The 288,358-nt window shown below is 42.0% G+C and overlaps 5 protein-coding genes and 1 long non-coding RNA gene across 30 annotated transcripts; 2 read left to right on the top strand and 4 right to left on the bottom strand.

Moving 5' to 3' along the window:
- The first annotated feature begins 68,001 nt into the window (after positions 1 to 68,001).
- On the top strand, positions 68,002 to 98,006 carry MAP3K12 (mitogen-activated protein kinase kinase kinase 12). Its single transcript, XM_058165666.1, has 13 exons — positions 68,002 to 68,470; positions 73,120 to 73,303; positions 76,014 to 76,205; positions 77,304 to 77,462; positions 77,851 to 78,009; positions 81,106 to 81,214; positions 81,597 to 81,706; positions 83,438 to 83,554; positions 87,525 to 87,662; positions 89,213 to 89,768; positions 92,710 to 92,780; positions 96,212 to 96,485; positions 97,827 to 98,006. The coding sequence occupies exons 1-13, from the start codon at positions 68,002 to 68,004 to the stop codon at positions 97,923 to 97,925; spliced, it is 2,637 nt and encodes an 878-aa protein (XP_058021649.1). The 3' UTR covers positions 97,926 to 98,006.
- An 11,117-nt stretch (positions 98,007 to 109,123) lies between these two features.
- On the bottom strand, positions 109,124 to 135,199 carry PCBP2 (poly(rC) binding protein 2). 22 transcript variants are annotated; one of them, XM_058165683.1, is made up of 15 exons: positions 134,943 to 135,186; positions 132,015 to 132,157; positions 131,606 to 131,629; positions 131,482 to 131,514; positions 131,053 to 131,169; positions 128,311 to 128,442; positions 127,110 to 127,238; positions 126,254 to 126,328; positions 124,525 to 124,611; positions 123,678 to 123,719; positions 122,461 to 122,533; positions 122,058 to 122,096; positions 120,832 to 120,887; positions 118,685 to 118,854; positions 109,124 to 109,506 (listed from the first exon to the last, which is right to left on the bottom strand). In XM_058165683.1, exons 2-15 carry the CDS (start codon positions 132,081 to 132,083, stop codon positions 109,470 to 109,472), a joined length of 1,083 nt encoding a protein of 360 aa, XP_058021666.1. In that variant the 5' UTR covers positions 132,084 to 132,157; positions 134,943 to 135,186; the 3' UTR covers positions 109,124 to 109,469. The 22 variants fall into 22 exon arrangements, with proteins under 22 accessions (XP_058021666.1, XP_058021668.1, XP_058021670.1 ...); XM_058165685.1 differs by having other exon boundaries at positions 120,832 to 120,884; XM_058165667.1 differs by lacking the exon at positions 109,124 to 109,506 and adding an exon at positions 112,472 to 114,656 and having other exon boundaries at positions 134,943 to 135,198.
- Positions 134,656 to 137,647, top strand: LOC131189541 (uncharacterized). The gene is made up of 3 exons (XR_009153067.1): positions 134,656 to 134,716; positions 137,001 to 137,104; positions 137,583 to 137,647. It is a non-coding gene; the product is annotated as an uncharacterized LOC131189541 (long non-coding RNA).
- Positions 137,648 to 150,648: 13,001 nt separating this feature from the next.
- On the bottom strand, positions 150,649 to 175,791 carry PRR13 (proline rich 13). Its single transcript, XM_058165770.1, has 4 exons — positions 175,679 to 175,791; positions 158,782 to 158,821; positions 156,986 to 157,392; positions 150,649 to 152,232 (listed from the first exon to the last, which is right to left on the bottom strand). Exons 2-4 carry the CDS (start codon positions 158,798 to 158,800, stop codon positions 152,188 to 152,190), a joined length of 471 nt encoding a protein of 156 aa, XP_058021753.1. The 5' UTR covers positions 158,801 to 158,821; positions 175,679 to 175,791; the 3' UTR covers positions 150,649 to 152,187.
- Positions 175,792 to 187,273: 11,482 nt separating this feature from the next.
- On the bottom strand, positions 187,274 to 245,818 carry AMHR2 (anti-Mullerian hormone receptor type 2). Its single transcript, XM_058165771.1, has 11 exons — positions 245,658 to 245,818; positions 244,247 to 244,403; positions 230,774 to 230,914; positions 226,286 to 226,369; positions 222,175 to 222,314; positions 220,152 to 220,379; positions 213,863 to 213,977; positions 207,898 to 208,058; positions 207,141 to 207,288; positions 195,896 to 196,032; positions 187,274 to 189,445 (listed from the first exon to the last, which is right to left on the bottom strand). The coding sequence occupies exons 2-11, from the start codon at positions 244,287 to 244,289 to the stop codon at positions 189,317 to 189,319; spliced, it is 1,326 nt and encodes a 441-aa protein (XP_058021754.1). The 5' UTR covers positions 244,290 to 244,403; positions 245,658 to 245,818; the 3' UTR covers positions 187,274 to 189,316.
- Positions 245,819 to 249,936: 4,118 nt separating this feature from the next.
- Positions 249,937 to 287,443, bottom strand: SP1 (Sp1 transcription factor). 4 transcript variants are annotated; one of them, XM_058165768.1, is made up of 6 exons: positions 287,305 to 287,443; positions 284,506 to 284,594; positions 282,335 to 283,754; positions 259,130 to 259,301; positions 258,057 to 258,274; positions 249,937 to 256,553 (listed from the first exon to the last, which is right to left on the bottom strand). In XM_058165768.1, exons 1-6 carry the CDS (start codon positions 287,309 to 287,311, stop codon positions 256,234 to 256,236), a joined length of 2,226 nt encoding a protein of 741 aa, XP_058021751.1. In that variant the 5' UTR covers positions 287,312 to 287,443; the 3' UTR covers positions 249,937 to 256,233. The 4 variants fall into 4 exon arrangements, with proteins under 4 accessions (XP_058021751.1, XP_058021752.1, XP_058021749.1 ...); XM_058165769.1 differs by lacking the exon at positions 287,305 to 287,443 and adding an exon at positions 286,868 to 287,055; XM_058165766.1 differs by lacking the exon at positions 287,305 to 287,443 and adding an exon at positions 284,883 to 285,295.
- Between the last annotated feature and the right edge of the window lie 915 nt (positions 287,444 to 288,358).

The following is a 288,358-nucleotide window of genomic DNA, read 5'->3' as shown; positions in this document are numbered from 1 at the left end:
GAGATGAAAGTGAAGAGAAGAAAGGCTGGAAGGAGTATTTTAGAGATTTGAATGAGAAGGATATGTCAAAGAGTGGAATTCAAACAAATGCTATAAATATTCATGTTTTTTTAAAAAAATAGATGAAAAGAACACGACTCTTTCCAGCATGATGAAAACAGATGAAACTAAATAAATGCTACTATAGATGCAGTTTGCTTCTAGAGTGGCTGCACAAGATGATCGGTCTGTGTACGGACTGCATCCATGCCTGACAATGTTTACCAGTGTCGTTATTATTATTCCCCCATCAGATTTGAAACAACAATGAATACAAAAGAGTAGCAAGGAAAATTGAATGAATGGGAATTAAATGCAAATGGTGAAAAGCAGGTGAAATTCTGAATTTTGATAGAAATGTTTATAAAAGGAGGGGAAATGTTTAAGCCACCCAGATGCTGGTAGAAAGGAGATTGTAGTTAGTATTGTAGTTAGTATGCATACAATGAATGCTTATTGAAAGTAGCAGATACATCTGTATATAAGAGCATGCTTCTGCCCACTTGGTTATATGAAAATGAGACAGGCATGTTAGGGAAAACATAAGAAGACGTTGAATGGCATGGGAATGACATTCTTAAAAACTGTGTACAGTAAAACAGGAAGAAATTGAAGAAATTATGAGCGCTGAATGAATGTGGACCAAATACGAAAGCTATTGAAAGACCTATGTTGACGCGGTTTGATCATATAGATAGAGAATTTACGAGTTCATAAATGATGATTTAACAGCAAAAGTGATATGGCAAACTTCTTTCAGCAGGCTAGAGAAGAAACCGAAAGAATAAATTGCCAAGGACCCAAAAGTTCAGACAAATTGATTTGCTGTAGAAAAGCTAAAGAAGCCATTACAGGAGAATCCAAACGATTTCCAAATGCAAGATTAATGTACAGTCAAATCAAAGTTCAAATTGTTGCGCCTCTTTCTCCCACTTGCATGATAAAGTGGGCTAATTTCCACCTGCTTCTTATTTGAGTTAATGGATTACTGTGTGGTCAGGCTATTTGCCTGTGAATATCCAAGACTTGGCTGTTGCCAAATGTATGAAGGAAGAATGAATAGACCAAGAGGAAGGGACGATTCTCACCCTGGTCACCCTCCTACCATGGGAAGGAGATATAGAAGTATAGCCAGCTGACAAACAGGCTGAAGAACAGTTTTTATCCATGGGCTGTCAGACTCCTGAATGTGAAATAACATCATAACTACGTAGTATGATGGACTGCAGGGCCGGTGCAACGTGTAACATGTTCACACTGGTGCAATAGGACGGGGTGTTTTGTTAATATGATTTATTGGGTTAGGGATTTTTTTGTCTTCACTGTGAGTTGTATTGTGTTGGGGAGTGGGCGTGCACTGAGGGAGCTCAACCAATCTCATTGTACATATGTTGTGCAATAAAGATTTGAAATTGAAATTGAAATTGGGAAGACTGGAAGAGCTGCACTTGGATGGAACTGATGAGATCCTCCAGAACAGAGAGGGGAAAAGATTAAAGAACAAAAGGCAATGGAGAAAATGGTGCCTGGGAATGTAGAAGCAAGGAAGGTTTGCAAATAGAGGAAGATAGGAAGAGATGTAGCATATTGAATCAGTATAAACTAGCTTTAGCTACTGTATGTTTCTTTTTTTAATCTCATGCTTTTAACATCCTTGGTTTACAGTACTTGTTCTTGCTATTTGTATGCGCTGTGCGTAAAGTTGTTTACTCTAGAAGGGTGATTTGATAGGTATATGTGTAACTAACAGAAAGAGCAGATGGAGTCTTGAGTTCCTCATCAACATTTCACACCTGAACAACAAGCTGAGCAGGTACATACTGTAGGTCACCAGGTCATAGTTTTCTTCTTTTGTTCTCTTTTGACAATGGGTTTCCTCTCTTTTGGCCATGTCGAAGCAGATGCTCTTGCATCATACAATCCCCTTCCAGTAGATGTATCTCAAAGGGAGCTGTGACGTTTCAAACATAGTAAGAAAATTCCTAGAGCCGACAGCCAAGAAGTAGCAAATCTCCCCCGCACCCATAATTTATAACGTTACCAGCCTCGCAGCACAGTTAGTACAGGGCAGTCATGCATTCTTTCCCATTATTTAGAAGAAATAATTATTAGTAAATACATCCAGTGATCCTATCAGTCTTCAGCGTCACTCTAGTGCGATGAGCACCTGCCTCTAGTATAAAACTGAGCCACAAACCTATACTAGGGCAGATGGGAGCACTATTCCCACTGAAGATCATAGCAGATGTATTATTCATTTATATAATTTCTACTGTGCATTTATTATGCTCAAGGGGACTCAAAACTGATAAAAAACCCTGTGACAATGAAATCCAATTAAAAGTAAAACCAGCAATCCATCACTTTAAAGCTACAATAAAAACAAATCCAATTACAAGGGGACCATAAACAGCTCCCTCCATGAAAACTCAAAACCACCTAGCATCGAATACCACACTGTTTTCTGAAAATGTGGGTTTTTTTAAAATGTAGCTTTGAGGCAACTGCTGGGTGTCTACGCTGAAACCCCTGCAATGACAGGAAAAAAAACCAACTTTTCCATGGCATCATGATAGCTTCATGCGAATGGGCTGAATTATGTACTGGTAGCCAGCATCACGCAAATTATAACATCTGCATTATTACCACAGGATAACATGACATAGATGATGTAATCTGCTCCCTTTGCCTCCTGCCCAGGTATAAACAGAACTTTCCTCTTTATGCCTTAGTCAACAAGGGAAAGGAATTTATTTATGATCTGCTAGACCAGGAGTCTCCAACCTTGCTGGCTGGGGAATTCTGGCCGCCAGGCTTAAAGTTGCCAAGGTTGGAGACCCCTGTGCTAGACCAATTCTTGAATACAGCTCATCTGTCTGGAACCCGCACTGCATAGTGGACATAAATACAATCGAAAGAGTCCAGAGATATTTCACAAGAAGTGTCCTCCACTCCACTGCTCGCAATAAAATATCTTATGCCACCAGACTCCAAATTTTGGGCTTAGACAACTTAGAACTACGCAGACTTCAGTCTGATCTGCCACAATGTCCTACCTGTCAATAACTACTTCAGCTTCAACCATAACAATACACGAGCAAATAATAGATACAAACTCAAGGTAAACCACTCCAAACTCGATTGCAGAAAATATGACTTTAGTAATAGAGTGGTCAATGCCTAGAATGCACTACCTGACTCTGTAGTTTCTTCCCCAAACCACCAAAACTTTAACCTTAAACTGCCTACTGTTGACCTCACCCCATTCCTAAGAGGTCTGTAAGGGGCGTGCATAAGTGCACCTGCGTGCCTACTGTCCCTGTGCTAATATTCCTTTTTACTTAATCTTTTCATGTATCCAAATTATGTTTATATTTTACCTGTTATCTTATATATGATTGTCAAATAAATAAATAAATAAAAATATTAAGTGAAAATATTTACAGATCCCTCACATCTAGGACATAAACTGTTTCAACTCCTACCCTCAAAACGACGCTATAGAGCACTGCACACCAGAAGAACTAGACACAAGAACAGTTTTTTCCTGAAGGCCATCACTCTGCTAAACAAATAATTCCCTCAACACTGTCAAACTATTTACTAAATCTGCACTACTATTAATCTTCTCATTGTTCCCATCACCAATCTCTTTCCACTTATGACTGTATGACTGTAACTTTGTTGCTGGCAATCCTTATGATTTATATTGATATATTGACCATCAATTGTGTTGTAAATGTTGTACCTTGATGAACGTATCTTTTCTTTTATGTACACTGAGAGCATATGCACCAAGACAAATTCCTTGTGTGTACAATCACACTTGGCCAATAAAAAATTCTATTCTATTCTATTCTAAAAATCTTAGTCCTATGGTAGAATACATGATCTCCTATTAAGGGCTTCAGATTCAATTCCTGAAACATCTACGGTAGTTAAAGAAACCAACAGCAAATTCTGGAAAAGACACTTTCCTGACTAATATTTAATTTTAAAATAAAATTGCCTGACAAAATAGTCCAGGGATTAATCGCTTTATTTTGGACTACTTCTCTTATTCATTAATATCCTCAGTTAATTTATATAACTCACACTTTCTGACCCTCAATCTGAGGGGTTTGGAGCAATAAAACCAATAAATAACACCAAAATCTGAAAATGGAAGCAATGCAGCATAGAAAGCAATCTTAAAGTCTAAACAAACCAAATCTGTCATTGGAAAAAAGTCTTGCTTAATGACAACTATGTAAATGTATACTTCTATGTATAAATGCATACATAAATGTATATATTGTGTGCTTTTTGAAGAGTGATGTACTTTAGAAGTAGTCAATACTGTACTGGTGGACCCCAAGGAGCCATAAACCTCTCCTTTGGGCACTGTCCACCCCTCTTTGATTTTAAGATTTTAAATATTCTTTTCATTAAAAAGAAATGAAATGAGATGTTGGCCTGATGTAAAATACTATTCTCCAGCACCAAGTTTGATTAGCATAATTCCTTGGGGATCCAAATTGGTCCCTGGGGTATTCTTAGATAAGAAAAATAGCGACTAGCTGAGGGTCAGGGATTTGTTTGGAGGGGTGTCCATTAGCCCAGGAAAAAAACACAAACCAATATAACAAGGTTGTTGAGAGCATTTTCAGTGGGGACCAGGAAGAAATGCCATCAATTTGTCTTCTGTTAAGGTAAGGTGACCAATTTTTTTACAATGAGAAGAAGGACACAAATAAATTGAAGAAAAAAAAACATAAATAAAAGAAACATTTTATTCATTGGAACAATAATACAGAATACATTATAATATGATAAATGCATAATAAAAAACATTTTTAACAATAATATTTTATATTGTAATTATGCTTACATGCCTATTTATTATTTAAATGAGCACTTTTCCATTGAATGAATATTTTTTGTCAATGTATCATCTTCTAACAATATATTGAAAATATCTGAACAAGAAATATCCTTCGTACTGAATTTTAGGCAAGTGCTGCAGCTATCAACATTCAATCTCGATTTCTCACTTTCCCAAAAATCATTAGCAATTGAATACATAAAATTAATTATTAAAACTGAAACCATAACATAATCAAATAAACCTGTAAATAAAATTATACATATTTGGAAATTATTAAATAGATAATGAATTAATAAAATGTGAATTACTGTGCTCACCTATGTATGATTGAATATTCACTGAGAAAGAAGTGAGTCTAATGTGTGCGTGTGTGCCATGTCGTGTTTTGGTAAGAATTAAAAAAGCTACTTGCACGCGGCACTCTCTTGCATGCGGCGCACTCTCTCAAAACAATTCTCCTGTACGGAGCGCATGCATCTCATAATCATGTCTCCCTGCACTGTACTAAGCCTTGATGAATTGTCATGTCAACTGCAAATACGTCACATCACACGCAACGGATTGGATCGGCATCGATCAAATACGGAGATTTACAGATTAGTCTTCAAATATCGAAAAGGAGGACATGTAGGAAAATACTTTTCGAGAGAGGACAAAACCTACAAAAGAAGGACTGTCCTTGGTCACCTTAGTTAAGGGTTTCTTTATGTATTAGCCAAATCCAACATGGCAGCCATTTTGGGATCAGATGAATCCATCCCTTCTTCTGGCAGTTCTTATGCAAGAGTGCAGAAGACATTTTCCTTCAATTGCAAATGAGACCACTGACTCCCCCAAATATTGAGAATCCATAATGCTCACCATTGGCCTTGCTGGCCAGTCTGTTAAGGAGCTGCTGGTACCTCATTTCTTTCCTAAGACACCATGATATATGAAAAGGCAGATGGGGAAAAAGGTTTGTAATATTATGTTATTACAATTATTACATATCAACAATTATTTCATTATTGATAATCATTATTTATAATAACATTTATAGGCATGACTAAGCACAAGTGTGTGTATTTTATATCTGACATACTAACTAGAAATCATAGTGGTTAAGGTGCTGACCTAAAAACCAGGAGATTGTGAGTTCTAATCCTGCCTTAGGCATGAAAGCCAACTGGGTGACTTTGGGCCAGTCATTTTCTTTTAGCTTAACCCACTTCATAGGGTTGTTGTGGGGAAAAGGAGGAGGAGGAAGGAGTATTATGTATGTTCGCTGCCTTGAGTTACTTATAAAATAATAAAGATGGGATAAAAATCAGATAGATAGATAGATAGATAGATAGATAGATAGATAGATAGATAGATAGATAGATAGATAGATAGATAGATAGATAGATAGCGGTAGGTAGGTAGATAGAGGCAGACAGAGAGATGATATAGATATAGATGATTGATAGATAGATGATTGATAGATGATAGGTAGATGATTCATAGATAGATGATAGATAGATAAATAGATAGATGATAGAGATAGCTGGATAGATGATAGATAGATAGATAGATAGATAGATAGATAGATAGATAGATAGATAGATAGATAGATAGTGGTAGGTAGGTAGATAGATAGACAGATAGATAGATGATAGATAGATAGACAGATAGATAGATAGACAGATAGATAGATAGAGGCAGACAGAGAGATGATATAGATATAGATGATTGATAGATAGATGATTGATAGATGATAGGTAGATGATTCATAGATAGATGATAGATAGATAAATAGATAGATGATAGAGATAGCTGGATAGATAGATAGATAGATAGATAGATAGATAGATAGATAGATAGATAGATAGATAGATAGATAGAGGTAGGTAGGTAGATAGATAGACAGATAGATAGATGATTGATAGATATAGATGATTGATAGATAGATGATTGATAGATGATAGGTAGATGATTCATAGATAGATAGATAGATAGATAAATAGATAGATGATAGAGATAGCTGGATAGATAGATAGATAGATAGATAGATAGATAGATAGATAGATAGATAGATAGATAGATAGATAGATAGATAGATAGTGGTAGGTAGGTAGATAGAGGCAGACAGAGAGATGATATAGATGATTGATAGATAGATGATTGATAGATATATGATAGATAGGTGATTCATAGATAGATGGATAGATAGATAGATAGATAGATATAAAATTGGCAATTGAACTAGTATGTGTAGTTCAGGTTTATGTTTATGATAGTCTTTTTGAAATGTTTGTAACATAGTAAGAATATAACAAGTGAAATGGCTCTACCCGCTTGGTGTTTACAAAGCTAATTTGGAAACAACAAAACATTGGAAATGTAAAAGAGACAGTGTCCTTGGAAAGGACTATGTCCTTGAGAAACAAGGCCTGGGACCCATCAGAGCCTTTTCCCCATAAATTTCATCTTTCTCCAGGGATGGATGATGTATTTTTCCTCTCAGTCTCAAGCACAGGTTAGTAGGTTTAGGTTCTCCAGCTGCCACATCTAAAAATCTCAAAGGACACATGTTTCTCATTTTCTGATGAGTGCACAATTTAAAGAATTGTTGCAAAGAGAGGGGGGATCGGGCCTGTTGCAAGGGAAATTAAGAGGAGAGGGAGGATGTCAGCTTGAATGATGATTTGGGTCAAAGGAGAATCTAAAAAAGTAAAAAAAGAAAAGAAAGTCAAATTCCTTTCACAACGCTAATGATAAATCTTTGGAGAACATTGCTGAATCTTGACTGTTGTTTCTGTGGCAACTTCGTGTGACCTGAATTGGAGCAAAAGGCAATAATCCTTCTTTGTGTCACCTTCTCTGTGCGGTGATTTAATAAGGAACATGTGAGTGTTGCTTCCCCTTGCAGAGAGCAAAGGGCAGAGGGGAAATGCAGTAATTCATGGGGGAAAAAATTAATTCTGAAACAGATTCTCACCATTCAGGAATAGTGGAAGCTTATCCTCTCTCGTTAGGCTGCTTTATCCCATCTGTTTCAGTGACATCTATTTCCCTGGTTTTCACACAGGTCTTGCTTTCACTGGCTGTATGGTCACACTTTAAGGAGAAGATGTGCCAAAAAAAAAAAAAAAGGGAACCTGGTGGAATCTCGGGGTACCTCAAGGTCTAATCTTGGGCCTAGTGCTCTTCATCAATCTAGATGAGATGGAAGGGGAAGTTATCAACTTTGTAGATGACACCAAGCTGTGGGGGAGGAGGGAATTGCCAACTCTTTGGAAGACAGGCTCAAGATCCAGAAGGATCTTGATAGACTTGAACACTTGACCCAAGTACAGTTTAGTGAATGAGAAAAATAAGATCCTGTACTCAGGCAGGAAAAACCATATGGAAAGGTACAGAATAGGTAGATACCGAAGTATTTGAGGTAGAAGCTCAAAGTATTTGAGGTAGAAGCTCAAATACTTCGGCCACCTAATGAGAAGAGAGGATTCATTGGGAAACATTCTGGTGTTGGGAAACATTGAAGGCAAAAGGAGAAGGGGCGGCAGAAGATGAGATAGTTAGTGTCATTGCTGGAATGGGCATGAGTTTGGGCAAACACCAGAAGACAGTGGAGGATGGGGGGGGCTAGTATGCTATGATTCATGGGGTCATGAAGAGTCAGACACAACTTAGTGACTGAACAACAACAGCAATAGAATAGATCAAGGATCTCCAACCTTGGCAACTTTAAGACTTGCGGACTTCAACTCCCAGAATTCCTCAGCCAGCAAAGCTGGCTGAGGAATTCTGGGAGTTGAAGTCCACAAATCTTAAAGTTGTTAAAATTGGAGACCCCTGTAATAGATGGTACTTGGCTCTACAATAGTAACTGAGACAGATATGTAGGTGTCCTAATGGCCCACTAGTGGACCTAGTGGAACAGATAATCCATGATGGGACTTCCATACATCCTTTGTTATTCAGAACTATTTTGTTCCAGGATGATTGCTGAAAAAACCAGGGGATTATCTTTTGCAATATATACCTTGTACTTTTGCCTGTATTATAGACAATATGTATGATTTTAAGGGCAACATATTTTTTTTTCCGCCCAATGATTCCAAACAGGGGTGGGTGAATGGGGGAATCACAGAGACATTGGTCGAAAATTATTGTAATTTCGCCTCTTTTGAAATTGTACACACTATGCAGTATTTCCATTTCTAGTATGGTTAGGAAGATTTACCATTAGGGAATAGTGTTTTACGTATTGATCCTCATTTTCAGCTCTGGTGCATTTCAGATCAAAGAAGCCTACGCCGTGAAATTGTGGGCCAAAAACATATTGGCTAGGTGTACACATTGTGATGTGATGAGAGCTGATTTGGGTGGGAGCCATAATGACTTTTAGATGTTTTCACTGAGGGAAGGAAGAGGTGGGCTTCAGGCCCTGGGCTTAATAAATGCGCAACTTTGCCTTTAGCTTGGGGAGAGATCATAAGTATGAAATGCAATATATATTCTGCCTAAATAAAAAAACCCACCACCATTTATATTTTTAATGTGTATTATTCATTTTATAAAGCCACCTGTTTACCTTGCAACCCTGGGTAGCTGACAATCTGTTAGAAATGTCCATAAATAACTTTTTAAAAATGAAAGCCGCACATCACATATGGACTGAATCGCAGGCGGCAGGGACCCATCTGGAAAGATGGCTACCTGCATAGCATACCCATTGTCTGCAGCACACAGCCATTGCTATCGCTGTTGCACTGTGCCCAGAGAGCTATTCTGATGTTACGTCGGTCTGTCAGATCCTTGGGACCTGCAGAGAAATTCATTATCAACTCAGTCCCATTCCACATCACCGTCAAGTTTGACATCCATGTCATCTGGCAAACAGATGTTTTTGTATTTCACTTCTTCGGAGACAATATGGTTAAGTAATATAGCTAGCAAGCAAGCAAGCAAATACATATCTCTGCTTTCCCTTGGAAAACTGTTGCCCTCAGATGGGATGGTCTTGATCCCAACAAGCCAGTCATCTAACCTGAAAGGCTTTTGGTGGAAGAGGAGAGCCTTCTCCACCAGCCAGGAATTAAGAACGCAACCACCAGGATGCCTTGGATGATAATGTTCATAAAATACATTTGTGTTGAGTAACAAAAGATGCAACGTGAAGATGTATCTAGTCCAGTATAGTCAGTCCAATGTATAATTAGTAGAGAAGAAAAGCAAAGCAGCCTTTTAACACTCAACTTCTAGAATCCTCATGCAGGGGCTTGGTCACGACAGAAGCTGCTTAGCTTCAAAAAGTTGACATCCCACATGCCTGGCCCCTTCGTAGGGAAAATTTAGACTTTAGAATAACAGAGTTGGAAGGGACCTTGGAGGTCTTCTAGTCCAGGGGTCACCAACCTTTCGGAACTCAGGGACCACTAAATTCATAATTTTAAATCCCACGGACCACTATAAATATAAAAAGTGGAAAGAGGGGCAAATAACTAAGGCAGAATATCAGCAAACAGCCCGAGCCTGTAAAGATGAAGTGAGGAAAGCTAAGGCTCACAATGAACAAAGGCTAGTAACAAAAGTAAAAAATAACAAAAAAATCTTCTTCCAACATGTTAAAAACAAGAAAAAAGTCAAGGAAACAATTGGCCCATTGCTGGGAGAAAGTGGCAAGAAGATGACAAGCAACAGGGAGAAAGCAGATCTACTTAACTCATTTTTTGCATCTGTCTTTACACAAAGGAAAAAACAATCCAACCTATCAAAAACAGCACTACAAAAAACAGATTAGAAACACAAGTAAAAATAGGGGAGAAAACGGTAAGTGAACACCTGTCTACCCTAGACGAGTTCAAATCACCAGGACCGGATGGATTACACCCCAAGGTTCTGAAGGAACTGGCAGACATGATCTCAGAACCACTGAACTATATCTTTCAAAGATCCTGGAGCACAGGGGAGCTGCCAGAGGACTGGAAAAGAGCTGATGTAGTTCCCATCTTCAAAAAAGGAAAAAAAACAGATCCAGGAAACTACAGACCTATCAGCCTGACCTCAATACTGGGGAAGATTCTGGAAAAGATAATCACGCAACAAATAACCGAACACCTAGAAGCAAACAAAGTAATAACCAAAAGCCAACATGGGTTTGTCAAAAACAGATCATGCCAGACTAATCTTATTGCATTCTTTGACAAAATGACAAAATTAGTAGACCAGAGGAATGCTGTCGATATAATTTATTTGGACTTCAGTAAAGCATTTGATAAAGTAGACCATAACCTACTACTAGATAAAGTAGAAAAATGTGGGTTAGACAGCACCACCACCAGATGGATTCGTAACCGCACTCAACGTGTAGTCCTCAACGGAACTACATCCACATGGAGGGAAGTATGCAGTGGAGTACCCCAAGGCTCTGTTTTAGGCCCAGTACTCTTCAACATCTTCATCAATGACTTGGACAAGGGGATAGATGGGGAACTCATCAAATTTGCAGATGACACCAAGCTGGCAGGAATAGCCAACACTCCAGAAGATAGGCTCAAGTTACAGAAAGTTCTTGATAGACTTGAACATTGGGCGCTATCTAACAAAATGAAATTCAACAGTGAAAAAAGTAAGGTTCTACAAAACAAAAACAAAATGCACAGGTACCGAATATGTGGTACCTTGCTCAATAGTAGTACCTGTGAGAGGGATCTTGGAGTCCTAGTGGATAACCATTTAGATATGAGCCAGCAGTGTGCAGCAGCTGCTAAAAAAAGCCAACACAGTTCTGGGCTGCATAAACAGAGGGATAGAATCAAGATCATGTGAAGTGTTAGTGCCACTTTATAATGCCTTGGTAAGGCCACACTTGGAATATTGCATCCAGTTTTGGTCGCCACGATGTAAAAAAGATGTTGAGACTCTAGAAAGAGTGCAGAGAAGAGCAACAAAGATGATTAGGGGACTGGAGGCTAAAACATATGAAGAACGGTTGCAGGAACTGAGTATGTCTAGTTTAATAAAAAGAAGGACTAGGGGAGACATGATAGCAATGTTCCAATATCTCAGGGGTTGCCACGAAGAAGAGGGAGTTGGGCTGTTCTCCAAAGCACCTGAGGGTAGAACAAGAAGCAATGGGTGGAAACTGATCAAGGAAAGAAGCAACTTAGAACTAAGGAGAAATTTCCTGACAGTTAGAACAATTAATCAGTGGAACAACTTGCCTGCAGAAGTTGTGAATGCTCCAACACTGGAAATTTTTAAGAAAATGTTGGATAACCATCTGACTGAGATGGTGTAGGGTTTCCTGCCTGGGCAGGGGATTGGACTAGAAGGCCTCCAAGGTCCCTTCCAACTCTGTTGTTATATTATATTATATTATATTACTAATATGATCTACCTAATGACCAGCTGGATGGGCATGGCTAGGTGGTCATGTGATTGGGTGGGTGTGGCCAAATTGATGTCACACACGTCAAGAGGCACTTCACCAGCCTCTACTAACCCCTCCCCTCCCTGCCACTTCTTGCCTCCCTGCCTGGGGTCCTTTGGGCCCCAACAGGAAGCAGTTCTTGGAGCTAAGCAGCCACTATGAGAAAGGGTTGGCAAAACAGTTCAGTTCAAATTGGATCTGACCAAGAAGGAGTCTCAGTAGAAGCACCTCACTGAGGACTACAAGCATAGGCTTTCCAAGCAGAGGGAAGACCTGCGGGAATGCAAGGCCAGGTACAGGCACCTGGAGGCTCAGCGGGCTGAGATGGTCAGGCAGGTACAGGCCATGATGCAGTCCCAGTGGAACAAGGCCCTCTGGCTCTTCCTCACCAGCGGCTCTTCCCTCCAGCCTTCGCCCATATCTGAAGCAGACACCAAGCTGGAATTTCTGTCCCCCTCTGACCCACACAAAAAGACCCCGAAGGGGGAGACTCTCTGCAGCAACACAAACGTTCATTGCACGTATCTGTCCCAGGAGCCATAGTTTAAGGACTCCTGATTTAGTGCAATATAAAAAATGCAAATAATTTTTCTGTGGACCACCAACATTTCCTCACAGACCACCAGTGGTTTACAGACCACCAGTTGGTGACTGCTGTTCTAGTCCAACCCCCTGCTTAGGCAGAAAACCCTACACCACTTTAAACAAATGGTTATCCAACATCTTAAAAATTTTCAGTGTTTGAGCATTCACAACTTCTGGAGGCAAGTTGTTCCACTGATTAATTGTTCTAATTGTCAGAAAATTTCTCCTTAGTTCTAAGTTGCTTTTCTCTTTGATTAGTTTTCACCCATTGCTTCTTGTCCTACCCTCAGGTGCTTTGGAGAATAGTTTGACTCCCTCTTCTTTGTGGCAGCCCCTGAGATATTGGAACACTGCCATCATGTCTCCCCTAGTCCTTCTTTTCGTTAAACTAGACATACCGAGTTCCTGCAACCGTTCTTCATATGTTTTAGCCTCCAGTCTCCTAATCATCTTTGCTGCTCTTCTCTGCACTATTTCTAGAGTCTCCATATCTTTTTTACATCGTGGCGTCCAAAACTAGATGCAGTATTCCAAGTGTGGCCTTACCAAGGCATTATAAAATGGCACTAACACTTCACGTGATCTTGATTCTATCCCTCTGTTTACGCAGCCTAAATCTTCCTGATCTGTTATGAACTCCAGCACCATTACATTGGGCAAGTTGATTACGATGCTTTTAGAGTTCCAGCTGATGTGGCCATTGCCTGAGAGAGCAGCAGTTGAGACTGGGGGAAATTGCCAAGAGGAATGATGATGTAGTCAGTATTAGCCAGTGCCTCTTTCAAGTTCCAAAATCAAAATATCATAGCAGTTTTCTCAAAAATCCCATCAACGGAGGTTTGTTTTGCACCTGCTGAGCTTGTTAAAAGGTGTCCATGGTTTTCAGATGAGATCAGCGGAGAGAAACTAGTTTGCAGATTCCCAAAGCAGAAGTGAGAGGTGGATGGAACAAATATGGATACATTCGGAATCCTGTTTTATAGCTTGCTTATCACCATATCACACATATTTGGCTAAGGTACAGGTGAGCAAATATACCTATCTGTCTACATCTCTAACACTAGCAAGGGAGAAACTGCCTTCTTTATTCCTTTGCCTGTATCAGCAGCTGGGTCGGCAGAAACCGGTAGCCGGATCTTTACACAGCCTTGAAAAAGCATTAACACTGCCAAGCATTTTGCCAGCAAACGTTTAGACGCTGGAATAATACCAGGGGCACAATCTCACCAAAAGTGAAAAGTGGGCATCTTTCTATCAAGTTTTATTTATTAGATGCCTTTCATTTAGGAGATTAAAGCAGCACACTTAGCATTTTGCTTTCCCATTTTCCCTATACAGTACAGCAACTACCTTGCAAGGGATGTGGGGCGGAGAGTGAGTGACAGGCTCAAATCACCCAATACACTTCTAAGAAGAGCTATGCTGGCTCAGTGGTTAGAATGCAGTATTTCAGGCTAATTCTGCCGACTGCCAGAAGTTCGCCTGTGATCGGCTTTCATCCTTCCGAGATCGGTAAAATGAGGTCCTAGATTGTTGGGGGCGATGTGCTGACTCTGTAAACCGCTTAGAGAGGGCTGTAAAGCACTGTGAAGCGGTATATAAATCTAAGTGCTATTGCTATATCTGCAGGTGGATTCCACTGTTCTAGCCAGGGATGGGGTCTACTTACCTTTACTACCGGTTCGCAACAGGATTGTGCATGCGCCGAGTTTCTGCACATGTGCAGATCGTCCATGATGACATCCAGTTGGGTGAGCGGAGCCTCCCCCGGTTTTACTACTGGTTTGCAAGAACCAGACCGAACCGGGGGCAATCAACCACTGGTTCTAGCCTGATACCTTAACCATTATATCATTAGCTATGCAAATTTGTCTTCTTTTTCGGGAACTTAGTAGGGAGGCAGAGGGATACTTTAGGCTGGGTCCTATGCACGTTTATCTCTGGAAGATGACATCGTTAAGGGGAATTGGGCTAACTTCCCGGTTGACCTGCATGCAGCCATGTAGATATTATAAAGTTCTCCAGGCCGAGTTCCCAAAGGAGCATTTTGCTTCCACTGAGACCTCTCCTTTGATGTGGTTCTGCAAGACTAAATGGCTGCGCCCTTGCGATTTCTTTGGTGACATTGACAGCATGTTGAGCAGAAGCAGAGAAAAGACTTCTATTGAAATAGAGTGGGGGCCAAGGAAAGAGGAGGACCATCTGGATGTCAAAGTGGAACGTGCTGTTCTTCCTTAGTGCAGCATCGTTTCATTCCGCTATGAAAGTGGAGGCGGTTTCACAAAATAAAGCACTGTTCTTCTCACCTCTATTACCCCTGTAGAATCAGATTCAGAACTACCATGCATGAAGCCTGCGGTAAGTTGAATGTAGCTCTCAGAGTAGCTCAGAGTAGCTAAACGTCAACTTTGTGATCAACCCCTGCAATTATCTTGTACTTATTACTTGACCACCTACAGGTTTCAAGTCAAGATTCTCCTGAATCCTTCTTGCCGTCCTGTTCAAGTTTCTTGTTTCTTTTTCTTCTTTCTTTTTTTAAAGGTGTCATTTCCTAGATGTAGAGGCCACCAGTTTACCTTCTATCCTTTTTTCTTGCTCTGTATTATTCCAGGTCCTTTCCTTTTTTCCTTCTCCCTCTTAATATTTTATAAAGTGGAACTTATGAAAAATTCAAATTGACTCTGGGAATCGTCTTGCTCCATTTAACAAGGTGACGGCATGTCTGGCTCCCCTCCCAGGCCCAGGAAGATGAGGGACTTCTTGGCATCTTGGCTGGGGCCCGACACACACACACACACACACACACACACACACACACACACGTGAGTCCCTTTGGCGGAGGGGATTGGTGGGAACGGTGAGTTGTCAGGCAAGATATGCAAGGCTGTTGCGAGGCAAAAGTGGCAGGGGACCCAGATGGTGGCTGAGGGAGGGGAGGTGGTCTCCTACTCTGGCCATGCCTTGCTGGACAAGAGGCAAGGAGAACATCACTCTTCGCTTTTTTCATCTCCTAAAGTGCTTTTGCTGTTATTAGCTCACAGATCTGTGCAGAGGAGAAAAGGGAGGGCGCGGGTGGGGAGATGAGATCCTTGAGATAGTTTTCAACGGCCACCTGACAGAATTACACTGAAGGAAAATATAAGAGGGGAAAGAGGATGGACGGGTAGGAGAAGCTCTTCTGAAATCAACTCTTGTCAGATGTTCAAGAGCTACTAAATAAAATGGCCTTTTGCAGCTCCACCTGCTTCTCTGGGTGGGTCCCAAAGTAACCACGTTGGGATCAGTTGATGCATGGATGTGCAGCTTGAGCAGAGCTGCTTGATTCATTGAGAGTCAGCCACACGGGATCCCAGGTTCATCCAACTGGAAGGAGCTACTCCAACGATCATGCCAGCTGGAAAATAGCTCAAGCACCTCTGGAAGACCCCAGGTTTGGAAAGACGGCCTTACACAGAAAGAAATGGAAAGGAAGAGCAAGGGTTTTTCTAATATTAAGCAGGTTTTCCTTCTTGGAGGTTAGCTACTGAAACTGATTTTGTCAAAATAAAATTGTCGTTTAAGCACCGGTGTTAATCTTCCAAACGACCTGGACTATACAACTCCCTTTGGTGTTCTAGACATATGATTTTATTTTATTTTATTTTTTTACTCGTCTGATTACACTTTCTTTGTGGAAAGTGTCTTACTATCACAGATACCAGACTCCACTGCTTCAGCCCACCAAAGATGAGAATTTTTGTGATTTCCTTGGGGAAAAACTTTGAACGCTCCAACTGCTGTCAATGGCCATCTCGTATTCTGTAATGCTAACTATGGGAGAGGCAGGCTACAATTACAGGTAGTCCCCAACTAACAACAGAAATGGAGCCTGCCCATTACAGTCATAAATCGTAATGGCCATAAAACGGGTCGTCACATGACCGGACCCAGTTTTTATAACCTTTTTTTTTGCAGTGGTTATGAACTGACCATTGTAGTCATTCAATGAACCCGTTGTTCACTATTTCTTTATTAAATTTATATGCCTTATATATTTAAACTTATACATTTATATGCTTTACATACACATTTAAATTTATATTAAATTTATACTATGGGGGTTGCTGAAAAACAGAAGTAAATCCAGGTTTTTGCAAAAATGTCATAATTTGCAGTGATGTGACTGGGATGCTGTAAATGCCAAACACATGGGCAGTTGCCAAGTACCCAAAATGTGATCACATGACCATAGGGGAGGACTAGCCATTGGAAACGGGTCATCATAGGTAACTTTTGAGGGTGGTTTGTTGTAACTTTGAACAGTCACTAAGTGACTGTAAGTTAAGGACTAGCTGCACAACAGCCAGCAGATAAATGCATTCAGGCTTCTTGGATTGAGGAATGTGATTGGTTTGATTTGGGCTTTATCTATTGAGTGAACCCATCCAACTCTCATTTCTAAGAATTCAAATCGGTCCATTGGGGTTCCTTAAACCATAGTTATATCATGACTTAGTGTATTGTATGAACTAAGTGTACAAGCGGGAAGCCCTTACATATTATGCTTTAAGACATTCATTTGTTCATTAAATCCTGACTTTCACTGAGAAGTTCAAGGTGGCAAATGCCATATTCTGATTTTCACCTACAACAACAATCCTGGGAGTAAGTGACCCACAGTGGCCGGGCTGAATGAAAAAGGCAACTCTAATCACCTTCAATGCCTGTCCAAATTGAGACTAGACTTCTTTCTTTAACCTCCAATGCTTTCATGAGGTGTGCTGATGGTTTCTTTAGCTCAGGGGTCTCCAACCTTGGCAACTTTAAGGCTGGAGGACTTCAATTCCCAGAATTCCCCAGCCAGCAAAGCTGGCTGGTGAATTCTGGGAGTTGAAGTCCACCAGGCTTAAAGTTGCCAAGGTTGGAGACCCCTGCTCTAGCTGATACCTCATGAAGATGCTTTCTGCCTGAGAGCTTATCCCAGACCTGTGCCACATCTGGCCAATTGGCTGTCCCTATCCAACCTCCATGGATTGCTTTTATTTTGAAGGTAACTTCCCCCCCTCCCAATGTACGTATGTACATATGTGCAGCCTATGCTCCTTCACAGCCCTATTGGCTCAGCCCTTCACAAAAGTCCAAATTTTTCCTATGGCCTTTGGGGAAATTAATTGTTTAATTCTATTTAGCCATATCTGCAATGGCAAAGTTGCCCAGCGTAATTTTCCGAGCTTCTTTGCAACACACAAAAATGCCTTGTTGCCTTATCTGACCAGGATGTTTATTCTTACATGCATTGATTATCAAGGATTGCAAGAGGAGGAAGGTCTTATGTCTGGGATTCAGCTGGGAGCTTCTACATGGACTGCTAGCCCGAACTTTCACTCCAAATGGCTAGTACAGTGGTGGCTCAGTATTCATCGTTAATTGGTTCCAGGAGGCTTAGTGAATACCAAAAACAATGAATACCAAACACATTTTTCCCATAAGGAATAATGTAGTTAAGTCGCAAGGCAGCCAACACCAACAAAATTCAAACATTTGTGTTGAGTACCAAACAAACGATAAGTACCAGGACAAAATATTTGCGTCAAAATGAGTTGAGTAATAAATTCAATGAGTTTCAAAGCAGTTGAGTACTAAGGTGCCACTGTAGTAATAAAGATTTTGGCTCTTTCTATAAAACTTTTTTATGAGACCTAGTTTAGTGTAGGAGACTATGAGTTCTAGTCCTGTCTTGGATATAAAGCCAGTTGGGTGACCGTTGGCCAGTCATTATTTCTCAGTCCTAGATAGGAGGCAATGGCAAACTATTTCTGAAAAACCTTGTCCAGAAAACAGCAAGGACTTGTTCAGGCAGCTTTAAAGAATCTAACATGCTTGAAGAGAAATTTTAAAAAACCTATATCATTATCTTTTATTAACTGTTTAGAATATTATAGAAATAGAACATAATCAAAATAATAAAAATAGTAAATATTACCTTTAATTATCGAATGGAATGGAATGGAATAGTAAAACATTATTTTGATTCAGCTGATTTCAGATGGGCAAAATAGACCCTACCTACATGGAAGGATGGACCTCAGGTTTATAGGTCCTCCTTGCTAGCAACCAGAACCTTAAGATGTAGACTCAGGATTAAACAATTGTTGTAACTTTGCATTTTGTCTCTCATGATCAAAATAAACTTCCACATGTTTTATTGTCAGGATCATTTTAATAATTCTATCCTTCAACTAATTGAAAGAAAATCTGTGCTGATCTGCTTCATATCACCCCAAATCTATTGATATATCTTGGTTTTCTTTCTGTTTTCTTCTGACTTATACCATTTATTGAATTTATAGTCTGAGCTCTAGAAGGATCGGATGCAAAAATAGTACACATCCTGCATTTTTAAGGCTGTGTTTGGAATAAACTCCTAGCCTCATGGTTAACTGAATTACTGTTTACTGAATTAACACAATTAATTGGTTCTTACACTTTCAGGCGTTGCATGGCACACTGATCCAGTAATTAGCCACCCACAAACTAGCATGGTATGCAAGCCCTGTGAAACAGACGTGTACTGTAAAAGAGTAAACATTTCTTCTTCTTGTTGATACATATTTTATTTTTTAAAAATGGGCATTCAGTGTCTTGTCCTTCTTTTGCATTTTGCTACTTTGGAGTGTGTGAACATTTCTTTAGGTTTAGACCCAGGGGTGTGCTGCTGGAGGTTCGCAGAGGTTCGGGAGAACCTCTAGCTAAGATTCTGTGCAGTTCGGAGAACCCACAAATCCAACCCTCCCCTCCCCTCCCCTCCCAGGAGTCCCCATGCGGCCCATTTTGGATGCAAGTAAGTGCAGGACACACACGGATGCTCAGGGAGGGGAAAAAAACAGGCCTACCAGAAGCTTGGGAAGGCTGGACACAGGCCCGTTTCTGGCCTCCAGAGGGCGTCCGGAGCCTGGGGAGGCCGTTTTCGCCCTCCCGGAGGCTCAAGGAAGGCCTCTGGAGCCCAGGGAGGGCAAAAATGCACCCACACACCCCCGTGATGCAGGAGGCCAACTAGGCTAGTCCCACATGGCCACGCCTACCCAGCAACCGGGCAAAGAACCCCTTGCTAAAACTTTTGAAGCCCACCCCTGTTTAGACCTACCTATGTGTAATAATTACATGTTTTTCTATAATTCCTTCTCGTTTGCTGCTTTCTTACAAGCAATTTATGAATTTGGTCTTCTAGCTTTGCACAATACATTGACCCATCAAACAAGATGGGTTAGGAAAACCCAAAGTCATTAAAAAAAACACTTTATGAATATTACAACTAACCACATTTAACATGTCAGAGTACAGTTAGTAATCTGTATTTCGTTAAACCACTGGTTAGGTCGACACAACTTTAACCAAGCCTGGACCACAATTATGTCAAAATAATTGCAAGTCGTAACATCATCTGCAAGTTTATAAGTAGTGACACCTCTATCACTTGCCCATCATTTGCCCCCTGCCCTGCCTCGTAGATACAGGTAGTCCTCGACTTACAAAACTTCATTTAGTGACCGTTCAAAGTTACAACGGCATTGAAAAAAGTGACTTATGACCGTTTTCCAGAGTTATGACCTTTGCAGCATCCCCACAGTCATGTGATCAAAATTCAGATGCTTGGCAAGTGTTTCATATTTATGACGGTTGTAATGTCCCAGGGTCACGTGATCACTATTTGCAACCTTCTGACCAGCAAAGTCAGTGGGGTAGCCAGATTCACTTAACAACCGGGTTAGTAACTTATAAACTGCAGGGATTCACTTAACACCTGAGGCAAGAAAGGTTGTAAGATGGGGCAAAACTCACTTAACAAATGTTTCATGTAACAACAGAAATTTTGGGCTCAATTGTTGTACGTTAAGACCTGTGAATAGGCCTGTTATGTGAACTCAGCTAGCTGTGTGCTACTATAATTAAATTTTTACAAAAGTCATATCCTATAACACTAATGTAAGATTATAAATACTGTACTTGTATCTTGTTCTTTGTGGTGCAGAAGATTATTTAAGTTTAGTTATTTTTCCCCACTGTTATTCATGGTTAAAAAAAAATCCCCATCTTTTATATCAGGGGTCTCCAACCTTGGCAACTTTAAGCCTGGAGGACTTCAACTCCCAGAATTCCCCAGCCAGATTTGCTGGCTGGGGAATTCTGGGAGTTGAAGTCCGTCAGGCTTAAAGTTGCCAAGGTTGGAGACCCTTGCTTTATATGATATCCTTTTCCAAAGAAGCAAATGTAGAACAACATCTTATTTGTGTTACAGGTAGTCCTCGACTTATGCCCGTAATGGAGCCTGCCCATCCTGATCGTAGGTTGTGTTGGTCGTAAAAATATTTACAACCTTTTCTGCTGCAGTTAACGAATCATTGAGGTCGTTAAGCAACTTCACTATTGTTAAACAAACCAATGATTCCCTGGGGGTGAATCAAGTACGAGTTTTCAGCAAAACTATCATAAAACATGTCCTGTGAATTTGAATTTTTTTTTTATTTTTTATTTATAAAAAAGTTTTATTTTTACATTCATATCCAACAACTCATCCAATATACAGTCATATACAATTAGTTGGGCTTGCCCAGTCACCAGCCCCTCCTTTTAACTCTGTGAATTTGAATTTTGAAGCCAGGTTGTAAGTAGCCCCAAGGTAGGTCTGTCATAACTTTGGATGATCACTAAGTGACCGGCCATAAGTCGAGTGCTACCTGTACTAAGATTTCCCAAACTGGGTATCCGGCACATCACTGTGAATGATGTCATCATGATACATTTCCCCTTTAATGGGATCGAGATTCAGATTATGGATAGACCCCATGTAAAAAGGTCTGTCCATCTGATACAAACTGGGCTCATTCTCCCTCTTTGCCTGTTCTAGGCCAGAACAGCAAGCCAGCACATATGGTGAAACTATAGGTTAATTCAGTCTATTTATGGTTGGCTTCAGTGGTGGGTTCCACATATTCTTACCACCGGTTCGCCCTGCGTGCGCACGCTCGCTTCGCGCACGCGCCTTCCACACATGACAGGCCTTCTACGCATGCGCTTTGCTCACACGCATGCATTCCGCACATGCGCCCGGCCTTGAAAACATGGCTAAATAGGACGGCATTACATCCAGGCAGGTGGGAGGTTCACCTGCAGTCACCTCTCTACCGGTTCACCCAAACCGGTATGAACCAACTGAATACCACCTCTGGTTGGCTTCCTACATTTTGGTTTGTTCCTTTTAGCTTAATGTGTTGTGTGAACGTACAAACTGGACACTGTTAATTATGCTTTATGACTTACAATAGCAAGATATGTGACCCCCATCAATCATATTCGTTCACCAACCATGCTTAATGGAATTACTGAACCCAGTTAAAACGTCAGTCTAAAAGGTGATTTTATTTTTTCAAGAGGCAATTGGACTTTTTGGTTTTTCTTTGAAGACGTTTTGCTTCTCATTCAAGAAGCTTCTTCAGCTCTGACTGGATGGTGGGGAATGGAACGATTTATACTCCTTGCAGATAAGCTGGTCATTTGCATTCTTTTATAGAGTTGTTGAGGCCACCTGGAGGTTTGTTTGTGTCATCAAAGTCACCTGAGTAGCACAGATAGGTGTGGGGCCTTCTTGGAAACTGTTGAAAGTCTACTCTTCCAAGAACAGGATCCAAACTAGGAATGAAAAGGTAACTACCCTACATCACAGAAGAACTAAATTCAGATAGTGGGTATCTTGGCATGACCAACTCTTGGTACCTGGTGAAAATCCCAACAGCTTTGGTTTATTGATAGTTCAGAGTGTCAAGTGAGCTGAGAACACAGGATGAATAAATGAAGACTGAGTTAACCGTGACTATGGGTAAGCCCAGCCGATCACAATGTCCCCTCTAGAGCTTCATCCTGGAACGAGTGAGGACTCCACTTTCACCATTGGGCTTATGACTAAACATAGCCCCATTGAGACATCAATGCCGTTAGTGGCAAATAACCCAGTGGTGGGTTTCAAAAATGTTTACTACCAGTTCTGTGGGTATGGTTTGGTGGGCGTGGCATGGCATGGCATGGCATGGCTTGGTGGGTGTGGCTTGGTGGGCATGGCAGGGGAGGCATACTGTAAAATCTCCATTCCCTCCCTACTCCAGGGGAAGGATACTGTACAATCAGTATTTCAGTTGGGACTTGGGAGGCAGAGAATAGATGTGGGCGGGGCCAGTCAGAATTTTTACTACCGGTTCCCCGAACTACTCAAAATTTCTGCTACCGGTTCTCCAGAACTGGTCAGAACCTGCTGAAACCCACCTCTGAAATAACCCATCTCTTCCATTTCCTTTTTGCTCCTGTGCGAGACAAGCAGAAACCTAACATCAGCAACAGCTTGGAGATGCAACTTCCAACCTTACACACAATTGACTACAGGCCCAAGCATTGATGGAGATGGGAGGCAGAAAGAAAGGAGATGAGCAGGAACCTAAAGCACCTGCCCAATTTACTATTATCTGTGCCTTCCTATTCTTTTTTGGGGGCGGGAGAGAAATAACCTCATTCCTTTCATGCCACTGGACTTAAAGCATGCAGTGACTTCTCCATTCCCCCAAGTCCGGCTGCCCTCTTTTTTCCTGCATAGCACTCACACTGTGGAGTCAGCGATTAATATTAGTGCTGACTTCATGCTCAGAGGCTGCCCCCCCTCCTTCCTTTCAACTGTTGCTATGGCAGCACTGCAGCTTTCCATCCCTCCCCACTCCTTGTAGCTCCTTGTCTTTGATGTGGTTTTCGGGAAGAGCTGAGCTGGAAAGCAACTTCCCACTTGGGACCTGGGAGGTAGAGCTCACCTCTGCCTGCTGCCTTCACTTCCTCCACAACTTTAGCCATCCCTCTCACTTGGGATGGAGGCTTCTGCTAATATTCACGCTATTGCCCGTAGCTTTCGCCCAGATGGAAGGAGCAGCAACGGTTGTCCTGGCCTTTGCTCTCCTCTTGCCCATTTCTCCTCCTGGCAGATTTTAACAACCGTGTCATTGATTCCACGAATCAGTTCTTCAAATGCCACATGGCACACAGGCTGTGCAAATCAGATCACAGATTTCACCCCTCTGCCTGTATTTTCATTTTTTGTTTTTTTTTTAGGATTCTCCCACACAGTATCAGGCCTTTTCCTACTGTAAACATTTGTATCACCCTCTCGCTCACCAAACCAGATAAACTAAAGCAGGGGTCTTCAACCTTGGTCCCTTTAAGACTTGTGGGCTTCAACTCTCAGAGTTCCTCAGCCAGCTTTGCTGACTGAGGGACTCTGGGAGTTGAAGTCCACAAGTCTTAAAGGGACCAAGGTTGGAGACCCCTGAACTAAAGCAAACTCCTGCCTCCCAATCATGGCTCTACACATGCTGCAGCTATTGGGGGGTGGGGGGAGTTGCATAAACATAATTAAAAGAAAGGAAGACACTGATGTACTTTGGGCCACGGATTGCTCTCTTGCATGGATGCACAAATATAGACAAGACACCAATTGCACACCCTTTTAATTATTTTAGGCCTAAATAAATGTCTTCTAGAGCAGGGGTCTCCAACCTTGGTCTCTTTAAGGCTTGTGGACTTCAACTCCCAGAGTTCCTGAGCCAGCATTGCTGGCTGAGGGACTCTGGAAGTTGAAGTCCACAAGTCTTAAAGGGACCAAGGTTGAAGACCCTGTTCTAGAGAAGTTTGTAGAATAAAAAAAAAGATGGTTTAATCTCAGGGGAGGGGCACTTTGAATCTTATACTGGTGAAAACTATCCACCTTTGCTAATTTACAGCCTTCCTCAACCCCATGCCATTTAAGCATCTCAGAAATGCAGCCTTTATTATCTCCAAGTCTCATATGTCCGTTGTGTGGTTTTCGGCTGCAGAAGCAACAGCATAATCTCTGACAATTAAAATGGAAGAACTGATCATAAAATGATCATGGTGATCTCCAAAACAATTCCCTGAACCAGGGTTGTTTTTTAACCCAGGGCTCTCTAGAAAACACCTTAATTGCAGAGCTGAATTACTTCCATTCTTTATAAAAATGTAAGAGGCTGTTTTCTTCAGGCGGCACTTTTAACTACTGCATGGTTACAGCAAATACTTCTACCATTTTAGCACCTGCAATTTATAGAAAGCGCCACCAGCTGAATATATGTTTTCCCACAATTGCTAAAGGCAGGCAGGAGCCTCAAGTACTACATGCTGCAGGATCAAGGAAGCAACGTATTCCTTGATAATTCTGGCTAAGAGGCTGACAAGGTTTTTAAAACAAGCAGATGTGGCTTCTGGTGCAAGGAAAAGTAACTATATTTCTAAAATGTCTTCCACAAACTATTGAAGTTACCCCGGTTGCATCTGATAAGAAATACCTGTTATAGTTGAATCATCTATATCGGGTGTCAATTACATTGATGGCTGCATCAGGTCTGTGGTTGACCTGGGGGGGGGGCATGGCTGAATGGGTGGGTGTGGCCGACTGAGTGGGTGTGGCCAGCTTGATGCTACTTCCCAAACTGTTGGCATGTTTCCTCTTTGCATTGGGTAGATCAGGCCGAAGCTACGTTGGCATGATCTTTCCTCTTCACACTGGGTAGACCAAGACGGCCCCGCTGGCAGGATCTGACCACATCATGGGCCGGATCCAGCCCACTGGACTTGAGTTTGACACCCCTGATCTATACGGTTCATGCATTGCACAAAACTGTTTATTAGCCATGGTTTACTGACTACATTCGGCTGAATTGTAATCCCAGTCGGCTAGGGTCACACAAAACTGAACAAACCATAACATAGAGAGATTGAGACACACACAGAGAGATATTGCTAAACATAACCCAAGTCCTCTTCTGGAAGAGAAACCTGATGTGCAGAAGAGATAGCAAACCAAGTTTTTCCTGTGGCGTTTAAAGGAAATGCATGAAGATGTGTTGTGTTTTAAGATAATACTCTTAAAAGGGTGAAGGTACAGGATCAGACTATTTAAAAAGAAAAAAGAAAGACCGCAGCAATTTTACCTGGACTGTTTTGTAAATCCCATTGGAAGCTCTCATGCATCTTAGCAGGGATAGGGGAAGTCCTTCCATTTACAGGATGGGTTGATCGATGAGCTATCCCTACCCTCACTGTGGCCAGCATTAGAGTCAGGGGTCAGGTCATGCAGAAGGAACCAGGAAATGATTTCACCAGGAAAGACCAAAGTAGTCTGAGAGCTCACTGTTATGGAGGCTCAGATTGCACATCCCAGGGGTCTATGACAAGAACTACCAGGAGGTGGGGGAGGAGATCTAGACTTGGGCATATGGACAAAGACTTCCTAGCCCTGCCCCCCTCCCAAGCGATGAATCAGACCAGGAAGCTTGAGAAGCACCATCATCCCTGCCTCCCAGTTCCCTAGAGGAAAGTGCAGGCTTTTTGGGCTAAGGATGAAGTCACTGTTGAGATGTGATCATACAACTGACCTTCAGTCCTCTTAAAAGGGAAGCATCAGAGTTTGGAGGTTCTCAGGAAAGAAGTAACTTGGAATGGATGCTGACTCTCTGGCACTGTGTCTCCTAACATGGGCAAACAGAGCCCAGAGGTAGACCTTGTCAACGTGTGGCCCTTTACATTCCATCGTTAATATCTTTATCCCAAGTTTGGCAGTTTTATCTATTTCATCTTTACTTTCCAAAAAGATGAACAAAGAATTGTTAGTGCCTTCCTTTATTTTGAGTATTATTGTCTTGGTGCTTCCCAAATCTCAATTGCATAACACATTGAACAACAAATTAACCAACAACATATTGTTTATGGTTCGGTACATCATGTAAACCCTGCCAATTAGGTTAAGCATATAGGGAAGTGTTTTGTACTAATATAGCTGAGGGGTTTTTGTTAATTACAAAGCGGTTTTCACTATCCATTCCACCAGAGATTCTTATGATCCTGCTTTATCTTCACAGTAATCCTCTCTGTGGTAGGCTAATCTGGGAGATGTTCCAAGTAAATATGACTACATGGAAATTGAAATTAAAGCATTAAAACACTGATGTTGTTACCTACGTGGGTAATAAAATGTCTCTAAGCAAACAACCAAGCTCAGAGAGAACCAGGGACTCCACAATTAAACCACTGTTTCACAAACTAACCTAGCTGAAGGATGAATGGATGGATGGATGGATGGATGGATGGATGGATGGATGGGGACCATTGCATTTAAAAATTATCTATTTCTACCACAAGTAATAATTTATATATATTCAGTCTCATTGCCTTCTTGACTCAGCTACCAATCTTGGAAGCTGCTGAACCAAATGTTGATATTATCTTGGTTTCCTTAGCCTTCTGTATTATAGGTTGCTGAAATCTCATTGGCCTCATAAGGATTCCATTGGAACATTCTATGTATGTAGGGATTCTGTCCTTATTTCAAACTGGTCCTTTTGAAGGTGGATCAAGTTGCAAGACTGAAAGTATCGTTATTCAAACTTGGGCCCAAAATTACCCAGTTTAATTCTTCCTGTATAGCGACTATTATTTTTGTCACATAAAAAAAGACCAGTTTTGGTCTAGGTTTTGGAATGTTGTGTGTGTGTGTGTGTGTGTGTTTTGTCTTTCTCAGAAACCTCCTTCAAGAAGTTCTGAGGACACAAATTGCTAAACATCATATTGATGACATCTCAGTTTTCATTTCTGTGCAATATTTTATTTAAAACACAGCCATGCAAGGTCAAGTATAAAAGTCACCTTCAGTTGCTTACCTAGTAGCTCACAGGTCATACAGAAAGTCAGAAGGTCTAACTTTTAGAACCCTGTCAGACCATGCTGTGGTCTTTTCTTGCTTCTCAGCTTGGATAACCCAACAGCCAGATTATCCAGGCAAAGCAGGGGTGAAATCCAGCAGGTTCTGACAGGTTCTGGAGAACCGGTAGCGGAAATTTTGAGCAGTTCAGAGAACTAGTAGCAGAAATTTTGAGTAGTTCAGAGAACTGGCAAATATCACCTCTGGCTGGCCCCAGAGTGGGGTGGGAATGGAGATTTTGCAGTATCCTTCCCCTGGAGTGGGGTGGGAATGGAGATTTTACAGTATCCTTCCCCTGGAGTGGGGTGGGAATGGAGATTTTGCAGTATCCTTCCCCTGCCACACCCACCAAGTCACGCCCACCAAGCCACACCATGCCCATCAAGCCACGCCCACAGAACCGGTAGTAAAAAAAATGTGGATTTCACCACTGAGGCAAAGTAATAAGAAAACCCTAATGCTTTGTCTGAGAGGACTTCCATTTTGTGTGTGCTTGATAGAGGAATAGTTACAGGGAAAAGACCCTGGACATCCTCCCAGAACCTCCACTCAGTGCATTCTGCTAGTTTGTGACCTGCAGCATCACCTGGACCAAATGAAGTGGCTTCCCATGGGACTGTTGGATGCCTGTCCACAAACTCTCCACAAATTTATCACCTAAAACATAAATATTTGTATTTGGCTGCTATTTTTGTGGAGCAGGATAGTAAAATGAATGAGTATTGTGGTTTCCTGAATTGGCTTTTATTCCCAGAAAATCAACTGTTTTATCTACTTCGACTACACACTTTGAACCACTTTTTAAGAATCGCTGTGAAATGTGAAATACAGTCCATTTGTATAAATTTTATATAGTTCTAAAAATCCTGCGCAAACATGTTTTGGCAAACATTGTCACGGAGAGATGACTGGTTACAAGTTGATGCTGATCTCTATGATCCAAATACCGTAAAGAGACATTTCTTTCAATTCCATGGCTTTTCCCAAAAATTTAGTACCTTGGAGAGCAACATGTGTCAGCTGTTTCAGCTGCGGCAGCTAGAACATTTTCATTTATGTTCCACTGATGACTTTTTGGTGTGTCTCTAGTCTAGACTCATAAACTTAGGTCATATTATGAGAGAACAGGCTGAGAAGCTATAAGCGCGATAGATAAAGTGCTGTCTTTGGAAGTCCAAGTGCCCTCACCATCATCCATCAACCGAGGTTTGTTTAATTTAGTTTTCCAATGAAATAACATTTAAAAACAACATATCGAAGAAAGGAGATTGCTAACTGGAAGACCAACTCGTAACAGGGAGTGGGGGGAGAACTTAAAGGAAAAAATCAAAATGGCTCAACTAGGCTTTCTACCCCAGATCCTAGGAGAATAACCAGGTTTTCAGCAATTTGTAAGATAGCAGAAAGGTAGAGCCAATAAGGATCTTCAGGTGGATATTATACAGAGGGAAAGAGCCATCACTGAGAAGGTACATTTTCTGGGTCCCATAAACTGACCTCATCAGACAGGCCAAAACATATGAAGATAGGTGGTCCCCAGGTAATCATGTCCTTTGCTGTAAAGCAGGGGTAAAATGCTCCCAGTTCTGACCGGATCTGGCGATCCGGTAGCAATCAGGGCCAGTGGTTCAGCGATCCGGTAGCGATTGCGAAGCGAAGCTCCACTCACCCACCCAGGTGTCATTAATTCCTGGTTTTAACCAGGAAGTAATATGTTTTTTACATATTTGCACATGTGATGCACGCACACGCGTGAGTAAAGCAAGTGCACGCGGGCGGCATGTGCTCTTCCGAACCGGTAAGGAAGGTAAGGAGATTTCACCCCTGCTGTGAAGGGCTTTTAAAGTGATAATCAGCATCTTGATTGCACATGGAAGCCAACTAGTAACCAGGGGCAGCAGGTGGTTCAGTACCTATGGCTTGTTTTAGTTGCTATATTAGTTATGATCTTTCTTGGACTTGGTGCCCTGGATTTAGAATCCATACCCTAATAATTTCATGAATTGACTTATGCAACGGAATTAAATGTAAAGTTTAATTCCATTGCATAAGTCAATTCATGAAATTAGATGGGCGGTTTGGGATGTGAAAAACAAGCATATGCTCCATATTTTGAAAATGCTCCAAAAGCTGCAATAGGTAACAAATGCAACTGCCAGGTTGTTTGGTGGGCAACACAGGGGGTTATGATTTGACATGATGTATGAAGTTTAATGAGGGATAGGGTGCTCTCTTTCTTTGTTCTTTTCTTTGCCATCAAAATCCAATTCCATGACAAAAGAAATGCTTTTCTACTCTACTTCCCTGACTGAATACTAGTGACCAAGTTGTTCTAAAAACTTGCTTGATGAATGTCACAGTATTAGTATTACTCTAGGTAATAATACTAGATGGCTACAGTAATACATTGTGACATTATCAAGCAATATGGCTATAGTATTTCTGGCTCCCAGACTCAAATCATTTTTAAAAGGGAGCTAACAAGAAAATATGACAGTGAAATATAATAGTGTGTTAGCAATTGTCCAAAGGTTGAACATGGCAACGCTCCATGAGAAGTGACTTTGCATAGCAAAGTTTGGAGGCAAGAATCACATTAAAAAGGGAAATCTCACCTTGTCTGATGGTGACATCCAGCCTAATCTCAGCCTAATCTCCCATTCATGGCCTTCTCCGAACTTCTCCAGTCCGTAGAAGACCCAATCACTATAAATTAGCACTGCATTGGGCATCCTTGGTTATCGTATCAGTCCAGAATGCCATAGGTTGTACATAGAGAAATTCTCACAAGTTTGTAGCCTTACCTTATGAAGATGTTCCTTGGAGGTTTTTATTCCTTTTACATCGCTCACCCAGGTTGTTGTGTTTCACTTTAAGTCTCAAGGCACTCTTAATGATGAATAGCTAGACCGAGAGCCTGCCAAGAATATAGAAGCATTCTGATTAATTGTCCTGGTCAGTTTTAGCCAATTTAATCTCATTTCCATTTGGTAGGACTCTATTGGCCAGAGGAGGCAGATGGTTGTTGCTAAAGCTCAAGGAAAAAAAATCAGCTGAAGTGACATATCACTAAGGTGTTGTGTGCTTATGTTGTGGGTGTATGCAATGTATGTGAAAGAGAGCCAGAGCATTTATATATAGAACTTATATGGGTGCCTGTCTCACATAGTGATCATAGCAGCTCATAGCAGAGCCATTAAAGACAACATAAAACACATCATATGTGCCACAAAGAAGAGGGAGTCAGGTTATTCTCCAAAGCACCTGAAGGCAGGCCAAGAAGAAATGCGTGGAAACTAATCAAGGAGAGAAGCAACCTACAACTGTGATGGTGAACCTATGGCACATGTGCCACAGGTGGCATGCAGAGCTTTCTCTGTGGGCATGCAAGCCATCACCCCAGCACAGCTCTACTGTGCATGCGCGCGTACCTCCCAGTGGCCAGCTGGTTTTCGGGTCTCTGCCGCACATGCACAGGGGACGGGGTGCACACGTGTGGTCGCATGTGCATGCTTGGGGGTGGGGCGCATGCATGGGGTGCACCCAGAGGTCACCCACACAAATTGCATTATGGGTGCACACACGTGCACTTTTGGCACTTGGTGCTGAAAAGGTTAGCTATCACTGATATAGATATTCATTTATAAGTATTTTATATAATGCAAGTGGTCCTTGACTTACAACAGTTCACTGAGTAATTCAAAGTTCAAAGTTATAAAGACACTGAAAAAAGTGACTTATGACTGTTTCTCACACTTACGATCGTTGCAAGATTCCCCGTGATCACATGATCAAAATCCAGACGCTGGGCAATTGACTCATATTTATGACGGTTGCAGTGTCCCTGGGTTATATTATCCCCGTTTGCGACCTTCTGACAAGCAAAAGCAATGGGGAAGCCAGATTCGCTTAGCAACCGTGTTACTAACTTAACGATTGCAGTGATTCACTTAACAACTGTAACAAGAAAGGTTGTAAAACGGGGGCAAATCTCACTTAACAAATGTCTCACTTAACAATAGAAAATTTTGGGCTCCGTTGTGATTGTACATTGAGGACTATCTGTATTTAGATACACTTTTCCATGCAATCTAAGATACTAGAAATAATTTCCATACATTATGTCACTGAATCTTCCAGTTGCCTTGTAAAGTAGGCAGCTATTACCTCCAGGCAGAGAAGAGAAGGAAAGAGAAAGGCAGGGTTGAGGGGCTTGCGTAACATACCTATTGAGGTCTTGCAAACAGGTCATGCAAAGAGATTTTAACTGAGCATTTTTCTGGCTCGTGGCTCATTGAGGGCATTCTGAGTCATAGTTTAATGGGCTGCATTTTCTTTTAGCTTGAAGAAATACCACATCCTGAACATCCTAAACAACTTTTTAAGAGGGTCCCAGGCAGAGGTGGGTTTCAGCAGGTTCTGACCAGTTCTGGAGAACCAGTAGTGGAAATTTTGAGTAGTTTGGAGAACTGGTAGTAAAAATCCTGACTGGCCCTGCCCCCATCTAGTTTCTGCCTCCCAAGTCCCAGCTGATTGGGAGGAAATGGGGATTTTGGAGTAACCTTCCCCTGCCACTCCCACCAAGCCACGCCTACCAAACCATGCCACACCCACCAAGCCACACCCACAGAACCGGCAGTAAAAAAATTTGAAACCCACCACTGGTACCACTAGTTGTTTTGCCTGATTCTAGACAGGTGAACTGAGCAGGGCCTAAAATGCAGAAATGTATGCCTGATACCCTTAGCCTTTCTCTAATGAGCCCAAGGTGATGAGCTTCTGCTGCCTCCTGGGACTGTCCCTGTAGTGTGATCTGCCTAGTGGCCTGCCCACCCTACACTACCCATCAGGCTTGGTCTTGGGCCTGGTGCAGGAGACTCCCAGACTGATTTTCCAAATCTATTTCAATTCAGTGTCAAGCCAGGTTATGGAACGGAAACTATCTTGGTTATCCTAAGGATTGATCTGTGCTGGGGAAAAAGGACAGGCAATGCAGGGCCCCCTGAACCTCTCTTTCAATACCGTTGGCAATGATGTCCTCCTGGATAGACTGTCAGAGTTGGAACCTAGGGTTAATGTAACAGAGTGGCTTCACTCCTACTTGGATTACCCCAGTGGTGGGATTCAACATTTTTTACTACCAGTTCTGTGGGTGTGGCTTGGTGGGTATGGTGTGCCTTGGTGGGTGTGGCATGGTTTGGTGGGCGTGGCATGGTGGGCGTGGCAGAGGAAGGATACTGTAAAATCTCCATTCCCAACCCACTCCAGGGGAAGGCTACTGCAAAATCCCCATTTCCTCCTGATCAGCTGGGACTTGGGAGGCAGAGAATTGATGGGGCCAGTCAGAGGTGATATTTACCGGTTCTCCGAACTACTCAAAATTTCTGCTACCAGTTCTCCAGAACTGGTCAGAACCTGCTGAAACCCACCTCTGGATTATCCTTTCCAGAAGGTGTTGCTAGGGTTGTGTGACTCTTCTGCCTCATGACGACTGGGATATGATGCCCTTCGGGGATTCATTTACTCTCCCATGCTCTTTAACATCCACATAAAATAACCGGGAGGTAATCCAAAAAGGTGGGCTGAGGTCCTGTCAATATGCAGATGACACTCAGCTCTACCACTCCTTTTCGTGTAGCACAAGAGAGGCGATCGGTGTTCTGAACTAATGCTTGGGCAGGGCGATGGACTGAATTGAGAGTCAGGGAAATTGAGGTTCAGTCCAGACAAGATGGCAATATTGTTAATGGGTGGTTTGTCTGTTGAACTGATGGGTGCCCTGCCTGTCCTGGAGGTCCCCACGCTCGCCTTAAAAGAGCAGGTTTGCAGGTTGGGGTGTTCTTCTACCCACCACTGCCACTAGAGATCCAAGTGGCCTCAGTGGCATGGGATGTCTTTTATCAGATTTGGCTGATTTATCAACCGCAATCTTATTTAAACAGAAATACGTCATTCGTGCTCTGGTGACTACATGGGGGAGAAATTCTTTTGTGGTGTACCCCATTTATGGAATTATCTCCCCAGAGAGACTCAAATGCTGCCCATATTAGCATTGTTTTTGCCTCGTGGTGACCAAAAAGGGACCTGAACATAATGAAAGAGTGGTAGTGACAGACACCATGTTTCAGCTGTAAAAACCAGATTGAGAGAGTATCCCCCTGTGATTTTGGACAGTTGAGATAAGTCTTAAGGTGGTCAAAGTAGATATGAATCCCTGAGCAAAACTCACTGCTATGTCCTATCCCCAATGCTTGAAGGTTGAAATCTTCCACTACCAGATGTTGTATGGAATCAACCACCAGCCCAACGATAAGGGATTGGTGAAACACCAGCCAGCTCCACTAAATTATTCTGCATCCCTGCTCACATATGTCTCACATCCAGCATGTGTGGAGCAGTTTGAGGTCTTCCAGAGGCTCGTGGCCACCCCAGTTTTTCCCCTTGAAGTCCATGTTGTGCTGCTGCACCTAAAGCCTCCAGAGAATGATTGCAATTATTACAGTATTTCAGTGGAAGAGTTCACACTGCATTTGCATCATTTATAGACTGAAATATCTAGTCCCATAACGGAACTCTTATTCATTCCCCTCCACTATATCATTGCTGCCTAGGTTCATTTAAATACCTATAACTGAATCTGAATCATACATCACCATCTTAACCAACTTCCTAATTGGTGAAATTGTTCCTTCACATCTTGCCATAATATCCTAACCCAGAGAAGCCAACGTTTGAGATGAATAAAAACGAGAAGTTGCAAACTATAGCAAGGTAGAATTTTTGATGGGTTCCTATAATACAATTGGCTAAAATATGATTGGATGATTTGTAGTTCAAGAAGTTCTACAAATTTAGGTTATTAAGCTATCTTGGGCAAGCATAGCCAACGAGTCAGGAAAAATAATAAAGTAATAAAATAAATATTATTGTTTTAATTATATTTTAATTTGGGCCAATTTAGTAAGTTTTTTAAATATTGTTTTTATCTTGTATTTATTCTTGTTTATTTTTATCTGGCTGTAAACCGCCCTGAGTCCTTCGGGAGATAGGGCGGTATAAAAATCCAATTAAATAAATAAATTAAATAAATAAATTAAGTTAAACATTGAATCAAGTATACAGCAAAGTTTGTGGCTTAAGTTGAAATAGGAGATTTTTGTATATGACTCCCTGCCTAAGGCCAGGTGGGCTTGTGTTGTGGGAGAACAAACAATTTAAACTGAAATAGCAAAAGTGAAAGGAAACTGAGGCAGTAGGAGAAGATGAGGAAAGGAGCAAGGGCAAATATGCTAGGCTGAGATGCTGAGCAGATCTGAGGTAGGGAATGAGTCAGAGCGCATAGCATTGTCTGGGAAAGACTATTCTATTCTTAGTGTGTCCTTTAGGGAAGAGAAAGAAAGGAAAGAACAAATCGCAAGTCTGTACTGAACAAGCATGGACAGACTTCAGATTGGAAGGACTTACTACATTTTATTAGACTCTCAAGACCCATCAAGGAAATCTAAGCTCAAAATGGTATTAAGGGATGGTGAGAAGGAGTGTCAGTTTTACTGACCTCTACTAAATGTAAATCCATACTGAGATTCTGACTTGTTAAAAGTTTAGTTAGGGTGTTTTAAGTGTCTGAATTGGGAGGGGATGACTTTTATATGTAAACATCTTGCTAATTCTCCTCATGCTATTTATTGTTGTCCTTTATTGTCCTTTCATTCTTTTAGTTTGTAATCCATCCAAATAACTTTTATTTGAGGGTGAATATAAGATAGATATGTACAATTCTTTAAAAAGGTTTCTTCTGTGGGATTTTCTGAGGCTTGTGCAATTGAGTGCTACACATATATCAAAAGAGTCTGAGTGAATGGATATGACCAATGTATGGTACTTGTTTGATGTCTTGACCCTATTTTCTGACAGCTACTTGTATTACTGAAGAAAACATTTCTTTGACGTTAAATTGGTTGTATATTACAGCAGTGGCAGTAAGAAACTATTGATTCTGAAGCAGCTCAGCCATTTAAAAGAAGACAAGAAGCAGGTTTATAGTATCAGTACTTTAACAATATGTTATTATTTCTGTCCATGTTTACATTAGTGGTGCCTGTTAGCTTATGCGTATTGGATTTATACCATTACACTGTATCTGTTGAAACTAAATGCAGTCTTGTCCATCTCACTGATAGAATATCCTCTTGTGTGAAAAGTTCTAAGTTCTCTAAAGCCTATATTTTGAACTTTGAAGTAAGTGGGAGGCAGAATTAAGAGATCTAAAGCTGAGTACTTTTCAGAACTATATTTTTCTTGCATTATTAGGTATTTCCTAATGTTCAGTCCTGTAGGATTAGTTTGTCAAATTAGCTTGATTTCTATTTAAAGAAGAAGGTATTTAAATACCAGCTACTGTATTGAGAACAATATGGAAGGTTGCTTTCATGCTCTGTTTAATGGTTGGCCACTAAATGTTGGGCTAACTTGAACTAGTTTGTTCTCTAATGTAGGACAAACGGGTCTGTTTTCAGCTGGACATTTTTCCCAGAAGCTTTTAATAGCAGGTATTAAATGTAGTAAATGTCTGGGAAAGAAAGTCAGTATTGCTTATTTTCATAGAAAGTTGTAGACTTGGTGCAAATATGCGACAAGACCCCACTTACCCTTCCTTGGCTAGACAGCATATTAACAAATAAATTTAATCTTTACGTTCAGAGAGCCATATGTTTTACCATCTTTATTTTTTAATTTTTGCAGAATTCCTCAACCAGATTAGTCGATGTGAAAAAAAATTACAATCTTGTTGAATACTGCCAACAGTCACTTAGGTAGAAATTTAATAAATAAACTGGGAATTGAAGTCCAATAATCAGGGAACGGCCTATGTTTGGAGAAACTGGGCTACATGACGCTAAATATATCTATCTATCTATCTATCTATCTATCTATCTATCTATCTATCTATCTATCTATCTATCTATCTATCTATCTATCTTTATCTACCTATCTACCTACCTATCTACCTACCTACCTACCTACCTAGTCTCTCCTCTCTCTCTCTCTCCTGAAATCTCTCCATAATTCTTTCCTTTGGGCTGTGCCTAACTTTCATGCACATTATTTTTTTAAAAAATGTGTTCCCTTATAGTTCTCTCCCACTCCCACCCGCACCCCCACACTGGACAAAATATGCTCTTGCTTGGGCGTAAGGAAGTGAGGGAGGAAGGAAGGAAGCAAGGAAGGATGCAGGTGGGAAGGGAAGGAAGGAAGGAAGGAAGGAAGGAAGGAAGGAAGGAAGGAAGGAAGGAAGGAGGCAGGAAGGGAAGGGAAAGGAAGGAAGGAAGGAAGGAAGGAAGGATGCAGGTAGGAAGGAAGGAAGGAAGGATGGATGCAGGCAGGCAGGCAGGCAGGCAGGCAGGAAGGAGGCGGGATGGGAAGGGAAGGGAAGGAAGGAAGAAACTTCCCTCCTTCGTCCCGTCTTTGCAGAAGAGCCTGAAGTCAGAACAGGGGGAGAGCCGCGGAGCCAGCCTTCTCGCGCCAGGAGCCCTGAGGGGGGAGGGGTGCGCGCGTAGCCCCTCCTCCTGCGCCCGGGCCGCGCTTCACCTTGGCTCGCGCATTCCGCGGCGATGACATCAGTAGCCGAGCCACTGAGCTACCTGCAACCAGAGGCGGCCGCGAAGTCAGCCCATTGGCCAGAGCCCGGCTGGGTGAGGAGAGGAAGGAGGGGAGAGATTAGGGAGAAGAGCGGGAAGGGAGGGGTGGGGGGCGGAAGGCGATGGGAACTGGAAGACGCAGGCAGCGCGAGGAGCCCAGCCTGCAGCGGTGGTGGCGGTGGCGGTGGCGGCGGCGGAGGCGGCGGAGGCACATGGGTAGGACCAAGAGACTGGCAAGCGGGAGGGGCGAAGCGGGGCGGGCAGAGAGTTTGCAAAAGTAAAACGGCTGGTGCCCTTTGCTTGTGTCGGGGATGCTCCGAGGTTGGGCAGGTAGGCAGGCTTATCCTTGCGAGGGATGCCAATCGGTGGGATGCCGATCGGTTCTCTTTGGCTCCGAAGGACGCCTCTCGGGTGCAGAAGCTTTCGTTCCTACCCCGGGGGTCGGGTTGCAACCGAAAAATAATTAGGAGCACAGCGTGGGCGGGATGGGGAGGCAGGTTGCCTCAGAAATACATGACATAATCGCAGAGTGCCCTGGAGAGCTCCGGGGATAACTGGATCCAACTTCGGGCTTCCTGAAAAGGTGGAAGGAAAAAGAGGAAGAGGAGAAACATGCTAAGAGATCACTGAAGTTCTCCCACAGAGAATTCTCCGGCCCCGAGGACCAAGCTTGGAAAGAGATAAACAAAGCCACATGGTGCTGGCTGACACATTATTAGCTCATTAGTATCCAGCTAGAAGAGGGGATAGCTAGCTGGAGGTGGAAGGAAGGAGGAGAGGTAGAAGCTGGAAGAACCTGAGTAAGGACCAAGATCGCTGCTTGCCTGGAGAGGTTCAGATTGCTGGATCAATTGAGCAAAATCACAGGGAACCGAATGGTTCTGATTGGCAGATGAAAAACATGAAGCTCAGGACAAGTTGTAGCTTTTTGCTTTATCCCTAAGGGTAGATCCTCTCCTTGTCGTCTTTGGAGTTTCCCGATGAAATGAATCCTATACAGGCTTTTTTTTTTTTGCAGAGCCTTGCTTGGGTAGTATGTAGCAATTCCAGGAGCTTCTGGGGCAAGAAGGGAACGGAGGAGTGGTGCTCAAGAAAAGGATAGGGAGTAGTGTTCTCCTGTTTGGGAGAGTATTGGCATTTTATTTATTTTTATGTATTTATTTGTTGAGTATGTATTAGATAATATATATAAGTATAAGCATGAATTGCATACATAAAGTGAATACAATTAAAGGGAACATTAGGACAGGGACGGTAGGCACGTTGGTGCTCTTATGCATGTAAGATAGTAAGATAAGATATTAAGATAAAGGCAGATGTCTCATCCAAAGCTGGCCATATTGAAGCAGGAGTTTCATATGCAGTACCCAAAGAAGCCACCTGCTTCTTTGCATTGTTTGTATTCGGTGGAAAGCCCCACCTAAGAGAACATCAGGAGACCCGTGGGCCACATCGGTTCCTGTCTGTAGTGCCAGCTTCTCTCTGTTCTCGGTGGTGACAACTAGAAAAAAAAGAGAGCAAGGAAAGTGGCAGCCATGTCAGCAGCCTGTCCGTGTTCCTTGACTTGGCACTGAATTTGGGCTGTTCATTTATCCAAAGTAGAAAAACATGCTAATTTTTCTAGGCAAATCTGCTAATTGGTCTGTTCAGCCCAGTGTTGACTTCTCTGACTGGCAGTGATGCTCCAGGATCTTGATCAAGATCTTTTTAAACAGAAGATAGTGAAGATTGAACCTGGGACTTTGGTCATAGAAGGACAAAACTTTACTGCTAAGTGATGGTCCATCTCCCAATATCGCCATGCACCATGTTTGAACAGCTACAAATATATAGATACAGTGATTGAGCTATAAAATTCCTCCACTTTACTGGAATTGTTGTAATCTAGTTGCTGCCTCTGTAGTTTTTGACCATAAGAGATACTATATTGGTTGCCATATATGTCAAATTTTAGCCACTATGTTAAAGCAGAATATTGCCTATACCATCATGGAGGTAGTTTACATTTCATAGCCTAATGAAGTTTAACCCATAACCTTATCATGGTTTTACCCTAATTTAACACTTTGTCATATTAATTGTATTGTCCATACACTTTTCATATGCTGATGCTTTATTTAAACTAAGATTTGTCTTTGTATCTATAATGTGTTTTATTAGTGTTGTATATCAGTGATTGCAGATGCCTCTGTAGATGCTATATATGCTAAATAAATAAATAAATAAAACCTTATTGGAAGCCCCAAACCTTTTAGAAAGGTTTGACATAGCCAGTTAGTTCAGGAGCAACCCAATATGAGAGTTCATAAATTATGTTTTTTGATATATTATTTCTAATATCTCTTTTACATATCCTCGTTTTTAACATTTTTGTTACTGACATTAACTTTTTGATATAATCGATGAATCTTTAATGCATTAGGGATGACAAACAGGTCAAAATAAAAGTTTGGAAGATATCCTTGGGGGAATTGAACACAGGAACTCTTTCATCTGTATAACTTCAAACCCTGCTGCAGGACCCACATATATTTGGGTCCCTCAGATCCATTAGGAAGTTGAGATTCAAACCTCAACATATAATAAGCTGCATTGACCAGGTCATAAGTAGAGAAGCCTTCTAAACAAATTTTCCTTAAGAAATTAATTTGAACTGTATCTTTCTGAGGGTTGTCTGCAACTTAATGACCTAGGAAATAGAGCCAAAAAACTCTTTGGATTCCAACTCCTATGCTGGCTGGGGAATTCTGAGAGTTGGAGAATACACCTCTTAAAATTGCTAAGGTTGAGAAATGCTGCCTTAGACCCAAGAGTCTGAACTGAGTCCAAGTGCATTCCTGTTTAGAGTGGACCTTTGGAAAGAGGTTTTTACAAGCATAAACCCTTCTTCTTTCAAAGGCTCTAGTATTTAGGTGACAAAGTTTGGATTAAACCAGGGGTGAAATCCAGCAGGTTCCGACAGGTTCTGGAGAAACGGTAGCGGAAATTTTGAGTAGTTCAGAGAACTGGCAAATACCACATCTGGCTGGCCCTAGAGTGAGGTGGGAATGGAGATTTTGCAATATCCTTCCCCCAGGAGTGGGGAGGGAATGGGGATTTTACAGTATCCTTCCCCTGCCGCGCCCAATAAGCCATGCCCGCAGAACTGGTAGTAAAAAAAATTTCACCACTGGATTCAACCCTTCAGTTTTCCTCTTTGTTGCCCTTTCCTTGGGTTGTGGGAGGTAGATCTCAGCTTGCAACAGTTCATTCAGTGACCATTCAAATTTACAAGGGCAATGAAAAAAGTGACTTTTTGCAGCATCCCCATGGTCACATGATTTACATTTAAGAGCTGGACAACTGACTCACATTTATGACGGTTGCGATATCCTGGGGTCATGTGTTCCCCTCCTGGGACCTTCTGACAAGCAAAGTCCTGACTTAACAACGGTGTTACTCGTTTAAGAAATGCAGTGATTGGCTTAACAAACGTGGCGAGAAAATTCATAGAAGGGGGCAAAACTCACTTGACACATTTCTCACTCTGCAACATAAATTTTGGGCTCAGTTGTATGTTGTACGTTGAGGGCTACCTGAATTTGAAAGGTATGCCAGGCTGTACAAAGAAGGCAACCAAATGTTTGTCTTTTTTTTAAAAAAAATTAATTTGCATTTATACCCCGCCCTTCTCCGAAGACTCAGGGCGGCTTACACTATGTCAAGCAATAGTCTTCATCCATTTGTATATTATATACAAAGTCAACTTTTATTGCCTCCAACAATCTGGGTCCTCATTTTACCTACCTTATAAAGGATGGAAGGCTGAGTCAACCTTGGGCCTGGTGGGACTAGAACCTGCAGTAATTGCAGGCAGCTGTGTTAATAACAGACTGTCTTAGCAGTCTGAGCCACAGAGGCCCCTGTCTGTCTTTGTCTCCATGTCAGTTTCTAGGTCATGAGTTCTTCTCATTGCAAACGGGCAACAGGGCTACAGTGGAAGGGATGGAGAGGAAGGAGCAGAAATACACCAGCTTTTGGGGGAGGGGCAGTTCAGCTAAGAGACATTTCCACAGTTCCTGGACCCCCAGATTTTCCTCCTACCAACCAAATGCAGCACAGGGGACAAAAATCCTTTGGCATCAGTTTCCCATTGCACCATTTATTTTGTAGGCTTCTCGTATGTCTCTTTTTGGATCTGTCTGACTCTCTCTTCTGTGACAGTTATGAATGCACAAATGCTCCTACGCCACATTGTTCTTCCTCTGCTAAGAGAATATTTCCATCAGTTCTATTTGCCTGTTCATTTTCCTGGCCAGCCGCTCTCGCTTCTCTCTGTTCTTTTCTCTTTCTCAGTTTCTAATAGCCAGGCAATTGCAACTTTTCCTCTGGCCAGATTTTCCTCCCCCTTTTGCGGTTAAGGAGAAGAGGATGGAATTAGCTGGAGGGAAGGACATGTTTAACAAGAGAGATTAAGAACCAGGTTTTGGATGACAAAACTGTACAGGTTGTCTTTGACTTACGACCGCGGTTGGGATCAGAATTTCTGTGGCTAAGCAAAGCAGTTTTTGGGTGAGTCACACCTGTTATTATCACCTTTTTTGCCACAGTTGTTAAGCTAACAACTTAGCAATTGTATAGTGAATCTGTGCTCCCCCATTGACTTTGCTTGTTGGAAGCTGTTGGGAAAGTCGCAAATGGCAATCACACGTACCTGGGATGCTGCGACCATTGTAAATACATGCTGGTTGCTGAGCACTCGAGTTTTGGTCCCATGACCGTGAGGATGCTGCAGCAGACATAAGTGTAGGGAACATCATAAATCACTTTTTTTAGTGCCATTGTAACTCCTTCAAATGGTCGAGTGGTGGTAAGTCAAGAACTGTTTGTACCATTTTCTTCTAAATGATTTCATACCTTGTTAGGAATAAAAGCCAAAGCTGTAGTTCTGACAGGTTCTTGCCTGACATCTTTGAGGCGAGGGGTGTGTTTTACTAGAGAGAGCAATGACGCTGCTGTGTGCCACCCTCAAAGCCATGTGCTTTTACAAATGCCAGTTGCAAGGAGGCAACGTTTGCACACGGTTGTTCACGTGGGCACTGGGCTTCATTTGCATACAGGGTGCTCCCTAGCCAATCAGTAGCCTCACCAGCAGGATATGGAACAAACACATTGGAATGAAACAAAGCCTGTGGCCCATTCAACTACAATGCACAAAGAGAAAGTAAGTCTGTTGTTTTGATCTCTTAGTATAGCTGTAGGTTTTCCAGATAGATCCTAGCTTTTGGTTGATAAAAACATGTCACCAGCTGCCTTGAGGCAAAAATGAACCAAGATGCATTCCTAAATTGTGTGTTGTCAATAAAATGATCTATTTCACATGCACACATTAGCAATAGCAATAGCACTTAGACTTATATATCACTTCATAGTGCTTTACAGCCCTCTCTAAGTGGTTTACAGAGTCAGCGTATTGCCCCCAACAATATAAGTCCTCATTTGACCGACCTTGGAAGGATGGAAGGCTGAGTTCAACCTTGAGCTGGTAAGAATCGAACTGTCAGCAGTCAGCTTTCAGCAGATGTAGCCTGCAGTGCGCTACCACAATAACCAGCTGGCCCCAATGTGGTGCCCTACAGAAATATGGGCCAACAACAGTGGTGGGTTTCAAAAATTTTTTACTACTGGTTCTGTGGGTGTGGTTTGGTGGGCATGGCATGGCTTGGTGGCTGTGGCAGGGGAAGGATTTATTTATTTATTTATTTGTTTGTTTGTTTGTTTACATTTCTATACCGCCCTTCTCCCGAAGGACTCAGGGCGGTTTACAGCCATGTTAAAACAATTTTTACAAACACTAAAATAATTTAAAATGAAATATTTAAATTTAGGCTGACTCCTTAAAACCCATTTAAAATTCCCAATTAAAACTATCAGGCCAGTCCTGCACGATGAAACAGCCATGTTTTCAGCTCGCGTCGGAAAGTCTGGAGATCATAAAATTGTAAAAAAAGGATATTGTAAAATCTCCATTCCCACCCCACTCCAGGGGAAAGTTACTGCAAAATCCCCATTTCCTCCCAATCAGCTGGGACTCTGGAGGCAGAGAATAGATGGGGGTGGGGCCAGTCAGAATTTTTACTACCGGTTCTCCGAACTACTCAAAATTTCCGCTACTGGTTCTCCAGAACTGGTCAGAACCTTCTGAAACCCACCTCTGGGCAACAAGTATGACGTAGAGGGGCAACAGCTTGCAAAATTCCTTGTAGAGGAGGCTGCCATCACTTGTATGAGTCGATGAAAGTTCAGTGAAAAAGAGAGACAAAGGAGTTGCCAGTGACTAGGCTCAGTTCAGCCTGTCCATCACAATGTTCCTATCTGACCTTGGATAAATCGTGTCAAGCCGATCTTCAATTCCCCACCATGGGATAATGTCCCTGAGCATTGCTTCTGATTATAGTAGCAGAGCATGAGGATAAATCCATTAAAAACAATGAGTCAGGTTGGCTCTAAGAAGATGAAAGTTTGTATAAGCAGATTAATGCGAGGGCGAGAGAACCCTACAGGAAAGGCCAAAATAAGAAATCCTAAATATTATCCCAAAGTAGAAAAACTAAATATTTTCCTTTACCCATATAAACATGTACTATTACCTGGTTCAGCAATCCATGGGCCCTTGTACATATTTGAAAGATTACTGTAAATCCAGCTACCGGTATTTTTCAACCCCAGAGCAGAATCAAGCATCCCATTTGTAAAATGGAGATAGTAACTCTAAGCAACCTTCCAGACCGCTGGAAAAATGCCTATGGTACAATCCCCTGCATGCCTACCTGGAGGTTAATACCATTGAGCTCTGCGGCACTTATTGTCAAGCAATTGCATATAGGATTGCAACTGGGCAATGCGATCCTAAATGAGATTAGCAGCAGATCATGAAATCTCTGCTGGCCCACACCAAGACAAAGGTTTTGAGGAACATATATTTTTGTTTTGCTACAGTATTATAATTGCTTTAACACATACACACACACACACACACACACACACCTATAGAAACATCTACCCCAGGGGTGAAATCCAGCAGGTTCTGGAGAACCAGTAGCGGAAATTTTGAGAAGTTCAGAGAACTGGCAAATGCTGCCTCTGGCTGGTCCCAGAGTGGGGAGGGAATGGAGATTTTGCAATATCCTTCCCCTGCCATGCCTACCAAGCCACGCCCACCAAGCCACACCACGCCCACCAAGCCACATCCACAGAACCGGTAGTAAAAAAAATTGGATTTCACCACTGATCTGCCCTCATCTGGAGCTATTAAGTCACCTCCTTCCAAGGGCCTCATGAGAGAACAGAATTGGCGTGGATATTGCCAAGGTTGCCTTACACCAGCTTCCAAGCACGTTGCTTCAGGGCCTCCTGCAAGCTGGAACAATGCCAACAGTTTATACTCATGGTCCTCCTTTCTCACCAGCAGAGCCCTTTTCCGCTGGCAGAAGGACACTTCCTTCCTTAACAAAACCTGCTCAGAGTGTCTTTCGAATGAGATTATGATCCATTTGAGCAGAACAATTTTTACCTGTGGTGCTTGGAAGACCCAAATAATTTTCGTTCCATTCATCCAGAGGGTTGAAATAGCTCTAAGGCCAGCATAGATCAACAGAGAGCTTTAAGGCTTTAAATCTATGGACTCTCCTGACCCAGCTTCTAACGTGCCTCCTTTTCTCTTGGAATTTCTACTCGGAAAAGGAAAAAAAAAGCCTCTGTAGATATTTATTCGATAGTTTGTAAGGTCATCTCTTTCATCTCACCCCTCCACCTACACAAGAGATTTTACCAACCTATGGCCTTGGGATTTTCTTCCGGGAACCAAAGATTTAAAGTCTAATGCTAATAAGGCAATCTAAGAAGAAAGCACTGAACTCTAAAGCTCTAAGCAGATACTTTAATTGTTGTTAATCTTAATATTTTTATCTCCTTATCTCCTCCTTACTTAACTCAGCTGAATTTAAGTGGGTTTAATTGAGACTAATCTATGCATATTATAGATAGACAAATATCTCCCCAATTAGGTTGAAAGGTCAGTGTTTTTAGGTGGTTCCACTTTATATTAAAAGTAAACTTATCTACGTATTTCATATATCTACATTTAACCTGTGTAATTGTTTACATAGCAATTTTATTATGTGAACAATTATTTAATGAATTCTCTCTTTGTCTGTGTAACTTCTCCCCAAGGTAGCCACCATAGAAGCTTGCTTATATTAAAGCTTTACACAAAATGCACTGCAACTTACTTGTCTCCTGTGCCTGTTGAAGAGTTTTGTGTAAACCTATTGGACTGCCCCTTTTATTGATGAAAACATCCTTTGAAAACATTGATGAGAACTCTGTGCAATTCAAGAGCTGCATAATCTTATTTATTTGTTTTAAGTTTGGTTAAAAAACCATATTTCACCTAATTTTAGAATGAAATCCATTCATGAATAAGATGGGTTTCTTCTTTTTGACTGACAGATGTTTGACTCTTACAAAGCTCATTGAACAATTGTATTGAAATGAAAGACCAGCAGAGGCTGTACATTGAAGTAGAACAAAGCATCAAGTGACACTCCATAGGATTCCATTCTAGATCTTGCGTTATTCAACATATTTATATATTACTTGGGTAAGGGGTAGAGGTTTAGAAAATATATTGACCAGATTTGGGATAATGCAAAAATAGGCAAGACCTTAGAAGACAGTATTAAGGGCCTCTGGTGGCTCAGACTGCTAAGACAGTCTGTTATTAACACAGTTGCCTGCAATTACTGCAGGTTCAAGTCCCACCAGGCCCAAGGTTGACTCAGCCTTCCATCCTTTATAAGGTAGGTAAAATGAGGACCCAGATTGTTGGGGGCAATAAGTTGACTTTGTATATAATATACAAATGGATGAAGACTATTGCTTAACATAGTGTAAGCTGCCCTGAGTCTTCGGAGAAGGGCGGGAATAAATGCAAATAAAAATAAAATAAAATAAAAATAAAGGGATTCCTTAACTTGACAAACGAATCAACATGGAGAGACCAGCAAGGTGCATCCCTTATTTTGGGTAAGAAAAATCAAAAACGTAAGAATACGAGGTAGGAAACTCTATTGGGCAGCAACACACACACAAAAGAGAATCCGGCTGTGGAGTTGATCACAAAGTGGATCTAAGCCACTGGAGATCATTAGGCAGCAGAAAAAGGAATTGCAATTCTAGGTTGCATAAGAGAAATATAGTGTCAGGATCCAAAGAAATCATAATTCTTCTCCATTTTGCATTGGTCAAATCACAACTAGATTATTGCATCCATTCTAGGCACTACCTTTTCAAAAGGACTTGTATGTGCTCAAATATGTCCAGAAAGCAAGCAAGATGAACATGGGCCTGGAAAGAAATATCTACGAGGAATAGTTGAAGGCTATTCAATGAAGGACATGGTGGCTCAATGGCTAAGACACTGAGCTGGTCGATCAGAAAGGTCGGCAGTTCGGCAGTTCGAATAGGGATAACACAGTGAGCTCCTGTTACTTGTCCCAGCTTCTGCCAACCTAGCAGTTCTAAAGCATGTAAAAATGCAAGTAGAAAAATAGGGACCACCTTGGTGGGAAGGCAACAGGGTTCTGTGCGCCTTTGGCATTTAGTCATGCCAGCCACATGAGAATGGAATTGTCATTAGACAACGCTGGCTCTTCAGCTTGGAAATGGAGATGAGCACTGCCCCCTAGAGTCAGGAACGACTAGCATATATGTGCGAGGGGAACCTTTACTTTTACTTTTTTATTCAATGAAGAGAAGAGTGTGGTGTTGTATCTGCGCCCCCCGAGCCGGGCCCCCTGCCAGAAAGTGACTCAGAAAGTGAGGGGGAAGGGCCATCAAGATTTACCTCTGGAGCACCGGCTTCCCTGGCTCAGCTCCAGGAGCCAGAGGCAGGCCAGGTGGAGGAGATAATGAGGCCTCCGTCCCCTGACTCTTCCCCCCCCAGGCCACGCCTCCAGACCTGGCTGATGGCAATCAGGCCTGGCTGGACCCTAGGTTTCGTAGGCAGGAGAGGCGGGAACAACAGGAGCAGGGGTGGGGCAGGCCTAGGAAGTGCTGAGTCACGGAGCCACACCCCACAGGGTATAAAAGCAGCAAGGGCTGCTATACCACTTCATGGCGAGCAAATCAACTGCTTAGAGCAGGGGTGTCCAAACTTTTTTGAGTGAGGGCCAAATACAGAAAAATAAGCAAAGGCCCGGGCCACGGGGGGGGGGAGGAAATGGGCGTGGCTTATTTTGGGGTGTGGCTTGGTGGTCATGTGACTGGTGGGCGTGGCTAACTGCTCATGTGACTGAGTGGATGTGGCTATGGGCATAGAAACTACTCAGAGGGCTAAAAAAAGTAATTTTTGACCAGTCCTCACACTTATGACCATCCTCACATTTATGCCCATTGCAGCATTTTTTTTTTTTTTTATAAAAAGTTTTATTTTTACAATCATATCAAATAATTCATCCAATGTACAGTTATATACAATTAGTCGGGCTTGCCCAGTCACCACCACCCTTTTTAACACTCTTCCCTCTTCTACCTTCTTTACTTTCCATAACCATCCTCCCCCTCTCTTATCTACATCCACTCCTGCCTCCACCCTACACCTTCCTTCTCCCTCTACTATCCCTCTTCCTTCCTCTTCTCCTCTTTCCTACCTCCTACTCTCTTTTCTCCTCCCCACCGTTCTAAAATGGTAACTATGCAGACCCGACCCTACATTAATTATATTTCTTCAATAATCCCTGTACATTAACCATCACTCCATCTCTACCAAACCCCCCAATTCCCTCCCCTTACCCCCACCCCCACCCCGACTTCCCAGAACAAAATGCAGGGTATCAAAACTAACAATCATAATCCAAAATAATTCCTAAATTATAATCTTTAGTCACACCACACTTAGTCACACTCTCAATTCCCCTCTCCTTCAAAAATATATCTAATACAAAATATTTCCTAAATTTACTCATATGCTATTCGATATTTTTTTATCTGATACTTATTTTAAATATAATCAATCCACATTTTCCATTCTAAAATATATTTTTCTAGTATATAGTCTTTCAAGTAAGCGGAGATTTTTGTCATCTCTGCCAGATTTGATACTTTGAGTGTCCATTTGTTGTTTTGTTTTGTCCATTCTTCGATTGTAGGCATTTTAACAACCATATCACTCATTTCACAACTGCTTCACAACTGGACAACAAACAGTATATAAGCCTAGTAAATTCATGTGTGGCCCGGGCCACACACAAGAGGTAACATATTGACACATGATTACTGTGTGTATTTCTAACTCGCCTATAATGTGAAGAACATTGCTCTCAGTGGGAGCAGTGATGCTGTCCTTTGGATTGAAGGATGGCTGGGATGTCAGGAGAAAGTTTGGTGGTTGAGACACGAAGGACTTCACAGAGATGGCTATCAGTCATTCTGGATCTCAGTCTGCTTTTGTTCTGATTTAACAGAGAAAATGTTTGTTCACATATGTATGTTGAGCCGAACAGGCTCATCATTCTTTTTGCATGGCGTCTCATCAGAGGAAACTTGGCATGATCCAAATTCTGATAGAAGTCAGGGAGGGAGAGAAGCTGATGTTGACTCTTCAGAGAATCATCACATTGCATTTCAATCAGTTCTAACTGCAGACTCTCCTCCACTTCTTCTGCATCCACCAGGAAGGGGGTCGAGAACAGCTTGATTTGTTTTTCAATGACAGAAAAATCTTGAAAACGCTGGTTGAATTCTGTCACGAGAGATGTAATTATAGAAACATATTTCTCCTTTTTAGCAGAAAGGTCTGCCTTTGGAAAAGCAGACTTGATTTCAGACAGCGCAGGGAAGTGTACAGCAATAACCAGCTGGCCCCAATGTGGTGCCCTACAGAAATATGGGCTAACAACAGTGGTGGGTTTCAAAAAATTTTTACTACTGGTTCTGTGGGTGTGGTTTGGTGGGCATGGCATGGCTTGGTGGCTGTGGCAGGGGAAGGATTTATTTATTTATTTATTTGTTTGTTTGTTTGTTTGTTTACATTTCTATACCGCCCTTCTCCCGAAGGACTCAGGGCGGTTTACAGCCATGTTAAAACAATTTTTACAAAAACTAAAATAATTTAAAATGAAATATTTAAATTTAGGCTGACTCCTTAAAACCCATTTAAAATTCCCAATAAAAACTATCAGGCCAGTCCTGCACGATGAAACAGCCATGTTTTCAGCTCGCGTCGGAAAGTCTGGAGATCGTAAAATTGTAAAAAAAGGATATTGTAAAATCTCCATTCCCACCCCCACTCCAGGGGAAAGTTACTGCAAAATCCCCATTTCCTCCCAATCAGCTGGGCCTCCGGAGGCAGAGAATAGATGGGGGTAGGGCCAGTCGGAATTTTTACTACCGGTTCTCTGAACTACTCAAAATTTTCGCTACTGGTTCTCCAGAACTGGTCAGAACCTTCTGAAACCCACCTCTGGGCAACAAGTACGACGTAGAGGGGCAACAGCTTGCAAAATTCCTTGTAGAGAAGGCTGCCATCACTTGTATGAGTCGATGAAAGTTCAGTGAAAAAGAGAGACAAAGGAGTTGCCAGTGACTAGGCTCAGTTCAGCCTGTCCATCACAGTGTTCCTATCTGACCTTGGATAAATCGTGTCAAGCCGATCTTCAATTCCCCACCATGGGATAATGTCCCTGAGCATTGCTTCTGATTATAGTAGCAGAGCATGAGGATAAATCCATTAAAAACAATGAGTCAGGTTGGCTCTAAGAAGATGAAAGTTTGTATAAGCAGATTAATGCGAGGGCGAGAGAACCCTACAGGAAAGGCCAAAATAAGAAATCCTAAATATTATCCCAAAGTAGAAAAACTAAATATTTTCCTTTACCCATATAAACACGTACTATTACCTGGTTCAGCAATCCATGGGCCCTTGTACGTATTTGAAAGATTACTGTAAATCCAGCTACCGGTATTTTTCAACCCCAGAGCAGAATCAAGCATCCCATTTGTAAAATGGAGATAGTAACTCTAAGCAACCTTCCAGACCGCTGGAAAAATGCCTATGGTACAATCCCCTGCATGCCTACCTGGAGGTTAATACCATTGAGCTCTGCGGCACTTATTGTCAAGCAATTGCATATAGGATTGCAACTGGGCAATGCGATCCTAAATGAGATTAGCAGCAGATCATGAAATCTCTGCTGGCCCACACCAAGACAAAGGTTCTGAGGAACATATATTTTTGTTTTGCTACAGTATTATAATTGCTTTCACACACACACACACACACACACACACACACACACACACACACACCCCTAGAGAAACATCTACGCCAGGGGTGAAATCCAGCAGGTTCTGGAGAACCAGTAGTGGAAATTTTGAGAAGTTCAGAGAACTGGCAAATGCTACCTCTGGCTGGTCCCAGAGTAGGGAGGGAATGGAGATTTTGCAATATCCTTCCCCTGCCATGCCTACCAAGCCACGCCCACCAAGCCACACCACGCCCACCAAGCCACATCCACAGAACCGGTAGTAAAAAAAATTGGATTTCACCACTGATCTACCCTCATCTGGAGCTGTTAAGTCACCTCCTTCCAAGGGCCTCATGAGAGAAGAGAATTGGCGTGGATATTGCCAAGGTTGCCTTACACCAGCTTCCAAGCAAGTTGCTTCAGGGCCTCCTGCAAGCTGGAACAATGCCGACAGTTTATACTCATGGTCCTCCTTTCTCACCAGCAGAGCCCTTTTCCGCTGGCAGAAGGACACTTCCTTCCTTAACAAAACCTGCTCAGAGAGTCTTCCGAATGAGATTATGATCCATTTGAGCAGAACAATTTTTACCTATGGTGCTTGGAAGACCCAAATAATTTTCGTTCCATTCATCCAGAGGGTTGAAATAGCTCTAAGGCCAGCATAGATCAACAGAGAGCTTTAAGGCTTTAAATCTATGGACTCTCCTGACCCAGCTTCTAACGTGCCTCCTTTTCTCTTGGAATTTCTACTCGGAAAAGGAAAAAAAAGCCTCTGTAGATATTTATTCGATAGAGTTTGTAAGGTCATCTCTTTCATCTCACCCCTCCACCTACACAAGAGATTTTACCAACCTATGGCCTTGGGATTTTCTTCCGGGAACCAAAGATTTACAGTCTAATGCTAATAAGGCAATCTAAGAAGAAAGCACTGAACTCTAAAGCTCTAAGCAGATACTTTAATTGTTGTTAATCTTAATATTTTTATCTCCTTATCTCCTCCTTACTTAACTCAGCTGAATTTAAGTGGGTTTAATTGAGACTAATCTATGCATATTATAGATAAACAAATATCTCCCCAATTAGGTTGAAAGGTCAGTGTTTTTAGGTGGTTCCACTTTATATTAAAAGTAAACTTATCTACGTATTTCATATATCTACATTTAACCTGTGTAATTGTTTACATAGCAATTTTATTATGTGAACAATTATTTAATGAATTCTCTCTTTGTCTGTGTAACTTCTCCCCAAGGTAGCCACCATAGAAGCTTGCTTATATTAAAGCTTTACACAAAATGCACTGCAACTTACTTGTCTCCTGTGCCTGTTGAAGAGTTTTGTGCAAACCTATTGGACTGCCCCTTTTATTGATGAAAACATCCTTTGAAAACATTGATGAGAACTCTGTGCAATTCAAGAGCTGCATAATCTTATTTATTTGTTTTAAGTTTGGTTAAAAAAACATATTTCATCTAATTTTAGAATGAAATCCATTCATGAATAAGATGGGTTTCTTCTTTTTGACTGACAGATGTTTGACTCTTACAAAGCTCATTGAACAATTGTATTGAAATGAAAGACCAGCAGAGGCTGTACATTGAAGTAGAACAAAGCATCAAGTGACACTCCATAGGATTCCATTCTAGATCTTGTGTTATTCAACATATTTATATATTACTTGGGTAAGGGGTAGAAGTTTAGAAAATATATTGACCAGATTTGGGATAATGCAAAAATAGGCAAGACCTTAGAAGACAGTATTAAGGGCCTCTGGTGGCTCAGACTGCTAAGACAGTCTGTTATTAACACAGTTGCCTGCAATTACTGCAGGTTCAAGTCCCACCAGGCCCAAGGTTGACTCAGCCTTCCATCCTTTATAAGGTAGGTAAAATGAGGACCCAGATTGTTGGGGGCAATAAAAGTTGACTTTGTATATAATATACAAATGGATGAAGACTATTGCTTAACATAGTGTAAGCTGCCCTGAGTCTTCGGAGAAGGGCGGGATATAAATGCAAATAAAAATAAAATAAAATAAAAATAAAGGGATTCCTTATCTTGACAAACGAATCAACATGGAGAGACCAGCAAGGTGCATCCCTTATTTTGGGTAAGAAAAATCGAAAACGTAAGAATACGAGGTAGGAAACTCTATTGGGCAGCAACACACACACAAAAGAGAATCCGGCTGTGATCACAAAGTGGATCTAAGCCACTGGAGGTCATTAGGCAGCAGAAAAAGGAAATGCAATTCTAGGTTGCATAAGAGAAATATAGTGTCAGGATCCAAAGAAATCATAATTCTTCTCCATTTTGCATTGGTCAAATCACAACTAGATTATTGCATCCATTCTAGGCACTACCTTTTCAAAAGGACTTGTATGTGCTCAAATATGTCCAGAAAGCAAGCAAGATGAACATGGGCCTGGAAAGAAATATCTACGAGGAATAGTTGAAGGCTATTCAATGAAGGACATGGTGGCTCAATGGCTAAGACACTGAGCTGGTCGATCAGAAAGGTCGGCAGTTCGGCAGTTCGAATAGGGATAACACAGTGAGCTCCTGTTACTTGTCCCAGCTTCTGCCAACCTAGCAGTTCTAAAGCATGTAAAAATGCAAGTAGAAAAATAGGGACCACCTTGGTGGGAAGGCAACAGGGTTCTGTGTGCCTTTGGCATTTAGTCATGCCAGCCACATGAGAATGGAATTGTCATTAGACAACGCTGGCTCTTCAGCTTAGAAACGGAGATGAGCACTGCCCCCTAGAGTCAGGAATGACTAGCATGTATGTGCGAGGGGAACCTTTACTTTTACTTTTTTATTCAATGAAGAGAAGAGTGTGGTGTTGTGTCTGCGCCCCCCGAGCCGGGCCCCCTGCCAGAAAGTGACTCAGAAAGTGAGGGGGAAGGGCCATCAAGATTTACCTCTGGAGCACCGGCTTCCCTGGCTCAGCTCCAGGAGCCAGAGGCAGGCCAGGTGGAGGAGATAATGAGGCCTCCGTCCCCTGACTCTTCCCCCCCAGGCCACGCCTCCAGACCTGGCTGATGGCAATCAGGCCTGGCTGGACCCTAGGTTTCGTAGGCAGGAGAGGCGGGAACAACAGGAGCAGGGGTGAGGCAGGCCTAGGAAGTGCTGAGTCACGGAGCCACACCCCACAGGGTATAAAAGCAGCAAGGGCTGCTATACCACTTCATGGCGAGCAAATCAACTGCTTAGAGCAGTGGTTCCCAACCAGTGTGCCGCGGCACTAAGGGGTGCCGTGAGATCTTTTGAGGGTGCCGGGAACTTTTGAGCTACGGAGATTTTAAATATCTATTTCCTTATAAGGGTGCCGGGAACTTTTGAAAGGCTTTCCAAGGGTGCCTCAAACAAGAAAAGGTTGTGCCTCAAACAAGAAAAGGTTGGGAACCACTGGCTTAGAGGGAGAGAATTTGAGCTGAAGTACTGTTTGTTCCTGGTTTCTTGGCTGACTCACTGGCATCAAGAGAGATAACAGAGACACTTGGCAGACGCTTGCTAGTTTGCTGCCAGAGCTGATAGTTGCTGTGGACTGATTTGCCGGCTAATTAAGTCATCGCTCGTGTCTCCCGGACTGGGGTGAGGGGGACAGAACATGTGGGGAGACATGACAGTTACTGTATCATCAAACACCAGATGGAGTACTGTGTGGAAAATAGGGCTGGGTTGTTCAGAGTTGTTCTAGAAGGCAGGAAAAGAAACAAAAGCACAAGGGAATAGATTTAAATTCACATCAGGAAAAAAATTCCCGATGGTAAGAGCTCTTCAGACTGTCATGGGAGGTGATGGACTCACCTTGGCTGGAAGTATTTAAACAGGTTGCATAAACCATTTTTATGGATGTAGTAGTGCTGGATTCCTTCACTGGGCAGGAATCCATTGGGGATTAGACAAGATTACCTCAAGGTCCCTTCTAAGTTTTACATTCTACTATTCTTTTTGGAATGCAGACAGGTTGTAACACGTATGGTGAGTGAATTGAGTGACTGCATGTTGACCAGGCTGGTGGTTGAGTTTTTCATCATTTGTCAAATATTGCGCCATCAAGAGTGGATCCCCTGTAGGAATACATAGCATCATCTTATTTAGTTTCCTCCTCCATCTGTCTATAAACAAAATAGAAATTCTGCGGGAGGTAGTATGTGAAAAAAGACCAGACAGATAATTAAAAAGGAAAAAAATAATAATGATTATTTGTGACATATTATCCATCCTCTGGTCTGCATTTCTTGTCTAAGCTGCCTATATTTAAGCTTCAACCCTGGGTGTCTGTCTAAACAATCTCTATGCCCCTGCGAGCTCTAGATTGATTTGTCTCAAATCTTTCAATCAGGTTTACATTTCAGAGGATTAAATAAATAACAAGTAGAGTAATTAGAGTGGCGGAGTTACATTGATGCCTAGTAACATGGTATTAACCAATAGCAAGAATTCCTTTTAATAGTGGCTTTGAATCTCCTGCCAATTGGCTTTTCACCCAGAAGAGAAGCAAGGCACCTGATTCCTGATGGAAATATCCTGAAGGCTTTTTAATTCTTTTAAATGCAAGAGAAATGTGATACATTTTTCTGGGCTAATAATTAGTTGTGAAAAAACGCATGTGCTTCCACCGAGGTTTTTAATTCCAGATAAGGAAAAGGTTGCTTTTATGCAATAAATGGAGGGTTGCACTCCTGACCCACTTTGGTTGCAAAGATGGCAAACGTAGGAGGGAGGGAAGGAGGGGACAGATTCTGGTACTTGCTCATTTTATCTTAAAGAAGGAAATCTCAAAGAATGGGAATGCATTCGTCTTCATAGTTTCTTAAATACCTGTCAAAGTCTTAAGTCAATGCACATTTCTGACTGTTGTAGCCTGAAAAGTATTTTAGATCTGTGCATATCTTTTGGTCTTTCTCTGCCTGCTTGTGTATGTTGAGAACAGGAAGTGACAAATCTCAGAAACAGCTCCACTTGGCAAACCCACCGGGAGCGTGCAGGCAACAAAGGAGGCAGATGGCTGATGGATCCAGCACCTTGGAGAGAGCCCAGGCTGCCACCCTGCAGAGAATTAAGGACCTCACTACACTTCAAGTGACTGCTGGCCCTTTGGGATGTGTGAATATCAGCAGAATTTAACAAGGCTGGCAGGCTTTGCTTCTCTTTCCATCCAGGTTTTGGATCGTAAATGAATATTTCCTTGAATTACTTGCACTTCTGGCAAATCCATGGGTTCTGCATATTGAGTGACCATTTGCAAATAAAGTAAACAGCTTAAAATCTGTATGTCTATTGATTTTTCCTGGCAAAGGTACATACCCCTTTGCTTTAAAATTCAAAGACAACTGATTAGGTAGCTCAGCATTTTCATGATTTCGGTATGATTAAAAATCCCACTAATGTCTTGATAATTTGTTTCTGAATATGTTTAGTAGGCATGTCCAGATGTTTTATATTTTCACCTTCCTACACTAATGACAACTAAAGAAGGTGCCACAAGTGAATAAGTTACGTTTCTGTAATTTTGCAAAAGCTGTTGACTTCCATATTTTTGAGCAGGCTATGGATTTAAGGTATTTGCTGACATGGGGAAGGAGATGTTGACTGGATGCACAAGTTCATGTAGAGCCGAATGAATCATAGTTAATGTGCAGACAATGAGCACTGATTTGTATCTGCCTTATTTTGGGTTTAGAGTAGTGTGTTGATGCATATGTGATGATTTACAATAATGTGACCTACTTTGCAAAGCCAGAAATCTGTTTTTCTGCATAGAATATGAGATGCAAGTTCATAGAAATAAAATACTCTCCCTGGAAATAAAGTGGGTTTGGTTTTTTCGCAAATCTATAAACTTTATCAAAGCGACGTTTAATGCATTTGCAGAAAGAGAATTGTTGTTTTAGACTGGAATGCTATAGAGGGAGTTTAGATTTATGTTCCTCTTTTTGACTGTCACCCTCAAAATGGTTCATCACATTTTGTGATCATCCCCCATGTCAGCAAATACCTTAAATCCATAGCCTGCTCAAAAATGTATGTTAGAAGTCCACGTATGTGAACAAAATTAACCTTGCAGGAACTTGAATAGAAAACTGTAACATGCTGCCCCCTTTCTCCTCTTATTTCTCATAGGACAATTCATCTATTGGAAGAATAACATAAAAACACCTTGAATGGTTGTCTACATTCTAGAATGTGCACACACTCTGGATCCATTTATACATACCTCACATATGTAGCTAACTGAAGATAAAATGGATAGGGGTTACATGCATACTAAGAACACATTCAGGAGAAATAATCAAACTTGATATTTAAGGGATGATTTGCAGAGTTGGCATCTAAATTTGCAAGTGCTTTTCTACCAAAGAAAAGTGAAACATGAAAAAAATATGTATTATGATGTATATAGCAGTAAATATAGGTAGCCCTCAATTTATGACCACAATTGAGCCAAAAATTTCAATTGCTAAGCAATATGGTTGTTAAATGAATTTTACCCCATTTTACACCTTTGCTTGCCATGGTTGTTAAGTGAATCACTATAATCATTAAGTTGGTAACACGGTTGTTAAATGAATCGGGCTTCCCCATTGACTTTGCTTGTCAGAAGATCGCAAAAGGGGATCACATACTCCAGGACACTGCAACGGTCATAAATATGAGTCAGTTGCCAAGCATCTTAATTTTAATCACGTGACCAAGGAGACAACAGTCGTAAGTGTGAAAAAAGGCACAAGTCGCTTTTTCCATTGTAACTTTGATTGGTCACTAAACAGACTGTTGTAAGTCAAGGATTACTTGTATAGCACTTTATAAAAATATTACCAGTTCAGCATTCATTTAGTTCTTCAAGAGCTTGGTATTTCCTCTGTCTCTCTCGAAAGGACAAGATACTTTACATTTAGCTTTCCAGATTGGGTTTCTCTCTTCTTTAAGTGTTGCTTTTTAAAAATAATAATAGTATAATAATGGCAGCACACAGTTTGGGGGCATAATAAAAATTCAGTGCTTTGAGGCCCTTCTCAGGTCAGCCACAGATGCAGGGTTTTTTTTTCTTTTATAAACTAAAGAAAGAGAAGCCTTGATCTGACACAAAGGGAAGCCAACAAAAATCTCTCGGTGGGGTCTCCTTCAGCATTCTTGACACACAGATGTTTTAGTCAAAAGCCGGTTCCCCACTGTCTTTTCAAAAATATCTCCTACTGTTGTGCCTTCTGTTTGCCAAGAGCACTTTGAATTATCTTCTTCCCAACAAAATGCCTGTCATCTTTTCTTTCCCGTTTGAAATAAAACAACCTCTGTATGTGATTATGTGTCTTCTTTTAATCTGGGAAGTCTGCCTTCCTGTTCATTCAGCTGAATGGGGCTCCAGGCCGCTGCCCCAAAGCCTGATCCTGACAGCCATGTGAAAAAGCTCAGACTTCCATCTGGGTCTGCGTCTTTCATTCTTGTCTTATTTTCTTCGCCCTACCATGGCCATCTTTAATTACATACTAGTTGGACTTTTCTCTTTGGGGGCTAGTAGCCTTCTGCACTGCAGCTCTCATTTTGATCAGGCTTCTGAGCAGCCTATGTTTATAATACAGTCATATGACCGATGCATTTAGCAGTACATCTTTTTAACAAAATCATGGGCTAAAAAAAAAAAAGGCAACTTTGATTATAAAATCTGATTCCCTGCTGAGCACAAGACTCCATGAGAGATGTATGCCAACTCCGTTTGAGACAGTAAAATGGAACCCGCTGCGTTCTCAGATAATAGCAGCCACTACCAAATACTCTTGCTGCTAGGGCAGTGTTTATCAATCTTGGCCACTTGAAGTTGTGTGGACTTCAATTCCCAGAATTCCCCAGCCACCCATGCTCTCTGGGAATTCTGGAAGTTGAAGTCTTCACTAAAGCTGCCAGGATTGGAAAATATTTTGCTACGGAGGTTTTTCCAACATTCCAGCAGGATCTACCTTCCTGTTCTTTAAATATATTCTTCCATTCCCTCAGTCTTGGAATGAAGGGTTTTTTTTGTTGTTTTTTTGCATGCTATCCTTTCAATTATTATCACATATTTATTGAAAAAAAACCCTAAATAATCCCAGATCCTTCAGTAGACCTTAGATTCTACTTCTATGATCGTTGTACTTCTTCTTCTCTGAACTTCTCTAATTAGTTCATAATTTAGAAAGAATAGAATAGAATAGAATAGAATAGAATAGAATAGAATAGAATAGAATTTTTTTTATTGGCCAAGTGTGATTGGACACACAAGGAATTTGTCTTGGTGCATATGCTCTCAGTGTACATAAAAGAAAAGATACCGTCATCAAGAATTCTAAGGTACAACACTTAATGACAGTCATAGGATACAAAAATACTTTGCTAGTGCAGCTTAAAATTGCATTTGCCTATTTTTGCAGCCAGGTGAGTCAATATGTTATGGCACTTGATGTTTGATAAACGGCTATTCCAAAAGCCTTTTCTGAAGATCTATTACCAAGTAAATAGATCCCTCATTCTCATTTTTAATTAATATGAAACATTAACATTCATGTTTTAATTAATGCAAGTGCCAGATAAACATATGTGCAAAGGCAGTTTGCCTAGAAACGTTTTGCTTGACTGTATTAGCATCCCATTTTTTTTTTAACTCTACCAGTATCTAATATTATGATGCAGAATACATCAGACTTCCTTGCAAAATGTCACTAAGCAAAAGTACACACAATATGGGCAGGAAGACAAAAGATACGTTGCTGACCCCATCTCAGTTGGCAGGAGAGGCAACTATCCAAAGGGAAGAGAAATACTGGGCTTCTCCTTTTATCATTATGCCTCTTTTAGTCCTTCGATGCTAGTTTCCTTCCCCCCCCCTTTCCTTTCTCACTACACTGAGCATACAATCCCCTTGGCACTTTTGAACCATCTTTATTGCTTGTGCAGTATCTTACATTTAAAGCTTCTGAGTGCCCTTTTTAAAGGTCTCTCATTCTTCTACTCCTCACTTTATTTTGAAAGGGGGGGGGTGTTTTCTGCCTTTTAAGGTTCCTATTTTTTCCCCTCTGGGGAATCTATCTTGTTAATACAGCCATTTATTTAGGACTCCCATAGATATCTTTGTGCCTTTTCCCTTGCTGCCTCCTCTCGTCTATCCCTTACTTTAACCTTCCCTTAGCTCTTGATGGTCTCTTTTGTAAGATTTCTTTTACATTGTGTATCTTGATTTGCTGTATATATCTCCTGGCTAGTGAGATGCAGGCAACAGTCTATTGGCTTGCAGGTTACCCTCAGTTACAGATTGCAGTTTGTATAAAATGGCAATAGCAGTAGCATTTAGGCTTATATGCCATAGCACTTTATAGATAGTCCTCAATTTATTACCAGTTGTTTCATGGCAAAAAATACCCATTTGGGACAGTGGAATTGGGCTTACAACGGAGATTCGCTTAACAAATGCCATAAGAAATGGTAGAAAAAGTTGGGTCTGGTCCCATGGTGCCTTGACTTATGACTGCAATGATTTATAACTGAATTCTGGTCCTATTTGTGATTGTACGTTGAGGACTACCTGTAGAGCACTCTCTGGGCAGTTTACTAAGCATTATTTGTCTATTGCCTCCAACAATCTGGCTCTCATTTTACCAACCTCAGAAGGATGGAAGGCTGCGTCAACCTTGAGCCCCATCAGGATCGACATCAGGCTGTGAGCAGAGTTTGCTCACTGCAATTCTTCACTTTACCACTGTGCCACCAGGGCTCCCTATATGGTCTGATAATGCTTAGGCTAAAACTATATATATTTAAGACATACTAGTTGTATTTAAGACATGCTGGTTAAATTGTATCAGCTGAATGATACATCCTTAATATTAACTGGGAAAGGTACACATAGCACAGGCATAACTAAGGCAGGTAATATAGTCCACATAAAGTTCTTTATGTTACTTAAAAAAAGCACAAATCTTGGCTGATTAAAGCCATGATGGGGGATCAGTAGTGGTGGTCCTATCTGATGGTGACTATCGAGTATGGGAGACTTATAATCTGCAGTGTAAAATTGCTATGTGGCAAAAAGCATGAATCAACAAATGAAATGAAATAAAGCAATATGTGTTGTGCATCTGTGAAATAAAGACAAGGATGTAATAGATTTGGATGAAAATGGTTTGATTTGGTGCAGAGGAATTGATGAATATACAGATAAATTTAAGCATGGGGTTAATTATGAATGGAAGTTCTAACACACACACACACACACACACACAAAGTTAGTATTATCTAAGTTGTTTATGTTTATGAAACTAGAAACATGTACACTGATGTTGTACACCATCATCAATGATGATGAAAGGGACACAGTGGCTCAGTGGCTAAGACACTGAGCTTGTCGATCGAAAGATCAGCAGTTCAGCGGTTTGAATCCCTAGTGCTGCATAATGGGGTGAGCTCCCATTACTTGTCCCAGTTTCTGCCAACCTAGCAGTTCGAAAGCACATAAAAAATGCAAGTAGAAAAAATAGGGACCACCTTTGGTGGGAAGGTAACAGCGTTCTGTTTGTCTTTGGCGTTTAGTCATGCTGGCCACACGACCACGGAGACATCTTCGGACAGCGCTGGCTCTTCGGCTTTGAAACAGAGATGAGCACCGCCCCCTAGAGCCGGGAACAAATAGCACATATGTGCAAGGGGAATCTTTACCTTTAGCTTACATTGATGATTATTCCTTGAGAGTGAAAAAAGCAGAGACGGGTTCTGAAAAAAATAAGTGCAGAATGAAAATATTTCAGAATGAATGGAATTCAAGGGGAAAATGAATGGATGGGAATGAAATGAGGGAGTGCAAAAAAAATGTTATTGGCCCCTTTGGAAACCACTGAATTAATAAAAATGGTGAATACTTAATGACTATGATGTGAAGCACGAATATTAATGTTAGAGGGATGGGGAGCAGTTCTGGAAGTGTGACTGGCCATTATTTTTAAAGTCAAGGGAGGATCTTAGGGAAAATAGACATGGAAGAAAAAAGAACAAGAGTTAAAAGAAGAGTTTACTCCAGGAAGAAAATATTTGAGTCCAGAATGATAACACATTAGAAGACAGATTATTTTCCCAAAGAAGCACTGGCAAGTGGCCATGAGAAAGATGATGTGGAGCAGCCTGGAATGAAGAGAAAAGAATTAAGGGGCTGAGTGCCACAGAAAGATGTGGGCCCAGTGGTGGGATTCAAATAATTTAACAACTGGTTCTCTGCCCTAATGACTGGCTGGGTGGGCATGGCCAGGGGGTATGACAGGCAGCACTCGGCCTCCTGCACCCCCCTGGGAGCAAAAACGGGCCGGGGGGGCACGCCGCCTCCTTCATGCCCCATTTTGGGCCTAGTAGGCCTCCCTGCACTTACCCAGGAGCCAAAATGGGACTTCTGGAAGGGGTGGGGCAGGAAGGGGCAGGGTCAGCCAGCAATTTAACAACCAGTTCGGCCGAAGTGGTGCGAACTGGTTGAATTCCACTACTGTGTAGGCCTAAATCTTGTGGGAATTATGAAAGAAGGACACCTGATGGAATGATAAAATGAAAGAGACCATGGATAAGAAAAAGGCATAAAAAAAGAGGCTGTTGCAAAAACATTGGCATGGGAGATGGACATAATGTGTATGTAGAGAAATAGATAATTGCAAAAACGTAATCAAATGTTTTTCCCATGTCTAGTTCTCGGGGACTGCAATTTTCTTGGCAAGGTTTTTCAGAAGTGGTTTGCCCTTGCCTCCTTCCTTGGGCTGAGAAAAAGTGACTGGCCCAAGGTCATCCAGCTGGCTTTGTGCCTAAGGTAGGATTAGAATTCACAATCTCCTGATTTCTAGCCTGGTGCCTTAACCACTATACCAAACTGGCTCTCAAATTTAGTGAGGAACAGTTCCGGTTAAAAGGGGCAGAGAGGATGCCGAACAATTTTGATGATTTAAAAAAAAACAAACTTGAAAATGGGTGAAGAGACTAAACAAGGAATTTAAGAAAAGGAAATCATAAATGTTGTAAGAATGTTAAAACAATGTAAGGCAGCAGTTACAGATGGTGAAACTAGAGAAATAGGAAAATATGGATGTGATTATAGGGCGACTGCATGACTTGTTAAATATTTGAATGATCCCAGAATCCATTCCTGATCATTGGAAGAGTGAATTTATTGTTCCCCTGCTGAAGGAAAAATAGAAAGAGTGAATTTAAAAACTACTGAATTAGTTTTCCAAGTGTGCCTGTGAAGGATTTGGCAGAATTCAAATATAAAAGTTACAAGAGATGACAATGAGCAACTTTTGGGAATTTCGATGCAGTTTTATGTCTTGCAGAAGGTCTTCAGATCAAATTTTTGCTCTTCAGAAAGTCACTGAATATATATGAATATGAGAATGTTTACTGCATTGCTGATTTATAAAAAGTATAAGATAAAGCAAATGGGCTTGTATCGTAAAATGTTGGGAAATGAAGTTTAGTTGCCAAGTGCAGTAACAGTGTTATATGATGGAAGTAAAACAGGGATAAGAATAAATGGGATGTTCACTAAATGATTCAACAGTGATCAGCGAGAATGTCTGATGTCCCCAAGGTGGTTCATGCGTTTATGGACAAAACAAAAGAAAAAAAGAAATATTTGTGATATGGTTAGAGGTATCTTGGTTGGGACATAAATATCCAGATGATGCTTAGTTGTTGGCTAAGATTGTTACAGAGATTGCAAATCATACATAAATGGCAACTATTAGATTAGGTAAATGAGTTCATGTACCTTGATGGAATACTTACGAAAGATGAAAAAATGTGTGAAGAATTTTTAAAACATAAAGGTAAATCAAATACTGTGGTCACTGGCGTGTAAGTAGTAAATAGTTGTAAATTGTGTGTGTGTGTGTAAAATGAGAGGTAGGATCAAGAATGAAGGTGTGTGCGTGTGCGTGTGAAAAAATGTGGATTAACTACAATGAAATAAATGTTGAGGTAATTTGAGAGCCAGTTTAGTGCAGTGGTTAAGGCATCAAGCTAAACAGCAGGAGGCCATGAGTTCAAGTGCTGTCTTAGCCATGACAATCAGCTGGGAGCCTTGGGTCAGTCATTCCCTCTCAGCCCAACCTACCTCACAGTGTTGTTGTTGTGGGGAAAATAGGAGGAGAAAGGTGTGTTTGCCACCTTGAGCTATTTGTAAAAACAATAAATGTAGCTAGATAATATAGTGAGATGGATGAGGGCTGAATTGCAAACAAGCATATGAAGGAAGAATGAATGTGGCGAAAGGATGGAGAAAAATTATGGTTGAACGGAGTTGATGAGATCCTGAAAAAGACAGAGGAGAGGAATTCAAATAACATAAAGCAAAAATGTAAGAGGAGATCTGTAGGAGAGTTTGCAAGGGTAGAAAAGCATGAAAAGATAGAATGTATGGTCTTGGAGTAATTTTTTTAAAAAAATCTCGTGCCTTTAATTTATTTAGTTTGCTATTTCTTGCTCTTTTTTGCTCTCTGCATAACATTGGTTATCTAAAAAGGAATAATGTGATGGATATGTGTATATTTATCTTTCACTTTGCCTATACTTTAACTCTTCGTAGAGTGAGCACACCTGCAGTGGAATGTACAGCTGGAGAAGCATTGGCAATAACACTATGTCTTCTCAAGCGGGAGGCAGCACATTCCTGAGAGAGGCTCCAAACAGGAGACTGTGCAGTCCTGAAATGGGTGGGGGAAGAGAGGAAAAGGTCACAATAGTCACACCCTAGAATCTCCCAGGATATACTGTGTTTCTCCGAAAATAAGACCCGGTCTTATATTAATTTTTGCTTCAAAAGACACATTAGCTTATTTTCTGGTTAGGTCTTATTTTGGGGGAAATACTGTACTAAATGCATCCATCTGGCTGACAATCTTAACTGGGGCTTATTTTGGGGGTAGGGGTTATATTACGAGCATCCTGAAAAATTATGCTAGGACTTATTTTCCGGTTGGGTCTTATTTTCGGGTATATCTCTTAGATTAGAAGGTTACAGCATTAGGAGAGCAAGCTGTCTATTTATCATCATCATCATCACATCGTATGCTAAAGCGCATTGGACTTCAGATTTACTCCACAATTTTCGATCCGCAGCTACAGCCTCCACATCCTTCCATTTAAAGCTGATGTTTTTTGGATCTTCCTGAAATGTTTGACACCAGGTTTTCCTTGGCCTTCCTCTTTTTCCTCTGACCATCTGGTGGTATCCAATTGATTGCGAGCTATTAGGTGCAATCAAAGGAAGAGCTGGACTCAATTGGATCTCACTATGTCACCTTTGGGTTTAGGCTTGACAATACCTCTGCAGGAAAAAAATAATGGATAAAAATAAGACCATAGAATTAGGGAGTGGTGAATATCCTTGCCCCTTTGCAGTCTATTCAATGGATATTTTCTGACTGGTTACATTCAGTAGTATCTCCTTTTTTCACAGCATTATGAGAGTCCTCCACTTGTGTTCTCAATATTCCAAGTATGCTGGCCATCTTTAAAGGATTGTTTACTTGGGTATGGAGCATGACTTACAAGAGAAAACAAAAAATGGGAGATAGAAACAAAGTGTTGACAGCTAATGAATTAAGGCAGTGAAAATGAGAAAAGACACCTGGGTATCCCAGAGGAGGAGACAAAATGCATGGTTGCAAATGCAAAGCTGCTTTCACCATTCACATGTCAAAGCATTGCGTTCTAATGGCTTCATGCCTGTTTTCTGCTTGAGCAGTGGGCTGGATTAGAAGACCTCCAAGGTCCTGACTAGGTGGCTCAGTGGCTAAGACACTGAGCTTGCCGATCAGAAAGGTTGGCAGTTTGGCAGTTCGAATTCCTACTACGGGTCTCCTTCGTGAGCAGGGGGTTGGCCTAGATGACATCCAAGGTCCCTTCCAACTCTGTTACTGTTAGTGTCCCTTCCAGCTCTATGCTGGTTCCGATGCACATCAACTGAAGTTACAACCACAATGTGTGGTTCAGAAACCAATTATTAAAATCTTTGTTTATGAATATTAATATTCAAAGACCTTTTATGGTTAAGTCCCAAGGCTATATATTTATAGCCAGAGGTAACATGAGCTGCTTGAAATTGGTAAAAAGAGAGGTGTAGGACTTTTTGTAGTCCTGTTCTCTACCTTCCTTTTTGCTAAAGTTGTCCTTAGATTTTCAATAGGCAACATATATACAGAATTTATAGATAATTGTATGTTTTTATATAAAATTCACAGACTCGGCACTTCTTTTTTAATATATTTTATTGATCATTTTAAAAGTTGAATAAGTAGACAAAAAGGTAGAGAAGAGGAATTGAAAGTAGGCTACATATATATATAAACTTTACAAGCATCATAGAAATTATTTCATGATGTAATATATCACTTAAAAAAAAATAAAAATAAGCATTGCGCTCTAAGAATATAAATGCCAGAAACAGTAGCCATCACAGTAGAAATCATAAAAGGTTAGAAAACCCCATAAAACTGAAATATGAAGCATTTTTGTAAAAGGAAATCCAAATTTTGGCTGTGATACAAATCTACATATAAAATTGTAATCTAGAAATCATTCCCAAAGTTAAATTCTTTGTCAGATTTACTTTTAAGTAAAAAGTTATTTTAGACACTGAAGCATATTTCTATAACCAGAATTGAGTGCTTCTTTTAATGGATATTACAATAATAACTTTCTTCTTCAATTCATGTAAGATGTTATCTATATTTTCTTCTTCACTTCTGCTTAAGGATTTCTTCCTCCAGGCACCAAAAACTTGGCTTTTGTACAACACTAGAGGCTATATTCCCGCAAAGTTTCTCACAAATCATGAGGATTTCTGTTACAGGAAACAGCAGTACAAGAAGATCTAAATGTGTGACTTTGTGCTTTTTTAAAAAAAAGATGTATTCTTTTAAATATGAAAGTCTATATATTGCTTTCCAAATATGGAAGTTTCAAGTATAAAGATTTCATGATAATCTCTTCATACTCCTTGAGGAAAGGGAGCAGCTTAAAACAATCTTAATGAATAAATACATAAACAATATAAACCTATAACAAATGAAACCACAGGGGTGCATATTCTCATTTTGTTTCATATGCACTATCCCCAAACATCATCTGCTTTTCTGAAAAATGGAAATATAACCAAGTTTGGCTAAATGCCATGACATAGCTTTGCATAATTACAAACCTGGATAAAGCAAAGATCTTGATAACTAAATTTCCATTTTAGTTGTTTGTAGTGTAAACTCTGGAGAGGAATGTACCATACATCCTCATCGCCCTTCTGACTTACAGATGCACAGTACGTCAACTTTGGAAGCCATATTAGGCCGGAAGCTTCTGTGCTGCCACTTTCTCATGTGTGGGAAAGTAGGAGGGGGGATTTAGTAGAGGGGTTGTCTTTAGACATAATAGCATTCTTCCTGTCAGTCAAGGTCAGGCCAATCCTGCATCTGGAGAAGGAGTGGTCGGAGTGCTGTCTCGAGATGGGACGGTTAGCGATTGAAGCATGTGATCAACTGAGGAGTCAGGGGATGGTTTTGGGGAGGTTTGATTTGAGGGAAAACCCGGACCTCTCAGATTCGGGTTTTCCCAAATGTGCCAGTTTACCTATCCTAGTAAATAGAATTTTGAAAGATGCTTGCGTCGGAGTTTTTACTTGGAGTTGGGGGGTTTTCTGGAATGCTGATACACTACTTGATTAGGTCTCTAATAGCTTGAAAACAAGATATAGAGGAAACATGGTTTACAGCCTTAAAGATGGAGCCCAACTAGCGTAGAGTCTCTCATCAAAACATCCCAAGGGCCAAATTCCATGTTAAATTCCAAATTATACATGTGCTTTTATTCAAAGCTGTTCACTGGTTTTTCATCACTCAGCCATTCTAATCACACATATATTTCATCTGAAAAGACACTTCCTTTTCCAGATTCTCTTGGTCGCCTCTACATGTGTACATACAGCCATTTTCAATGAAAAGGACGCAATGTCTACTCATGCCTAAAGTGTCATGAGCAACAACCCCAGAATACAGCAACCATCATCAGTACATGCCTGTTTGCTAAGGTGCTCTAATTTTAGATCATGTGGTGATGCTGCAACAGTTGTTAAGTGTGAAGGCTGGTCACATGTGACTTTTTTTCAGTTCTGTTGTAACTTCGAACATTCACCATTAAACAAATGGTTTTAAGTTGAAGGTTACCTGTAGTTCCATGTTCCAAATTCTTTTTGATATTCCATGAGTTACTTACTAATGTGAAAACTCGGCTCACAGATCCCACCATTCCTTGATTCCTGCTAGTTGTCTAATCCATGACCCTTTCCTTTTTTCTCTTTTTCTGCCTCTTAGGGACTAGCTGTACATTACTCCAAGATACGCATCATCATGGCTTGCCTGCACGAGACCCGCACCCCTTCCCCCTCCTTTGGCAGTTTCAACACTATCTTGACGGAGAATTCCCTCCGGAAGTTGGATCCAGATGCCTCGGACTGTACCCCTGAGAAGGACTTGACGCCCACACAGTGTGTGTTGCGAGATGTCTTGCCCATAGATGGGAGTGGAGGTGGAGGCGGTGGACACAGTCCCACCCCCAGCGAGGAGACCCACGAACAATTCGCCAACAGCGTGCTGCAGCTCCATGAGAATGAAGCTGGTAGTGGGGGAGGAGGCGGAGCTGGCGCAGGTGCTGGAGTTGGGAATCCTGAAGTCCGGCCCACCCGCTACCATGCTGACCAAGTACGGATCCACTGCCAGACAGGAAGTGGCTTTCTCGAAGGGCTTTTTGGTTGCCTCAAACCTGTCTGGACCATGATTGGCAAAGCATATTCCACCGAACACAAACAGCAGCAGGAAGGTGAGGAACATAGTGACCACATGGTGACCACCAGGAGCAAGAATGGGCATTATCAGTTGAAAGAATCCTACAATAGTGACTTCTGATTATAATCTATGAAGCGAATCCTATTGCTGAGAGTTGGCTCCATGATTTCCATACAGAAAGGTCTAAGTTGGTTCACAGAATCTCCAGGTAGAGCTGGGAAAGACCCTTATTTAAATCATGGAGAACTCTTTCCAGACATACATATCAGGTGTAGGGAATTTGGGGCCCCTATAGCTATCAGATTTCAGTTCTCACCAGACCAGTATACATTAGCAAACAGCAAGGATTTTTGGGAGTTTGGTTCAAAACATCTGGAGGATATAGCAGTCTGATGTGAACAATATGAGTTTAGGTGTTTGATTCACTATAAGGAATTTTCTGTATCCCTATTTTCAAGATATGTTCCCAAATGCAATTGGCAATTCAATCAGTCTTGGGGGAAATGGATTCAGTTTGGATCAAGGCTTTCTCAGGATTCAGTTTGGATCAAGGCTTTCTCCCAGAGTCAGTGATTTGTTGCATGATTCTTTTCATCCATTGCTGCCCCTCAAGAACATGGGGACCCTTGATTTTCTGATTCTATCTGTGTCAGGAATTAGTCATAAATTTAGTTTACAGACTAACTATACTTATGAGGAATGAAGCTCTATTGACTGTTCATATAATTATTAGGGGATTAGGCCAAAATAACACTCTATAAGAAGCTGTCTTTATATATTGAGTGGAAATGAATTTGATCCAAAATGCCATAATTAGAATTTGAATGAGTGCTAGCCAAATGGGCATAATTATAACTATTTTAATAGAGATATGCTTGTTGCTATGCTAGCTGCCAGTTTGTTTCTTTGAGCAATCTAGAGTATTGCCTTTGAACCCTGAATCCTGAAAACATTGGTAAAATCAACTTTGTCAATACCAAATGTTCCAGTTAACTAATGCACTGTTAGAGACTCAAAGAGAAGGATATTAGAAAATCGACCATGTGCAATTGCGAAAATCAAAAATACCTAACACTTTAATCTTACAAACAAACAAAAAAATCCTATGGAGATTTTTTTTTGCAATTTTTCCAGTCACTGGGTAATTTGAATCCCCAGTTCTTATTTCCAGACCAGAGTGGCATGGCCATTTTGCCTCTATTTTTCCAGTCAGTTGTGTTGATGGTTAAACGTTTTATGTACAATTGAGCTGATTAGATTAGATTATTACTTGCTTAGTACCGAAGTTTCTCAAAATCAGAGAAAGCCTGACGTTGCAGCTTCTAAGGAGAAGAGCAGATGAAGGGGTCATGACTCTAAAATAAAAAGCTGCAGATACCTAAAAAAAAAACCCATTATTTTCTCTTTTGAGCCAAAAAGAATATGATCATTTACAGTCTTTATTTTGCATGCCACCTCAGTCACTGAAAGTATTCTAAGCAGCTCACATGCCATGATTAAAAGCAATAGAAATAACAAGCCATACAATAATACTACATAACCTTGTATCAGGGGCATAACCAACTCCATAGGATTATACTGTCAGAGTAGACTACAAGGAACAAACCATTACACTCTGCTCCAGAACCTGCTGCAAGAGCCAAGTTTTCACAGCTTTATGAAAGCCTAACATAGTCGGCCATTCAAATCTTGAGGAAGGGGGTTGCTGTTTCATACGGTGGGTGCAATTACAAAGAAGACACAGCTCCTAGGTCCCACTGTGTCCCATAAAGTCACATTTTTATAGCTCAGATCTAGAGCACACCAACTCTGACTGTTCTTACTAGTCAGGCAGAAGCAACAAGAGAAAAGGTTCTAAAGGTAATCAGATCTTAAGTCTTGTAATGTTTTATATATGGCAATCAATGCCTTGAATTGCACCCAGAATCTTATTAAGTAGCAGAGTAGAGACATTATATTGGCAAAGTGAGGAACAACCATAACAGGTGTTCAAAGGTTGCCCTATGGAGAATGTATTGCAATAATCTGACTAGAAGGCCACTAGAGCATGAGTGACTGTGATCATAGCCTCACAAACTAGGAAAGGATGTTATTGCCACAAAAGATGGATTTCTGCAAAAGCCTTCCTAGGCCATGGCCACTATCTGCTCATTGAACGGGAGATGAGAGTCCAGGAGAGCTCTCAAATTACTTTAAAACAGCGGTCACCAACTGGTGGTCCGTGGACCACTGGTGGTCCACGAGAAAATTTTGGTGGTCTGCAGAAAAATTATTTGCATTTTTTATATTGCACTAAATCATGGGGCCTCAAATATGGCCCCTGGGACAGATACGTGCAATGAACTTTTGTATTGCTGCAGAATGTCTCCCCCTTCGGGATCTTCTTGTGCAGGTCGGAAGGAGAAGAAAATCCAACTTGGGGTCTGCTTCATCCTCCTGGTGTGGGGTTTTGGGCGAAGGCTGGAGGGAAGTGCTGCTGGTGGCGAAGAGCCAGAGGGCCTTGTTCCAGTGGGACTGCATCATGGCCTGGAACTGGCTGACCATCTCAGCCCGTTGAGCCTCCAGGCATTGCTACCTGGCCTTGCACTCCCGCAGGTTTCTCCTCTCCTTGGAAAGCCTATGCTCCCAGTCCTCAGTGAGGTGCTTCTACTGAGCCTCCTTCTCGGTCAGATCCAATTTGAACTGAGCCAGCTGTTTTGCCAACTCTTTCTCTTGGTGGCTGCTTAGCTCCAACAACTGCTTCCTGTTGGGGCCCTGTGGGCAAGCGAGGAGTGGCTGGGAGGGGGGGGGCGAGTAAAGGCTGGCAAGGCAACCCTCGACATGAGTGACATCAAGTTGACCACACCCACCCAGCCAGTCTTTAGGCAGATCATATTAGTGGTCCACGGGATTTAAAATTATGAATTTAGTGGTCCCTGAGGTCCGAAAGGTTGGGGACCCCTGCTTTAAAAGGTCTGCTTTGGGAAGTGCAACTCTATCAAAAACTAGAGATGGTAAACTTGGTGACAGCAAGGTTTTTAAAACCAGAGCCTGGAGTGGGGTGGGGGGCAGGAAAGTCTCTTTTGAAGAAGCTCAGCTCCCATACTTGGAGTAGACAGAAATGCTCTCTACTTTCTCCTGCACATCAAGAAAAGCAAATTCTCTCTTCCAAGAGACAACTGAAAAGAATCTTTCCCACCTACTTGCACAAAATGGACAGGACCAAGGAAGCTGGGAGCAATCACATCCATTTACTGATTAAGTAGAAAATTAGATACTTAAAACGTTCTTGTGTCTTTCAGAATCATAACTTCCCAATCCTGATCCTGGTTTTTCTTTAAAAAGAGGTTGGGGAGGGGAAACTTCCCCTCTTTGAAATGCCTATGCTACGATAACATTCAGCACAGTTTGGTGTTGTAGGCAAAGAAAATCCAACTCGCATAGATTCCCTGCCTTTGGAGTAGGTCTTAATAAACATCTGTTTGATCACCATTCTACCAGAAGCATCAAGAAAGGTGACTAAGAGGGGCAATTCCCCAGAGAGATCCAATCAGCCAAAATATTGGATGTGGGTTTTTCAGTTTGAACATGAATTTTCCAGCTATTTTTTTCTCAAACATACTTTAAGACGGACTACTTTCATTTTTATTCAGTGGCTTCTACTGGTAACAAATACTTCAGGGCTACCTGTCATGACTGAATGCCCTTCATATAGTTTTTCCCTCTTGAAAAAAACATGAAGGAATGCAGAATATTCTTCACACTTTGAGTTAAATCTTGAACTTGCTGCTTATTTATTTTCTTCCAGTCCCTTTTTATGGCACCCAAGATAAATGGAACCATCCCTATGAAATGCGACTGCGATGCTATAAGAAAAGCTGTGGCCAAAGGGTGTGAGCAGCAAGATGCTAGACCTGTGATGGCGAACCTATGGCACGCGTGCCAGAAGTGGCACACAGAGCCCTCTCTGTGGGCACGCGCGCTGTCACCAGCAGCTCCGGTGCGCGCATGCATGCCAGCTAGCTGATCTTCGCGTGCGCCGGAGCATCGGAAACCTCAAGATCAGCTGGCTGGTGTGCATGTGCGCACCAGCTACCTGGTCTTCGGGTTTCCGGTGCGCATGCCTGCGCGTTCCAGTTTGGGCACTTGGTGCCAAAAAGATTCACCATCCCTGTGCTAGACTGATTATTCCACCCTATCATCATTGGGAATCTTTTCTTCCCTTTTTCCAAACAAGAAGTTGCGTTACCAGAGTGCTATACTAGAGGCACTGGGAGTTGGATGGTGTGTAAAATTATATTACTGTTATTATATACACGACAGTGTGAAATCACAGCTGCCAGTTCAGTTTAGAAGGTTCTGGCCTTTCACACATCAAATTCTTCCCAAAAACCCAGCTCCTGGGATTTTGTAATGTACCTGCATAGTATATATGCAAATCCAAGCAGTGTTGTTGTTACAAATCCTCTTTATGCTAGCAAGGGCTAGAAACCTGATTGGTATTATTATTATTATTTTTAAATGCACTCTCAGCTTATTGAATGCCATGTCTTTGCAGCGTTTACATTTGTTCCTGCAATGATATGCACTACTTCGGTTATTCCTGAATGACATTAGGCAGGATTTTTTTTGCCCCGTGGATAAAAAAAACCTGCCTTCCTCTGAACAACCCACAGCTACCACTTTCTTTTCCTCTCCATGCAGACCCGTGGGAGGTACCCTTTGAAGAGATCATGGACTTGCAATGGGTAGGCAGTGGGGCGCAAGGTGCTGTCTTCCTGGGACGTTTCCATGGGGAGGAAGTTGCAGTCAAGAAGGTGCGAGACCTCAAGGAGACGGATATCAAACATTTGAGGAAACTCAAGCATCCCAACATCATCACCTTCAAGTGAGTGGGGCGGTGCTGGCAAGAGGGAGTTGGCCCTGCCTTCCTTAAGAATGAAATCTTTCTGAGCATAGTTGGACAGGGCAAATGTCTTTGCCAAACACCATAACTTACTCCTCCTCCCTCACCCATAAACACATACAGCCAGGGGTGGGCTTCAAAAAAATTTAGCAAGGGGTTCTCTGCCTGGTTGCTGGGTGGGTGTGGCCATGGTGGGCGTGGCCTAGTCAGCCTCCTGCACCAGGGCAGGGGGGGTCGTTTTTGCCATCCCCTGGCTCCGGAGGTTTTCCTCAAGCCTCTGGGACGGTGAAACGGCTCCCCAGGCTCCGGAGGCCCTCTGGAGGGCGGAAATGGCCCCGTTTCTGGCTTTCCCGAACTTCCAGTAGGCCCATTTTTCACCCTTCCCAAGCCTCTGCATGCGCCCTGCACTTACCTGCATCCAAAACGGGCCGCATGGGGACTCCTGGGAGGGGCGGAGTGGGGCGGGCATGGCCAACTAGGAATGGGATTTGGGGGTTCTCCGAACTGCACAGAATCTTAGATAGAGGTTCTCCCGAACCCCTGCGAACGCCCAGCAGCCCACCCCTGAGTACAGCAGAAGCAATCATACAACACATACAGCAATCAGCTGCGTTTCTAGCCATAGACTGTATGGAGAAAAAAAAACCCAATTTGTGCATGTCCAACTTATTTTAGTGTAGTTATGGTGAATCTTTTGGCTCTGCATGTCAAAAATTCAGAAAATACCTAACTTGGCTCTGTTGGTATGTCAATACCACCACTTTCCAAACAAAAGAGAAACAATTTTCTATCTCCCCGTCTAGGCCACCTTGAACAGTGGCACCTGGCAATAGCACCAAGGCTAGGCCTGAAGCAGAGAACTGGGCCTCGATTTCGCCCTAGTACCATCACTACCACTCAAAAAGGCTGCCTTCCCAAGATACACAAACGTTGGGGAATGGTGTGATTGTCTGCATAGCCCAGCACTGTCTAGGATCTGCCATGTACCATCTACAGATTATGGTCTTTTTCTAATGACAGGCTTCTGAAGGCTACCGGAGGCTGCTCTGGTTGCACAAGGTCTTTGCTCTTGAAATAGCTCTTCTGCAGCCTCTTCAGCCTCCAAAAACTGTGCAAAAACATGCCCTATTCAGAAGGTTAGGAGGCCATTCAAGAACATTGTCCTCTTGCACGAATTCCAGAGGGTCTGGAGGCCACGTGACAACACCCTTCATTCTTGTGCAGCTTTTGCAGACTCCAAAAATTGCACAGGGATGGGGCATGTTTCTGAGAATACGTCAAGTGTTGGTGAACACTGACATCCAAAATGTCGTGGCATGTTATCTTTGACACACACGTCATAGGCTCACCATCACTGTGATACTTCCTTTTCTGGAACCAATGCTTCCCAGTATCGGCCCTGGTTTTTCTTTAAATCAGAGTTTGTGGCTGTAGTCAGCCTCTCCTCAGTTTGTAGTTTTTCACATGGCAGGAGAAGATTATTGGATACTGAAAAGTAATCATATTAACTATAATGAACAAATGTAAACTGAATTGTAATGCTCACTGCATCACAATTAGGTTTCATTTTGGCTCTGCCACATTTCTTGGAATTGAGTGTGACCTTAGCTGATTCCCACTAGAAAGAAACAGGAAAGTAATACTATATAAAATAAGTAATGTTATTTCAAATGTTGGAATTATAATTCCCATAATTCCAATCTTCTTAGAATCAACCAGAATATTTCCAGGTATATTGGGGTATAATTCTTATATTTCCTAACTGCTAGGTGTTTCTAAGATTGTCTGTCTGCTTTTGAATGAGTGTTGATTCTTGGTGACTTCTTTAGCAAGTAGTTAGGATTCCTTTTGGATTTCAGAAGTGCCATTGCTTGCGTCCTGGGGCTGAGAGAGTGGCTGGCCCAGGGTCACCCACCTGTCTTTGTGCCTAAGGCAGAACTAGAATTCACATTCTCTCAATTTCTACATTCATTCCCCAACCACTATGCCAAATCGATTCTCCTAAGAACTGTAGTCCCAAATATCTTTGTGGTCCCCAGATATGGAATAGATAAGAGTATCTATCTAGCAATGATATTTCATATTCCAGTAGTCTATTCATATATCGATGTCAACCCTATAAGGTAGACAAAGAAACTAAGTCAGCTAAGGATGGGACTTGTGTAAGACATTTTCTCAAGTTTCTTAAGACAGATTCAAGCCCCTCTTATCTGACCATGATCTTGGTAGGGATTCTTTGTCTTGTCCTTCATGAGCATTCCCTATGCCCTCTACAATAGGTGAATGAACCATATCTACAATAGGTGAATGAATCATATTTTCAATGGTTCAATCCATAATGAAGGTTGCAGAAGGACCTCCAACTACTGTTGCAGCTGCAAAACAAAATGGTTCTGGACCATAGAATGCTGACTAATTTGGGTAATTTTCCACAAGTACCTGATAGCATTAGGGATAACTTTTGGCTTGTCTCTGAACAACAGCAGCCCTTCTCACATATTAAACATTAGGCTTTCTTGTTGGGACACAAGGCAGAAGTGAATCTTGGCTCTTTGTCTCCCCAGAAATCATCATTCCACAATAAGTCTTTGAAGAGTATGCTAAGCTTGCACTGTTATTTCTCTGTCACTGTAAAATGTCCTGCTGGTCCTTTTTAGCCCATCCTTATTCTGTCCTTTCTCACTCCTTGCAGGGGTGTCTGCACCCAGGCTCCCTGTTACTGCATCATCATGGAATTCTGTGCCCAGGGCCAACTCTATGAGGTGCTACGTGCCGGACGCAAAGTCACTCCCTCGCTATTGGTGGACTGGTCCATGGGCATCGCTGGTGGCATGAACTACCTGCACCTCCATAAGATCATCCACCGAGACCTCAAGTCACCCAAGTAAGAAGGGGAGCTAAATAGATCCAGGAGACTAACATGGTGACATGCAGGCAGTGGCAAGGAACTCAGGGTTACTGAGGGCAAATTGGTGTTTTCCTACTGAAACAAAACCTGCCATTTTTGAAAGCTCAAAATATCTCTCAAAATGTTACAGTTAAGTGGGAGGTTTAGCAGTCTGCTCTACCTCCCTGTCAGTGGTTTCATCCACAATTCTTTTTCATGCCTGTGTACAACTCAGGGCATTCACTGTTTCTGTAATGGATGCTTCTCTGATATGTTGAGAGCGGAGGCAGGGTTTTCAGAGTTTCATAAATAAGCAAACAAAACAATGCTTATCTCCAAGGAGTTTACCCTGTACGTAAATGAGACTTCAGGGAAGACAATAGTGAAGGTGACAAAAGTATAGCAAAGAATAGATGTGAACAAAACCCTTCCATAATTAAATGTGGTTGCCAAGAAGAGCATTACCCTCCCTCACCATCAGTCAAAACAATAAGATGTGGGGCAGCAGCTGCAGTGCTGTCTGTTCGGGTGAAGGAGGGCATTGTTTTCTCAGGCAGAGTTTAGAAGCCCCGCTATTTTTGCTGAGGAAACAAGAGCAGGGGCTGTAACCATATCTTGTCCTTTTTAATCATTCTTGTTTTGTGATTTCCAGGTGTTTTGTAGTCTAGGCGCAGTAGGAGGAATTTGAGAAAAACTTGGTTTAGGAATAAGACACATCAGAATTGCATGGGATTATCCAGATGTTCCAACAAAGTTGTAAATAACTGTGAGGAAAAATATGTTTTATGAGCCATTCAATAAAATATAGGTTAAAGAAGTAGATGATACCCTATATTCTTTTAAAACGCCACTACACAAATAAACAAACTTTGTGGCAAAGTTGTCTGCTACCTTCTAGGAAGATATAGCCCACAGTTTCTAAGATACAGCCCACAGGTACCATATAAATTTATTAAATTATTATTATTCCATGGAGGAGGAAAAAGTGCTTTTTCACAAAGGGGTTTATTCATATATTATCGTCCCTAACTGATGGCAGAGAGCACTTTGTCTCTTAGAAGGAGCCATGAACTCCATTTCTTTCCTTTCCCCTAGCATGCTGATCACGTATGATGATGTGGTGAAGATCTCCGACTTTGGCACCTCCAAAGAGCTTAGTGACAAGAGCACCAAGATGTCTTTTGCTGGCACCGTGGCCTGGATGGCCCCTGAAGTGATTCGGAATGAGCCTGTTTCTGAGAAGGTTGACATCTGGTGAGGGGAGCTAACCCAAAAAAGAGGCAGTGGAGAGAGTTGGGAAGGTTTGAGTGGGTGGCCAAAGCATAGGACAACCCAGTGCCTCCCCCAGATGTGTTGGGCTCTGGCTTCTGTCATCCACACAACACATACCCAAACAAAGGTGTGTTGGACCACAACTCCCACCAAGGTCTAATAATAGATCCCTATTCATGCACAGATTTACTTTATGCTCTCTAGATGTATTTGTCTATTACTCATAGTCTCACCTGTATATACTCCCAGGTAGAGATTCTGTTTGGGGAGAAAACATGGATGGAAAAGAATGTAAAAGGAGAAGCCCATTGAGAATGGTTGTTCATGCTAGAGGCTTCCTCTACTCAATTGACTTTTCTTTCCCACCTAGGTCCTTTGGGGTTGTTCTCTGGGAGTTGCTGACTGGAGAGATTCCTTACAAGGATGTGGACTCCTCAGCCATCATCTGGGGAGTGGGCAGTAATAGCCTTCACCTACCTGTGCCTACCAGTTGCCCAGATGGCTTCAAGATCCTGCTGAGACAGTGCTGGTAAGTTTCCAAGTTACATCACTTCTCAGCAACCTGGGATAAATTGTGGGAGAAAGAATTAGCCTCCAGAATTAGTCCAGGGCCAGGCCCTGCTCAACTATAGCTTGAAAGAAATGAAAATTCTAAATCCACCCTGTCTTTTTGGAAAGGAAAGGAAAGGAAAGGAAAGGAAAGGAAAGGAAAGGAAAGGAAAGGAAAGGAAAGGAAAGGAAAGGAAAGGAAAGGAAAACTACATTATGCTATGGGGGAGAGAAAAAATGGGGGGGAAGTAATCCTGTTTCATTTAAAAAAAACAGTTAAATTCAAAACTCAGGAAATAAACTTTTAAAGGAGGAAAGCACTTCTTATATAATCTATTAAGATTATATAAGCTCCAGAGAATTGAGACACAATATCCTCCAATCTTATTTATTTGCCTTGGTCCTGCAGAGATCCAGATGATACTTTTTATGTCTGTATGGAATGGCCTCCTTAACTAGGCCTAAAGACAATAAACATTGATTGAAGTCTACCTTATTCACCATTACAACCACATGGAGTACAGTATTTACCATACAGGAACATTTCGGTCAGCCTTTACATATTATTGCTGCTTTCCACATTTTGGGGAATATGTTCCATATCTGATAGCCTTCTACTGTCCTGCCTGTGATTGATGGGGATTGCAGTCTAAAATTTACAGAGAGTATTAGATTGCGAAGATTAGTATTCATGTTTTAATAGAATTTGAAGGCCCAATTAAATCTAGTAGAATGCCTGACTTTTGCCACATCTTTTCTTCCTCATGATATATAATTGGGGAAAAAAATTACAATGTGTTTTTCGGATACACTTCTCTGGCTTCTATTCATGGGGGACAGAGATGTATCAACCCAATTATGTCATATGAAACCCAAAATGTTGTATGTCTTTTTGTTATGAATTATATCTTTCCAGAAATCCCTCTCTTTACATAAGTTGAACTCATTTTTGATCTATTAGGATCAAGGTTTCCTTTCCTTTACACCTGAGCTAAAGAAACTGTGATCTTCCAGATTAGAGCTGTTCACAAATTCCTTGGGGGTATCAAGAAAATATTATTTAAAAAAAAAGACATTTACTAGCACATCTTACTGAATGAATTTAAAATAATACGCAGAGATGAACGGCATTTTGCCAGATGGTTAATGTAGATAACATATATATTTAATTTAAGCCATCTTTTCTTCAGCAATCTCCTCCAGTTTATCATACCATAACAAGATTATGGAGTAGGTTGTGTTAAGATCGAAAGCCAGTCTCAAGGTGTCAAGTTTGAGCAACACACCTCTTTCCAGAACTCACCTTGATTTATTTCTGAAGATCAGGTAGATTACACAACAGGGAAAAAAAATACTTCATAATAGAAGCTTACTCTGGAACCCAATGAGCTTCTATTCCTATTTACTACATTACAGCTAGTCCTCACTTACCAATCATTTATTTGAAGTTATGAGGGTGTTGAATATGGAGACTTAACAATCATTCCTCAGAGTTGCAACCATTGCAGTTTCTGTGGTTACTCGATCACCATTTGTGACCTTTCACAACCAGCTTCCCACAAGCAGTCAATGAGGAAGCCAGCATGAAGTCACAAGTCACAGTCATGTGATGTTGCACTTAATGACTGTGGGTGATTTATTTAATGACCGTAGCAGGAAGTGACAACTGATGTCACAAAACAGTGTTGTCATGTGATGTCTGACTCAATGACTGTGCCAATTAGTGATGGAGTTGTCAGTCTATATTGAGGTTGGTAAGTGAGGACTATCCGTACATGGAGCACTTAATGACCATACTGAGGAAAACTCATGATACAAAGTTTGATTGAGAGCAGAAAGAACATTTATTTCTGTAATGAAAGCTTTACAAACAGAATAAATAATACTCCAAGAAATAAATTATTATACTAATGCACAATATAGCAAGCTTTAATTCTACGTGCCAGTTTCTAAATTCTACACTTTACATTTTAATTTAAGTCGACACCAATATATGCATTGTCATACCCAAAATGGAGCACAGCTATAGAAATGGCAGCTGTCACATTCCTGGAAATTCTCTTTGTGTGGATATATGTCCACTAACGATTATTTGGTTATTTGCTTGCTTGCTTATTTGTTTGTTTGTTTGTTTATCACATGTATATCCTACCACAATCATAACCAGACTCTTGATGGATCACATTTAACAAAATAATAAATAACAATAACTACAGATAGTCCACGGTTTACAACAGTTTATTTAGTGACCGTTCGAAGTTACAACGGCACTGAGAAAAGTGACTTATGACCATTTTTCACACTTATGACCGTTGCAGCATCCCCATGGTCACAGTGTTCAAAATTCAGATGCTTGGCAACTGACTCAGATTTATGACAGTTGCAGTGTCCCAGGGTTACCGATTCACTTCACAAGTGTGTTAGTAACTTAACAAGGGCAGTGATTCATTTAAGAGCTGCGGCAAGAAATGTCGTAAAATGGGGCAAAACGCTTTCACTTAGCAAAAGAAATCTGGGGCTCGGCTGTGGTTGTATGTCGAGGACTACCTGTAGATAAAATGCAAAAGGCATGCAGTCAAAAATAGAAAAAATTGCATTCCAGACAGCGTCTGACATCATTATAAGTATCTTCCGGAAGAACTCCATTTTCAGCTGCTTGTGGAAAGTGACTAGAGTTGGTGCCAACTATAATAGTAAAAAACCCTTTCTTCTGAGTGTTTGCCTCGGCCAAAGAGGTTGTAGAAAAAAATGCTTTTAAAAGTAAAAAAAAAAAAAAAAGTTGGCCATGCCCACCCAGTCACATTAACGCCCCCACCAAGCCATGCCCACAGAACCGGTAGTAACAAATTTTGCATTTTACCCCTGCTTCATCCCCTTTTGCCTAGGAAGCAGTTCCCATGCATCTCTTCAGGATCATCTTTGTTACTCACTACATCAAATGAGCTTTCATTGTTAAAAGGTGAACCCAAATGTGGGTCTTCCAGCTCTTGGCCCAGCAACTTAACCACACCACCAAACAAGCTAGGACTCCACACTGTGTGCCTTCCCCTCAGTGTATTCTGCCTTCCTTCATCAGGAATAGCAAACCTCGAAATCGCCCATCCTTCCGTCAGATCCTGCTGCACCTTGACATCGCCTCTGCTGATGTGCTGTCCACACCTCAAGAAACCTACTTCAAATCCCAGGTGGGCTTCCTTGGCAAAATTAGTATTAAATTGTGTTTAAAATGTATAGACCTCTTTTCACGTTATACTGTAAAGTAGTTTACAATGCAGTTACATAAACAATAGCATAAAAACAAACTAAATTAATCTCTGAAATGGTAAAACAACTTTTCACAATAAGTTAGTTAGGAAAATGAGATGACCAACAGACACATCTTTTGCTGAGGGCCGAATAGCTCCACTTTTCATTATTCTCATTATGGAACAGATACCATGCAGTGTGGGGGGGGGGTGTACCATAATCTACAAGAGTAGCACCATTGTAAACAGTTTTCTGTTCTCTAGGCCTGGAGCCAGAAGAATTCAGGGAATGAGTTTATGGAGCTCTCATTTTGTTCCCCAGGCTGAATGGCGAGAAGAAGTGAAGCTCCATTTTGAAAAGATCAAATCGGAGGGGACATGTCTACACCGTTTGGAAGAGGAGTTGATCCACCGGCGACGAGAAGAGCTCAGGTAAGGCAGGTGTGAAACCATTAAAACATAGAAGATTCAATACTACCATATTTTTCGGAATATAAGATGCTCCAGAGTATAAGATGCACCTTACTTTTTGGGGAGGAAAATAAGAAAAAAGCTGATTGGCTGGTGGATCAGCTTGCCGGCATACCCCCAATCAGCTAATTCCAGAGGTGAATTTTAGCAACAGGTTGTTGGTTGTGAACTCTGTGCCTTGCTTTTTTTTTTTTTCCTGCAACTGAAAACCTCCGAAACAGAGCTTCAGAAAAAAAGCCTCTGAAGCTCTGTTTCTGAGGCTTTTTTTCTGAAGCTTCTTTCAGCCTCTGAAACCTCCGTTTGAGAAGCTGGGTGGGGCTACATTCGGAGTATAAGACGCACCCAGATTTTCACCCTCTTTATACTCTGAAAAATATGGTATATATGTATTTATAAATAAAAGGTCTCATCTGAGCTGAGTTTCACTTCTGGAGGCTATATGGACATGTATGTCCTTGTTCTTTTCCTTGTGATACTAAAAATGTGGTTTGTCACTCTTTAAGATGTGTTTTTCAACCTCCCACTCTAGACTTGACACTTTCATGCAGAGCCAGGAATGGCTGACTGCTGCCACCTGTCATGATAAGTTTATACATAATGGCGTATATTTCTTGCATCTGCTGGCATGCTGAAAATACCAACATTTGGGGGGAGGGAGTCCCCTATCAGTGAAGCAATTTTGTATTCCTCAGAATTGAAGCCAAAAACTTGACAATTCCTCCCCTGTCTTTTATTTCACTACCACTTCTTTTATTAAAACTAATGATTGTTATCTGTAAATGGAACTGGGCATAATCTTGAGGGTAAATTAATTGAATTTGCATTTCAGTTTGAAACTTTATTTTTCATTTCCCAAACCTATATGCGAATTGGAATGCAACTGTTGACATTTATATTTTATGGAACATATTACAGAGTTTCAAGAAGATATCCTAAGCAAAAATGTATATCATGAAGAAAATGCAAACAAAAGTAGATCTAGTGAAAAAATGTATAAAACTGCATTTGCCAAATTTGCTTGCAAAAAGGAAGCATTTTTAAAAAAATTTTAAAAAAATGTTTGTACATTTCTTGTGTTGTTGTTTTAAGGACAAAACAATGAAGATATAGAACAGAATAAACTTCAGAGCTAGAAAATTGGGACAAAAAATAGAACTGACTTCATAACAATGTACCTACTCCTTCTAAATGCATCTTCCTCTTTTTAATGATTCTTAAACCTGCAGTGATGGTCCGTCAAATACCAAAGATGCTAGGACCTGTAATTTTTTGAGCTCACCTGAGTCCTTGCTATTAAGCATCTCAAAAGCTGTCTCTGGTTCGATGTCCTGCAAAGGATTGTCAAATAATCAGCAGCTTTTGAAAGAAGCCCTGTGAAAGAAGCGCCACCCTTTCTAAAACGGACAGAGCTTGCAGTCTGGTGCCACAAAACGGTTTTCGTTCTCCTAACCATAACAGCAAGAGCCTGTGGATGGTATTGAATCTAATGTAGTGACTGAGGTGGATCAACGTTGGGGAACTCTCCACTCGTTAGTGACTTTGAACCAGTCAATCACTCTTAACCCATTCTACCTCACAGAGTTGTGTGAGGATAAGACGATTGCTAGATAAGCACTGTGAGCTCAAATAAATAACAAAATCACGATTGTTTATATGTTTGAAAAGTTTTCTTGCTCCCTACTTCTGCTGCAGGCATGCCTTGGACATCCGGGAGCACTACGAACGTAAACTGGAACGGGCCAACAACCTTTATATGGAGCTCAATTCACTCATGCTGCAGCTGGAGCTGAAGGAGAAAGAACTGCTTCGGTAAGATGGCAGAAGTCCTGGATGGCTGCTAAGCTTTGGAGCTAACTTTCCCTAAAGGGATGTATTCTTATCTAAGCAAGAGGGGAAAGGTTCAGTAATGAGAGCTTTGGCTTACCAGCTCTCTCTCAACCCTCCCTTCCACCCCAGTAAAGGAAATTGAGCATAACCCCTGACATGTTTTCTGGATCTCAAATAGCAACACCACACCATCGATTTGGGGCATCATTTTATCCATAAGGCAAGGAACACAGAATAAGGGAAGTGGCGCAGTGGTTAGAGTGCAGTATTGCAGGCTAATTCTGCTGACTACCAGGCTCAAGGTTGACTCCGCCTTCCATCCTTCCGAGGTGCTTTGCTATTGCTACCAACCAAAATTCCTGCAACTATTTGCAATGAGAAGGAAGTACAGGTAGTCCTCGACTTACAACAGTTCATTTAGTGACCATTCAAAATAAACAACGTTTCACACTTATGACCATTGCAGCATTCCCATGGTCACATGATCAAAATTCAGATGCTTGACAACTGGTTCATATGTATTTATTTATTTATTTTTGTAAAAAAAATATTTTTTTAAACATAAACAGTACATTTTTTCTGAATAGAGTATTGACCGAGTCAAAATTTACAGCTTATAACATAAGTACTTCCCAAATATAATTTATATATTTCAATTTCTGCCATATTATTTACTTTTTTAAATTTTTCATCTCTATTTAATATTTAATTTATAATCAATATTACCATCCACCCTAACCTCCAATGTTAATCTTATTTCATTTCATTATCATATTTCTCCATTTATCAGATATAATTCTCAAACATTTATAAATTATCATCAATTTGTTTCCTCTTATTTCCTTTTTTCTATTGAAAACCTTTAATTTAAACATAGTCATTTCCATCCTTAGTTTCTATTTTTTTTTTAATTTTAGCTTGATATTTCACATTTATTTCTTAATGTCAATTATTTTCTATGGTGTACCAATTTATCATTTCTTATTTCCCTATTAATCATTTTACCATTTTACCGAAAACAATATATTTCTTCAGTTTTGTTTTTCACACCATCTTTTTCAAATAGAAACATTATCTTAATCTCTTAATCATCTTCTTTTTCTTAATTTCTATTAATATCTTATTCAATTTCAATTTCATTTGAAGCTCCATATCTTAACCCCTTCTAAATACATAATAAGATCATATTAACCTTTATACCATTCTTTTTATATTTCACAATTTATATCATAATTCAATTTTTACAATACTGATATTGATACAGTTCATTTGATTCTATAAATATATAGCATATTTCCTTTCCTCCTTTCCCTTGTTTTTCTCCATTCTACTATTCGTATTACATAATATTTCGTAATACACTCACAAATATTAATAATAATAATGCAGTTCACTTATAACTATAGGTATATATCGTATTACCCTTCCTCCTTTCCATTAATTACTCCTTTAACCATTTTCTCTTGGTCCATCCAGCAATCCATCTCTTAAAATTTTCCTCCCTTTATCCCATTCCCCTTTTCTTTTCTCTTTTGCTTCATCCTGTCCTCTCTATTTTTCTACTGTTAATCCCAGTGTAATCATTAAAAATATTTTCCTCTAGCCTTTTCCCTTTTCCTCTTCCTTCCTGCTTCTTCTTTGTAGGTGGTTTCCTCCTATCCCTTCTTTTTTTTTCATTGTTACTCCCAATGCAATCATTTAATTGTTCATCATCCATGTTTTTATCTTCAGCGCTGTTTTCTTGCTTCTCATTCTTAGCCTCTTTATCCAATTGAATATGTTCTAACACAATTTCTCATTTTCTATCAAGATTAAATGATACACACATCATTTTAACCATCTCAATTAGTTCCTGCCACATTTTGACGTTCTGATTTGTTTTTAAATCCAATTTACAGTTTTATTATTTTCCACCTTCTTTGGTTGTCAAGATCAAACAGCTTAAAAGAAAACAAATCCTCCTTCAAACTTCTCACGGCTCTTGTAGTTCAAGGTCACTGTAATTTTTTCCAGATTTCAGATTGTTCATTGTAGTGCTTTTATTCTGCCAACAGATGTCTCTTTCCAATCCAAAAGTTTCAAATCAGCAAAGCTGCAAAATATCCAATTTTTGTATTAACTCCGTTTGTCAAATGTTTTTCAAGTTTCTTCTTTCTCTTCTTAATTTTATGTATCCCAAATTCCAGTTTAACACCTAATTTCAAATCCAATTGAAAAATTTCCTTTACAAGGCTTTTCTATTTTGAATTTTTCTTTGTTCTTCCTTCAAAGTTTAACAATTTTAAGATTATGTCCAATCTTGTTCAGAAATTATTTTCTTTTGGGTTTCTTTTTCGTATAATAATTTTAATATCTCCAAATCCAATTTCCAATCCAAATATCAAGCTCCGTTCTGGGCTTTAGTGCTTTAACTTCTGTTTTGTTCTTCTCCCTTCATTAACATTCCCCAATGCCAATTAGCCGCTATTTCCCTACTGGGATTTCTTTTTAAAATTTTTAAAATGCTTCTTTTTTACCTGTGAGTTGGCCAATCACTCACCCGGTACCAATACTCCATCCAAAACACCTGCACAAGGTGCACCTGCACAAATCTTATTCCAGTTGCCCCAGCTTCATGACCGTCGTAATGACTGCAGCCCCCGCCACCGGATTGAAGAGTTTCCTTTGACCTCTGAGGAACTTACCTGTTCCTCTTGGTCATCCAAGGTGCCTCTCCTTCTTCACCATCCCTACAAGATGGATCCGGTCCGAAGACCCCTGATAGTGGTTTGTCTGGCTTGATTTTTGCAAGGCTCATCGGTGCCTGCTAGTTTCCAGCCAGTCTCACCGCGACGCTCCTGGTTTAACTGCTTCATATTTATGATGGATGCAGTGCATGATGGATGCAGTGTTCTGGCAATTTATGGTGATCATATTTTGTGACCTTCTGACAAGCAAAGTCAATATGAGGAAGCCAAATTCAGTTAACAGCCGTGTTACTAATTTAACAACTACAGTAATTCACTTAACAAATGTGGCAAGAAAAGTCATAAAACTTGGCAAAACTCACTTAAAAATTTCTCACTTAGTAACATAAATTCTGGGTTCCATTGTGGTCGTAAATCGAGGACTACCTGTATTTGCCCTGGATTAAAAAAAAATGCAGAAAATTCTACCCAGCCTTTCTCAACTTGGTATCCTCCATATCAGGTGGAATTCAAGAGCCAGCAGTAATTGTTCTCACTCAGAACAAGGGGAATTAAAATCCAAACTCATCTTGAAGTCAGGTTATCCTTCATCCTCTACAAACAGAAATGTATGGGTTTCTTCGAATGGTCTTGAATCAAGCAACCACTCAATCAGTCATCTAGTTAAAATTGCTTTCTGGTATTTAGACTTAGACTTAGAATAACTTTATTGTCACTTTGAATGTACACTAATCAGCATACATTAAAATGAAAAAGCATTAAAAATGAAAAAGCATTAAAAGCATACATTAAAGTTCATTGTATTCAGCTCTCAAAGGGTCTCCACCTCCAATCAGAGGTGGGTTTCAGCAGGTTCTGACCAGTTCTGGAGAACCGGTAGCAGAAATTTTGAGTAGTTTGGAGAACCGGTAGTAAAAATTCTGACTGACCTGACCCCCATCTGTTCTCTGCCACCCAAGTCCCAGCTGATCGGGAGAAAATGGGGATTTTACAGTAACCTTCCCCTGGAGTGGGGTGGGAATGGAGATTTTACAGTAGCCACGCCTACCAAGCCACGCCCACCAAACCACACCCACAGAACCAGTAGTAAAAAAATTTGAAACCCACCACTGCCTCCAATATACACTATATTTTATCTGATCATCCTTATTGTATTATATGCATCCTGTTTTCCTGTCCCAAAAGATCCGAGCAACTAGTATGAATTATGGGGGTTTTTTTCTCTGCATCCTCCTGAGTTTTCAGTCTTTACATCCTTCTCCTAGGCGAGAGCAAGCATTAGAGAAGAAATATCCTGGACTTTTTAAGCACCATCCATCCCGCAGTCTCCTGCATGGCAACACAGTGGAGAAACTGATCAAGAAGAGGAATGTGCCACAAAAGCTCTCTCCTCACAGCAAAAGGTGAACCACTGCAGAGAAAGGCCCTCGCAGGAAGGGTTTAACAATAATCACCATGTATAGTAGCATAATGTGAACCGGGGGGGAAATCCAGCAGGTTCTAACAGGTTCTGGAGAACCGGTAGCGGAAATTTTAAGCAGTTCGGAATACCGGCAAATACGACTTCTGGTTGGCCCCAGAGTAGGGTGGGAATGGAGATTTTGCAGTATACTTCCCCTGCCACACCCACCAAGCCACACCACGCCCACCAAGCCATGCCCACAGAACCAGTAGTAAAAAAATTTGGATTTCACCACTGATGTGAACCATAATGTGGAGAGAAAATGTAAGTATTGGGCACAGAACCTAAATTTCTATTTAGCCCAATGTCGGCTCCCAAATAGAGGGAAAATGACATGAGGGCACACCTGTCCTGTTAGATGCTTTGTTGTATCCTCTTTGCTGTATTCAGTTTGCTTCCAAATGTTCAGCATCTTGTGGCGATACTGAGCCTGATGGCTGATGGCATGATTAGTAATTTATTGCAATCTCCTGCAAATTACTTTGATGGCTTTTATTTTATTTTTAATTGTTGTTGTTTTTTAATTTATGTGAGCTACCCACCATACTTAGGTGAGATGGGCAGCGATATAAATTAATCATGCGAAGACTTAATTCACATAAGAGTACAGCCAGTCCTTAATGACCACAACTGAGACTGGAATTTTGGTTGAAAGTTACTGCAATCATGAAGCAGAACGCCATGTGACCTGACTCAGTTTTATGACAGTTCTTACAATGATTGTAAACCGAGTCACCACAATCATTAGGCAAACCATGAACCATATAGCCGTTAAATGAATCCATTCTCCTGAATGGGCATTTTTTTGGCTGGAAACCCGCAAAAAAGTTGCAAATTGCAGTCATAGGACCGCAGGACGCTGCAACCGTAAATGTAAACCAGTTGCCAAAATGCAAACTATATGAACACCTGGGATGTGTGCAGCAGTTATAACTTCAAGGGTGGGTCATAAATAACTTTTTGGAGTCTGTAATACCTTCAAAAGTTAGTTGTTAAGCAGCCAGTTATTAAATGAGGGCTACCTGAATACTTTTCTATATTTCAGATATTCTAGTCTGCTCATTACTTCCTTTCAAGAAAATTAATAATTTAATACAGGGGTGAAATTCAGCAGGTTCTGACAAGTTCTGGAATACTGGTAGTGGAAATTTTGAGTAGTTCAGAGAACCGGCAAATACCACCCCTAGCTGGCCCCAGAGTGGGGTGGGAATGGAGATTTTGCAGTATCCTTCCCCTGCCATGCACATCAAGCCATGCCCACGAAGCCACACCCACAGAACCGGTAGTAAAAAAAAATTGAATTCTACCATTAATTTAATGTAAGACTACAGAGCACCAACAGCAAAATTACAAAAAGTGGGAGGGGGGGGGAAGCAGCCTTTGGAACAGCAACATAGGAGCCAATTTCTTAAAGGGTTCGATTGAAATTACGGTACCCTCTCCCTTCTTGGCATCGAGGTTACACAGCTAACTCTTGTTTCGCTTCTGCAGACCAGACATTCTAAAGACGGAGGTCATCCTGGACCCCAGCCTGCCTCAGCTCGCCATCCCCGTGTGCCAGAAAGGGCCCCCATCCCCCGGGCGTAGCCGCCGTGCTAAGTCACGCTATCGCAAGGTCAGCACAAGGGGCAGCTGCGGAGAGCTGGCCGATCCCGGAGGAGCCAAGCGCCTGGAACCCTGCACGGCCCTCCGAGGGCTCCAGCATGACCTGCTGCTGCGCAAGATGTCGTCTTCCAGTCCTGACCTCATTTCCACGACGTTGGGAGCCGAGGGCCGCAAGGGGGCAGCGGGGCCGGAATCCCCACCGACGGAGCAGCCCCGCAGCGAGACGCCCAGCGAAGATACTGCCTCGGTGCCTTGCTCCAGCAGCCCCGACTCACCTTCTTCTCGACAGGGAGCGGTGGGGCCTCCAGGGAAGGCAAGGCTGCAGCCTGGAGAGGAGGCGGAACGGGAACAGGGCAAGGGCAGCCGCTCAGGGGCCCCACAGCAGTCTCAGCACCTCACACCAGCGGCTATGTTGTACCGGGCGGCTGTTACCCGCAGCCAGGTAGCATGGTGTTTCTTTCCTTTACAATTTTTCTTCCTCCCTTCCTTTCCCAAATGGAAGAAAACAGGTACAGAGGCAACAGCCACTGTAATCTGAAAAGCCTGTAGAAATGGTGGCTACGGTTGCCTTCTCCATTTTCTTCCTCCGATAGCATAGTCCTTGACTTAGAACCCCAAGTGAGTGCAACATTTCTTTTTTGAAGCGAGACAGTCATTAAGTCAATTTCATCCCATTTAACGAACTTTCTTGCCGCGGTTGTTCAGTGAATCACTGCAGTTGTTAAGTGAGTCACACGGTTGTTAAGTGAATCTGGCTTCCCCCTTGACTTTGCTTGTCAGAAGGTCACAAAAGGGGGTCACGTGACCTTGTGAGGACACAGCCATGGTCATAAGTATGAGTCAGTTGCCAATTTTGAATACGTGACCATGGGGATGCTACAATGGTCATAGCTGTGAAAAATGGTCCTAAGTCACTTTTTTTCAGTGATGTCGTAACTTTGAACGGTCACTTAGTGAACTGTTGCAAGTCAAGGACCAGCTGTACCACAAGCAATAAGGAAACTGTGAGCAACAGAGAACTGTCAAAGTTAATGCCCTTCTCCAGCTTTTATGGGCTATCTTCTCCCTTTCATATCCAATGTACAACGTTAGAGCCGGATAGGATATTGTTGTATTTATTTGCTGGTTCAGCTTATTGTATTTCTTGATGATGATTTATTAAGTTGATATGCCACCCAACTCTCAGCAACTCTGGGTTGTTCTTAATGTTCAGTACCAATTTCCATCCTAGTTGGCCAACGGTGTAAAACCTAGCCCTGTCATGTTGGGAAAAAAAAAATAACCTTAACAGGACCAGGAAAAACTTTCTTTAAAAATCCCAAAACATTCTCCTGCTTCCAAAGGACCCAAAAAAGTAGACGGAGCAGCTGCTTTAGAAGATGTCCCAGAACCCAGGAACTGCTACCAAGCAGACCATAGGTTTTGTAGAATGCGGTCATATTTTCAGTAGTCTCTTTATGGCTGGCTTTAGAATTTGAGAAGAACTGAGATTAGCGAAGAATAAAGTTCTTAATTTCATCTAATGCCAGTCTGACCAGAGGTAAAATTACACACTATGAAATGATCCTGGAAACAGGCAGGTTACCAGGTGGTTGTGTCATTTTACAATTCAAGGCCTTTACAGTTCAAGTCCTCATTTCACAGTGTCTTTCCTTTTCATTTCAAGATCTTTTTCTGTTTCTCCCAGGTTTTAATGAGTACCTCAACATTTACCAAAGACTACAATTCATAACTGTAATTTCCTCCACCCCTTCTTCTTCCTTCTCTATTTTTTCCTTGATTTTATTTATTTTCTACCTCTTCTCTCCTTATTGGTCTTGTCATTTATGCTCCCAGTGTATTTTGTTTATTTTTGGTGGTCTAGAAACTGAAGAATCTAAGGGTGATGGCAACCTTCTCCCTGTTTGAACTTATCAAGTTCTTGCTACTCCCCCAGACTTCCTGTGGGAAAGGGATGTTCTCCCACCCTTCCCTATCCTGTCTTTGAATACCCAAATCACCTGTTCAAGATAGGAGACAGGTGGGCCTGAACATCAGAGCAGCAGATCTTTCTACAGACTCATCAAGTCGACAAAGTCAAGTCTTCCCTCCAGTCATGGAACTCATTCTCTATTCTTTAAGCCAAGGGTGTCAAACTTGCGGCGTCACGGCAGCGTCCCATGACGTATCGGGACTTTCCCCCCACTTCGCTAAACCGGGTGTGGGAGTGGCCAGAGCATGACACATCCAGCCCGCGGGCCTTGAGTTTGACACCCCTGCTTTAAGCCAAGCCATTCTGAAAAATTCTGCACCCTGTGCAGGTTACAGCAGGGGTCTCCAGCCTTGGCAACTTTAAGACTTGTGGACTTCAACTTCCAGAGTTCCTCAGCCAGCAAAGCTGAGTCCACAAGTCTTAAAGTTGCCAAGGTTGGAGACCCCTGGGGTGTAGCATTCTAGTGCAACTAAAGCAACAACTTGAAATAAGCTAATGTGCTAGAGGAGAAGAACCATTTCAGATTTGGGGTTTTAGAACTTCAACAGTTCTGGAAAACCACATTTGGTTTCTGGATCAATTTTAAGGCAGTTGTGAGGCTGGCTAAATCCAGTTCTTACCGACCATCTTTCCTCAAGTAGGAGCATAAATGCACGAAATGAAATAGGTTCATAGACTGATTTGCAGGCACCATTGCCTGTACTCTCCCTGTTTAGAGACCCTGAATACCCAAATCACCTGTTCAAGATAGGAGACAGGTGGGCCTGTTTGGCACCATAATTACCCTCTCCTTGGACCAATACAGTGGTAGGTTTCACTTACCTTTGCTACCGGTTTGCTCACTTGCTGGCGTGCCACTTCTGTGCATGCGCCGAGTGTATTTGATGACATCTGGGTGGGTGGGCAGAGCCTCCCGCCGCTGCTGCTACCGGTTCGCTGGAACTGGGGCGAACCGGTAGCAAACCACTATTGGACTAATCATTTCTCAATAGGGCTTGTCTTGAAGTCGGAGCAAAATAAATAGTTGATAAAGAGGTCAAATCTTTGTTGGTGATCGGTTTTTAGCTAGTTCAGTTAGTTTCATTCACCTTTATTAAAGATATAATGCTGTAAGAGAAATACAGAAATAAACTTGACAGCAAACCGGACCTGCTGAGGGAAAATAAAAGACAACTCAGTCTTGGGAAATGGGAAAGCATGGGAAAGAAACTCAAAATTATCCCACTCTGATTCCATTTGTTGTAAAATAGCAGAGATGGAAGCTCTGGCAGCTTCAAGCTTGTGTTATTATATCCTGCAGCAATGAAGGACCTTCTTGTAATCCTTGCTATGTCTGTTTCCATTCTGACCTATTTTGAAAAGTTGACATATCCTGACACTGTTTCCTTTTATTTCATTCATCTTGACTTAGAAACGTGGTATCTCCTCAGAGGAAGAAGAGGGCGAAGTGGACAGTGAAGTTGAGCTCCCTCTTCAGCAAAGGTGAGCAGTTGCCTGATTTAGGACTCAGCCCCCAAGGATTTGGAGGGATCAATGAGTGGAGTAGAGTGGAAAATGTTCACCTCTCATTTATGTTTTGAGAGTGGATCAGAGATTTAAGGGGAAAGATCATCTCTTTTCCTTTAGTTTGACAATACCTAAAAATATCCCAGAAAATGTCAGTATTGCCATTAAATTTCAGTGGCACAATTTAATGATTTGAGGATCAGAAAAATAACGTGAGAGTCATGATGGTTATAAAAATTGCTGCCTGTAAAAACTACTGGAACCCATGAAATAGTATGAAACTACAGATTTCTTACTTATTGCTCTATGGGAGAGACCTTTGCGGGATTGTAAGTCTGCTTGATAACTTGTTGAGCTTCATCATGGAAGAAAAGTGGTCTGCAAAGAAATAAAATAAATTGCTTACTTAGAATCATTGCAAGAAGAAAATTTGTAAGTGCTTTGGGATCCCTTCTGACTTAGCAGTGTTGACTAGGCAGCAGTGGTGAAACGAGGCAATTCTTTAGGGTTAGGAGCACTAGAATAAGGGAGAAAGTGTTGAATGAAAAAAGGGATGAACAGAATTCTTCAATATCTTCATAAATGATCTAGAAGATGAGGGAATAGAAGGGGAACTCATCAAATTTGCAAATGACACTAAGCTACCTGGAATAGCAACCCCAGAAGACAAGCTCAGGATCCAAAAAATCTTGACAGACTTGAAAACTGGGCCCTATCTAGCAAAACGAAATTGAACATGGATAAAAGTAAGAGGCAAGAAAAGCTGTATAGGTACAGACTAGGTGAAACTTGATTAATGCCAGTAACTATGAGAGGATCTTGGAGTCCTAATGGACAATCACTTAAATATGAGCCAATAATGTGTGGCGGCAGCCAAAAACCAATGCAATCCTAGACTGCATTAATAGAGGGACATCAAATAGAATCAAGATCATATGAAGTGCTTATACTGTTTTGAAAACCTTAGTAAGGCTATACTTGGAATACTGGATCCAGTTCTGGTCACCGCAATATAAAAAAGATGTTGAGACTCTGGAAAGAGTGCTAAAAAGAGCAACAAAAATGATTAGGGCACTGGGGGCTAAAATATACAAAGAACTGCTGCAGGAACTGGGTATGTCTAGTCTAGTGAAAAGAAAGACTAGGAGAGACATGATAGCAATAGTCCAATATCTGAGGGGCTCCTACAAAGATGAGGGGGTCAAACTATTCTCCAAAGCACCAAAAGGCAAAACAAGAAACAACGGATGGAAACTAACCAAGGAGAGAAGCAACCTAGAACTAAGGAGAAATTTCCTAACAGTGAGAACCATCAACCAATCCAACAGCTTACCTTCAGAAGTTGTGGGAGCTTCATCACTGGAAGCTTTCAAAAAGAGATTGACAACTATTTGTCTGAAATGGTATATTTGAGCAGGGGGTTAAACTAGAAGACCCCCAAGATTCCTTCCAACTCTATTATTCTATGTTCTGTGTTCTAAACAGGGATATGCAAGAGATTGTTTATTGTTATGTGCTTCTTCTTTGGTGTTTCTACCTCTAATCATGAAGTAAGGATATAGAGCAGGGGTGTCAAACTCACAGCCCCTGGGGCAGATGCGTCATGCGCTGGCCATGCCCACCCCCATTTTAGCAAAGGAGGAAAAACTCATGATACATCACTTGACGATGTGACGATGCAAGTTTGACACCCCTGATATAGCGTATCCTTCCCAACTGCTGCCCATCCAGCATGTTGGAATGACCACCATGATGGGGAAACCTTATACCTTCACTCAAACTCTTTTTCCTGGTGAGGAGTGAATGAGAGTATAGAGAAGATGGTACAGGTCTTCTACATCTTCTTTTGCCTCCTTCCTTCACCCCCACCCCTTTGATTGACAATGTGTCATCAAGTCAGTGACAGCTTTTGGTGATCACATACGTAGACTTTCTCCAGAATGATCTGTTTCCAGCCTGGCTTTTAGGTTATCCAATTGCCAGTGGAAACTAATTTAATTCATCCACTTGGCTGCTTGTCTTCCTGTTATGTTTCTTTCTACTGTTTTGAGAATTATGCACCTCTCTTTGCATAATATTATGATTTGAGCTTCATCATTTGTGCCTCAATTGGTTTGATTCCCACCCCACCCCCATGATCCCTTTCTTTGTTTTGGCTACCCATGGTGTTCTCAAAAGTTTCCCCCAACACCAAAAGCATTTCCTCTCCTGCTTCTTCGAAGTCCAGCTTTTGCTTTCATAGAACATCACAGGGGAAAAAAAGCATTTCACTTCAGTATCCTAATTGTCAGTTCTAAATCTGATTGCTGTACCTCTTATCATTAACTTGGTCTTCTTGATATTATCCCAATCTTTCAGCGTATAACTTGTCTTCCATCATTAGAACCCCCAGATCAGGGGTGGGTTCTACTTACCTTTACTACCAGTTTGCAACGGGATCGGGCATGCATGCTTGCTTCGCTTGCGCGCACACATGCTGAGCAGTGGTGGGATTCAGCCAGTTCGCACCACTTCAGGAGAACCGGTTGTTAACTTTCTGAGCAGTTTGATGAACTGGTTGTTGGAAGAAATCATTAGGGCAGAGAACCGGTTGTTAAATTATTTGAATCCCACCACTGGTGCTGAGCTTCTGCGCATGTGCAGATCGCCTATGATAATATCCGGGTCGGTGGGCGGAGCCTCCCGCCGGTTTTACTAACGGTTCTATAGAACTGGTCCAAACCGGGGGCAACCCGCCACTGCCCCAGATCATTTGCGGTTTCCACTAGAATGTCATTAGCGTAGAGCAAGTTCTTGATTTTTCTTCTTCCAATTATAAAATCATGCTTACTTTCTTCCAACCCAGCTTCTCTCAATATATTATTCAGTATACAGTATAGGTTAAATAAAGCAAGAAAACACACACTCCCTCTTTTGCTGACCTGGAGCTAATAGTCTGAACTGTGGATTCTTGCCTTAAATTTCATGTGAAGAAGATATTCTGGGTTTCCCGTTTTCCAAAGGACATTCCATATTTTGACATGATCTGTAATCATTGAAGCACACATTTTCTTCTCTTTCCATGGGAACATCATTGCTCTAACTATGTTATTTTCTCTAACTTCATGACTGTCCAGGACTATCGGTTTTATAATCTCAGGTTCCTCGGTGGAGAAGAAGGTGTGAGATATTTTTAAGTCAAGAAAAGCAAGGGAGTTAGGGATGGATGATTTGATAGAAAAGAGCAGGTTGGATTTGGAGACAATTTGGGACACCTTCCCCTTGGTCCTGCTGTTGCATCTCTCAAAGCTTGGGTGCCAAGTGCGCTGGTTCCGTATGGAGCCCAGGTTCCTCCCTGGGGGTAGCTTTGTTCTTTTCTTCTGTTTCAGGCTGACTGGACTTTTCTCTTCTTCCACTGTCTTTCCTAGGTGGCCTCAGGCTAGGAGCAAACGGCAATCTCTCTCCACCTTCAGCTCCGAGAACTTCTCCGATGGGGACGGTGAGGAGGGCACCGGCAGCGAGGGCACCACAGCTTCCCACAGTGGCGGCACCCCTGATGTGCCCAGTACCAATACAGATGAACGCCTGGATGCCGAGCGCTCAGATGACGACATTCTGGGGAACTCTGATGGGTTGTCCGAAAAGGAAGCCGCCATTCAGCTTGTGAAACGGCAGCTCAGTGCTGAGCAGAATGCTGGAGAGGTGGGTACTGAGTAAATATTAGCCCTTCTCCCTCAGGACCAGAAGTCACACACATATACCCCAAGACTTAACTACCAGCAGAGGTGGGTTTCAGCAGGTTCTGACCAGTTCTGGAGAACCGGTAGCGGAAACTTTGGGTAGTTTGGAGAACCGGTGGTAAAAATTCAGACTGGCCCTGCCCCCATCTATTCTCTGCCTCCCAAGTCCCAGCTGATCGGGAGGGAATGGGGATTTTACAGTATCCTTCCCCTGCCATTCCCACCAAGCCACACCCACAGAACCAGTAGTAAAAAATTTTGAAACCCACCACTGCACCAGTGGTGTCCATTTAAGAGGAAGGGAAGAGAAATGTTCAAGTTGGTTCAATAACATTTTATTATTATGCTTCACATTCAACCTGTACCAATAGCCACAACTTGTCTGCCTGCACTCACAGGAATTTATTAGCTTTCATTCTGAGGCTTTTTAAGAATCTGGTTCTTATCCCACAGAGCTGCAAAGAACATGCATGAGTCATTCATGGTTTACTTTCCAACCACCGTTTACTTCCATTGAAGGTCTTGTATTTGTTTGCAGGCCCCAATGGAGCTTCGCGTGCAAGCGCCCTCCATTTGCATGAATGAAGCACAAGTGCTCTGTTCAAGTGTTGTCCCCTGCTCACGCGAGTGGAGCTTTATGCACGAGGCAAGGGCCCACCACTCGCACGAATAGAGCTTCACACCCGCACACTTGCCCATCGGTCACATGGCCCAGTTTCAAACAGGCTGCAAACCCTGCGGATTGGGGACCCTGCTGTAGAGTATATGCATGGTCCAGTGGCAAAAACAGATTTACTTGCATCTTTAATATAGAATGTTTGCTTTTTAAAACATACTTTCCCATTGGAATCCATGACCAAATATGACCTAAGATTTTCTGCCAGGTTTCCTTCCTCCCTCCCTCCCTCCCTCCCTCCCTCCCTCCCTCCCTCCTTCCTTCCCTTTCCCTGCCTGCCTTCCTCCTTCCTTCCTTTCCTATCTCCCTCCCTCCTTCTCTCCCTCCTCCTTCCTTCCCTTTTCTGTCTCCCTCCTTCCCTCCCTCCTTTCCCTTCCTGCCTCCCTCCTTCCCTCCTTCCTGCATTTCCCTTCCTTCCTTTCCTGTCTGTCTCCCTCCTTCCCTTCCTTCCTTTCCTGTGTCTCCCGCCCTCCCCTTTCCCTGCCTGCCTGCCTCCCTCCTTCCTTCCATCCTTTCTTTCCTGTCTCCCTCCCTCCCTCCCTCCTTTCTTCTTTCTTTGCTTCCTTCCCTTCATCCCTCCTCCCTCTCCTGGCTCCACCTTTCCTCACCTGCTTCATCTCTTTCTAGGATCCTGCCGCCTATGAAGACTCGGATTGCGATAGTGCTGAACTGGACAATTCAGGCAGTGGGGAGGTGCAGAGACTTCCAGACATACCGAATTTGTGATCTCCACTGCTTGGGTTTCCTTTCCCAGGTTGTACAGTTCCCTCCTCCCTTCTCGGCCACCCTGCACCCCCACCACCTTCTCCCCAGATATTTATATGAATAATTATAAAGCTCTATATAAATCTATATTATCTCATAATCTCTGGAAAGAGAGCCAGCACACCTCATTCCCCTCCTCAGTTCCTGTTCCCACATTTTCTCTGACCAATTGGGGAGGGAGGTCAAGGGTCTCATCTTATTATCAGGGCTCACTGCATTCAACGCTGGACAGCTGGAACAGAGGCAGCGACCAAACTGACCCTCCCCACGGGCGGCCACTGGCCCCACAGCTCACCACTTGCTCTACCCACAGGAAGGCATGGATTCCTTCCATTTTGCTTCCTCCGAAGTCCCAAATGGTTTGGGAATTCAGCAGAACATCAGCCGGGCCTGATGGGCCACTGATGCCCAAGGGATGAAGAGAAGAGAGCCAGAAGGCGGCATGGGTTAAGAAACGATGCTTTCATCTGCCAATGGAAATGACAACGGTGCACAAGCAGGGCTGCAGGTCCCAGCTCAGCCTCTTGACTGGATGATATACATCACCACCACCACATCCTTGAGTGCTTAACCAGACTGTCTCTGAGATGGACTTGATGCATGTTTGGGCCGTAGTCAGCACGGAACTATTGTCCCAATGGACAGCTTGAAAACGAGCCATTTCCATCACCTTTCTGCCCTTTGTAGCTGTTCTCGGAAGCAACAACAGCGAGACTTGAAGGCCTCAACTCCCTCCCAGGCCCCATGTCTTTTCCCAGTAGTCATCCTCACCTTCTCCGCATCCAATCGTTCTGCAGAAACACACACACATACACACACACAAACACATATGCACAGGCTTTCCTATCTTTTGAGACGGCCCACTCCTTAGGTTGGGATGGGGAAAAGTGGCCCTCTTCTGCTCTCTGCTGGCACCAACATGCACTGCACTTTTTTTGTGCTTGGTTTATTTATTTATTTATTTGATTTATTTATTATGAGAAATGTTTACATTTGCACTTATTGTGTGTCCCCCATCTGAGGGAGGAAGCCAGGGAAGGGGAAGGAAAGGGGGCAGGAAGCGGGATTTGACATTTCCGACCCATTTACGTCGAGATGCTGCAATGCCTAAAAAGAGAAATGGGAGTTCCTTAGAGTTTACACTTGTGTGGAGAAAACCAAAACCAAACCACCGGATCTTCTTGGTTTCTCAGGTGAAAATCTTGGCTTGGAGAATCGTTTTGTGTTATTGCTCCCTTTGCAATTCATTTGTTGCTTAGAGGTGTACGGGATGTGAGAGTCTAGGTCGGATTCAGGCTAAGTGCAAGTGTGGGCATAAACTTATTCAGAAACATTTTTCTCCCAGTGGAAGACTTGCAGGAAAAGCACACCAAATATATATATATTGGTTTTATATATATATATGTAATATATATATATAACATATAATATATATATATGTTGGAACCAATGCAACTCTTTCCCCATTGCAACCAATCAGCTTTTGCTGGAAAGAGAGGATCTCGAAAATTATTGTTGAAGGAAATCTTATGAGGGGCAATTGGCTGTCTGCATGATATTATATTGGGTGTTTCGGTTGCCTCTATGGCAGGAAAGTGTTGGATTGCATTCAACCCTCAGGTGGCCCTTTTCAAAGAGGCCAAGATCTTAGGTGCCCAAGACGCTGTTCTTGCAGCACGTTTGATGCCCATTTATCCATATAGCCACAGGTGCTCCTTTCTCGTAAAAGAGGACACTCAGTAACCCTAGGGGAGAATGTACTGCAATCGGACACAAGCTTGGCGTAGAGGTTTAATTGCCTATGTTTTGAATGTTCCTCAGCATCCCATATTTCTGGGAACAAGCCCTCCACCAGACAAAAGTTGCATTGCTTCCTGGGAAAATTGCACACAAATAACCTGCCAGTCAAGGTTGATGGGACTAAGTCAAGCAGAGTACTGGCCGACTGTATATTGTAAAGCAGTTTCCTGCCAAGTCAGACACTGCTACTGAGTATCTTCGGAAATATTGCAAAATGTGTCGGGAAATTTCCCCTGGTTATCAACACAGGCTCTCAAACCCTATTCATGCAGTACCACTGCTTTAGAAAAAATCTCCTTCATGTTGTGCTATTGTTCCTTTTTGGGCAACAAAAGGGAAATAATTTGCTGTTGTCTTCTTGGGGGTCTATAAATGTTTTACTTTCCAGACTAGTCTATACTCTGGTGGATTCCTGGTGAATTCCCTGGTGGGCTCCTGTTCAAATACTAATCAGATTTCATGCTATTTTTGGAGATCATCTTTTGGCTTCTGCAATATTTTTTTTCCTCTTGTTTGGTCCTACACTTAAATCTTGAAATAATCCACACCTTTGCTAGGCTAGGAAGGATCATACTGAAATACTCCATTTTCATAACCTTAAAGGCACAGTGGAAGTTCTAGGGTGCCACAATTGTCGCTAAATTTTATGCAACCATTGCATTACTGTTTTAACACTTAAAAAAAACACGGTGTAAAGTTTTGATGCAGAATTTCTTTTCAGGGCTACCATATCTGCGCTGCCAAAATCTGGATGACCATTACATGGCAGCAGAGAAATGCAGCCTGAATATGGAGACCTGAAAGAAATTCTACTGCTAGTCAGGGGAAATTGTAACTGTTTTAACCCCGAGTTGTGGTGAAATGCACAGCACAAGCAATTTTATCAAACTTTGATTATATTTTCTTAGCTGGAAAGTGGAGGGTCAGCTTTCTGATCCTAAATAGGCTCCCTTGTGCGATTTCCTCAATAAGACCTTGAGTCCTTCGGGAGAAGGGCGGTATAAAAATCTAATAAAATAAAATAAAATAAATAAATAAATAAGACAAGAAAGGCAATCAAAATTCTTAAAACGCTTTTAATTTCTTTAGCTTAAGAAAAATGAGGTAACATGGCAGAAGAGGCACCCAAAAAGAATTTGCTAGCCCCCTTTTAAAAGCCGGCCCTTGCAATAATGGGAGCAGCAGGGTTCATAGGCTGTTACAAGTCCTGCATGTATGAAGCAGGGGGTGCAAATAGGGGATGGAAGCAGACAGTCTAACTGGCAGAGAAGTTACTTGGTCTGTTCCTTAGGACTTCACAGGCTGGAATAAGGGGATGAATCCTGGGCTGGAAAACTCCACATTACCATCACATGGCAACAGTACCCCTCAAGCAAAGGACTAATGAAAATGTTCTCTGTTCGGTTATCCAGGTCTGGGCCCTTATTGTGAATTCTGTGCACTGGATTTTTTTCCAAAAAGCCCACTAGCTAACTTTAGCTAGAGTTAATTTAACTTTTAACTCTAGCTTTTTCTATACTTAATAAACACAAGCATGACCAGCGACTCTATTGCTAAGTGAAATGGTCATTAAGCAAAACATCATGTGACTGCACAGACCCTACAGTGCCACTTCCATCCTAGTCATTAAGCAAATCACCTGCACTCATTAAGCGAGGTATTTGCATGATCGCAATTTTGCGATTTTACTGCAGGCTGGCCGTGAAGCACACGAATGATAAGCACGTGACTATGAGATGCTGCAATGGTCATCGATGCGAGGACTGGTCACAATATTACTTTTTCAGCACCATCATCACTTCAGTCGTTAAACAGAACACAGTAAAGTGAGGACTACCTGTAAGAGCCATGGTGGCATAGTGGTTAGAATGCAGCATTGCAGGCTAATTCTGCTGATTGAAGTTCGGCAGTTCAAATCTCACCAGGTTTGACTCAGCCTTCCATCCTTCCGAAGTGGGTAAAATGAGGACACAGATTATTGGGGGCATATATGATGACTCTGTAAACCGCTTAGAGAGGGGCTGTAAAGTACTGTGAAGTGGTATATAAGTCTAAGTGCTATTGCTATAAGAAGTATCAAGCCAAGCTTGACACCTGCAGAGTACTCTGGAGCAGGGATCCTCAACCCCTGGGCCAAAGACTGATACTGGTCTGTGGCTTGTTAGGAACCGGGCTATACACCTGGAGATCAGCGGTGGGTGAACGGGCAAAGCTTCATCTGTACAGGTAGTCCTCTAATTATAGCAGTTCATTTAGTGACAATTCAAAGTTACATCAGCACTGAAAAAAAGTGACTTATGATCATTTTTCATTTACGACCGTTTCAGCATCCCCATGGTCACATAACAATTCCGATGCCTGGCAACTGACTCATATTTATGACAATTGCAGGGTTGAGGTCATGCGATCCCCTTTTGCAACCATCTGACAAGCAATGGGGAAGCCAGATTCACTTAGCGACAGTGTTAGTAATCTAACCACTGCAGTGATTCACTTAACAACCGTGGCAAGAAAGGTCATAAAATGGGGCAAAGTTTTACAAATGTTTCACTTAGCTCAAGTGTGGTCGTAAGTCAAGGACTACCTGTATTTACAGCTGTTCTCCAGTTCCACCTCAGATCATCAGGCACTAGAATCTCATAGGAGCACAAACCCTACTATAAATTGCGCACGTGAGGAGGGATCTACGTTGTGTGTTCCTCCCCCTCCCCAATCACGGAAAAACTGTTTTTCACAAAACCGGTCCCTGGTGCCCAACAGGTTGGGGACTGCTGTTTTAGAGAAGCGTTTGTCAGTGCTTTTTTCCATGATGTTTTCCAGATTCCCATTTTGAGAGTCTAAAGCTTTCCTGGAAAGGATTCAGCCAAACGCTAACCAGAACTGCTTAGCTTCAGAACCCAAACAAGATCAGACAAATGGTGCCATCTGCTGAAAAGCAAGAAATATAGCAGAGCCAATCAATGAATCTCTTTTTGACTACTGCAGCTCCCAGTGAATTCACATTCAGTAGTACAGAAACGTTCTAGCCATGGACAGAGGTAGACACTCCCCGGCCAATACTAAAATCAAATTCTAGCTTCCTAGCTCTGCAGGAGATCCATCAGCTAAAACGGTAGTAACTTTAGAAGTAGGAAAACCAAGATTAAGACTCGGGGAGAATGATGGAAGGTGTTGTGTCTTGCCCGCTCTCACCGCAGCTGGGGTCTGCTTATCTGCTTCCGAACACTGAAGAATGTCCTCCCGGCCCCAGCCCTGGCTCCATGCCCAGACAGGCTGAGGAGGGGGCATCTCCCGGCCCCAGCCCTGGCTCCATGCCCAAGCAGGCTGCAGAGGAGGGAGCACCCCCCGGCCCCAGCCCTGGCTCCATGCCCAGGCAAACGGAGCAGCTAGACCCCTCCCCCTCCTCCACAGCATGTGAGCCTGAGGAAAGTTTATTTCCAACAGCTGCTGATTGGAGTGACCCTCGCATCAGAAGACTGGATAGGCGGAGGCAACAGAAGGAAGGGAGGGGCAGGCCTTAATGAGGGCTGAGTCATGGAGCCACACCCCATGGCCTATATAAAGGATCTGCTTTCTGGCAGTCTCTGAGTCAGGCAAAGTCAAACTTATCTTGCTGAAGTCACTTTCTGGTCTCCTGCCTGCTCTGAGGACTTTGCTAGGACTTTGGGCAGAGCTGCAGAGGCAAGCCTGATTCGGATTTCCCTGACCCGGCTGTCAGCGGAGGAGTGGGACACGACAGAAGGGAAGATGTGAAATTGCATGTCTAGCTGCTTCTCTAGCCTTTCAATTAAAAATTTCTTGAAGAAATTTATCATACGCGGTAAAAGTGAGAAACCACCATATTCCCTCGTGCCTCCCTCCTGACTAGCCCAAATAGGGAGTTTAAACTTTGGAGAATGTTTAAGAATTTGCACGTAATTTAGAGCTCCAGGTTTACATTTCCTTTGTGCAGAAGGGGCCAGCATGGGTCATTTTGTGTTCCCAAAACATCTACCCAAAAGATCTTGTGGCAAAACTCCAGAGAGAAAACAGACTGTCTTCCAAGCATTGTTATCTGAAGTCTTCTTGGCAAGACTTCAGGTATAATTTTGAGGCAAGTTCTAAGCAAAATTAAAAGGGCCCTCTGTTGACTGTATTTAATGTTTCTCGTGGATACTTCTTAAAAATACTTTAAAAAATAACAGGAGTTAGGCAAGCTTTTTTTAAAAAAACTTTTCCACCACTTTAGCACGATAGACATTTTTCTATTCGTTTCAGATACCCAATGTTTTTGTGCCTATGCTACAAAACAATTGAGAAAGAAGCCCCGTACACCTTTAACCATATACATTTGGTTTCCCCTAATTACAAATATGGCAAATTAAATTAGAGACAACAGCTGGACATGCATCAAGACTCTATTTCACACTGAATACACAACTGGAGGGGGGGGAAGGGTAGATATGGCTAACTAGTATGCTTGCAGGAGTTAACACAACTGGTGTGGCCCTTCCTTCTCACACTCAGAAAACACAACAAGGTTCACCAAACAACTTTACAGATCAATTCATCCTTAGATTTTTCAGTCACAAAATGACGTTTCTGTTCAAATGATCCATCATCTTTTCCTTAGGTGTTTTATGAACATGCTGGATTGAGGCCAAAAGTGGTATCAAGTTAGCCTGACAAATTGGCCAGGGCAATTGGGCTCTTATTGCAGCTGAATTTTACAACAAGTAGCCCTTTGATTTGATCCATACAAGGTCATTTGGCAAGATAACAGTAGTGAGAAAGCTCAAATGTGGGTTTAAATCTCAAGCAAAATTAAAGCCAGAATTCAGCATCAAATCCTTGTAAATATATATCAAGTCCTGCAGAATTTATCTCCTATCGCTGTTTGACTGATTTCAGTGCTGATAAACCAGCATTTTTATATTTCATGCCCAGCCGGTAGAAGCCACAATTATTTAAAAGTTTATTGCAGTTACTGACTTATGTGAGGGTGAACCACCCTGGGAATGTGTAATAAAACCTATCTTGCTGAAACTGGTAGCCCCTGGATGGCGCCCAGTATTCCCAGCCTGCCTCTGTAAAACTGAGCTGTAATTGTGGACACAACATGCTCCGAATTTATGAGGTCAAATACTGGTGCTTGGGATAGCCCTGCTAAGTGAAGCATGTGCCTCATAGTTTGGAAAAATATTGTCAAGAGAAATCAATACTGGACTTGATTTCCCAACCTTAAAAATTAATATACAAAAAAAATAGGACTCCCAAGTTACAGAAAAATCAACTCTCTTCTACTCAAAGCATAGGAAATGAAAACTACACTTCATAGAAACAATCTCCTTCACTGAAAGCCAAACTCCTGGCAGATAATATACATTCTTTTACAGCAGATTAAAATGATCCCATCCTTGTTAGTGCACTGGAATCTAGATTGTAAAATCCAGGGTCTCAGTTCAGACTCCTTATGGCTGTATTCATTCCCTTGCCAGCATAAAGCCTCTGTAGAAACGCATGATGTTAAAAGACCCACCTTGACCTCTCCCAGCTCAGTTGTCATTCTTCCTGTGGAAGGCAAGTTTTCAATCCCTTAGATAAAGCCATACTTCCCACTACTTTGGATCCGTGCGTTCCCTATTCTTGTTTTAACATCTACCCTTGTAAGATAGATCATCTGTATGGAACTAACATTGCTTAGAGATGAATAATGGCACTGCGGATTTCAATTAAAGACCATTTTGTATTCAGTCTTGGAATGCTGATGTAGCCCTTTGTTTTGCTCGTATTTCCAAATGCAAAAGAGTGTAAGAGTGAACACTTGAAAGAGGGTCCTCTCTTTTCATCCATTTCCTTAATATGACCAGAGTTCCCCATTCTAAGAGTCCAGCTATCATTTATTAAATTTCTCTTAAGGACGTTTCTATTTCTTATGGATATACAAAAAGGTATGTTTGAAAGGGAGTGTGCAATGCCTACTAAAAATTCAGAAGCCAAGAAAGTTTAATATAATTGTCAATGACTGTTAAGGGTTTCTGCACAGTTTCTTTATCTCCACCAGCAAGCAAAATTATACTAATTAACACAAAATGTCTTCCCTGCTACAGCCTAAAGGCGAATATGAGTATAGGCCTTCAATATTTTTAAAACAAATTACATCCAGACATACTCTGTAGTTGGCTCGCTGAGGAAACAACTAGGAATAAAAGGGATTTCTGGATGCTGTTTGAGCCCTCTATATTTTGCTAAAGTTACTTGGTTTCTGAGATTTATTTTTATTTATTTATTTATTTTTGTCACAACATCATACAAAAAGATTATATAGTATATACACATATAAACATATATAGGAAGAAGAAAAGAAAAACAATAGGACAGGAACGGTAGGCACGTTTGTGCGCTTATGCACGCCCCTTAGAGATATACAGGTAGTCCTCATAACCACAATGAAGTCCAGAGTTTATATTGCTAAATGAGAAATTTGTTAAGTGAGTTGTGTCCCTATCTTTCTTGGCATATTTGTTAAGTGAATATCTGCAGTTCAATTAGTAACACGGTTGTTAAGTGAATCTGGCTACCCTATTGACTTTGCTTGTCAGGAGTTTGCAAAAGGGGATCACGTGACCCTGGGACACTGCGATCGTCATAAATATGAGCCAGTTGTCAAGCATCTGAATTTTGATCATGTGACCATGGAGATGCTGCAACGATCGTGAGGGTGAAAAATGGCTGTAAGACTTTTTTCAGGGCCATTGTAACTTTGAACAGTCACTAAATGAACTGTTGCAGGTCGAGGACTACCTGTACTAAGTTAAAGTGAATATAGTTTACATTTAAAACAAGTGGCTCCTTATTACACATATTATAGCACTCTTGGTTCAACTGATAATACAGTATGTTGCTTTGATAGAATTGCTTAGCCTTTGCCACCAAATGCCTGAGTGCAGAAAATTTGAGTTCTAGCGTCAAACTATTAAAAGAGTTCTACACAAGTGTACACAATTTTTGCTACAACACAAGGAGGCAATTGCCATGCCAATGTTGTTAGATTTGTAAGGTTTTGATTTCGAGGTTGTCTCTACAGCCACAAGGAATCAAGTTCTTACAGTTATTTTGTAATGGCAGCTGCTGCTGTTCTGTTTTGAAAACAATGGGAAGCCTAGCTTACTGCATCTAGCTATTTCTCAAACTATGTGTGGTTAAGAGCAGGGAGACAGAAAATCAAACAGCCCAAATGTAGTCCTCTGGAAGAGTTGCTCTGCACATTTGCTCCATTTGCTCACCTGTTTAGTGTAAAGGTAAGCACCTAAAACTAGCTAGCTTCCCTCTCCTTTTAGCTATTTCAAAAGCAGATCTTAAGCATATTTGAGACACAGAGGCGCAGTGATTAGAGTGCAGTACTACAGGCTACTTCTGCTGACTGCCAGATGCCTGCAATTTGGCAGTTCAATTCTCACAGGTTCAAAGTTGACTCAGCCTTCCATCCTTCTGAGATGGGTAAAATGAGGACCCAAATTATTGGGGGCAATATGCTGACTGTAAACCGCTTAGAGAGGGCTGTAAAGTGGTATATAAGTGCTATTGCTATTTCAAGGCCTCCAGATGGGATGGTTCTTCTGCTGATAGTTATTTTTATTAAATTTGTTTAATGTCACAAAGTGACATATTAATGACAGTTCCACTGAGTGTCTATCACTATTTTCTAAGTAAGATCTGAATGTTTCTCAGTGCAAAACCTGTATCCTGCTAAGGCAAATTTAATTCAGGAAAGTAAGATACAACGTAATGTTTACAAAAATGCCAAACACTTTTGAGTTTAGCTTCAGTAACTATACTTAAATCTTTCAAACAACTGTTACAAGCTTTCCTTACTCCATTAACCAAACACCAACAAAAATAGCCGAGAACTCCAGTTTCGTTGTACAGACTACTGTTTGAAATTCTCCACAATGCAATGCCGATATAGAATAGTTTGAGAAAATCAAATCAACAGTTACATGATGTCACCAGAAAGTCTTCTGCAGAACTGCAAGAGGAGGCTCTTGCCAATTGTCTCATTGGTAGAGGGCCAGCATAAACCCAATGTTGACTTAAATGTTAATATCTGGTTAAAATTTTGAGAGGATTTATATGTTTTGTGCAAATTTTCCCAATTAACTTATTTTCTTGTACTTTGAGAAGTACTGTGTTTTGTTCAATCCTGCCAGTTTGAGAGCTTCTCAGAAACACTGAAGAATGTAGGCTCCATGCAAATTTTTCAAAAATATGCACTTCACTAACCTGGCTTATGCCAAAACAATCAGTTAAGTTTAATACATAGATTTTGCAAAATAGATAAGTCATTTCCAGAAATGTAGAGTTTCTTGCCACTGAATTGTCTGATAAGAATTTAAATTCAAAACAGCTGGAAGGATGCAATTTGCCTCCATCTATTCTATAGTATTTACACTCCAAAATATGTGGTCACTTCTATAAAACAAAGGTAATGAGGACTGTATCCTACACTCAATTTGTTTTCTCAGCTTGTATTTTATATAAAAGAAACCTTGACTTCAGTAATAAAGTAAAAAGCACTCACACACTACCCCCAGTATTTTGGGATCACACATATATGAAGATTATGCCATTATGACATAACGTTCAGGGAACTGTATACAGGCTTTTATTTTTAAAAAATGCAATATAGGAGAAACTTAATAACCATTACAGATAGTCCTTGACCTACAACCATCAGTGACCGTTCAGTTACAAGAGCACTGAAAAAAGTAACTTATGACCAGTTTTCACACTTACATCCATTGCAGCATCCCTATGATCACATGGTCCGAATTCAGCTGCTTGACAACTGGCATGTATTTTTGACAATTGCACTGTCCCGGGGTCATGTGATCACCCTTTGTAATCTTCCTAGCTGGCTTCTGAGAAGCAAATTCAATGGGGGAAAGCAGATTCATTTAACAACCAAATGATTCACTTAACTGTGGCGAAAAAGGTTGTAAAATGTGGCACAACCACTTAAACAACTGTCTTGCTTAGCAATGGAAATTTTGGGCTCCATTGCAGTTGTAAATCAAGGACTACCTGCAATCCTCTCAAATGAGAGAAGGATTAACCATTATTTAGGCTTCACTATAACCCAAACCTACAGCATAGCCATCTGCCTTTGAAGGACAACGGCCCCCCTCCCAATTCATCTCCAATGCAGGAAAAAAAATTCTTTCTGATTATAGCACTCTCCTCCCTCACCCATGAGTCACAACTTTGCATTCCATACTATGAAGCTTTTCTGATTTGCTATTCAGAAATCCAAAGAAATAATGAAGACCAGGGATAAAGACTCAAGACCACCACACATTTCTATTCACAAGGAAAAAAACTCCAGTCCATCTTTTTATTTTTTTGAAAAATTTCTGACATTACAGAACTAAACTGAAATGTATTAATTCCACTCTTACATTTCATGACATAACAGAAAAACTTCATGAGCCAAGAAAGGGGAAGAAGCTTAAACTAAAATATGAATCAGCATTTTAACAGCTGAACAGAGAAAAGGAATTAAAATGCTGCAATTAAAAAAAAATCATGAATGGATGGGTAAAGCATGTAGAACTGAAAATTTACAAACTAGTTAAAACCTGGAATTGCTGACTGCTCAAAAACTACACAGATGGATCATGGGGATGAACGGCAGAAACGGGTAATGAGTGAGGTGGTGGCATTGTCCTAGCTGCTTCCCATTCCACCAGTCTCCGAAGAAAGCCTACGATGAAAACAAAAGTTAAAGTCTTTTAACAAGCATAGACAAACAGAGCCAGATTTTGACACAAGTCCAAATTCCACATTATAACATGACTTTTTGCAACCATAAAAAGTATATTGTTCATAGAAAAGCTGTATTTGGAATATGGTACTTTTAAAATTAATTTTTCAGGGGCAAATGCCCACATACTAATTAATACAGAAGCAGCTACAAACACACAAATAACTATCTTGAACACCTTGTAGTCACTTAAATATCCAAAAGGAAAGTTAGTCAGGTTTTACTGCAGCTTTTGTACATTCATCCCCAGATCAAGCATGGCTTCCAGTAGTCTTAAATATTCAGCACCTTCTGCATGTGTGCATACTAAATCTAATAAAATCTAATAAATTATAAATCTAATAAAATAAATAAATAAATAAATAATAAATACTAGCCAAAACAGTCACCAGAATTCAGGTTCACCAGAATTGTCAAGAAGTAGACATAGCACTTTGCTTTTATTAGCTTATGCAAACATATAGCCATTAAATTGTGACTAGGTTGCCCATTTTTTAGTTCATTTTTACCCTGCCTTTATTTTTATAAATAAATCAAGGCAGCAAATGTACCCAATACTCCCACCTACTCTCTCAGAATCCTGCGAGGGGAGTTGGGCTGAGGGAGAGTGACTGGCCCAGTGTCACCCAGACGATTTTCATGCCTACACTGGGACTAGAACTCTCCTGGTTATTGCCTGTAATGCTTGGTTAGGTATGTTCAGGTATTTAGGCAAGATCAGATTTAACAAGTCAAATCATTAAAAGCTATTGGAAATAGATTTGAATTAAAAGATAAAATTAGTTCTTCACCAACCGATTTTCAAATTATTAAATAAAATACAATTCATATAACTTTTACAGCTGTCTGATGCTTACAACAAAAGTGGTTTTATTCTGTCTGTTAAAATATAAAAACATATAAAATTATTCTAAATTGATCTTTGCTGGTAAAAATCAGAAGCCCCTAAATGGAGGGAGGGAGGGAGGGTGGGAGGGAGGGATCTATCTATCTATCTATCTATCTTTCAGCCATGAATTCTTCACTTTGTCACCATCACAAAGGCATGCCTTAATCCGCTGATTGGTAACAAAGAACAGATTTTACTAATAAAGTTACATGTCCATAAAATTATTTTATTAAAAAAAGAACATTAGTCTTCAATCAATATATATTTATATTTTTTAATATTTGGCATTAGAATAAGTTTTTTAATAGTTATTTTAATTGTATATAAATGTTTTATGTGCCTGTGAACCGCCCTGAGTCCTTCGGGAGATAGGGCGGTATACAAATTTGAATAAATAAAATAATAAATAAATAAAATAAATCACTTGAAATCTAGGGCTTGAGGTGTGTATATTTAAGCAGAAGCCATGCTATACAAACTTACCTTTTAGGAAGGAGGTTCTCTAATGTAGACTACTAACTGACTGACTCACTGACAAGCTGCACCCAAATCAGTAGGACAAGAGTTAGGCAACACAAATGGGTAAGGCTCAGCTGAATGGGTCTTTGCCAAAAATCAGGCCAGAATGGGGTAGAAGAGTGATAAAATTAGACCCTGTGTATACTACTGAATAACCGAAACTTCCCAGTCCTTTATAACAGAATGACTCAAGGCAATTTTCTCTGGAGTAACAGTTAAGACTGCTTGGTAGCTGAGATTCATGCATTTGAAGGATGCCACAGTTGGGGAAGGATGATTTGGCCATATAAGACAAAAAGTAGAATTCCAAGTAAGACCCACTGAAACAAGGGCAAAGAATGGCTCATGCTAACTACTGGTAAATACAGGAAGAGGTTTGAGTACATCTAAGTAGTTCACTGTTATTTTGTGTTGTTTTTACAGAGCAGCCTTCCTAAAATGATTTATGGAAATAGAACTTCCTGAAGTCCCAAATGGTATAGTCAAGGGGAAAGGCTATCTCACAAAATTAAAGTATGTCACATTTGAGCAAAGCTGGTTTACCCTTCCTTACCCATTCCAGATATATTTTAGCAAACACTGGAAATTTCTTTATTCTCTTTTTTAAAAAGTTAACTACTTACTGCATATCCACATTAGTGGATTCTGCATTAATATAGCTTAACTTTTTTTAAATCACACTGATGAGAGCAATCACTTATTCTTGATTCCTATATTATAAAGGACTAGGGACAAGGGTGGGTTTTGCTATGGTGTGTTGGAAAGCAGCATCTCCTCTTTGTCGTATGTCCTGACTGTCAAGATATAGAACAGATGATTATGTGTGAACTTGAAATATTGAAAAATGAAACCCAAATAGCCTCTGCTACTTGGCTCTCATTGTGTAGCTGAGTATAATTCCACGTACCAAAAAGCTGAGACAAATTCAAATCAAATTTATAGATTCAACAATAGATCTCTGCTATGAACAAAGCATAGCCCAGGAATAACAGATTATAGAAATTAAGACTCTAGAGGTAGTCATCTTACTTGTAATTTCTGTGAAATAAGCAACTTTGGGAGCATAATCCAAACCCAGAAAAAAGACCTGCTACTAATTTTTCACCACTATCAATGAAGTCAACTGTTTTAAAATCTATAATTTTTGCACATACTACATAATACATTCAAAGTGTGCCTGCCTTAATATAATTTGACAGAGGAACATTATTTACCTGCTGCATCATAAAACTAAGTGTTAAAGATTGGAAAAATTGTAAAAGTGGATGTGGACGCAATCTTCATTTTTTTTAAAAAAAAATGAAGGCAAATGCAGAATTTTCTTTTAGAAGTCAAGTACTGATATCCGCTTCCCAATACTGTGAGTTTGATATGGTTATTACTGAGAACTAGTGTTTGTGCAATATAACAAATAGCTTCTGGACAACATATCACCACCTCACTGGTCACAAAAACAGTCTCTACAAGACACTATAAAACAGACGGCCAATCCATAAGCTTGGTTAAGAGTGGACAATTTTTACTTGATGTGATTACACTACAGCAGAACAGATTTTTTTAAAAAAGTTACAATTGTGAAAGTCAAACTGCAGAAACAATTACTAAAAAAGACTCCTACTATTAAAGGAAAAAAGATTTGACATAACTGCATAAGTCAGCCAGTTAATGGCCATCCCATCCCTCGTAACAGGATCAGATTAGACCCTCCACATCCCTGAATGCAAAGTCCAAAATTATGTAGCCCCATAATCTAATTGCCATTTCAAACTTGTTCCAATTTTAATACAAAAGATAAGCACACAATTCTTATAGATTTTAACAATTACCTTTTCTTATTCAGTATTACCTCAACACTTTGAAAATTAATAAACATTCTTTTTTTTTTTTTTAACTGCAATGTTCATGTGGCAATCCCAGGCTAAAAATCAAGTGATTCTGATTCAGATGGGAAAATAATATGAGCACCATGATAAAACACTGGAGCTCTGCTTTTTATTAAATTATTCTATTTGTCCAACTTCTGTTTCCAAAAAGCCCTTATTGGTGGAAACAAGCGACTTACCTGGTCTTTAAAACTAGAAGTTTGCTGGGACAAGAGAAGCCAACTGGCTAGCTTTGACAGAGGATTTTCTTTCAAGACAAACTACATGGCCTAAGGAGCATCTTTTAAAAGACACTATACACAAGCTAATATTTTCATCAATAATGAGATTTTTTAAACTATAGCTCTGGGCTACTCATCTATCAACTTGAGAATTAGCTCTTTTATTTCATTTTTAGAACATGTGGCAAAGGAAGGCTGGACTTGAAGTACTATTAAAGCTGTTTATACACTGTGCTTGTTGATCCAATTCTCTTATCTCCTTAGTGATAACATAGTCCTGGATGTAGAGAAAGCCAGGTATCTGAGGCACGTGCGTTTTTCAGAGATCCACAGCAATGTCTACAAAAGTATAGGACATACTGTATGAGCAAAGAAATGTGCCATATTTCTACCAAACAGGTGAATGTATAAACATGCTAGCTAGGAATTCTCATGGACAAACCATAGCCTGAATGGAAACAGTGTACAAGGCCTACTCCCTGCCTTCAGTTGGCAACTTCACAATTGTATACTGAATGGTTACAGCTTCCTAAGCATAGAGATTAAACATTTCATTACACTCCAGGAAAGCCTTCTCTAATATGAGATATATTTTCTGTTAACTTTTCCATCAACCCCAAGGCAATACAGCAGGAGGCAGAGATGACTGAAATTTTGGTCCCAAACACTGGGGGTGGCAGGGCTATCAGGCTGAGGAAAACTATTCTAGGACAATAATTGACATCTATTTAAAGACTTTTAGCCTGGGTGTGCAATGCGATATCCACCAGCAGTTTGCAGTTACATAGTCTGGATCCAATTCAGGCACATCTGTGCACATTCTCACTGTGATAGCTTTATTACAAGACAGACATTGAGACAGGTTTGACCAAAGTAGCCTCTTTGCAACAGCTTAAACCAAGGTATCACAAAATGAATAGTTTTATTAACAAATGCTAGAATCCCATACCCCGCCAACCCTTGCCCACCCACCTTATTTCATGTAACAATGCAAACAAAATCTACTAAAGCAACAGCTACAAGCTATATAATCAAGATTACTACTGGACTCCAAAACTGATTAATACACTTGCTCAATTGTCTTTGACCTAGTGGAGATCGGCAGCAAAAAGAAACTCCATTCTAAAGAATCACAAGCTCATTTCTGTTTTTGAAGTTTAAAAAAAAAATCTCTTCCAAGTCTCCTCTACAGGATTCCCCATTGCTGAAAAACAATCTGCTGTTCCTCTAAGGCCACAAGCAGACTCTCAGTAGGGAGAGAATCTCTGTTTTTCCGTTTTCAGTTTGTTAGTAACACATGGCACAGCTGAGGTGGTGGAGGCACCCTTAGCAGCAGACACAACATTTAGAGCCAGGAGAGGGACGGGTTTCATGCCAAGCAGACTGGAGACACAGGGGGCGGTCGGAAGAGGGTTGGGGAGGCTGGAGGGTGCGTCGGAGACCCCTGCTGTCGCAAGCGAGGGGGTGGTGGTGGAGGAGGAAGAAGAAGAAGGGGTGGAGGGTTGAGAGAGGTTGATGCTGAGGTGGTCGGGGATCGTGACGGAGGCTGCCTGGGAGGAGGGTTTAGCGCTTTCTAAACTGTAACAGAGGAAAAAAGGAACAAAAATACGGGTGGGTGGATGGGAACACCACACAAAAAGCACAGGACACAAAACAGCTTAAATAGCATGAACCTAGTCTGGAAAGGTTTGGAAATAGCATAGCCCGAAGAAAGATGGGATGGGGAGAGAATGCTGGCTGCCAGGGAATCTCAACATTCTCTAGATGTACCAAGGTCCATTTATAGTCCCAAAGAACATTGCCCACTGGGCCCCAATTCTAATCCCATTATGAGTCATTCCAATTTATATTGACGTCAGAAGTGGCCATTTTGTTATTTAATACAGAACTACATACCACCCTTTGAAATTACAGAAAACTATTAAAACAACGTGGTCAGTGTTTATTCGCAAAAGTTCATCCAGCATTCTTTTCTTTGCCTTTCCAACTGTTATTTCAGATTTAATACAGACTGCAGTACGTAAATGTCTCTTGGAAGTAGCAAAACCAACATTAACACTGTGCTGAGTTCTATGAAATGGTACTATACCAACCAGGAAGTCTTAACTGAACTCCAGGAATTCAGGGTTATGTTTTCTCCGTATTAATTAATGAAAGAAAGTACCGTATATACTTGAGTATAAGCCGAGTTTTTCAGCACGTTTTTTGTGCTGAAAAACGTCCCCTCGGCTTATACTCGGGTCTATACGGCTTATACTCGAGTTTTGTTTTTTTTTAAGCCCCTCGGCTTATACTCGAGTATATACGGCTTATACTCGAGTTTTTTTTTTCTTCTTTTTTTCACATTTTACCGGACGGCGCGGGGAAGCCCTGCCGGTGCAGTGAGAGGGCGGGGCGGGGGAGCCGCCAGCCTTCTCAGCTGAGGGAGGGAGGGTTTCCCCAACCGGTAGGTGCCTCATTTCCCACCCTCGGCTTATACTCGAGTCCCCAGTTTACCCCAGTTTTTGGGGTAAAATTGGGGACCTCGGCTTATACTCGGATCGGCTTATATTCGAGTATATACGGTAACTTATTTTTGAGAGGGCATTTAAAACAATGGATTTCATAAAATCAAACTCCAGAGGTAGGGCTTATTTTATTTTTGGCAGAAATAGTTCAATGAATTGTAGGCTGATCTGACGTGTTTAACCATCTTACTCATTTAGGTCTTAAAGCAACTCGTGCTTGCCTAGAAAACAGGATTCACAATTTTAATTTCATCCAGAATTGCAGCTTATGCTCTGGATGTCTTTTCTTTCATTTACTGTACACACAGAATTCATTCTCTACTGATAAACTGAGACACTTCATCGTTTAAGAGAGGCAATGTTTTGAGAGTACCCAGATAATAAATAGGCAATGGTAGTGATTATTGTTTTTTTTTCATTGAGATGCTTCAGCATTGGCTATTGATTCTTCTATTGAAGCTCAAGTTCACACACACAAAACCCAAATTATCTACAAAAAACATGAAGGCGTGTGCAAACATTCCAAGCTTGAATATTCAGAGCTCAGAACAGCAACTGAGCGTTTTGTGTTCAAACAAAAAGTCCAGCATTTTTTAGTTTTATCCCAAACTTAGGGAAAACTGGAGCACTTCATTCCCTGTTGGTTTTGAATATTCCGATGCCCCAAAATAGGGCTTGGATTTAGAAGATTTTAAATGTGATTTAGCTAATAAAGCAGCAGGCAAAATTGCCATCCTTGTGACTGGTGACAGCTGGTTGAAGAAAGGAAATTGCACAACTGCTACCTATCTAACTGGCAGTTTTACAGACAGTCCTCACTTAACGACCATTTGAAATTGTGGCAGTCATAGAATGGATGCTTTACTCCCTTAGTGACCTAAAGTATCCAAGGCTGTCATAAATGGTTGTGCATTTCTCACAGTCATATGATTGCACGTTGGGTGGTTGCAATGTTCAGCAGTCACATGAGTGGAATTTGTAATGCTTTTTTGCTGGTTTCTGAAAACGGCCAAATAAATAGGTTTGCTTGACTACCACAAAAGTACCAGCAAATTACTTCCAGTCATGTGGGTGCCTCAACTTATAACTGCATTGACATACGACTGTAATTCTGAGCTCAATTATGGTGGTAAGTCAAGGACTACATGTACTGTTGTTTTAAATCTTTTGCTATGGGTCAAGGTTATCTTAAATTATAATGCAGCATGTACTTGCGCAATGTCTTTCCATTATTTGTTCATTTTATTTTACAGGAAGTTTGCCAAAAACACCAATATGTGTATATTTATCAGAAATTGTGTTGCTAGGCTATTGAGTATTCAGGATAAAAAAAAGCTCTGACAGAAAAATCTACTGTTGCTGCTAGTAAGCTGTTTATGGGCTATGCTAAAGTCAATCCACTGATTCAGTCCTTGAGCAAGAAAAATTTAATTTTAAGCATATCTGAACTAATCTCCTTGGCTACTTTTTTCTGCAGATTGGATGATGGAAAAAATTCAGCAGACTACTGCCTGCCGACTTTTATTGTTTTAAAATAAAAAATGTAGCAAATCCTTGCTATCAATCTCTTATGATATAAATCTCCAGAGATTGGCAGTCTCTTGAAACCTAACAGAACAATGCTTTGAGTAAAAGTTATGCTTTACACGTGGAACTATTTTTTTATTTTGCTTTCTGCACGAAAATGATGCACTTTTCTGCTTGATATAGTTATACTTTCTTATACATCTCGGAATGTAGTTTAGGAGAGGGGATTGGCTTTTTTCTTGCTGCTTAATGCATAGAATGGTTCATTCCTATTGCTTAATATACCAGATCAGCCAAAACGAATAAAATTTTAATAAAAAGATTGAGCAACTCAAGACACAAAATTTATAGGGCAACTGTAAGGATAGTACAATGTGGGTCATAATTATGTACATAGCGCTTCGTTTCTAGTTATTTGCCATACAATACTTCTTTTTAGGCACTCTGTATGTCAAAACATTCCAAGTCCTTGAGTTTGGTCTGAAGCCATTATTATCCTTTTTTGATTGAACAGCAGCCATTTGCAAGTGTCATTAAGCCACTTACAAAACGTATTTTTGCAGTTGCTACCATCACCATCACCACCGCCACCACATTATATTACATTACAGTTCAGGCATAAATTTAATTGGGGAAAGCACAAGAGCCTTTAATGAGAAGAATTTTAGAAGGTTTTCATAGCAATTGAGTGAAAAAAAATATTCACTCCAATGGTGGAGCCTATTTAGCTACTGAACTGAAACAAGAGTTTCCTGGGCATCCCAAAATGGCCACTTCTGTTCAAAGACATTTGAGACTTTTGGGTAGTTTTAAAAATGTCAGCAACTTCATATCTGGAATATACTTGTTTCTTATTCTCTAGCAGCCCTGAAACTAAACTGTAGATTCTTAACATCAGAGTTTATTTTCTTACAATGGATACTTTAGTCATAGCATAGATGGCAAGTAAGACTGTCAGGACATAGAACGCCAGCTGTTTGGGTCTGGATGTTTAATTATTGAAGACGTTACTTTCTGTTACGCCGATAATTTGGATTTTATGTCCCGAGATCATATGGTAAAGGCTACTTGCCAGTTGGGGATTGTAAGGACAAAGCCCCAGAAGCTACCACTGCTTGTTGCAGAGCCCCACTGCAGCCCATTACTGAAGCTCACTGCAAGCAAAAGCATATATGGAGAAAAAGAACTGCAGGAGCAGTGGCAGTGACCAAAGTCATATTCCTGGGGCAGAGCTACCCCTACCTTTTTCTCAATAAAATGCATACTGTTATCATTTAGAAATCCAACTAAGCACCTTTTTTTTTAAAAAAATGTAGCACTTAGCAATTCCAAGTCTCAATTCCTCTCCTCTACCTACAAGAGCTCCAATATCTTCCCAATCTCAACCCATTCATCTGCGAAGATGAGGTAGCTCCTGTGCACCAAACAGCAGTTTTGCACTATTTCTGCACAAGAGTGGGGGAAGGGGAGGAGTAATTGGGAACTTTTAGTCTTTTTAAAAGGTTTTTTAAAAGTATACATTTATTTAATCATCTAAGGCATGCATTAATAAGCAGTATAATAAAAACTTACCTGACATTAATTAGATATTGAGCCAGGCTGATGCTGGCTGCAGATCCAGTTATAGTAACCTGCCTGTCAGTAGATCCTTCCACTGGATTGGCAATTTTGATCTGCGCCCCAGACATCTGGCGAATCTCATTGATCTTGGCGCCTTGACGCCCAATGATACAGCCAATCAGCTAAGAAAAAGAAAACAAAGTCTTAATCAAATTGCAATCTGAAATGTCAAAAATATGTTTTTGTATTGTCGTTTTCTTTTCAGACTTGGATGAGGCTGATGTCTAGAAACTATGCAAATACTGTTTTCTATCAGGAAGCTTCACTATTGTTAAAAAACCTTTTCTGAAAATGTTTTGCAATTGGCATATTAATGTGAATGTGAATTAAAATGAACTAAACTGTCCTGTAGTGTTAATCTAGTTGGACAAACAACTTTGTTATCTTTTGCACAGTATTCCTATATTACCAAAGAATAACTTTCCTTAGAAAAGTAGTTTAAAACCTTTAATTGTCATTTCACCCTTGGTAGAACAAGAGCAAATGCTATCAATTTTATATTTGTTTTGTACCATTATATGCTCTACAATGTAAAGTAAAATTAAGGCAATTGGGGGAAAGTCCACCTTCTACTATATTGGGCTGTGTATCAATATTATTCATGGGTAAAGCATCTCCTTTATTAAAAAAAAAGTCAGAAGAGGAACAAGGCAAAACATTGCGGCCTAATGCTTAATGTATTGGGGCTTAAAGCAAATCTTTTGGATTCAAAGCAACACATGTTCAATTTCAACATTTGCTGTTTAAATCAACCTAACGGCACTCCAGAATGTTAATAGTCAAACTATGTCTGCAAGGTAACAGCGTGGCATTTGGTGCTCATAATCAATATTCTTTTGAAAGGTTGGCAGCTGCATTAATTTTGAGATGTGTAATAGTTCTCAGTATTTTTGTATGCTAAAGGCTTCTTCTCAGAAGGCCAGCATAATACCCTTCAAACTAATCATTAATCCACCTTTTAATTTGTAAATTTTCTTTATTCTAAGTTGCAATGTTTGTTTTAAAAGACTACAAAGAGAAAGCGTAAATGTTCCTTTCCTTTTCGGTTACAGAATCATAATCTAAGAGATACTTTAGACTCCTAGATGCTTTGGTGTCATCGTTCATGTACCCTGTACCATTCCTGTGTATGAGTCAAAAAAAGGGCTGAGAAAATATCTAGGCTCCTCACATCCTGGACATAAATTCTTTCTACCCTCAAAATGACGCTATAGGGCACTGCACATTAGAACTAGACACAAGGACAGTTTTTCCCCGAATGCCATCACTCTCCTAAACAACTAATTCCTACAACACTGTCAAACTATTTACTAAGACTGTATTACTATTCTTCTTCTCATCCTTCCCATTACCTATTTCTTCCCACTGATGACTATAACCATGTTGATTGTATTTTTACTATTTATAGTTCTGTTTGTTTCCTAGTATGATTTGATTGCTTATAATAACCTATGACTATCACTTTTGTATCTTATGAATCTTGATGAATATATTTTTTCGTTTTTTCCTTTTACGTACACTGAGAGCATATGCACCAAAGACAAATTCCTTGTGTGTCCAATCTCACTTGGCCAATAAAGAATTCAATTCAATTCTTTAGAGACTGAAATCACAACGGTACTGAAAAATTGAGTTCTGACCAGTACTCATACTTATGACTATCGTCGCATCAACACAATTACATGATCAAAATTCAGTTGCTTGGCAACCAGCAGGTATTTACCATGGCTGCAGCATCCTGGAGTCATAAGGATTGCCATTTGCAACTTTCCCAGCCAGCTTCCAACAAGCAAAGTCAATGGGGTAAGCCAGATTCAATTAACCATTGCAACGATTCATTTAACAACCGTGGCAAAAAAAGTTGTAAAATTGGGCATGACTCAGTAATGGATATTCTGGCCCAATTGTGGCTATAAGTCAAGGACATGTAATTTAAATGCCTTCTTCCCATCTAACTATTCCCTAAGCTTAAAATAGAACGGCTATCTAGATTAGAGCACAACCATAATTTCCTTGAAATGGAATTCCTGAAACAGTATCTCAAGACAATCCAGAATAGAGCACTTTATCCCAAGTGGGCATGTTTGAAAAATGCTTACATCATTTGGAATGGTGAGTTCATGAGAAGTAGTCTGAGCTGATGCATCCAAACCTGCTAACATAGAGAAGAGATCAAAACAAGTTAAGTTGAGACAATCAGTACAGTACAAAACTGAAATGCCAGAGCAATCAGGCTATCATTTGCTGCTGAAAAAATTACAGTCTTGAAGTGTTCAAGCAGAAGATGAACAAAATGTTAAGCTTAAGCCTCTCTCTCTCGCTCTCTGGTAAACTCTCTGATTATAAAAGAGACAAGAATGAACGTTTGTGCTTGGCTAGAGCAAACCGAAGTAGTAATACCGTCTCTTATAAACAAACCAACGAAAAAACCAATTATCTAATACTTTCCAACAAGTTGCAATGAACACAGACCCAAAGCAAACACTCATGTTCATCAGTAGACATTTTAGTTGTACATAAAGTTATTGCTGCCTCATAGTACAACACTCTCAAGAGACTTCTTACTTCCTCTGATATCTACCCATCTGATAAGAACAGGGAAAGAGGGCTTCTTTGGGACCTGACCGCTGACCTGGGACTATTGTCCCCAGGGCCCATGGGTGTAGGCCTTTTCCATCACGGAATCTTTTCTCTGGAACACCATACTCCAGATATCAGAATGCTGCTAGGATTCTGGAAGGCCATTTAGTTCTGCCTTTTTCAAAGGGATTGGCGAATGATCCAGGGTGGCACCTTCTGAGTGGCTGCTGTTGATTATCTTGGTGCTGTATTTTGTTTTGTGGTCTGTTGTTATTCATTTTATCTTGTCATTGTGGTTTTTACTTTATATAATGGACAGAGGCCGTATCTCAGTTGCTTTTGACTGGAACTGCACAGAAGCCTGAGCAAATAAATAAATAAATAGCAGTACCATCTGTACTGTTCAAGAGGCTTGTGTGTAATGCCATTTTTATGTTTATCAATCCAATATAGCTATTGTGTGGACATTTGTAGCTGCCCTGCTATCTTCACTAGCAAATAGCTCATGAAAAGAGAATAGATTTATTCATTCTATTATTATCTGCTCTCCAATATAGGTTCCAGCACACCATATTTTACAGAAGGAAAAAAAGAGTATCAAATATGATTTTGCACCTATATCATGTGCTGTAGGCTTTCCCCCCTGCACTATAATGCAGTTAGCAGAATTTGGTAACTGGGAAAGACTCCCCTACCGTTATGAACATACACAACAGAGTAACTAGTTTTTTTTTTCAGTCATTACCCCAATAGCCTTTCACATCTGGAGAGCTGGATTCAACGCCTGTCAAAATACAAGGGACAGTAAGTGTGGTGGTCCTAGCCGAAGTCCTATCAGACTTTCAGCAACAAGGCAAACTTTTATACAACTTGGTACAACTATTTCTACCATAGTAATTGGAAGGCAAGATGCAACTGGCATTGTTATTGAAAGGACCAAAGGAGGAAGCAGCATCAACATTCTCTTTAAAATCAACACAATGTTTTTTGTTCTGGAGGATAGTAACAGTCACCTGTTTTTCAAGATTGGTACCTGTGGATCCTTTTTTTTTTTAAGTGAAAAAATGAGCTTAAGGCAATCATCTTAAAAGGCCAAGTGGAGATTCTTGGACTGCTAGCTTATATAATAAAGAACAACATTTTCATACCACTGAATCCAGTGTTGCCATGAGACATTGGAAAGTGTGACTGTTGCATTGCCAACTGATGCAGCTTGGTCAGCTAGAAAAAGAGAGAGAGAAAGGTGGATGTTAGGAATTTTGCAGACTTACTTGTTCAGCACAGTTTAAAGAAAAACAGACCCTGCAAGCTGAGCATGAGGTGCTGCCCCCTTGGGATAGGGGAGTTCAGGAGGAAAACTGGATTGAGGAGCAAGCGCTTCCCTGAGCAGAGATGGGTACAGACAGTAGAAAAGCACCAATGGGGTGTGAAGCCAACACCCATCTCAAAAACCCCTGGCTCAACAGAAGGCATCTGCAGTGAATTGTGACAAACACCAGGAGACAAAGCACAAACAGGCAAAATAACACAGAGACTGATTTGCAGTGGTGCTTGGGACCACACCATGCAGGACTCTGTCAAGCATTTGGAGGGGAGAGGTATATCATGAGTGACCAGAATGGAGTCAGATGCTCTCCCCAATCTTAAACAGTGCAAATTTCTATAGCTCTTGGTCTTAAGACTCACTCATCTGGCCCCACCCTTTCTTGCTCTAAGCATGCTATATGAGCAGAGATCAATTCCTATGTGCCCTTCCATGAGAAGTACTACAACTATCTCACACACCAGAAGGTATTAGTAAAGAAGGACAGTGAGGGAAAAAAAGTCCTTTCACATCAAGTGAAGACAGCTAATGGTTTTATTATTAGCAGAAAATGTGCCAAGAAAAGGCATCCCAAGCAAAAGCCCATCACCTTATAACGACACCTGTAGTGACTACATGATGTGCTGGCCATCATGTTTTAGAGATGAAAGCTCAAGTCTGAGGCTAGCTTCCCCTCCACCACCGGGAAGTGCACTACACCCAATGCCCTATGCCATTTACTAAGAACCACAATGACAGTATACCATGGAGTTTTGTTTTGTTTGTTTGGGGGATCTGATATCAAATTGTGGGACAGGGACTGGAACTTGGATAGAATGCCAAGTTTTGCTGGGCAAGTGTGTGTCACAGGACACAGAAAAAGGAGGAGAGATTTAAGGTTGATTACATAAAGAACTGCTGAACAAAATTTGAGGCTCGTTTTAGGTTGGCTTGTGGTTTCAAATTAAAACAGACTTCTAAAGTGGCTTGTTGAGAAAGCATGGAGAAATTTTGAAGGGAGAAGTGGGTGATTTCAAGACAAGAAGTGTAAACAAAACTTACATCTGGCTGTGGAATGGCATACTGTCCTTGAATGGTATAGGCCTACAAAAAGGAGGAAAACAGTCCTATTAAAAACCATTGGACAGCCACCCAGTGACAGATAAGAGTTCAACTAGCCAGGAAGCCAGAAAGCTGAGGGGAGAATTGTTGGTGGGGAGCCTGAAAGCAGGTCTCTTAAAGGGGCTCCTTGTATTAACTAGGTGTATATAGTGTTTGAAGGGAAAGTGTTCCCCACCACAAAAATGATTAGTATTAACAGCTGGTTGTTGTTGAAGATTTGTTGTTTAGCAGAGGACTGGATTGTGCTACAAGCCCTCCTGCCCTACACATTCTGCATTCTGCATGACTCAAAGGGAAGATTAATTACTTCCTATACCTCCAACTGTTTTAACAGCTAAGAAGAACCAGCTGGGTGTTCGTCCCCATCCCATCCTCTTTAAAATTTTATGGTGGACTACTACAGTCAGGCACTGGATGGCAGAAATACATCTGGAAGAATAAGGAGAAAGCAGCAGCCAGCCAAACACGATGGAGTAACCCTACTGAAGAAATCCAGCAAGGCAGTCACTGTATGGGGACTTGCTTAACACTAAGTGAAGCTTTGGAAGAACTTATCTCTCACTGGTAGGGCATGGGGAAATATAAGGCTCTGGTTGGAATTGGCCAAGCAGTTGCCACCTGCAGGTCTGCCTACTGGCCTGCCAGGTACTGTTTGGTGGCCTTAATCCAGTTCCCAATGAACAGGAGTTCACAGCACAAGCCGCCACCACCAATCTTGCCACCCTTGTTGGCAGTCTCAAAGAGGCCAAGGATTGAATGGGCCATGGAGACTGAACTCCCCTCTCACCTCTTGAGGTGGTCCCTCCAGGTCAGAGTTGAGGCACATTGATGGGGCGGTGTGGGGGTAGCTTGCACTGCCGCTGCTGTACCTGTCCTGTGGATAAATAGAGGACTTCAGTCTCCAGGGCTGTCAATCCGAAACCTTTCGCTAACACCAAAGTCACATAAAACTTACTCTGATCAAGGGTTAATCTGTACTAGGCAAATGCTGGCTTAATCTTACTCAGTAGCAAAGACAATGTGAGATTTCCCTGAGTGCAAACCCCAACTACCTTCACCTTCTGGGACAGGGGGACTGCATGAATACAAAGTGTCTTATTCTAATGGCATTAATGGGACTACTCTGCCACAAGATCAATTTCTAGGATGCAAGTGACCTACTTCAAATATCTTCGATAACCTCCCAAGTGCCTCTGCACTGTCAATTAATTGCTTAGCAAGCTATCAAGAGCTTCTGGAAGGTAGGTAATATGAATGGGGCAAGGAAGAGGAAGGGATTGAGGCAAGAACAAGATCACGACAGCACCTTTCCCCCAGCAAGTTATCCCAATGTAAGTAGTGTATGAATGTATAAAGCACTGGGTACACTGCAGCCAGGCCTGTCCAGCTGCTGCCTCTACATTTCTGCTGCTGACTGAAATCTATTTCCCAGTGCCATCACTGCTTATCTTGACAATCTCAGGCTGGCTTAGTCCACTTGACCCAATCCATCTCTGAAGCACCTGAAAATTAATGCAGCCCTTTTCAAAAAAAAAAAAAAAAAAGCTTAAAGGTGGGCCTTGAGGCACTGTGCTCAAAAGCAGTTGAATGACTATATGTTCCAACTCCACATACTCAAGAGCCTGCCTTGGACACATAGTTCTGAGACACCCGCTTTTCCGAAGTGCATGCTTCAACCTCAAACCAAATCTATCTAAAATGATTGTGAGGATCTTCAAGTCCAGCTAAAATATCTGAGCACTCACAGTCCACCAAGTGAATGTCATTGAAAACGCTTAACTAGTTATAGGATTCCAGCCAGCTGAGAGACTGAAGTCATGCACTGGCCATAACAATTGATCAGAAAATTAACATATTTGTGCCTCATATTCCTGGGTGTTTGAAGCAGAATAAAATAATTGCACCCCAAATCATTTATTTTTAAACTAGCCACAGGTACTTCTTTATATATAATTAAAAAGAAAGTGGCACTCATTTCCTTTTAAAAGGATGAAAAAGGTTAAAAAAAAAGAAGTTATTCCCAGATACTCCCGAATTTGTGCTCAAAGGTACGGTGGTATCAAACAGCAACTCCTTGATTTCTCAGCCCTCTAGAACACAACTCTCCCAATGTCCACCCGTCTCATTTCAGCCCCTGCTGCTTTTTGAACTATGGTTCTGCAGAATTAATAGTCTATTTAATAATCACTAATTTGAATGCTGACTCAAGATTGAGGGGCCAGATAAAAAGAGATTGCAAACAGTCTTATGCTTGGAGTGGATTATAAATGCCAACAAAATCCTGCAAACCACAGTGCTGACTACATTAATTTCCCAAAGAGACCAGAGTTTTGTGAACATTTGAGAGCAGCCTCCAAAGAACAAAACCAAAGCAGCAGAGATAGCACTGTGCTGGCCAGATGGGCAGCACAGGTGATAAGCATGCAGAGTAGTTTGATGTGTGCTGGCAGTGTTGAAGCTTGGTAGGCTACTGCTGTTTTGCCCTCACCCATGCCCAACAAGAGGAATGGCCTTACCTGACCGCCTGCAAAGATGACAGGAGAACTGGATGGCTTGGGTCGATAGGGGATGGTGACACCCTTTGGGGGAGACTAGATCACAAAGAGTCAAAGGAAAAACATGGTTAATCAATAGGGACTTCTTAGAGACACTGAGTATCTGCCAGAATACTTAAATAACAGACTGAACTACATAATTAACTGATCTATCTATGGCTTCTACAATTCTTTGATTTGTCTCTGAACAGTAGTCTTCTGCAAAAGGGAAAAAAAATACTCTTGCTGCCCGAAAGCAGTTTCCTTGTGGCATGAGTTCTCAGGCAAGAGTCACCTCCTTCAACAGATACAAGTATAAAAACAGAAATGCTATAGTTTAAAACAGGACAACTAGGTAATCTAGAAGCAAATAAAGTATTTCTACAAAATGAAGACAAATGACATAGAACTGTGACGATAAGAAAATATTTTACTGAAAAACATAGCACTGATTTTTTTTTCCATCTTCCCCTGGAGGTATGTGCAAATAATTGAAGAGACAGTTCAACTTTCTGGCTAATCAAGACAATGAACTAATTAAAATGGTCTTTTAACAATTGTAACCCTTTGAAAAATCCTTTGTCTAAATGACATTTCAAGCACCATTTACACGAATCACCCTGCTCCTAGAACAGGGGTATATGCTTTCTCCTTCATAAAACTTTCTTGCTGAGCAAAAATAAAACAGCAATTCAGCTGACAGCATGGGAATCTTTTATCAGCTGCTCAAAATAAAAAAATCAACCTGCCACTAGGCAATGACCCTGTCCTCTTTGCTCTTCTTCTGTCATGTACTTTCTATGTGTAAGTGTTAAGCCTTTATAAAAATAAAGATTACCTCCAGCATGACCACACAGATCTGTTTGACACACTCAATGATGGATTGTGGAATCCCAGCAATGGTGATTGCTCTTTCGGTAGAGTTGGGTAACATGTCTCCTGCCACTTGGACCTGCGCCCCTGTGCTCTTAAGATTAAAAATAAAAAAAATCAGGTATTTTGCTTCATGATTTATATGGTTTATACCTTCCCACCTACCCCCCACAAAAGATAGTAATTAGTACTATTAGGAAAGATACAAATTTATTGGAAGTTATTGTTACAGAAAAAGATAATTGCAGAATAGTTCCAGTATAATATTCAAGAGTCCTCTTTTTTAAATTGTTTTCACTTTTGGTTACAGAATAACCTTGTAAATATTCCAGGATGACTCTAAAAGAGTAATTAAAATGAGAGTTATTAATTCCCACCTTTTTTTTTGCACTTATATTTTTGACATACAATAGTGTTGAACTGACATTTGGCAGCTGTAGATTTTAATCTGATATTAAGTAAGGATGATTGCAATGTGGTATACTACACAAATACTTTAACAAAATAGTTTAACAAAGATCAAGATCAACTGTTGTGGGCAAAGTTATTTCTAGGCTTAATTCAACTTCAAAAAGATGCTCAAAAATAGAAAACCATGCACATTCATAACTTTTCTAGAATGGTAGGAAAAAACTAATTTACTACAGTTAGAGGTAAATTACCCAATTCTAAAGCAAAAGAATTTTTCTGTTTTTGAAAGTCCTTTATGTTTTTAACCAGGGCAACACCCTGACAAAATGTAATTGCCAATGTAATTCAGTAGTTCTATATGCTTCAATCCACACAGCCATGTACTTAATTTTTTAATGGAAGGGGTTATCCAAATGATGTTGATCATCCAAGATGTAATGAGTAAAGTCATGGGGTGCAGTGAATGTCAGCATAACTCTGACATTCATTAAGATATTATTTTATTTGACACCAACTTATTGCTAGAGATAAAAAAGTGGAGAATGAGAAGAGTAGAATGTATTGAGCTTGGTTTCAGCCATCCCCTATTGTCAGTTTCACGAGCACTAAATGGCTGTACTATACAGTATTAAGCAGAATGGTGCATAGTTAATGGAAAACATTCATGTGTACTGCATTTGGCAAAAGATGAAATAATGAGTGTATTTTTTTCCACAGTAAACTATCTCACAATCCTAGCAAAACTGAGTACCCACCTCTCTTATCTCTTTGATTTTGCATCCTCCTTTCCCAATAAGAGAACCACATTGGCTGGCAGGTACCACGAGTCTCAAAGTAACAGGGGGCCTGCTAGAAGCTGTACTATTAGTCATTGAGCTGCTGATGTCCTGAAAACAGAGGTTAACAAACTTTAAATAAGCAAAGTTTCAACTGTAGACTGTGTTGAAGCCCTCTGCAACTCGTGTTTCAAGAAGCTAAACTCTCCTGCATCATGTCCTCAGTAAATTATTAGCAGCGTTCCTAACAAGGGAAATTCTAATGAGGTAAATACATACTCTTTAATTCTTGGGCCATCTTAAGAAATTTCTCCCATAATTTCCCTTACAATATGAAAGAATATAAAATGTCTTCCAACATGTATAGAATTAAATTCTTATTCAGCATATTACAAATAATTTTTATTTCACATACTGTAACAGGGAAAACACTCATAATATGAAAATATGTCAGTTCTAAAACAGGCTAAAGTCTTCCTATCCGTCTCAGCTATCAGACACAAAACCCTGCTTACAATGCTAGTATTTTTATTTGTGAAACTTCAGTCATGATATAGATACCTGCATTATCTTAAAAACCTAAACTCAATAGCTGCAGTTTTCTATTAAGCAAGCTAAAATTTCCATGCCAAGAACAGTAAAAATATATATTTCACTACTCAAAGACAAGGGCTGAAGCTTTGAAGAGACAATAGAGCAAGCAAAAAAGGTTGTTTCAGGTTGTAAAAGCTTACTGAAATTGTATGTTTAGATGCTGACTTTCAAGTTAAGAAGCCTGTTTTAGCATACCAAATTTGAAACATTCAAATGAACATCCCTTTAATATTTGCTTTACATTGGAAATAAAACTTTTTTTTGAAAAAAAAAATTGCTTTCCACTGAAGGTTACTGTTTTTTAGTTTGAAATTTTAAACTATATTCGTATGCTTTATTATTTGGTAGACCAAGGGAATGATATTGAAGCAGCAGGGTCAGTGAAGTCAGCCAACTGAAGTTAAGAAAATGACTTCACAAAGCTGCTAATTTTAGGAGCAACTCAAAACTGTTTTGCTAGAATATTTATTCTGATACTAAAAAAAATGTTGTGTTTTAGAACTGACTTTCTTCCAGGCTTGCTTCTGAAATTATATCCAACGTGAAGATGAAAAAAAAAGCTATCTAACAAAATGTTCACATCTGCTATTTCAGTGGAAAAAGGCACTGCAGGACTATAGTAGACTGTTCTTTCATTTCCAGCCTGGAAAAAAACCAATATTGTACAGATTTAAGAGGAAACAAAGGCAAATGCTTGCTCCATTTCTCCTAACATTGGAAGAAACTGAGACACACCTTATTTATTGCTAATTATTCTAATTGGGACAAATCCACTCTGTACCAGGCATGCACAATTTGTAGATGGGAAAGGGACACACTCACAAAGTATAAACTATTATAGGCTACAAAGAAGTACATGGCACACTAATTGGCTACAGCAAAGCAGCAGCAGTACTGGAGAGGCCTAGAGGTGCTAAGCAGCACATCTCCTGCAGCAGCAAATTTATTGACTTAAAAAAAAATACCAGCAGACATATAGGGCTACTGGCCATATGACGCGCAAGCCTGCTCTATACTCCGAGGCAGCTCAGGAGAAGCATCAACTGAAATTTTCAAAGGTTAAAAAGAACTATTGCTATTTTTGTCTATTTATTGAGACCAAAGCTCAATAATATATGACAGATATGAGAAAATTCTCTCAAGTGGCTATAATTTCATAGAGCCAATTTGGTGGAGTAGAGTAGAGCAGAGCAGAGCAGAATAACAGAGTTGGAAGGACCTTGGAGGCCTTCTAGTCCAACCCCCTGCTCAGGCAGGAAACCCTACACCATTTCAGACTAGTAGTAGTTAAGGTGCTGCCTTAAGGTGCTGATTTCTAGGCTTCCCATAAGCATAGAAGATAGCTAGGTGACTAAAAAAGTCTGTTGCTCTCTTAGCACAACTCACTTCACAGGGTTGTTGTGAGGAAGAACATGCTGCCAGAATATTAGCTATGATTGCTGCCTCGTCATTTATATGTAACTATATATGTACAGATGTACATAGCAGGATAAAAATATAATAAATTGAAAATCTATAATACAGATTTGTTACATTTCTTATTTCTGCAAGTAGAAGGAACGCTTTGAAGAACAATTGTAGCCATTCTTCGAAACATCTCTCAATATTGTATCAGAGTGGCCCAGAGATTTTTTAAGAACTCATGGGATTGTGTGAGGAAACTAATTAACTTCTTTCCCCCTTTGAGTATATTGTAGGATGAGAACCATTAGTCTATGGTAGGATCAGGAAAGTCCAATAACATTTTCTCCAGCCAACAATTTTGTCAAAGTAAGTAAGCTCTACACCTTATGAAACGAGCTGTAGCTCACAAAAATGTATATCTGCTAAGAAAATTTGTTAGTCAGAAAGGTGTGATGAGACTGAGGCTTTCCCTCCACCCTTTGAATAATATCATCATTTTATAATGGGAATCTACTCAGCTTAGTATCCTAATATTTTTGAATAAGAAACAAAATCTATCATTTTAAAAAATTATTTACTTCATAAAAATGTGGGTTCTAAGACAAAAAATTATCTCCAACTTTAAAACTTCTCAAAACAGTTTCAATTCATGCTCATTACCCCAAATGCCTTTCATGGTCATATCCTTAACCCATCAAGGATCATCTAATTAAATTAACACACCTCTTCCAGTTTATCAATAATCATAGCAAAAGCTTTGAAGATGGCATTAGTGGGTCCAGCAAGAGTGATAATCCGTTCTGGGCAGTTCCCTTCTGAGATGTTAATCCGTGCACCACTCTAAAAAGAAAAAAAATGAATTGCTAGACAATAATGCACCACTTCTTAGGATTGCACTAAGATTTCTGGGATTTCTTTTTAAGTAAGCATGCTAATGTTTGGACTGGAGCCGCCTTGTGAGTTTCACCTCTGATCCGCTTCACCTTTTTCCCCCATAAAGTTCTCAGTCCAAATTTATCTGGAAACAACATCCAGATAAAACAAAGCGGGTATAGTACAAGAACAACATAATTACTGATGTTTAGTTAAGAAGGCCCATATTGCCCTATTTATCAGGTCCATTTTGTTTTCCCTTTATCCTTTGAAACTTACCTCTTCACGCATCTTCTTTACAGACTCTCCTTTCTATGCAGATGGGGAAAAAAGAAAAAAGCTTGTCAAAACTATTGTTACACAAATGTGTGTAAGAAAATACTAATTAAATTGTGTCACATACCTTCCCAATGATGCTTCCAACCTCCTGAAACAGCAAACATGAAAAGTTATATTTTTCAATAATTTAACAAATGTCCATAACCATAAGTTCCCAAACATTATGCTTATAAGTCCTAGATTTTCAAACAAAAATATATTTATTTTTACAATTAACAAGAGGAACTTAAATTCAATTTGATAATCTCAAAGCTGATTGAAATAATTGTACTGGAAGAGGATTTAAATCAGCATTTTGAAGATATACTTAATCAAGTTAAATTCTACTTTCCCTTCTTAGGGGTTAAGAGAACAATATAAGGCATGCCAAGAGCAAGCAGATGTTTTAATCTGATCAGACAACTGGATTTTCCAAGGCATTTACTGTGACCTAGTTTTATGTCAAGACAAAGAACATGGAAAGCTGCAATTACCTTCCCATGCATAAGTAGGCGAATAGTAAGTGTAACATTTAAACCTCCTTCAATTACGCCGGTGTCCATCTTGAGTTGTGTTCAGTTAGGTCAGGCTTAGTCAGTGGTCAAATCTTTGGTCGCTGGGAGAAAAAAAAACCGCACTGTAATAGAAAAATACCATTGCATCACCCACCAGTTCATTGGAACCATTTCTACTCTGTCTTTAATGTATTATTTGAAACATCAGTTTTTTTAAATATAGCTTAACAAAAATACACCAAGGGATGTAGGGTTTTCTCCCATTTTAAACTGTAACTTTGCCATAACTCTGAGCAAAGAAAAATAATAATAAATTACGGTACTCTACTGTTTGGAATGGAAAAGAAATATTAAAATTATTTTAGAAGAAAAGAAAAAGATGCAAATTTGTGTTCATTTTAATCCCATCTGGACATTAGCTTGATAGAGTATGCAATGCCTGAGGCTCATTGGAATCCTTTGATTGTGGATACTCTATGTCAGGGCTGTCGAACACACGCCCGCAGGCCAGATGTGTCAGGTTCTGGCCCTATCCCCGCCCAGTTTAGTGAAGGGGGAAAAGTCATGTGATACATCATGTGACACCGTGATGAAGCGAGTTTGACACCCCAGCTGTATGTCTTAGCATTGTGTACTCACAGTAACATCAGTTTGACAGGAGAGAATGGGCCAAAGTAATCCCTACATCTACAGATTTCCAGGTGCTTTCTCTTAAGAGTTGATACTCTAAGATAAATTTTCATCTATATGTTTATTCATAAAATATTCAGATAATTTGGAAATTAAAATGTTCATGTTTACCAAAAATATGGATTATAGTTTGATGCTTGAAATACTCAAGTCATAAAGAAAATAGATCCCCCTTAAACAATTTGATTTTCTATTCCACCCCAGGCCCCCCCTTTCCCAATTTTGCTAGGATAGAGATCAATTGTCATTTTCAAATCCACAACAAACCAGTTTCTCCATTAATTCCTACTTCTGACAATTTCTGCATTAAGAATATTGAAATAAAATTATTTAAATCTGACAATGTACAGCCTTGGTTGACCAACTGTATCAGTATGCAACTCTTAAATCACGTTTTATATCATACCAATTTTAAGCACCAAGAACCCTCAATCTTGAATCTAATAACTTCTGAGCATGTGCAATATGCTTTTCTTATGCTACTCACTCAACACTACAGGAAGCTACAACACTTTTTTAATTAATGAAGGACAAAAATTACTTGTTCATTAAGATATGTATCAGTATTAAAGAGTCAGTCTGGTGTATTTGGTGTATTATTAAGGTATCAGGTGAGAAACTGGGAGACAGTGAGTTCTAGTCACACACCTCAGCACAAAATACAGCTGGGTGACTTTGGGCCAGTCACTCACTCTCAACCCCAGAAAAGCAGGCAAAGGCAAATCACTTCTAAAAAACCTTGCCAAGAAAACTGCAGGGATTGCACATTGACTTGAAGGTACCAAAAAATAAAAATAAAAAATCAGTATTAAGAATATAGGACAGACATCAGAAATTGCTTTTTATTGTCAAGAATTAAAAATTGAAGTAAGGGGTTTTTTTTTGCTTACAGCGTAAAAATATACCATGAATAGAATAAAAGAACCATGATTTTACTTTATCTGCCACATTTCAGGTAAATTTCTATATTTTTAAAAGTGTATTATGCAACTCTCTCCCAAATCCTTATTTATGTCATTCATGTAACTCACAAGAATTTTTGTCTACATCAACAATTTAACACATTGGATTAATAAATCTGATGCCCATTAAAAGGAAGTCTGTTCTGCTTGTTTACAATTGTATTTAAAAAAAACCCTCACCCATAAGAATTTAATCTCCCAACTACTTTTTTTATTATTTTCCAATCATTGTTAAAGTTTCTAATGAGAGGATTTTCTTTTTCTTCCCTCTCAATGATTGGCCCAGGGATAGGGATGGTGGTGGTGGTGGTAAACAGATCAAGTGGCAAAATTTGAGCATACAGCCCAATTACACACATATTTCAGCTTATTCCACATTAAGTATTTACCAATATTTTTTTTTTAAGTATGCTAAATACTCCTAAATGTGTCGGGGGAGAGGGAGCAATGACCCCCACTTATTTTTAATCTAAACCCTACTCGGGTTTTAAAACAAAAAAAAAAACATTCTTGGAGGCAAAGTTCTTATACTGGGTCGACTTTTCCTCCCCAAACGACCTGAGAAGGCTTAAAAAGAGAATCGCAGTTAACGTTGAAGAGAGGGCGCTGTATCGCTGGCGGGAGGTGCTTTGAAATTACACAACACGCAACTCGGCGGCGGCGGCGGCTCCCTCCTCCACCCGCTCCAAGAGATCCGCCCGCCAGCGGGGCCGCCTCCATTCTCCCGACTCCACAGAGCCAAAGCGCGTTATAGCGTCAGCCTCGCCCTCCCTCCCACCCCACCCTCCAAAGCATAAACTCCGCCCCTCCCTTTCCCCCCTCTCTCCTCCCTCCCTCCCTCCCTTTCTCCCCCCTCCCTCCGACCGTCCCTCGCGCGGCCCGGGCCTAGATCCCGCCCAATGTGACGCAGCAACAGCGCGCGCGCCCCCCCCCACCGGCCCTGTGCGGCCTCCCCAGTTAGCGCGGCGGGGGCCCCCCCACCGCAAACACGCAGAGCGCTGATCGCGCGGGCCCCGCTCCGATACGCAGGTGGCAAGACGAACGCGGCCGCCCCTCCCCCCCCCGCGCCTCACACACGCACTCGGGCCGGATTAGGCCCCAGTAGGCCGCGCGCGCATCCCCCTGCTTCCTTAGTGACCTGGCCGGGTTGGGGAAAGAGGACTGGCGGAAAAGTGAAACTACTCGAGGCCGAGGATTGGGAAGGGGGTGGGTGGGTGGGGGTAAACACTAATCCAGGGTTAGTAGGAAAGCTTACCTGGCGGGATGGCTGGCCAGGCCAGGCCTCGCACGTCCGCTCGCTCTCTCGCTTACTGACTCGCTCGGGCGGGAGGGGGAGGGGATGGGACGGGGGAGCGGGAGGAGGGAGGGCGGGTGGTGCGTGGGTCTCCGGGGCGGGCGGAGGGAGCGGGACAGGGGGAGGGGAGGAGGAGGAGAGAGCCGGGGTGGGCGGGTGGGATGGCGGCGGCGGGAGGAGGGCAAGGGCAGCGGGAAGGGGCTGCGGCAGCTGCTCTTGCGGCGGCGGCCTCGGCGGGTCTGGGAGGGGGAGCTGGAGAGCGGGGCGATTTCAACCCCGCCTTGACCCGGAAATAATAAGATCCCTCCCCCGTGCGGACCTCTTGCGCGCTAGAACGAGAGAGAGGGGTGGGCCAGCGCGACTCTGCCAATTGCCGTTGTAATTTGGATCATAGAGCGGATACAATGATAGGCGGGCCTGGGACACCGGATAGAGCGTCTTCAATGGCGGGGGGTGCGTGATACCCCCTTCAGGCGAACTGCTGCGTAGTCTTCCGAAAGCAGCGTGGTGCGACTGACGAACTATGGAGAATCGCTGCAGGAGGAAAGGGATAGGGGGGAAAAAGCGGGCAGCCATCTATTTATCAACAGCGTATCTATAGTAATACTGCGGTTTCCAAAATTGCCTCCCTGTTAAGTCTCACAAGGGGGAGCGGAAGTATTCGGTTCGCTTTCGGTGGTTCTTGCTAACTTTGACGGAACAATCAGCAGCAACCCAGGACAAACATCGAAATATGTCCGTCTTACTGGCGATGGAGTCGTAGATAGAGCGCGCCACACCCCAGAAAAGTTCCTTAGTGGGTCTTTTTACTGTCGTTCTTGATTTTACCAATAATTCTCGACAAGGAGAGTAACTCAAAAGTCTCAGAGGCGTTGTAGGGACGGAGAATTAAAGCCGAGGTCCTGCTAAATCGTGTTTTTTGGCAACATCTCTGCTCGGCTAGATCCATTTACAAGAAAATTGTTTTGTTTGGAGAAACAGAAAGACATGGCATACTTTACCTAGGAAGAAGCTATGTTACAAGCACACTAGATTCGATGAAGATATCTAGGATTGCTCTGTAGGAGCAGAAGATGCAAAAAAATGGGACAGCGCCCTGTGAAAAAACAAATCTGTTCAAAACATATAGGTTCTCCCCTTAACTGAGGTTCACTGGTAACTTTTTTAATGTAGCCCGCTAAAGGGCATGGGAAGGGGCATGATTAATAATTAAAAGTCCGTGTTTGAAATATAACATAGCAAAATTAAGTTTCCATCAATTGAACGTCTCCAAATTAAAGACCAATGGTGCTTCACAATTCCAGATATATTTTTTTGAAAGTGGGAACAAATCAAATAAAACCTGTGAAGCGGTTTATACACACACATTTCTTACACTACAGAGAGGGTAGATCAAGCATTTATTTGGTTCAAAGTAAATGAGCCAGCTACATAATGATTGTGTACACTGTTCTATAGTACTGTATTCTGAATATATGTACCGTAGACAGTTAGTCCAAGAGTGGTAATCTGCCATTTGATGCTGCTAAACTTAACACCAAGACTGCTAAGAATTGTGATTCTGTAAATGTCTGCAAGGCTACAGCATTTCTAGCCTGTTAATCTTCAACTTGCCCTTTTTTTTTTTTTTTGGTGGCAGAATGTACTTGATTTTAGCTTATTTGGGAATAACATAGAATGAGCTTTTATTATGCTGAATATTATAAAATGGGCAAAGTTAACAAAGTAATGTTCCAGGCGTATTTACCTATGCTGGTGTATTTGTTTAGTTTTCAAAATAAATGCTGCATTCACGCGTGGAACCTGTGAAGCAAGCATTGGGTGTCTAAAAACCATGGAGAGAAGTGGAAATGGCATAAAATGATGAGGAGGTTGGGTGTGAACAGCTTCCCTTATTTTAACAGGTGTTAACTTTCACATATTGTTGCTGCAGTGTCTGTGATGTTCAAGCTTGCTAATTTATTCTCACAGGAACATTCAGCTATTCAAGGATATTGCATTGATCTTCCTTTTTTTCAGCATCTCTGTTTCAAAAGAGGTCAAACCTGTGTAAATTGAAGGGGTCTAAAAGCAATCACCTATAAAACAAAGGGAAAGGAAGTCCTGTTTCAAGGTATTTGTAAGTAAGTCTCTACCCATAATCACTATGTATGGATCGGGATTATCATGAGCTGAATCAGTGTTTGGTTAAGTATGGCCTGTAAAATAAGCCACAATTGGTTTGCTAAGAAAAAAAAACAATCCACATTACGGTTTAGCATAAAATGTAAATCCAGATTTTGGCTAATTTTCAGAAAAGAGACTTTCATATGGGCTGTGGAATTAACAATGGTTAAGTGCTAAAATACTGCCAAGAAATCACATTCTTTGGACTTGATTTTTTAATTCCTCCAACAGATTGGTGGTAAATCTAGGGTGGTGGTTTAAGGATGCTCTTGTCTTTCTAACTTTCTATATTTTTATAATAATGTGTAGATTTTTGGAAGGATTTTTACTTGTAAGGCAGCTAGAATTACTTGTGCAATGAAGTAAATTAGATAGGTAGTTATAGTAATGAGATAATGTTTTATGCAGAATTTAATCATTTTATTAATATTTCAGGCTGGAACTTGACACGAAACACAAGCTGACATTTTGCAAACTAAGCTGGCTGGGTTCACGTAACATAAACAAATATGGACGTTTTTTTTTACATAAACACTCTACAAAGGATTGTTAATAAAATATAAATAACATAATAAAATTGTATCAAACACGGTGAAAAAGCACACTCAACTAAGATTCAGTTTTACTGAAATTCATAGTGTTATATTAGATTCCAAATGCTTATCTAGACAGCCACATCTTTCCCGAAAACTAAAAAACATAACATTGATTTTTCTTAGGATTTCATTTTACAACAAGCGATTACCAAAGAGTTATTTTTTCTCGTTAAACTCAGAAGTTCATTGGTGTATTTTGAGGAAAGCTTCTTCGGAACAATTGAAAATATATAACAATAGATATGGAAAGAAACAATGCTAGAAGTCTCTTACACTGTTTTATCAATATTTTCATTTGTGATCATAGTATTTATTTATTTATTATATTTGTATACCGCCCATCTCCCGAAGGACTCAGGGCGGTTCACAGTCAAAAACAACAGAAAAACATATAATACATAAAAAGCTAAAAGAATAGACAGTTAAATTCAATTGATGCTCTAACTTTTAAATACAAATTTAAAACCTCATTTAAACCCTTTTTTTTAAAATCCCAAGTTTAAAACTACGTTCAAGCTAGTCCTGCTCTTCGAAACAGCAGCGTCTTCAGCTCGCGGCGGAAGGACTTGAGATCGGGGAGTTGACGAAGCCCCAGAGGAAGCTCGTTCCAGAGGGTAGGGGCCCCCACAGAGAAGGCCCTCCCCCTAGAGGTCGCCAGCCGACATTGTTTAGCTGACGGTATCCGGAGGAGGCCCTCTCTGTGAGAGCGCACTGGTCGGTGAGAGGCTAATGGTGGCAGTAGGCGGTCCCGTAAATATCCCGGTCCTAGGCCATGGAGCGTTTTAAAGGTGATAACAAGTACCTTGAAGTGAACCCGGAAGACCACTGGGAGCCAGTGCAGATTACGCAGGAGGGGTGTCACATGGGAGCCAAAAGGTGCTCCCTCTATCACCCGCGCAGCCGCATTCTGGACCAGTTGGAGTCTCCGGGTACCCTTCAAGGGGAGCCCCATGTAGAGAGCATTACAGTAGTCCAGGCGGGATGTAACCAGGGCATGAGCAACCGTGCATAAGGCAGCCCGATCCAGAAAGGAACGTAACTGGCGTATCAGGCGAACCTGATGAAAAGCTCCCCTGGTGACGGCTATCATATGATCTTCAAAAGACAGCCGTGCATCCAGGAGGACGCCCAGATTACGAGCCCTTTCCGTGGGGGCCAATAGTTCGCCCCCAATGGTCAGTGATGGAATTAGTTGACTGTACCGGCCCGCCGGCATCCACAGCCACTCGGTCTTGGTGGGATTAAGTCTGAGTCTGTTCCTCCCCATCCAAACCCGTACGGCCTCCAGGCACTGGGACATCATTTCAACAGCCTCGTTGGGGTGGTTAGGTGGAAATATAGAGCTGGGTATCATCAGCGTATAGATGACAACTCACCCCAAAACCACGGATGATCTCACCCAGCGGCTTCATATAGATGTTGAACAGAAGAGGCGAGAGAACCGACCCCTGAGGCACCCCACATAAGAGGCGCCTTGGGGTCGATCTCTGTCCCCCCGTCAACACCGTCTGCGACCGGTCGGAGAGGTAGGAGGAGAACCACCGATGAACAGTGCCCCTCACTCCAAGCCCTCGAGTCGGCGCAGCAGGATACCATGATCGATGGTATCAAAAGCCGCTGAGAGATCTAATAGGACCAAGACAGAGGAACAACCTCTGTCCCGAGCCCTCAAGAGATCATCAACCAACGCGACCAAGGCTGTTTCCGTGCTGTGACCAGGCCGGAAACCGGACTGGAATGGATCAAGATAGACATTTTCATCCAGGTACTGGGGCAACTGTCGTGCAACCACACTCTCGACAACCTTTGCCACAAAGCGAAGGTTGGAGACCGGACGATAATTTGATAAACTAGGGAAGGCTTCTTGAGGAGGGGCCTCACCACCGCCTCTTTCAAGGCGGCAGGGAAAACACCCTCCATCAAAGAAGCGTTCACAATTTTCTGGAGCCAGCCTCGTGTCACCTCCCGGGTGGCCAAAACTAACCAGGAGGGACACGGGTCCAATAAACATGTGGTCGCATTCAATCTCCCCATTAACCTGTCCATGTCCTCAGGAGTCACAGGATCAAACTCATCCCAGATAATAACATCAAGACCTGCCTCCTCCACCCCGTCTGGATCCACCCAGTCTGTGTCCAACCCCTCCCGAATTTGAGCGATTTTATCAAACAGATATTGTCCAAATTCCTCAGCTCGACCCTTTAAGGGTTCCTCTACCGCTCCCTGATGGAGGAGCGGGCGGGTCACCCTAAACAGGGCGGCTGGGCGGTTATCTGCTGATGCAATGAGGTTGGAAAAATACTCCCGTTTTGCCAGCCTCATCGCCACTAGATAGGTCTGAATTTGAGACCTAACTAGTGTCCAGTCAGATTCGGAGCGGCTGACCCTCCAGATACTCTCTAGGCGTCTTTTCCGGCGCTTCATTTCCCTCAGCCCCTCGGAGTACCAAGGGGCTAAACGAGATCGGCACCGGGTCAGAGGCCGCAAAGGCACGACTCGGTCTAGAGCGCCAGCTGCCGCCCGATCCCAGGCGGCGACCAGAGCTTCAGCCGAGTCGTGGGCTAAATCCTCAGGGAATAGCCCAAGCTCCGTCTGGAACCCTTCAGGGTCCATCAGGCGCCTGGGACGGAACCAGCGAGTCAGTTCTGTCTCCTTGCGGTGGGGGTCAGCGGTTCGAAAGTCTAGTTGAAGGAGCGAATGATCTGACCATGACAAGGGTTTGATAACTAACTCCCCTAATTCCAGATCAATCAACCACTGTCCAGAGACAGTATGTATGAGTATACTCAATGGATTTGTGTAGTATTCAAGTTACCGTAAATCACACTCTAACTCCTTTTCAGATCCATAAATAGTGTAAGAATTCACACAGTTGGCCAAATTTTTGTCTCCAATAGAAAACCCATGGTTTCTAAACATTTAGCTATGATCTGATATTTTGCCTAGTCTTAAAAACATTGAAATTTTATTCATTCATTCATTCATTCCACTTATTTAGCCACCCATCTTACATATGGTATTAGAGATTAGATATAAACCTTCCACATACAAATTTCCATATTGTGCTGCTATATGTAAAAAATATATGCATCAACTATATTAATTTGATATAATGAATAGAACAATAGGACAGGAACAGTAGGCACTTTTCTTGGCCACTATCACTTTTTCACCAAACTATGATTTAATCAAAGCACAACTTGCTAAGACATGTGGATGCTTGTCATGCCTCTGAATAAGAACTATTGCACGATTACAGTACAGGGATGTTCCTAGGCCATTGGACAAAATATGCAACTACAGCTACATGCATCATGTATGTTAAAGATTTGTTTAGAATCTGTATTTGGTAGTTTCCTGCAGCCTGGTTCTTGGAGCAGAAAGTAGGATGTGTCAGAAAGATGAAAACAGCAATTGGAGACTATTGTAGTGAACTATCTTGGCTTGGGATAGTTTGACAAGAATGTTAAATTGGTCAAAGATTCTTAGCTCTGTCTAACTACAGTTCTTAATGGAGTGGAAACAAACATTAAAGTTACTGCAATCTATAGGGTAACTTTAGCAATATCTGGCTTCTCACAGCAGGATTGGTTCTTGCAACCAGCAAAGTCAAAACTAAACAAACTGCTTTGTGGTTCTGCACACTGCCTGAATCAAACCTGCCTGGTTGTAGCAACTGGAGCATCCCACCATTTTGCTTCTCTGCTTTGTAATGTGTTTGTAAAATCAAGGGCAGAAAAAGCCTTACTAATAGTGGCAGCCTCTTCCCCCAATCCTCCCTCCCTCACACATACCACCCCCAGATCTGTCAAAGCTTGAATACTCTGTGGAGCAGGGACCAATTCAGCCACGGTTCCCAAGTTTCAACATAACATGAATAAATCGCGGGGAAAGGAGGTTTTTCAGCACTGTGAAAAGATGTATATTATTATTATTATTATACAAGCTGCTACTACTGTAAAGTATTTCTAGCCTTTTTTAAAAAAAAAATATTACTGGAATTGTTAGTGCAAAAAAAGGATAAAAAATGAAAACAAAAAAAGACAGAAAACAGAAAAAAGTGAAAAAGGAAGCAAAAAGCACAGAAGTATGACTTCCATCCTTCTTTGCATCGAGTAATTGCCATCTTAATCCTTCCCTTTCTCTTTAAACCTTTTTTCATCCTCAAATCCTTACATAATCAATTCAGACTTCTTTCAACCAAAATAAGGTCTGTCTTTTTAAAAAAATTATTTTCCCCACCTCCCAAAGTGATCAGCATTGCCATTTCCACCTACTTTTATAATCCAGACTTCTGACTGGGGGTATTTGTTATTCTTCCATCTTTGTATATACAGTAATCTTGTCACAAGCTACTACCATTATATATAATATTAGCTTCCCGTATTTATTTTCCAATTGAGCATCCATAAAATAACTCCAGTTTCATTGTAATATTTCTATCCTTAACCGGTTTTTCCCCTTTATCCAGAAGGAGGCAAAAGGAAACTCTTGACAGTGTTCTGGATAATAGCAAATGTGGTTAGGAAGGTAGGCATACCTGTCGGACTGCAAAACAATCCACAACATGAAGGCCAAGAGCCTAGGTGCTTTTGATCTTTGATTTCAAACAAGGCTTCTCAATCTTTCGGGTGAGCCCTGTATCTTTCTTTTTTTTTAATTGGCCAGTGCCTTTTTTTTTTCCTTCTTGTTTACGAATTACCCAGGACTGCAAATGCATCAGGATTCTCAAACGCCTGCTGAAGTTACAATACAAAGCTATGGAGCCATGCAGTTAACCATTTAGGTGACTCAATTCAGAAACACCACAGACCTTTTCATTCAGATAAACCTTTAAATTAGATTCTGCAAGTAAATCCACAAAAGCTTACAAAAAAATGGGTTTTAATAGTCCGGCTACTCACACATATCTGTGAAAGATACACACAAACACACACAGTAAAAGACTGGCTAGTAACAAACAGGTAGGACAAGAGCAGTTGACCAGCCAAATGTCTTTCATCAACACTTACCCATGACTACAATTTAGGGGCAAACTCCAAATTATGGTGGAACAGTTTTTTGCTTTAAAAGACAAAACATCCACTAAAAATAGGTTGTTTTTAACAGGTTTTATAGTCTATTTATAAAATCAATCCCACCCACCCTCCCAAAAAACAAATACAAAAGGATAAAAATTCCATCTTTAACCTATGTTGTGATATCCTTGCCACAGCCTCCAGGTGGCCAAACATAGGATGAATAAGGATAGCACCTGTCATATAAATAAGCCATAAGGTGACTTTTAGTTTTAACACTACGAGGCTGCCAATCCAGCCTGCCACAGGTTATTTTCTCAGGGGGACTAATACTGTTTAGTTGAACCCATTGTATTTTTTCCATTAAGAAAAGCTAATTCTACTTACTTGGTCTTCTAAATAATTGTAACTTAGTAAAACAGGCAAGCAGTTACAAACTTAATTAAACAGGGCATTTATTGCTAAACTATTTCATCATCTCTCTTCTTCCAGTGTTGCTCACTACTGAATCTTTGGATTCAGAATGTATTTGAAATATAAATACTTCCATAATTCATAATCTGGCTATATAAATGAGCTATCAGTGACATTTGTATTTATTGAGCTGCTTTGGTGAGAAAAAACGAAACAAGGCACTAGGCCCAGGGGGGAAAAAACCCTGTTTTATCTATAAATAAAACAAGCAGGGAAGGGATGGATGGATGGGGACACACACACACACAGCTTGTATAAATGAGTAATGAATCAGATTGAGGATCAGTGGAGTCATTTCTGTAATTATAGTTATCCAACTATTGGATTATAAAAGCAAAATGTCAGCCTGAAGCAAACAGCAGCATATGATTCACCCCAGTACATTGTAATTAATATGTTGACAATTTTGAACTGGCAGTGAGCTAAGGATACACAACTCTCTGCTTTCCTAGTCTTTGCTTCACAGTTCTATATTATATCTAATTGCGCTCTTTATATTCTGCCAATCCTTTCCGCCACTTGTCAAACATAAACAAAGAGATAGAGAAAAGCTGGAGTTGGAGGGGACAGCTATATAAAACTATCATGAATTTAATGTGCAAAAAGGCTTCACAGGTTGGCACGGTAAGATACAGAGGGGGATCCCAAGCAGTTTGAGACCATGGAATAAGTTTGAAGCCCTGTGGCATTTGAACTTTGAGATGAAAGCCCCACATAAAGCTTGACACTCCTCATTGGACTAGTTACTTGCAAAGTGAAAGTGGTTTTTATTTACACTACCCTGGAATCATATGATCTGGTGAAATAATATTCTGTTCCTTGGTTACCAGAAAGACCTAACATTGGCTACGGAAGCAATCACTAAGGGTTAGTGGCCAATGTCAAGGCTCCATTTTTAAATTTATTAAACTACAAAACCAAACAACATTTGCTGTGATTGTCATTCTAACAATTCATCTAAATTCCAGCAGTATTACTCCAGGACAAACCATTATTAACAGTAGATTCATAAAACCAATCTTACTTAGCTATGGCTTGTGGAATTGGCTAGGACTGGGCAATGAGCTGAACAATAAACCAATTTAGAAATCATTGTAATTGTAGGCTTCAGGAAGACAGGCTATACAGTTTGTAATACAAATATGCTTCTGATGGCAAGTAGTAAGAAGTGCCTTGTTTTGACTTGGTCATCTCTTTTGCAGACAGGCACTAGAAGCTCCAGTTTGGAAGGAAGGATAGAACATCATATTCTGATCTTATGTATTTTTTTTTAATCATCAGCAGAATTAAATTAGACCCCAGAGTGATGAACTTCAGTGAAAATATATTGTTTCAAGCTTAATACAGTTAGTTTATTTTCTGTAGCCTTCTGCTTCCTTGTTGCTTTCAGTACCTTGTTTTTAAATAGAGAGCCTTACTTTTTGAGTTCAGCATAGCCCATGAAAACCAATACACATTTGGGCAAGTCTGCTTCAGAAACATTGTTTTGCCAATGTAGTAACCTCGGCAAAAAGGTCCACTTAAAAGATGCAAACATGCTGGCTGAAACTGAGAAAGTAAAAATACAGATGTTCAAACGCCATAAGAATCGAGACTGCTGCTGTACTACTAATTATATGAAGCTGCATGAAAATGTTTTATTTTTTATTTTATTTTGTCACAACAATATATGCAGGTATCATACAAAAGATTATATAGTAAATAAACACATATATGGGTAAATATAAGGAGGTATAAGCATATATATATATATAGGAAGAAGAAAAGAAAAACAATAGGACAGGAACGGTAGGCACGTTTGTGCGCTTATGCACGCCCCTTATGGTCCTCTTAGGAATGGGGTGAGGTCAATAGTAGAGAGTTTTTGGTTAAAGCTTTTAGGATTATGGGAAGAGACCACAGAGTCAGGTAAAGTATTCCAAGCACTGATGATTCTGTTACAGAAGTCATATTTTCTGCAATCTAGATTAAAGCGGTTGACATTAAGTTTAAATCTATTAGTTGCTCTAGTATTATTGCAATTAAAGCTGAAGTAGTCTTTGACAGGAAGGACATTACAATAGATGATTCTGTGAGTTAAGCTTAGGTCTTGTCGAAGGCGACGGAGTTTCAAGTTTTCTAAGCCTAGGATTTCAAGTCTGGTGGGATAGGGTATTTTATTGTTTTCAGAGGAATGGAGAACTCTTCTTGTAAAATATTTCTGGACACGTTCAATTGTATTGATGTCAGAGATGTGGCAATGTCTCCTTGCCTGTTACTGTATATTTTGTAGGTACTGCCATCTTTCTTCCAAATCTCCAGAAGTCAGGTTGCATTTGGCTTCCCTTCCTTTAGCAATTATTTGAATGTTACAGTTCCAGTTTGAACAAAGTATGTTTCACCCTGCCAGGCTGGATAGTGGACATAGAGCCATATTTCTTTATGCCAACGGTGCAGCTAGCCCTTTGACCACTCATACGGCTTTAAAGGACCATAGCAACCTACTGTGATGAGGTGAAGCTAATCCAAAACCAAGGTCACCGTTTTTTCAAAGGGGTCCAGAGCTTCAAACACTCTTGGCAAAAACATGGAAACTTAATAGAGCAAGTCAGATCCTTTAAATATCTTGGAACGACTTTCTGTTCCTTTGGATCATGAAGGGAAAAAAATAGGTCAGTCACTGAAAAAGCTGGTAAAGAGTGCAAAGGCTTCTACTATTCATGAAGAGGACATTCTAGGCTAGCTGTCATGAAGATCTTTAAACCATAAATAATCTCCTGGATGCTATATGGTTCCCAGCTATCCTCTTAAAGCTAAATCCAATGAAAATCATCCAATGTTGTTTAAGGGCCTTATTTTTAAGTCGCTTGCCGAATTTCTCCTGCTCCCTTAAACCTGAATCTGAGATGGTCCCTTTATATTAGAGTCTGTATTAGTGACTTTAATTATGAGCTCAAGTTAGGGATCTTTTAGTTCAGGGGTCTCCAACTTTGGCAACTTTAAGACTTGTGGACTTCCACTCCCAGAATTCCTCAGCCAGCAGAGCTGGCTGAGGAATTCTGGGAGTGGAAGTCCACAAGTCTTAAAGTTGCAAGGTTGGAGACCCCTGCTTTAGTTCATGGGTGTCAAACTTGATTGCGTCACACAATGTCACAAGACATGACGTTTTTGTCTTTGCAGAGCCGGGGTGGGCGTGGCTTCCACGTGATGCATCCGGCCTGCGGGCCGTCTAGTTTGACACCCCTGCATGGAATTTTTCAGATTCTTCACAATCATTTCAACTCTGCTTTTAAGTCCAGCTTCAGAAGATGTCGGTGCAGCTTTTTGAGCCAATTTTTGCTAGCTCCAAGATTGGACAGGTGTAAAGCTAAAGTCCTGCCTTCTTCCTTCCCTACTGTAAATTATAGTAGGTCACAGAACCGTAGAATTCTCATTGTAAAATCCACTCGCATTTCTCTGACAGGTGTTGACCAACCAGCTTGTTTGAAAATCTCTAGTGAAGGAAGAATTCATCACTTCATGCATTCCGCTGGCTGACAGCTTGTATAGTCAGGCTTTCTTCCAGGTGTTTACCCTGAACTTAATTACTTCCATTAAAGCTTCATTTTAATCCATTTGTCTGGGCCCATCTCTAGGACAAGACAGTAAGTTAATTCCTTTGGTGCAATATCCCACCTGGTATTTTTTTTGAAGACTACTGTCATATCTCTCTTTAGCTGTCTGTTCTATAAGCTGAGCATGTGAATTTTATGGCAAATAGAGAATATTTGTTCCCCAGTCTTCTGAGATTCACCAGTTCTACAGCAGTTCTCAAAAATAACAATGTTCTTGCAAACAGAGAAATCATTTAAATGTTCACTGTTAGCCTCTCCTTGCCAGTTCTAATCTGCAGTTTCCTCATTCCCCAACCGCAAAACAAGAACCAGCTCAATTTTCCTTTTGAGACAAAAGATGCAAAATAAGAATTAGTGAGCTCTATCTTCACCATGGCTCTATGGATAGCTTATTACTTCTACAAATTAATTGTTCCAATTAAGTGATACTGTATTTGCGTTACTGCTAGTGAAAACACTGCTGTGATATTTTTGCTAGGAGACAAATTAAATGCAGCCAATTTTTTTAAAGTATAGATTTGTCTTTACAGTTTCTTTCCATCCGCTCTTTCTCTTTGCATTATCCCTCAGGATATCTTCTAACTGACATTTTTTAAAAAAAATCACTTCTCAAAGCCATGATTAGAAAAATTAAAACAGCGGCTAAAAGGCTAATAAGAGGGAAGAGCACATAAAGGTGTGCCGGTCAAGAAAGGGACAGGGTGATGGCCACTGGAGGCCTGGTGCAGTGGTGACATCCAATTTTTTTTACTGTAGTCATGGCTTGGTGGACATGGTGTGGCTTGGTGGGGGTGGCAGGACAAGGATACTGCAAAATCCCCATTCCCTCCCCACTCCTGTGGGAAGGATATTGCAAAATGAAATAATTCTCAGCTATTCGAATAAAGTTGGTTTGTTTTTTCACGGACTGAGTTTCTTACTACCTACTTAGGCCTGGGTCACAACGGCTATTCCCAAAATTATCCCAGAAATTTCTTGCTAGAAATGTAACAGCCCCCTCCCCCAAAAATAGGGTCTATCTTTTGGGGCATTTTTAGCCCCCACCCCCAAGTTAAACTGTATTTTCAATACTATTAGCATAATATTGGTATTTCAGATAGGTTTTATGGCTGCCTTAAATATTTTGTACATATTTGCATGGTGCACACGTCCCAGCTTCTAGGTTCTTCTCTTCCTGCCACCTCCACATTTCCTCTTTAAAAAGAAAAATTGTTTGTAGAATGAAAACAGGGACTAAAATAATTGTATTTCAAAAGTAAATTTTTTTCCTGCCAGTGGAGTATTGATTTAAAATCTCTTTGTTCTAAACAAGAAGGCTGCATTCACAATAAGACATTTCCCGCTCCCCCCTCTATAAGACCTAGGAATTTGGCTTGTACCAGTATTATTTTGTCATCTTTGCTCCCCTTTTTCCTTTATAGACATTTTGGGAGGATTGAAAATTCTGTTTGTACTTGCTTAGGAACAATTTCAGTCTAAGAACAATTTTACTTTACTTAATATGAAATAGTTGTGTGGTTTGTTTACGAAAGCCAGATGACTTTGGAAATAAAATAAAATAAAATAATTTAATTAGAAATAATCAGTAATTTTTATTTCCAGGCCTCCATCAAAGGAGTCCTTTATACTTTTTGTCTTTTTGCAAAACAAGATGCAACATGCTTGACAAATAGATAAATAATTGCATTCTACCAAAAAGAAGAGATTCTGGAATTTTTTTAAAAAGCATAACTTCTCCCTCTCTGATACTTTTTTTCAATCTATTGCGTTCCTTTTGTTAGAGTGGCAGCTTTCAGTCCTTGAACCCTATAGAGTCCAATCTCTTTTTGAGACCCAGAGCCTTTCCAAAACCAGGGGTGAAATGCTCCCAGTTCGGACCGGCTTGCGCGATCCAGTAGTGATGGCAGCTGCTGGTTCAGGGGACCGGTAGCAAAAATCTCTGGCCCCACCCCCCTGCCTCTGCTGAGCTGCACCATCAGCAGAGGGTTTTTGTTTTTTTTTACTTTTAAAAGCAGGTTTTTCTTCAGCCGAAACATGCCTTTAAAAGTAAAAAAAAGCCTTTGAGGATCCCGCCCCTCAGCTGAGATCGGCAGAGACTTTAAACTTTTAAAAAAAAAATTTAAAGGCTTCTCTGGCAATCTCACCTGAGTTCCTCATCAGCAGAACCTTAAAAAAAATGTTTTCTACAAGTAAGAGTAGAGATTCTAAGGTACTTACCTGATTACTGATCCGAACCATGGCTTTTTCCCCAGCCGGAAAGCAGTTTCACTTTAGCATCAGACAGAATCAATTGCTTAGCTAATCTATTTCCTCAGTGAGCAACAAATGCTGGCTGGCTTTGCTGGCTGAGGAACTCTGGGAATTGAAGTCCCCTGATTTAAAAATATAAATAAAATAAAATAAAATAATAAAATATTTGTGCAGCTTTCTGAGATTTGGTGTGTTTCTGTAGTGTTTCACTCTAACTATACAAACACACAAAATCTCACAAAGCTGTATGTGGCATTTTGTGTGTGTGTGAGTTGTGTTGTGTGTGTGTAAAGTGTGAAAGTTGGTTTTTGAGCTTTTTGTGGTTGTGTGACGTGTGAAGGGCAGCTGCTTTTACATTGTGTGTAAGTCAGTTGTGTTGTGGTGTGTGTGTGTAAAGCGTGAAAGTTGGTTTTTGGTACCTCTTATTGTTCTTTATACTTTATTATTTTTATTATTTATTGTTATTGGCCACGCCCACCCAGTCATCTGACCACCAAGCCACGCCCACCAATTAAGACACGCCCACAGAACTGATAGGGAAAATTTTTAGATTTCACCCCTGTCCAAAACTGATATAAAATTTCAGAAGCACAAGCTCCAAACCACAATGGTGTGATTTGGAAGCATTTGAGAAAAATAAAAGCAGTGAAATGGGGCGTTAAGCCCTTTGGTAGGTTTGATATGTTTTATTTTTTAAAACCACACATATTCCAAAAGGGACTGAAAATTATAGCTGTAATCATTCCGATATCATTACTGCTTCTCTCCTACAGCCACTAACAGCTGAAAAATAAATATACGTAGCCCTCAACTTATGACCATTTTTTTCAAAGTTACAATAGCGCTGAAAAAAGTGACTTATAATTGACCCTTACACTTTTGCGGTGTCTTCAGGGTCACATGATCAAAATCCACACGCTTGCCGAGCAGCATGTATATACAATGGGTTGCAGCATCCTGGAGTCACATATTTGTAAAATTTGCCATTTGCAAAGTCAAAGGGCGAAGCTGGATTCATTTAAGACCGTGGCAAAAAAAAAGATCATAAAATCAGACATGACTCACTTAAACACCACATTATTTAGTGATAGAAAATCCAGTCTCTATTGTGGTCACAAGCCGAGGACTACCTATAAGTGAACTTGTTCTATCCCAGCCATAAAAATATTGCTTGCCCCAGCTTTAATTGGATCCTGAGCTAGCAGAATTCACCAGAAGGCAAGACAAGAAACAATGGATGGAAATTAATCAAGGAGAGAAGCAACCTGGAATTCAGGAGAAACTTCCTAACAGTGAGAACAATTAACCAGTAGAATAGCTTACCTTCAGAAGTCATCACTGGAGATTTTTAAGAAAAGACTGGATAGTAAGCAGCCACCTGTCTGAATTGGTATAGGGTCTCCTGCTTGAGCAGAGGGTTGGACTAGAAGACCTCCAAGGTCCCTTCCAGCTATATCCTGACTTCAGACAATCTATATTCCTTGGTTTAATTGCATTCTGGAAGGTAATGCCAAAAAGGCATCGACCTGAACTTCAAGCCAAGAACAGAAGAGCATTTTACAAACACTAATTTGATTTTGATTCTTTTCAGGAGTTTTATTTTGTACAGATAAAGTAACACACTACAATTCAGGCTGGGCATTAAAGCCAAAATCTTTTATCAAGGGAGAAGCAAGGTTAGGACAAGCAAAAATCAGACTTGTAATTATTATCATTGACCAGAAAAAGAATCTGTAAAGTAGAACACAACATTTCTAACAAGCCATGATACTTTTAAGTTCAACCTTGTAGGCACTGTGCAACTTAGGTGTACACCATTTTCAGGAATGATAGTTGTGAAATTTTTGTTCAGTCTTTCTGACATGCATTACAAGACGCAAATTGAGCTGGAATGTACACAATAAAAAGTGTTTTGCTTTACACACTAATCCCTTTATTTAAACCTGGTTATTAAACACAATTATTTACTACTTATTAAACACAGTTACTTCCAATATATTTTATGTATTTTTTGTCCCTTTAAATGCTATACTTTGATGGGTACTTCTGGAGGGGCTTTTGAACCCCCACCCAAGGTTATTGGAAGTCCAATGCAGATCTCAAATTGTGCCATGCTGTATAATGATGTGGTTGTGGCTGTTTCTCTTTAAAAACTGGCTAACTGCAATCTTCTCCTTTCATTTTAGAAACACATCTAGGTATTATATAAGCAGCCAGTTTAAATGGGGCATCAGCAATGTTGAACTGATGAATGAGGAAAGGCTTCTTCCAAATGCAGACGCTTGGAACATATTATGCAATATGTATGTAGTATGATCTTTCACTACCCTGGAGCAATTTCCTAGGATGCTGCTATCACAAATTAAATACAAACTTCAAACAAACTAAGATGAACAAAGTGTTTCAGTGAAGCAAACCATGAGCCACCAAAACGTTTGTATGCTGAGAAATTAAGTTTACTAAAATATGCCATAAATACATGAATGTATGTATATTTCTGAGTGACAAAAAGAAGAAAATCTCACAATAAATTTCGGCATGCATACAGTTATGCCATTATCCCTGATTCAGCACATTTTGTGAAAGCGGATTATTCTAGTTTATATTAAATACGCAACACTTTCCAAATGCAATTAAAATATTGAACAATCTCTCCTTTTTTGTCCTTTTTTCAGGCACGACTACACGAACATTCAAGAACTACTTCAGTGAATGATAATTTTTAAAAGCACTTGGGTGGATTTGGACCTCCCAACCAACCTGAAAATAATCATTTGATTGGTTCCCAATAAAACATCTGAAGCACCAGGAGATGATTTGATTGGCTGCAGAAATGTACAATCACAATTGCCAACAGGTGCAGATATACTGCTTTGGAGCCCAATAGTGGTCTAGCCTCCCAAACAGTCGATCACAGCAGGCTGGTTAATCAGCGGCACCAGTCCTATGAATGAGCTTGATGCCTGGCCATCTTGGAGCGCAGACAAAAAGCAAGCAGATGTCATTTTTATCTAGTAACCAATCTAGTGAATTTTCTATGAATGCAGGAAGAGCAGTGCAAGGATCAGCCATGGTGGAAAACGATGCAGCTGGAAAGTAGGGAGACATGTCAGTCAGAGTCACTGCTGCTGGAAGAGGAGGAAGAGGAGGAGTGCTGGAAAAAAAAAAGAGAAGAAAGTTTTCAATGGTCAAGTGTGGATAATTATGACAAAGAACAGCTAAATTATTTTCATGTACGCAGGTTTGCTGTTTTACAGACCACTTCGCCTTTCCGATTACCACCACTACTACCACATTCTAGATATCGGGTGTGGGGGGGTGAAGCTGAGCAGTGGTGGGTTTCAATTTTTTTTACTACCAGTTCTGTGGGCGTGGCATGGCTTGGTGGGCGTGGCTTGGTGGGCCTGGCAGGGGAAGAATACTGTAAAATCTCCATTCCCTCTCCAATCCAGGGGAAGGTTACTGCAAAATCCCCATTTCCTCCCGATCAGCTGGGACTTGGGAGGCAGAGACTAGATGGTGGCGGGGCCAGTCAGAATTTTTACTACTGGTTCTCCGAACTATTCACAATTTCTGCTACTGGTTCTCCAGAACTGGTGAGAACCTGCTGAAACCCCCTCTGAGGCTGAGTAATTGAACGTCAACATCTCACTCTTCGTACATTAGAAGTAGGGCAGGTTTTTTTACAAGCAAAGATTGCAAGAGAAAAAAAATCTTTAAAAGTTTCATTTAGTGGTTAAGGCATCGGGCTAGAAACTAGGGGACTTGAGTTCTAGTTCTGCCATAGGCAGAAAATCTGGTGACTTTGGGCTAGTCACACTCTTCAGCCCAACTCACAGTTTTTTCTTGTGGGGAAAAGAGGACGGAGAAGTATAAGGCATGTTCGACAGCTCGAGCTATTTATACAAATAATAAATTTTAAAAATTAACATAAATCTCAAAATCCCATTAATTCCTTGTCACTTCTGCAGATCACATTAATGCTAAATAGAGCAGAAAGATATTTTGCAAGGTCTCAGTCGTACTTGTGGAACTGGATTCATTTATATGTTTTCTGGATAGCTTAACAGAATGGCAAAAGAATAAAGCAAAGTTTCACAGTGGTATAAGAAGCAAAGTAATTGTTAAGGAAGAGTTTGGTGATGGCAAAGCCTATTTCACATACTCTGGATTGCCAGTCCTACATGTATTTCATATCCTTCAGCTTCGTTTTTTTCCAACTCTACTATGGAAGAGATCTATAGGCCAGTAGTAGCCAAGCCATTTCCATCTGCAGAAATAACCAAGGGACCAGTGGTGGTATTCAATTTTTTTTCACTACTGGTTCTGTGGGCATGAATTGGTGGGCATGGCAGGGGAAGGATCTCCATTCCCACCCCAGTCCAGGGGAAGGATACCGCAAAATCCTCATTCCCCCTCCTACTCCTGGGAGAAGGATATTGCAAAATCTCCATTCCCACCCCACTCGGGGGCCAGCTACTGAACTACTCAAAATTTCCGCTACCGGTTCTCCAGAATAGCACCCTAGCAAGGGACATAATACAGGGATGCAACCTGAAATATTATCAATATGAACATAATATCTAGCTTTTTCTCTTCTTTGCATCTAATCTAGCTAAAAAAAAATGCAATGACTGTCCTAAATCAGACCCTAAGGTAAATTAATGGAAGTTTAATCCTGGCAAGATGGCAGTACTGCTGGTGGATGGTTGATAGATCTAGTTGAGCAACGCTCTCCATCTGTTCTAAATCTGGAGGCTTCATAAAAATCTGGTCCGCAGCTTGTTGAATCAACCCAGTCTAACTTGGGACGAGTGGAATGCTGTTTCAAAGAAGCAGACCATGACTGAGACAGATCCCTGTGGTCCCAGTAACAATTAACATCTTTCCTTGGAGGATGGACCTGGGGAGACCCTCTCTTTCAGATCTCACTTGATAGGTGGGAGCCACTGGGAGAAAGTCCTTTTAGATAATTGAGGTTCTAAGTAATACCGTATATACTCGAGTATAAGCCGAGTTTTTCAGCACATTTTTTGTGCTGAAAAACGTCCCCTCGGCTTATACTCAACTTTTTTTTTTAAGCCTCGGCTTATACTCAAGTTTTTTTTTTAAGCCTCGGCTTATACTCAAGTTTTTTTTTTAAGCCTCGGCTTATACTCGAGTTTTTTTTTCTTATTTTTTTCACATTTTACCGGACGGAAGCCCTGCCGGTGCAGTGAGAGGGCGGGGCGGGGGAGCCGCCAGCCTTCTCAGCTGAGGGAGGGAAGGTTTCCCCAACCGGTAGGTGCCTCATTTCCCACCCTCGGCTTATACTCGAGTCCCCAGTTTACCCCAGTTTTTGGGGTAAAATTGGGGACCTCGGCTTATACTCGGATCGGCTTATATTCGAGTATATACGGTATATAGATTTGAAAGGTGACAGTCAAGATCTTGACTTGCACCTGGGTGGCTATTGTAGTTCTCAAAATAAGAGGTGTTAAAGGCAGAATCTAGAAGAGCGGTTCTCAACCTGTGGGTCGCGACCCCGTTGGGGGTCGAATGATGATTTGCCAGGGGTCACCTAAGACCATCAGAAATATGGGAAGTATACTTGCGAGTCGAAGAATCGTGCTCCAATGGTTGACTCCACAAGCCAGCTGCAGGCTCTTCAAATCACTAGCCGAATTCGGCTTCAGGTGCGATGAATTAAAAAAGAGAGAAATCTTTGCTCTGATGTCTCCCTCTCAAGCCAGCTGCAATCACTCCCAATCGCTAGCCTAATCTGGCTTCAGGCACGATAAACTTAATAGGGGAGGAGTCTCCGCTTTAATGCCTCCGTCCTCAAGGCAATCGCAAGCAGTTCAGATCGCTAGCCAATACGGCTTCAGGCGCGATAAATTCAAAACAAAAATAATTTTACGGTTGGGGTCACCACATTGTGGGGAATTGTATTAAAGGGGTCACCACATTGTGGGGAATTGTATTAAAGGGGTCGCAGCACTATAATGGTTGAGAACCACTGATCTAGAAGCTCCCATAACCACTTCAAATGTTGCATTCTGGACCTGCTTTCAAGTGATCTTCAGTCCCATTTAGATTGTATTGCCACTGATGACAGGACTAACATCACAAACAACTCTAACAACTTCCTCAAGATTAACAAGCTCAAACTCCTCCCGGGCAACTTTTAATTAGACACGGTTTCAATAATTTCACTAGGAGATGTCCAGCTGGTGGTGGCAAACTCCAAGCACATCTAAGCAATTTGATCCTCCGGATATTTTTAACGTTTCTCACAGAGGCCCAACAAATAATGTCCAAGCCCATCACGCTCTTAAAAAAAATCTGGGTGACTTTAAACAGGGCTGTCAGATAACAATGCATGTATAATCATTCTTTGTTTTTAGCCAGGACCTTTCTAGGTGTCTTCTCTGCTAATTATTAATAAATAACATAATTGTTTATCTTTTTTTCCCCTAGAATAAAGTGTGATTCCTTTTCTAGTTTTATAGTGCACACCAACCAGGAAAGTAGAATTTTAAAAGAGAACTTTAGAAGACGTATTTGCATTCCATGTGGCTGTATGAATCTGACGAGTGAACATAATCATATTAAGTTAATTGTATTTTTTTTTTTCCAAAAAGCAAAACTGTAGTCCTTTAATTGTAGAAATGTGCTTGGGAAGGAGGGGGGAAACGGGTGGTCAATATCGAGTAAAATAAATGTGGGCTTTTCAAGACTGCCCTATGGGGGTCTCTAGTTATTAGGCATGGAACAAGAGACCCGAATCAGTAAGATGTGAAGAGCCCGCCCCTCCCAATCCAAAGGCTGATAACTGCACATGGAGCTCTCTCTTCAGCCAACACCAATGGTGTTGATCAGTTATTTGGAAGGCAGCCAGAACAACAAAAACAGCCTCTGTTTCAGATTGTCACTTCTGTGCTAATTGGTACATTGACTGCTTCTGAAACAGTTCCTTCATGCATAGCCACAGTGTAAATAGGGAATCAAACCTCATTGAGCAATGCTTCCCCTCTCCCCATCCCCAAAACAACAAGTTCCTCTGTTCCTCTTCCTCCTCTTCCTCCACCACCAAGGAATTAATGCTAGATTCCAAATATGGGATCCAAATCAAACAGCCTTTGGGATTTTCAGAAAATGGAAGAGACAGATTTGCGACAAAACCTACTTTGGCAGCAGTTCAGAGGTGGGTTTCAGCAGGTTCTGACCAGTTCCGGAGAACCAGTAGAGGAAATTTTGAGTAGTTCAGAGAACCGGCAGTAAAAATTCTGACTGGCCCTGCCCCCATCTATTCTCTGCCTCCTGAATCCCAGCTGATTGGGAGGAAACAGGGATTTTGCAGTAACCTTCCCCTGGAGTGGGGTGGGAATGGAGATTTTACAGTATCCTTCCCCTGCCACGCCCGCCAAGCCACGCCCACAGAACCGGTAGTAAAAAAATTTGAAACCCACCACTGCAGCGGTTGGAAATAAATCGTAATCCCTAACACGGATAGTCCTCATCTTACAACAGTTCTTTTAGTTACCGTTTGAAGTTACAACGGTACTGGAAAAAAATGACATGATCGTTTTTCACACTTATGACCTTTGCAGCATCCCCACGGTCACAGTAATCAAAGTTCAGATGCTTGGGCAGCTGACTCATATTTACTGCACGACGACTGTAGTGTGCCGGGGTCACGTGATCACCTTTTGCGAACTTCTGACAAGCAAAGTCGATGGGGAAGCCAGATTTACTTAACAACCGTGTTACTAACGGCAGTGATTCACTTAACAATTGTGGCAAGAAAGGTCGTAAAATGGGGGCAAAGCTCGCTTTTAGCAACAGAAAATTTGGGCTCAACTGTGGTCATAAATCGAGGACTACCTGTACGGCCTAAGTTTGCCATCTCACTCCTCTCTACTGACCTTTCCATGCACCTTGTGGAGTTTGTGTGGTTTATGCATCTTGTGTGCCTTCTTCATCTTCTTTTTCATCTTTTTAGCAGCTTTCTTGTCCATCACGTAGGCGCCCGCAGCAGCAGCCCCGGGCAGCAATGGGTTGACTCCTATTCCTCCCGGCATCCCAGGAACAGGTGGGGGCAAAGGACCACCAGGCAGGATAGGCTGATGACCAGGATATGGGGGTTGAATGGGGTGGCCTGGGGGATAGGCAGGTTGCCCTGGGATCCCTACTGGGGGTACAGGGCAGGGGCCAGCAGGCATAGGTCCTGGAGGGAATGCAGGGTTCACAGGAGGTGGGTATGCAGGATTGAAGCCACCCGGGTAAGAAGGATTGGGGGGATGTGCTGCTCCAGGGAAGGCACCTGGCTGCCCTAAAATGGAAGGTAAGAAGAAACAATAGATCTGCTACTTGGTGAAAGAAATCCAGCTTTGTAGAATTCCTATCAATGAAGGGCTAATTTGCTCACAGAATTTCCGGGTTATATTTTGTCGCTTTAGACAAGCGCATATCCTATACAAAACTCAATTCCTTCCTAACCCGCTATACCCAGAATGCGGCTAAACTGGTGTATTCCATGATACTGTCTGACAGTTGTGAGAAAGCCCAATACATTTGGATTAAGATCAGACTGGGAAAAGGCTAGTTAGTTATCATCCTCAACTCACGATGGATGCAAATAGCACCAGCTCCTATTTCCCCACAATTTTATAGCCTGCTCGGTGATAACCGTAAAACCTCTCAATCCAGCAGATTCTCACCCAATGGCCATTGCAAACGCTTTTGCTCTTTGAGCAACATCATAAAGATGCTTTGGCTTGGGTGGCTTTTTTTTTTTGTGTAAATAGAATTTATCCAAAGATAACCAAATCTGAAAGCAAGCAAGCCCCCCCACCCTTAGCAAATCAGGTGATCTTAAGTTCCATCTCTCAGGGCAAATTCTGGGTGCACGTCTGGGAGACCACGACAAAGGATTCCTCCCTGTTTATTTATTTATTTAGTCACAACAGCATATATAAGCATAAGCATGAAACAACTATACAACACATAAGCGTATATATAATGAAACAATAGGACAGGAACGGTAGGCACTTTTGTGCTCTTATGCACGCCCCTTATAGTCCTCTTAGGAATGGGGTGAGGTCAATGGTAGACAGTTTTTGGTTAAAGCTTTTGGGAGTTTGAGAGGAGTGTGGTGCGTTTCAACCTTAAGCACATCTCATACACGGAAAAAATCCAAATGAGCCAACAGTGAAGCATATCTGGCAGGCAGCAGTAAGGAAAACACACAGGAAGTTCTTCCACAGATTTACTGGAGACAGACTAATTCGGCTGCAGGAAGTGGGCTGGCTGAAGTTAATTGCAACCGGCCATAAATGCCTGCAGAGTTGCTTCTGGACAGATTTCCTTTCCACAGGAAATTTGCAAGACTTTTGCCACCAGTGTGCTAATGCTGTTACATGGACAATGTTAGGAGACATCAACAAAATGGCATTTAAGGTATTACAAGTGGGGGGGGGAGACAGAGACGGGGAGAGAGAGAGAGAGAGACCATGGCAATAAATATATTAATTCAGCAAGGATCCTGCATTCCAAACCTTTATGGGCAGCTGCCAAATGCTGGTCTCCAGTAAAGCCTCCAGTCATGAGGCCAACTACTTGCCCAGAGAGATTTAATAGGCAATGACACACTGTACTTACTCAAGTTGTGATTTTAGAGAAATATCTTAGACATTCACATTAAATCACCTTCCCTTTTTACCTGCATTGGGATCCCACATGGTGCTTCACAAGAGAACAATCTGTCAATTGAGGGGAGAAGACACAGGTAAGACCAACAATATAAAATTAGAAAGCCATCAGTACTGCACAAACCAGCTATAGTGAAAGATGCAATGAAGCCTTTTCCCATTCAATCTTTCTCCAGGGTCAGGTTGCACATGGAAAGCGTATAGCTATGTATTTTAGATATACATCGTTTGTTTTCATCATGGTTTGGAACAAATTATAGTGGCCTGTTTCATTTATAAAGCCAAACCATAAATCATCTCATTAAGAACCTCCTCCCACCCACACACACGCACACACACCCCAGTACAAAAACATGATGTATAAATTCAGCAAGGAGTAATTTTGGAAAACAGCACAGTGTGAATTTCAGGATTCTTGACATATCTTTTCAAATATATTTTTTAGTATGTGTAGTTCTTACTCATACCGATTTAAACAATATCCTTCACAGCAGGATAGAAAATACACCCAAATACAAGAAAGCAGTTTTTTAAAAAAATGATATGAAGTTTTCTAATATTCATGTTTCATACGAAACTCTCAATAGGTTTGAAGAATTATAAAAAAAGAAACATTTTGAATTTTGAGAAACTAGCCATTTTTTATTTCCTTTTCAGATAAATCAGGCTATGCGAAATGCAGAAAAATATCCACTTGTAATGAACAAAATAAATTAAAGACAGGCGATAACAAAAAAGAGCAATCTAAACATAGTTTTACAAACTCCATTCTTTATATAGCCTTTTCTAGCTTTGTTGGCTGGGGGATTCTGGGAGTTGAAGTCTGCCAAGCTTAAAGTTGCCAAGGTTGGAGACCTCTGCTCTAAGGTTTGTTGATTATGTATAACTTGCAATTATTCACTCCATTTTCAGTCAGACCCAGTTACTTTCTAACCCATATTCCATTTTCAACTGTTTTGTACGTTCCATAATTCAAGTCAAGTCTACTCATTTTATTATATGCTTTTTCCGAATCAAAACAAAAACATGTAATAAACTTTGTATCTCACAATCAGACAGTTTGCAAACTTTCTGGGATAAAGTTGCAGAACGCTTCCCACATTTTATTCATTGTTCCTCTTGAACCATTTCTGTCAAACACCTTGCCAAGTACATTGATTAAACTCTGCGTTCTGAATTCACTCTTCTTTCCTACCATTTAGAACAGGGGAACAATTACGGCATTCTTTAGTGACATTTTAAACTATGCGCCCAAGCCATTCCATACACATAATTTCATATCTGAACATTTTTTATCTACACCATCTACACCTGCAGTCTTGTTCAACAAATTCACAGCACCAAGATTTGTTTAAAATAATTTTTTCCCAAACCCAAAACTATTGGCAGGGTGATGTCTCTGCTTTTTAGTACGCTGTCTAGATTTGTTACAGCTTTCCTCCCCAGGAGCAAGCGTCTTTTAATTTCTTGGCTGCAGTCCCCATCTGCGGTGATCTTGGAGCCCAGGAAAATAAAATCTGTCACTATCTCCATTTCTTCCCCATCTATCTGCCATGAATTGAGAGGGCCAGATGCCATGATTTTAGTTTTCTTAATGTTGAGTTTCAAGCCAACTTTTGCACTCTCCTCCTTCACCCGCATCAAGAGGCTTTTTAGTTCCTCTTTGCTTTCTGCCATTAGAGTGGTATCATCTGCATATCTGAGGTTGCTGATATTTCTCCTGGTAATCTTAATTCCAACTTTTGATTCATCCAGCCCCGCCTTTCTTCTATTTCTTTGCACTGTTCATTTAAGAATGTATTCTTATATCTTCTAGCTATTCTCTGGAATTCTGTATTCAACTGAGTATATCTTTCTCTTTCTCCCTTGCCTTTCGCTTCCTTTCTTTCCTCACCTATTTGCAGAGCTTCCTCAGACAGCCATTTTGCTTTCTTGCCTTTCTTTTTCTTTGGGATGGTTTTAGTTGCTACCTCTTGTACAATGTTGCAAACCTCTGTCCGTAGTTCTTCAGGCACTCTGTCTATCAGATCTAATTCCTTAAATCTATTTGTCACCTCTACTGTATATTCATCAGGGATGTGTTTAGTTCCTAACTGAGTGGCCTGGGGCTTTTCCCTACTTTCTTCAATCTAAGCCTAAATTTTGCAAGGAGAAGCTCATGATCTGAGCCACAGTCAGCTCCTGGTCTTGTTTTTACTGACTGTATAGAGCTTCTCCATCTTTGGCTGCAGAGCACAGAGTCAATCTGATTCCTGTGTTGACCGTCTGGTGATGTCCATCCGTAGAGTCGTCTCTTGGGTTGTTGGAAAAGAGTGTTTGCTATGACCATCATTCCATAGCCTGTGCTAAAGGTTCCTTCCTTAGCCATTTTCATCCACTTTGAAAACAATTTTTATTTTTACACAAATACCCTACACTTTCCTCTGTCATTTTCTAATCCATTCCTTATTCTTTGACTACATTTGTTGCCATTTTTTTTTCTTCCTACACACATTATATCATATCTTTCCCGCAGCAGGAACCATTACCTTTTGTTTTTTTCTCACCCACATCCTTTTTCATCTCAAGGGGCCATGAAACATTATTTCTTATATTCCCCATTAGCATATCTACATACTTTTGTTTTCTTTCTCTTTCCTTTCCTTTCTTTTCCTTTTCTTTTTTAAAACCATTTGAGAAATCCTAACATTGGTGTGTTATCTAAATGAGATTAAAACATTTAATATTGGACTGAACATTCAGGGCAAGAAATACATTATTTCAATGTTTAGAATTTCTTTTGGCCATGAAGTCCTTAAGGTATCCCTGAAATGGTTTAAATATAAAATGCTACCTTTTTTCAACAATGTCCTTACAATTCCAGAATAAATATTACAGCTTTTCATTTCTAACCGCGCTCATGTATACTCAAAACAACGTTTAGAAGAACAAATTAGAATTAGCATCCTCCGGTTTTAAGGCCTTAATGTTCCAAGACCAAATGATGGGAACACGCATCAACCAATATATCTCCATCAAAGCAAATCAATTTTGTTATTGCAATTAGACTAAAAGAATACATGACTGAAACCTGGCCAAGAAAGCTATATAAATTACTCTGCATTAGACTGAGGCAGGATAAAAAGCCCCACTCTTTTTCACTGACTGAATCCAGAAAGGTTAACAATTTTCCTGTTCTTTAGATCCTCCATTACAATTTGCTTCTTATGCAAACTCCTTATAAAGTCTTGCTATAGGGAGGAACTGACTGCAAATGCCATTCTAACAAATCCTCATCCTCACAGGATGATTCCCCCACCAGCAATTTCTGCATTGAAATACACTATGCGCCCTGAAATGGTCATTGTTAATGTATACATGAACATTTCCACTGCTGCTGTTGTAGGCATTTGGGCTCAGAAGGACTATGTGTACAACCCCCCAATTGTTGCGGGTCGCGTAGCTAATTTTTTGTAGCTTAAGGAAGCAGCAAGACTATAGCTCTGAAAAAGAAAAGGCTTTATCTACATCAACTCAATCGCTCTTCCGCCATTATTAAAACTAACATTATCCCTTCGTGATGCAACAAGTATGTTGAGAATGAAAAGCTGGGCTTGCTTAAGGCAGGATGTTAACAAGGGAAATGCCTAGCACAGAAACTAGCTCATGTGTGTTCTGAATTGAAGACTTTGTCCAAGACACTATAAGTTTTTAGGTATGAAATGTATATGAAATGTTTATTTATTAATCACACTTAAAAGCCACCTTTCTCATCACAGCTCTTGATGGCATACAAATAAATAATATTCATAACAAACATAGAATCCTAGATTCATAGGGGCTGGAAGGTAGTTTGGAGGTCTTCTAGTCCAACTCCCAGCTGAAGGCAGGAGTCTTATATCATCCCAGTCAAATGGTTGTCCAATCTATTTTTGAAAACCTACAGTGATGAAGTACCCACAACTCCAGGAGGCAAGCTAGTCCACCGATTAATCGCTCTCATTGTCAGAAAATTTATCTTTACTTCTAGGTTGGAGCTCTCCTTAACAACCTTCCACCCATTACTTCTTGTCCTGCCCTTTGATACCCTAGAGCAGTGATGGCTAATCTTTTCCGGACTGAATGCCCAAAATGCGCACTCGTGTGCAAATGTGCGTGTGCGCCCATGAGCCCCCCAAATGCAATGCATGCCCCCCCGCATGCGCCCTGACCCCTGTGCATGTGCCACCCCGCACATGCGCGTGCCCCCCTGTGCACTTGCCCCCACTTTCAGGCCCCCCCCCGCACATGCCCCCCCCGCGCATGTGTGGCAGAGACCCAAAGACCAGCTGCTGGTGGGAGGCGTGCGCGCATGCGCAGCGGAGTGTGCCATCAGAGAGAGCTCTGTGTGCCACCTCTGGCGCACGTGCCATAGGTTCACCATCACAGTCCTAGAAAGTAAGTCAATCCCCTCTTTGTGAAAGCCCAAGTATTAGAAGACAGCTATTATGTATGTTCCCCTCAATCCTTCTCTTCAATAGGCTAGACATACCTAGCTCCCTCAACCATTTGTCATATGATTTAGCCTCCAGATCCTGTTGTGTCTTGCCCGCCCTCAGAGCAGCCGGGGCCTTCTTACCTGCTCCCGCACACTGAGGAATGTATGCCTCCCGGTCCCAGTCCTGGCTCCATGCCCACACAAACTGCAGAAGGAGAATCTCCCTGCCCCAGCCCTGACTCCATGCCCAGGCAAACGGAGCAGCTAGACCCCTCCCCCTCCTCCACAGCAGGTGAGCCTGAGGAGGGTTTATTACCAACAGCTGATTGGCGTGACCCTCGCATCAGAAGATTGGAGAGGCGGAGGCTACAGAGGGAAGGGAGGGGCAGGCCTTAATGAGTGCTGAGTCATGGAGCCACACCCCATGGCCTATATAAAGGATCTACTTTCTGGCAGTCTCTGAGTCAGGCAAAAGTCAAACTTATCTTGCTGAAGTCACTTACTGGTCTCCTGCCTGCTCTGAGGACTTTGCTAGGACTTTGGGCAGAGCTGCAGAGGCACGCCTGATTCGGATTTCCCGGACCCAGCCGCCAGCGGAGGAGTGGGACACGACATCTTGCCTGACTCCTCACACATCTACAAGATGGATCAGCAACAGCTGGCGCTGATTGTGCAGCAGCTACAAACAGACAACCAGCAACTGCAACAGCAAGTCGCCCAGCTGACTGCTCAACTGGCTGCTGGGAATGCCCCAGCAGTCCAACCTCCTCCTCCTCCTCCTCAGCGCCACAGCCCGGTACCGTGCCGGAGAAGTTCTCAGGACGGATGGAGATGTTCCCGCCTTCATGGCCCAGTGCCAGACCTACATGGCAATGCGGCCGGGGACTTTCCAGATGACCGGGCCAGGGTGGCCTTCGTGATGAACCTGTTGTCTGGCCAGGCTGCGCAGTGGGCCACGCCTTGGTGCTCAGGGACAGCCCCTTGCTGGCGGACTACCAGGGGTTCTGGGGCACCACGCCTGATGTATGAAGACCCTGTGCGGGCCCAGACGGCTGCCTGGCGCCGGAGAGATCCAACAAGGGCCCCGCCCGGGAGTACATCGCGAATTCGGTTGCTGTGCCATGATTCGACTGGAACGACACGGCACTAGCGGACGCTGCTCAAGAGGGGCCTTCGGAAGAGCTGCAGGACGAGCTGGCTCGGTGGAGGCGCCATGACCTCGCTGACCTGGTGCCCTCTGCCTGCGCCTCGACACCCGTCTCCAGCAACGCCCGCCCTGTCGCCGCCCGCAACTGCCAAAGACCGCCGCCTCCTCGACCTGCCGACCCGCCCCGGCCACCCGCGCCGTGGCTGCCGCCGAGGAGCCCATGGAGTTAGGAGCGGCCAGGCCTCGCCTGACGGCCCAGGAGCGGAGCCGGAGGCGCCAAGGGGCTGTGCTTGTACTGTGGGAGCCCGCCATTTCGCCGCCGCATGCCCCAGGAAGCGCGGGCGGAACACGACGCCCGTCCCGAATCCCGGCCTGGCCAGTCGGGAACGGGCAGGCCCGGCCCAGGGAAACCCTAGGCCGGGCACGGACCAAGCCCCGCCAGACATGGCCGACGTGGACCCTGGGCCCCTCGGCACCTGATTTTGGACACCCGGTGTGGTGGGTGACCGCCGGAAGGGATCCCGCACACGCGCTGGTGGATTCAGGGGCCACCACGAACTTTATGGACCGGGCCTTCGTGGACCATTTTGGTGTCCCTTGGTTCCGTAGACCCTCCGATGAGCGCCGAGACCATCGACGGGAGGGAGCTGGTGGCGGACCCATTAACCGCCACGCAGCCCTTGCGCCCGCCATCGGGGACCACGAGGAGGCGATTCGCTTCACGTGACGGCGGACCTCCACTTCCCAGTGATCCTCGGACTGGCCTGGCTGCGGACGCACGACCCTCAGGTGGCCTGGTCGCGAACGCCATCTCGCTTCCCAGCCTGCAGTGTGTCGACCACATCCGCCACACCCGCGCCGCCAGGACGCTTCACCCGCCGCCGCCGTGCCCCGAGCTGCAGGACTTCGCTGACGCCTTCAGCGAAAAGGAGGCGGACCGCCACCCCCGCACCGCCCCACGACTGCCCGTGGACCTGCAACCCGCGCCCGCTGCCCACGGGCGCCTGTATTCCATGTCCGAGCCCGAGTTGGCCGCCTCAGGGACTTTCTGGACAAAAATCTGGCCCGAGGGTTCATCCGGCCTTCCAAGTCCCCTCTGTCGGCCCCGGTCCTCTTCGTGAAAAAGAAGACAAGGGATTTGCGGCTGTGTTGTGACTACTGCCGGGTGAACGCCATCACGGTGCGGAATCACTACCCCGCCGCCATCCCGGAGCTGATGGACCGGCTGCGGAGGCCTCCATCTTTACCAAGCTCGACCTCCGGGGCCTACAACCTGGTGCGGATGCGTGAAGGGACGAGTGGAAGACGGCGCTCGCACCCGCACGGACACTACGAGTACACGGTCATGCCGCTCGGGCTGACCAACGCCCGCCGCCTTCCAACATTTTATGAACGATGTGTTCCGGGACATGTTGGATCGGTTCATGGTGATCTACCTGAACAACATCCTGGTCTACTCCCGGTCCAGGGAAAGTCACCTCCAGCACCTCCGCCTGGTCCTGCAGCGCCTGTGGGAGCACCAGCTCTACACCAAGCTGGAGAAGTGCTTTTTCCTCCGTCGCCCATTGAGTTCCTCGGCACATCCTCTCACCCGAGGGGATCGCCATGGACCCGTGCAAGGTGGAGGCCCTGAGCAGCTGGGAAGCCCCGCATCGGGTGAAGGATGTCCAGCGGCTGCTGGGCTTCGCCAATTACTATCGGACCTTCATCCCGGGCTTCGCCACGCTGACGGCTCCGCCACCCAGCTCCTTCAGAAGAAGGTCCTGCCCGTGGGGTCCCCGCAGGAGGAAGCCTTCACGGCTCTCAGGAAGGCTTTCGCCACGGAGCCCATCCTGCGACATCCCGACCCGCACCGCCTTCGTGGTGGAGACGGACGCCCAACGCCGCCTCGGAGCGGTGCTGCTACAGGCCCCGGCGGATGGCGGCACTCTTTTCCTGCGCGTACTACCGCGGAAGCTCAACCCTTCCGAGCGCAACTATACCATCTGGGAAAAGGAGTTGCTGGCTATCAAGGCCGCTCGAGGCGTGGCGGCACCACCTGGAGGGGCCCGCATCAGGTGGAGGTCCGAACGGACCATCGGAACCTCGAACATCTCACCACGGCTCGGAAGTTGAACCAGCGGCAGATCCGTGGTCGCTGTTCTTGCCCGGTTCAACTTCCGCCACCTATATCCCCAGTGGCCACAACCGAGGGCGGACGCCTGTCCCGTAAGCCGGAGTACCTGAGCGCCAAGACCCTCTTCCTCCACGGACTGTACTGCCGGCGGAAGCCTTGGCCGCCGCCCGGGAACCGGTGGACTTACGGGCCCGGGTGCGAGAGGCGCAGCGCCAAGACGCCTGGTCTCAGCAGCGGCGAGCGGAGGCGGGCCCCACGTCTCCGTGGACATTGGAAGACGACGTACTCAAGTTCCGGGGGCGGGTGTATGTGCCCACGGGCCGCCCGTCCTCGTCCTGACCCAGTGCCACGACAACCCTGCCGCGGGCCATTTCGGGTTTTTCAAGACTCTCAACCTGGTAACGCTGGACCTTCTGGTGGCTCGGTGCGGCATGATGTCCACGCCTATGTGCCGCCCTGCGTGCCGTGCCGGCAAGCCAAGGCCGCCACGGGGGCCCCTCCCGGTCTCCTCCAGCCCTTGCCGACTCCTGACAGACCCTGGGGGGCGATTTCCATGGACTTCCTGACGGACCTGCCGCCCTCGGGTTCACCACGGTGCTGGTGGTGGTGGACATGCTCACCAAGATGGCACACTTCATCCCGTGCCGCTGGCTGCCCACCGCCACCAAGACGGCCCGCCTCTTCTTGCAGCACGCCTTCCGCCCACGGCCTGCCGGACAGGGTGGTGTCGGACCGTGGGGTGCAGTTCACGGCCCGCTTTTGAAGAGCCTGATGGCCGCATTGAAGTGCAGGTGTGCCTGTCGTCGGCGCACCATCCGGAGACCGACGGCGGACGGAGAAGGTCATCGGCGCCCTGGAGCAGTACCTCCGGTGCTTCGTGAACCAACAGCAGGACAACTGGGCCGATTACCTGTCCCTGGCGGAGTTCGCATTCAACAACTCCCAACACACCTCCACCCAGACCACCCTGCTCCTGGCCAACTTGGGGTACCATCCGCGCTCTTCCTCTGGCGCCCGGACTCCCGGTTCCCGAGACACAGTCCTTTCTCTCCGAGTTGCACGCGTCCAGCAGATGGTGCGCCGGCAGCTGAATCGGGCGAAGGAGGACTACAAGCGGTCGCCGATCGCTCCCGACGGGCAACACCCCGCTGGTGGTCGGAGACCGCGTGGCTCTCCACAGCATCTCCGTCCGACCGCCGGCGAAGAAACTGGACCACCGGTTCATCGGTCCGTTCCCGTCGAGGCGGTCATCAATCCGTGGCCTACCGATTGACCCTGCCGCTCCATGCGGATCCATCCCGCCTTCCATCGGTCCTGCTGGTCCCTGAGGCCCGCCGTCTCCCCTCGGCGCCGGCGCCACCCGTCGCTGTCGACGAGGACGGGGCGGAGGAGTACGAGGTGCACAGCATACGCGACTCCCGCTGGCTGAAGGGGCGCTTCCAATACCTGGTGGCGTGGCAAGGGTACGGGACCGAGTTCACCTGGGTCAATGCCTCCGACGTCCACGCCCCGGACCTGGTGCGGGCCTTCCACGAGCAGAACCCGGCCCGACCGCATCCCGATCGTCAGCCCCGGGGGAAGGGCCCTGCGGTGAGGGATAGTGTTGTGTCTTGCCCGCCCTCAGAGCAGCCGGGGCCTTCTTACCTGCTCCCGCACACTGAGGAATGTATGCCTCCCGGTCCCAGTCCTGGCTCCATGCCCACACAAACTGCAGAAGGAGAATCTCCCTGCCCCAGCCCTGACTCCATGCCCAGGCAAACGGAGCAGCTAGACCCCTCCCCCTCCTCCACAGCAGGTGAGCCTGAGGAGGGTTTATTACCAACAGCTGATTGGTGTGACCCTCGCATCAGAAGATTGGAGAGGCGGAGGCTACAGAGGGAAGGGAGGGGCAGGCCTTAATGAGTGCTGAGTCATGGAGCCACACCCCATGGCCTATATAAAGGATCTACTTTCTGGCAGTCTCTGAGTCAGGCAAAAGTCAAACTTATCTTGCTGAAGTCACTTACTGGTCTCCTGCCTGCTCTGAGGACTTTGCTAGGACTTTGGGCAGAGCTGCAGAGGCACGCCTGATTCGGATTTCCCGGACCCAGCCGTCAGCGGAGGAGTGGGACACGACAGATCCTTTATCATCTTTGTTGCTTTTCTCTACACACTTTTCAGGTTCTCAACATCTTTTTTGCATCGTGATGACAAGAAGTGGTTGCAGTATTCCAAGTGTGGTCTCAGCATGGTGTAAAGCAGTTCTATCACTCGTCTTGATGCTATTCTTCATAATGTAATAGTCCACTAGGACTCATAGACCCCTATCAGAATTACTATTGTTGAGCCACGTACCATCTATATACTATACCTATGCATTTGTCTTTCCGTGTCTAAGTGCAGGACCTTACTTTTCTCACCGGGTTACTTACGGGACCGCCTACTGTTACCGATTGCCTCCCACCGACCCGTGCGCTCTCACAGAGAGGGACTCCTCAGGGTGCCATCCGCCAAGCAATGTCGGCTGGCGGCCCCCAGGGGAAGGGCCTTCTCTGTGGGGGCTCCCACCCTCTGGAATGAACTTCCCCCAGGACTTCGTCAACTACCTGACCTTCGGACCTTTCGCCGCGAGTTGAAGACCTATTTATTTATTCGCGCAGGACTGGCATAGAAATTTTTAGCAGTTTTAATATTTTGATATAAATTATTTAGGGTTTTTATGCTTTAAACAGTTTTAATCTGGCCTGATATTGAATAAGATTTTTAATAATTGTTTTTATTATGTATATTATCTACTGTTTTAGTTTGGCTGTGAACCGCCCTGAGTCCTTCGGGAGAAGGGCGGTATAAAAATCTAATAAATAAATAAATAAATAGAACTGTATCTTGTTGGAGAGGGACCAATGTCACATCTGAAAAGACCCTTCTCAGTGTTCAGCCTATCTTCTAAAGTGTTCGCTATTTTCTGCCCCCAGCTTGGTATTGTCTACAAACTTAATGAGTTCTCCTTCCATCCCCTCATTTAGATCATTTATGAAGAAGTTGAAGAGCACTGGGCCCAAGACCAAACCTTGAGGTACCCCTCTCCATGCTTCCCTCCATGTAGATGTAGTTCCTTTGAGGACTACATGTTGAGTGTAATTGGTCAACCAATTGCAAATCCATCTGGTGGTGACGCTGTCTATATCTTCTTACCAAGAAGTAGGCTGTGGTCTACTTTGTCAAATTCAGTATAGCAAAAGCCATAAGAAAGCAAAAACTTGGGGATAGCAAACTAATTTAAAAAAACCCAGCAGCATGTACAAGTATTTCCTAATCCAACCCCTGGGGAAAAGCTCAGATCTTCAAGGCTCAAAGGATGAGAGGGTTGGGGATAAGGCCAACGACAGAAAAGACAAATTGCTGGGATTCCATCAGATGATGCTGTTTTAAGAATTGGATCTGAGGACCTCAAAGGATGAGTGAACTTGTGAGGTGGCCAATTAGTGACATCCTTCCAATTATTATTTTCCTTTTCTTGTTTCCTTCTACTTTTGTAGTTGTTAATGTTTCTTAATAACTAACTGTAATGATTTTAGGTAATCACTGTTTTATATTTATCTTGTGAGATTGTTGCACTCTGCCCAGAGTCAATTTCCATGAGATGGGCAGCCATAAAAAATAGATTAATAATAAACAAATACACCCACTATCAGCTCTTACTGGACAAACAGAAACAATAGGGGAAAGAAAGTTCTTCAAATAGCCATAGACAGACCAATTCCCACTTTGCAGTTTTAAGTACTCACAAACATTTATATAGGTGGTCCTCAACTTAAGATCACAATTGAGGCCAAAATTTCTCTTGCTAAGTGAGGCAGCTAAGTGGGTTGCACCTCATTTTACAACCTTTTTACCACAGTTGTTAAGCAAATCATTGCAGTTGTTTAGTGGATCATGTGCCTAGTAAGCAGATCTAACTTCCCCCACTGACTTGCTTGTTGGAAGCTAGTTGTTAAGTGCCCAAATGCTGATCATGTGACCACAGGGATGCTACAATAGTCTTAAGTGAGAAAACTGTTCATAAGTCACTTTTTTCAGTACTGTTGTTCAAATGGTCACTAAACATATGGTTGAAAATCAAGGTCTAAAGGTAAAGGTTCCCCTCGCATATGTGCTAGTCGTTCCTAACTCTAGGGGGCAGTGCTCATCTCTGTTTCAAAGCAGAAGAGCCAGCGCTGTCTGAAGACGTCTCCGTGGTCATGTGGCCAGCATGACTCAACGCCAAAGGTGCAAGGAACGCTGTTACCTTCCCACCAAAGGTGGTCCCTGTTTTTCTACTTGCATTTTTATGTGCTTTCGAACTACTAGGTTGGCAGAAGCTGGGACAAATAACGGGAGCTCATCCCGTTATGCGGCATTAGGGATTCGAACCGCTGAACTGCCGACCTTTCGATCAACAAGCTCAGCATCTTAGCCACTGAGCCACCGCATCCCTTAATATAATTAAAGAGAGCTGAAATAATTCAGATGGCAAAAACTCTCTTTGCTGCTGTGTAGTGATCATCTGGATTTTTGCAGCCTAGATATAATCCTAATTACAAACTAGCACTATATTTTGTAAAGTCTCTAAGGGTTATTGTAAAAACAAGCGTTTAAGATCCCCCCTCTTTGTAACAGGGAGACCAGCCTCAACTTAACACTAGGTTATTTTATAGTCTAGAGGAGTGGTCCTCAACTTTTGGGGCACCCGGCACCAGTTCCATGGAGAGAGATTTTTCCCGCGGACCAGAGGGGGTGTGGTTTTGCATGCTGCCTGCATCCAGCGGATGGGGCTTTGCTTGTTTGCATGGCCTGGTTTCTGACATGCCGCTACCAAGTGTTGGGGATCCCCGGTCTAGAATAAGGGCTAAACTTGGCAACTTGTAAGACTTATGGACTTCAATTCCCAGAATTCCCCCGCCAGCACTCTATTGCCAAGTTTAGAGAGCCCTGTCTAAAACCTGAAGCAGGAAGAGCTCTTGATGTTAAGTGTATTTCTTGTGGGAAGGACAGACAGCTGCTGTATTTGTTAATAGTTCTCATCTGAGCCATTCTTAAGAGTCCCCTTTCTCAACATATGCCTTCCAACAGTATTGGAAAGACGATTTGAAAAAATTACTGGTTGGGTATTTCAGAAATTACAAACCCAGCCCAGCTTTGACCCCTTTACAAAAATGTACTGTGTTTCCCCGAAAATAAGACCGGGTCTTATTTTCTTTTGACCACCCACCCCAAACGGCTACAGTTTCTTTTCGGGGGTGTCATAATTTTTTTGAGGTGCAGGAGGCCGCAAGTGCGGTTACCTCACAGCAAAGGAGGATCAGCACGAAAATCCACCCCCCCCCACCCAGAGTTCTCTTTCTGAAAAGAGTTTTCAGCACCCTGCCTGCTTCTGATCTTTCTCCCTCTCCTGCATCTCAAGCAAAATAAAATCCTGATGGAGTGGGGGAGTTCTTGTAAGTACAGGCTGGAGATGGGGGGGGGGGAGGTGGTTTCCTGCCAATCCTCCTTTCAAAGGGGAGCCTTGCAGACACACATCCAAACTCTCCCTCCGTAGCTTCAAAGCCTCTAGCTTTGCAATCCTCCAAGGCAGGGGTGAAATGTAAAATTTGTTACTACCGGTTCTGTGGGCGTGGCTTGGTGGGGGCGGGGTAATGTGACTGGTGGTCGTGGTCGGCTGAAGAGGTTGTAGAAAAAATGCTTTTAAAAGCCTCTGTCGATCCCAGCTGAGCCGCGCGATCATCAGAGGCTTTTTTTTTAACTTTTAAAAGTATTTTTGGCCGAAGAAAAAATGCTTTCAAAAGTAAAAAAACACACCAAAACCTCTGATGATTGTGCAGCTCAGCTGGGCATGGGGGCGGGCAGGGATTTGTTGCTACCGGTTCTCCAAACCACCCACCGCCATCGCTACCATATCGGGCGATCCGGTCCGAACCAGGAGCATTTCACCCCTGCTCCAAGGGGATGTTTGCTTCAAGGTGCTGCAAAGCATTGCAGTGGGAGGACTCCACAGGTAAGATTCAGTTGCGTGTCTTGCTCCAGCGAGAGGGGTGCAGGCTGAGGGTTTGGGGGCCAGGGAAGATGGGCTTTTGGGATGCAAAGGAAGAAGGGGCGATCTCCCCCGCCTTCCTCTGTCCTGCTGCAGAGCCTCTATGGGGCTTGCTCAGGGCAGCACAACCGCTGGCGAAGGGGGTCTTGGCAGGTCGGTGGTGAGGGAGGTGCTCCAGAAGTTATAGATCTGGGCTGAATTGCCTCACACCAGGCAGGAGCAGCCCAGGAGGGCTGCTGAGAACAAGGCAGCCAGGTGGGCAAAGAGCCCCTGCGAGGGCAGCAGCAGCAGGTGCAGCACGCCCAGCCGCCGTGTAGAGGAGCCGATTCTGCGGGCCGCATGGCCTTCTGCCTCATCGTAGCAGCAGCCAGAGCAATACCCGAGATCCAGGCCTAGCGGAGAGCAAACTGGGCTCGCCGCCTGCTCCATAGCTACTGTTCGGTCTCCTTCCCCGCTTCAGACCCACGAGCTGGCCTTCAGTCAGTGGATTCACGGCTCTTATCAGTCCTGGCAGAGAAATCGCAGCTGCCTGCCAAAGTTCAAACAAATGACTCACGTAGCAAGACTTTCAGCTCTTTTTGAAACGGATCAGCTAAACTTTGCTTCCCGTGGAGTGAGAGTCCCAAAGCTCCTTATATATCCTGTGGGGTGGGGCTCCTGCCCCACCCTTTCTTTTGATGACGCCGCCTCTCTAATCTTCTGAAGTGCGGGTCAAGCCAAGCTTTATTATTATCAGCTGGGTCTGAAGGCGTAGCCTGGGGAAAGGAGGAATCAGGGGATGACGGCCTCATTACGTCCTCCGACTGGTCTGGTTCTGGCTCCTGGAGCTGAGCCAAAGGAATAGGTGCTCCCGAGGTAAGCCTTACCAGCCCTTCCCCCTCACTCTCTGAGTCACTTTTGGGCATGGGGCCAGGTTCGGGGGCTGGAGTCACAACAGCTACAAGGTGAGCTGTGGAAGAGAGGGACCCTTGGTTGCGAGGTTGCCTAGTGCCATGGGAAGGGCAAGAATGCACTGGAAACATCTCCAGGCGCCCAGAGACAGAACTCCCAGCCCTCCTTAGATCAGCTGATCTGCCAGCTGCGATTAAGAGGCCCAGCAGCCACGCCCACCCCCTTCATTAGGGCTTATTTTTGAGATAGGGAGTATATTAGGCAAATGCAGTTGCAGGTTGCATCCACAAAAATAGGTTCCAAATTACAAGAAATTATCATTAATTTGATTGGTCAGATCCCACCTGAAGTATCTGTGAACTACTAGTTCTACACTTTAAGAAAGATTCAGACAAGAAGTCAAGTCTCAGACAAGGGAAACAAGGATAATTAGAAGATTGGAAAGTAAAGTCTATAAAGGAAAAATGAATATAATAGCACCAAATACCTGAAAAGATTTCACAGGAGGAGGAAAGATTTATTCTTCATTGATCCAGAATACAGGTTCATAAACAATTGAATTAAGCTATAGGAAGGTGGATTTTGTTTGACTCTCATGGGAAAGATAAAATCTACCAATACGAACAGTTTGACAGTGAGTCTAAATACCCAGATGGCTGAGGAGACATCCTTCATTGGAAGGCTTCAAGCAGAAATTATATAGTTTTGGTAGGGGTGCTTTAATTGGGATTGTAGCACTTCATTGGCTCTTCCAATCTATAATTCTGCAGACCCATATTCCTTCATTGTGTAATTTTAACATCTCCTCTCCTTTACTTTTTCCACTTTATCATATCTTGCTCTTATTTGCCCAACACAGGCTCCCTATACTCTTTTACACAGGATGTACTTACATTGTTGACATTAAACAACAGCGAGTGGAACTAGAAACAACACGTGACAGTGTATATAGTATGCCTGCTAAAGCTCAGCCAGCTGTGCCCACCCACTCCCAGTCTGTTCCATGCCATTCTCCTCTCAATTTTCAGCAGCCCCCAACAGTCAGCCAGCATCCTGAACGTGCTCAGCAAGGTGGGAGTGGATTTCCCAATAATTTTTGTTAGCTTTCTCACTTTTAGGTTTCTCCAAAATTATTCCTCCTTCACATCATTTTAGCTACATAAACTCAATGACCCTGCTTCTAACATCTGGGATTTCAGTACAGGTCCCTTGAAGAATCTATGATACTCGAAGGCAGGGATGGGGAACTATGGCCCTTTTAGGACCTATGGACTTCAACTCCCAGAATTCCTGAGCCAGCATGACTGGCTCAAGAATCCTGGGAGTTGAAGTCTGCAAGTCATAAAAGGGCTATAGTTCCCCATCTCTGTTCTAAGGGATAGTAAGTGAACTTCCGGTAGAATTCATCAGTTAAAAAAATCTCACTTTTAGGATGAAACTATTGTATTAGATAGTAACTCCAAGTCTTACACATCTGCATGGATTACTAAAAGTTCATCACCAGGATTATTAGTTAAGTGCTCTAAAATATTAGTTTGCTTAGGTGATTACTAATCACCTAACTGTATTCCTTAGTTTTCAAGATGGGCCATAGCTTTAAATCTGTGTTATTGAACCTTGGCAATTTAAAGATGTGTGGACCTGAATTCCAAGAATTCCTCCCCCAGCATGCTTTTGCTGGGGAATTCTGGAAATTTAAGTCCACACATCTTATTATTGCCAAGTTTGGAAACACACAGTTCTAAGACTCCAATTTTACTTTCTAAAAAGGTGCTGGGCTGCCAACACTTATTGTCTGAGCCTGGCAATCTCATTACTGTAATTTAGAGGTAAAAATAGGGTAAATCCAACTCGATCAGCAGATTAACCGAGGTGGATTTAGCCTCAGCAAGGATGTCCCGAAAATTGCATTTCCATTGAAATGTACAAGACCCGTGCCCAGTTATATACCTGGTGGTAAAATCACACCAAGCGGTCAACCACCAACTCACTTCAGTCTCAACTACTTTTTATTTCAGCTGCTTCCTGGGTTCTCAAGACGTGCAAAGTGAATCCATGCATGCAATTAAGTTTATTGATTCCACGTCTTGAGAACCCAGCAAGTAGCTTAAATAAAAGGTGGTTTAAACTAGCCATGGCTAAATGTGTCGTCCCTTATGTCCACACCCACGGCGGAAACAACACCCATTTTCCTTCCGAAAAGAAGACGATCCCAAATAAACAATCCCATCCAAAGAAGAGTTAACTACCTTCAGCGACTCTCCCTGCAGCAGCGCTCTCTTAACTGTTCCAACTATCACTTCCTGGATCCCTTTGCACCTGACACCATTTCCAAATTGCTCGGTCCCATTGGCTCGCCTTGCTCCTTTCCAAACTTTCCATTGGGCGGCAGTGATGTCCGTCAAATTACCCTGCCTTCTTCTGGCTTTTAAAGCAGGAGTTGCAGAAAGGAACAGCGTAATAAGGGGAGGAATTGTTGGCGGTTCTGCTGCTATGTACAGCTGCGGTCCGGTTTAAAGTTTTTCAATGGGTGTGCACCTCTCATTTCCGTTCATATCTTGAGATAGAACTTGCAAGTGAACGGGAAAAGGGCATTTTATAAAGTGCAGAAGTTTGAAACTGCAAAAGCCAACCGAGGGATGGCTGGAGGGGAGGAAACGAGAGCCACTGTGGCCTCACTTGCATCCACTGTTTTTCTAAACATTAAAATCACTGACGCATGGTCGTTTTCTTAAAGCCTGTCGTTTTCTTGACTAAGATGGCTTATTACTGCCTCCTTCCAGATAGAATAGAATAGAGCTGGAAGGGATCTTGGGGGTCTTCTAGTCCAGCCCCCTGCTCAAGTATAAGAACTTATGAAATCTCAGACAAGTGACTGTCTAGTGTCTTCTTAAAAACCTCCAGTGATGGAATGCCCAAAGGCAAGCTGTTCCACTGGTTAGTTGTCCTCACTGTTAGGAAGTTTCTCCTTAATTCCAGATTGCTTCTGTCTTTGATCAGTTTCCAGTCATTATTTCCTGCCCTGGCCTCTGGTGTTTTGGAGAACAATTTGACCCCCTCTTCTTTGTGGCAGCCTCTCATTGGTGGGTTGCTATCAGTTTGCCTAGGTTCAGGCGAACTGGTAGCAGCGGGAGGCTCTGACTACCTGCCTGGATGTCATCAAATACGCTCTGCGCATGCGCAGAAGTGGTGAGTGAACCGGTAGCAAAGGCAAGTGAAACTCACCACTGCAGCCCCTCAAATACTGGAATACTGCTATCATGTTACCCCTAATTCTTCTTTTCTTTAGATTTGTCAGACCCAAAACCGGCAGCTGTTCTTCAAATGGTTTAGTCTCCAGGCCTTTGATCATCTTAGTTGCTCTTCTATGATTTTTTTCAAAAGTGTCAACATCTTTTTTGTAGAATGGCGACCAAAATTGGTTGCAATATTCTAGGTGTTGTCTTACTAGGGTTTTGTAAAGCAGCGTTAATACTTCACATGATCTTGATTCTATGCGTCTGTTTATACAACCCAGGATTGTATTAGCTTTTTCGACAGCAGCTGCACATTGCTGGCTCATATTCAAGTGATCCTCCACTAGGACTCCAGGGGTCCTCTCACAGTTACTGTTTTTGAGCCAGATCTCACCTAATCTATACTTATACCTTTGATTTTTCCTGCCTAAATGTAAAGCATTGCTTTTCTCCACATTAAAATTCATTTTGTTGGATAGGGCCCATTGTTCAAGTTTGTCAAGATCTTTTTGGATCCTGAGTTTGTCTTCTGGGTTGTTGGCTATTCCTGCCAGTTTAGTATCATCTGCACATTTGATGAGTTCCCCTTCTATTCCCTCATCTAAGTTATTTATAAAGATATTGAAGAGTACTGGGCCTAAGATGGAACCATGTGGTACTCCACTGCTTCTTTCCATATGGATGTAGTACCATTGTTCATTGAGTACGGTTTGTCAGCCAGTTACAAATCAATCTGGTGGTGATGTTGTATATTCCACATTTTTCTAGCTTATCAAGAAGTAGATTGTCTACTTTGTCAAATGCCTTACTGAAATCTAAGTATACTATGTCCACAGCATTTCGCTGGTCTACTAATTTAGTGACTTTATCAAAGAATGAAATAAGATTGGTTTGGCATGATCTGTTTTTAACAAACCCATGCTAGCTACAAGTTATAATTTTATCTGCTTCTAGTTGTTCGCAGATCTGTTTTTTTATTATCTTTTTCAGGATCTTCCCAGGTATTGATGTTAGACTGATTGGATGCTTTTCTATAGGCCAGCGTTTCTTAAAGTGTGATCCGAGGATCCCCCAAAACACCCTGGAGAGTCCACAAAAACAAAACGACTTGCCAGATATTGAAGAAATTTGCAAAAATGTAGAACAATATCACTTCTTTTTCTTTGTTTATAAGACTTTTTCATGAATATTTTTGTGTTATTATCTAAGGGTTTAATATTGCTATTTTTATGTGATTCAGTGTTCTACACATGCATCAATGTTCATTGTTTATATGATAAATATAAATGTAACCTACACAGGCAAAAGCTCTTTTGGAATTGTCCTTAATTTTTAAACGTGGGAATCAGTCCTGAGAGCAAAGTTTGAAAAACACTGATGTAGAAAAACCAGGTACAACTTTCTACCCAACTGTTGATAGAAACTAAATGCGGTAGTTGACAAAATGTATATTTTTATTTATTTATTTATTTATTTATTATTTAAACTTATATACCGCCCTATCTCCCAAAGGACTCAGGGCGGTTTACAGGCATATAAAAACATCAATATACAAATTAAAATAATCATTAAAAGACTTATTCTAATGCCAATAATTAATAATACCAATTATTAAAAATAGAAATATAAATATTAAAATCAATTTAAAACCCCTCTAAATTTAAAAATCTAAGCCAGTCCTGCACAGATGAATAAATGAGTCTTGAGCTCGCGACGGAAGGTTCGAAGATCTGGAAGTTGACGGAGTCCTGGGGGGAGTTCGTTCCAGAGGGCGGGAGCCCCCACAGAGAAGGCCCTTCCCCTGGGCGTCGCCAGACGACACTGCCTAGCTGACGGCACCCTGAGGAGTCCCTCTCTGTGAGAGCGCACGGGTCGGTGAGAGGTATCTGGTCGCAGTAGGCGGTCCCGTAGATAACCCGGCCCTATGCCATGGAGCGCTTTAAAGGTGGTCACCAAAACCTTGAAGCGCACCCGGAAGGCCACAGGTAGCCAGTGCAGCCTGCGCAGGATGGGTGTTATCACGGGAGCCACGAGGGCTCCATCTATCACCAGCGCAGCCGCATTCTGGACTAACTGTAGCCTCCGGATGCCCTTCAAGGAAGCCCCATGTAGAGAGCGTTGCAGTAATCCAGGCGAGGCGTCACGAGGCGTGGTGACCGTGCATAGGGCCTCCCGGTCCAGAAAGGCGCAACTGGCGCACCAGGCGAACCTGGTGAAACGCTCTCCTGGAGGCGGCCGTCAAATGATCTTCTAGAGACAGCCGTTCATCCAGGAGGGCGCCTAAGTTGCGCACCCTCTCCATCGGGGCCAATGACTCGCCACCGATGGTCAGCCGCGGATTTAGCTGACTGTGCGGGATGCGGCATCCACAGCCACTCTGTCTTGGAGGATTGAGCTTGAGCCTGTTTCTCCCCATCCAGACCCGTACGGCCTCCAGACACCGGGACAGCACTTCGATAGCTTCGTTGGGGTGGTCCGGTGTGGAAAAGTACAGCTGGGTGTCATCCGCATACAGCTGGTACCTCACACCGAACCCACTGATGATCTCACCCAGCGGCTTCATGTAGATGTTGAACAGAAGGGGCGAGAGGATCGATCCCTGCGGCACCCCACAAGTGAGGCGCCTCGGGGCCGACCTCTGCCCCCCTGTCAACACCGACTGCGACCGGTCGGAGAGATAGGAGGAGAACCACCGGTAAACGGTGCCTCCCACTCCCAATCCCTCCAACCGGCGCAGCAGGATACCATGGTCGATGGTATCAAAAGCCGCTGAGAGGTCTAATAGGACCAGGGCAGAGGAACAACCCCTATCCCTGGCCCTCCAGAGATTTTGACTGAATATAAATCAAATAAATAAATTAAACCACATACTACTTCAGGAGGAAGACCTGGTGGTCTTAATATGGCTTTCTTCTGATCAGACTATGAAAACCATTTGATTTCAATGGGCTATGAAAGAGTGGTGGTGAGATGTTTTATATTAGTCTGGTTTATTTTATTATGCCTTTATACTATGGTATATTTTATATATCGTGTGTGTGTGTGTGTATTTATGTATATATATGAATAGAAGATCTATTTTTCTCCACAACCAACATCAGCAACATATAGTCAGCTTGTTGAGTGTGTGCATGTATACATGGACACATGTGCATGCCAAAGAATTTCCAAAAGGCCCCCTCTACTAGTGGTTGTTAAATTTGGAAGTTATCAGCTTCATTTTCCATTGCATCCTGAAATACTGTTATGGAAATTTAAATGGCATCTCCTAGATCTTGCTTTGCTTGCTGATCAGGCAATGACAGATAAAAATATGAAGGGGAGTGGGTGTTAAAAGTTATTGATGGACTTTTGGAACTAAGGCTCTGTGGTGATTGACTGAGGATAATGTGTACCAACAGAGTGTAGCTTTGTGTTAGAAAATGTTACAGGATGCTTCCTTGAAAATCCAAGAGCGTAGTCATTTTTTTTTCTCATTGTAAGCATTTTGTCCAATGTATAATATAGATTAAATGGACAAGCACCTTTTTTTCATAATTCTGAAAGCAGCATATAAATCTTGCCTACTTTTTATTTGATTTGTAGAAAATGGAAAAAAAGAGAGCAGAGAGATCTTAGGTATTATAAGACAATAAAGCCTGAAGTTAGATGTAGCAATGAATAACAGGCAGAAGTAGCACTAACAGTGAAATAAGACATGTAAGACTGAGCTTCTGCAGAAGGGAAATCATAAGTGGTTAAGCCTCGTACAGGCTTTTCTTTAGCTGTTCCTAAGCCTAAGGAAATAAATAGATTTCTATACACTGCAGAGTGTACAATCAGGCTGAGAAGAGATGAGCAAGCAAGGATACATTATAAACCATTCTCATCTCCCCAAATCCTAGATACCTTGATCTCACTCCTGGCATATTTCTGAGTAGATGTGAATGAAACTCGAACTGGGGGCCAGAGGATGTTTTTTTTTCTTCCCCTAAAGGTCGTTTCCTATTTGAAGCCAGTTCTCCTTCCTATAAGCCAGGAATAGGGAACTATAGCCCTTTTATGACTTGTGGACTTCAACTTCCAGAATTCTTGAGCCAGCCATCTTGACTTTCTTGCTGGTTCAGGGATTCTAGGAGTTAAAAATCCACAAGTCGTAAAGGGGCCAAAGTTCCCCACCTCTGCTCTGAGCATAAGAGGGGGTGTCTGCTTGATTTTGAAGAAGGAAGGTGTTGCTTTCTATACCTTTGCTCACACGCTGAATTAAACCTCAGTTTCTTTAACCAGAGCCTATTGCAGTAATCCCAGCTGACTGGATTCACCTAGCACACTAAGCCTTAAAACATGGTTTATAACCATATATTAACTTGGACACAAGCAAAGCACATTATAGTTTAATGTGTTGTGTGAATTAGGTCTCTGTGTAATGGATAAAGCTGTTCCGGGAAGGATGGATGAAATTTATAGTCATAGAAATACTGTAGGTCAATAAATTACAGAGAAAACAAGCCAAAATCAGTTGTGACCCCCTAACCCCAGCTTTCTCAACTGGGATTTGCAAGGGTCTCTAGGGATTCTGCGAGCTATCATGATGTGGGGGGGGGAATAAACATTGCTTCTTGAACTTCATGGACTGCGCAATGCAAAAAGCTCACCTTGGTAAAAAATTTATGTGCTGTGATTCATATGCTCATCTGCTGCTTTATTGCTGTTGTAAAGGTTATAAAACACAAGAGTATATAGGTTAGAAGTGAATGGTCTTGTGAAATTCCATATTTTATGATTTTTATGCAAGACTTTCTGAGACCTTACAATTATTCCAGCAGTTAGTCTTGGCATTATTTCTCTCAGCCCAGATATGTGTACTTCAACTCCCAGAATTCCCTAGCCTGCTGGCTAGGGAATTCTGGGAGTTGAAGTCCATGCCTCTCAAAAGTTAACAAGTTTAAGAAACACTGCTCTAGGATGAAAAGGTTAAGAAAGGCTGTTCTAACCCAAGCATATTAAAGTCTATAAGTTCTGAAGCCATAATTGCAATACAACATATAGACTGATTTTACTATCAGTGCTAAGCCATGATACAGTTTCCTTGCTTGTTTGTGGCTTAGTGCATCTGATTAGCCCCAACCACTGAGATTTTAAAAATCATACTTTATGGTTTATTGTGATGCATGATTGGAGCTAGTTGTGGTTTATTTCAGAAACTACAATTAAACAAATCACAGTTTAATATTTGGTAAATTCTCTATCCTATGAAAAGCTGAATTAAATGATGTAGAGCAAGGGTGTCAAACTCATGGCCCGCCGGCCGGATGCGTCATGTGCTGGCCACGCCCACCCCTAGTTTAGCAAAGGGGAGGGAAGTCCCGATATGTCATGTGATGATGATGTGATGTGAGTTTGATACCCCTGATGTAGAGTGAGATACCATACAGCAGGCAACATGTGCCCATCCAGTCAAATCAGGAGAAGGCCTGCTGAAATTTCCCTTTACTCCTGTATTTTGTGGGGTGTGAGAGAAGTTAATGCTCCTGCTCAGGTCAGGAGGGGCTTGACTTGGTGATCAAATACTACCCCTTTTTTCATGTATGTGGCTTTGGAAGAACAAATTTGATTCAATTAGAATAGAGCTTGGAGATCTTCTAGCCCAGGGGTCTCCAACCTTGGCAACTTCAACACTTGTGGACTTCAGTTCCCAGAATTCCTCAGCCAGCAAAGCAAAGCTGGCTGAGGAATTCTGGGAGTTGAAGTCCACAAGTCTTAAAGTTGCCAAGGTTGGAGACCCCTGTTCTAGCCCACAGGCTGGATGTGTCATGCAATGATCACGCCCACACCTGGTTTAGCAAAGGGGAAAAAAGTCCCGATACATCACGTGACACCGCTGTGACGACTTGAGTTTGACACCCCGGTTCTAGTTCGGCCCCCTGCTCAAGCAGGAGACCCTATACCAGTGATGGCTAACCTTTTCCTGACCGAGTGCCCAAAGCGTGCGTGCCTGAAGCCCCAAAATGCAATGTGTGCATGGCCCCCATGCATGTGCCCCACCCACCCACCCACCCCGCGCATGCGTGGCAGACTCAAAGACCAGCTGGCTGGTGGGAGGCACGCATGCATGTGCGGCAGAGCTGAATTGGGGCAATGACTTGTGTGCCCACAGAGAAGGCGCTGTATGCCACCTCTGGCATGCCTGCCATAGGTTTGCCATCATGGCCCTATACCATTTCAGACAAGTGGCTGTCCAGTCTCTTCTTAAAAATCTCCTGTGATGAAGCACCTACAACTTCTGAAGGCAAGTTGTTCCACTGGTTAATTGTCCTCACTGTTAGGGAGTTTGTCCTTAATTCTAGGTTGCTTCTCTCCTTGATTAGTTTCCATCCATTGTTTCTTATCTTCTGTGCTTTGGAAAATAAGTTGACCTCCTTCTTCCTGTGGCAATCCCTCAAATACTGGAATATTGCTGTTATGCCACCCCTAGTCCTTCTTTTCTCCAGACTAGCCATATCCAATTCCTGCAATCGTTCTTTGTATGTTTTTGTCTCCAGACTTTAATCGTCTTAGTTGTTCCTTCGCACTTTTTCCAAAGTCTCAACATCTTTTTCCCTTCCGCATCCTGCATGTGATCATCTCCATATGCCTCACATTTTTAAAACTGAGCTTCTTAAGTGGTTCAAATGTGTGCCTTACAGGTAGTTCAAGGTTTTGTGTTATTTATTTTTTTCCTGGTTTAATTCAAGGGCCCAGAGAACCCTTGAAAATCCAGTGAGGTAAAGAGTTATATTTGCACTGCGCAGTCCATCATGCAGGCACAGATTAAAGAGCGTTTGCCTCCTACAAATCCTGGAGCAAAAATCTATTTTTAGCCCCTCAGCATTCTGAAACCTTGGCCAGCATTAAGGAATGGAGCCTGCTACCAACATGACATCCACGCCTGTTTCCCCTGGCAGCAATGTGATCCAAGGAGAGTATCCATTTCCTTGCCCCATATTATTGGACTGAATATAGGGAGGGGGAGGAAGGATAGAGAAAGGAGCAATAAATATATTTCCGGGGGAGGGAGGGGACTTTTAATAACAAATGTCATTTTTTTTTTAAGTTAACATAATCTCATTTAGAGCTTCTGTAAAAATATGCTGTATTTGGGCTCATTTCTACCATTACGCAATGGGGAAATTACTGTAGATGGCAGACTCAGTCTGTTCTTTCTGAGTTCTACTTACCCTGGAGAACAGACTGGGTTCACTTGGATCTGTCATAAAATGGTCCGTTCTGGATTTGGCTTAATGTGATTTGTATGAAAAGAATATGTATTTAATGAACCTGTATGCCGTCTCAGCCACAGAGGCAAGTCTAGGCTGCTTATCGGTGTGTGTATGTGTGCCTTGCTTTGAGTCAGTATTAACTGCCGGCAACCATCTTGACTAATCCCTGATGTTTTCTTGGCAAGGTTTTTCAGATGTGGTTTGTCCTTGCCTGCTTCTTAGGGCTGAGCGAGACTGACTGGACCAAGGTCATACAGCTGGTTTTGTGCTAATGTGGGACTTAACCACTATACCAAAATTGGATCTAAAGTGCTTTAGATATCCTATTTTTCTTTTTAATGTCAGCTTTTCCAGTCATTATTCCCCCCCCCGAATGGTTCTATTTTAACGATTCTAGTTTTTACTCCATTTTTATTCTATTTTTATCTTTTTTTAAAAAAAACATTTCTATTGTGTGGTGTTACATTTTCAGCTTTTAAAATGTTTTTTGCAAGGTTTGTACAAAAAAATCGGACATAAGGATTCCACGTTCGGTGAATACGTGCACAGGAAATGCTTCTGGTAAATCACAGATCCCCATAATCGGCAGCGCATGTTCCCTAAAAATATTCAAAATACCGCTTGTGTCAGAATAATAGGTTTGCTTCTAACAGTGATTCACTCCTCTCCCCGGCTATATAAAGAAAATCTGGGGCTCCAGTACGAAGAGCGGAGCCTGTATATGTAAGCATCTGCGTCAAGGACAGAGGCCTTGCATTTCTGGTGGCTGTTGGCACCTGGCCAAGCAGCTTGGTGCATGATATAGTAACAAATCGGCCTTTTCTCTTCTGATGAGATGGCAAGAATGCAATTCTGTTCGACAGCTGAAGGTCAAAAGAAAAACAAAAGCTGAGCAGCTGAATCCTGTGCTCTTTATTTTTTGCTTTCATCCTGCGGTCTTGAAATGGCTCACAGGGAATCTTTTACTTTTCTTGCACCTTCTCGGTCTCCTTCTTGGAAGTTGAAGGTGTGACGATGCCATTTGACGGGAAGGAGATTAGGGGGTGGGAGGTCATCCCAAGTATAGTTGTTGTGGATACAGGGAGATTTGAACCCTGTCCATCCTTATTCAACTCCCCTATTATGATCCGCGCTGGTTCCTTTACCTTATTAGGGCAAGGTAAAGAAAGAAAACAGATGCACTGCATAAGATCTTATCGGCAAAGCAATTGAATTTCACAATGTTGTAGTGCCGTCTCTGGGGAAATAAATTTTCCTCTGGCGTGTTTATTGTAATTGTGACTGCTAGATGGAACAGGCTTGTACGAATGACATAATCACTTCGTGGCTATGCCTCTGCCATCATCCCAACAATTCACATACACACACACCCCACACACAGCATGTTGCCTGCTGTCTTTATCTCAAAGGGCCGCTTTAAGACAGGGTAATTCAGCCTCATGTTAGTGCCTCAAACTCCCAAAGGTGACATCTGTCTCCCAGCCCCACCCTTGACTGTCCTGCACCAGTTGGTTACTACAAGGTTTACAACAAAATGCCATGCTGGGTTTACAGCTAGGTGGATGCTCTATATTGTACACTAGATGCAGTGATGGGATTCAACCAGTTCTCACCACTTCGGCAGAACCGGTTGTTAACTTTCTAAGCAGTTTGATGAACTGGTTGTTGGAAGAAATCATTAGGGCAGAGAACCGGTTGTTAAATTATTTGAATCCCACCACTGGCTAGATGCACTACAGGTAGTCCACACTTGAACTCATCATTTCTGTTGCTAAGCGAGACAGTTGTTGTGAGTTATGTCCCATTTTACGACCTTTCTTGCCAGTGTTGCTAAGTGAATTACTGCAGTTATTAACTTAGTAATGCCGTTGTTAAGTGAATCTCGATTGCAGAAAATATGACTTCAGTAACAGTGTTGTTAATACCTGGAATGCACTACCAGACTCTGGGGTCTCATCCCCAAATCCCCAAAACTTTAACCTAAGACTGTGTACTGTTGACCTCACCCCATTCCTAAGAGGTTTGTAAGGAGCATGCATAAGAGCACCAGCATGCCTACCGTCCCTGTCCTAATGTTCCCTTTAGTTGTATTCATTTTATGTATTCAATTCATGCTTATATTTTATATATTATTTAATATGTATTTGACAAAATAAATAAATAAATAAATCTGGCTGTTCTGTCATCCCCCCCCACCTCAGTCTGGGAGGCACGAGAAATGACTCAGTTAGCCGGCAATTTAGTCCACAGCAGCTATCAGCTCTGGCAGCAAACCAGCGAGCGTCTGCCAAGGTTTTCTGTTATCTTTCTTGATGCGGGCGTGTCAACCAGGAAGTCAGGAACAAACAGCACTTCAGCTCAAGTTTTCCCTAGGCAGTTTGATTTGTTCGTCACAAAGTAGTATAGTAGCCCCTCCTGCTTTTATACCCTGTGGGGTGTGGCTCCGTGACTCAGCACTTTCTAGGCCTGCCCCACCCCTGCTTCTGTTGTTCCCGCCTCTCTTGTCTATGAAACCTGGGATCTAACCAGGACTGATTGTCCACAGCTGGGTCTGGGAGCATTGCCTGGGTGGGTGGAGATACAGGAGACAGAGGCCTCGTTATTTCCTCCACCTGGCCTGCCTCTGGCTCCTGGAGCTGAGCCAGAGAGGCCGGCCCTGCAGAGGGGAGCCCTGATGGCCCTTCCCCCTCACTCTCTGAGTCACTCTCTGGCAGGGGGCCAGGCTCGAGGGGGGGGCTGGAGCCACAACACTGGCTGCCTCATTGACTTTGCTTGGCAAAAGGAGATTCCATGACTCCAGAACGCAGCAATCATCATAAATGTGAGCAACTTAATTTTGATCACGTGACCACAGGGATGCTGCCACAGCCATGTGAAAAATGGTCATAAGTCTTTCTTTTTTAAAGTGTCATCGTAACTTCAAATCTGCTAGAAGATTGAATTCTGTTCATTTAGTTTATTATTGAATTCTCTGGATTCTCAAAGGCTCCATCACAGTTGCCCTGTTGAGTAACCCCAGTTGGTTTAAACATGTCTCCCCATCCCATCTTTAATCCATGAGCCGCTCCATTCCACTGGCTCTCATGCTTTTGGCTAGGAAATGGAAGAACATTCCCAATTTAGTGTGTTCCCAAAACCTGGCTAGGAATTATGGAATTGGTAATCCCAATATATCTGGAATGAGGCTGGCTTCCTAGAGGAATTCCTTCATCCCCTTCCTACCACTCTTTCACAAGCCGGTTTACCAAATTATGAATGCTTTAAATTTCCTAATCTTTATTTTAAAAAATGTGAGGGGGGGGGAGTTGTTTTCCATGATTGTTTTTATTACGCTTTTTGCATTAAAATGGGCATGCTTACGTTGCTGTCATCTGCATCTTAATGGCAGAGAGGGCTATGCATGTTTTAAATCAATGTAAAACCTAGATTACTAGTAATATATTTGTTCAACACTGACCTCACATTACATTCTGGAGAGATAAAAATCAACTAAAACAGGCTTGCCTGAAGCTTTTAATTTTAAAACAAAGTTAGATGAAAAAGGGAACGGACCACAAAAGAATACATGGCAGAAATAAAAATAATAAAAAAATAAGATCACCAACCAACAAAAGAGAAAAGAAATATACATGTCTGCATGCGCTTCTTTATAAATCTGGGTGAAAGCTAAGGAAAAAGAAGATTTCTAATACAAATATAGGTTGCCTTGAGGTCTCACCACGCGGTGGTGATTAGTTGACTTGGTTCCCTCCTTCTGGATGGTCTGCTTGAAGTCTCCTTTCCCTCCTCTGTAACCAGACCCTTTAAAACAGGTATAGACTGGACAGCCCATCAGACCAAAACTGCATCAAGTTAATGACTGTCCCTCTTCAACTAGGGCATATAATCCCAAACAATCTTGAACAATTGTTTGGTAACAAACTATTGCAAAGAGAGAGTGTAGATCAGGGATGTCAAACTCAAGGCCTGCGGGGTGCTGAAATCCGGCCTGCGGGGCCGGCCTGGAAATATCAAAGGACTTGGCCTGTGGTGCCTCTGCTGTCCAAAAACAGCCCATTTTCGGCTGGCAAGGTGCTTCAGGAGGCCATGGAAGATGAAAACAAGGTGCAGGGGAGCTGCATGCGGCCCTCTCGTGCCCCATTTTGGCCAGCAAGGTGCTGCAGGAGGCATCCGTCCTGTCTCCTCCCCTGCCCCCCCCGCCAGCCTGCGGAGGAGAACTGCAATGCTGTTCCGACCCTCAACATATGCCCCCCCAATAAGCTGGGTCCTCAGTCTTTTCCAGTTGTATGTCCTTTAGATGTGTTGGGCTCGAGTGAAATGCTGCTGGTTTGGACCAGATTGCCTGATCTGCTAGCGATAGCAGCGGGTGGTTTAGAGAACCAGTAGCAAAAATCCCTGGCCCTCCCCATGCCCAGCTGAGCCACGCGATCATCAGAGGTTTTTTTTTTTAACTTTTAAAAGCATTTTTTCTTCAGCTGAAAAAATGCTTTTAAAAGTTAAAAAAAAAAGCCTCTGATGATCTCGTGGCTCAGCTGGGATCGTCAGAGCCTTTTAAAAGCATTTTTTCTGCAACCTCTTTGGCCTAACCCTAACCCTAACCCCCACCAAGCCACGCCCACAGAACCGGTAGTAATAAATTTTACATGTCACCACTGGTTGGGCTGCACCTCCATAATTTTCAGCAATTCCAGAGAAAAGTCTTAGGAATCTGAATTCTTCATTTAAAACTAATTTTTGCATCCGGGTAGTAACACATGCTATAAACCAAGGGTGTCAAACTCAATTTCATTGAGGGCCACATCAGGGCTGCGGTTGACCTCGGGGTGTGTTTGTGTGGCCGACTGGGTGGGTGTGGCCAGCTTGACACCACTCCCCAAACTACTGGCCTGTTTCCGCATTGGGTAGACTGGGCCGAAGCCAGGCTGGTCTGATCTTTCCTCTTCACATTGGGTGGACCAGGACAGCCCTGCGGGCCGGATCTGACCACATTGCATGCCAGATCTGGCCCACGGGCCTTGAATTTGACGCCCCTGCTATAAACTATGCATCTAATATCTGTTCAGAAATGTTCCAATGGTTCACTGGGAGTTATTTTGAAGAAAGGGTGCTTAAGAGATTATATAGCACAAGATATTGTGCTATATGGAAGAACTGAAATGATGAAAATTCCAAAGTTAAAGGCTTGATATAGGATGGCCCCCAGGTTAGCAGTCGTTAACAAATACAATTCAAGTTGATTTAGTGGATAGCACTTATAAAAAATGCATCCACTCTGACAACGTCCCCATAGGGTCCTATTGGACCTGGATGAACTTCTCTTAAAGGCTTCTTGCTTTTCTCAGCCAAACATAAAAGTTCTTCTAAGCAAAGAAGTCCAAGCAAATCTGAGTGGAAAGCCTAAAATGCTTTGACCTCAGTATTCATTCACCAGATCTTCAGTGCCCAGCCTTTGCAACCTTTGTAGGGCGCACTCAGCTTGCAGACGAGCCTCTGGTTCAGGGTCCCAACAGTCTTCCAGGAGCTCTTGCAAGGAAATAGCTACCTAGGGGACAGGAGAAAAAAGAGGAACAGCAATTGTCAGGAAGAGCCAAGAGGAACTCCTACTAGAAGACTTAGAACCTAGACTAACAGAGTTGGAAGGGACCTTGGAAGTCTCCTACTGCGACCCTCTGCTTGAGCAGGAGACCCTATACCATTTCAGACAAATGTCTGTCCAGTCTCTTCTTGAAAGCCTCCAGTGTTGGCTCATCCATAACTTATGAAAGCAAACTGTTCCACTGGTTAATTGTTCTAACTGTCAAGAAATTTCTCCTTAGTTCTAGGTTGCTGCTCTCCTTGATTAGTTTCCATACATTGTTTCTTGTCTTGCCTTCTGGTGCTTTGGAAAATAGGTTGAACCCCTCTTGTTTGTGGCAGCCCCTCAAATGCTCAAACAATGCTATCATGTCTCTCCTCGTCCTTCTTTTCACTAGACTAAAGGTAAAGGTTCCCCTCGCACATACGTGCTAGTCATTGCTGACTCTAGGGGGCGGTGCTCATTTCCATTTCAAAGCTGAAGAGCCAGCGCTGTCCGAAGATGTCTCCGTGGTCATGTGGCCGGCATGACTCAATGCCAAAGGCGCATGGAACGCTGTTACCTTCCCACCAAAGGTGGTCCCTATTTTTTCTACTTGCATTTTTACGTGCTTTCGAAGCTGCTAGGTTGGCAGAAGGTGGGATGAATAACGGGAGCTCACCCTGTTACACAGCAGCACTAGGGATTCGAACCGCCGAGCTGCCGACCTTTCGATCGACAACTCAACGTCCTAGCCCCTGAGCCACCGCGTCCTTCACTAGACTAGACTAGACAAACCCAATTCCTGCAACTGCTCATCTGTTTTATAGCCTCCAGCCCTCCAATCCTCTTTGTTGCTCTTCCCTGCACTCTTTCCGGAGTCTCAACATCTTTTTTGTATTGTGGTGACCAAAACTGGATGTACTATTCAAAGTGTGGTCTTACTAAGGCTTTATAAGACGGTACTACTACTTCACATGATCTTGAATCTATCTCTCTATTAATGCAGCCTAGGACTGCATTGGCTTTTTTGGCTGCTGCCAACACATTGTTGGCTCATATTTAACTTCCTCCCTAGTGTCTTATTCTAGATGTTTGCATGGGGTGCAAATAAGGAATTTCAACAGTTTTTGCGGCTAGTCATTCTAGTGAGACCCCATCTCTAATACAGATGCTAGGGAACATGATTTCTCTGCACATAACTAGGCAGACCTTGGATTTGAGAAAGCTAATTTTTAAAAAGAGAATCTTGACATCCACCCAGCTACAAAGAGACATACAATTCTGAAACCAGGCTTTCATTTAGTGTATAAGAACCAGGGGTGAAATGCTACCAGTTCGCTCCAGTTCAGGCGAACCAGTAGTGATAAAAACTACAGATTTGGGCGAATCGGCAGTAAAAAAAAAAAGCTACCGGTATGCACAGTACATGCCAAAAGGAGGCTTGGGAAGGTAAGTAGAACAGCAAGGCAGGTGGGATCAGCTGTGGTGCATAGTTTAACTTCACTACAAAGCAGGAAATCCTGCTTTCTAGCAAAGCTAAACTGCACGGCACAGGTGATTTATTTATTTATTTATTTATTTTTATTTTATTAAATTTTTATACCGCCCTTCTCCCGAAGGACTCAGGGCGGTGTACAGCCGGAATAAAATACAGAATATATACAGAAATTAAAATAAACTATTACTAAACGGCCGGTAATTTAAAAGATTTAAAAATTTAAAATATTACTAAAACCCCAATTTAAAATCAACTATTTGTGCCAGTCCTGCTTGAATGAATAAATATGTTTTTAGCTCACGACGAAAGGAAGTTGACGTAAGCCAGGGGGGAGTTCGTTCCAGAGCGTCGGTGCTCCCACAGAGAAGGCCCTACTCCTGGGGGCCGCCAGCCGACATTGTTTGGCGGCATTACGGGTCGATGGGAGGCATAAGGTAACAGCAGGCGGTCTCGTAAGTACCCGGGTCCTAAGCCATGGAGCGCTTTAAAGGTGGTAACCAGGATCTTGAAGCGCACCCAAAAGACTACAGGAAGCCAGTGCAGACTACGGAGCAGTGGTGTTACGTGGGAGCCACGAGCGGCTCCCATTACCACTCGCGCAGCTGCATTCTGGACTAACTGCAGCCTCCGGGTGCACCTCAAGGGCAGCCCCATGTAGAGAGCATTGCAATAATCCAGCCGAGACGTAACCAGAGCGTGAGTGACTGTGCATAAGGCCTCCCGGTCAAGGAAAGGACGCAACTGGCGAACCAAGCAAACTTGGTAAAAGGCCCTCCTGGTGACGGCCGCCAGATGTTCATCAAAGGACAGCCGACCATCCAGGAAGACGCCCAAGTTGCGAACCACCTCCTTTGGGGCCACTAACTCACCCCCAACAGTCAGCTGCGAGAGCAGCTGACTGTACCGGGGTGCTGGCATCCACAGCCACTCCGTCTTGGAGGGATTGAGCTTGAGTCTGTTTCTCCCCATCCAGACCCGTACGGCTTCCAGGCACCAGGACAACACTTCGACCGCTTCGTTGGGGTGGTCCGGGGTGGAAAAGTACAGCTGAGTATCATCAGCGTACAGATGATAACTCACCCCGAAACCACTGATGACCTCACCCAGCGGCTTCATGTAGATGTTGAACAGGGTAGGCGAGAGAATCGACCCCTGAGGTACCCCACAAGTGAGGCCCCTCGAGGATGACCTCTGCCCCCCTGTTAACACCGTCTGCGACCGGTCGGAGAGATAGGAGGAGAACCACCGATAAACGGTGCCTCCCACTCCCAATCCCTTCAACCGGCGCAGCAGGATACTATGGTCGATGGTATCAAAAGCCGCTGAGAGATCTAATAGGACCAAGGCAGAGGAACAACCCCTGTCCCTGGCCCTCCAGAGGTCATCCACCAACGCGACCAAAGCCGTCTCCGTGCTGTAACCAGGTCGGAAGCCGGAATGGAACGGGTCTAGATAGACAGCTTCCTCCAGGTGCCGGGGAAGCTGCCATGCAACCACACTCTCTACAACCTTCGCTAAGAAGCGAAGGTTGGAGACTGGACGATAATTTCCCAAAATAGCTGGGTCCAGGGAAGGCTTCTTCAGGAGAGGTCTCACCACCGCCTCCTTCAAGGCGGATCGTAGCTTTTTTTAACTACCGGTTCACCTAAACTGGTAGCTTTTTAAACGCAGTGTGCGTTTGGTGCACATCCCCATGCGCAGTGTGCGCTTGGCATGTAGTAGCCAGTGAAGCGGTAGCAAACCGGTTCAGATTTCACCGCTGATAAGAACCCTCCTTTTCAAAGCAAAATTTACCGTTGGTTATTCCAAGCTCCTTCTATTCAAATATTTTTAGCACAAGGCAAGGGAATTATTTTGTTTCTCCTGCCACTAATAAATAGGGAATAAAATTCTTAATAGACTAATGTAAAATACCCAGAGTTCTACCAGTGGATCCAGACTTAACTTCTATTCTCCTTGCTGTCATTAAAAGATCATGGTTCTGTTCACTGAGCTCCCCTCTTGCCTTTAGCCCCGAATCCTTTCCCTTCATTAACGTTCTCTAGGAGCTTCTTTCATCTTCTCCTGAGATAATCACCGGATGGATTTGTCCCCATGACAGTTGCTCCTGCAACATTACTATCTTTTTGGCTATCTTTTTTTTGGTTAGATTAATCCAGAGGTGGGTGGGGAACTATGGCCCTTTTATGACTTGCAGATTTCCAACTCCCAGAATTCACGGCTGGCTCAGGAATTCCAGGAGTTGAAGTCCACGTGTCATAAAAGAGCCATAGTTCCCCACCCACCTCTGGATTAATCCCTTCCTTTTACTGCATCTAGATTGGGTCCAAGGTTTTGTTGTGCTGCCCTAAGAGCAAAAGGGCATCAGGGCTCTTGCCTATTTCCATCTCTCGATTAGGTAATACTCCGAAACCTCCATCAGCCATGCAGTATTTTTGTTCTCCTCAGCTTCTGCCTTGAACTTGAGCCACTATCTCAGGGCAGGAAAAATACAAATACAGGCTTACAGGGCCGGCTTTCCAACCTGTGTTCTCTCCTTTTTTTCCTTTTTTGGCAGAGGGACAGGGCTAAGGCACAAGCTGTGTTCCCTTAGCCTTGCGGGGTTTAAGGGACCCAATTATATTTCTTAAACTCAATTCCTGATCTATCCTCTTTAGGACAGGGGTGAAATACTCCCAGTTTGGACCGGATCGCCTGATCCGGTAGCAATAGTGGCAGCTAGTTCGTAGAACCTGTAGCAAAAATCCCTGCACACCCCCTGCCCATGCCCACCCAATTGCCCGCTTCCCTGCTCGCCTCGTCTTTTAAAAAATGCTTCTAAAAGGTAAAAAAAAAAGGCTCTGACAATCACAGCTGAGCTGCCTGATCTTCAGAGCCTTTTTTTTACTTTTAAAAGCTTTTTTTTATAATCTATTCAGCCGAATAGGTTGTAAAAATGCTTTTAAAAGGTAAACAAAAAGGCTCTGACGATCACAGCTGAGCCGTGCGATCGTCAGAGCTTTTGTTTTACTTTTAAAAGCACTTTTTTAATAATAATAATAATAATATTTTAATTTGTATACCGCCCTTCTCCCGAAGGACTCAGAGTGGTTTACAGCCAGAATAAAATACAACAACACATACAATATTAAAAACAAGCATTAAAAAAAACTTATTCAATTTGGCCGAATATTAAAATGCGATCAATCCTTTAAAATTAATAAAGATTACAAACCCATAAAATCATCTAAAGATTTTAAAAATCAAGCCAGTCCAGCAAGACGGAATAAATAAGTCTTAAGTTCGCGGCGAAAGGTCCGAAGGTCAGGTAGTTGTCGAAGTCCAGGGGGAAGTTCATTCCACAGGGTGGGGGCCCCCACAGAGAAGGCCCTTCCCCTGGGAGCCGCCAGCCGACATTGCTTGCTGACGGCACCCTAAGGAGTCCCTCTCTGTGAGAACGCACAGGTCGCTGGGAGATAGAAGATGGCAGCAGGCGGTCCCATAAGTAACCGGGTCCTAAGCCATGGAGCGCTTTAAAGGTGGTAACCAATACCCTGAAGAGCACCCGGAAGACAACAGGCAGCCAGTGCAGTCTGCGCAGGATGGGTGTTACATGGGAGCCCCGAACCGCTCCCTCTATCACCCGCGCAGCTGCATTGTGGACCAACTGGAGCCTCCGGGTGCTCTTCAAGGGGAGCCCCATGTAGTGAGCATTGCAGTAGTCCAAGTGAGTACAACCTATTCAGCCGAATAGGTTGTAAAAAATGCTTTTAAAAGTAAAAAGGCTCTGACAATCACAGCTGAGCTGTCTGATCTTCAGAGCCTTTTTCTTTACTTTTAAAAGCTTTTTTATAATCTATTCAGCCGAATAGGTTGTAAAAATGCTTTTAAAGGTAAAAAGGCTCTGACGATCACAGCTGAGCCGTGCGATCGTCAGAGCTTTTGTTTTACTTTTAAAAGCACTTTTTTAATAATAATAATAATAATATTTTAATTTGTATACCGCCCTTCTCCCGAAGGACTCAGAGTGGTTTACAGCCAGAATAAAATACAACAACACATACAATATTAAAAACAAGCATTAAAAAAAACTTATTCAATTTGGCCGAATATTAAAATGCGATCAATCCTTTAAAATTAATAAAGATTACAAACCCATAAAATCATCTAAAGATTTTAAAAATCAAGCCAGTCCAGCAAGACGGAATAAATAAGTCTTAAGTTCGCGGCGAAAGGTCCGAAGGTCAGGTAGTTGTCGAAGTCCAGGGGGAAGTTCATTCCACAGGGTGGGGGCCCCCACAGAGAAGGCCCTTCCCCTGGGAGCCGCCAGCCGACATTGCTTGCTGACGGCACCCTAAGGAGTCCCTCTCTGTGAGAACGCACAGGTCGCTGGGAGATAGAAGATGGCAGCAGGCGGTCCCGTAAGTAACCGGGTCCTAAGCCATGGAGCGCTTTAAAGGTGGTAACCAATACCCTGAAGAGCACCCGGAAGACAACAGGCAGCCAGTGCAGTCTGCGCAGGATGGGTGTTACATGGGAGCTCCGAACCGCTCCCTCTATCACCCGCGCAGCTGCATTGTGGACCAACTGGAGCCTCCGGGTGCTCTTCAAGGGGAGCCCCATGTAGTGAGCATTGCAGTAGTCCAAGTGAGTACAACCTATTCAGCCGAATAGGTTGTAAAAAATGCTTTTAAAAGTAAAAAAAAAGATTGCGTGCCACAGCTGATCACCCCCCCTTGCGTGCACTGTTCTACTTACCCCCTGCCTCCTTTTGGGTGTACTGCACGCGCACGCACCTTGCATTTGGTGCGTGGTGCGCACTGCGCATTGGCGCATGTGCAGCCAGTGAACCGGTAGTAAACCAGATTTCACCACAGCTTTAGGAGTCTGGCTGCCAACATGTTATCTAAAGCCTACTGTCCCGTATTCAAGCCTACGTATGTTGTGGCTTAACGTACTTGCCCAAATCTTGTCCAAGCTGGTGGGATGATTGGTCTTCGCCTTTCCTCAACAGCCAACCTTCGCAGTTCACTGTACGTCGGGCTGCTGCCTAATTCTGCTTCATAGGCAAGCTGGAATGGGGGAATGTTGTTCTCTGAAGAGACAAAAATGGCCTGTCTTATCAAAGCAGGGTTTGTGCGAGCACATGTGGGCCAAGCATATCCAGTGCATGAACAGCAAAGTTATTGCTTCAGCTGACTTCTTCACATTTTACAGTACCTACCCATCCCATAACAAAATTTCACTTCCAAACGATTGCGGCATTGCTGGACAGTGGTTGCCCCTAGGTTCAGGGTCCCAATCTGTTTGTACAGGTAGTCCTCCATTTATGGCCACAACTGAGCCCAAGGTTGTTTCTGTTGTTAAGCAAGACAACTGTGCATTTTGCTCCATTTTAGGACCTTTCTTGCCACAGGTATTAAGTGAATCTCTGCAGTTGTTAAATTCACACTACGGTTGTTAAGTGACTCCGAATTCCAGCTAGTTGCCAAGCATCTGAATTTTGATCAGGTGACTGGGGATGGTGTGCAAGTGTGAAAAATGGTCATAAGTCCCTTTTTTTACTGCCTTTGTAACTTTGAACGGCCACTAAACAAATGGTTGTAAGCTGAAGACTACCAATAAAGGAGATTCAGTAGGTTGCACTGCTGTTTAGTGGTCATTGACACCCCCTGTGTACCGATATTGATTCACAAAAAGAAAGGCTTTTACACAAAAACTCGTTATCCATTTACAGTTGTTGGTGCTGAAAATTATCAAGAGAAAGTGATTCATAGGAGTTAATATAACGAAAGGAATCTTTAAGTGTGTTGCTGCCTATTTTCATCCTGTCACCTTTTGGGGGTTTGAACCTTGTATGAGGGCAAAGATTGTCTTTAGTCTCAAAAAATGTGCACTTCCTCACTCTTACCTGCAGAGCAAGCAACCTTTCTCAGCCTTGTCAACTTTAAGACTTGTGGACTTAGACTTCAAGTCTTAGGAATTCTGGGAGTTGAAGTCCACATATCTTAAAGTTGACAAGGTGGTGAAACACTGCTGTAGAGGGATAAAATCAGGGGTGAAATCCAGCAGGTTCTGACAGGTTCTGGAGAACCGGTAATGGAAATTTTGAGTAGTTCGGAGAACTGACAAATACCACCCCTGGCTGGCCCCAGCTGATCGAGAGGAAATGGGGATTTTGCAGTATCCTTCCCCTGGAGTGGGGTGGGAATGGAGATTTTGCACTATCCTTCCCCTGCCATGCCCACCAAGCCACGCCCAAGCCATACCACACCCACCAAGCCACGCCCACAGAGCCGGTAGTAAAAAAAATTGGATTTCACCACTGGATAAAATTTTTCATATTGCAGACACATACTGCTCTCTCAGTAACATACGCTCAGACAATGTACAAGTAGTTCTCAACTTACAACAGTTCATTTAGTGACCATTCAACATTACAGGGGCACCGAAAAAAGTGTCCCACAACCATTTTTCACACTTACAACCATTGCAGCTTCCCCATGGTCACGTGTTCAAAATTCAGACGCTTGGCAACCGAGTCATATTTTCTGACCGTTTTGCAGTGATACCCTCTTTGGCGACTTTCTAGCAAGCAAAGTCCATGGGGAAGCCAGATTCATTTAACAACCGCGTTACTCACTTAAGAATATAGTGACCAGATTTTAACATTGATAAAGTGGGACACCATTGGACGGGGGGGGGATTCTAAATTTTTTAGTACTGGTTCTGTGGGCGTGGCTTATTTTGGGGTGTGGCTTGGTGGTCATGTGACTGGGTGGGTGAGCCTAGCTGCTCATGTGACCGGGTGGCCCTGGGCATAGGGACTACCCAGACGGCTGAAAAAAGTGATTTCTGACCGGTCCTCGCACTTATGACCATCCTCACATTTATGCCCATTGCAGCATTTTTAACAACCATGTCACTCATTTCACAACTGCTTCTCTTCACCATGGTTACAAGATAGGGTGCAAAATGTAAAATGTAAGGACAGTTGTAGGTGTGAGGATCAGTCAAAAGTGTGAGGACAGGTCAAAAATAACTTTTTCAGCCCTCTGAGTAGTCCCTATGCACAAAATGCTGCAACAGGCATAAATGATGACCGGTCATAAGTGTGAGGACTGGTCAAAAGTGTGAGAACTGGCAAGCGCTTCATGTCAAAAGAGGCGTGGACTGAGCAGCCAATCAGAGAACAGAAAAGGCATCTTTCCCTCCAGCCGCACCAATCAGCAGCAGAATTTGTTTAAAGAGACAAGGGAAACATTCGGGGAGAAAAATGATATTTTGACACTGTAAAACCGAGCAGAAATTGAACTGAAATTGGTAAGGAGCGGAATGAAAAGTAGCCAGATGGGTTATTTGAACAAGTATAAGGCAGGCCTAACAGGAAAGAATATAAAGAAACCTGAGAGCTTGCTTAAGTTAAGTTAAAATCGGGACTTTTTAAAAACGCTGCGGGACGTGGGACAAATTTTTAAAAAGCGGGACTGTCCCGCCAAAAGCGGGACGTCTGGTCACTATACTTAAGAACTGCAGTGATTCACGCAACAACTGTGGCCAGAAAAGTTGTAAAGTGAGACAAAACTCACTTAACAAATGTTTCATTTAGCAATAGAAACTTTGGGCTCAATTGTTGTACGTCGAGGACAACCTGTATTCCAATCCAGCCTCTACTCTTAACAAAAAGGCTTCTGCATAGAGGACACTGCCAGTGGTGGGATTCAAGTAATTTAACAACCGGTTCTCTGCCCTAACGAATTCTTCCAACAACCAGTTTGCCAAACTGCTCAGAAAGTTAACAACCGGTTCTTCCGAAGTGGTGCGAACTGGCTGAATCCCCCCACTGGCCCATCCCCTGGATACAAGCTCCAACTTATTGACTTGGAAAATGCCATATTTTTCTCCTTCAACAATTTTTTCTCTTTAGCAATAGGTCTTGCTAGGAGACTAGGGGGTCTGGCTGGTGCCCACAGGGGCTGGGGTGCTTTTGCTCAAGCTGCTCCATCAATGACTCCATCTCATTGTACAGAGATGAGTCACCGTACTGCTGGAAATGATGTCTCGAAGCAACAGAAGCCTCTTGTCTCAAGTGATTTAAAAGGTCACACAAAGTCTGAAGACGAGAAGGGGGAAGAGGAAGCAGAATGAGACTGAGTTCAATAAGACCACGATCATATAATCACACCCCGGAAGTCTACAGCTCAGCTTTATCCTTTCAAGCTGAACATGTCGGCATTGTTGTTGATCAAGGGCAGCATGTGCTTCTAAATTGCCACCAGATGGCAGCATACCCCACACCATGATCACCACTGTATGCGTGTGCCCTCCCTCCTTTATATCTTTGCAGAGCTGGCTAGCCAAGGTAGGAGAGATTTGCCCTCCTGCAACAAAACAGGAATAACTATTGCCACTATCCGAAATCGGACCAAGCTATAATGTGGTGCCTCAAATAGGCAAGGGGTGGGCCATTTATGACTTCCGCATGTGAAACTGTTCTCAGTTATTAGTGCAACCAGTTGAGACCATAATAAAGGACGGAAATCAAGTTCTCTCCTGCCCCTTTAAAGAGAGATAGGTGGGAATGGAAAAATACCAGGTTGTAGCACAGAGGAGGGTTTCAGCAGGTTTTGACCAGTTCTGGAGAACCAGTAGCGGAAATTTTGAGTAGTTCAGGGAACCCGTAGTAAAAATTCTGACTGGCCACACCCCCATCTATTTTCTGCCTCCCAAGTCCCAGCTGATTGGGAGGAAATGGGGATTTTGCAGTATCCTTCCCCTGCCACGCCCACCAAGCCATGCCATGCCCACTAAGCCACGCCCACAGAACCAGTAGTAAAAATTTTTGAAACCCACCACTGTTGTAGCAGCCCTTTGACTACCGCGCCTGTTATAGATTGGCTGCATTTGTGAAGAAGCGCAGGACAATGGATCAGTTTTTCTTTATTGGTCAGAACAACAGGGCACGATTTCTCTTAGTAAATAAAAATAGGCTTACCACGAATATTTGTAACTCAGGGTTGAAATGAGGAGTCCTTGGTGCTCTCTAAGCTTGGTTTTCTTGTGGGTGTTTCATTACCCAAACTAGATAACATCACTCATGATGTTACCTAGTTTGCCTAATGAAACACCCGCAAGAAAACCAAGCTCAGACAGCACTAAGGACTCCTCAAAAAAAGGCTTAACTTTTTTAAAAAAAAACTTGCATACCAACACAGGGGATATGCAAATAGTGAATGCAAGAGTGACTGCATCTTGGAAGCTGCCAGCAAAGGGGCTCTGGGTTTCGACCTTGCCCCTCCTGTCCTTTTGCCTTAAATCTTGCAACAACAAAAACACACACACACAGTGCCCCGGGGGCCTTGATGGCAGCAGCAGCAGCAGCAGCAGGCAAGTAGCATGGAAAGAAGGAAGGAAGAGAAACTGTTGCTTCCCCCACAGCCAGCTGTTGCCAAAATTGGCTATCCCAGCACTTGTAGCTTCATCTTATCAGCTCTTGTCAGAAAGACCCGGTCAAGAAACAGACACTGTGAACTAATGGAACTCTACTGTACTATTATTATTATTATTACAGGGTATGCTAATCAAATATTTTATATTAGCCAGGTGCAGCTATCTTGATTTCTTTCTTCCTGCTTTGCATCCCCAATCTGGGCCAAGCTGATGTTTACAAAGCGGCCCTTGGATTCCTTCTTCAAGGCTATCTTCAAATTTCTATGTATCTCTCCTCAGTCAGGAATGGAGACTGAGAAGCCAGGCTGGGCGGGGTGGGGGGGGAGTAGTGGGGGTGGAGATACTGTAGCTATGGGGCTCAGACCTGTTACTGCAGCCATAGCAGATAAAACAGGGGCTTTTCCTGCCCCTACTCAATGGTAGCAGTTGGGGCGAGAGGCCTGAGGCCTCTCACCCATTGGACAGCCAGTCTGAGAGGTTTACTTTGGAACCCAGCACAGCTCTGGCTTCGTGTCTGCATCAAAAGGCATATGCACCAGAGGTGGTATTCAGCAAGTTCTGACCAGTTCTGAAGAATCGGTAGCGGAAATTTTGAGTAGTTCGAAGAACCGGTAAACACCACCTCTGGCTGGCCCCGCCCCCATCTATTCTCTGCCTCCCGAGTCCCAGCTGATTGGGAGGAAATGGGGATTTTGCAGTAATCTTCCCTTGGAGTGGGGAGGGAATGGAGATTTTACAGTATCCTTCCCCTGCCACGTCCGTCAAGCCACACCCACAGAACCGATAGTAAAAAATGTTGAATCCCACCACTGATTATACACACAAAATAATAATACAGGGGGTGCATTTATCTTCACTGTACTAGATTGATGAAATCAAAACTTGTTAGGGGTGTAGCTTGTGATACAATCACAGGGGTGAATTCTGGATTTGAATACAAATAAAAACTGTTTCAGTGCCAGATCCTTTATTAGCAAAGACTCATTCCCTCACACCCCATTGTGACAGCCTATAATAAATATTTTTTTTACTATAAATAGTAATAATTGAATTGATCCTAAAAAAAGGGGGGAGACCTCAAATTCCATGGAATTTACACCTTATTTATACAACTACTGTGAAGCGATATTACACGTAAATTTTATTGCTATTGCTATTATTATTTACGCCAATTTGGCTCTCAAACTGAATCTTATCAGATGGGATTTCAGCATATGGTTACAATAAGGGCTCATTCAAAACAACCTAGAAGAAGTGAGCAGATGTTTGTACGTCTTCATTTCTGGAAAAAAAATCACTAGTTGAAATCAGAACTAATCTCATCCTTTGGGAAAATAGAATTGACTATACTCTTCATATTAAGAAAATTGGATATGATTAGCATTATAATCCTAGTTAAAAGTGGGAGGGAATAAACCCCAAAAGAACAATCAAAACATATTAAGTATTGAATCCTCTGTGTAGGATCCCATTATGGGGTACAGGGAAAGTCTACCTTAGTGTTGAATATGGAAATGAGGAGGGAAACCTTGAGCAAAGATTTCCCTCTGATCCGCCTGACAAGTGGGAGGACTGAAGGTTTAAATTGATTGGCTCCTGCGTTTAGGAGGGAAATTCAAGGGAGCCTAGTGGCTGAGCTGTCCAGCAGCTCCCCTTTAAAGGGAGCTGCCGGATGGCTCAGCCTGCCTCTTGTTCCTGTACCAGCCTGCAATAAACAAGCCGTTTGCATAGCTGTGAGTCCTGCCTCTTGTTTGATCTGCACTTAACACTGGCGATGAAGGTGGGATCCTGAAGAGGACAAAGGACAAAGGAGCTGCAGTGAACTGGGCATCCATGTGGCAGCCTCAGCCCTCTTCACAGCAGATCAGAATATGGCATCAGCCATTGGAAGATGAACTCACATGGCCCTCCACCTCCTTTCAACCCAGCTAAAGAAGATTGAACATCATATATGGACAGATTCCAAGTGTTTATGGAGGCAAATGACCTAATGCTATCGGACAACAGAAAAAGAGCGTTTTTCCTAAGTTATTGTGGACCTGACATTTTTAAAATGGCTAAAGCCATATTGGCTCCAACAAACCTTCATAAAGTATCCTGGGAAACACTACAAATAGCACTGCGAACACACTGTGCACCATCCGCTTTGAACCTGGTAAGGAGAGATGAGTTTTATGGGAGCTATCAGAGAGACGGGGAAACAATGAATGACTTTGTTGCAAGAATAAGAGTGATCGCAGCTGACTATGAATTCAGCAATTTGGAAGAGATGATGCGGGATTGACTCGCTTTGGGTTTGGAAAACCTAACCCTGCAGAAACTATTGTTAAGCAAGCCTGGCATCATAGTCCAAGTTGCGTTGGATGAAGCCAGAGTAAATGAATCCTCCAACAAGTCGGCAGCAGTGATGAAGAAAGTGGCCCTAAGCAAAGAGAAGCCGCCGCCGTGCATCACAAAAGCACAGAGCCAGAAGAATCTGCTGAGGAAGATGACAAAATCCACCACACTCAAACCGAGAAAAGGGTAGGAAATTGGGAAGCGAGAGAGAGAATTTGTGTGTGCGGGTTGCAGGAGAAATCACCCTAGGTCGGCATGTAAATCTAAAGATGCCCCATGCCAGAGATGCGAGTGGAGGGGGCACGTAGCCAGAGCCTGCAGAGCAACCCAGCCAGCTTTCTTACACCAAAAGCTGCCAGCTTCCCCACTGTGATCATATGCTTCCCAAATGCCTTTTCAGAAGACAGTTTCCAAAACACAAAAGGAGAGAAGATCGAGCCGAGGAAACAAGGAAAACTGATCAAACAATTGTTGGGCATTCAGACGCATATCGTACAAAGAAATTCCATGTCACAGTTTAAATCGAGGGGTCCCCATGTGACATGGCAGTAGACACAGGGTCCTATATGACCATCGTGTTCTGGTCGACTATTAAGAATACCGTGTCAGGGCTGCAAAAGAACCAGCTAGCACCACGGAAGGTACTCCTAAAGGACTATCAAGAAACCGCATCCTTGTTCTAGGCAGCGGAGAGTTCCAGGTGCAGTTTAAAAATTTGAGATAATGAGACTACTTTACCTCTCATCCTGACTTATGATGCTTCCCCATTTGGCATTGAGCTGTTCTAAGCCGCTGCATGCCAAATGGGACTTGAGGCTCCCATTGCATTTTATTCAAAAACTCTATAAACAGTAACAGAGTTGGAAGGGACCTTGGAGGTCATCTAGTCCAACCCCCTGCTCACGCAGGAGACCTATACTCGGGATTCGAACTGCCAAACCGCCAACCTTTCTGATTGACAAGCTCAATGTCTTAGCCACTGAGCTATCTAGCCAGGCTTTAACTCTGGCGGCAGCCAAAAGAAACTACAGCCAGCTGAACAAGGAAGCGCTGGCTGCAATGGTGGTGGGGGGTCAAGCATTTTCACGAATACTTATACAAAGGGACTTTTAGTTAGTCACAGACCACAAACCACTTCTAGGCACCATCGCTGGGGACTGGCCCACCCCAAACATATTATCACCATAAATGACTAGATGGACTATATTTCTAGCAGCATACAAATACCGGCTAATCCATTGGCCAGGCAAAAGCCTTGGCTACACCAATGGCCTCAGCCGGTGCCCACTGCCTGAAGTTGTCCACGACCCTGCTGCAGCCACCACCGGTTCTCCTCATGGATCCGGCTCTACCACAGCAACCGAGTGTGGTACCTTGGTATCATGCATTTTGATACAAATAGACATAATATTACTCATAGTTATTACGTTTCATTTTCATTGTTTCATATTGTTTAAACATACTTAATACTACCACCCAGGGGTGAAATGCTCCCGGTTCTGACCGGATCTCGCAATCCGGTAGTGATCACGGCTAGTGGTTTGGTGATTCAGTAGCGATGGCGGAGCAAAGCTCCGCCCACCTGCCCAGGTGTCATTAGTTCCTGGTTTTAACCAGGAAGTAATGTGTTTTTTATCTTCTGTGCATGCGCAGAAGGTTTTGCGCATGTGCAGAAGTTCTGCGCGGTGTGTGCGCTTCCGAACCGGTAAGGAAGGTAAGTAGATTTCACCCCTGCTACAAACCCTTCAATTTCAAGACCTCTGTTAAGTTCGGGCAATGAGGAGGCAGGAGACAGTCATTGGTGACAACAGCTCTTAAGTTTATTGTGAGAACCCAGCAAAAGCAACTGGCAAACAGCCCTCTTTATATAGTATTTTGGCTGAGGCACGAGCCAATCAGAAATGTGCTTTTTCCCGCCCAAATTTCCCTCCAAAAATTCAAATACATAACAACCTCCCTCTTATTATAACATATATTATATATATATATATATATATATATATACTGTTATTCCACTTATTTCTATCTCTATTTATTTTAACTTTTTTCCCCCATGTCACTGTAATATTCGAAGATGTTTCTTTTCTATCTTCCATCTTTCACCTGCTTTGTTATTCATATTTTCCTTATTTAGCTTTTCACATTTTTTTATATTAAAGTTTCATCCTTGTAAGGTATATTTAATGTTAGCCTTGGGTACGTACAGAATCTGGGAAAGTATGAGAGGAATTTCACACCCTCAGTTGTAGTGCATAAATTCAAGCCGAGCCTCTTTGAAAGGTTTGCAATGTTTCCTCCCTCTATTTCTTGCCACCTGGAGTAAGTTGTTATTTACAAGATAAGCTGCTAACTAAATTGCCTTCTCTTTGATTGTTTAGGTCTACTTTCCAATCTTTTTCTTGCCCAACCTCCCCACAATCTCTCACACCCATCTGCCCAAGAATTATCCACTCTGGACCTGCTGCTTTATTTCTCTGCTATTTTCTAGGTATTTAATTGAGCAGCTAAAACAATGTTTTTCAAACTTGGTAACTTTAAGATATGTGGATGACAACTCCCAGAATTCCCCAGCCTTAAATTTGAAAAAGACTTAAGTTAAAAGATTATAGGGAGATCTGTTTTTCTGCTGACTAACTGAGTAAGGCTTGCAGGAGATTTAAATCATCCTTGCCAGTTGTATTGCTTAGCTGAAAAGCAGAAACAGCTAAAAGGTAAATAGCACAAGGCCCTGGATTTTCTTTTCTCTGCTACTTCCCTTTCCCAGTGACCTTGTTTCTTAAGATTTTAAGATTGGGTTCAAACATCATGCTGCCCAGTCTCACTCTTTGTAAAGCATGGCGTAAGATTACTGTATTGTTTGGACCCAGAAATTGTGCTTTATTCTAAAAAGTATGGCTAAACAAACCATGATTTTGCATCATATCTAAACTATGTGTGTCTATTTCTATTTTGAATGGAATGGAATAAGGGGTGAAATCCAGCAGGTTCTGACAGGTTCTGGAAATTTTGAGTAGTTCGGAGAACCGGCAAATACCACCTCTGGCTGAACCCAGAGTGGGGTGGGAATGCCGATTTTGCAATATCCTTCCGCCAGGAGTGAGGAGGGAATGGGGATTTCCTCTGCAGTGGGGTGGGAATGGAGATTTTGCAGTATCCTTCCCCTGCCACACCCACCAAGCCACGCCCACCACACCCATCAAACCAGGCTCACAGAACCAGTAGTAAAAAAAAATTGGATTTCATCACTGAATGGAATGGAATGGAATGGAATAATTTTATTTGGCCAAGTGTGATTAGACACCCAAGGAATTTGTATCCAGTGCAGAAGCTCTCAGTATATATGGTAAAACAACAGAATAATCATAATAATGATACCAATAAGGGATAGAATATGATGTGGGAAAGATTCAAATTCAGCCCCATAATTAGAATCTTACTTTAAGTTGCTTTACTAATGGTTTAATACAGAAACGTTTGGCATTCTGAGCTTTCCAAGAATAAGGAAGAAAGGTGTTCATCCTTTCTATTCTTCAAAGGACACTCCTGCATTCATCCATGGACTTTCTAATTTAAGAATCTATTTTAAAGAGAATACAGAGAAAATCTCAAATTGGATTTAATTCCTGTTTTCTACATAGATATATCTGTTCTTTTTACTGATTGTGCCAGTGGTGGGTTTCAAATTTTTTTTTTACTACTGGTTCTGTGGGCATGGCTTGGTGGGTATGGCTTGGTGGGCGTAGCAGGGGAAGGATACTGTAAAGTCTCCATTCCCTCCCGACTCCAGGGGAAGGATACTGCAAAATCCCCATTTCTTCACGATCAGCTGGGACTCAGGGGGCAGAAAATAGATGGGGGCGGGGCCAGTCAGAGATGGTATTTACCGGTTCTCCGAACTACTCAAAATTTCCGCTACCGGTTCTCCAGAACTGGTCAGAACCTGCTGAAACCCACCTCTGGATTGTGCCATATAGATAAATTTTCTCCATGTGTTTTTACTATAATAGAATATTTATACACACGCACACCCCACTTTTCTATCCAAGATAGCCAACAATAGGAATAAAGTGATATAAACAATGATAGTTTACACTCTTTCTTCCAGCTTCCACTGAAACTGTCATTATGCAGCACACAGTTACCTTTCTCTAAAATGCTAGACATGATTTCTCTTCTACGTAAACCACAACTGCTTTTGGCATAAAGAGCAGGTTCCAGGTTATTTTTTTCCCTTACAGCCAGCCCATTGCGGGAGCTGAGAATTCTCATCAAACTACAGCTCCCAACCTTTTTTGGAAGGGACCTTGGCCATTAAATGATTGCAAAGGCAAACCTACTGGACATCATCTCCTGTAATTCTCAGCCAAGGTCTTTGGCCATGCAGGCTGAGAATTGTGGAATTCCATAATGGTTTACCTGGGAAAAGTGAAGAGCATCTCATCAGGATCTCCCACAGTACCAGTGCCAGGGAATAGACATCCGCTTGCCTCAGTGCAGAGCCCACATCCTGCAGATTCAGGTTCTCATCCAAAATTTCGGGAGCTACATAGCGTTGAGCTCCTGCCTAGAGAAAATACCAATGAAAGAGGCAGGCAGTTTATGTATAATGCCTACTTGGAGCAAGAACTGGTTATGCCCAAATTTTATATACGTTAGGTAGTCCACCTCAAAACAGTATAATATGAGAAAGAGCCATGGCTAGAATGCAGTATTGCAAGCTAATTCTGCCAACTGCCAGGAGTTCGATCCTGACCGGCTCAAGGTTGACTCAGCCTTCCGTCCTTCGGTAAAATGAAGACCCAGATTATTGGGGGCAATATGCTGACTCTGTAAACTGTTTAGAGAGGGCTGTAAAGCACCATGGAGTGGTATGTAAGTCTAAAGTGTTATTACTAAGTGCTCTATGGAACTGCCAGGTTGCTGTCAGATCTCAAACACAATGCTGGAATCGGACATACTGATTCTGCATCTCTACTGGAATAAATACTATAGGGTAATCTCTTGTTGTTACTATTGTCTGAACTGTGTCATGATGACTGTTGTCATTTTATAAGTTTTCATATTAGATGTCTGGGGCTTGAAGTTCAATGTAAGTAAATGAATTTTAAAAGAACTATCGATCGCATTTCAACAGTATGCATTTCTTTGGAACTTTCTATGTCATCTATGGTACCTTGTGCACGATGGCTTCTGCAGGATCTTTTCTTGACCGCTCGTGTCGCAGAGGGAGGGTCATAGCAAAGCCAAAATCAGTTATGACGCAAGTCGTGTCTTCCCGCACCAGCACATTCTGGCTACTGAGGTCACGATGGGCCACCCCAGGTTTATGCAGGCCTGACATCATGGGAAAAAACCGACAAGTTTCAACGAAGTTGTCACCTGAACCACGTCTGACCTTATTAAACCATGAACGTGAAGGTAGAGTGGACAAAGGAAGACTGGATTCACACATCACACCATTGTCTGTTTAAACATGGCTTGTTGAATCATGAGAAAAAACTGCATAGTAAGGAAAGTTTGGTTAAAATCCATAATGCCTAGTATCACTTAGTAATAACTCATAAACCAGATTATGGCATAGTGCAGCGATGGCGAACCTTTGACGTCACCATGTGCTGGCCTGCGTTCCTGAAGTGGCATGCAAAACCATCCCGCGAGGTATGCGCGGCTCCGCGGGCCTTCGCGCACGTGGGAGCGCTGATACCTGGAAGAGCATGTGCGAGCTGACACCCGAACACCCGGATACCAGCATGGACGCGCGCCCGACGAACAGCTGGCCTCATGCATGCACACGATGTCAACCCGGAAGTTCGGATGCCAGCCTGCGCATTCATGATGGAATGCTGCTCTTCTGGGTTCCACCACTCCCCCGCGCATGAAGGCCAGTTGACTGGCACACGTGTGATCACAGGAATGTGGAATAGGAGCCAGTGAGGCCATGCATTCTTCATGGGATGGTTTTGTGTGCCGCTTCCGGCACACGTGCCATAGCTTTGCCAACATTGACATAGTGTAATATGTTAGGTGAACCAAGCTAAAAGGAGCCTAGATAGGTTAACTGAAGAATATATATTTTCCATTCCTAAGATTCAAGCCCAGATATTTCCTGTTAAAAGACATCAGGCAGAATATTCTCTTTCTGCTTCGAACCCTAGAGAGCTGCTGGCAGTCAGATAACAGCCAGCGTGGCAGCTCTCTGGCACTATAAATATCACTGAATCACAGTTCCCATTAACTCTGATTGTTTGCTCTGGTACTGATAGAACATCTGCATGACACCAAAGTAGTAAATTTTGACTAGGCTCAATAAAAAGTACAAAAGAGATATTTTGCTGTCTGATCATGGTACCACATCTCAGTCACCGAAACTGATGTGGCAGGCAAGTTCACAGCTGACATTAACATTAGCTCTGGCGTAATTTTATTTTAAAAATAAAAACTGGCCACTTCAAAATACATGATGGTCACTAAAGAAAGTCAGGAAGGATCTCTGGATGAAATGCCAAAATGGGAGTCACTCATGTCTGGCTGTAGAGCAGCTCAATTAAAAAAAAACAAAAACCCAAGAACCCTGACTTCTGAATCAAATCTCTTGGATAACTGTTAGATTCCTCCCCTTATCCAAGAAGAAAATACATTTTCCCATTTAAACTTTTCCCAGGTTAATTTAAAAGTAGAGGAGGCTCTATGTAGAATACTGTATAGCTTGGTTAAAATGCATGGTTAAAATTCAGAGAAACATCTATGACAAAGCCTCTCCCTCTCTTACAGTTCAGGTAGTCCTCAAATTTCAATAGTTCCTTTAGTGACCGTTCGAAGATACAACGGCACTGAAAAAAGTGACTCATGACTATTTTCACACTTATTGCAGCATCCTCATGGTCACAGGATTTACATTTAGATGCTTGACAACTGACTTGCATTTACGACGATCGCAGTGTCCCAGGGTCATGTGATCCCCTTTTGCAACCTTCTGACCAGCAAAGTCAATGGGGAAGCCAGATTCACTTAATAACTGTGTTCCTAATTTAACAACTGTCGTGATTCACTAAACAACTGCGGCAAGAAAAGTCGTAAAATGCAACAACATTCACTTAACAACTGTCTCACTTAGCAATATAAATTTTGGGCTCAGTTGTGATCATAAATCGAGGACTAACTGTACTTAACAAATGCTGAAGTTTCAAAAGAGATTGTTTTTTTTTAAAATTGTGAATAAAGGGGTACTGGAATATTCTTCCTTTGAATTCATATATCTACCTATACTTCTATGTAAAGAAATGTAAACACACTTAGGAAGTGTGATCAGGGCGAAGAAATTAAATTGGTAGTCTTTTTAAGATTAAAGCCAAATGTTCAATTAATGTTCTACTTTTTGAGATTCAGAATTAAAAGAACAAAACGATCAAATGAAGGCAGCATCGGATTATCCTGAGTGCAAAAATTTGCATGGAGAAAACGAATACATCAGAGAGATTACCATCCTCCTTCCCTGTGGTTTAACTAAGGCAGGAACATTTTAACATGCATTCTCCCAAAGTGATCCTAAAAAGGATTTACTATCTCCATTTTTTTTCCTGATTCTAGTTAACTTCAAGGTGTTGGTTACCAACTTTAAAGCGCTTCATGGCATAGGACCAGGATATCTTCGGGACCGCCTTCTGTTACCACATGCCTCCCACCGGCCGGTACGCTCCCATAGAGAGGGTCTTCTCAGGGTGCCGTCAGCCAAACAGTGTAGGCTGGCGACCCCCAGGGGGAGAGCCTTCTCTGTGGGCGCACCTACCCTCTGGAACGAGCTTCCTCCAGGACTTCGTCAACTTCCTGACCTCCGGACCTTTCGCCGCGAGCTGAAGACATATCTATTCTTTCGAGCAGGACTGGCTTAAATAGGGTTTTTTAATATGGATTTTATTGGGGTTTATTTTTTATATTTTGTATGGTATTTTAAATTTAGGCTATTTTGAATAAGTTTTTTAAAATGTGTTTTATTATAATATATTGTATTATTTTATTTGCCTGTTCACCGCCCTGAGTCCTTCGGGAGAAGGGCGGTATAAAAATTAAATTATTATTATTATTAATCTCCCACTCCTCACAGGAGAAGTAACAATACGTTTAGCCTTAGAAGCAGATATATTTTACCCACATTCTCAGCATAGAGTCTGCAGAGATACGAGAACTGTAGCATGTACTGAATATTGCTATACATACAGCACTCTGATTTTTAAAAAAATAATTGAAACTGTATATACATGTTTTTCGTAAATACAATAAATGCAAACTTTTTTTTTTTTTTAGTAGAATATGAAGCCAGGTGCTGAATAATGTTTCGGGAGTGATAGTGGGGGAACACAGTTCTTAGAATTAAGGAATAAAAATGTCTCAGCATATGCACCAGAGATGGTATTCAGCAGGTTCTGACCAGTTCTGGAGAACTGGTAGCGGAAATTTTGAGTAGTTCGGAGAAACGGCTCAATGACTCAGCCTTCCACCCTCTTAAAATGAGGACCCAGATTGTTGGGGGCAATAAGTTGACTTTGTAAAAAATATACAAATAGAATGACCACCACTGATACGCTCATTCTGGTGCTGCTTTCCTATCTACTCTTCCTCTTGTGTCTCACCAGCCAAATTTTAAAAGGAGGAGGTTTTCTAGGTATTACTCTCTGAGTAATGTTATCTAGCAATTTAGCCTGTGAGAATTGGATACTCTGTGATCAAGACAGATCCCCTGGATGTCAATGTTGAATTCCAATTTATTCTGGTAAAAAGCAAAAATTCTGATAATTGCTGTTTTCTTCTTTGATCCTCCTCCCATGACACTGCCCTCCCCGAGTGGTAGAGATAACACAATATAAAAAAGAGCTCATCCCTGCCGCTGCTATTCCCACTTTCATTATAAAATCCTCAATCCAATATAACATTTACATAATGGATTGAGGGTTTCATAAATACAGATACCGGTAGTGCTCGACTTACGACTGTAACTGAGCCCAAAATTTACATTGCTAAGCGAGGTAGTTGTTAAGTGAGTTTTGCCCTGTTTTACTACCTTTCTTGCCACGGTTGTTAAATGAATTACTGCAGTTGTTAAGTTAGTAACATGGTTGTTAAATGAATCTGGTTTCCCTATTGGCTTTGCTTGTCAGAAGGTCGTAAAATTTGATCACATAACCCTGGGACACTGCAGCCGTCATAAATATGAGTCAGTTGCCAAGCATCTGAATTTTGATCACGTGACCAAGGGGACCCTGCAACAGTCATAAGTGTGAAAAACAGCCATAAGTTACTTTTTTCAATACCTTTGTAACTTCAGACAGTCACTAAATGAATTGTAAGTCGACGACTACCTGTGGATGATACCCAGCTGGCTCCATCCCTTGATGGTGCCTCAGGAGTCACAAGTGGTCCATCAGGAAGTCTCCAGGACAAAAATCATCCTGTGGCTTCCTGCTGAATATTCTGGCTGCTTACCTTCCTTCCGTTTCTCCTCATGTAAGAAAGCAAGGCCACTGGCAAGGGATGATCCGAGCTGGATGCTGGTATCCCAGGAACAAATGTGATGGCTGAGGAAGTTCCGTAGGGATCCCTTTGAAGAAAATGCAACTGATTCAGTTTAGGTGCAAATCAGAGGTGGTATTGAGCAGGTTCTAACCAGTTCTGGAGAACCAGTAATGGAAATTTTGAGTAGTTCGTAGAACCGGTAAATACCACCCCTGACTGGCACCGCCTGCATCTATTCTCTGCCTCCCAAGTCCCAGCTGATTGGGAGGAAATAGGGATTCTGCCGTATCCTTCCCCTGGAGTGGTGTGGGAATGGAGATTTTACAGTATCCTTCCCCTGCCACGTCCACCAAGCCACACCAGTGGTGGGATTCAAATTTGGTTCTCTGGGCGTGGCTTGGTGGGAGTGGCATGTCTTGGTGGGTGTGGCAGGGGAAGGATACTGTAAAATCTCCATTCCCTCCGCACTCCAGGGGAAGGTTACTGCAAAATCCCCATTTCTTTTCTGGGACTCAGGAGGCAGAGAATAGATGAGGGCGGCGCCAGTCAGAGGTGGTATTTACCGGTTCTCTTAAGTACTCAAAATTTCCGCTACCGGTTCTTCAGAACTGGTCAGAACCTGCTGAATAGTACCTCTGAGCCACACCCACCAAGCCATGCCACACCCACCGAGCCATGCCATGCTCACCAAGAACTTATTGTAAAAAATTTTGAATCCCACCACTGATACGCTCATTCTGGTGCTGCTTTCCTATCTACTCTTCCTCTTGTGTCTCACCAGCCAAATTTTAAAAGGAGGAGGTTTTCTAGGTATTACTCTCTGAGTAATGTTATCTAGCAATTTAGCCTGTGAGAATTGGATACTCTGTGATCAAGACAGATCCCCTGGATGTCAATGTTGAATTCCAATTTATTCTGGTAAAAAGCAAAAATTCTGATAATTGCTGTTTTCTTCTTTGATCCTCCTCCCATGACACTGCCCTCCCCGAGTGGTAGAGATAACACAATATAAAAAAGAGCTCATCCCTGCCGTTGCTATTCCCACTTTCATTATAAAATCCTCAATCCAATATAACATTTACATAATGGATTGAGAGTTTCATAAATACAGATACCGGTAGTGCTCGACTTACGACTGTAATTGAGCCCAAAATTTACATTACTAAGCGAGGTAGTTGTTAAGTGAGTTTTGCCCTGTTTTACTGCCTTTCTTGCCACGGTTGTTAAATGAATTACTGCAGTTGTTAAGTTAGTAACATGGTTTTTAAATGAATCTGGTTTCCCTATTGGCTTTGCTTGTCAGAAGGTCGTAAAATTTGATCACATAACCCTGGGACACTGCAGCCGTCATAAATATGAGTCAGTTGCCAAGCATCTGAATTTTGATCACGTGACCAAGGGGACCCTGCAACAGTCATAAGAGTGAAAAACAGCCATAAGTTACTTTTTTCAATACCTTTGTAACTTCAGACAGTCACTAAATGAATTGTTGTAAGTCGACGATTACCTGTGGACGATACCCAGCCGGCTCCATCCCCTGATGGTGCCTCAGGAGTCACAAGTGGTCCATCAGGAAGTCTCCAGGACAAAAATCATCCTGTGGCTTCCTGCTGAATATTCTGGCTGCTTACCTTCCTTCCGTTTCTCCTCATGTAAGAAAGCAAGGCCACTGGCAAGGGATGATCCGAGCTGGATGCTGGTATCCCAGGAACAAATGTGATGGCTGAGGAAGTTCCGTAGGGATCCCTTTGAAGAAAATGCAACTGATTCAGTTTAGGTGCAAATCAGAGGTGGTATTGAGCAGGTTCTAACCAGTTCTGGAGAACCAGTAATGGAAATTTTGAGTAGTTCGTAGAACCGGTAAATACCACCCTTGACTGGCACCACCCGCATCTATTCTCTGCCTCCCAAATCCCAGCTGATTGGGAGGAAATAGGGATTTTGCAGTATCCTCCCCCTGGAGTGGGGTGGGAATGGAGATTTTACAGTATCCTTCCCCTGCCACGTCCACCAAGCCACACCAGTGGTGGGATTCAAATTTGGTTCTCTGGGCGTGGCTTGGTGGGAGTGGCATGTCTTGGTGGGTGTGGCAGGGGAAGGATACTGTAAAATCTCCATTCCCTCCGCACTCCAGGGGAAGGTTACTGCAAAATCCCCATTTCTTCCCTGGGACTCGGGAGGCAGAGAATAGATGGGGGCGGTGCCAGTCAGAGGTGGTATTTACCGGTTCTCTTAGGTACTCAAAATTTCCACTACAGGTTCTTCAGAACTGGTCAGAACCTGCTGAATAGTACCTCTGAGCCACACCCACCAAGCCATGCCACGCCCACTTAAACCACGCCCACAGAACCGGTAGTAAAAAAATTTGAATCCCATCACTGGCCCAAACACAAGACGGTTGACAGCATTCAACTTCTCACGATTATGGGGAAGGATGTGTCTGGATTAAGCAAACTGACAGAATAATTTTGGATAATAGGCTCCTCCGATGCTCAGCTATAGCTTTTTTCCTTCCTTTTTTAAATGTAGTGTTATAAATCTTGATAGCGTGTATTATTTCACGGCAGACTTCAGTGCTGCAATATTTATGTACTATGATTAAAATGTATCAATCTGCAGGTAGACCTTGACTTACGACAGCATTTCGTGACTATTCAAAATCACAATAGCACTGAAAAAAGTGTGTCACGACTGTTTTTCACACTTACAACCATTGCAAATTCCTCATGGTCATGTGATCAAAATTTGGCTGCTTGGCAACTGGCTCATGTTTATGACGGTTGCAGTGTGCTAGGATCATGTGATCACCTTTTGTGACCTTCTGACAAGCAAAGACCTCACCCATTCCTAAGAGGACCATAAGGAGCGTGCATAAGCGCACAAACTTGCCTACCGTTCCTGTCCTATTGTTTTTCTTTTCTTCTTCCTATATATATATATGCTTATACCTCCTTATATTTACTCATATATGTGTTTATATACTATATAATCTTTTTGTATGATACCTACATATATTGTTGTGACAAAATAAATAAATAAATAAATAAATAAAGTCAATAGAGGAGCCAGATTAACTTAACAACCGTGTACTATTATCTAGAAAGCTTAAAAGTATTGAGGATAAAAAGAGAAAAATAAAAATTCTATCAGTATTAATTGCAGTTGAGAATATCGATATTATAGGCATGGGTTTATGTGGCTCTTCATCCAAAGTTAAGTATTGGTTTTTAAATAGGATTATTTATTTATATTCAAATTAAGGTTTTGAAGAAGGAATGGGAATGGAAGAAAAATTCCTCGATTGCAGAGAGAGGAACTGCAAACCATGACCATCTGTTTCTGATTGGGCGATGAAAGGATGGCTCAAATTCTCATATCTTATTTGCTTATTAAATGTGTTATTGTAACACAAGTAGTCCTCGACTTACAACAGTTCATTTAGTGACCAAAGTTACAACGGCAGTGAAAAAAGTGATTTCCGACCATTTTTCACACTTATGACTGTGGCATCATCCCCATGGTCACGTGATTTACATTTGGATGCTTGACAGCTAGTTCATAGTTATGGCGGTTGCAGTGTTCCAGGGTCATGTGGTCGTTTTTTGCGACCTTCTGACGAGCAAAGTTAATAGGGAAGCCAGATTCACTTTAAAAACCAGGTTATTAATTTAACAACTGCAATGATTCACTTAACAAATGTGGCAAGAAAAGTCGTACAATGGGGCAGAAGAACTCACCAAATTTATCACTTGGCAGCATAAATTCTGGAGTCAATTTTGGTCGTAAGTCGAGGACTACCTGTATTATACTGCTGCTTACTGAAGTTAGTTTAGCAATTAACAATTTCTTTTCATTCTCATCACCCCACTCTACTATATGACATTTTAATTTAGAAATAGAGCTGAAAATATATCCTATTTCCTAATACTTCAATAAAACCTTAAGATGTACTCCAGTGGTGGGTTTCAAATTTTTTTACTACCGGTTCTGTGGGTGTGGCTTGGTGGGCATGGCTGGGGAAGGATACTGTAAAATCTCCATTCCCTCCCGATCAGCTGGGACTCGGGAGGCAGAGAATAGACGGGGGCGGGGCCAGTCAGAATTTTTACTACCGGTTCTCCGAACTACTCAAAATTTCCGCTATCGGTTCTCCAGAACTGGTCAGAACCTGCTGAAACCCACCTCTGATGTACTCTTTATCAAAACAAACAAACAAGCCAACCTGCAATCTGAGAATCTAGAAAAGTTGAATTTACTCCTAGAAATTCCACATCTATAACACCTATGGCAAAAAAAATAAATTAAGCAACTATTCCTCATGGCGATGTGATTATAATGACATTAATACCTATGTACTTTGGTATACACTGGGGAAAGTTGTTGTGTATAATTTTTATTTATTTACCGTATATCCCGCCTTATTATTTTTACAAATTATTCAAGGCAGCAAACATATCCAACATACCAATGGTGAAATCCAAATTTTTTTACTACCTGTTCTGTGGGCATGGCTTGGTGGGCATGGCAGGAGAAGGATACTATAAAATCTCCATTCCCTCCCGATCAGCTGGGACTCGGGAGGCAGAGAATAGAAGGGGGCGGGGCCAGTCAGAATTTTTACTACCGGTTCTCCGAACTACTCAAAATTTCCGCTATCGGTTCTCCAGAACTGGTCAGAACCTGCTGAAACCCACCTCTGATGTACTCTTTATCAAAACAAACAAACAAGCCAACCTGCAATCTGAGAATCTAGAAAAGTTGAATTTACTCCTAGAAATTCCACATCTATAACACCTATGGCAAAAAAAATAAATTAAGCAACTATTCCTCATGGCGATGTGATTATAATGACATTAATACCTATGTACTTTGGTATACACTGGGGAAAGTTGTTGTGTATAATTTTTATTTATTTACCGTATATCCCGCCTTATTATTTTTACAAATTATTCAAGGCAGCAAACATATCCAACATACCAATGGTGAAATCCAAATTTTTTTACTACCGGTTCTGTGGGCATGGCTTGGTGGGCATGGCAGAGGAAGGATACTGCAAAATCTTTATTCCAACCCCACTCCAGGGGAAGGATATTGCAAAATCTCCATTCCCACCCCACTCTGGGGCCAGCCAGAGGTGATATTTGATTCTCCGAACGGCTCAACATTTCCATTCTCCAGAACCTGTGAGACCCTACTGGATTTCACCCCTGCAACACACCCTCCTAAAAAGGGCATGGCCAGCATTGCTGCGGGACGGAGATTCTCGGGGCTCCTCGAGGATCCTGAGGATTGCCGATATTCCTGCCGTTTTGGGGATCCCTTTTTGGGATCATAGCTGTCCTGTAGAGACAATGAAGAAAGGAGGCACAGATCGGTTCGAACAGGGAAGTGGCAAATTCCCTGGAGCGCCGACATCAGCCTCCGACCCGGTGGGTTGGAAAGGCAGCCATTGGGCTGTCACTAGCAGGGGCAACCACGCTAAAAAATTGGAGCAGGAGAGGTGACCAAACGGAGGATTCTTACCGGAAAAGTGATTTGCCATCATATAGGTAAGAAGAAAAATATCTAAGACTTGAAAGAAGTTTTTATTTTGAATCAGCAGCTAAATTGGCATGCGGAAGTACAAATAGAAGGGGGAAAAAATGGAACTTGGAAATTAAAGCCCCAGAAAAACTTTTCATCTGAATTTTAATTTGACTGTGGAAGAGACTAAATATTAAAAGGAATTCAAAACTGAAAGAAAACATCATTTACTAACAAAAACTTAAGTCAGGAAAAGATAAATTTGGTGGATTAATAATAGATACTTTGAAGCTGAAATATTTGTGAACCGGAAAGAACTATCTACTGGAGGAAAGAAAGTATCAGAGCATCTAGACCAGCGTGGGAAAAAAGCATTGTTTGGACATCTGCTGTGAACTTGCAAGGAGGGGGAGCAGAACAGATAAATACATATTGGAATATTTTAAAGACATACTGGGTGGACTCTTCCAGAAATAAAGAAGAAAAGAAGAAGAAAAAATATATGGACTTAAATTTTGGTTATAAATTGATTTAAAAAGCCTTTCTCCTTGTATTGGAAATATGGAAAATTGGGAAATATGGAAAATTGGGAGGAATTGTGGGAAATGCTTTTGATGATCCAAGAGTCTGTGAGACATGTGGCTGGAAAAGAAAAGTGAGGAGAATACAGATGATAATACTGGGATTGATAGTGGAAAAGTAAAAATGAAGAGAAGGAAAGAAATTTTAAAAAAGAGAGGGGGGAAAAGGAAAAAGAAAAGATTGAGAAGGACAATTTAAAAAATGAAAAAGATAAATAGATGATTACACTGGGTTTAGCAGTGAAAGACGAAAGAGAAGATGAAGAAATAGAGAAAAATTGACGGGGAACATCAAAAGAGTGACAACTAGAGAAAAGTGGGAAAGAAGGAAAAAGAAGGGGAGAAAGAAGAAAGTGAAAGAAGGGAAGAAAGGAAGGAAAATACTAAGAGAAGGGTCTGGGAGAGACTGAAGGAAAATGGTTAGAGGCAGGAGAAAAATGGACAAAAGAAAAGAAATTAAAGTAGTGATAGATTTGCTTCCTTATCTTTCTTTCTTTCTTTTTTTTTGGTATGTGTGTGGGTTAATGCATGAAAAGAGGGATGATCAAAAATCCAGCAGAGGAAATTTGGAATGGTATGATTTATTAATGAAGATAATTGAATTTTAAGATGCAAAATGGGATAAAATTGAAATGTTAGTAAATGATATATATTGTTGGAAGAAAATAATAAGTATTGAATTTTGAATAGAAATGTTAAGATAATAAGAGATGGAAAGTTATATTAACTGATTATATGATATAAATGGAATAAGATGAAGATAATGTTAAGGTTTAAAATATAGGAGAGGAGGTTGGAAAAATATGTGTAATAATTAAGAGAATTGGGGATGTCTGGATATTAGAGAAATTGAAAATAGATACAGCAAGAGATAGAGATAAGGAGAGAGATGGAAGGGAGAAAGAGGGAGAGAGAAAGAAGAAAGAGAAGAGGAGGGGAGGTAAGGTGAGGGAGATAAGTGTAAAAAAGGTTAGAGGGTGGAAGTAGGGTGGAGGAGGAGAGGGAAAGGGAAGTAGGGAAGGAATAGGAGAGGAGGGGAGAAGAAAGTAGGAATGAAGAAAGGAGGGAAGAAAAGGCATATAAGAAAAGGTTGCTGTGAAAGAAATGGAGAAATGACAACCCCGAAAATATTCAAAGAATAAAAATTGAAATAGTAAAAAAAAAGAAAAGGAATGAAAGGGAATGAATATGAATAAAAATGGAGAAATTAGAAAACGAAAGGCGAAAAAAGATGTAATTTGATAAAATAAGCAAAGAAATATTAGGAAAGGAATAAAAAGTTAGGGGGGGAAATATATTTTGGCAAAAAATTAAGAAAAATATATTTGAATAATTTGAACAGTATAAGATAAGGTCACTACATTGTTTATGAGTTGTGTTTGTGTGGAGTGGGGGAAACAAAAAATCAATAAAAATTTGTACAAAAAAAACCCCACACACCCTCCTATTTTCCCCACAACAACAATCCTGTGAAGTAAGTTGAATTGAGAAAGAGTGACTGGTCCAATATCACCTAGCTCAGGGGTCTCCAACCCTGACAACTTTAAGCCTGGCGGACTTCAATTCCCAGAATTCCCCAGCCAGGAAAGCTGGCTGGGGAATTCTGGGAGTTGAAGTCTGCCAGGCTTAAAGTTGCCAGGGTTGGAGACCCCTGACCTAGCTGGCTTTCAGGGCTAAGGCGGGACTAGAACTCCCAGTCTCCCTAACCTGGTGACTTATCCAAACTAGCTCCCTGCATTATAGATACGTACAAGATCACTTATTTTTTTACACCTAATTCCAATCACTTACACCCATTCTTGCCCATGGCTCTTACCAGTGGGTACAGTGGCAGTACCAGGAGACCACACGGTTCTTCACTCGGCCCCCCATATCCAGCAGTCACAAGTCGTGCCACGTTTTCGTGATTCATCAACGGGAGGCTGTACACGGCCCACTCGGATGCAAATTGTTGGTGGCACAAAGGAGGAAAGGCCTTGATGGCCACAGGTTGCTGGCCAAAGGTTCCTTGCCACAGTTTAGAAAGCTGCCCTTCGTGGAGAAGCTGTTCCAAAAAGGATTTGGGGAAAAGGATTGGTTAAATTCCTATCAATGCTTTAGGTAGGAGATTGTTGTTTTTCAACTGTACCAAGAAATTACAAACTCTTTCCACTGATCTTATTTTCTGCCCCTTATGACAGGGGTCTCCAACCTTGGCAACTTTAGGCCTGGAGGACTTCAACTCCCAGCTTTGCTGGCTGGGGAATTCTGGGAGTTGAAGTCCGCCAGGTTTAAAGTTGCCAAGGTTGGAGACCCCTGCCTTATGTTGTTCCCTCTGCTGGTTGGGGAATTCTGGGAGTTGAAGTTCACAGCTTTTAAAGTTACCAAGCTTGGACATACCTGTTATAGATAAATAGCAATAGCACTTAGACTTATATACTGCTTCACAGTGCTTTTACAGTCCTCTCTAAGCGGTTTACAGTGTCAGCATAATGCCCCCCAACTATCTGGGTCCTCATTTTACCCACCTCGGAAGGATGGAAGGCTGAGTCAACCTTGAGCCAGTGAGATTCGATCTGCTGAACTGCAGCTAGCAGTCAGCTGAAGTAGCCTGCAGTACTGCACTCTAACCACTGTGCCACCTCAGCTCTGAAAAAAGCTAGCTTCCAGCTGATACAGGTAGTCCTTGACTTACAACAGTTCATTTATTGACTGCTCGAAGTCACAACAGCTCTGAAAATAGTGACTTATGTCCATTTTTCACATTTACAACCATTACAGCATCAATGCAGTGACGGGATCAAAAATCAGATACTTGGCAACTGACTCATATTATTGATGGTTGCAGTGTTCCGGTGCAACCATGTGTTATAATCCCCTTTTGCAATCTTATGACAAGCAAAGTCCATGAGGAAGCCGGAGTCATTTAACAACCGTGTTACTAATTTAACAACTGCAGTGATTCACTTAATGTTGTGACCTAGGCCAGCAGCTCTGCAGGCTGCTGACGGTTATAAAATAGAGCAAAGCTCTCACTTAGCAACATAAATGTTGGGCTTAATTGTGGTCATAAATCAAGGACTATCTGTACTGGCAAGGACCTCACTCTAGTCCAAGGGTCAGCAACCCATGTGGCTCTTTCATCCCTCTGTTGCGGCTCTCTGTTGCTGGTCGGCGCCACAATTTTGAGAGGACCTTCCGGTTTGATGAGGGGGGAAGCATTGCGCACCAGGAGGAGACTCTGTGGCAAGGGGCAGGTTTTCCAGTCGGCTCCACAATTGATAGGGCTTTCAGTTAGGACAGGTAGAGGAAAAAGGACACCGCGCTATGGGGAGACGCTATAGTAGGGAAACCAGACTTCCGGTCAGCTCCAGAATTGAACGGTTGGCTTCCAGTTAGGATCTTTGTGGCTCCTGGTGTTTTCTTTTCTGTGGAAAATGGGTCCAAATGGCTCTTTGAGTGTTTAAACTTGCCGGCCCTGCTCTGGTCAGTAGCCCATGTTTTTAGAGCTTTATATTTCGGTCCCTGATTACTTCTTTAGGATCATCAGGTTACCAAACTGAAGAACCTCCTTATTTGGAATTGCAGGCATGAGAAGGAAACCTCTGGCCACCCCAACAACTGCTATCTTGGCATTGCCATTAAGATTGAGGCCGGGGGGGGGGGGGAGAAAATTTTGGTAGGACTACCACATCTGGCCTGCAGAGTTCCAGGTGACCTCTAGAGGACAGCAGAGAGATACAGAAATTCCAGTGTTTGCCATATAGGGGTCACCTGTTGTGGGTTTTTTTGCAATGGATTTGGTAGACCTAGTGGTGGTGACTCCTAGTGGCTCGGCTCGTCCCCAGATTGAATCATACCCGAATGAATTGGAGCTCTGGAACCTCTAGCCTGGGCAGTTTTTTCTCATCCTTTAGTTCTGAGCCTGTCGTTACTTTGTTGAGTTCTCCAGTTTCCTTTGGTCTTAGGAGCTCTGCATGAACTTTCCGATGCCTTAGAACTAAAAAGTCACATAAAAGATATTTCCTCATCAATGACATAGTCTATATTCCCCCCCCCAATGTTATATCCTCCCTAAATTAGGCAAATAGTAATCTATTTGAGAAAAAAAAAATTGCTATTCAAGGTGTAGGAAGTTAGTACCCACCTCTCTCCTAGAAGAATGAAATATTTTAGGAAATATTAAAAAGGCAGAATATATTTACCTGGATGAGAAATGGAGAAACATGTTTTAAAGACAAAGCAGCTCCCACCTTCCTACCTCCCCCCCACCTTTGTCAATGGGCCAGAAGCAGAAACCCAATCCCACCCCCCATTAGTCAATGGACCATCATCTGCAACACAATAGGACCCATCTAGCAACAGAAACTTACCACTTGGCACCTGGGACGATTACATCAGCCAGCAAGGCTAGCTAAGACCCCCACCCCCTGGGAGTCTGACAACCAATCAGGGTACGCTTCCTGTGCCCCAGGAAGTTCAAAGCTCTGAGAGGGCATAAAACCAAGGCGTGCTCAGCATCTTGGCTCTTTTCTGTTCAGGAACTCAAACCATGTGATCCTGTCTACCATTAAACCATCTTTCCAAGCAGTCTCCATGTTTCCAGTGTCTTTTTCCCCACTTGGAACTGAACCCAGATGGACATTTCTTCCAACAAAGGGAAAAATAAAAGTACAGGGCAGAAAAGCTGTACCATCTGACCATGAGCAAATAAGAAGCTCCCTTATATTTCAGCTAGAAAAACCCATTGAAGAACTCAACATTTTGCTAGTCATTCAGATTTTTGCGGCCCAGTTTTTAGTACCCATCGGATTTTATACTGAATCGGATCACTGATCCATTTCGCTCAGTGGTGTCAGCACTGATTGGCAAAAGTTTTCCAACATTTTCATCAGGTTTTTTTTTCAACTCTACTTGAAAAACTTGGTGAAACTTGAATCAGGGACCTTCTGCGTGCCCAACAGCAGCTCCGCGACTAAATTCAATTTTACACTATACAGGTAGTCCTCCGCTTACAACATTTCATTTAGTGACTGCTCAACGTTACAATGTCGCTGAAAAAGTGACCTATGACCAGTTTTCACAGTTACGACCTTTGTAGCATCCCCATGGTCACCCGATCAAAATTCAGCTGCTTGGCAATGGGTTCATATTTATGATGGTGTTCAGTGTCCTGGGGTCATGTGATCAGCCTTTGCAACCTTCGGACAAGCAAAGTCAATGGGGAATCCAGATTCCTTTAACAATCATGTTAGTAACTTAACAAATGCACTGATTCACTTAACAACTGTGGCACGAAAAGTCGCAAAAAATAGGGCAAAACTCACTTAACAAAGGCTTCATTTAGCAACGTAAATTTTGGCCTCGATTGTGATTGTAACTCAGAGACTATCTGTATACACAAAGCTATGGCTCCCATGTGGTCCGGAGTTCTGCTTTAAAAAGTTCATTTTCTTGCAAACAATCATGGGTATATTCATGACATGGGTAGGTTATAATTATGAGGTCCTGGTATAGGACAGCCTGAAAACAAGATTGTTGTTACGTGGATGCATCTTGGATATCAGATTCTGATGGATCCTTGAGCAAGATTCCCTGTGTTGGCTACCTTCCTTATCACTGCCACCTTGCTCATCTGCCTGCTTCTTTCCTTTAGAGAAGGGGTGTCAAACGCAAGGCCCGCGGGCCAGGGGTGGGTTCTACTTACCTTTACTACCGGTTCACATCGTGCATGCCCAGGTCAGTGGTGGGTTTCAACATTTTTTACTACCGGTTCTGTGGGTGTGGCTTGGTAAGCGTGACATGGATTGGTGGGTGTGGCTTGGTGGGTGTGGCAGGGGAAGGTTACTGCAAAATCTCTGTTCTCTCCCCAATCCAGGGGAAGGTTACTGCAAAATCCCCATTTCCTCCCCATCAGCTGGGACTTGGGAGTTAGAGAATAGATGAGGACGGGGCCAGTCAGAATTTTTACTACCAGTTCTCTGAACTACTCAAAATTTCTGCTACTGGTTCTCCAGAACTGGTCAGAACCTGCTGAAGCCCACCTCTGGCGCAGATCGCTTTTGATGATGTTCGGGTCAGTGGGCGGAGCCTCCCGCCGATTTTACTACCGGTTCTATAGAACCGGTGTGAACCGGGGGCAACCCACCATTGCCGCGGGCTGCATCTGGCCCGCAGAGTGCTTAGATCTGGTCCATGGGGATGTTCTGGAAACAGTGAAGGACTAGCCCGCGGTGCCTCTGCCAGTGAAAACGGAGCCCAGGAGGGCCACTTGCGCCCTCCCGAGCTCTGTTTTCGCTGGCACAGGGTTGCAGGGGACCGCCACAGACAGAAACAGAGCTCGGGAGCCCGTTTTCAGTGATAGAGCTCTCGGGCCAGCACAGGTGCCCCTGACACAAATGATGTCGAGCTGGCCACGCCCACCCTGGCCCCCTGAAGTCAAACACACAACCCTGATGCGGCCCTCAATGGAATTGAGTTTGACACCCCTGCTTTACAGCCACCATACTTCATCATTACCAGAAAAACAAGGGCAAGGCCAGTGGAATTTCTTGTCTGAATCTTATACAGGTAATCCTCAGTTTACAAACAGTTCATTTATTGACCCTTTGAAGTTACAACCTTCAGTGAAAAAAAAAGTGACTTACAGTCATTTTAAAAAGTTTTTCACACTTACAACTGTTGTACCATCCCCATGGTCACATGATTTTATTTTTTTTTGCATTTATATCCCGCCCTTCTCCGAAGACTCAGGGCGGCTTACACTATGTTAGCAATAGTCTTCATTCTATTTGTATATTATATACAAAGTCAACTTATTGCCCCCAACAATCTGGGTCCTCATTTTACCTACCTTATAAAGGATGAAAGGCTGAGTCAACCTTGGGCCTGGTGGGACTTGAACCTGCAGTAATTGCAAGCAGCTGTCTTAATAACAGACTGTCTTAGCAGTCTGAGCCACCAGAGGCCCTTGATCAAAATTCAGATGCTTGGCAACTGAATCCTATTCATGAGGGTTGCCTCCTAGGGTGATTTGATCCCCTTTTGGGACCTTCTGACAAGCAAAGTCAATGGGGAAGCCAGATTCACTTCACAACCGGGTTACTAACTTAACAGCTGCAGTGATTCACTTAATAATGGTGACAGGAAATGTCGTAAAATGGGGCAAAATTCATTTAACAACTCTCTCACTTAGCAGCACAAATTTCAGGCTCAACTGTGGTCGTAAGACAAGGACTACCTGGAAAAGTGATAACCGGTGGCCAGGAGGAGAGGAGAGGAGAGTCAGTGGTGGGTTCTTTGGTTTTTCTACTGTGTGCTCCCAAATTTCAGTCTGTGAGTCTGCTCAGTATTTATATCTTTTCCATATAATCAGGGGTGGGCTGCTGGGGGTTTGCAGGGGTTCGGGAGAACCTCTAGCTAAGCTTCTGTGCAGTTTGGAGAACTCCCAAATCCCATTCCTGGCTGGCCCCACCCCTCCCTCCCCGCCCCTCCCAGGAGTCCCGGTGCAGCCTGTTTTGGATGTAGGTAAGTGCAAGGTGCATGCAGCAGCTCCGGGAGGGTGAAAAATGGGCCTACCAGAAATTCTGGAAGGTTCGTTTCTGGCCTCCAGAGGGCCTCCCGAGTCTGGGGAGGCTGTTTTCGCCTGCTTGGAGGCTCAAGAAAAGCCTCTGGAGCCAGGGATGGGCAAAAACAGCCCCCACGCCGTGGTGCAGGAGACCAACTAGGCCACACCCACCATGGCCACGCCCACCCAGCAACTGGGCAGAGAACCCCTTGCTAAAATTTTTGAAGCCCACCCCTGGGTATAATGGAAACACATCATCTCAACATGCTGCTACCGTATTTTTCAGGGGTGTCTCGGACAGTAGGGGAGCTTTTTTTCCCACTTTCCCTATCTCAAATTCAGCCAGCTTTTGTGCAGCCAACTCTTTTTTTAAAAAAAAAATACTTTCCTTGAAATTGCTGTACCTGGAAATGCCGAGAAACATAGGAGGATCAGTAGGCAGGTTACTGTGATCCAGGCAATCTTGGCAGGACTAAGCAAGGATTCAGCTGCAGAGATAAAACAAGAGAGCACAGATGTCATGTAATCATGGGAGAAAAGGGAGCAGAGCACTTCAAGTTCCAGAGAAGGCAAAGCAATCTCTTTCAACCTATTTGCCCCTATGTAATAGCTGTATATATCGCTAAGCATCTTGGCTCAAAGTCTCGGGCCCTCCTCCACATCTCCAGGTGTCTATGGGCCTCTGCAGGTCCATCTCCAACCTCTCTGCCCATCCTCGGTATCGGCTTCTTGCCATCCTCTCCTACCCCTCTCCTCTGAAGTTTTAATTAAAATTGAAGCAGGGGAAAGGACATTTCCCTCCCTCTAATAAGCAGCCCCTGCCTTCTCATCTCTGCAGCCAACATTCCTATGTCCTCCCCATAGGTTTTGAAGGTTTGAAGGCATCGGAACACTACAGAAGGCTGCGTGTATGGGAGTGTGTGTTTGGGTGTAAGCACTGGAGAGATGGTAAAACAACAGCGTGGGGAGAATATTTTTGTAAAAGGGGAAATGGAAACTATAAGGACTTTTGATTACAGAATCTAGTTCTTTTTTTTTCTTGAAATGTGCTCAGCCACCAAGAAAGGTGGAATGTGAATTGACAGACAATGCTTAAGTTGCCCCATGCTGAAATGAGAGATTAATATTTCTTTTTCTTGTAGGATTTGATGTAAAGCCAGTGGTGGGATTCATCCAGTTCGCAGCACTTCGGGAGAACCGGTTGTTAACTTTCTGAGCAGTTTGGTGAACTGGTTATTGGAATAAATCATTAGGGCAGAGAACCGGTTGTTAAATTATTTGAATCCCACCACTGTGTAAAGCCCTAAAGAAGGCCGGAATAAGGAGAAAGTCCCAGGTGGGACTCCATTTTAATCGTTGTTCTGCTTAATAATTTTGGCTAATTTAAATATCAGGGTGGGCAGTGGTGGAATTCAGCCAGTTCGCACCACTTCGGGAGAACCGGTTGTTAACTTTGGTGAACTGGTTGTTGGAAGAAATCATGAGGGCAAAGAACCGGTTGTTAAACTACTCGAACCCCACCACTGAGGGTGGGGGAATGTCAAGGGTGGTTGGAGATTGGTATCAGCAGAAGATAAGCAGCTTCAAAAGCATGGGGGCTGATGGAGATTGGGGGTGGGGGGAGAGGGGATAAGAAGAAAAGAGTGAAAATGTTCCTCAAGAGGCGAGGAGGTCCCTTTCTTTCTTTCTTTGCTAGGCTCCCTCTATCTTTGGATCGGGTTCTGTGTCAAATTAAAAACAGCAAGAAATATTACCCCAAATAAAGGGAGGTTCTTTAATTCGCAAGACTTAAAGAAAGGAGGGAGACTTTCATTGAATCTCTGATAAGTTGGCTTTGAGAAGTTACAGAATAGAATTCTTAGGTTGCCAAGATCACGATAGTCATCTTTTTAATATACAGACTTCCCAATCTCTTCTATGAAATTTAACCCCTTCAATGTCATCCCAAATGAAAAGGCCTAATGTAATGTATTTTGAACTTTGAGAGGGAAATTTGGGTGGGAAATGTGCACGTTGCTGATTGGTTGAAGCCTCAACCAAAAGAGTATTTAAAGAGGGTTTTTTGCCGGTTGTCTTTTGCTGGGTCACAATAAACTAAAGAGCTGTTGCCACTCATTGGTCTCCTGCCTCTTCATTGCCCGAACTTAACACCTAAGAGTAGTGATATCCAATCTGCTGTCCTCTAAAAGTGTAGGAACTCCAACTTCCAGAATTCCCAGTCAGCCTAAGCCACAGAGAGCACCAAATTGGAGAAAGCTGCATTTGTATGTATGAATGAATTTACTTCCATTCATATTAATCCCTTGTCCTTCTTTCTTGCCTCAAAACGCCCTACCATCCTATAAATAAGATTATGTGGCCTATTCTTATTCCAGATATCTTTAGTTTTGCAAATGAACCGTTTTGTTGGTAGGTCTTCTCTACTTCAAAAGGGTCATCATTCTCTTGTGTATCCTTCGAAGAGGAAACAAATATTCAAACTTTCTAGCTTCACAATGGAAAAGTGACCATTTCTTTACATTGCTTCACTGAACGGATTACTTTTAGCAAAGTGATTGGATTATTAACTGGGCACTTTGGAAAATTGCAGTGGGGCAAAAGCTTCATCTGAAGAGCACTCTAAATTTGAATATTCCCAAGAGAATAATCTAGAGCAGGGGTCTCCAACCTTGGTCCGTTTAAGACTTGTGGACTTCAACTCCCAGAGTCCCTCAGCCAGCAAAGCTGGCTGAGGAACTCTGGGAGTTGAAGTCCACAAGTCTTAAAGGGACCAAGGTTGGAGACCCCTGCTCTAGAGAAGGAACAAAGCAAGCGTTAAATCCAAGGATCCCATTAGGAATCTGATATGAAGCAAAGAGAAGTGCCTGCCTTTATGATGACATTCAGGCATATAAAATTATATTTGTTGCCACAAGAGAGGAAGGTGATTTTTCTGCCTCAGCTGCTAAAATCATAGTTGGACTTTCCATTTTACAACAGTCCTCAATTTACAACAGTTCATTTGAGCCGCGGTGGTGCAGTGGTTAGAGTGCAGTACTGCAAGCTACTTCTGCTGATCACCGGCTTGTAGCAGGTTGGCAGATCGAATCTCACTAGGCTCAAGGTTGACTTAGTCTTCCATCCTTCTGAGGTGTGTAAAATGAGGACCCAGATTGTTGGGGGCAATATGCTGATTCTGTAAACTGCTTAGAGAGGGCTGTAAAGCAGGGGTCTCCAACCTTGGTCCCTTTAAGACTTGTGAACTTCAACTCCCAGAGTCCCTCAGCCAGCAAAGCTGAGGAAAAAACTGAGGAACTCTGGGAGTTGAAGTCCACAAGTCTTAAAGGGACCAAGGTTGGAGACCCCTACAGTAAAGCACTGTGAAACGGTATATAAGTCTAAGTGCTAGTGCTAGTGCTATTTAGTGTCCATTCAAAGTTACAACAGCATTGGAAAAAATGACTGTTTTTCATACTTAGCCATTGCAGTATCCCCATGGTCATGTGATCAAAACTCAGATGCTTGGCAACTGACTCATATTTACGACGGTTGCAGTGTTCCGGGATCACGTGATTTTGCAACCTTCTGACAAGCAAAAATCAGTGGGGAAGCGAGATTCATCTAACAGCCATGTTACTAACTTAACAACTGTAGCAATACACTTAACAACTGTGGCAAGAAAAGGTCATAAAATTCACTTAACAACTGTCTCACTTAGCAATAGACATTTTGGGCTCAATTGTGGTCATAAGGCGAGGACTACCTGTATATAGGAAAAATGAGAACATATACTGGTCAAGCATATCCACGTGCTTTTAAACTAATTTAGTTAACCTATTGGTATCCTTTTTAAACTTAAGACAGCATTAAAGCCGTCGGACTCTTGAAGTCAAAACTCACTGTTATTTTTCACCCTTTATATTTTTAGCTGCAAGTTAAGAAATTAGAAATAACCACCCTCTTATTATTGTATATGTAAAGTGGACTATGGAGATTTACGGCTGGAGAAACTGAAAACAACAACATTTGATCTTAACTTGCCTACCAGTAAAATACCACTGTACTTCCAGAACTGGAAAACCAAGGTAGTCAAACCAGTGGTGAAATCCAATTTTTTTTTACTACCGGTTCTGTGGGCGTGGCTTGGTGGGTGTGGTAGGGGAAGGATATTGCAAAATCTCCATTCCCACCCCACTCTGGGGCCAGTTCAGAGGTGGTATTTGCCAGTTCTCCGAAGTACTCAAAATTTCCGCTACCGGTTCTCCAGAACCTGTCAGAACCTCCTGGATTTCACTCCTGAGTCAAACCCATACCAACCCTTCCATGTCAGCCAAACTGGAAGACCCAAAGAAATGGCTTAGCATGTTTCTTTAAAGGGAAATTTTTTTTGTTTGGGAGCAACAATTCTCCTTCCCACCTGAAGCCTCTCCTTAGAGCAGCCAGGCAGCTCCCCCTCTTTTGGTATGCAGTTATCAGCCTGACTCAGAGATCTGGCTGGCGTGGGCTTTCTCTCGGCATCCTCAAGGTCTCTCCTGAGTTAAGTGCTCTTCTCAAACAAAGGCAGCCCCCCTCCCTCCCCTCCCACCACCTACCCAGCTCTGCATCTCTTGGTGAGCTTGCTTGGGAAGGAAAAAAAAAAATCAAAGACGCTCAAGATTTGCAGGGCAAGGAGAAGAATAGCTAAAAACACAAAGAAGAAGAACTGTGAAGACGTATCTGCATAATACTAGGGGTGGAGATGGGGTGGTTGGGTGGGACAGGAGGATTCTTCTATCCTGAATTTCCCTGCCACCTTAATTGTTCTGCTGTGACTTCCACTCTCGACCCATAAACTTTCCCCCATCCTTCCCTCCCATCCCCACCCTGTCCCTCTCAGCATTTCCTCCCTGACCTCTGACCTCCAGATTTCTTACCAGGTTGGTTTCCAGACTTGGCGTAGCTGATGTTAGCATTACACAGATCAGAGCGGCACCTACAGGACAAGGTGATGGCAGCTGAAGAGCGAAACTCACAAGCTGGGGAATCACAAGCTTCTTTTTCACTTATCCAGCAACCTGAATGGAGAATGGGAAGGTGGGGAGGAAAAGAAGTGAGGAGAGGAGGGAATTCAGGAGGACAAAGTTCATGAGAGCTTCTCTTGCGTTTTGGAAAGACCCAAAAGGGCTTTTTTTCCCAAGAGGCAACTGGACTTTCTTTGTTTTTCCTTGAAGACGTTTTGCTTCTCATCCAAGAAGCTTCTTCAGAACTTGGACGTCTTCAAGGAAAAATAAAGTCCAGTTAGTTGCCTTTTGGGGCTGGGTGGAAGCACCTTTGGGACAACCATGACCTGGATGATCGAGAATTTCCTGTAGACATTTAGAACAGAACAGAATAACAGAGCTGGAAGGGTGCCTTGGAGGTCTTCTAGTCCAACCCCCTGCTCAAGCAGGAAACCCTATACCATTTCAGACAAATGGTTGTCCAACCTCTTCTTAAAAACATACAGTGTTGGAGCACCCACTGGAGACAATAGAATAGAATAGAATTTTATTGGCCAAGTGTGATTGGACACACAAGGAATTTGTCTTGGTGCATATGCTCTCAGTGTACATAAAAGAAAAGATACGTTCATCAAGGTACAACATTTACAACACAATTGATGATCAATATATCAACATAAATCATAAGGATTGCCAGCAACAAGTTATAGTCATACAGTCATAAGTGAAAGAGATTGGTGATGGGAACTATGAGACGATTAATAGTAGTGCAGATTCAGTAAATAGTCTGACAGTGTTGAGGGAATTATTTGTTTAGCAGAGTGATGGCCTTCGGGAAAAAACTGTTCTTGTGTCTAGTTGTTCTGGTGTGCAGTGCTCTATAGCGTCGTTTTGAGGGTAGGAGTTGAAACAGTTTATGTCCAGGATGCGAGGGATCTGCAAATATTTTCACGGCTCTCTTCTTGATTCGTGCAGTATACAGGTCCTCAATGGAAGGCAAGTTGGTAGCAATTATTTTTTCTGCAGTTCTAATTATCCTCTGAAGTCTGTGTTTTTCTTGTTGGGTTGCAGAACCGAACCAGACAGTTATAGAGGTGCAAATGACAGACTCAATAATTCCTCTGTAGAACTGGATCAGCAGCTCCTTTCCATTCCAAAAAATGTGTGGCTTTTAGTTGAATCCTGATTTTTTTTATTTATTCAGCCTCCTTGTTGGAAGAAATATCCATCTGGGTTTAATTCCAAGTGGGGACAAAGACACTGGAAACATGGAGGCTGCTTGGAAAGATGGTTTAATGGTGGCCAGGATCACATGGCTTGAGATCCTGAACAGAAAAGGGCAGCGATCCTGTGCGCTCCCTGGCTTTATGCTTTTTCTGAGCTTTGAACTTTCTGGGGCACAGGAAGAGTACCCTGATTGGCTGTCAGACTCCCAGAGGGTGGGGGTCTTAGCTAGCCTTGCTGCCTGATGTAATCTTCCCAGGTGTCATGTGGTGAGTTTCAGTTGCCAAATGGGTCCTATTATGTTGCAGATGATGGCCCATTGACAAAGGTGGGGAGAATGAGTTTCTACCTTTGACCCATTGACAAAGGTGGGGGGAGTGAGTTTCTGTCTCTGACCCATTGACAAAGGGGTGGGGGGTGGAGTCAGGAAGCTGCTTTGTCTTTAAAACATGTTTCTCCATTTCTCATCCAGGGAAATATATTCTGCCTTTTTATATATTTTCTAAAATATTTCATTCTTCTTGGAGGGGGGTGGGTGCTAACTTCCTACACTCCTAAATTTATTCATACTCCTAAATTGTTGAAATGTGTTGATACAGTGTAACAGTATCCACATGCCCTCTACCAAATTGTATTATTCGGTAACTTTTCTATATTCATTGCTGCTTTTTCTTTCATTCTTCACTGTAGTAGCAACAAGCCCTACATTTCCAACATACAGTGTTTTTTCTGCCAAATTAAAGATACAGAAGTTTAATTTTTTGTCACCCAGCATGCTCAGGGCCTCAAGATTAGAGATCTGTTCAAGTCTTAAATCTTGAATGAAATATGTACATTGGCACATATTTATTTAGGAAAGGGACTGAAGCAGTCCCATCGTTTTGTTGCAAAAACATACATAGAGGTACTCCTTGACTTAGGTAAAGGTAAAGGTTCCCCTTTCCTAACTCTAAGGGGTGGTCCTCATCTCCATTTCAAAGCCATCCGAAGAGCCAGCACTGTCTGAAGATGTCTCCGTGGTCATGTGGCCAGCATGACTAAACGCCAAAGGCGCACAGAATGCTGTTACCTTCCCACCAAAGGTGGTCCCTGTCGTGTCCCACTCCTCCGCTGATGGCCGGGTCGGGGAAGTCCGTATCAAGCGTGCCTCTGCAGCTCTGCCAAAGTCCTATCAGAGTTCTCAAGGCAGGCAGGAGACCAGGAAGTGACTTCAGCAAGATAAGGTAGACTTTGCCTGACTCAGAGAATGCCAGAAATCAGATCCTTTATATAGGCCATGGGGTGTGGCTCCATGACTCAGCACTTATCCAGGCCTGCCCCTCCCTTCCTTTTGCTGACGCCGCCTATCAATTCTCCTGAAGCGAGGATCTCTCCAGGCTCCAGCTGTTGGCAATTCACATTCCTCAGGCTCACATGCTATGGGGAAGGGGGAGGGGTCTAGTTGCTTCGTTTGCCTGGGCATGGAGCCAGGGCTGGGGGCTGGAGGCACGTCAGGCCCTTCGTCTTGCTCGGCCTGTCTGGGCATGGTGCCAGGGCTGGGGCCTGGAGGCATGCCAGGACATTTCTCAGCATTTGGCAGGAGATAAGAGGGACCCGGCTGCGGGGAAAGCGAGCGAGACACAACAGTCCCTATTTTTCTACTTGCATTTTTTATGTGCTCTCAAACTGCTAGGTTGGCAGAAGCTGGGACAAGTAATGGGAGCTTACCCTGTTACGCGGCACTAGGGATTCAACAAGCTCAGCATCTTAGCCACTGAGCCACCACATCCTTAACTTACAACCATCCATTTAAGTGACCATTCGAAGTTGTAATGGCATTGAAAAAAGTGACTTACAACTGGTCCTTGCACTTGTGATTGTTGCAGCATCCTGCTTGCTTAAAATTCGGGGGATTGGCAACCAGTATCTATTTAAGACAGTTGCAGCATTCCTGGGTCATGTGATCATCATTTGCATCTTTCCCAGCTGGCTTCCAACAAAGCAAAGTCAATGGGGGAAGCCGCTTAACATCTGTGTGAGTCACTTAAGAACTCCAGTGATTCGTTTAACGACCGTGGCAAAATAGGTTGTAAAATCAGGCCTGGTTCACTTAAGAACTGCCTTGCTTAACAATGGAAATTCTGATCCCAATGGTGGTTGTAAATTGAGGACTACCTTTACCTACATACATTTGGGAGAGCCAGTTTGGTGTAGTGGTTAAGGCATCAAGTTACAAACCAAGAAACTCTGCATGAAGCCAGCTGGATGACCTTGGTCCAATCTCTCTCATCCCTAAGGAAGGGCAATGGTAAACCACTTCTGGAAAACCTGCCAAGAAAACTGCAGGGAACAGTCCAGGCAGTCTCCAGGAGTCAAAACTTGACTAAAGGCCCACTTATATATACATATTTATGGAGTTAATATGTCTCTGCAATCATGCCTGACCGGTGGTGGGTTTCAAAAATTTTTACTACCAGTTCTGTGGGCGTGGCTTGGTGAGCATGGCAGGGGAAGGATACTGTAAAATCTCCATTCCCACCCCACTTCAGGGTAAGGCTACTGCAAAATCCCCATTTCCTCCTGATCAGCTGGGACTTGGGAGGCAGAGAATAGATGGGGGTGGGGCCAGTCAGAATTTTTACTACCGGTTCTCCGAACTACTCAAAATTTCCGCTACCGGTTCTCCAGAACTGGTCAGAACCTGCTGAAACCCACCTCTGTGCCTGACTCTCTGTGAGTTGCAGACTTCCAAAACAGCAATAGGAACAATATATGAACAGCAAAATAATAGAATAACAGCAGAATAAATAGCTGATCATGGCATTATAATTAGGAGACTGCCAACCAAGACTGAATAAGTTGCACAAGTTAGGGACAGTCATGTTACTATTCCCATTTTTGAAACATCATCTTGGAACATCATCTTAAAAATATCATTAACATACAGGTAGTGCTCAACTTGCGACCACAATCGAGCCCACAATTCATGTCGCTAAGTGAGATGTTTGTTGAGTGAGCTTTGCCCCATCTGATGACTTTTCTTACCACATTTGTTAAGTGAATCACCGCAGTTGCTCAATTAGTAACATGGTTATTAAGTGAATCTGGTTTCCCCATTGACTTTGCTTGTCAGAAGGTCACATGACCCCAGGACACTGTAAACCAGGGGTCTCCAACCTTGGCAACTTTAAGACTTGTAGGACTTCAACTCCCAGAATTCCTCAGCCAGCTTTGCTGGCTGAGGGACTCTGGGAATTGAAGTCCACAAGTCTTAAAGGGACCAAGGTTGGAGACCCCTGCTGTAAACATCATAAATGTGAGTCGGTTGTCAAGCATCTAAATGTAAATCACATGACCATGGGGATGCTGCAATAAATGTGAAAATAGTCATCAGTCACTTTTTTCAGTGCCACTGTAACTTCAAACAGTCACTAAGTGAATTGTTTTAAATTGAGGACTACTTGTACCTAGTTCTATGTTCCTTCCCCTCCCCCCAATTCCTCCCCCCCCCAATGCTTTAGGAACATTCTGATAAAGCTGGAGATGTTACAATTGTGAACCCCATTTATGGAAATATATGGCAGAGACATCCATTTTCATCTTCTATTTTGTTACTTTCCTGTATTTCCCGACTGCGTCTTTCCCTTTCATGCTTTCCATCAAGGAGGATAGCAATGAATAATGCACAAACCTCTTATGACTACCTCCCCTCTCCCTATCTGGGAGTATTCCTTATTTCATCCCACCATCAGAAGCATGGAAAGAGCCACATCAATAACACAGAACCGTGGGAGAGGGGAGGATCATAAACGTAGGATGCTGGGTTTCTAGAATTTCAGATGAAAAGGAATCCCTTCAATCCACAAGATCTTAAAACAGGGCTGCCGCATGAAGACCATGCAACGTTCTCATTAAACATGGATAGGAATGGACTGTATTCTGTGCTGCAGTTTATCCATTACCGAGTTCGTATTTAAGAGGCAAAAGAAAAAAAAACCCACTGAGGCTGCAAAAGAGAGAGAAATTACATTCAAGGCCACTTCCTAAAGTCCACTGTTTTTAGTTTATTGAATTTTAGCTGTTAGCCATATTGAATAAGTCTTTTAATAATGTTCTTAATTTTTATATTCTTGTTTTATTTGGCTGTAAACTGTAAAGCTTCTTAAAATGTTTCTTAATTTTTATGATATTTGTTTTTATTTGGCTGTAAACCGCCCTGAGTCCTTCGGGAGAAAGGCGGTATATAAATTTAATTAATTAATTAATTATTTAATTAATAAGAATCAACTGCAAACAGTAACATTTAAGATCTGATTTCTACAATTCCTTCCTCCCTATCCCCAAAATCATCGCTCTTAAAATCTGGGATCCTTCCCAAATATACCAGGGGGGAAAAAAATAGAAGACGGGAACACTGTGCATGCCATCTTGAGCTCCTGAATGAAAGCCAAATCTAATAAATAAATCAAAAAAAGCAGACTTCCACAACGTACTTATATCCATATGCATTGGGTCATGATATTAGTCATCTCAAATGAGACTATACTGGATGGGCAGTTATGAGAGTTATAATCCCAACACTTCTGGAGCCAGGAAATAATAGATCCATTGTGCTAAGGCCATGGTTCGTTCTCCCTGTTTGAGAGTATACAGGTAGTCCTCACTTACGACCACAATTGAGCCCAGAATTATTGTTGCTAAGTGAGACATTTGTGAGTTTTGCCCCATTTTGCGACCTTTCTTGCCATAATTGTTAAATGACTTACTGCAATTGTTAAATTAGTAACATGATTGTTAAGCGAATCTGACTTCCTCATTGATTTTGCTTGTCAGAAGGTCGCAAAAGGGGATCCCATGACCCGGGGATCCTGCAATCTTCCTAAATATGAACCATTTGCCAAGGATCTGAATTTTGATCACGTGACCATAGGGATGTTGCAAAGCTCATAAGCATGGGGGGGGGAAAACAGCCATGAGTCACTTTTTTCAATGCTGTTGTAACTTTGAGCAGTCACTAAATGAACTGTTGTATGTCAACAAGACTACCTGTACACCAGACCTGGGCATTTTACAGTCCGTTCTGATCTTTTGACTGACCCTGTCTGTTCTGCACGAGGTCAATCAGAAATTAGAAATCAAATGTAAATAAGATGTAATGTGTATTCTTACCAGTAGCAGCTAATCAAAACCGGTTCAGCCTATTGGTTCGGCTCTCCATAACAGTCCCAGTTTCTCAAGTGGGAAAATTAATTGCCTGCCCCTGGTATACAGTCAGTGGTGGGTTTCAAATTTTTTTTACTACTGGTTCTGTGGGTGTGGCTTGGTGGGCATGGCATGGCTTGTTGGGCATGGCAGGGGGAGGATACTGTAGAATCTCCATTCCCACCCCAATCCATGGGAAGGTTACTGCAAAATCCCCATTTCCTCCTGATCACCTGGGACTCAGGAGGTAGAGAATAGATCGGGGTGGGGTTAGTCAGAATTTTTACTACCGGTTCTCCGAACTACTCAAAATTTCCTCTACCAGTTCTCCAGAACTGGTCAGAACCTGCTGAAACCCACCTCTGTATACAGTATATGTGCAAGTTAGTAGCCTGCCCCAAAGCAATATTCTGGAAAAAAGCCTCATAGGAAGAAGAATCTACAGAATCGCTCAATGGAAAAGTGACAAAGTTTTCCAACCAAAAATGCCCCCTCTCTTCAGATGACCTTGATCTCTGTTAGTATCCCTGTTCCCTTTAAACCAGATGCTCTCCTTAACCCCTGTTTCTCTAGAAACATTGTGTGGCGTCAGACTTAGCATTCCTTGGGGAAATCATAGTCTAATAATTGGCAAAAGGAATCCCATGATAGAAAATAAGAGTATCAGTCTTTACATGGGAAGATCAGGAAATGCTAAGCTTTCCCGCTCAAATCTCTGGTAGCCAGCCCACTGCAAGTGTGGCTGTTAGACAAAGAAGGCAGGAATGGTGGGGGGGTTTTTTTGCTACACACTTACATAGTGCCTACTCTGACCTTATCTTCCTTGCTGCTCTCCATGGTAACTGCAGCTCCCGGGCATGATTCAGTGTAGAGAACAGAGAAAGCTGTAGATATCTCTGTAAGAAGAGCCAGTTTGCAGTCTTTTTCTCAGGCTGGGATGGGCCAAAAATAGACTGGAATGTACTGGGCAAGATTTCTAGATGACTTGCAGAAGATGTGCAAGCGATTGGCTTTTCAGTTTAACTCAAAAATCTTTCCCTGGTTTCTGAAATGACAGGGGTGGGGGTGGGAGGATTCAAGGGAAGGGAAAAATCAGGAACTTGAATATTTGGATGAAGCGGTTCTTCCTATCTCTGAGGTTTGGGGAAGATGTGTTTAAGCAAGTAGTTTTGCTCTGGCTACTGTGAGAGATTCCCGAGTAGAGCAAATACTCATGCTTGCAGTTTAATGTATTTATCTATTGTGCTGTGCTTACCCCCCCTTTCACCTCAGCGTGTATTTGCTCAGTGAGCTATTAGTCAAACACTTAAGTCCTAAGTAGTGAATCTTAAGGATTTAAAGTTGAGGGTTTTGTTTTGTTTTTTAAAGACCCTACAAACCTGGAATTCCTTTTCAGTCTGCTGCTCTGCAGATATTTTGATGTATAATTCCCCAAATTCACAGATGAGGAATTATAGCACAACATGCTTATTGGGGAACACATTTCTACAGATGCAAACACCCCCTCTATTTCCTGATCTCTTCTTTCCTTCAAAGAGGTAAAGCTAAGTATTATTAGAGTGACTGACACCTGGGTGATCCGAGTCGAAAGAATAGAAACCCGAGAGCAGCAGATTCAAATCTTCACTCAACTATGAAAGTAATTGAATGGACCTCAGCCAAACTAACTAGGTGTTATTTCCTTAGCCTACTTTACCTTCAAGGGTTGTTAGAAGGAGAAGATGAAATAGACAAAAGTCCTGTCAAAGTGAGTTCCTTTCAGCACGAATCAAAATATATCAAATAAGGTCTCCAAATAATCTCACTATGTCTAATAAAACATGACTGATATACCACTTAATAAGACACTTCAATATCTGAGATAAAGGATAATAAAATGCGCCCACCTCGGAGATAGAAGGTCTACTTATAATCCACCACATCTCTTAGGTTTAGGGAAGATGAGTTTAAGCAAGCAGAAGTGAAAGGCTACCAATTTGGAAAGGTTCCATTTGTTTTTGGCATGCATTTGCAAAGGTAAGTGAATACTTGTTACTACAAATTTCAAGGGAAGAACATACATCTCGGTGAGGCAATCCCCAATTTCATCTCTTTAATTCCCATACTCCAACAGGGAGTCTGGTTCAGCCATTCAGCTGGGAATCAGCCAGAGGTGAGACACCAGTTGACCAAAATGCACGTACAGATCAATCCTCAGAAACCATATCCACACATACAGTGTCTTTAAATTTGATGCATGTCAGACAAAGAACCACAGAAATAGCAGTTGCATCTTGAATTCTGTCCTCTACACTCAATCCCCATTTCCAATCTGGGCTAGTATGATTGATTAGTAAAATTTCGAAGTGGCGAACCCTACTTGAAGAAAATAGCATGTGCTTTATGATCTCCTGCCTTATGGCAAAAATATAAAGGATCCTGAAATTCATACTTTTGAACAGGAGCAGATGACAGAATTATTTCCCTAACTCACGTATTCTTACATTTTTTTTAAAAAAAATCCCACTACCCTTTGTTAGCGAGAAACAGAAAACACTCAAGGTGCTTGCTGATATTCTGTTTCCATTTCACCCTCGCTCCCCAGGGAAGATACCCTCGTTACATCTTCCATTTGTCCTCCTCACCTTGCATCTTGGCTTGAAGTTGTCCTTGGTTCAGGTCCCAGATGCCAAAACAGCACTGGTTGTGAGGACACTGGATCGTGCCATTGCGGCCATCTTCCAAGATTAAGCCCTGAAGATGCTCCAGTCCCTCAGCCAGAGCATTGGATCCATAGGAGACACAACTACGGTTTTTACTCAGGGCATCCGCATACCTACTTTGCTTCGCCAGCATCAAAAGCCAAAGGAGAAAGCTGTGGAACCCCATCTATTTTCCAGCAGCACCTGGTCTGGGTATGTAAACCCAGCTTGCCCGCTTTGGTGTCTCTCCTCCAGGCCCAGGTGGGAAGGACTTGGCAAGCTCCAGTGTGTGGGATGGGACTGACTCCTGTCAGCTAGTGACCACAAACGGACAGGGGAGGAGGCAATGAATGTAGTCAAGGAAGGACAAAAATGAACCTCTATTAGATCTGTCTTTATTCCTATGTTTCTGAGACACCATAGAAAGAAAGAAAATCACCTCCCACAAGACAGCTGCGTTCATCCTAGGAAAAATAACTCCCCTGCAAACTCAAGGAAAGAATGTGAAATGCCCTAAGTTGAGATATCAACTATATAGGCCAAGGACATCTTTTCAGGTTTAGATACACATGTGAATGATGCTTGTGGGAGGTAGACAGAATAGCATTCGGAGGTGGTTATCAGCAAACCTTAAAACCCATTTAGACAGATCTGTTTAATATGTTGCACATTGCATGTTTACAAGACTAGAATTTGGAGGAGAAGCAGTGTCATAAAAACCACAGAAATGCAGTATTATCAATATGAAACAATCCACCTCCGGTATATTGTATCTTGGTTATCCATGTCTAAGTGTATGTAGCTGTTTAGCTTTGTAGAACCAGTTAATTAGCTAGAAGTACATATGACCCTGAGAAAACATCCAGCTGCTTTGAAACACTGATTAGAGTTGGAGATGTGTCCCCTCCCATCTTGACAGAGGTCTGACCATAGGAACACTTCAGCGCTATAATAAAACTGCACATTTCCATCTTCTTCTTCTTCACATTTTAAAAAACCTTTTCTATTTCCTAAATGTGGGGACAGACAATGGCTTTGGTAAGCAAGACAAGGAAACAACCTACCTAAGAATTTGGAGACCTCTTATCAATCATAGCAGATTGTTCTGAGCTATCTGGCCAACTGTAGGCCAACTTAGCTCAGCTGCATATATGCAGACTTTGAAAAGCCTAAACTTGGGTTTCTCAACTCCAACATAAATACTGTATCATGTGTATAGGCTAGGCTAATGTCTGTCTAGAAACTAGATTAACAGATTTTAACAGAGTTGGAAGGGTCCCTGTAGGTCATCTAGTCCAACTGCCTCCCCCCCCACCAAAGCAGGACACCCTACACCATTTCTGACAGATGGCAGTCCAGTCTTTTCATGAAAGCCTCCAGTGATGAAGCTCCCACAACTTCTGAAGGCAAGCTGTTCTATTGGTTGATGGTTCTCACTGTCAAAAAATTCCTCCTTATTTCTAGGTTGAATCTCTCCTCGGTCAGTTTCCATCCATTCTTCCTTGTCTGGCCTTTAGGTGCTTTGGAAAACAGGTTGACCCCCTCCTCTCTGTGGCAGCCCCTCAAATATTGGAACACTGCTATCATGTCTCCCCTGGTCCTTCTCTTCCGTAGACTACCCATGTCCAGTTCCTGTAACCGTTCTTCACGTTTTAGCCTCCAGTCTCCTAATCATCTTTGTTGCTCTTCTCTGCACTCTTTCTGGAGTCTCAACATCTTTTTTATAGTGTGGTGACCAAAACTGGATGCAGTATTCTAGATATCCTAGCATTGCCAGAATTCCTGCCTTTACAACTCCCTGGATTCTTGACCATTCTAGAATTTGGGAGATGTAGTTGGAGCTTATCTTGTAATTGGGCACCAGGTTGGAGTGGGCTGATTTAGGGAACTGAGGCACAAGGCCAGTTGTGGCTCTGCTCCAATTACTTTCTCCCAGGTTTTAGCTCATTTTCTGTATAACGGGAATCTCTCTGTATTGAAAAATTCAGGTACATCGAAACATGCATAAAACTCTTTCATAGCACACCATACAAATGGACACAGAATATAATGACTGTTATTCTAAAAAGCCACGTTCAGTTTTTAGTTACTGTAGAGAGAGATGAATGTCCCTGTATTGATTACTGTTACAGTCAGAATGAACTGGTTTCAAGTGATGTGGGGGGAAAAATTATGGTCAGCTGCTACATACAACTGTCTCTGTACAGGTAGTCCTCGACTTATGACCACAATTGAGCCCAAAATTTATGCTGCTAAGTGAGAAATTTGTTCAGTGAGCTTTGCCCCATTTTAGGACTTTTCTTGCCACATTTGTTAAGCAAATCACTGCAGTTATTCAATTAGTAACACGGTTGTTAAGTGGATCTAGCTTTCCTATTGACTTTGTTGGTCAGAAGATTACAAAAGATGATCACATGACCCCACATGACCCCAGAACACACCAACGGTCATAAATATGAGTCAGTCATAAATATGGTCAGTCATGACCATGGAGATACTGCAGTGGTCATAAGTGCAAAAAATGGTCATAAGTCACTTTTTTCAGTGCCATTGTAACTTCGAATGGTTATTAAATGAACTGTTGTAAGTCAAGGACTACCTGTACATGAGGTCAGCTACAATGTAATGACAAAGGTTTTCTTATGGACAGGTTGCTAAAAAGATTGTTATTTGAATGGGTATCTGATTGCAAGCCCTGTGCTCTAATCCTGTACTACTTGTGTAAAAAGAGAAACTATTTGTATAAAATTTATAATTAAAAATCTGCTTTTGGGCATTAGAATATGTCCCGTGGCAACTTTTAAAAGATAAAAAAGTAACCGATGGAAATTTGTCAAGGGGAAATCCCATCGCAAACTAAGGAGAAATCTCCTGACAGAGAATAATTAATGAATGGAACAAAATGCCTCCACAGGTTGTGGGTGTTCCATCGCTAGAGATCTTTAAGAAGATCTTCCATTTCAGACAGACAGCCATTTGTCTGAAATGGCATAGGATCTCCTACTTGAGCAGGGGTTTCGATTAGATGACCTCCAAGGTCTCTTCCAACTCTTGTTATTCTGAAAGTCTAGGGATCTTTATACCAGGGGTCTCCAACCTTGGAAACTTTAAGACTTGTGGACTTTAACTCCCAGAATCCCTCAGCCAGCAAAGCTGGCTGAGGAGTTCTGGGAGTTGAAGTCCACAAGTCTTAAAGTTACTAAGGTTGGAGACCCCTGCTTTATACCACATAATTTTCCACTGAAATGCCCAAGGTATTTAGAATTTTGTTGGAAATTAATCAACATTGCTGTGATAGCACAGGACAACAGTTTTTATGGGAGAATTTCCCATAAGAAACATGTATTTCCCAAGCTTGGTCATCGTCAAGAAATATGGAATACAACTCCCAGCATTCATAGGTACTTGGCCATTTGGCTAGACATCGAAGCTGCTCTTAAGCCTACATTTAAGCCATGATGCCTGGGACGTAAAGTCCAAGATACCCACAAAGATGAGGGAAGTCTGATCTATATCTGGTGATTGGCCTCTGGTTGGTTTTTTCCAAAGCTACATCTTAAAGAGTATATTTGTCTCAGACAGTAGCGAAATCCAATTTTTTTTTACTACCGGTTCTGTGGGCGTGGCTTGGTGGGCATGGTGTGGCTTGGTGGGCGTGGCAGGGAAAGGATACTGCAAAATCTCCATTCCCTCCTCACTCTGGGGCCTGCCAGAGGTGGTATTTGCTGGTTCTCCAACTATTCAAAATTTCCACTACCGGTTCCCCAGAACCTGTCAGAACCTGCTGGATTTCTCCCCTGGTCTCAGTTACCCCAAATTCCATTTCCCCATCCAATAGTATGGTATGCAAGGGTTTCTGTATTCTCCTATTTCCTTTTGGTTGCTTAAAAACCACAATCCCGCAATGGCATAAAGAGAGCTGAAGCAGCTTTGGTTGGTGGTGTAAACACTTCTGTGGAATGCATCAATTTTTCCAGCTCCACTTCACTTTACTTTATGACCATCTTAATGCTCTGTCATATTCAGGATGATAAATAATTTTGTTGTAGTCAAAGCATACTCCTCCCTTTTCAGTACTCAGTATTGGTCCTTCCCAGGTTTGCCTGTATCTGCTCATGTTAAGAACAATAAATATTCCTCGAATAAGGACATGGGGATCTATCAAGAGCGGGTTCTTACTTTCTTTGCACTAGAATTCTCAAGATTCTCACTTCGTGGCAAGTGGCGTAAAATGACAAAGAATCATCTCAAAATTGCAGATCTTAGTTATGACAGCTCAGGGGAAAAGGAAACTGGTCTCCAGGTATTATCTTTTGCTCACCTGGCTGGAGTTGCTGGGACTGATGATTAATCCAGAAGGCCATAGCTATCCCACCATAAGTAGTGGTTAAATGACCTTGATTATCTCAAGGGCATTTGTATCTTGATCAATCCCCAAAATCTTTCAATAAATCCCAGGAAGCAGCAGACAGAAAACCCTGCGGGGGGGAAAAAGACAAATGATCTCTTGCTTCCAAGAATATAATCTGGATTATAAAGCCCATTGTTTTATTTACAGTACTTAAGCTACAAGCAGTCACAGATTTAAATGCTCCAACACTGGAAATTTTTAATTTTAATTTTTAATTTTAAATTTTTTTAAATTTTTAAGAAAATGTTGGATAACCATTTGTCTGAAATGGTGTAGGTTTTCCTGCCTGGGCAGGGGGTTGGACTAGAAAACCTCCAAGGTCCCTTCCAACTCTGATATTATTATTATTATTTATCCAGATAAGGGTCAAACAGGTTTTGCCCTTTGATCCAAGTTAAAATTACCATTTCAGCCAAGGCCTTGATCAAATTCTCTCCAAATACCTACAACTAATCTTTTTCTACAGATTTTTAAAATACCGGTCCCCCTCTGTATACACTTTCTTGTCCTTGTTTTTATTCTAGATTTCCAAAACTATTCATGGTGGTGAACGGACAGCCGACTTTCCTACAGCCAACATAGCAATGCTGCCCTCTTGAGTTAATTGCAGCGTAAAAACAGCCATGTTCGGATAGGGCACTCTGACTCGAATCATTTCAGTATTCAACTGGAAGTCATACCTGAAGCACTGGTCATAACTTGCTTTTAATCTTTATATATTTGTTTTTATCAGGCTTGTCACGTGAGAATTATCCTGTCTCCAAGTCGGAGAAATGGAGAAGGCACGCTAAGAGAAAACTTACTTCCACGTACAGTAACCCAGACTACCTTCTAGTATGAAAATAGCAGTAGCACTTAGACTTATATACCGCTTCACAGTGTTCTACAGCCCCCTCTAAGCAGTTTACAGAGTTGGCATATTGCCCCCAGCAATCTGGGTCCCCGTTTTACTGACCTTGGAAGGCTGAGTCAAAAATGATCCCTTCGTATGTACTTGGAGGTTGGTTGCCCCCTAAAACACCAAGCTAAAAAACTGGTGTTGGTCCGCAAAAACAGAGTCGCACAATCAGAATACAAAAGGGTTGGAAGCGACTTGGATTCATTAGAAATCCACACCTACAGCATTCCCAACAAATGGCCATCCAGTTTAAATAATACCCTCCAGTGAAGTAGTCTGCCAGCTTCCATAGGACTTTTGTTGTCGTTGAAATTTTTCCTTATGCTTTACTCCAGAAACAAATCAGCCCTACATTTTGCACGACAATCTTCTTTCCGCCTATACTCTTTCCCAGTTAAATATACTCTGCCTCTTCAACCATACCTCATAGCTTATTCTTTCCAGGCTCCTTCATCAGATTGCTGTCTTGCAACGTTACCGTTCTTCCTCAAATGCAAGACCCAGAAGAGGATCCAGAGTTCTAGGTGTGATCCGACTAATGCAGAAGAGAGTAGAACGGTGACTCTTCTTGACTCTGTTTCTGTTGATGAAGCCTAGGATTGCTTTTTTGCAATTACACTGTAGCTTGTGATCCACAAGGATACCACTTCCTGGGCTTCCTCCCCACACATACACACACCACAAGGTTCAATTTATAGCGATCTGGATGAAGTTTGCCTTCTAAACATATTTTCCCACTTCCTGTAAGATACAGCTCATCTATTGCCAGAATCTCAGAAGCACCTCCCAAGTGCAAAATCACCCGAAACCTTACTAATGGCAACTACTATATAGCCAGCTGTTTTATTTCCAATATTGTTTTCTCTATTCCCAAATTCTTTGATGCTATAGAGTAAAGTAAACATCACTTGGGCTTCCAGGCCCTTCAGCCTCCTGCCCAGGACTTCATAGTCCTTTCATATATGTTCCCACATGGATCATTTGGGTTTGGTTCTGCAACCCAACAAGACAGACACAGACTTCAGAGGATAATTAGAACTGCAGAAAAAACAATGGCTACCAACCTGAATTCCATTGAGGACCTGTATACTGCATGAGTCAAAGAGGGCTGTGAAAATATTCACAGATCCCTCACATCCTGGACATAACTGTTCCAATTCCTACCATCAAAACGACACTACGGAGCACTGCACACCAGAACAACTACACACAAGAACAGTTTCTTCCCGAACACCATCACTCTGCTAAACAAATAATTCCCTCAACACTGTCAAACTATTTACTAAATCTGCACTACTATTAATTTTCTCATCGTTCCCATCACCCATCTCCTTCCACTTATAACTGTACGACTGTAACTTTGTTGCTTGTATCCTTACGATTGATATTGATATTATTTCCTGATTGCTTATTTGTAGCCTATGACTATCATTAAGTATTGTACCTTAGAACTGTAGATGAACATATCTGTTCTTTTATGTACACTGAAAGTATATGCACCAAGACAAATTCCTTGTGTGTCCAATCACAATTGGCCAATAAAAAATTTTTATTCTATTCGATTCTATTCTATTCTATTCTATTCTATTCTATTCTATTATCAGAAGAAAGGGTTAATGGTCAGTGAGCACAGAGCATGTGCCCCAATATAAGATGAAATAAGGAAACAATTTAACTGAATTTTCAATGGCACAGCATAACACGGCCATAACATTTGGAATTGCAGACCGAATTTCAAGTTGAATTATGTACAGACGCCGAACATATAATTGCCAAAATGTATAAACTCTTGCTGAAATATGAAATGGAAGAGGAACAAGTGAAAGAGCGAATGATAAAATGGACTAAGCATTTTGGTCATAACATATTGTCGTAACAGTGGGAAAACATGTGGTTGAAAGGATTGAAATTCACATTATTTTATTCCATAAGAGTATTTTTACAAAATACATTACAAAATATCATATGCTGTTGATGATTCCAGAAAAATGATCTAGAATGTACCTCAAAGTTGAAAATATGGATAACATTGAGGATCATTTTATCATCTTTGAAGAACTTGTAAAAAAGCCAGAAAATTTTGGGTTCAAGTACATATATTGATTACAAACAATTTTAAAGATAAAGATTTAACTGAAACCATTTGTTTTGTTGGGATTAATGGAGAGACAACTAGAAAAAAAAAACTATGGAAGATTGTCTTTATATATGATCACTGTTGCAAGACAAATAATGTACAAATAATGGAAAGATTCTGAAACACCCAGAATGAAGAAATGGTTTGTGACGCAAGTACAGGGATGGCAAAATTGTTTATTTAGAAAAAGATGAATCTCTGGAAATCCTTACAGACTTTTTACTGAAAAAAAAGAAATCAACTGATAACGTATAGATTTGATGATTAGAAAGGAAACTTTGACATGACCAGAGATAATAAAATATAACTATAACTGCTGTTCATGAAGATTGGTACCGTTTCCACCAAAATAAGACATCCCCTGATAATAAGCCCAATTGGGCTTTTGAGCGCATGGCAGTAAGGCCATGTGCTTATTTCAGGGTTCAAAAAAATATAAGACAGGGTACGGTAGCATCTTATTTTTCCTCTTTATTTCATTTTCACTTTATTATGTTTCTATCTCCTACCCTTAACTTAAAATGTGTATTATTTTCACTCTATGGGAAAATTATATGGGTAGCACTCGACTTATGACAATTGGGTCCACAATGACTGTTGCTAAGCAAGGTAGTTGTTCAATGAGTTTTGCGCCACTTTATGACTTTTCTTGCCAGTTGTTAAGTTAGCAACATGGTTCATAAGTGAATCTCCCTCACATCCTGGACATAAACTGTTTCAACTCCTACCCTCAAAACAACGCTATAGAGCACTGCACACCAGAACAACTAGACACAAGAACAGTTTTTCCCCGAAGGCCATCACTCTGCTAAACAAATAATCCCCTCAACACTGTCAGACTATTTACTGAATCTGCACTACTATTAATCTTCTCATAGTTCCCATCACCCATCTCCTTCCACTTATTACTGTGACTGTAACTTTGTTGCTTGTATTCTTATTTATATTGATATATTGATCAATTGTGTTGTAAATGTTGTACCTTGATGAACATATCTTTTCTTTTATGTACACTGAGAGCATATGCACCAAGACAAATTTCTTGTGTGTCCAATCACACTTGGCCAATAAAAAATTCTATTCTATTCTATTCTATTCTATCTGCCTTCCCCATTGACTGGCTGTCAGAAGTTTGCAAAAGGTGATCATGCGACACCAGGACACTGCAATTGTCATAAAAAACATGCCAGTTGCCAAGCATCTGAATTTTGATCATGTGACCATGGGGATGCTGCAATGGTTGTGTGAAAGTGTAAAAAACGGTCAACTCACTTGAAATTTCCAATGCCATTGTAACTTTGAATGGTCATTAAATGAATGGTTGTTAAGTCAAGGGCTATCTGTATAGAGCAGGTCTCCCAGAAAATAGGGATACTTGACGAAACTATTTGGCTAACGAATTGTTGCTTCTCTGACTCAAAGTAGGAAGTTTTCAGTCGTTTATTGCATCACTTCCTCCTCTTGGGGACAGGAGCAGAAATCTTTCTCTTCCCAGAGTGCGTTGGGTCCTCTTCCTTACTTTTTTCAACCAGGGCTCCATCTGAATCTCAATCTAATTCAAATTAATCTGTTATGGACTCAATCAGTAATGGTTTAATAATAAAATCAGCAAAACAAGAAAGGGATGGCTTTAAAAAGAAAATATTTTAATAAGAGATTGGAAAAAATAACCCCCAAGAGGTGGTGAGTGAGGGCTTCAAAGAATCAAAATTCCCATACTTTGGTACATTTAGAAGAAAATCCACCCTCAAAGAGCGTTATGGGGACAGTTTGGTGTAGGGATTAAGGCATCAGGCTAGAAACCAGGAATTCATTTCTAGTTTCAAGTCCTGCCTTAGTGCAAAGCTTTACCAACAGAAGAGAATAAATATAGCTCAGAATTGAACTGTTGGAGTCCTTGGTGCTCTATGAGCTTGGTTGTTTGCTTGCAAACATTTCATCACCTAGCTAGGCAACATCATCAGTGCGCGTTAGCGTGGGGTTTGCTCCTAGTATATTGGAGGGGAAGTGGCTTTCTCTTTGGTAGTTGTCAATTAGAGTATCGTTTTACAGAAAACAAATCTTATGGTTTTGTTTATATTCATATGGTTTCCTTTTATCATATGCACTGAAGAACTTGATTGCTGACCTAAGATAAACCAGTAAAAACACTTCTAAAGGGACATATTTTGACCACATTCTGTTGTCATGTAATTTTTTTTTATACTGTATAAATTTCTTACCCATGAAAATTTTTCGCTTTTGTAATTATATTCTAAGATAATGTTGCTTCAGCATCTCATTTGTTTTCAACAATGACTCCGAGCCTCATGCAGTTCCTATAAGTATCCTTAGAAAATTAAGGCAGGCTGCAGTTCAGTATTGTATCTAAATGTTTAAGGAACACTATTAGATGTTTAACAGTCAGCTGTCATTAGTAAAATATGAAGCCAGCAATGTAAAATAACCAGAAACATGAAACAATATGAAACCACGATTTTTCAGTGAGTTACAGCAAAACACTGGGGCAAAGTAGAAGAGAAAAGACATACACAATCCATATGGCCAGCCAGATTAAATACAAACTCTGTAGATACTTGTTTATTCCTTTCATTTAAAAAATGTAATCAGTATACAAAGGAGGCAAACTATTTTAATCTTTGTACAAAAATAGCACTTTTTAAAAGTGTTTCAGACATCATTACATAGGTAATTGGATTTTTTTTTTTAAAAAAAGCATATACATTATTACAAGATAAAACAAACAGTCTTTTACATAGAATAGACAAAATTATTTTATTGCCAGTGTTACAGGTTGGCTTAAGTGACTGCAGAGCTGTGCTATAAGCACCAGGAAAACAAAAATAATAATTAAAAAAAATGCATCCACCTTAGATCACTTCTCATTTCCCCACTTCCTGGGAAGAAATATAGAGGCAACCATGTTACTATGGAAGAGAATTTCAAGCTATTGGAGGTGATGTAAAAGTACATGCACTATTTCATGGAATCTGAGCCCAAATTCCCTCCTGCCCAACCACCACCACAAAGCATGTGAAAAGCAAGTGCTCATCCTTTTGCCAGTGGCTTAGGAAAATTAAATTAATTACTGGACACCTGTGGACCATTTAAACTGGATTGTGACAAGATTTTAATATAGAAAAGTCTGGCTCAAGGCACAAAATGCTACAGAGATCTCTTAAGGCTGATGGCATTGGCTTTAACTATGTACAATTCTTGTTTATAAAAGGAAAGGCACATTTTATTTCAAAAAACAGCATTGCAAGTAATTTTAAGATAATATAAAAATTAAACAGGTTTCACCATCTGGAAGAAGGAGGTTCCTTTTATGTACACATTTTATATTAAGGCCAGTTTGTATAAACAGAGGCTCAGTAAAGCTTTTCCAAGACCCAGCTTGCAACTACGTGTTTAAACGATCCTCAATTAATAATATTCTTGGAATTGAGACACATTCTCACATGCAGCATGGGTCCAATTAATGGCTACCCTTCTCTCACTACACAGTCGTTTTCAAAATTCATGAAGCCCTTCCAACTGTGATGGGAAAGTATTCAATAAGACAACAAACCTCACCCTAAAGAAATAGCCTCCAGAAAGGGATGCTCTTTTTTGCTTTTTAACCAAACACAACTCAAGTCCGCCAATAGTGCTGATCATACAAATAACTGAGCTTTGTTCTGAGCATACACACACACAGCACAAAGGATATTATTTTTTGTGTGTGTTTGTGTGAAAACTGAATGGGGCCCTTTGTAAGCAGAGGCCATCTTTTGGAAGCAACAGACATTCTCAGTTCAGCAGATAACCAAGGATCACGCTATCGTTCTGAACGGATCACAAGAACAGTCACTGCAAACAATGTTATAAAACGAAACAGAAAAATGAGGGGAAGATGGCACCAAATGGGGATGCCACTGCCGCTTAAAAGTGTGGACAACACCTTTTTTAAAAAAAAAATCTAAATGATAAGACTCCAAAGGGAAACAGAAGGTAGGCCAGATCCTTCTGAACCAAAGGCTTTCCTACATGGCTACCCATGCGGAGAGATTGAATTTCTCCAAGGGCACTATTTCAAATAGCCGACATCTCTTATACATCAAATAGCACGCATCTCTTATAAACACTCGTGGTTACATTAAGACTTTAAAGATTCTGAGTTCTTGTCTGCTGAGCTAAAACCAAATGATGCAAGCAGACCACTTTTGCGACAGAAGAAAAATCTTTAGTGATGCTACAGTACGGGTGGCAATTCATGTCTCGGGGCATTAAAAAAAGAAAGAAAACTATCAGGAGTTTAAATGGAATGCAAAATTAGAACTTCAACACGGTGCTACCGAAAAGTGTCCCAGGCTTGCCAAAGAGGCAACCCAGGTGGTCTCGAGCCAATGATAATTTCCATAGAAAATGTTTGATTTTGACTTTTTTTTTTTTGAGTTCCAGGAAAGGCACTTGCTGCATGTTCTTCTGTCAATTTTTCTGTAACTGCTATTATGTTCAGTGATAGTACACATAAGAGCCTATTTCAGACAATATTATTTATACATAAAAGAAAGAGAGAAAAAAACCTGAGTTAAATATTTCTCTCCTTGGTTGAAAACCAAGAGAGCATTTTTAGGTCGGGGGGGTGGGAGGGGGGAAAATAAGGGACAGATATGTAAGGAATTCAATGCTGCTATGCAATATAATCTTTGTAAAGATCACTTTCCTCCATACTCTGCTAAATATTTGGCATATACCATGCATACATTTACTTTGGACGTTGCAGAAAATACCTTCAATTCTAGCAGAAACACAGAAAAAGCCTGTGACAAAAAAAGGCACACACAAAGAATAGCAATTGTCACCGGGTGCTGCAATGAGATACTGTTTACACCACTTAGGAGAAATAAATACTGCCGTCTTCCAAAGGACCTAAACTCCCCGGTATTCCCCAAACAGAATTCTTCCATGCACCCAGCTCATTTTCCAGATTTAGATTATTACAAATAAAAATGTTCACCCTCTCTCCTCATTTCTGCCCTTTGAAAGTAAAGAGATTTATAATAGCGTCTTCCCTTTCCTTAAGGGTTCACACTTCACAGATTTATTGGATTTCTATCACTAACTAGGAACCCTCCTTCTGGCTTCCTGAGTTGTAGCAATAGTTGTAAACTAAATATTGCTCTTTAGAAAACAAACAGGAGCCAAGGAAGAGAGACTCATATATATCTTCTGTGATGGCCAACCTGAGACACCAGACTCAGAAAGTCTGTCAAGACAAAAAAATATATATTCATTTACAGATTATAGATGGATTCCTTCTACAAGTCAAACTGAACTGAGCGAGAAAGTAATGTTCAAAATAACAAGAACTGTCCAGTGCATTTAAAAAAAAAAGGATGCCATTTCCTCAGTTGTGTAAATGTGTAAATGTGAATAGATACAGACCAGTGTAGCACTTGAGAAAATGCTAGTGGTATTGTCTGTAGCAGAAGAAAAAACGATGAGGTCATAACAGCATTCCATTAACACCACATCTGCTAGGAAAACAGATACTTGAGAATAGATGCCATTAACAAGCACAATCTGGCATTATAGGGAAGTTTAAAGAGGGGAAAAAAAGTCAGCTATTCTTTCAGAAAGTGGGAACTATCTATCCTGCAATCCTTCATAAGCATATACATATTGGGTGTATAATAAGTCTGTGGGTGTTTTGGGCGTATAAAGAAAAATGGCATGAGATCTGGGGCATTTTTAGTTTTTTTTCTTAAGAACGTATTTCTCCTTTCCCAAATTTGAAAAATCAAATGACAACTCGGGCATTATAGATATCATACTGCTCTTCCCCCCACCCCACCCCCAAAGAAATAACTGCTCCTAAGACAACCTTGAAGCAAGGGGTTTAAAATAGCAAGAATAAGCCAGCAGCCTGAGGTATGGGGCAATTTATTTATTGCTGCATACTATATGGGGCTAAATTTATCTAGAACATCAAGCTCCCTTCACTGTGGCAAATAATGTCTGTATCCAATTATTTCAGTAATGGCATTACAGTACTTGAAATCTATCATAGTAAAAACCATCTTCTATCAGACTACAATCCTTGAGTCTCTGGAACATCCAATTCCAAAACCCTAAAACATTCTCTTGCTTTTGAGTTTGCACTGTATTAGAAATACAATCTGCTTTGTCTCTGATCTGACAGCAATACCCAGAAGATCACAAATCCTTACTTCTGTGACAAGGAAACTCTTAATAAAATGCTTGAGTTACATACTTACTCAGTCCTCCTGGTTGTACATTACTTCATATTTGTTATATGTTTCTTATATTTGTTGTATGTTTCTTATATTACCGGTATAAGTCTGCCCTTTCCAATCCAATTCATCAAAATGAATAAGAGAAATCGTAGAGAAAAAGGGAAAAGGCTAAGCACCGAGTGATAATTTCACCTCACCCAAAATAGATTGAGCAAAATCAATTCACCAGTGCAAATAATTCACAAGCACTACAGAAGTCAACAATTTACACCATGGCTTTCTTGTTTTTGATATGCTTTAAGATGCTTACACTTTTTGGTCTTGTTTCCATCCTCTCTCAGCTCAACAAGCAGCATTTGTGAAACAAGATATTCTTTTTAAAAACTCACACAAGATCGTGAAAGCGCTATCCAACTCCAGGTAAGGGACTCCAAGGATCTGCAGATGCAAGCACCTGGATAATTTTGGGGACTGTTAATCTTAACTCCAGCGTTGTCCTGAGGAAGGAAAAATGATATTTTCTCCCTGTCCCTGATGAAAACGATGTTGTAATTCAGCTCTTCTTAGGCAGAGAGGAGGAGGGTCAACACAATAAAAGGAAAACAGGACAGGACATGGCAAGAGAGGCATCAAAATGTTACCAACACAACACTTTATACTGAAGGCAGAGAAAAAATAATAATAAACTGGCTTTTATGTTACTGAGGAGTGGAGTGAAGTGATGAGAGAACATCAGAGCAAAGCAACGGAAGCAACATATAATGGCCAACTATAATACCCCAACAACAATTCATGGACCCTTTTGTGAACTTTCTGCGGTGTAGAAATTCACTATGCACATAACCAGCATTGAAGTATGCAAGAGGCAGAAGCTTCATGAAGGCTTTGTAACAATTAAAAAATTCCCTCAATACTTTAATAAAACAAAATCTGTTATGCTAACGGAGGAGCTGCCTTGTTTTAAGTAGCAGAGGGAAAAGGACATAGGACTGATCAGCTGAACAATCTGGTAAAGTACGGAACAATTTGTCTAGGTGGTTGACTTTAAACACAAGAGATTTTAGGAACTGTCTGAACACTTACTGGGGTGGAGGTGAGTGTCATAAGGCCCCATTCCTTAACAGAGATTCCGCAAATACTCTTCCCCATCATTTTTTTAAATCTTGTAAGCACTGGCCTTCTTCACTTATTTCTTTGGTATTTGAACTTCCACTTTAGTTCCCTTTGTTGCAATTTCCTCATAATTGTTCTCATATGTAACCTCATAAAGGGAGCAAGCTGGCTAGCAAGCACTAAATTGCTAAAAAGAAGTTACAAATAGGAGATACAAAAGCCAATTCATAATTTATTCTCAATGGAGTGCCCAGCAACTGAGCCAAATATTGGATCATTTGTCAATTTGGAAAGAACTGGGCAAGTCCCTTAGTGTTTCACAGCAATGCAGTAACTCAAGCTAAAAGAACCCAAACTTACATTTTTTCCCCCTTAAACTACATGGCCATAGCATTGTCAAGATCTCAAACGAAGCACAACAGAGTCCAATACCATAGTTCCAACTTCCGCTGTAGTAAAATAGCTTGAGTAGAGCCATAACACATATAAAAATCTTTCCACCACACCCTTAAGGTTTCTGGTATTCTTAAGAGTGTATCCCCTGGATCATATGCATGCACAAATACTTTAAAAAAAAGAGGATTCACTGCTTTACACTAGGGACTGAAAATAATTCCCCTTGGGCTAAAAGTTGAATTCATGCCTTTGGAAGGGAAGGGATGTAAATTGTGTGTCACATTTCCATCTTTCCTAGGCTCATTTTCCCTTGCAAGTTCTGAACACACAGTGGGTCATGGACCCTACCACTTTGGGTAGGAAAAAAGGCGACAGGGACTTAAATAGACACTCCTTTCTCCAAACAGAGAGAAATGGAAATTATCAGGAAGTAACTTTTTAAAAAAAGGTACAGGTAGGTATGAGAGTCTGATCAAGTAAGGAAGACAACATGGGGTGGAGGGGGAGGAAGACAAACCTAAAAGTTAAACATAAGAAAAGCTAAATTATATATATTTTTATAGTTACAATTAAAATGCAATATAGCATCTGAACATAAGCCTGAGCGCCGTTTAACAGCTCAATAAGTTCCAAGTTAAGGCATCTGAACTACAACCAAGGACTTTGGTTGCAGCACTTTTTAATCTCTTTCATCCAAAAGAACATATTTTATAATTTTATATAATTACAATAATAATAACAATAATAATATAGATTTTTTTCCTGCTAAAAAGTATTTCAATGATCATATACATTTAGAACCAAGGCATGATGGCATTGGGGTACCTAATAAAGGTGAAGAGACCTAATGGGGGAGGGGAAGAAAAAGCAAAAACAAAAATTACTCAATCAGTTCTGGGCCATCCCCATTTCCCAAGTATTCACTCTAGGCATCACCAGGCAGACCTATACAGCAAGCAGACCTTATTCTGCACACAATATTCCTGGGAGACAGAAATGGTATCTGAAAGCTAGATATGGCAGCTGAGTCCCCATCTTCTGTCACTTCTGTAATAAAAGGCATCTCTTGGATCTTGAGAATCCACACATTTATACAAGATCAGACAGATCCTCAGAATCCATTGCCACTGATGTTGATCGACTGGAGATCAGCCACTTGCATGACATTGATGCCACTGCTTGCCAGGCGCGCGATGCCTTCTGGGCAGATGGCTTCCATGGCCACCATATTGGTTGCAATGAGGGCCGAAGGTGCTGCCCCACCGGCGCTCTCGGCAGAAGCATTCGCATCAATGGCGACTGCGGAGACGTCCATAGCCACATTGTTAGGTGCGCCTGCCTTCTTGTTTTGGTGGGTCTTGATGTGCTTAGAAAGATGGTCGCTCCTCATGAAGCGTTTGGGACACTCAGGACAGGCAAATTTTTTCTCTCCTGAAGGAAAAAAACAATCATGAATCCATTCGCTCGTTTCATTCTAAAAACATAGCAGTCCAACGTCTTCCCATCAGCAACTGTGTCCTGTTTATAGACAATCAGCAAAAAGTGTATCAAGCCAGCCAGAGATGGCTATCCATTCATGCTCTCATAATCTCCAGTTTAGGTTACTGAAATGGGCATATGCAGGACCCTAATTTAGCAGCAAATACTTACAAACGGCAAACTCAGTGACACTTATTCCAGCTCTATTTCTTTCTCAGAGCTGTACAAACCTTATTATTTTTAGACCTTATTTATATCAAGACAAGCTTTTATCTACATAAGCCTCTTTTAAAGATCTTTAGGATGATTTACATAAAATTAACAATGGTGATGATGGTGATGCCCAATGTGGGAGCCTATTTTGTTGTGGTTTCTTTTTGGAGAGTAAATTTCATCAGACATCAGTCTTATGCCATCACCAGTCATATGCCTATAATCACTTGTTTTTCCCCATTCTATGAAGATATTTCAACTTTGTTGCCTTCAACAAATATTAGACATCCAAGTAAGTTTTTACAAAGTAGGCCTCTAAAAATGACACATTTTAAATGCCATGTCCTTTTATAGTTTTCTTATTTTATTTATTTAGTCATTAAGTTTACAATGTTGCCCATCTCACACTGCAAAATGACTTTGGGTGGCTTACATTACGAGTCATAAATATTACAATATAAACAATACTATATACAAAATTAGAAACCAATTCTTAGATTTCAGTTTGAAAATGATCCAGTTTTATTACTGATTACTGACAAATTTTTATTCAACTGAATGTTCCCACATGTTGGGCATTATTTGCCCATTCATATGGCTCTTTATGCCCCTCTGATTCTCATTTTTCAATTCAAGGCTCATTTACAAGCCCTTAAAGCAGAAAGCAAATTAAATAATATTTAATATTTAATATTTATTTCTGTTTTATAATCACACACATATGTTTGCCAGCCGCGTTATTTTGTTTACTTTCTATTTAGCACTTTTAAATTTGCTGTTTTATATTCGTTTACAATTACAGTGAGTTGTTTTTGAGTAACGCAAATACATTCCGGAAACATTATTTTCAAAGCACTTTCTGTCTCCACATCCCCACTGCATTTTTACAGCGATGTAATTTCATTTTTAAAACTTCGAAGGCAAGGAGGTATTTGTTCCAAAGTACCATTGCAATTTTTTTGAAGCAGCAATGCTGCTTATAATAGCTGTAACTGTAGACAAGTCTTGACATTATACCCATGATATAAAAACTACAAAGTGCGAGGGAGCATTTTTACATGCAGTAAACCAGGAAGGGATGTGTCATACGCTTTACTTAAATCTTCAAATTTATTCTGAATAACTGAGAGGTTGCTTGACTTACACGGCTGTGTTAACGAAGAAGACCCCGAACACACAACTCTTTTGAGACCACTCATTCACCTCAGGCTACACACAGCACTTGTTGCTCCTTGCACTTACCAGTGTGTGTTCGCTTGTGTCGTTGTAGCTCATCACTGCGTGTGAAACGCTTGCCGCAATACGTCCATGAGCAAACAAATGGCCGTTCACCAGTATGCCATCGAAGGTGAGCTCGCAGATGAGATGTCTTCCCATACACTTTCCCACAGCCTGGGATGTGGCAGATGTGCTGCTTCTTTTTGCCAGGGTCCCCGGAGCCTCTGAAAATGGGGACATATCTAAGAGTTAATCAGATAAACTGGTTTGTTTACCGTTTGTTTTGCTCCATGGCAAAAAAAAAAAAAGAGCTACAGTCGCATAGAAATTATCCACCATCTTCTTGGGTAGTTGCCATCAACACTAGAATGGAAGTCACAGTCTTCCACTGAAATCTAGTACTAATCACAACCTCCCCAATAACATAATGGGGGTAAACTGGATGTAGGATACTTTTTAATTAAGTGAGCAAAACCATCCCAAATCTTTCCAAGTCTTTTGCACAAGGAAGACACTCTGTGAAGACACACTGGACAATCTTTAAATCACACATTATTGTCTTCGCACTGTTTGTTCTCCCAAACTTTGCAAACTTTGCCTAATGCAAACAGCAGCTATTTGCACCTCCTAGATAAGCACAGATAGTTCAGGAAAAAGAAAGGTACAACTCTTTCCAGAAAGATAAATGCTCTGCTAACACAGAGAAAAAGAGAGCGGTGTATGCTTGCACATACTTGGTAGCTACTGAGCAGAGAGCAGAAATACTGAACAAATTATTACGAGTTTCTAGGTGTAATCTTTCCCCACAATCTATACAACACAGAAATTATTTAATGTTAAATTTAATGGGATTGGGGGGGCTGCATGCGACCCCCCGAGCTTTGTTTTCACTGGCAGAGGCACCGCAGGCTGGTCCTTCACTGTTTCCAGGGTGGCACCAAGGGCCAGATCTAAGCACCCTGGATCTGGCCCGCGAGCCTAGAGTTTGACATCCCTGCACTAAACCAAGAGTCTATGATAATCCCTTCTTTTATTTATTGACCTTTGCATCAGAATCCACTCAAAATTTGCAGCCCGTTTTCCTTGCACAACCTTACCTGCCATCGTTGTCTTTGCAATAAGGGCAAGTGCAGGCTTCTCTGCGCATTCTTCGGACTTGCTGTGGCTGGGCATCCGGACTGGCTTCCCCTTCTTCCAGAGTGGTTCCATCATCAGCCAGCCCATCTCCAGCAGTACCATGGAGGCTAAGGTGGTGGGTATTATGATCACCTGTAGAAGAAACTGGGATTTTTACCATCTCAAAAGCCAAAAGATCATCTTTTACCAAATCAGTGATATTTATGCACATATATTTCACTACCTGAAAGTCAAAATAAAGAATGAATATATATCCAAACACAAGAACATAATCAATGATATTATCATTTGCACAGAAGTTGTTCTAAATGGTTTTCCCAATTTTCCTTTCTCTTCCTTTCTGTCTTTTTTTTCCCTTAGTTTGTTTTACATATTAACTTTTAAAAGTATGTCTTAAAATTATCTGGATGACACATTTACAAGCAGGCAAAAGAAAAAAACACAGCCATATTTTGGGGCAAATGCGTATGTATAATTGTTTTAATAAAATTATTCTCAGTGTCTATAGTCATGTATGAAATTAGGATTCTTAGCATATTGACACACAGATTGCATCCTGATGCCATCATCAGCCTTGCGCATACCTCAGGCTTGCATGTGTCATTCTTGCCTTTGCACTTCAAATTTTTGAGTAAGTATGACTCAGTATAACTATAATACATAAAATGATAACACACAGTCTGAACACTGTAAGAAGCTACTTGGATAACAAGTGAAATGTTTCAAACCAAAAAGAAGACGTCCAGTTCCCGTGACTCAACTTCCAGACTACTCTGTTAAGCATAAAATTTGAGAAAGGGAAATAGGCATCTTAACTCTGTTGAAACAAGGAACCTGCTTATTTATCAAGTTTAGAACCACACATCTTACTGTCCAAGTGAATCTGGGCAGTTTACAGATACAAAGTTCATAAATCATGCTTTAAAACTGGCCTATTCACAAACTAACCAGCTTTTAAATTAACCACACTTCCTCAGACTTGAATGGCATCATGAACTAAAATTAATATTCCAAAACTTCTCACAACTAGGTATGATGGGCATTTCTACAATCCTAAGAGTTGAACAGAGTTGCTGGGGTACAACCAAGGAGTAGAATCTCTTCTTTGGCTTCCAGGGGAAGTGGGGAACTTGCAAAATGCTGAGCTTAACAAAAATTTGGGTCATTTTTAGTATTTTGGAGTGTTTGGGGCAAAATGAGTGGCTTAATACTTGGATATACTTAATCTGCTCCTAAAATGACCCAATTACTTTCCACTTTAGAATAGAATAGAATAGAATAGAATAGAATAGAATAGAATAGAATAGAATAGAACAGAGCAGAGTTGGAAGGGACCTTGGAGGTCTTCTAATCCAACCCCCTGCTTAGGCAGGAAACCCTATACTATTTCAGACAAATGGTTATCCAATCTCTTAAAAATTTTTGGAACACGGCCACAGCGGTGCCATGCAAAGGCAGCAATAGCCTTCTAGATGACAGAAGCCAATATCTTTATTACAATGTCTGTATGCAATAGACAAAAATATCCATTCTTATTAATAATCCGAAATGTATTTCAACTTTTACGCAATGTTGAACATTTTTTTTTTTTTGGTTTACATTTATATCCCGCCCTTCTCCGAAGACTCAGGGCGGCTTACAGTGTATAAGGCAATAGTCTCATTCTATTTGTATATTTTTACAAAGTCAACTTATTGCCCCCCCAACAATCTGGGTCCTCATTTTACCTACCTTATAAAGGATGGAAGGCTGAGTCAACCTTGGGCCGGGCTTGAACCTGCAGTAATTGCAGGCTTTGTGTTCTTAATAACAGGCTTTACCAGCCTGCGCTATTCACCGGCCCATTTGATTCCTGCTGTGAGTTTCTGAAACTTTTTCTGTTATGTATTCATGTATGTATGCATGTCGTATTGTTGGAGTTTCTTTTGGAACTTGCAAAATGCTTTAACAAAATGGTTTAGCAAAATGGTTTAACAAAAACCATTTTTTAAAGTATCTGTTTAGCTGGAAATGATTGCAGCAAAAACCAAGAAAGTTAATCTGCAAAGCTGATGTGAACTAACCCAATGACAAAGGGAGAACAGGGAATAATGCAGCAATACTTCTCCTAAGAAAGAGATCCAGAGGACTTTTTGGAGCCTGCTAGCTGGCTAATTAAGGTGATTTCAGAAAGGATATAAGCTTGAGAAATCATCTGTTAACTTCTGCACCACATTCTCTCTTCTTCCTTCCTGAAAACTAATATCCAGTTACACAAAAATTATAGCTCAAGTGCTGATGAGTTTTCCACTGCAAGATATAAAACACTTCTTAAAGGGAGGTGAGCTCAGGAGGCATGGCAAGCTCTGAAGCCTATCAATTTTTCTTCCCATTTTATTGGCCTAGGCTCAAGCTGGCATCTAATTGCTTTTCCCACCTCACCTTCCCAAATGAGTTCATTCTCCTACAAGTTTCATTGTCTGGTTATTTTCTTGCCGGGAGGGGGGGGGGAATCTGGCAGTACTGTTACAGATGTAAAAACTCAGCAGGCCAAGCAATCTGTTTTTTTTTTTTGAGGAAATTAGCATATGCCAAGTACATTTCAATTGAGCCAAGGGTTACGAACTGTCTTCAAGAGTGCTTCATAGCTCCAGCAATGTGGTTTCTATTTAAAAGAAAACATTGTCCTTCAAGCCAATGCTGCCATGAAGATTGCAACACCTATTCCATGCATGCCAGGGCTCCAAGTACCAGATAGACACAGAATATTCTTGAACAGGTGAGGGATTCCCAAAAGATGTTGGTGACAAGGAACTAGAGACTGTACTCTCTGTAAGCCTTGATCCCACATAAGTGTTCTTATAAAGCCTTTTTATACTGTTGGTGATATCTCACATAATTTATTTAGAGTAACATCCACACAGGAAAGGCTAACCTATGGTGATGCTCATTGCAGAAGAGATGGCCAAGGTGTGATTTAAATTGATAACTTTACTGGTACTTCCAATTGATGCTTTTTGTTGCCACACTAAACCAGCATTTAGTATGGCAGGAAAACTCTAAATCACAACCTCCTTCCTCTGGCATCCTTTAGAATTAATTAATAAAATTACTCATATATGCTGTTACCTGATGCTCTGGTAACATGTACAAGTACAAAAATGCGATTGCACACGTGTTCCTGGTAATCTACATGCCAACTGATTGATATAATCAGAAATAAATATTTTCCCCCATAAAAGTGAATGGGGCAAACGGGGGCTATCCAAAGAAAATAATTCTTCCCAATGCTGTAGATTTAAATATATTTTCTTCACTTTCTTTTGTGAAAACCAGAAATCGTATGGATTAATTGTGGAAATCTTCCAGAATATTCCCAAACAATTGAAAATAAAGTCTTTAAAAGCTTTACAGTCAACGGTTTGACTAGATGGCTCAGTGGCTAAGACACTGAGCCTGTCGATCAGAAAGGTCAGCAGTTCGAATCCCTAGCACAGGTCTCCTGTGTGAGCAGGGGGTGGACTAGATGACCTCCAAGGTCCCTTCCAACTCTGTTACTGTTTGCCTCAAGGAGAGAGGAAACATACAGTACCTGCACTCCCCATCTCTTCCTAATAAGACAAATCAAAAGCTTATCCTATTGTAAAGAAATAATTTTCGCTTCATTACAGCTGAGTAATAAAACTTTGCCTCCTTGGTAACAACTATGAACTTTGTATCAACAATTTAAATAAGGAAGTGCTGATGTTAAACAACTATAAAATTCAAGCAAGCATGAATTGTACAGTATATAAAATTTCAATTTTATTCTAGTGATTTGGATCTCCACAGAAAGCTTCAGTTTTAAGCAAAGCTTGTAAAAAGCAAGAAAGATTTTGATCTTTTTGTGCCAGATTCACAGAAACGATACCGTTTCCCCCAAATAAGACATCCCCTGATAATAAGCCCAATCGGGCTTTCGAGCGCATGACTGTAAGGCCAAGTGCTTATTTCAGGGTTCAAAAAAATATAAGACAGGGTCTTGTTTTCGGGGAAACATGGTAAGTTTCATGATTTTTGTGCTAAGTGCTAATGATTTTTGACCAAATAATAGGAACAAAATCCTACCAGCTGTCCTGTTTACAGATTTAATATGTTCCCAGATGTTAAAGTTTCACCTTTCTGGCCCCTCAATTTTAATTGAGACAAAAGAGATCAAATGTAACCACAAACTAAAGATGCAATTATGGACTGAAGAAAGGGAAATATTACTGAAGTCCCACTCATCCAAAATGCTTAATCTTGGTTCTAAACAAGCCAGCCATTCCTCGAGAAACCAAATGTAACGAAAAGCAAAGTCTACTTCACACTGCGACATCATACAACTTTAAATGCCTTCACACGGGATGGAGATAAAAATTCCAAGATGGCCCCAAATCAGTCTCCAAACGAATTTCACTTCTTTTCCCAAATAGTAGAACAAAATGGAAATAAGGTGATGGACTGGATTATATTACTTCAAATGGGAAGTGCGGCAATCTACACTTCTGAATGTTTATTACGTTTAAGGAAAGCTAGAAGAACAGATTGATGTGGTGAGAAAGTACACCGTGCTTTTTATTTACTACTGGTTTTAGGCAACTGATCAAGCAGCTAAATCCTAACAAGGTTTGCTGCGTGAACCTGGTTTGTAACCAAAATGGCTAGGAGGGCCTCTGCACCGCTCTATCTTGTCTCCCAGTTGTGCCTTTCCTAGATTAGAAGGCCCTGCTCACTATCACTATGCTTTGGTCATCTCTTCTTGTTTGAACTACAGCAATGCGCTCCCCCTTTGGCTGTCCACGAAGACCGCTGAAAAACTTAATCCAGAAGGCAGAACTTAATTATTCTGCGTAAACTGCTGCTTTGAGAGCTGCGCTGGTTTGCTCGCAGGTGTATTCTCGCGTCCTCTGAAGCTTCTCAATGAAACAAAACGTTAAAAAGTTATATGGTATTTATGTAGCTACTTACCAAGCACATCCAAATTATATTAATGTAACTGAAATACCTTTACAATTCCCCAAGGCATGTCACAACGTTTGAGCACCCCTAATGTTTGGAAATTGAAAGTTGAAAAATTTGACATGCCAGGCTAAAAAGGCACAGCATTAACCTGAAGAGCCAGAAGGCAAAACAGCTTCAGACAGCTTTGGAAGATAATAAGCTTGAGCAGGTGGGACCTGATTCAGATAATGGGGATAGATTCTGGCAGGGCACCTAGCCCAAGAATATTCCACTGGAGCAAAGGTAAACAGCACACCTACCTATGCTGGCAGCACCTGTGGTTATATAAGAACAGCCTTGGGATCCTTATACATCTCTAACTCTGGATCCATGTTCCTCTCACTCTTGGTCCTTGCCTTGCACTCAGAACCTCAGTTTGATATTCAGACCAGCTAGTATAATTCTCTGGTGCCAAGACCTTTGGCTATCCTGGATAATGCTTGCAGCTCCACCTCTGCCTTTATCCTGCTATCACCAGGCGCAGGATTGGGTGCAACTAAATTGCTGGATATCAGCATTAAAGCCCAACATGGCTTGAGACCCAGGTAATCTCTAGCACTGTGAAGAAAAGGCTCCCTTAGGGTTCCTATCCCACTACAGAAAGGCATCCGGAACAGGCCTTGTCAGTCCCTGCCCCTCCTTCCTGGAATAGCATTTCTCTAGAGATCACATTGGGGCCAATTTTCTTGGCATGGTGAAAATACCTGTCTTTTTTAGTGAGCCTTTCAGTTATTACATGTTGAAATTGCTCCTCCTGCAGAGGGAACATTTATTTAGGCCAGGCCAGGGGTCTGCAACCTTAAACACTCAAAGAGCCATTTGGACCTGTTTCCCACAGAAAACACTGGGAGTCACAAAATCTGGGTGGGTGTGTCCAACTCAATGTCACTCCCAGTCACATGACCTGCCCAGCCACGCCTACCCGGGTTTTGTGGCTCTAGGTGTTTTCTGTGGGAAATGGGTCTCTCTCTCCTGTTTTTCTCCTCTCCCTTCCTTCCTTCCTTTCTCTCTTTTTCCCTCTCTCTCATTCTCTCCCTCCAGCTCATTTCTCTCTCCCTTCTCCCTCATTTGTTTCTCTTTTTCCTCTCATTCTCCCTCCATCATTTTCTCATTTCTCTCTTTTTCTCCCCTTTTCTCTCTCATCTCCCCCCCCCGTGTGTGTGTGTGTGTGTGTGTGTGTGTGTGTGTGTGCGCTCCCTCTTGAACCACCATTTCCAAAAACAGGCGAGGATTGGTTCCCCCCCACCCGATGTTCTTTCTTCTTCTTTGGATGCTTTTTACCGTATGATTTAAATCAAGAGTCATTTCAGGTTCCCAGATAAACGAAGCTCTTTCGTCCCCCTGCTATAGCTCGCCGCCTCCATGGCCTGCTCACTGCTTTTGCAGCGCCTTGCCCAGCACACTTAAACCTAGCGGGCTTCACAGTGGGGGAGATGGCATCCCCTCCTCTTTTTGGAGCACATTACGATGCTGAGAATCAACCGCAGCTGGGCCGGGCATGTCTCGGAGCAGAGATCAAGTTGCGTGTCTCCCCAAGCGACCGAGGTGTGTGCGCAGCACCAAGAAGTGCCGGAAAACACACCCGCCAGATGAGAAGCAAGTACAGGGGCACTTCCCTCCCGCTCTGAACTATGGAGCGAGTCTCCATCCCCACTGTGGTCCTTACCTTCTCAAGCCACGCAAGGAGTGACTGGGAGGGGAGGGCAAGGGGCGGGGCCAGCCAGCCGACAGGGAGCCACAGCAAGAGGACGAGAGCCAAATGCGGCTCAGAAGCCACATGTTGCCAATACTCGATTTGGGCTGTTCCCTCCAGATTTGGGAATATTTCTTTAGATATTTTAATCTTTAGATATTTTAATCTGCAGGTATTTTAATATTTGTGCTATTCTCCGAGGAGCTCAGAGAAGGCAAACAAAAGAATTCTAATAATATATGAATTGTCTTTATAAAAGGAGCAAGGTCTTTGGCTTAAAACCATTAACTAAGCAAATCAATTCTGTGGCATGTCACTTGCATGCTTTGTTCAGGTTAATAGCACTGCTCACTTGCAGCATTCATTGCAGGTCGTGCAAAAGGGAAACGGAGAACAATGATATAGTGTGATTTTGACAAATTCAACTAGTCAGCAGGGAGTGGGATGCATCCTCCCCCCATTAGGATGAACATGGCACAATCTGTGAAAGTGCAAAACTTGTCATTCAGAGTCATGTTCATCCTATGAGATACAAGCAGATCTGAAACAGTCCTCAAATAACGAAGCTCAAATTCCTATCTGTTCAGTTGTTTGCTTAAATACCTAAATGCTATCAAGTTTTCTTTGCAAGGAGTGGCAGTAGGTGCTCTGCTACTGAGTCATCTTTGTTTTTAAACAGAACAAGTATGGTTGACTTAGTACAGGAATGCAATCTTTTGATTTCGTTACTGAGCATTTTACCTATGTGAAGGGCTAGGTTTAGTTTTCAAGCTCTGTATTATGATATAGCTCTGGCACAGATCTTTTGCCGTTTCTTTATAGCAAGTTTATCTTAAAAACTTGTTTACCTTCATATTCTTGTAGATAAAGTTAAGATATTACTAAGAAGTAACCTATATTGCTAACACCAGGGTTAAAAAAACTATGGTAGCTGGAATCTTAGGGTTCCTTTTACTATTAAGTTGCATTTCTATTTTTTTAAAAGATTCAAACTATGAACTGTTCTATCTATGTAAACCACAACATACTTTGTTCCCATTTCTAATTTGTTATACAAATGAAAATAAAGAATGTTTTTCACCTCTTATTTTCCATTATTATAATTAAACTAAAACTGTCATACAAGTTCTTTGACCAAACATTATGTTATTTTCTTTTTTTTTAACATCTGTACTTCTCAGCAATAAATCATTTCACCGTTGTCAGGTTGAGAATCTGGCTAATCAACTAAAGCAAAGAACCTAATCATGGCAGAATTTATTCTTACTAGAAGCTGCTCAGTCCTGAGCTAACTTCAGTGCATTCATCAATCATGGTTATTTCAAACCAATTTGTCTGAGCATCCCAGGACTCGTCTGCATCATTTCTTTGGGCATTTCAATTAGACTTTTTTTTTTTTTACAAAGACAATGCAGTCAGTTACCATTTTCCTCTTAAGTCTGTGACACTTTCTGCTCATAAAATCCCAGTTCCCCCCCCCCCGCTTTTATTACTGAAGCAAGGACAGGTTGCAATCCATCCCATTTCAAGCCAATGTTGAAACATGATGACAGCCTCGTTCATTTGCTTTCAGATAGCAGCATTGATAACAACTAGGTCAGTTAAAATCTACCTGTCGGATCACTACAAATTCCTGACAGACCTAATTTTGCACATTTTATAAACCATGAAAAAAAGCAGGAAGCAACTAAAGGTAGTCTTTGCACACAACAGAAGTACTGGTCTCAACTGTGGTTTTATGTCAAAGACTACCTTTAGTTGCTTCCTGCTTTTTTTCACGGTTTATAAACTGTGCAACTGTATTATAAATTGTGTTTAACAAGACTGAGACACACCTGATTTTGGGTGTTTTGGCCCAATTGTTAGAGAGACTCGCTGAAGTTGTTAAAGAGATTCACATGGCCATTAAGTGATTCTGACTTCCCCTACCGACTTTGCTTGTCAGAAACTGGCTGGGAAGTTTACAAATGGTGATCACATGATTGCAGGGTGCTTCAGCAGTCATAAATACATGGCAATTGCCAGGCACCTGAATTCTGATTATGTTACTTTGGGGATGCTGTGACAGCCATAAGTGTGAGAGCCAGCTGTAAGCTACTTTCCCCCCCTGCTGTTCTAACTTTGAATGGTCACTAATGAATCTATGGTTTTATCATTTCTCCTAATTGCCACACTGCTATATCACTGAGAGAGGTTTGGGGCCATTAATATGTCAGTGAGGCCAGACTATGAACTACTGACTGGGTATGTGGCCTGCAGCTGATTAAAATGCATTGGAGCTCAGGTGGAAAATACCAATAGCACTTAGACTTATATACTGCTTCTCAGTGCTTTTACAGCCCCTCTCTAAGCGGTTTACAGAGTCAGCCAACAATGTGGGTCCTCATTTTCCCACCTTGGAAGGATGGAAGGCTGAGTCAACCTTGAACCTGGTGAGATTTGAACTGCCAAATTGCAGGCAGCTGGCAGTCAACAGAAGTAGCCTGCAGTACTGCATTCTAACCACTGCGCCACCACGGCACTTCAATGAGTGCACCCTTGTAGAACAGAATGAAAATTGTATTTCAATTGAGAAAGATTACGCTAAAAAACAGCCAGGAAAAGTGACAGAGGCTGAACCTGAACATTGAATTAAGTAAGGTCCTTTCTTTCTTTCTTAGCTCTTTTGTAAATTGAGGATGAAAACAAGGAATTTTGATAAATGCCAATCAAAACACTATAACACAGAGCAGTTATTGTCTGAGACTCCGTAATCAACACTCATTAATAAGCTGAATGACAAATCTATTTTATTCATACACTCCTCCTGCTGGGAGTACTTCACTTCAAGTTTAAAGTATGGCTAAATCAATATAAAAAATTGATCTTGTTAAGTGCTAATATTTAGTAGAACTGTGCAGGCTTACAAAATGATTCAGAATACCTCTGCTATTCATTAAAGGTTCACACCTTTGGTTACACTTCTGTGCAAGCCTGGGGGGAAAAAACACCCTACTCTAATTAATCAAATGTTTAAAATAGCAGATATTGATTGCAAACTCTTAAAGCTACACTTCCCCCAGGCTTATACACGAAAAAAAAAGTATTTTAATAAATAGAGGAGACTCCTAGACTGATGCGGAAGCTCTTCTTTCAAATTGTTTCCAAAGCATGAAGAGTCCCCTAATATTTAAGAAGCTGGGAGTAAAAATCCAATCTAATGCTAATAATTTTAATATTGAACACATTCGGAAAAACTCTGTCCTCAATTGATTTCTTAAATAACCCTTTTTGTGCAATGATTAATGGAGAGGGGGGCGGAAACCATTCACAACCTGAAGGTATCAACTACTAGGATGTGCAGCAGTGTGGATCTGAAAGTAAAAAAGCTGAATTGGAGCAGTCTGGTAGAAACACCCCGTCTGCAACATCCTCAATCTATAAAGCCTTTTCCCCAGGATTAGGGGCTTGCCCTCCACCACAGTTGCACAATGTGGGAAATTGTTTGGCTTTAGGAGTTCCAGTGTGCCTTTCTGCCTTCAAATCTGAAATGTTACACAGCTCTATTATTGAGGCCATTTGAACCCGTAAATTAAGTAATTACTAGTCATCTCAACTCTAAGCCATCCCCTTTCATAAACCAGGCTTACAAGACAAGAATCCCAACAATGGCTACATCTGGGCCAGTAGGCATCTTTCAAAAGCTCAACCTTTGTCCAGGGAATTCCGAAAAATGGTTGCCAGAATGGATAAGGCCAACCACAAAACATCATATACCACAGGCAAAGTCAGTACTGGGACAGACATACTGTGTTTCCCCGAAAATAAGACCGTGTCTTCTATTTTTTTGAACTCTGAAATAAGCGCCTGGCCTTATTGCCATGCACTCAAAAGCCTGATTGGGCTTATTATTAGGGGATTTCTTATTTTGGGGGAAACAGGGTACACACACACACACACACAATTTTACTAAAGTTTTTTTTAAATAAAATAAAGACAATACAAATTTTAAAAGAGAAAAAGAAAAGTAAGAAGTGAAAAAACGGCAAAGAAAGAAAAGAAAAAGACAAGATTTCTGGTCTTCTTAACAACAGCTATAATTATATTTTATCTTAAGGTTACACTATAATTTTCTTCTCTCCATAGTCTATACCCTTTCTAATTATCAAACACATAAATCTCATGGTTTTTTTCTCCCTTTTTTCTTTCCAACAGAAAGTCCATAAGGGGTTTCCAGTCACTAATAAATATAGTCATTAGATGCAAATCATTTTTAAAGAATAATGTTGTGGTTTAGGTATGGTACAGAAGTACAGAAATACAGATTATGCGCGAGATGGAAGCTTTACTCGCTTTTCAGTAATATGATTTGCATTTAAAAATCATTCAAAAACATTTGAACAGACAAGAGAGCTTGGTGAGTGCCCAGAATCAGGCATACTGTTGTGCTGTGGTGCCACTTTGGGGAGCCAAGATACAGGCTATCCTCTCAGGATAGCCCTTCATTTTTTATCACTGAAGATGGTAAAAGCCAGTCAGCCTCTTAAGAATGGCAATCCAGATCAAAGGTTACCAAAACACAAGATTAAGATCAATAGAAATGAGGAGGATGACAATGACTAATTTATCATCTCCCTTTATTATGGAAGAACTGAGAGAGGCCATAAGGAAGAGTAGGCCACAGAAAGCTGCTGGTTTGGATGAAATCCTTGAACAGATAAAAGCAACTTGGACCGAAAGCAAGGTAGTGGCTACTACAAATGTTTAATGAATGCTTGGAACAATGTAAGATTCCTAGTGTCTGGTGAAAGGCTATGGTTGTAGCAGTTTTAAAACCAGGAAAAGTGGCCATTAACCCTAAGAACCACCATCGAATTTGTCTCTTGTGCCATACCTACAAAGCCTTTGAAAGAATGATACAAAATTGCCTCGTTGTAGAACCCCCTCTCCTCATACTACAACAGGATGAATTTCACCCTGAAAAGGGTTGTACCGCGCAGATCCTGAATTTAAATCCAGTATACTGAAGATGGATTCTAAAAGGACAACGTAACAGGAGCTGTATTCATAGACCTCATGGCTGTGGGATACCATCAATCTTAGAAGATGGAAGCAGGAAGTTTATGATATGACTAAAGATTTTAAACTTACAAAGATCACCAGGGATCTGCTTCAGAACTGTGTTTTTTGTGGCGTTCCAGGGAAGTGCGAAGTAGATGGGAGGAATCAAAGGAACAGCTTGCCACAGGGTGATGCAATTGATTCCAACTCTTTTTAATATTCCAAACTGGCTGTGGCCCACTACCAGGCCATGGCCAGTTTGGAATCAGGCCGCGGAAAGTGCTGGCCGAGCGCATATTCACAGCTGCCCTTGTATGAGCGGCGGGCCCTCGCATGAGAAGTGTGTTCTTATGCTCACGTGCAAAGTTCTGCTTGCACAAATGGACTCGCTGCCCACAAAGAACCATTCCCTTCCCTCCCCCTCCCCTGGGGCCGGAAAGGCTGGGGACTGCTGATTTACACCAATGATCAGCCGCTCCCTGAAGGTATTAACAACTATATGTATGCGGACGATTGAGGAATGGCTGTACAGGGAGAAACTTTTGAGGAGGTTGAATAACAAAGCTGGATCGATACTATTGTGATAACCAGTTAAGACCAAATCCAGCAATAACTCAGGTATGTGCCTTCCATCTTTGAAATAAGCAGGCTGCTAGGAAGCTGCATATTATATGGAAAGGGATGTTATAGGAGCATTGCTACATCCCTAAGTATTTGGAAGTCACTCTAGACAGGGCCCTAACATATAAGCAGCACTGTATCACCACTAAACTGGAGCTCAGTGAACAAAAAACATCCTCAGGAAATTAATGAGTTCTATCTGGGGTGCCAAACAATAGCTCTGGCTCTTTGCTATTCTGCAGAATACGCCTGCCTAGTCTGGTATAAATCAGCACATGCTGGGAAAGGAGATATTGCTCTGAATGAAGCTAGCAGAATTATTATCTGATGCCTTAAATCTACCCCATTAGATAAGATCTACCACCTAGAGGCATTGCCCTACCTGCTGTTCACAGCAGCCTACAGAGAGAGGTTTAAAACATGTATATCTAGGCAACACCCTCTCTATGGCTTACAACCAGTTCATCAGAGATTAAAATCCAGGAAAAACTTCCTTAGGTCGACGGAAGACTTCGAAGAATTTGAAAGCATAGAATGGCCCTATGGAAAGTAACGAAGAACCAACACTGGATGAAACCAATGGCAAAGCTGGCACCTGGTTCTGATAAAAGCTGGAAAGTATGGAAATCGCTGAACAGACTGTGCACAGATCCAAGATCTAGAGACACCCTGAACAAATGGGGTTATCTGGTGTCTTTTGCCCCTTACGATTGTAGTGACATGCCAACAACAGTATACCTGCTGTTTGGGTCCTGATCAGTGTACACTTGAGAACCTCATGGCAGCATGACAGAACGCAACTAATGTTGCTAGTTGTGGGCAATATTTGTTTAACTTGTACATATTTTAATCTTGTATTTTAAATTTTATGTTGTATAGTATGCCTTATTTTAATTGTGATGCCTATGACTCAAATAAACAAACAATTTTTACCACAAAGAACTTAAGAGTAAATATCAGTAAAGGGGTGATTATGGAGGGGCACAATAGTTTCATGTTTATTTTAGTGTGTATATTGACAAGGAAACACAAAAATCAGCATTTTATAATTTGTGTTCTTTTGATATGTTGATCTACAGCTCAAATCATTCTAAACCAGTATGACTAGGGAACTATAGGAATTCTAGTTCAACAGAACCTGAGGACATCCAGTTCAAGAAAAACTATAATGGATGCAAATGCAGGCAAAAAACCCACAACCCACAAAACAACACTACTTGTTTTCTTTTCCTTTAGCCAAAGTGATAGCTTGCAGCTTTTTCTCATAGTCTTCTCCAGAAAATCTGGACTAACAACATTATTAGGAGACATAATTGTATCTATTAGAGAAACACTTAATTGCAGCCAAGGTACACATTCAAATGCCACTTTAGCTTTCAAAACCAAGCTTCAACATTAAAGGAATCAAACATCCAAAATACAAACATTAAATATGCAAAAACAGTGTGGCTTTGGCTTAGTGTCTTTCCTAGGAGCTTAATGATACAACTTCTGCTGAACATCAGACTGAATATTTGTACAAAGAACTGAAAGGACAAAGCTAGGAGCTTAGACTAACTTCATACAGAAATATTGTATGTACCCTTAATTCTTTTTAAAAGCACTTGACAGCATCAAGCATCATGTGAATTAAGCGGGGCAGGAACCCAGCAGCTCACCAAAAAGTAAAAGAAGAAAACTGAAAACAAAATGTCATTTCCTTCAACATACCTGTATTTACAGGTTAAATATTTTTCAAAACAAGATTGCGCAACTGAATTTCTACAAATTGCAGTGCTAGAAAGAATCATGAAGGGGAGTCCTAATCTTTTGCATTGCTAGACACATGAGGTATGCAGAAGTTGCATATTTCAATATTTACTCCACTGAGCAAAAATAAGTTATATAGACATAAGTCAATTTTAAGAGGCAAGTACAGAATATTTATGGTTTCCCTATTTATGGTCTCCCTGCCCATATTTTAACTGCTTCTGTCATAAAATGTAAGTACTATGAATCACGTGTAACCTAAAAACTAGATACTTTGATATGAAATTATCTAGTAACATGCATTTAATCTCTATATTTACTCATAATATATCTCTCTGTCCTACCAATGTCTCTTTCCTAACAATTAAAAAGGACAAAAGGCAAGAAAATATCAATCCATGTAAAAATTCTTCTAGCTGTATCATTAAATCAGGGTGTATCAGCACATGGTAGCTCTTTAAATTCTTAAGCTTTTAAAACTAAGTGAATGAGCAACCAAACTGAAAATGAGATTCCAGTTAAGTAAATGGAAACTGATGTAAATTGGGACAAAAAAATCCTAACTTCACACATATGCTGATTGGGGCCTGCACCATAACTTAGTAAGGATACAGGATAAAGTACAGGAAAGTTTAAATGCCTTCCATTAAGAAAAAATACTAGTAAATTGTGGGATTCTTTAGCTTAGAAAAAAGGTAACTATAATTATTGTTGTTATTAGTTGCAAAGTCGTGTCCGACCCATTGCGACCCCATGGACAACATTCCTCCGGGCCTTCCTATCCTCTACCATCCTCTGGAGTCCATTTAAGCTCACGCCTACTGCTTCAGTGACTCCATCCAGCCACCTCGTTCTCTGTCATCCCCTTCTTCTTTTGCCCTCAATCGTTCCCAGCATTAGGCTCTTCTCCAGTCAGTCCTTCCTTCTCATTAGGTGGCCAAAGTATTCCAGTTTCATCTTTAGGATCTGGCCTTCTAAAGAGCAGTCAGGATTGATCTCCTCTAGGACTGACCGGTTTGATCACCTTGCAGTCCAAGGGACTTGTAGGAGTCTTCTCCAGCAGCATAGTTCAAAGGCCTCAATTCTTTGGTGCTTAGCCTTCTTTATTAATGTGTGTAAAAATCATGACTACTATGGAAAAGGTAGACAGAAAGAATGCTTTCTTTTTCAAAATATTAGAACCGGAGGTCATTAAAATACAGGGGTTTTAGAATAGACAAAATGCTTCTTTAGAGCAGGGGTCTTCACCCTTGGCAATTTTAAGACTTGTAGACTTTAACTCCCAGAATTCCTCAGCAAGCAAAGCAAAGCTGGCTGAGGAATTCTGGGAGTTGAAGTCCACAAGTCTTAAAGTTGCCAAGGTTGGAGACCCCTGCTTTAGAGTATATGACTAGTTATGAAATTTATTACCATAAACATTTATTATCTGATTATAAAAGCTAATATCTGCTTTTATACAGGACAGCATAACTAATGCTCCCATCCCTTATCTGTTCCCACAACAGCCCTGTGAGATATGTGGGCTGAAGCAGTACAACTGGCCCAAAGTTACTAAGTGAACTGAGTGTTGCTGAAATAGACAAGAAAAGAGGTCTCCAGCCACTTCTAGGCCCCTGCATAAACTCCATCTTTACTTTGGGTTCAAATGTTAATCAATTTTTTGCTTTAACGAATAGCCCTATACCATTAATCAGGTAAATCAAGGATTTATTGAAACAATTTAAGAGTGTCCCCTACTTCAGTTCAATTACCTCAAAGATTCCTAATTAGTCATTGTGCAAAATAAATGTGGGCCAAGTAAAGCAAAAGGCCCATTCCATCCATTTTTACACAAGTATATTTTATATATTTGACACGTGTTCAAGGGAACTGGATTTGTATATACATATTGTATGTGTTTTTTGCTTGTTTTATAATACAGTAGAGGGAAATTTATCCAAGAATATTTGAACCTGGATAGAAATTAAAGCTGAATCTTAATCCCATTCGACACCCAAAGTTACATTCCTTGTTTTTTTTTATGTGAAGGAAGGTTGTAGTTGGCAAGGTAGTATGAAAATATGGCACTGTGCCAGATTTTCCATATTAGTAGGGTTTGGATTCTCCATCATTTGCTAGGTTTCAATTAGAGAAGGGTTGTGTATGTATTTAAAACTGTCTTTAATGTATTTTAGTTATATGCACTATAGTTTTGTTTCCTAACTCAGTACAGTAGGAAATCTAATTGTAGATTTTCTTGTCAAGCCTGTCAGAAGTGGCTTCAGGAACTGAGAGAAATGGATTTAAGGATTACAGGTTACAAGTTCCTATATTAACATAAAGAACACAGATACATGGTAAAGAAAAATGTTTGAACTCACCCCGATTATTCGAAGGTAACTAGAATTATGTGCCACCACCCTGTTTTTACCCTTCCCCAAGAAAATAACAGATCCTGAGGATTTAGGGAAGTGAGGGTATAATGATTAAATCAGTTAGTACTATAGACACGCTTGAACATTTCTTAATTTTATTAAATTTTGGAACACAGAAGAGATAGTGCTACCTTCAATGGAAATTAGAGAAGGGGTATTTAAATGAACCATTAAAAGTTGTTCTAATGTGCAAATTTGGGCCATGTGGCAAGTTACAAACCCAAAATATAACATATATATGCCTGGCCTTTAGTTTGCCTTATAGGCTTAAATATAGAAAGCAAAGTTCAAGGCTGCATGAAGGCAAATGCTAAAGGATACAGAAGACTTTGAAAATATTTTTGAAAAATAACAGCTTTTATATTCCACTTTTATATTTTAAACAGTAAGTTTCTAGACCTTGTGATAAGATTTTTGAAATCTTTGCTTTTAATTGTTCTTTTCTCTTATTCTTGATCTGTTAGAATTAGGTAAATAAAACTTTAATTTTAAATTTAACTTTAAGCCCAGTAAATAGGCTAGACAATTTCACTTCTCATTAAGAAACTGGACTGTTTCAACCCCCAAAGGAAAGTTTTTTAAAAAAATAACAAATAAGTAATGTAGTTATATTGCTTTTAACCTTAACTTGAAAACCTGATACTAGTGCTGTGAAAAAAAAAATCAGAGTATTCATTAATCCAAAATTACTAATGAGGAAGTCTATCAACAGCTTTGTTAAGAGATTTCAAAAACGAAAACCACTTTGATAAACAGCATACTACAAAACACAATTCTTCAAAAAATAACGTAATTATTCTTTGTGGAGGAAACAGTAACTTAAGTCAGGCAATATTTAACCATCAACTCTAAAGTTCTCAAGTGCAGTTGGAGAACATAATGTTTAAGTATCCTCCAAAATGAATGCAAAGTAGGAATTAAAACAAACAAAACAGGCTTTCCAAACAGAATTATTTTCATGGTCTTTTATCAAATCTCTTTCAAAAAATAGCACCAGGTTTTAAGTGCCAAGAGCTAGTTTTAGAGAACAATGACACAAATCTATTGCATCGTTCTTAATCTTCAATGTGGAGCAGGGGTAGGTTCCAATTTTTTAAACTACCGGTTCTGTGGGCGTGGCTTATTTGGTGGTCATGTGACTGAGTGGGTATGGCCAACTTGAAGTCACTCAGGGCAAAGTGGGGTGGCACCTTGCTGTGAATCACATCAAGTTGGCCACGCCCACTCAGTCACATGACCAATGCTGCAGAGACAGGGCAATTTCTCCCAGCGGGACAGCCAGAGCTTCGCCACCTCCTCTTTTCCTCAGAGGAGCTGCCTCCAAGTCCTTGCGAAGGGACAGACACACACACACACACCACATCACAACACAACAGACTCACACACAATGTAAAAGCAGCTGCACTTCACCCAAAAATGGCCCCTGCAACAAGCAGGAACTTCACACAGCCACAAAAAGCTCAAAAACCAACTTTCACACTTTACACACACACAACACAATTGACTAACACACACACACAAAATGCCACATACAGCTTTGTGAGATTATGTGTGTTTGTGTAGTTAGAGTGAAACACTACAAAAACACAACAAATTTCAGATTGTTGCACAAATATTTTATTACTTTATTTATATTTTTTTAGATCAGGGGTCCCAACCTTAGTAACTTTTAAGGTTTGTGGACTTCAACTCCCAGAGTTCCTCAGCCAGCAAAGGCACTGAGGACATGGATTTCAGGCAGGCAGATTCAGTTGCAGCTGATGCAACTGATTGCAGAAGCTGAAGGAAAGCGAGCCGAAAGGAGCTTATTTACTTATGTAAGTGGAGAGGGGGGATTGGGTAGGCCAGAGGAAAAAAGATTTTAAAAGGCTCCTCTGAGGATCCCAGCTGAAGTTGTCTAATGGCAGCCCAGAAGCTCTTAACTCAGCTAGGATCGCCAGAGGAGCCTTTTAAAACCTTTTGTTTTAACAACCTCTTCGGCCAAAGAGGTTGTTAAAAAACAACAACTTTTAAAGGGTTCTGATGATCCCTGCTCAGCCGCGCGATCAGAGGTGTTTTTTTTTTTTACTTTTAAAAGCCTTTTTTTTGACTGAAGAAAAGATGCTTTTAAAACAAACCTCTGATGATCAGGGAACCGGTTCGGGGGCATGGCCAGCCAGCCATTACTACCGGTTCTCCGAACGCCAGCATATTTTTACTACCAGCTCTCCAGAACCGGAGCAAACCGGGAGCAACCCACCACTGATGTGGAGTCTTTGCAACATAAGTACACTTTCTACTCACAAATACAGATAGTCCTCAACTTACGACTACAATTGAGCCCAAAATAGCTGTTGCTAAGTGAGACAATTGAGTTTTGCCTCATTTTACGACCTTCCTTGCCATAGTTGTTAAGTGAATCACCGCAGTTTTGAGCGAGTCATAGGGTTGTGAATTGAACCTGGCTTCCCCATTGACTTTGCTTATCAGAAGGTCGCAAAAGGGGATCACATGACCCCAAGGACACAGCAACCATCATAAATGTGAGTCCGTTACCCAGTTGCCAAATTTCTGAATTTTGTTCACGTGACTATGGGGATGCTGCCATGGTCGTGTGAAAAATGGAAATAAGTCCCTTTTTTCAGTGCCACTGTAACTTTGAATGGCCACTGTATGTCGAGGACTATTTGTAGTTATTTTAAAGGGTAAATCTTTACACTACTCTGAATGTTAAAGACATTTCAAAAATAAGTTCATAGCTGTCCTACATTTGTCCCATGTTTTAATTATCTATTTAAAAGTATGCATACCTCCATTGCTAAATTAAAACTTGTCGTAATGAGTGCTGTAAGGATCATCAGCATTAATACTGGTACCAGTTATAGAATTAAGAGTGGTCTTTGAGGAGAAAAACTGCAGGAACTAGGCCGAAAACATAAACATTCAGAGAACTGCACACACTTTTCAAACTGAGCACTTGGCACCTAAATGATATGCCACCAACCACTCTCTCCAAAATCAATAGGCCGACAATAAAATGGGTGAGATCAAACGTTACTGAAATAAAAGTTCACATTATTAAATTTACTGAATATATGGGGAGCAGTGTATGTATGTGTTGTGTGCCTTCAAGTCCATGTTGTCTCCTAGCAACTGACTGAACTGCTTGCTGCGGTTTTCTTGGCAAGGCTTTTCTGAAATGATTTGCCATTGCCTACTTCCTAGGGCTGACAGGGGGACTGGCCCAAGATCGCCCAGCTCTTTTTGACCTAGCTGGTTTCTTGGTTTGTAGTCTAATACAGGGGTCTCCAACCTTGGCAACTTTAAGACTTGTGGACTTCACCTCCCAGAATTCCTCAGCCAGCTTTGCTTTGGTTTATGCAGAGGCCATGGAGTGGCTGGAGACCTCTGTTCTTGTCTATTTGAGCAACACTCAGCTCACTTAGTAACTTTGGGCCAGTTGTACTGCTTCAGCCCACATATCTCACAGGGCTGTTGTGGGAACAGATAAGGGATGGGAGCATTAGTTATGCTGTCCTGTATAAAAGCAGGATATTTGCTTTTATAATAAGCAGATAATAAATGTTTATGGTAATAAATTTCATAACTAGTCATATACTCTAAAGCAGGGGTCTCCAACCTTGGCAACGTTAAGATTTGTGGACTTCAACTCCCAGAATTCCTCAGCCAGCTTTGCTTGCTGAGGAATTCTGGGAGTTGAAATCCACAAGTCTTAACGTTGCCAAGGTTGGAGACCCCTGGTCTAATACTACAAACTACTACTGATGTTTACAAACGACTTCTGCACCAAACTGGCTTTTCTACAAAGAGTAACTCACATTAAAAATAAAAATTTGGTGGCAACTTCTACAGGTATACTGGGGCTTCAGCCAAGCCTTTGTGGATGGTGAGGCTGTGACTGGGAAACCTTTCACTTCAGAAAACCTTACAAGCCAACACCTTCCGGTTTCCAATTCTAATTACAGTTTTATAAACATTAGAAGGCTGAGAATATTTTTTCCTTCATTTTAAAAATTCTATTCGTAGAATTCACTACAAATAAGTCACTGGATTCCAAAACTGTATATAGTTTTATGCATAACACAAAAATTTATAACTGAAGCTCACAATGTAACACCTGAAATATAATGCAAGCTTCCTGAACCTCATATTCTCAATACAGATTGGATTTCTCATAAAGTAATTCTTATCCAGGCTGGTAGGTTTGGGAAACTGAAAGTAAGCAAGTGAAAGAATGAATGACAATATTCATTCACAGAAGCAACAGAACTAGTAGCCAAATCCATGCAATTTGTCCAAATAAGGGAAAGACACTGCAATGAAAAAATCCAAAATTCTATACGCAATGAAAATGAGAAGCTCCTATAACTTTACATTTGCTCAATTGTGTGAATATTTAACTATCTGCTTAATAAATATCAAATATTCTAATCAATAATATAAATTAAATAAGTATCTTCCTGCCCACACCCCATTTTGTTCTGAAAGGCAACTTTATTCTGTTATCCTCATCCATGCAAAGTCTGCAGCATAGTGGAGGGGTGCCTAGTTTTTCAACCACCCTACTTCAAACATTTTCAGGACAACAGTTTGACTTTCTGAAAGCAACACATAATGATTTAAAAGCACATTCTGTACTACTTTCATGGGTCAGTAATTCCTTAGCATTAAGAGCTGTTTCCAGCCATTAGAAGTTTAATCTTATTTTAATTCTCTAGCATCAGCTTGAGTTCTAATTCAGCATCATAGAATAAAAACTTAGGATGTCCAAAACTGTCCATCCAGAAAGTACCCTGAGATCAATGGCTCTGTTGACTCAATGTGCATGCATTATTCCCCTACTTCATTTAAACTGTCTCTTGCATTTTCTTTTTCCCCCACTTTGTGTGTGCGATCCTCAAATCACAAGAATTTACTTGTAAATGTTTACTCTTCCGCCTACAGAATTATTGAATAATTAGGGAATCAGCTAATGCATCAACCATTTCAAATGAATTCTGGAAACTATGAACTCAATGATCTCTAATGGTTTAATCATCTTGTGTTACAATCGCCCCAGTTCAGCTCTGTCGCACATGCATGTGTGTCTCCTGCTGGCCAGCTGATCTTCGGGGCTCTGCTATACATGGGGGGGCCGCGCACAGGGGACCACACATGCATGAGCAGGGAGCGTGGTGCTTGAATGCAGGGGGGGGGCGAATGCACAGGGCCACATGCATATTGGATTTTCGGGGTTCGGTCACACACTCGGTCCGGAAAAGGATAGCCATCATTGTACTATGCAATCATAAAGACCTAAAGGAAAAAAAGGCCTCATATGATTCATTAACATTTTGCTGAGCCAATCACTTGGCATATGGGAGAACACAACACCATAAGACCCTATAGACATATTTTAGACTCTTTGTTCTTCATTCAATCTTCTTTACTCTGATGATCCTGGTGTTATGATTTTGACTCCCAAGGGATTTGCCAGGTAGGGATTCTGAAAGTTGTTAATTCCAATACATTTGGAAGGTAACTAATTAAGAAAGGCTACAGCAGATCCTAGAGGACCTGTTTTTTCAATTTCTTGCATCCACCATTCACTCAAATCTTTTCTCAAATATTCACATATGACATAATATGCCTTATTCCACATAGCTGAATGTGTGTCACAACGTTATAGCCTTAAAATTCTTTCCATATATTTTATCCAACTAAGAAGGTGCATGACAGTTAGTCTAGCAAATGCCAATCTAGCCCTCCATGCAGGTCACTACATTCACTACTGAATGAATTTTGAGGCTCTACACATGAATTGTGGTATGTCATGGTTGCCATAACATACTGTATGTGGTCTCTCCATCAAATTATATTGATAGGATCCTAAACATGTTTAAACATTTTCTTTGTAATAGCAAAAATCTCATGGAATTACTCCAAGGTGGTAATTGCCACATTGCCACAAGCCCCTAGTTCAAAATGGTTCTGTGATCTATTAGATTTTCTATATACAGTACTGTACCTAATAATGCTAGATGACTAACTCCTCACATAGTGATAAATAGAACATAATGATAGTCAGTTGCCATTCATAGCGTGAATGACCATCTAAATCCAACCTGAACATTATTTCTCAGTAAAAAAAATACAGCACAGCGAAGAAATATAAAGTGTTGTAACTGATAATTCTTGGCAGAATTTTCTTTTAAAAGTACAGCAGATATTACAGGAGATATATCTCTTTACCATACTTTTAAAAGTTCTGAAGGCAGCCCCCTTCAACTTTTGACAGACTCATGTAACCTTAAAATAAAAATGTTTTCTTAAAAAAACCGTTATTTCTTGATGTGAAAAAGTTAAGAATTAGAAATGCAGGCTTTTTTAGATTGTTTCTTCATGTCCAACCTTCAGTACACGTGTTCTTTATTTTCCAGTTTATTCCTTCAGTAAAGAAAACTTTGTTTAAATAACAATTTAAAATGAATAATGTACATGGAAATCAACAACATGCACTATGACAGGGATGTCAAACTCCTGGCCCATGGGCTGGATTGTGTCATGCGCTGGCCACGCCCACGCCTGTGAAGGGGGGGGGAAGTCCCGATACGTCACGTGACGCCACAAGTTTGACATCCCTGCACTATGAGAACCTCCTTACTTACCAGTGGCATTGGCAATGGTGAGAGGGAGCCCTTGCAGCTGATGAACTTGGATGCCAGATCCCAGGGCCCCAAGGTTGATAGTCTGAAGGCCTGGTACAGAGGATAACTGAGCGGCATTTACCGTGACTGTGCCACTGGGTAGAGAGGCAGAAGCTATAGGGGTGAGTGTTGTGCTGGTGCTCCCCGTCTGCCCCAGGGACACCCCTTGCACGGGAGCCAAAGCGATTGTCTGAGCTTGCGGATTCTGGACCTGAAGATTTTGAAGTTGAATAGTTTGCCAGCTGACTTGTCCATTTGGCCCTACAGTGGGCGTTCGAATAAAGATTGGACCAGTGTTGGGGAGTGCCTGGATCTGCAGGTTCTGCAGGGCATCTTGAGGAGCAAAGGTCTGGCTGCCTTGTCCTCCTTGAACAAGTTGAGGCTGCACTAGGATCTGCTGGTGGTGGTGGTTTTGATCAATATCTTTCTGTTGTCCTTGTTGGACTGCAACTTGCACAGCATCGGCATTCTGAGTGCTGTTTGTCCTCTGCGGTGTTTGCACCTGAACGTTTGTTCCCACACTGCCACTAGTTGAAAAATTCATGATGCCCAAATTACTGGTGGTGGTAGTGGCACTATAGTTGTTAGCAGTGGTGAAAAAGGAGGCAGTACTGGCTTGAGTCGCAGCCACGCTGGAGGAACTGATTGACGTGACAGAAACTGGCTGAGAGCTGTTCTCTGGAGAGCTAGAATTGCTTAGAGTAACTGACTGAGAGGTGGGGGCCAAGCTGGCAGCAATGCTGTTGACAGGCAATAAGGTGATATTGCCGTTCAAAGCCAGTGGGACGTTAGTGACATACTGGGTTTGCCCTGAGAGAGCATTTACTCCCTGAATGGGGACAGCCTGCTGCAAAAGATTTGGCATGGCAGCCAAGATGTTGCCTGTGCCAGACCTGTTTGTAATGAGCTGCTGGTTAGTTCCTGGAATTATCTGTAGTTGGCCAGAGGCATCTTGCTGGACACTAACTTGAGTGGGAGCAGTGGCAAACTGCAACTGTTGACCATCCACTGTTTGAAACTGGGGAATCACCTGATACTGAATATTCGGCAACATTCCTGATAAGCCCGTCAGAACTTGTTGGTTCTGCATATTTGAGGTGGCAGCAACCACATACTGCCCAGTGGTGGCAGCTCGGTTTTTGGAAGATGAATCGTTGTCTTCATTGCCGTTATTCCCCAGATCTTTGGGAGAATCAGAAGTTCCAGAAGCAGTGGAAATTATCTGCCAGCCATTTGCATTTTGAGAGATTTGAGTTGCAGAAGCAAGATCCAGTTCACTTGAGCCTCCCTGTTGCCCCTGTAAACCATCAGAGTTGTCATTGGGAGATTCAATCCTGCTGCATGTGGCTGCTAGCAGGGCCAGAGGAGAAGGCTGAGACTCCTGTCAGGAAATAAAGAGCAAGACAGGAGGAGTCAAGTATCTGGCCATCCCAAACGACAGTATAAAACAACAGCAATTGGAAGGAGCACAAGAAGGAAGCCAATTAATAGATGATTTGCCAATCTCCTAAAGCAGTGACTGTACACTGCTTTAACAAACCTAAAACATCAACAACCAACATCTAATAAAATAAACACCCCTCATCACTCAGGTTAGACTATTTTACTCAGAAATATTCACTTTGAGCTTGGATCAAACAATTTTAGACTCACACAATCTTTTATGAGAAAGTAGAAATTCCAACATCGCAGAAATACTAATAAAATGTTGACGAATCTTTAACCTCCAGACACTGTAAATGCTTCCAACACTGGAAATTTTTAAGAAGGGATTGGACAATCATTTGTCTGAAGCAGTATAGAGTCTCCTGCCTAAGCATGGGGTTGGACTAGAAGACCTCCAAGTCCCTTCCAACTCTGTTATTCTGTTAACCTAACCTGTGTTACTCATCCCCTAACTCAAGAACTGTTAAGTTTATCATCACTTTTTCAACTGTGACTTTAATTATAGAGGACTGCAAAAATATTAAATATTTTTTTAAAAACTGCAAAAATGAGCAATCAACCTTTTTCAAAGAAAAAGAAGAGAATGTTCCATCACTACATATATTAAAAACCAAAGGAATCTTTCTATTGCAATTTGAGATCTTCCCCCCCCCCACAACCCATCTCCCCTCAGAAGTCTTACTTACCTGGGCCTCACAGTTTCCTCCATCATTACTGCAGCTTTCATCCACCTTCTCAGTCTTGATAACAACCATGTCTTCTGAAATATCATGATCTGCATGGAAATTAGAGAATAAGAAAATGAATAAATAGTTAAATAAATTATATAAAACGTAGTTCTTTCAAGAGGAAGCAGAAGGGCACACACCTTATTTAAAAATTTAGCATTAGCATTAGATTCTATGTAGCATACAGATAGTCTTCGACTTACAACACTTCACTTAGTGACCATTCAAAGTTACAATGGCACTGAAAAAAGTGACAATCTTTTTTCACACTTATGACCATTGCAGTATCCCCACGGTCATGTGATTTACATTCAAATGCTTGAAAACTGACTCACATTTATGACAGTTGCAGTGTCCCAGGGTCATGTGATCAGCTTTTGCAACCTTCTGATAAACAAAGTCAACGGGGAAATCGGTTTCACTTAACAACTGTGTTACTAATTGAACTTCAGTGATTCACTTAACAAATATGGCAACAAAAGTCATAAAATGGGGCTCACTTAATAAATTTGTCACTTAGCAACATACATTTTGGGCTCAGTTGTGGTCGTAAATTGAGGACTAACTGTATTGGGCAGCAAGAGATTTTTTTATTTAAAAATACAGATTTAAAAATGAAGGTCTTCATCAGACGCTAAATAAAGTGGTACACTCAACACAAAATAAAGCATTGTGACTATAGATTATGCACTTTGGAATACACACACACACACAGCATTTAGAATTTGTCTTTAATCTAGCACCATAATGGAGTACACCATAGTTAAGATCCCTAAGAGGGAAAGTGGTCAAGAGAACACTGAAATATAAAGTGTCAATAAAGACAGTGTAATCCAGTGAGCAATTCAAATTTAACTACAAAAATCCTATGCTCACATTTTTAATAAACAGTAAACAGGCCAAGCCATCTTACACGACTGTTTAAAGAACCAGAAAGGATATGATATACTACTTCCCAATCTCAAGGTACAACAAATGGCTATGATTAAAATTTAAAGCGCAACTTTGCATTAGCATCCCGGAAAAACTGTATCCACTGCTCATCAGCAAGGAAAATAAAATGAGGCAAAGTGATCATGAAGAATTGTTGTCAAGACCCGGAATAAAAATATCCAAAGAGGGGTTCTTATGACCAAATCAGATTTTGCTATTAATTGCTGCAGTACACATTCACAAACATTCATAAAAAGAAAACATCCCAGGAGGTGGAGATTGGTATTGCGTCATATTTACAGCCTTCTCCCTCACCCCGCACTGCCTTGGCCACTTCCTCATGCCGATGATGCAAAAACCAACCGGATTTCAAGCCTCGGAAAAAACTCACATTAAATAAATGCCAGAGATCTGTTTACTACTTCTTTTTTTGTGTGTGTAGCGTCCCTTAACAAGAAGAGTCTCAAGGTGGCTAGACATCTTTTTAAAAAAAAACAAAACCCGCTGTTATGAAAATACTCGTTTTCTCTAAAGTTGCTTCAGAGTTCAAGTTGCTATTTATTATTATTATTATTATAAAAAAACCAAAAACAGCTGCACTTTGGCAGCCCTCTTCATCATAAACTCTTCATCATAAACGCTCATCTCTGCAGGACCAAATACCAAGTCTCTGGGTAAAAAAGGCAGATGCCAAAGGCATCTCTGTGACGGCTAGGAGGAAAAAAGGGGAAGTAGTAGCATGAGTCACTCCCAAAGGGGCGTAGGAGTATGCAAACTTCTGACTTGCAGCTGGTTCAATACGGAGTTTCTGCCCCCAAGTAAGTGTACACAAAGCAAAGCCAGTGCCAAACCTAACCATTCCCGACTTTACAATTTCCTCGCCCAGGAAAGGGCTTTTTTTTTTTTTTTTTGTATTTAAAGCAGCCCGGCATATCTCACACGCCAATGTTAACAATAATCATCTTAAAAAAAAACAACACGCCGCCGCCTCCCTTTGCATCGGAATCTGAGAGAAAAGAGGCCTAGCTAAATCTTTGTGGAGTTGACCCTGCGAGTTTGCACTTCTTTTTCTTCTCCTCCCCCCACCCCCCAACTTTTATTTTTTCTCCTAAGAGCAGAAGCAGAGGGTGGATTTCTTCATATTTTGGGCACGGTACCAAACAAGGCCTTATCGTTTCTCAGAAGTGCCTCCGGCCTTCCTGGGAAGCCAACACAGGGCCTCTCCGGAACTGCAAGTTTGGCCCCCTCCCCCCCCTTCCACTTTGCACATGGCCCGAAGCCCTCTCTCTCTCTCCCCCTTCGGCTTCTAAAGCTTCGAAGCATGGATCCAAAGGAAAGGGGGGGGGATGGGATGGTGGGATATGGGGGGGACACACCATATACATACACAGAGGCTTTTAACGTTTCCCTCGCTACTTTTTCTCTTCCTCCTCCTCCCTCCTTCTCCGGCCTCGCCTGCGTTTCCCTCCCAACCTCGGGCAGCAGCACCCGAGAGAGGTAGACGGAGGATCCATCCGGCTCCGCCGCTTCTTTCCAGCGGAGAAATTCCAGCCCCCACCTGGTCCCGCCCGATCCTCCTCCTCCCTGAGGCAGCGCTGCCCTCCCTTCCCATGGCCGCTTCCTCCACCCTCCATCGCAAGCCCCGCTCCCCTCCTCGGGGCCCCTCCCCCAAAAGGCTTCCCCTACCACGGCTTCCCCTCCCCAGGATCGTTACCCCTCCCCCGTTCGGATCTCCCCCCCGCCCGGGGGGCTTGGTCTGGGCGGGGCGGGAAAAAGAGAAAGAAGGCGGCGCCCCCCGCCCGGCCACGATGGTCCCTTCCTTACCGCTCATGTTGGCTGACGGGGAAGGCTAACCTAAGTGGTGCCGGAGGGGTGGGCGGGGCGGGGGCAGCGAAGTCGGTGACGAGGCAGCCTAACCCCACCGGTGACCGCCAAAGGGTTGGCGAAGGGAGGGAGCTGCGCCGACACGGCCCAAGCCCAGGGGCACGCCTCCTGCCGCTCTGCCCAATCACAAAGCCTGAAGGAAGCTCCGGAAGGCGGTACTAGCGGTGAATGACGTGTCCCCCGACTATTCAAGCAAAGCAAGGCGGGGCTTGGAGCGGGAATGGTGGTGGTGGTGGGTGAAGAAAATTGAAACAGATTACGAAGAGCTCGGTGGTGGCACCCCTTCCAGGAAACGCCTCTGAGCGAGGCTCCGCCCCATGGAGAGAGGGTGGAGCTTTCGACCGAGCGTTCGAGTAACACGGGCGAGGAAAGGACGAAAAGAGACAGGAGTAACTGACGTCGCGGTCTGCCAATCGGCTGTCGCGTCAAGTTTTCGGAAGCTTCGCGCTATGAGGAAATCGTACCGCTTGACTCGTGACCGACCTGTTTGTAACCCAATCGGAGGTCGAGAAGGCCGCGCGAGGTTTTCATGAAAGGAAAAGAAGGCGGAGACAGGACAGGAAATGACATGCGCGGCGGCTACGGAGAGCCTAGTTGAGGGAAAAGAAGCCTTTCCGAGCGGTTAAGCGCTGAGCCGAAGGGCAGCAACAACAGGGAGGCGGAAACCTGCCTACTCCAATGAGGGACGCGGACGGCCTTAAATTGGCCAATGGGGGATGACGGAGCTCGTGGGCCTTAGCAAAAAGTGACGGATGTGGTGCCATTTTAGCTCGGGTGTGGAAAGCGAGGTTCCGCTTTTGCCTCCATTTAATGAAAGCGTTATGTAACGGCTAGTGACGCTTGACCTGTTTACTGGGAATTGGTGAAATGGGGGGTTGGCACCCGGCCACCCATTCAATGGTTTCGCTAGAGTTTCTCTTACCTGCCAGTGCAAAGAAGGTGTTTAAAAAAAAGAAGAAAAGGGATTGGCGTTCACAGTACTTAAGCTTTTGCT

This window comes from Ahaetulla prasina, chromosome 2 (genome assembly GCF_028640845.1).
Source record: "Ahaetulla prasina isolate Xishuangbanna chromosome 2, ASM2864084v1, whole genome shotgun sequence".
Lineage (NCBI taxonomy): Eukaryota > Metazoa > Chordata > Lepidosauria > Squamata > Colubridae > Ahaetulla > Ahaetulla prasina.
Note: the sequence above shows the minus strand (reverse complement) of the source record. Positions and strands in the feature narration are given on the sequence as shown.

Coding starts and splice junctions, on each gene's coding strand:
- MAP3K12 (XM_058165666.1), top strand. CDS start 68,002: ATGGCTTGCCTGCACGAGACCCGCACCCCTTCCCCCTCCTTTGGCAGT. Junction 81,215..81,596: donor AAACCTACTTCAAATCCCAG/GTGGGCTTCCTT, acceptor TTTGTTCCCCAG/GCTGAATGGCGAGAAGAAGT. Junction 89,769..92,709: donor CGGCTGTTACCCGCAGCCAG/GTAGCATGGTGT, acceptor ATCTTGACTTAG/AAACGTGGTATCTCCTCAGA.
- PCBP2 (XM_058165667.1), bottom strand. CDS start 132,083: ATGGACACCGGCGTAATTGAAGGAGGTTTAAATGTTACACTTACTATT. Junction 127,239..128,310: donor AAATCAAAGAGATAAGAGAG/GTGGGTACTCAG, acceptor TTTAATCTTAAG/AGCACAGGGGCGCAGGTCCA. Junction 123,720..124,524: donor TGGAGGGACCACCTCAAGAG/GTGAGAGGGGAG, acceptor TCCTTTTTGTAG/GCCTATACCATTCAAGGACA.
- PRR13 (XM_058165770.1), bottom strand. Junction 152,233..156,985: donor TCCACAAGGTGCATGGAAAG/GTCAGTAGAGAG, acceptor TTTTTTTTCCAG/CACTCCTCCTCTTCCTCCTC.
- AMHR2 (XM_058165771.1), bottom strand. CDS start 244,289: ATGGCCTTCTGGATTAATCATCAGTCCCAGCAACTCCAGCCAG. Junction 208,059..213,862: donor TGAGGAGAAACGGAAGGAAG/GTAAGCAGCCAG, acceptor CCATGATGTCAG/GCCTGCATAAACCTGGGGTG. Junction 196,033..207,140: donor ATGCTCTTCACTTTTCCCAG/GTAAACCATTAT, acceptor TTGTCTCTTCAG/AGAACAACATTCCCCCATTC.
- SP1 (XM_058165766.1), bottom strand. CDS start 284,913: ATGACCCTGGGACACTGCAACTGTCATAAAT. Junction 284,595..284,882: donor ACACTGCAACTGTCATAAAT/GTGAGTCAGTTT, acceptor ATTTCCATGCAG/ATCATGATATTTCAGAAGAC. Junction 283,755..284,505: donor GAGGAAACTGTGAGGCCCAG/GTAAGTAAGACT, acceptor ATTTCCTGACAG/GAGTCTCAGCCTTCTCCTCT.